The sequence below is a fragment of the Girardinichthys multiradiatus genome, chromosome 23 (genome assembly GCF_021462225.1).
Source record: "Girardinichthys multiradiatus isolate DD_20200921_A chromosome 23, DD_fGirMul_XY1, whole genome shotgun sequence".
NCBI lineage: Eukaryota > Metazoa > Chordata > Actinopteri > Cyprinodontiformes > Goodeidae > Girardinichthys > Girardinichthys multiradiatus.
In genome coordinates, this window is record NC_061815.1 from 28,695,299 (window position 1) to 28,948,540 (window position 253,242).

Sequence of the window (253,242 nt, forward strand, 5' to 3'; positions counted from 1 at the left end):
AATAATGTAACTTGGTATTTGCATGTCAAATAAGCTCAGCACATGACCTTGCTGCACTCCTTCTCTTCTGTTTGTCGTCCATTTAAACACAGTTGTAAAGGAAGGTTGGAGGGGAGTTCCTGCCTCAAGTGGAGGAGTTTAAGTATCTCGGGGTCTTATTCTCAAGTGAGGGAAGAATGGAGCAGGAGATCGACAGACGGATCGGTGCGGTTGCCACAGTAATGGGGGCGCTGTGCCGGTCCGTTGTGGTGAAGAGAGAGCTGAGCCGAAAAGCGAAGCTCTCGATTTACCGGTCGGTCTACATTCCTACCCTCACCTATGGCCATAAAGTTTGGGTCATGACTGAAAGAACGAGATCCCAGATACAAGCGGCGGAAATGAGTTTCCTCCGTAGGGTGGCCGGGCACTCCCTTAGAGATAGGGTGAGGAGCTCGGCCATCCGGGAGGGGTTCGGAGTAAAGCCGCTACTCCTCCACATCGAGAGGAGCCAGTTGGGGTGGCTCGGGCATCTATACCGGATGCCTCCTGGACGCCTTCCTCGGGAGGTGTTCCAGGCACGTCCCACTGGGGGGAGGCCCGGGGATGGCCCAGGACACGCTGGAGGGACTATGTCTCTCGGCTGGCCTGGGAACGCCTTGGGCTCCCCCCGGAGGAGCTGGAGGAGGTGTCTGGGGAGAGGGACGTCTGGGCGTCTCTGCTGAGTCTGCTGCCCCCGCGACCCGGTCCCGGATAAAGCGGAAGACGACGAGTACAAGTACTTAAATATCATTCTACTTTCAAATCCTTTTCCTTCGCATGCCCCATTTCTCCCGCTAGAAGGAGCCCCGTGTCCGCATCCTGGTTCCTCAATTATTATAAGCATGTCCCCGTTCAATGCATTACGCCCCATCCAGTTTACACACCATTCCTTCAGAATAGGAGCAGCCACTACTGCAGTAACCCAATGTCTCTCCCTCAGCCGCTCTCCAGCAATTGGGTCATTGGTCTTCTTCATCCTTCTCTTCCTATGTTCGCCCGGATTTCCACTCCGTTCTATCTGCTCAATGTTTTATCAGCTCTCAGGTAAGAGCTCCCAATAATTCCTGGTGGTGGTTGGCCTTTATCCATCATTGTCTTTGTTCAATCGTCATGTTACTGTTTTGCAAGTCTCTTCCCCTCAGCACCTGCCAGTCTTGTCTTATTTTCTCCCTCACTCTAGCTCACCTATGTTCTTCGAAAAGTACTTCTATTTGTTTCGTCCTTCCTTAATTGGAGGGTGATTATTCCTTGTCTTCTCATGCTTTGTGCAATTACTTTACTCATCTTCAATTCAATTCAGTTTTATTTATATAGCGCCAATTCAAAACACATGTTGTCTCAAGGCACTTCACAACAGTCAGGTACATACATTCCAATTAATCCTAACAATTGAACAGTGCAGTCGGAGTTAGCTTTTTATTCAAATTGGATAAAAAGTTTTTCTATCTAAAGAAACCCAACAGATTGCATCCAGTCAGTGACTTGCAGCATTCCCTCCTCCCGGATGAGCATGTAGAGACAGTGGACAGTCACTGGCGTTGACTTTGCAGCAATCCCTCATACATGCATGCATGTAGCGACAGCGGAGAGGAAAAACTCCCTTTTAACAGGAAGAAACCTCAAGCAGAACCAGGCTCAGTGTGAGTGGCCATCTGCCACGACCGACTGGGGGTTTGAGAGAACAGAGCAGAGACACAAAAAGAACACAGAAGCACTGATCCAGAAGTACTTTCTATGGGAAGGAAAAGTAATTGTTAATGGATGTAGCTCCTTTAGTCGTTTCTCCTAGAAAGAAAGAACAGATAAACTCTGAGCCAGTTTTCAAGGTTAGAGTCTGAAAGAGAGCACATATAATTAGTTACAGTAAAAGCTCAGTCAATTTCCATGTCTAGGAGAGAGAAAGGGTTAAACACTAAAAGACAGGGCCATGTGGATCATCGGTAGAGGGTGAGCATTAAGTTGTTGCCAGCAGAAGCTCGGACAATTCCCCTCTCCAGAAAGGTGTCACAGGCAGACACAGAGCCAGGCCAGGTGTAGCTTCTAGGAAGAGAAAAGAGAGAACAAGGTTAAAAGCTGAAATAACAGCAAACAATGCAAAATTGGAGAGTAGTGTGAGAATGTAGCGAAGAGGGTGAAAGTGGTCGTTATGTCCTCCAGCAGCCTAAGCCTATAGCAGCATAACTACACAGATAGTTTCAGTTCAGATTATTTAGTTAAACGGTGCTTATTTACAACAATGTCGTCTCAAGGCACCTCACAAAGGGTCAAACTGATGGTCATTGTTATACTAAAAACCACAATGATTGGGATACCTCCCTCTGTCAGACTGATTATAACCATTGGAAAAGAGAAGGGGTCATACAGGTAGCAGAAATGGAGGGTGTGTTTGCACCTCAACCATAACTGAGCCGGTTTAGGCTAAACCTGACTCCCCTTTACTCCAACCAACAGGGAGGGAAGAAGACGGAGATAAAAAAATAAGGAAGATTGCTCAGGATAAACTAAGCCACTCTAACTATAAGCTTTATCAAAAAGGAAAGTTTTAAGCCTAGCCTTAAAAGTAGACAGGGTGTCTGCCTCACGGACTAAAGCTGGGAGCTGGTTCCACAGGAGAGGAGCCTGATAACTAAAGGATCTGCCTCCCATTCTACTTCTAGAGACTCTAGGAACCACCAGTAAACCTGCAGTCTGAGAACAAAGTGCTCTGTTAGGAACATATGGAACAATCAGATCTCTGATGTATGATGGAGCTAGATCATTAAGGGCTTTACATGTGAGGAGGAGAATTTTAAATTCTATTCTGGACTTAACAGGGAGCCAATGAAGGGAAGCTAAAATAGGAGAAATATGATCTCTCTTTTTAATTTTCATCAGAACTCTTGGTGCAGCATTCTGAATCAGCTGAAGGCTTTTAACTGCATTTTGTGGACATCCTGATAGTAAAGAATTACAATAGTCCAGCCTCGACGTAACAAATGCATGGACTAGTTTTTCAGCGTCACTCCTAGATAGGATATTTCTAATTTTGGCAATGTTCCGGAGATGAAAGAAGGAAATCCTAGAAACCTGTTTAATATGGGATTTAAATGACATGTCCTGGTCAAAAATAACACCAAGGTTTTTTACTTTATTATCAGAGGTCAATTTAATGCCATCCAGGTTAAGTGATTGACTAAGCAGTTTCTTTTTGAAAGACTCCGGTCCAAAGACAACAACTTCTGTTTTGTCTGAATTTAGAAGCAAAAAATTTAACGTCATCCAAGTTTTTATATCTTCAAGACATGCTTGTAGTCTATCTAACTGGTTGGGCTCATCAGGATTTATGGATAAGTAAAGCTGAGTATCATTAGTGTAACAGTGAAAATTTATCCCATGCTGCCTAATAATTTGACATATTGGAAGCATATATATAGTAAAGAGAATTGGCCCAAGTACTGAGCCCTGTGGTATTCCACAATTAACCCTGGAGTTTAAAGATGATTTATCATTTACATGAACAAACTGGAATCTGTCAGACAGATAAGATTTAAACCAGCCTAGCGCTGTTCCCCTTATCCCTACAGCATATTCCAGCCTTTTTAAGAGAATTTTGTGATCGACTGTATCAAATGCAGCACTGAGATCTAACAGAACCAGAACAGACACAAGTCCATTATCTGAGGCCATAAGAATATCATTAGTGACTTTCAGCAGAGCTGTTTCAGTTCTATGATGAGCTCTGAAACCTGACTGAAACTCTTCAAACAGGTCATTGCTGTATAAATGCTCACACATTTGATTAGCAACAATTTTCTCAAGAATTTTAGATAATAATGGAAGATTGGATATAGGTCTGTAATTTTTCAAGTCATCTCGATCAAGCAAATGTTTCTTAAGTAAAGGTTTAATTACAGCTAACTTAAAAGCCTTTGGTACATATCCATTTACTAAAGATAGATTAATCATATCTAAAATGGGGCTGGTAATCAGAGGGAACACTTCCTTAAATAATTTGGTTGGGATTGGGTCTAACATACAAGTTGAAGGTTTAGATGAAGCTAATATTTCTGATAACTCAGGAAGCTTCACAGGATCAAAACAGTCCAAACACAAATCAGGTTCTGCAGTTATTTCCAATGTTGTCTCACTTGCTGAGGATGAAGTAATCGTCTTTGGGAGTATGTCAAAGATTTTCTTTTTAATAGAATCAATTTTATTTAAGAAGAATCCCATAAAGTCATGGCTGCTAAGAGCTAAGGGAATGGATGGCTCAACAGAGCTATGACTGTGTAAGTTTAGCAACTGTACTAAAGAGAAACCTAGGATTATTCTTGTTCTCTTCTATTAATGATGAGAAATAAGCTGTTCTAGCTTGGCGAAGTGTCTTTTTATACAACAGTAGGCTATTTTTCCAGATTAAGTAGGAATCCTCTAGGTGTGTAGAGCGCCATTTTCTCTCCAATTTTCTAACATTGTGCTTTAAAGTATGCAGCTCTGAATTAAACCAAGGAGCTAGCCTCCTATTAATGATTACCTTCTTTTTCAAGGGGGCTGCATTGTCTAATGCATCATGCAATGATGAAGAAACACTATGAAAAAACAGAATTATTGCCCTCCACTGTGCTTTTCAGTGATACTGAGGAAATTAAAAGTGGAACAGATTCTTTAAAGGTTGTTACAGCATCGCCTGATAATTATCTACTATAATGACATTTTCTTTCAGGTGTGGAGTACTCGGTTAAATTAAACTCAAAGGTTATTAAGAAATGGTCAGACAGGACAGGGTTATGAGAGAATATTGTTATGTCTTTACACTCAATGCCATATGTCAGCACAAGGTCCAGAGAATGAAGACAAAGGTGGGTAGGTTTATTAATGTTTTGATCAAAGCCAATTGAGTCTAAGATAGCATTAAACGCTATATTTAGGTTATCACTTTCAGCGTCTACATGAATGTTAAAATCCCCCACTATAATAACTTTATCTGTATTTAACACTAAATCAGATAAAAGGCCTGAAAACAGATCTAAAAATTGAGAGTAAGGGCCTGGTGGACGGTACAAAACAACAAACAGAAGAGGTTTTAGTGCTTTGCAATTTGGATGAGGAAAACTAAGGATTAAATATTCAAAAGAGTTGTAGCTATTGATTGGTCTGGGGCTAATCAATAAATCAGACTGAAAGATGGTTGCTACTCCTCCTCCTCCTCGCCCAGTAATTCGAGGAATGTGAAAATTTAAATAATTAGTAGGAGTTGACTCATTTATAGTAACATAATCCTCTTGCTGCAGCCAGGTTTCTGTGAGGCAAAGTAAATCAATCTGATTGTCACAAATCAGGTCACTAACTAGCAATGTCTTTGAAGACAGATATATTATGTTCAGTAAGCCACATTTAATTGTTTTATTTTTCTTTTCGGTCTGAGTTGTGTTTATTTTTATTAGATTTTCCTGATTTCCTCCTTTTAGATTATTTTTTAATCTATTCAATTTTGGCCGTGGGCGAGACACTGTCTTAATAGGGTAATGGGTGGGTAGCAGTACAGAAGCTGCAGAGAGGAGTGTTAAACTACGACCCTGCTTCCTGGTCTGAACCCTGGGTTGTCAGAGTTTTGGAGAACTAATAAATTCGGCCAGATTCCTAGAAAGAAGAGCAGCTCTTCCTGCATTTACTTTGACGTTCTCTAATTACTCAACCCCGACTCATAGATCTTTATTTTAACCTTATTTATTATCTTAATCTGCATTTATTTAATGGCATTTTCAGCACTCCATAGATTTTCTGTCATTTCTTCATCTAATTTTTCTTCATCCTTCATCTTTTTATTCCTTCATTACCCGTTCTGTTCTTTACTAGCTGATCCGTTCATAACTTCATATCTTTATTCAAATCCTCAGCGGAATATACCTCTAATCACGCATTGCCACACGGCATTTCTATCATCTCGCTCTCCTCTCTAAAGTTTGAAATAATCACGCATTGTCTACATTGGCATATCTATCACCTTACTGTGCTCTCTAAGGTTTCATCAAGCGTTGCATCGCCTTGCATTGCCAACACGGCATATCACCTTGCTCTACTCTCTAAGCATAATCAAGCATTGCCAAAACAGCTTATCACCTCGGATTGCCAAAACGGCATATCTATCACCTCGCATTGCCAAAATGGCATATCCTATCACCTCACATTGCCAAAATGGCATATTTATCATCTCGCATTGCCCCTCTCGGCATATCTATCAACTCACACTGCCCCTCTCTGTCTGGGGAGGATCTTGGGTCGGACCAAAGTGGAGACAAGAGCTCGGTAGCCGCATCATAGTTTATTCCTCAAAGGCAAAAACTCCATCCAATCACCTTCTGATGCCTTGCATTTAAAGGAGCTTCTACCGTGTTCATCTTCGCTTGTCAGCTGAGCTCATCCCTCCTCCACCCCACCTCCACCATCTTCCTTCACATCTACTCCTGGCTTCCTCGCTCCCTGGCCGCCAATCCACCACCAGTGTCGGATCAGGGGGAAGACATATTTAAATATAAGCCTTACAAATGATCATCTTAGCTCATGTCATTCTCAGCATTCATGTCTTCCTCCCAGGTCCGAGCGCCAAAGAAATAACCATGTAATTTCTCATCACTAAAACTTTTCTTATTGCCATCCCTCTCTTTGTGAGTCTTTTCAGATTGAAATAATATCTATCTGAATTCAGCAAGATGTTTTGAATTGCAGCTTTTGCCAGAAGATGTGATTTACCGGTTTGTTAGATCCTCGAACAAATGCTCTAGGACAACATTTCTTCTGACTTTCTGCTCTTTGCGGGAAAAAAAATTCACCAAATAAATACACTTTTATGAACAAATATTTGAGCTGGAGAATGTGCTATCACTACATGTATCATGGATTGACGCCCGAGTTTATAATTTTAGAAAACAATATTTCATCACTCTTCTGCAACATATGGGTGCCTTGTGCCTGCATTTTTTGTTAAAGCTTTTCTGCGCCTTTTTTAATTTCAGTCATGGAATTAAATAAAACTATCTCATACAAGCTCATACACTGGAAAGGAAATGTCTTAAAAATGTTTCTTTTTAAAGATGGACAACTTGGAATAAGTTTGCCAATAATACAGTATGGGGAGCTTGACAATGCTGACAACAGTATTTGTTTTATTAAAAGTAACTTAAAAATGGAGTTTGCTGCCATGTAACTAAAAATCAAGCAGTACCATGGTATAAAATATTTGAAAATTACTTTTATGTATTGTCTAAACTAACTATTCTGGACAGGGTGATATGAAAACAGCATTTTATTACAGAACCTGATTAAGAATAAACATTGCTGCAGGATGTTTGTGTATCTCTGGAACCACATATAAATGTGCCCCCTGGTTTTATGTCAGTACTTATGATTATCAATGAAAGCAGAGCCCAGGCCATTCTTGTTCGTTTTGTTCCCATCAGTATGACCCGGTGATTTGCGGCACCCCAGTGTCATTCGGTTTGCACATTTTTGGCTTAACTGTTGAAAAACTCCGAAGTGAATCTTCAGCCGCTGTCCATCTAATGGCATCAGAGACTCAAGCAAGCCCCCGACCACAGACAGCACTCAATCAGTCTGAGCCTTCCAACTGACCTTGCTCTGCAATCATCTAGCTACAGGGGATTAGGCAATCACTCAAACTACCTGGAAAGGACGGTTTGTTCGCATCCTGCTGCCTCCAACATATACCAGATATAAGTCAAAGCTCTCTGCTATGTATTCTACACACCCTTGGTTGCTCAAATAAATCTCTGATTAGGGACCAACCCCGTTGTTTCACACAATCACATCCACAATGTCAGCTGTACATTTTTTCTCTTTTTTGTATTAGTATTTTTTTTCCCGCAGAGGCATGCTTATGGACACCTAATTGGACATTGTGACATGATTATATCTATTATACAATCAGTATAATGAGGAGCTTCACAAGAGACATGCAGCTTCGTCTGATTTTAGGAAAAACACATTGAGAATATCAAGTTTGCTCATTACCTCTCCTCTCTCCTTTTTTTGTACTTTTGCATAATCGGCTATCTTTAAAAGCAGGTCCATTTCCTACTCTTTTTTTTTTTTTTTGTAATTTATTCCTATCAGATGAAGGGTGTCACGGTGTTCTTCCCTTCTCCCCTAAAGAGTATTGCTGGGTCTTCATGTGACAATTTTCCCCCTACACAACAGCTTCATCCCTTGCTGTGGGTTTTACAGTGTGTTAGGTAATTGCAAATGAGACAATCAAAGAGAGATTGTGATTGAAGGTCGGGATGATTTTTTTCTGTCTGTTCTTGCCTTTGTAGGCTGGTCTGTTGTTAATTGCCCCAATTCACAAGCCTTATCAAAATCTAGGTAAGGCATTCTCTGAAAATGTAACAAACTGACTCAACTACAGATTCAGAGAACATCAATGCCAACTTCATTTCTCAAAATCCAATGATATTTGGAGAGGGAAGCAGTTTTCATGTATGTCAAGCCAGATATGTCTTTCAAATTTAGGAATTTATATGATAAACATAGCTACAATCCTCATTAAAATATTTCATTAAGGCACTTGTTTATATCTTGTGCTGTTAATTGACGGATAACTCAATAGCTGAATGGAGCCATATCAAGGCCAGGCACATAGCAACACCACAGTGTGACAAACTGACACTGTGATATGGGCATGAGGAATTTTTGAAAATATATTCAGCGCTTCTAGAAACAAAATATTTTGTTTTTGAGGAGTTAGATTTTGTTTTCATATTCATATGTCTACCAGAGCTGTTACTTCTGGAACTTAGTGGCCCTAAAAGAGAACTTGCAGTTCTTGTCAAAACTCTCAATGACAAATATCATGCTCACAGTTATGCATATTCATGGAAATATGATGCCAGCTGTTCCAAAGGAACACCAAGAGCACCTACTCAATGACAAGTCTTTCCAAAAATGCTAATACTTTTGTGTTAATCATGTCTTTATGTGATACACTTGGAGTTTATTTTCAAGACTTACCACTGTTCTCATTTTTAAAATATCAACAAGATGATACAGCCATTATCTCCTAAAATGTAGTGTACAGTGCCCTTAAAATAATAATAACCTTTGAACATTTACAAATGCTGTCACGTTATAACCACAAACTCTATTGTATTTTATTGGGATTTTTATTAGAACAAACTCAAAGCTGCTTTGGAAAAAGATACATAGTTTTTAGAACTACAATATTTCTGGAAATTATTTTGTTACTCCTCGAGTAGGCAGTCAGGTCTGAGAAACCTGACTGCCTACAAGAGCCCCCCCACTCATCCTGAACAGAGTTGTCTCCTGGCCAACCGTCTGAATGGCTTCTACTGCAGACATGACAAGAAGCCGTTCACACCTCAAATCATCCCCTCTACATCCCATTCAGGAACAAATTCCTCCCATAAAGCAACCAACCCCCCACCATCAGATCCTCTGCCTGCACTAAAGATCTCCGAGGAAGAGGTAAACAGGCTCTTTCAGCGCATGAAATCAAAGAAAACTGGAGGACCTGATGATGTCTCCCCATCATGCCTGAAAGCCTGCGCACATCAACTCGCTCAGATCTTCACGAGGATCTTCAACAAATCACTGGAGAAATGTGAGGTCCCCTCCTGCCTCAAACGATCCACCATCATCCCAGTTCCCAAGAAATCCACCATCGTAGGATTAAATGACCACAAGCCTGTAGCCCTGACATCTGTGATCATGAAATCCTTTGAGCGGCTGGTGTTGAAGCACCTGAAAGACATCACAGGCCCCCTGCTGGACCCCCTGCAATTTGCTTACCGAGCAAACAGGTCGGCAGATGATGCTGTTAACTTAGGTCTACACTTCATCCTGCAACACCTCGACCACCCAGGGACGTACGCCAGGATCCTGTTTGTAGACTTCAGCTTGGCCTTCAACACCATCATACCAGACATCCTCCACCAGAAGCTCACACAGCTCAACGTCCCAGCCTCCACCTGTCAGTGGATCAACAGCTTCCTGACAGACCGACAGCAGCAGGTGAGACTGGGGAGCATCTTCTCCCGATCCAGATCAATAAGTACTGGTGCCCCCCAGGGGTGTGTTCTATCCCCACTCCTCTTCTCTCTGTACACAAATGACTGCACCTCATCGGACTCGTCCGTGAAACTTCTTAAGTTTGCAGACGACACCACTGTCATTGGACTGATCCAGGACGGTGATGAGTCTGCATACAGACAGCAGGTGGATTGGCTGGTACACTGGTGCGGTCAGAACTACCTTGAACTGAACCCACTCAAGACTGTGGAAATGGTGGTGGACCTTCGGAGAACACCACCCCCATACACCCCCCTCACCATCCTCAACAACACTGTATTGGCCGTGGACCACTTCAGGTTCTTAGGAACCACCATCTCTGAGGACCTGAGATGGTCTTCACACATAGACACTGTTCGAAAGAAGGCCCAGCAGAGACTGTACTTCCTGAGGCAACTCAAGAAGTTCAACCTTCCACAGGAGCTGTTGGTCATCTTCTACACTACCATCATTCAGTCTGTCCTGTCTTCATCCATCTCAGTATGGTTTGGCTCATCCACAAAACAGGACAGGTCCAGAATGCAACGAATAATCAGGACTGCAGAGAGAATAATCAGAGCTGACCTTCCCTCCATCCAGGACTTATACAGGTCTAGGGTCAAGAAAAGAGCTGCCAAAATCTCTGCCAACCCCACACACCCTGCACATAAACTGTTCAGAGTTTTACCTTCAGGCCGCCGCTACAGAGCACTGTTTAATAAAACCAGCCGCCACAGAGACAGTTTCTTCCCCCAGGCTGTTTCTCTGATGAACATTCAATAGAGTACAGAACAACAGCATACAGATGTTGCAAATGCACCTTTTTTATTAGAAATGTGTATATTGTACATTGTAAATTGTAAATTTGTATATTCTGTAATGCAAAAACAGAACAAAAGAGCAAAAGTGTACCGGAGGCAAATTCCTTGTTTGCATGTACTTGGCAATAAAGCTGATTCTGATTCTGATTCTGATTCTGAGTTCAATCAAGGCTCAACATCGTTCTTGGGTTTCAACAAACATTTATTGCGGACATGTCTTCACATGTCTTAACGATGCCCCAAAAATGCCGTCAGAACTAAGAATGGAAACACAAATTTGCATTAGCTCACGGAAAATATAGAATCTACATAAATAAAAAATACAAATAAAACAATAAAATTGTACCTCATTGGCCGCATCAACTCCAGAGGAATAAAGATGATTTATACAGCTTCTTCTCACACAAAAAAAGAAGTTCCCCCCTTACATTTTAATGTGTTTTTAACCAAATAAACAAACTCTTAACTGCATGAATTTGCTGAAAGTTATTATTGAATGTTTCATATAAAATAGTAATATGTATTTATAGCCATTTTTAACTGAAACTTAAGGTTAATGAATTAAGTATGAAAGCTGTCCATAACGGCAGCTACATATTTAATTACAATACTGTTACTAAACATTGGGACATTGATTACAATTAATCTTCATTTACAGGACACTTTCTTTTTTTTAACATGACTTAATGTTCCTGGCATTTTATATCAAAGAGGTTTACAGCATTAAGGTAAGTTACAGTCCATTCAGCTGGCCAGACATGTTACAGATATTCAAAGCATGAATGCATTGCACTGAACGTTATATCCTGCCAAATATTACAATCAAGCAGTCTTTTGTGATTGCGATATTTCACAGACTGATATTGTAACAAAAATAGTAATTTAAAACATGGTTCAGATCTTATATTTTTTTATGTTTTTGTTTGCAAATCAAAATCTAAAAAGCTTGATTTGTATTCACATTAAGCCACCCTTAATCAATATTTTGTGGAGCCACCTACTACTGCAATTACAACTGCTTAAGGATACAGATCTACTACTTTTGCACATCTAGAGATCTTTTGACCATTTTTATTTGCAAAATAGCTCAACGTCAGTCAAATTGGATCAAGCACATCTGTGAACAGCAATTTTCAAGTCTTGGCACACATTCTCAAATGGATTTAGGTCTAGACTTTGACTGGGTTTAAATTTAATCCATTCCATGGCAGGTCTCACTGTCTGTTTAAAGGGTAATTGGCTTGCTGTAAGTTGAACCTCTGCTCTCATCTTAAGTTCTTATGTCATCTTCTAACAGGTTTTCCTCTAGGATTACTTCATTTTTGACCAGCTTCTTGGAATGTGCAGCAAAAAAAAAAAAAAACATTCCCACACTATGATACTGCTACTGCCATGTTTTGGTGTGAGGTGATGCATTTAGGATAATTTGTATTGATAGTTTTCTGCCACACTTCACTTATTCTCATATAGTGACTTTATACGTGTAAAGTGAGGAAAACAGGTATTTGACACACTGCCAATTTTGCTGGTTTTCCCACTTGCAAAGTGTATGGAAGTCTTTAATTTTTATCATAGGAACTCTTCAACTGTGAGTGACGGAGTCTAAAACAAACATACAGAATATCAAATTTTTAAGTAATTATTTGCATTTTATTGCACGACATAAGTATTTGATCACCTAACAACCAGAAAGAATCCCAGCTCTCACAATCTTGTTAGTTCTTCTTTAAGAAGCCCTCCTGTTCTCCACTCATTGTCTGTATTAACTTCACCTGTTTAAACTCGTTATCTGTATAAAAAAACACTTGTTCACACACACAATCAAACAAACTCTAACCTCTCTACAATGGCCAAGACCAGAGAGCTGCTTAAGACTTTAGGGAAAAAATACTAGATCTGCACAAGGCTGGGATGGGCTACAGGAAAATAGCTGAGCAGCGAAGGCAACAACTGTTGGCACAATTATGAGAAAATGGAAGAAGTTCAAGATGATGGTCATTCTACCTCGGTCTGGGTCTCCATGCAAGATCTCACCTTGAGAAAAATCAATGATCATGAGGAAGGTGAGGGATCAGTCCAGAACTACACGGCAGGACATAGTCAATGACCTGAAGAGAGCTAGGAGCACAGTCTTAAAGAAGACCATTAGTAACACACTATGGTGCCATAGATTAAAATCCTGCAGCGCACGCAAGGTCCCCATGCTCAAGTCAGCGCCTGTCCAGGCCTGTCTGAGTTTACCGAAGACCATCTGGATGGTCCAGAGAAGGAATGGGAGAAGGTCATTTGGTCTGATGAGACAAGAATAGAGCTTTTTGGTCTAAATTTCACTCACTGTGTTTGGAGGAAGAAGAAGGATGAGTTCAACCCCAAGAACACCATCCCTACCGTGAAGCATGGAGGTGAAAACATCCTTCTTTGAGGATGCTTTTCTGCAAAGAGTACAGGACGACTACACAGTATTAAGGGGAGGATGGATGGGGCCGTGTACTGGGAGATCGTAGCCAACCACCTCCTTCCCTCAGTAAAGGCATTGAAGATGGGTCATGGCTGGGTCTTCTAGCATAACAACAACCCGATGCACACAGCCAGGGCAACTAAGGAGTGGCTCCGTAAGAAGCATCTCAAGGTCCTTACCTAGCCAGTCTCCAGACCTGAACCCAACTGAAAATCTTCAGAGGGAAGTTTGTATTGCCCAGCCACAGCCCCGAAACCAGATGGATCTGGTGAAAATCTGTTTGGAGTAGTAGTCCAAACTCCCTATTGCAGTGTCCACAAAGCTCATCAGGAACTACAGGTAATGTCTGATATCTGTAACTGCAAACAAAGGTTTCAGTCCCAAATATTGTTTTGTTTTTCTGATGTATCAAATACTCATGTCATGCAATAAAATGCAAATTAATTACTTAGAAATTACACAATGTGATTACTGGATTTTTGTTTTTAGATTCCATCACTCACTGAAAAGTACCTATGATAAAAATTAAAGACTTCTACATGCTTTGCAAGTGTAAAAACCTGCAAAATCAAGAGTGTAGCAAGTACTTGTTCTCCCCACTGTATTGTATTGAACTACCTATTTACAGGTCCTTCTCAAAATATTAGCATATTGTGATAAAGTTCATTATTTTCCATAATGTCATGATGAAAATTTAACATTCATATATTTTAGATTCATTGCACACTAACTGAAATATTTCAGGTCTTTTATTGTCTTAATACGGATGATTTTGGCATACAGCTCATGAAAACCCAAAATTCCTATCTCACAAAATTAGCATATTTCATCCGACCAATAAAAGAAAAGTGTTTTTAATACAAAAAACGTCAACCTTCAAATAATCATGTACAGTTATGCACTCAATACTTGGTCGGGAATCCTTTTGCAGAAATTACTGCTTCAATGCGGCGTGGCATGGAGGCAATCAGCCTGTGGCACTGCTGAGGTCTTATGGAGGCCCAGGATGCTTCGATAGCGGCCTTTAGCTCATCCAGAGTGTTGGGTGTTGAGTCTCTCAACGTTCTCTTCACAATATCCCACAGATTCTCTATGGGGTTCAGGTCAGGAGAGTTGGCAGGCCAATTGAGCACAGTGATACCATGGTCAGTAAACCATTTACCAGTGGTTTTGGCACTGTGAGCAGGTGCCAGGTCGTGCTGAAAAAGGAAATCTTCATCTCCATAAAGCTTTTCAGCAGATGGAAGCATGAAGTGCTCCAAAATCTCCTGATAGCTAGCTGCATTGACCCTGCCATTGATAAAACACAGTGGACCAACACCAGCAGCTGACACGGCACCCCAGACCATCACTGACTGTGGGTACTTGACACCTGGACTTCTGGCATTTTGCCATTTCCTTCTCCCCAGTCTTCCTCCAGACTCTGGCACCTTGATTTCCGAATGACATGCAGAATTTGCTTTCATCCGAAAAAAGTACTTTGGACCACTGAGCAACAGTCCAGTGCTGCTTCTCTGTAGCCCAGGTCAGGCGCTTCTGCCGCTGTTTCTGGTTCAAAAGTGGCTTGACCTGGGGAATGCGGCACCTGTAGCCCATTTCCTGCACACGCCTGTGCACGGTGGCTCTGGATGTTTCTACTCCAGACTCAGTCCACTGATTCCGCAGGTCCCCCAAGGTCTGGAATCGGCCCTTCTCCACAATCTTCCTCAGGGTCCGGTCACCTCTTCTCGTTGTTCAGCGTTTTCTGCCACACTTTTTCCTTCCCACAGACTTCCCACAGAGGTGCCTTGATACAGCACTCTGGGAACAGCCTATTCGTTCAGAAATTTATTTTTGTGTCTTACCCTCTTGCTTGAGGGTGTCAATAGTGGCCTTCTGGACAGCAGTCAGGTCGGCAGTCTTACCCATAATTGGGGTTTTGAGTCATGAACCAGGCTGGGAGTTTTAAAGGCCTCAGGAATCTTTTGCAGGTGTTTAGAGTTAACTCGTTGATTCAGATGATTAGGTTCATAGCTCGTTTAGAGACCCTTTTAATGATATGCTAATTTTGTGAGATAGGAATTTTGGGTTTTCATGAGCTGTATGCCAAAATCATCCATATTAAGACAATAAAAGACCTGAAATATTTCAGTTAGTGTGCAATGAATCTAAAATATATGAATGTTAAATTTTCATCATGACATTATGGAAAATAATGAACTTTATCACAATATGCTAATATTTTGAGAAGGACCTGTATATGACCTTTTGCAGTTTCTTTAGACTTTTTTTTAACAAGGTTTTATGTTAAGGTTATTTTGAGTTTCACAGAATGCTTTGTGTTTGCCCTATGATTGACTGGCAACTCTGGTGTTCAACACAATTCAGCCACTGATTGCTAGATTTAGGCTCCAGCCATCTGCTACCCTCACTGGCAAGATTAGGCATCTAAAAATAGATGGATGGTTTGTGTTCTTCATGATTTCATAATGTGTTAAATAAACATGGGACAAAAAAATGTATTGTGTATTCTAAAATCATACTAGAAAAGGTTATCAGGGTGTTCATATGAGTTTTAATTCTGATGCTAATCCTTTAAAGAACACTATGAATCTCAAATTTAACTTAGCTTTTCTTACAATATTTTGTTCTTGCACTTCAGGTAATCACTCAAGAAATATCATGAGGGGGGCACCACTGCTGGGCAGGTAAAATTGTGTTAAAGGAAATTGGGAAAGTCACTCAGAAGAGAGACAGAGAAAAAAATAAATAAAGGGTGATGTCAGAGTCAACCTGCAGTTTGTCAGATCTACTAAAGAAACTTTGACTTTGAGTGGGACTTGTCAGCTGTAAAAGTTGGAAAGCTCAGTCTTTCCCTCTGTCATACACAGACGAATGCTCACTTTGCTGTCAGTATTAATCACTGACTCACTTTCTCAGTCATTCAGTAGGTTTAATTTTTTAGGTATTAATGTTATTAATGAATTTATTCAGCAGCTGAGACTTTATGATATACAAATGTATCTATATTTTACATTATTTTGCTCCTTTTGATAATGAAAATGTTTTTGTAATAAATACAATTTTGTAAATTTGATACTATTCTGTTAATCACATTTTGTAGCAACATTACAATATTATTTATCAGATCTGCAAAAAAATTATGTCATTTCTTTAGCCTTTAATCAATTAAACAATAAATATAATATGACTGATATTAAAAGTGCACCTAAATGCTAATAAATGGAAACTTCACATATTCACTTATTCATTCACTGTGTAAATTTCATCAGCAGACACCATTAATATCAGACTACTTGGCTGACACCAGTGCTGTTTTTATTAAAATTTTATTTAAATTACATCAATATCTAGGAGTTCATGGTTTGAAAGAACATTTTGTTGTATCAACATTCAGTTAAACAGCCAAAGAAAGGAAGTTGATATAAAAATAAGGGAGATAGATTGTAAGAACCTCTCAATCAAAGATATGCCTATCCATATCCTTCAAGAAACTATTAAACACCAATGTGTTTCTGGAAATAAGAAAATATTTGTTTGTCATGGCTTAGAATCTTGCTTATCATCTTTGTAGTGTACCTTATAATACAGCCTGGTTTCACTAGCCAAGAGACCATTGATGTTCTTGCTTCATGTGCTACTTTCTACATCCAGTTACGAGTCACATTAGGGTCATTTTTTTACAGCGCTGCATTTGCATTCTGAATGAGACAGGCGACAGGGATGTCAGTCATTAATCATGGTGCAATGAGAGCTGTCTGAGCGTTGTCATTCTTGTCAAACGTCTGCTCTCTAAACTCCCTCCAGTTATCACATCCAGATCTATGACCCACCTGCAAAGCTCGACAGAGCTGGAGGTGACCTCTTTTGAGCAGGTAAAAAGCAAGGCAGAGTGTGGGGGGGGGGATTTTTGTTGTCTGAATTCTCAATTAGGTAATTGCAGTGTTTGTTGTTGCAGCCAATGAAACATAAGAGACTGGTCATTGTGTGCAAGCATAAAGAAGAGCTCAGTGATTGGATGGTGTGAAAAAATGCTAATTCAGCTGTGGTAAAGCTGAAAAACAACATCCGGCAAAAAGAAAAAACTCTCAGTTCTTTTTTAAGAGTCTGATGACACTAAATCTATGCCAAGAGCACCAGATCTGAGCCAATTAAATGTTATTGCTATTTGGATTGGCTTTATGTCACCTTTTCTTTTCTGGTACCCCAAATAACACCTTTGTAGTCCATTATCCACACACATAATTGCTATATTGATTTTCCTTGTTGTATCTTTCTTTTCAACCCACCTTGGTTTCTCTTACCTTTGTGCAAAAGATGTTCTTGAAAGCAAAGGTTGAATTCCAAGAATACCACTGCTTTGTACAGATTAACCAAATGAGTGCCTTTTTACCTTAAGATATATTGCCCACACCTCACATTATTGCTTTTATTCGTTCATTTGTTCATTCATTCATTCATTCATTCATTCATTCAAGTAAACATCAATGTCTTTCATGTCTGTAAAACTATTGATTTCTTTTTATTCTAGGTAGGTAGGTAGGCACATTGTGGGGGAGTGTGTTACTGTCTGATAAATACAAAGTTCAAGCTTTGCGGCAACACAACCTTTTGTACAAAAGACCACCATACCCTTGGTGAAAAATGCTGGTGGCAGCATGATGCTCTGGGGTGCTTTTCTTAGAATAGAATTGGGATTTTAGTTGAGGTTTATTAAATAATTTCAAACAGTTCTAAATAACAGAACATTTTGCTCCAAAATCTTCAAGTATCTACTAAAAACTTTAAGTTAAAGAGGGATTTTATCATCCAGCATGACAATGACATCAAACATGCATTTACATTAGGAAAATTAGAACTTCAACAAAATGATAATTAGGTTTTGTTATGTCTGTTCAGAGCCCAGATTTAATTTGATAGAAAAATTGTGGTATGACAAAAAGATGCATGTACGGAGGAAATGTTATTGCAATCTGACAGATTTTGAGAACTTTTTTTTCTGTTTTGTTTTGTTTGATTCCTGTTAGATTAGGTATGATTGAGTAAAATTACATATCATGGTCTCACATTTATGTCACAAAAAAACGTCTTTTGACAGGATTGTATGCACTTTTTATATTTCATAGATAGATAGATAGATATTTGCTTTATTTATCACCACTTTATCATTAAGTTAGTAATTTTATAACAATAAAATGACAAATAAGACTTCTAACCATAATGATTTATTATATATTCAAAGAACAAACACAACACAGTCTGCTTCAACACTGTTGTTTCGTTTGATCTTCCAGATTTCAAAGAGCAGGGAGAGGCATCCTATCATCGGATAGACTCTGACAATAAACTCCATGGAGGAAGAGCTTCAGGGACCTGCGTGAGCTGCAGAAAAGCTGCATGTGTGCTGAACATGAACAGGCTTGTCAGGCACTGTGGCTGCCCTGTGATACCATCTTAAAGAACTCGCAGCTAAAGCACTTTTACTGAGCTACTTCCGAACTGCGAAAGGGGCATGGTATGAGCTCTGTTCCATTTCATTACCTATCAGGCATGCCATTGTTTTACATGTATCAACTTTTTTTTAGCCAGGTGGAAAAAACCTTACCATCTGTAACCCGACGAGCGTATCTGAAACAGTGATTTCCAACCTAGGCGTAAAGAGCTACCATAACCCCTGTTTTAAAAGTGAAGACATTTCAGAATAATTCTGAATTTAAACATGCAAACCACAACTGGTTTTAAATTGTGTCATCTTTTCTTAAGTGTAAAAATCTGATGAGTGGAGTAAAAGTCTTTCTGTTTCACTTTTTACTTGCAATAGAAAGAAAACTGTGATGTTGAAGTTTACCACTGCTCATTTCTCAGGCGAGGTAACAAAACTCTTCTGGCGATTACTGACAAATGTGTGCATTACCTCTGAAAAAAGAGCACAACATTTAATGTTTTCCCCTCGTCTTCATAATATCACTGATACTGTAGTTAAACAGATTCATTGCTATGCTTATGTTTGGCCAGATCAAAGGAAAGAAATGCAAGAACTGTGTGATGCTAAATAGACCTTTGCCGAAAAAGAAGATAAACCAGATGTGACAGATGTGACTAAAAAAAATAAGATCCTATTTATATATAGAACCAATAAAAAACTACAGTGACCTTTATTTCTAAAGTTAATGGATGTCCGAAGGGTTCCCAAATTAATACTGTTTAGTGGGCCGACGGGGGTCAAACTAGTCTCTCTACGTTGAAAGTCACTCATTCAGGCTGCCCTGACACAACATAAGGACATGTCTCCACCTCAAAAAGCTGCTAATTGACTTTTCATTGGCATGATTTCTGTGGCGCTGGCATGTAATTTCAACACATCACCTACCACCATCAGGGTTTAAAGGTGACGGACATTTTAACTGTTGTGTGACAGTATGTTGCCTCAGTCGATTTGTTGATTTAAGAAAAAACATTTAAACTTAAATAGGATGTGCAAATTAAAAATTATAACTTTCTCTTTTATTCTTCCACATTTTGAAGACATTCCTTTTACTCTGACTCATCAGTGTGCTGGACAAGCACATTCCACAATCACACAGTGGATGCCACACATTGGTCTAGCTTTGATAACAAGTTTTCTGACTTTTTATGTATTTATGTCACACAGAAATATAAAGAAGAGTTTTGTTGAAGGTCTCAGGAGTAATATCCGCAAAGTGTCCCTCTTGGTTGAGCAGAGACAGGAAATAAACTCTTTAGGATTGCCACTCTCCCATTGCGGAATACCCCACAGAAATACAGCCTGAAGCCTGAGGGAGCTCATGCTGTTAGTAGTTGTGAAAGTCACTTCAGGCAGATGAATTTGTTGGAATATTTTATCACAGCTTGCTCTCTCATTTCCCCTTTCTCCTTGTGTCTGATAATATCTCCACTGTTTTTATGGAACAATAGATTTATTCCAATTAAACTACAAACTAACTCTTTGTTGAACATTATCATAAACAAATAATAATTTGCCATATATTTCTCTAGGCAGTAGTTTTTCATTTATTGAGCTGCTATATCTGATTTTAATTAAATTTGTGGCTTACTTTTTTTTCTATCTATCTATATATAAGTATAGATTTCCCTTCAATGAACTTCGGCACAGTTCTAAATACAATGGCCACTCATGAAATAACATAGTGTGTTGCTCTAGTTTAAGTTCATAAACTGCAGATTTATTTGGTGATTTGGAACCAGCCTCCTTCTCAGGGATGTAAAATTGGTCTGTGGCAAATCCAGTACCTCTGTGTTATAGCTGGTTACCAGAATCAAACACATACTTTTAAAATACCACTAATAAAAGGTTTGAAATGCATAAGTGTGAACGGCGCATAAACATACTCGTACTAATTGTCTTCCGCTTTATCCGGGACCAGTACACGGGGGCAGCAGGCTCAGTAGAGACACCCAGACGTCCCTCTCCCCAGACACCTCCTCTAGCTCCTCTGGGGGGAAGCCCAAGGCGTTCCCAGGCCAGCCAAGAGACATAGTCTCTCCAGCATGTCCTGGGCTGTCCCCTGGGCCTCCTCCTGGTGGGACGTGCCTGGAACACCTCCCAATGGAGGTATAGATGCCGGAGCCACCTCAACTGGCTCCTCACGATGTGAAGGAGCAACGGCTCTACTCAGAGTCTCTCCCAGATGGCCGAGCTCCTCACCCTATCTCTAAGGGAGTACCCAGACACCCTATGGAGGTTTTCGAGGATCTCATTCTGTCGGTCATGACCCAAAGTTCATGGCCATAGGTGATGGTAGGAAAGTAGACCGACCAGTAAATCGAGAGCTTCGCTTTCCGGCTCAGCTCTCTCTTCACCACAACGGACCGGCACAGCATCCCCATTACTGCGACAGTCACACCAATCCGTCTGTTGATCTCATGCTCCATTCTCCCCTCACTCGTGAACAGGGCTCTAAGATACTTGAACTCCTCCACTTGAGGCAGGAACTCCCCTCCAACCTGAAGAGGGGAAGCCACTTTTTCTGGTCGAGAACCATGGCCTCGGAGTTGGAGGAGCTGATCTTCATCCCAGCCACTTCACACTCGGCTGCAAACCGCCCTAGCACATGCTGTAGGTCTTGGCTAGAGGGGGCCAGCAGGACCATGTTATCTGCAAAAAGAAGAGACAAAGTCCACTGGTCCCCAAACCAGACCCACTCAGGCCTCCTGTCTATAAAAGTTATGAACAGGACCGGTGACGAAGGGCAGCCCTGCAGGAGTCCAACATGTACCGGGAACAGGTCCGACATAGTGCCGGCAATGTGGACCAAACTCCTGCTCCGCTCGTACAGAAACCAGATGGCCCCCAATTAAGGGTCCCCGACTCTGTACTCCTGGAGCACAAACCCACAGGGCACTACGAGGGACACAGTCGGATGCCTTTTCCAGGTCCACAAAACACTTGTGGACCGGTTGGGCAAACTCCCATGAACCCTCGAGTACCCTGCAGAGGGTGTAGAGCTGGTCCAGTGTTCCACAGTCGGGACGAAAACTACACTGCTCCTCTTGAAGCTAAGGTTCGACTATTGGCCAGACTCTCCTCTCCAATACCCTGCCGTAGGCCTTACCAGGGAGGCTGAGGGGTGTGATCCCCTATAGTTGGAGCATAACACTGTAAACAGTGTTAGCAAAGCACTGCTTCCCCCTCCTGAGGAGTCGGACAGTTTTCCAGAATCGCTTCAAGGCCAACTCCCAGGCCAGAATTGTTGCCTCTGCCGCAGCCTGGGCATCAGCACGCTTAGCCTTTTTGGTACCCGTTAGCTGCGTCAGGAGTCCCAAAATCCAACCACATCTGATGGGACTCCTTGTTCAGCTTGACAATACCCCTTACTGCCAGTGTCCGCCACCGGGTTCGGGGATAACTGCTACGACAGGCACCCCAGACCTTACGGTCATAGCTACCGGCGGCAGCATCGACAATCGATGCAGAGAACGTAGTCCACTCAGACTCTATGTCTCCAACCTCCCCCGGAATCTGGTCAAAGCTCTCCCGGAGGTGGGATTTCCAACTAACCACCAGGTGGTGATCAGTGGATAGCTCAGGGAAACTATTCAGCACCCTTGACAGGGACTCCAAAAAGGCTGGATACTCCGCACTACCACTGGCCCGTAGGCCGAAACAGCAGTTATAGACCTGTCCACCGACCCGAAGGCGCAGGAATGTGACCCTCTCATGCACTGGGGTAAACCCCAATACAAGACGGCTGAGCTGGGGGCCAACAAGCAGACCGACCCTAGCCCGCCGCCTCTCCCCGCGGGCCACTCCAGAGTAGAAATGTTGGGACCCACAGCCATGGATTTCAACATTAAACTCCGGTACGGACTTTTCTGGAACTTTCAAAATAAAGTGCATTAACCTTCTTCCAGCACAGCCAGGAAACGGAATAACTGCGGACTTCCTGTGACGCCACTACCCAAATAAAAGCACAGCTGTTGCTACATCCGCCCTCTTCCACACGGCCTTCCAGAGGGACCGGATAGGGGAGAAAAGCGCGCTGATGTCTCTTCTCTGGCAAACAGACATAAATTCTTCAACTGGATCCAAGGATGTCATACGATCATCGATCATATGCAAAGTTAAGTACGAATGAAATACTGTCTGTGTATCCGGTATTTTCATTCATGAACGGGGGTAATTAAGGTACAAGCATTGCTTGACTCTCTCTCCGAGCCCTGTAGGAGCAAACGGTGTTCAAGAGAAACCCCTTTGCAAAGACACGGTCTCCCAGTCTGGAAGAAGACAGCAGAGACCGCTGCGGACAGGACGGGCCGCCCAGCTACAGCTCCGGAGCTAACCCTTTTGTGCAGAGCGAACACACCTTCAACCCCCCCCACCAAGCTACCGAGCTAACCGCTTTCTCACGTTTTCTCACCACGGTTCATGAGGTTAAGTGTTTTGGGCAGAGACAGATTTAGAATGAAATGATTTAAACGTTTTTTATTTTATGATGTTTTGTTTGTGTGAAACTTTGCTACCTTAGTGCTAGCAGGCTATCTGCAGCACACGTGCCGGTTTGTGTTCTTTGTATGTTTTTAAAGTTAAGACGAACTTTATTTAAAGGGTGATTTTTAAACAGAACATTGATCATAACGCGCCGTCCGCGCTTATGTATTTTAACCCTTATATTAACCGAGGTATTTTAAAGGTATGTGTTTGCTCCTGGTGCTAAGCTATCCGTTTCTTTGTTAGCTCAACTGCTAACCGGTAAGAACACGTGCTTGCTACTAAAGAGTATTCAACAGAAAGGTTGTTAGTTTTCAAGCTAGTGAATAATAGTCCCTGAACATCATTTACTAGATTTGATAACTAAGTAAACACCATTAAGCCCATTTCTCCAGAGAGATTAGGCTCGTTTCCAAATTATCCCCTTAATAATATTTCTTCAAATATTATTTGAATAAATGAAGGCAGCTAATTAGACACTGTTGAGAATTAGTCATCCAGAAGGTTGATTTTATTCAGCAGATCATTCTTTAAATATTATTTCATTAAAATAATATTTTATCTGATCTTGCATTGTGAATGGTTGTCTAAATGTTGCTGATTATTTCTTAAGTTGGTTCCAAGACTAACCTAACTTCATTTCCAGATTCTTCAAGATAATCGTTGGTTCTCAAAAATAAACATTGCATGGTAATGTTGCATCACTCTTTTGGTCATAATTTCCAATCATCTTTAATCAACTTGTTTATATTGTACATAGCCCATTAGTCTTCCCTATTCTTTAATTCTGCTTGGTAGTTTAGTTGGATTGTTTTAGCATGGTAAAGATTTTGTTGATTGAAATATGTTTGACTTTGAGTTGACTTATTTTTGTTAATAAATTCTTGTATTTTAAGAAATTGTGTGAAATTGTAATCACAACAGAAGAGAGTCCAACCACTCTCGCGGAGCTGGCTTCCAGAGCACCCGCTGTACGTGGAGGTGAGCCCAATTATTTCTAGTCGATATCTCTCGACCTCCTGCACAAGCTCAGGCTCCTCACCCCCCAGCGCGGTGACATTCCACGTCCCTAGAGTCAGCCTAAGCATACGGAGATGGGGTCGTCGAGGCTGCCCGATCCTCTTTGCACAGGTCCCTCATGGTCTCCCCTGCAGGTGGTGGGCCCACTGGGGGATGGCCTTGTGTCTCTCGTTTGGGCTTGGGCCAGCTGGGTCCCGCGAGGATCAACCTGGCCACCAAACGCTCTCCAACGAGTCCCTGCTCCAGGGTGGGACCCCTGCTCTGCAGCACTGGGTGTTGGGACCCCAGCCATGAGTTACAGCATTAAAGGCCAGTAAGAACCTTTGTGGAACTTTCAAAGTAAATCGCATTAACCTACTTCCAGCACAGCCAGGAAAAGGAACATAAGGGCTGACAGCGAACTTCCCGTGACATCACTGTTTGAATAAAAACCTCACGTTTCAACAGGCAGACCTCTTCCATGCAGGTCCCCAGCGGAACTGGAAGAAGAGACACATACTGCGTGCAAAGTCAACAAAATCAAGTAAATATTTGCTTTTCGAGTATCCGGCATTCATTCATATAAAGGGTGTAAAGAGACAAGCTTGACTTGACTTTTCTTCTGAGGCCTCCAGAAGCAGCCCTAATTGAAGCAGATTTCCCCCACAGCCTGGAAAAGGAGTCCGGGACCGCATCGCACGCCTTTCTGCGTGTCCAGATAGCGAGAGCTACCCCGCCATATCACAGCCACTCAAGGCACCGAACGTGCCTTTGTCACTGTTCGGCCGGCCCAACTAAAGCCATTTTCCACAGCTACGGAGGCTAGCTGCAAGATAACCCTTTGTTCACCGAGGATGCTTTCCTCATCTTCGTCACCTGGACAACTTCTCCTCAACACGGTTCACGTAAGAGGTAGTGTTTGGGCAGAGAACCCTGTTATTAGTGGTATCTTAAAAGTATGTGTTTGATTCTGATAACTAGCTATAGGTTTCTTTTGTTAGCTCCAACCGCCAACAGCTAAGAACATGTGCTCTCCTACTTTATGAGTCAGCTGAAGATCATTTAACCAGAAAGGTTGTTAGCTTCCAATATAGGAAATAATATTTCCTTAAATATTATTTTACTAAACGTAATAACTAATTAAGCACCATTAAGACCTATTTATCCAGAAAGATTTAGTTCTATTCAAAAATAATATTTTTTTCAATATTTTATTATTAATATTTCTTCAAATATTATTTTAATAAATAACGTCAGCTAATTAAACGCCATTAAGACCCATTTATCCAAATAATTTGGTTCTTATTCAAAATAATATTTCCTTAAATATTATCTTAATAAATGAAAGCAGCTAATTAAACACCGTTGAGAATTAGTCATCCAGAAGGTTGGTTTTATTCAACAAATTATTCTTTAAAATGTTGTTTGATCAAAATAATATTTTATCTGATCTTGCATTGTGAATGGTGGTTTATTGCCTAAGTTGGCTCTAAGACTAACTTAACTTCATTTCCAGATTCTTCAAGATAATCCTTGGTTCTCAAACATAAATATTGCATGGTAATGTTGCATCACTCTTTTGGTCATGGTTTTCAACCAACTTTGATTAACTTGTTTATATTGTACATAGCCCATTGGTCTTCCTCATTCTTTGCTAGGTTGTTTAGTTGGGTTGTTTTAGCACAGCAAAGAGTTTGTTGATTGAAATATGTTTGACTTTGAGTTGACCTATTTTTGGTAATAAATTCTTGTATTTTAAGAAATTGTGTGAATTCATTCTGTGTGTGCACAAAATTTTGCTGTTCAATAATGCCAGAGCTTGGCTTATCCCAATTTTGTCCTAATACCACCGCCTTATTGGGCTGGTATTCACAGGACAACCCTTAACAGACCAAAATATAATTTAATAAAATATTAAAGTATTAATATTAAATATTAAATAAAATATTCATATTCGTAATCACAACACGGGCAACGTCACTTGCCTTGATTTTGTGGTCCTCATGAAGGTGTCTTGAACCGATCTTTGTCTGACCCTTTACCCAAAGCCTGTTTGCCATGGGATACCCTACCAGGGGAATTTAAGCCCCAAATAACACAGCCTCTAATATAGCACTGAAACCCCTCCACCACATTAAAATGGAGGTTCAAGGAGGGATAACTGTAAACATACAAAACATGAAATTTCTGGAAGCATCACGGTTAGATATTGCAATTTCTGCTGAGGTTCTGACCAGCATTGTCACTCTGATGTCATTAGAAATCAGGATTCCTATTTCTCCAAACAAGTTTACTTCAATAGTTTACTGTTTGTTCATCTCTTTTTGTCAAATATTTAGTCAAGTGTGTTAATTGTGAGTGTCTATCTACATTAGAGTAATGTAGCTTTTCAAAAGTTGTTGCTATGCACCCCGTCACACCACTCTAACTCTATCAGTCCATCTATAGATAGGTTCCCCACAATAACACATAATTTGCCCCTAAAAAGTCACATTACAATCTGCTATATGTGTGGTGGATAGAAGGTAAGTTAAAATACTCAGACAGTAGCTGCAGTGAAGCAATGTCTAGTTCACTTTGTTTAGACATGGAGAAAAAAACCTTTGTTGCTAATTGTGCAGGAGGAAATTTGGCAAAATTAGTTATTGATTTACCTTGTTCTGCGCACATCAGTAGATGTTACTTTGGTAACCTCAATGGTCTGGATGTTGACTCCCAGCTTGTGCTATCTGAGTTTGTTTGTGCTGTCTAAGTTTGTTTGTTAAATATTCCTGGGGCCAAAAGTGTTTCCAATGGAGAGACTTTTTTTGGTTGGTGAGGAGAAACCTGGTCTTTTCACCTGTTTACTTCCATTCAGCTCACCTGTATTCCCAGGTTAGTTAATGTTTGCCTCAAAAGTGCTCACTATATCCTTTTCACGTGTTGCCAATAAGTAGCCACACGTCCATTCAACATATTCCCCTTTGGATGTTTTTTTTTTCACGAAAACAATAAATCCTCTGTTTACATTTATAGAGAGTGAGAGACTTCAAGATGACACGGTAGATGTGGCACATTGTCATTCATATAAGGAACTGTATAAAATGTCTGTTTTAAAATTACTAATCTGCTTTCAAAAACAACAGAATAGTTTGAATCTAGTTGAAACAAATAAATCACAATATTGTATGCAATTATTGATTTTGCAAGCTTTTCTTCATGCTTTGAATGTGATTGGTGCCATTATGTTATGTTTAAAATACCATCCCTATTCTCAATCCTTTTCAGTATGTAGTATTGCATATTCATAGATTTTGTTAAAGATTTCCAGAAAACAATGCAAATCTTCTAAGTTGAAGTTTTTAAGTGAAACTTTTTTTTTTTACTACTACTACTTATTAAATAACCGTACATTCCTTCATGTGTAAGGGAACATTCTATATTTTTCTTTCTGAGCTTTTTTGCAAGGCATCACACGTTATCCTACAAGAAAAAAAACAACTACTATGGGTTCAGAAATGACTTCATTTTCATGACCTGCTGAAATCTTTCTGTGTGTACAGTCGCCTGTCCCTTGGATGTCATTGTATATCTCTGAAGCGATTTTCCCAACTATGAATAATTCACCAGATATTATTCCAAAGGTCATCTTATAGTAATTAGTACCCTGCTGTTGACTAAACAGCCTCTGGATACCTGATGGCCAATTTAATTAAAATTTAAAATGAGTATACTATTTGACGATCTCTATATGTTCTCTTGACACTTGAACAGATGACACCTTGAGAACTAAGCAGGTGTACAATGACTTGGGCTTGTTAGCAGATTGGTAAGGAGCGTTTGTGTTGTGCATGTATGTGTCAGCATGCTGATACTATCACATTTTTTTCCTACTTAAATATGCAGTAATTACTGGAAATGCAGATTTGTGCTGTTGGGTATGTGTTTTGACAGTGCAGATATTTGGACCATCACTGTCTTATTATTAGCCAATTACCATGGAAATCTAACAGAGCAGGTCACAGCAAACTCCGTAAGGAGACTGGGGAATGAACATATGCTGAGGAGACTATGAGATGACACAGTCCAGAGAGGCTTTGGAGAGATGTCATGGCTATTTGTGTCTCACAAGTTAGGAGGAAGTGCTGAGAATTTCTGTCATGTCCTGTTGCTGTAAACATCAACCCTTGCACTATAATGTGTGCTGGAGGTTTCCTCTTTAAGGACTCACATGATAGTATTTCCAGGGGTTTGTTGAGGCTTTAAGAAAGGCTTTGAGGCTTTATTACTGAAAATTATGTTGATATTCTGCTTACAGCTAATGAAAACAAGACATTTAGGATTATTATATTACACCAATAAAACACCAATAAAAACATGCTTTAAACTGAAATGGCAACTTAATGAAAAGCATGTTATCACCTGCTTAAAAGTTGTTTTCAAAAGGTACTTTTATTCTGACAAACGAGCCTCATTGGACCACATTTTCTAATTTATTGAACATGACTGCAAGTAATAAGATGCATCCTGGTGTTGGTTTCAAAGACAGATGCTCCAATCCCAATTCATGAATCCTTTACTAATTTAAAATGTGTTTTTGCTTAATTCCAGATTGCATCTAGAATGTGATTCCATGCTTTATGTGAAAATAATAATAAAAAACATACATTAACCATTGTTGAACACACGTACGTGTGTTCTGTTACATTAAAATACATACATTTTGCTACTGTTTCTTGAAGATCTCCACTCAAGAAAGTAAAATCTGCAATGCTTGGTCAAATGATGGGTTAATGTTAAAAGAATGATGAAATCATAAAGTTGCTCTTGAGCGATGTTTTCAATGGGAGAGATTTACTTGCTTTATTGTAGACTTTTGGGTTTATGAAAAAATCACTATGAATAAATAAATTCACCCTTTAGGCATGTATTGTTCGTTGCTTAATATCAAATTATGACCTATAATTATATTTCAAAAATATGTGACCCCATACATGTAACATGTAACCAAGGTAACCAACACAATGAAACTCTCTAACTTAACATTATCTTTGAGCTGTTAGTTTGTATCTCAAGTCTCAGTCTCAAAATCTGTGAAGACTGTAAACGATGTGTAGTGTGTTCTAAACTTAATGTGGTGTAACCAATGCAAATTTTATAATGAACTGTGTATCAGCCACTAAATCATCATAAAGTTAGAAAAACGACATGCAGATAATACAAGTCAGTACAGCACTATTTGCCATTGGGGGAAAGTTTCGATATAATGAATAGAAATATAAGTTATTGTTCATCAATAAGATTGAGTCTGCAATCTTTACTTTTCATGTTTACCTTTGGTTGTGCTTTTGTATGCATCTCTTGATTATGGTGGCCCTGAAGTGCAAACCACATCAACAAGTTACTAAACACAACTACAAATTATAAAACACAACATTTCAAAAACACATTTCAAAAAACGCAACATTTCAAAAAATACGACATTTCAAAAAATGCAACAACATTCCCAAAAACACAACAACATTAACCTACCGGAAAAGGTAGGTACCAGTGGAAGACATGAAACAGCGCTGATTGGTCGACCGCGCTGTTGGACGGACCACAGACAGGCCACAGTGGCTGCAGGCTCAGTGGGCAGCTGGAGGGGGTTTTCCCTCACCTTCTCCATTGACTGCTGCTGGTGAGTGCATTATGGGAAATCTAGCTTACCTAAGTCCGCAGAAGGATGCATCAATGCATCCTCGATATGGGCAGAACAGGAACTGTGGTCCATCCAACAGCGCAGTCAACCAATCAGCGATGTGTCATGTCTTCCACTGGTACCTACCTTTTCCGGTAGGTTAATGTTGTGTTTTTGGAAATGTTGTGTTTTTTGAAATGTTGTTGCGTTTTTTGAAATGTCGTTGCGTTTTTTGAAATGTTGTGTTTTTTTAAATGTTGTTCCGTATTTTGAATTGTAGTTGTGTTTTTTTTATTTGTTGTTGTGTTTTTTGAAATGTTGTGTTTTATAATTTGTAGTTGTGTTTAGCAACTTGTTGATGTGGTTGATAACCCTAGACAGCTGTGTGCAGTTTTGGTCCCATAATATTTCCTAGAATTATTCATATGCCTGGTCGAATGCCTACACCCATCACTTGGGACATACTTGATATTGCTATTATAACATCTTATGGCTAAATGGCCCTAATTTACAGTTAAACTAAATTTGAATATGCGTTCAGATGAAGGTTGTTTATCAGAATAAAAGTACCTTTTGAAAATAACAACCTTTAAACAGGTATTAAACATACTTCACTATGCCCACATTCTGTATTAAGAATGTTTCTAAGAAATTCTCCTCTAAGAAATTTAATGTTGAAATTTTTTTTTATCTGTAAGCAGAAAATTAGCATAATTAACAGAGATAATGGCTTGAAAACATCAGTTTGTGAGTAATTTCTCTATATAATGTGTTTCACTTCGTAAATTGATTTGCGAACATAAATTAACTTGTCACTAATATTCTAATTTATTCAATTTTTCTTGTTGGTGTTTGGTGTAAAGCTTTGTCTGTTTTAGACATAACTGAGGAAATTCAATGTTGCACACTTCTCTACAAAGATAACTTCTGTGAAAAAGATGAAGTACATACTGTATCTGTGATAACATCTCTAGAGGTGTTCAACCAGTACTTCCAAGACTTTACTGCCATTAAAGATGAATCTTTTTACGTGAGAAAATGCTGCTGGAACTTATTAAAATCTATTTAAACAGTTTTCTGAAGATTCAACAACCGCTTCTCCCTTTACCAGCGACTTGGAGAGTTTGAAAAACAGCCAGTTAGAAAGTCCAATGGTTCCACATGTTTGTGTGAGCAAACATTTTCTCTGAGAAAAATCCGACTAAGCACCAGGTTGACTGATAGACATCTTTCAGTCATAGGCACAACATCCTTGTTCCTTCTGAGAAAGTAGTTTTCTTCCAGGTTTGGTAGGGAAAATGTGGCTTTGGTCTCAAACTACTATAAAATATTTCTGATGGGGCCACTAACATAAAATTCCACCAGATGTGGGTAACAACCAAAGTATTCCACACATAAAAAGAAATCAAAGCAAACCATACTATAAATAAAGTTATAAGTAAAAACATGAAATTACACATTAAAGTATTGAACACATTTACAAAAATGTATTAAACTTTGCTGAAAAGCCTTTTTTTTTGGCAATGACAATTCAAGAGGTTCTGTGTTTGGAGAAACTATTCACAGATATTTCCCAGGTGTAATTTCGACTGATTGTTTCACACAAACTACCTTTAGCTTCTGAAGGTTTTTGGAATTATTTTTCTTGCACTTTGATCTTCAGTATTCTCCTTTGATTTTCAATTGGACACAAACCAAGTGATTTACTGGGCCATCGCAGCAGTTATACTTACTTTCTCTGAAACCAATTACCAGTTTTTTTGACTAAGATATGTTTGGGAGGATTCAGTAGTCCACCTTCCTTGCAAGAGTACACATGCCCTTTTCACATTTTCTCACATAACAATTAGAAACATTAGTTTGTGGAACTTTGTGGATTAATCCAAAACAAAATAATATATATTTATGAAGTAGAAAAAATGTTTACATAAAATATAAAATATTGAAAATGTTTTACGAATAAAACATTGGATATCTGTGGTATTCATATTTGCCCTCCTCCAGTCAATACAGTCCACTGCAAGTGTTTTGTGATATGTCTACATTTGTTTTGTACGTCTAGACTAAAACATTTTTCCTATTCTCAGAAAAAATGTTCAACCTTATGTCTGTAGTTTGCCTGATCCATTATAACACATGAATCTACTTTGATCTAAACCATCCTTTCATATCTCTGGCTATAATTTTAAGGTCAATGACCTGATGGAAGATGAACCTCTGTCACAATTGCAAGTCTTTTGCACCCTCTAACAGGTTTATCTTCCTGGACGGCCCTGTATTTAGCGGTGTATTTAGATCTGACAAGTTTCCCTGTCCCCACTGAGCTCCAGCTCCTCCAGAGTTATCATTGGCCTCTTGTTTGGTTGTCTGATTAATGTTTTCCTTACCTGGCCTGTCAGTTTCGGTGGCTAGCCATGGCCTGTCAGATTTGAAGTTGTAAAATACTCTTTGTATTCGCAGATTATTTGTTAGGTGCATCATCAAGATGTTGAAATTTTGAAATAAATTTTTAGGACATGACCCAGCTTTATAGTTGTTCTTCAACTTTATTCCAACCTGTCTAATGCGGTGCTGTTTTTTTTTCCTCTGATGTTCACTAACAAACCTCTGACAAAACAGATGTGCTTATACTGAGATTAAATTATATACAGATATAGTATACTCTGTTTAGTAATTAAGTGACTCCCTCTTCAAGTTAGGTTAAATTTCTTTGCAAACAAGGAATACTCTTGAAACACAGCTGTATCCTTGTCATTTTTTTAACTTCCAATAATGTTTTATAACTTAAATAATTTTCTCAGTTGAATTGTTTTAGTTTTCAAAAACTGTGCCCAAAATTACCTCATCCCACTTTGTGCTTGGTTTACATAATGAATTAGTTTTACATGTCATGAAAAAAAAACACAGTGACTGTATGACATCACATCATCATATATTTCTGAAGCCAAGAAAAAAAAAAAAGCTGCCAGAAGGATCTGATCAAATAAGAAACAACTAAAACAAAATAAAAAAACGGATCAATGCATTATTTGAGGTCTCAATATTTAATGGCTCAATTAAAATGAATTGACATGAAAAATCATTTTACCATATGCAAGGTTTTTTTTCATAGAATTAAGTGGGATATCTTACAAAGGCATGACAACACAGACTGTATAGCTTTAATGGACTAATACAGATTTCCTGGCAAGCATTGAAGCCTTCTCTCAAAACAAACTTGACCCGACTCACACATGACTAATTTACAAGCATATACTTAAGTCTTTTATCATGTTGTTTTCTATTCTTTTTGTACAAGATACATTTGTATACATAAAATTGTCCAACAAGGTGTGTGGCCGTACACACACTTACATACATACAAGCATACTTGCAAAGAGACACGTGCTCTCTTGCTCATACACAAAATCACCTACAAACACATTCAGTCTCATGAATATTATGCATATGTATTCAATACAACAGAGATTGTCATCTCATCACATCATCTCATTTTTTTTTTTTTGTCTTTTTGCTTGCTGTGGACAAAGTAATTTCCAGTTTTTTCAAGTCTTTCAAGTTTGCAACCATTATCATTTGTTAGGGGTTCCACTATGTACAATTTCAAATCCAGATCAACTGACTGTATAGATATTTGATATTTGTGAATCTGTAGAGGTATAAGTGGTATGGTGACTTCACAAGGTTTGGATGTGTACACTGTATAACATTTCTCTTGCACAGAACAGGAAGAGAAGTTTATATCTACAAAGACACTGATTCTAAACATATGGATGCATGAAGCACGCAGTCCAAAAATGTCAAAATGTCTTGTCAGAATCCAAACAGTTCATGCAAACTATGACACAGAGTTGACATGGTGACCAATAACACTCCTCCTTATCAAGGAATCTGGAAAAGGAGGAAATACTTTGCTGTTTTATAAAACATTTTCTCAGTTTTCTGTCTTTGCAGTGGAATGACAATGAAAAATTATGAAAACATTCAGAGCAGTATCATGTGAAGTGAAAACTTGTGAGCATTAATCATTTTGACTTTTTCAATAATTCTAGAAACAGAGTAATCTTGACAAAGAGAAACCAGGTCCTCAAAGCTGTCTGGTATTGGAAAATAATAATTACATCAGTGGGCATACAAATTATATGCCTTTTGTTCTAAAAAATAAATAATACATCAGATAAAACCAAATGCAGCCTAGTTTTAAGGAACAAAAGAGAAACTAAGAATTGATCTTTGTATCAAAACAACATCCTTACAGGTTTATATTCATGCTGTTATTTTATCACACCCCTCTTTCACCACAAGCGGCTGTGGCAACACTGCAGCATAAAGAAGCTACATATGTTGTAGATGGGAAATTGTGTGTTTACTTAAAACATGTTAAAGAATATAGCAATTAAAACAATCACATTTTAATTACAGTGCAACAGTGGGTATAGCATTCCATTCTTATACCAGATATACACTCTCTGGCCACTTTATTAAGCACACTTTTGGTACTTTATTAGGTACCCCACCCCCTTGCCTCCAGAATATCGATAATTATTTATGGAATCCATTCAGCAATATATTAGAAACATTCCTCAGAGATTTTAGTCCATATTGACATGATAGCATTTGGATATCCTCCTTTACCATACCACAAAGGTGCTACAGTGGATTAACATTTGGTGAATGTAGAGGCCATTGGAGTACAATGCATTCATTGCTCTGTTCAAGAAACCAGACTTGGTGCATTTTCCAACTGAAAGTAGCTATCAAAACTTAGGTACAATGTAGTCATAAAGGGATGGACAAAGGGATGGTTAGCAGTTGATTTTAATAATGTCCTATTGCTACTAATGGGCTGAAAGTGTGTCCAGAAAATATTCCCTACACCATTACACCACCATCACCAGCCTTAACTGTTAAATGTGTATGCCTTCATGTTGTTTACCCCAAATTCATCAAAATGTTGTCAGTTGACAGGAGGGTCTCCCAGTGTCTACTTCTGTAGCTTATTTGCTTCAAAATCCAACAGGCTTTGTGTTCAGACAGTAATTCAGAGATCTTGGTTGTAATGGTAGTTATTTGAGCTACTTTTGCCTCTTTATGATCTTGGTGCAACTAATAGATTGGCAATTGAGTGTAGTCTCTCTATTTAGGTAGAGGGAGTAGGGCAAAGGACAATTTTCAGTATTATATCTATAAACAATCCAACAAAAAAAATATTTTTAAGACCTCTCTTTAAAAATATCTAATGGTTATTTCATATTTTTGTCTTAGTGGAGTGTATTTAACAGATGTATCTACCACACAAATTAAAGGGTGGTAAGAGACTACAAATAATTATGAATATTTATTAAGTGTCTGATATGTGGAGATGAATCTGTGTTTAGCCTACTGAAAAAACTAAACGTTTCCCTGACATTATGATGTATGTTCCATTTGATATGTGATCCTTTTGATTAAAAATACATTAGTAATACCATTTAGTCTGCTAAAACAATGGGAGAAGAGGGGAAAGTAGAGCAAGATGGAAAAAAGTAAAATAATTGGTAAATTAGCTGAAATTGGGTTTTGAGATTGGGACATTTTCTCAAACAGATGAGCATAGAAGGGTATAGCTAAGTTGACTGTTTTGAATTCAATTCATTTTCATAATTGACTCAGGTGAAATTGAACTGCCCTTTCTTTGTCCTTGACACACTGTTCCCTTAAGTGATCATTTCAGTGAATATCAGATAAATCCCCTTTATATTGTTAAGAAGCATTATTTGAGAGAGTAGAATAGCTCAAAGCATACAAACACAATTTGCCTTGCACCTTCCCTCGAGGATATGGCACTACATTATAGATTTAGGCCTGCTCCCAATTTGCAAGATGCAACAAAAAATGAATTGCATGAGTCATATACCTGATGATGTTGACACCTGGCTTGGATGGTACAGGAAAGATAAATGGATATCAGCAAAGTTACCTATTGGTGTGGCAATACAGTATGCTGCACCCAATCTGTTACAAGTTAGTCTGAATTTGTTATTATCATCAGAGTAACTTTGCATGTTTGGGCAGAGATGCCATTTTTAACTGTGTGAGGGATGACCGGCAGAGGACACCTCTTAAATAAATCCCAGCGTTTATTTTAATAAAAAGCACAGAAAGCACAGAAAGCAAAAATAATTCACTTAGACCCTTGATGTTGTTGAAATTCAAACAGGCTTGTATTTTTTTTTCTAGTGCCAATAAAATGTAAACGCTGATCTTAGAAACGCATCAACCCGCAGCAACTGATGTTGAAACACTGGTGTTATTAACAGTGTTATATAAAAACTGCACTCTTTGAGCTTTTGTTACCTTTTTTCTTCGCCTTTGTATCTATTGATGGGTTACCAATAGAATCTCTCCAAGCTTCCTAACCACAATATGGTTCACAACGGAAATAACACATCAATGTAATTATGTTGAGACTGCCATTTTTTCGCTCCATATGTGATTTTATGAAGAGTTTCTGAGCAGCAAAACTGGAATAATGTAAACAAAAGGAAAAAAAAAACAAAAGCTACATTTCCAAAGCACATCTTTTTTTGTCTTTCAAGATCAAGCTACAGTGATAATGCTGTGAGTAAACATTTAAAGGAGTTGGCAGTAATGTTGCAATGACCATATGGAAAACATCTTGAGTATGCATATGTGCATGAACAAGTAGTTTGTGTTGTTTTGAAAATGTTGTTTGTTTTCTGGTCCTTGATGAAAATGTAGAGTGCAAAAGATGAAAATACAAGTCTACTATTGGCCTAGATTTGCTTTGTGGATATTTTTTCCTTTTTTTTTTTAACCCTTCTGCAGTCCCCTGACTAAAATAGACTTCTAAAACACTTTGGGTAACAACATCTCTCACTGCCAAAGGAGTTTGGTACACTTGTTATAAAGAGGAATACTTCACTAGAACTTCAACATAAACACCACCAGCCCAGAGCTCATAATTAACATTTAGCCTGATTTAGCTCACTCATAACACAAAGTACTGTATTAGCGTTTGCATCTTTGCCAGAAATTAGTCTTTTAGGACACCGTCATTGTAAGCTAGGCCTGTGAGGCTTAAAGTGTACAGGTCCCATTTCCTTATCACAGCAAACATCACTAAAGAAAAAGCAAAGAAATGCTCTTTTTCTGTAATTGATCTACTTTGGTATAGAACTACTTTTTATTTATAACACAAGGGGATGATGAGTTTAGCCTTTCGTTCCTTTCAAATGCAAAAGCTGTCAGATTGATTTCATTTAATTGTGTCTGAACAACATCATCGTAGTTTCATTCATTCTCAGGTGTCTTCATTGGTAAAACTGAGCTTGCGCTGATCAAAGTTATTGAAATTACACATACCTCTAGAGGTATGCGTACATAGCAATTATTAAGTCTCAAGCCATCTATAAATGGAGTTTTATTTACTTTAAGTCAGGCCAGTGAAGATCTGTCTCTTACAGCTGGTGCTCATGTAGGAAAGAGCTGCTGCCACCAGTAGGAGTGTGCTGCCCAGGCGAGGAGAAACTTGCCAGTGGGATGACCTTCACCGGGTCCTCCTTCTTACTGCTGCAGTGTCTATCCAGGGTGTTGTAGAACTGTGGCCGGTGGAACCCTTTGTCCAGTTCATCTCTTTTGGGCACAGACCTGCCCAGAGTGTGGCGGCCATCCATGACCCCCATGCCGCCTATGTTAGCTTTTACTCCCTGAAAGCCAAAGGAGGGGAATGCAGCAGTGATGGTGGTGGTGGTTGGGGTGGGGCTGTTGCTGCCAGGGCTCTGGAACTGGGCCAGGGTTGGGGGCATCCAGCAGCTGTCAGAGTGGCCCAGTATCAGACACTCCTGGGTGCAGGTCTCAGAGGCCTCAGCCAAAGCTTTTTTCAAATTTACCTCGATGGCTGCAAAAAGAATAGACAGAAGAAGAAAAAAAAAAAAACGGTTAATAACACAATTTGAACAGAGTAGAAAAAGTTACTGATCATTTCAATTTTTTCTCAGTGAATCTATTTCTGAGGCTGTTTGCATTAAATTTACACCAGATGTTGGCAGCAACCCAAGTATTCCACACATACAAAGAATATCAGCACAAATTAGCCCACAAATTATGTCAAGTGTAATAAAATAGAAGTACGTATGAAAAAGTACTGAACACAGTTACATAAATGTATTAAGTAGAAAAGCCTTTTGGTAATGAGAACCTCAAAACACCTCCTTTAAGTTGCATGTACACTTAGGTTTGAACCTCAAAACACCTCCTTTAAGTTGCATGTACACTTAGGTTTGATGTTGAACCGTGCTCCCACACAAACTGTCTATGCACGTATGCCCTCTAATCTTCAGTTCTTTCCATTGCTTTGCAACTAAATGCAAACTAGGAGCTAGCAGGTTTTTTCTTCTGTCTAAAACAAATCTGGATCTTATTTGTCTTTGTTTTCTGGATCTTTGTGTTGCTGAGAAATGAACCCACACTTTATCTTCAGATTCTATATATAGATACAATAAATAAAAATATAACATAGTTTCTTATCTCATCTTTCTTTCAGTTATATGAACTCTACCAGTACCATATGATGAAAAACACAGCAGCAAACTTATGTGTTGGTGTCGTGTTGTTAGTGTGATGCATCATGCCATTTTCCCCCAAAATGTGGTATGTGCATCAACTATACACTTTCAGTATTTCATTGACTTGTCCAAGTGTGCTGCAGAAAACCTTAAACAAGCCTTAATATGTTAATATGTTTTTCTTCAGCAGTGGTGTCTTATGAAGACAGCAGGCATAGAGGCTACTGCATTACGTTTTGTTGTAATGGAAATATTTGTTCTAATATCGCCAGGTCCTTCTAAAGCTGCTTGTCAGAGGGCTTTGGGTATTGGACAACTTTCAAAAAACATTTTTTTAATTCTGTCAGAAATCACCAACCTATGGCTAATTTATTTATTAAAAAGTTAACGTGTTTAGTAATTTTCTCCACACTGTACAGAGAGCACAGTTGGAATCCATTGATTTAAGGAAGTCAATGCACTAAGTGAACTCATGAATCATAATATTAACAGAAAAAGTTGCAGTCTTATCCGAGGTTGATCCACAAAATGTCAGCCTTTTAGTGAAATGAAAGTCAGTTATAAATGTTTCATTTCTTCTTGTAATGAGAAAAACACCAGCAGAGCATTTAATTTCCATTGGTATTCCCTCGACTGTTTCTGTTTACCTACAATATGCGATGAATTCCCTGTAGCTTAATTAGAGTTTGAAAAAATATGTCTCGCTGTTTGTGTCTCAGATTGGCTGTAGTGTGTTAAATATTTAATGAACATCTTAACAAAGCACTGTTTATTCTAATCACTGTCAATGCCCTTTTGATTACTTGGAATCCAAAACAAATCTGGTAAAACTGAGATACTCAAAGACCAGAGACTGGAAGGAAAGGATTGATTGACTCGGTAATATTGAAAACATAGGATGGTATAAAAAAGAAACAGTAAAGCAATAAAAGAAAATATAAAAGGATAAACAACTAATATAAGGATCTATAACAGACAAACAATCTAAGAGCCTCAATGTGAGACACACTGAACCAACATTTATGTTTCCTGCATGGAAAGAAGGAAAAAATGAAGGAATGATGAGATCAGTGTGCAAGGCCAAGGACTCAGAGTATCTTATCTCATTATCCCAACATTGACATCACATGTGGAATGAGTCTGGGATGAGGCCTCAGCATAGAGACTTAGCAATAAAGCCTGTCATGGCAGATAATTAGAATGTAAAACAGTATGCACCAAGGCAACCCAGAGCCTGCAGTGTTATGTTTCCTGGGCCGTGCAAAGGAAAGAAAGGTCCTCATTCAAACATCACACTGCTCCTCTAGGCCCCAGCTTCAAGCTGTCATGTAGAAATTATTTAGTGTATTTGCATAAGTAAGAATGTTATAAATAATTAAGACGCCTTAGACCCTGATGCAAAGTAAGTACTATTTCCTTCACACACAGTTCTACACACTCTATATATTTCTTTTACACTGATATTAGAAAAAAAACAACAACTTTGTTTTGCAAAGTTCTACATGAAATTAAAATGACAAATTTAATTGAATGTCAACGAAAATCCTCATTTTGATTATATGTCATAACACTTATGCCTCATGAAGATTGGTGCAAAACACCTTTCTTTTAAGTTTGTGCTCCCAGGATTTGAATATCGTTGTGCCACCTTTAATTATCAGAGAAGCGTCTGAAAATGAGTCGCACGGTACAAATTGTGAGGGTATATTTGGACTGCCCCCGTGGAGCTAAATCTGTCCTCTCCATATTGAACTGGAGTCACAGAGCAGGAGTGTATAAATCCCTTGGGCGGTAAATGTGTCACCTTTCAGAGGGTCACTAACTTCATTAAGGCAAAAATGAATGCTGCTTTCTCTTTCTCGGAGCTAGCACAATAGAGCTGAGCCAAGGTTCCACCGTGAGCCTCAGTCAATCTTTGTCCGAGTGTTTTTTTTTGGTGGAGCACTTTTAGGTTGCTAATGGTTTTCATCAGGGTGCTAGGGGTAACATAAGTGTCGCACTCAAGCATTTAGGTAAACTGACAAATTGGGTTGTTTTTTACAACTCGGTGGTTTTTCATTATATTAAACTGATCTATGCAAACACAGGTGAAGTTCTGCTAAACACATATTGTCATCTACACAATATAAGGAATATACAGCCTTCAGATGCTGCGGCAAGCATCAATCTTCATTGATAGGGTACAATTTTATGATTAATAATAAATCATTTCTCCAAGTCTGAACAAATGTACTGACACCTCCGGTTTATATTACACAAATCTTACAATAGTAAAAGGTGATGGGCTTTAAATATTCCAAACTTTTTTAACATATTAATCACTCAAACACATCTTAAGAAAGACCAAAAGGAATTAAAAATATCAAGTGCAGGCCGGGGCTATCTAAATGTTAAGACACTTTATTTTGGTTCCAATCAAGTAATATGGTGTAAAATCAAACTCCTTTTAGGCAGAGTATAAATGTTATTATTCTGTCTAAGGTGTCTAAACTGATTCAGGCTGCTGTTCATTAAGTTCCAGTCTCAAATAGTGAGTGAAGATTTTGTCTGCTTCTGATCTACATTCTATCAAATTAAACATTTTTAAATAAATGTAACATTCAATATGTGTCATTGTCCTTATCAGACATCCTTATTTTATAGCTTTAGGTTTATAAATCGTCATATATATTATTTAATAAATTTTTGTAACAGGAATATTTATGGTTAAGCTACTGGTGTTTCTGTTACCAAATATTTGTGATCTGCCAAGATTACAAGAAGTCTTAAACACTGAAATGTTAGTTGAGAATGAATGACATCTATCCACAAAACACATAAGATTAAAGTCAATGTTCCTCAAGAATTAAACAACCTGTGGCAAACATGAAGCCAGGCAACTATACCTCGAGTATACATTTATTTGTATATTATGTGGTAGATCAAAGAACACAGATTTAGCTATTCTGCAGAAATTAAAATGTTCTCTGGTCTGGTCTTCTTTACACAGCTTGAACTAATAACAGCCTGGTTTTGTATAAAATATTTCTTAAATTGCCTCTCCTAAAGACACGAGCCCGTGCTATTTTCAATTCCGGTGGGATAGTTCAGAGAGGCTGCAGTAGGTTTGGGAGGGTACAAGGAAGACTTGAGTGATGTCGCTGACAGCTCTTGTTGCTTTTGTCAGCCAGAGGTACACCACAGCCCCTTTGTGATGCCGCTGCCTTTTGTATTCTGGGAAAACAACTGTACCCCACAGAGCTTTCGGAAGAAATCACTCATCAGTGATGCAACAGATCTTGTGGTGTGAACATTCTTTCCTGTGTTCCCTTCAAGGAAATTTGAATGGCAGACAACTGGGGATAATAGCATACAATGGGATGTAATAGACAATGCAAGTGAGATCAGACCTACTTATCTCATTTGAAAAAATTCAGCTTTACTGAGTACCGTTGATGTTTCCCTGACACCTGTATACTAAACTGTTTGATGTGCACTGAACATCCAATCAAAGCTTCACTGAGACTTTATTGCACCTCGCTGTAAAAACAAATTCATGGTTTAATTCAAAACAATCTGACCCATTACGGATCTAAGAAAAATGCCTTTGCTAAGTAGTTTAAGACAGCATATGACCTATGACATTATTGCCCTGTTGATCAATCACAAGGTCTATATCTGTAATAGCCTACATCAATCTTGTTTTCCAACATGCATGTTACCCTTTTTTGCATGGCCAAACATGACAAAACATTAAACATTTCTGAACATTTCTTGGAAACAGGCTCAGATGAAGGATTCCCAGTTTGTATGTGAAATATGCAAGAATGCCATCATCAAGTGAAAATATTGGTTGAATTACATTTGAAACTCTGAAGTAGTGGCTGACAGTGAAACCACATCTCTGTCTTTCTCAATTATGTAAGGAATCTGCATTCCCACTCCTAATTTAGAACAACTTGTAATCCGGAAACAAAGTGAAATAAATCAAACATTCAGGTGCATGCTTCGACATACTAATAGAGAGATATGGTCTATGTTATAAAAATAAAACTTCTCCTACATTGTAATGTAAAAACACGACTCCATTAGAGATGTGCCAGGAAATCGTGAGGTGACTAAAATCAGTTGATTTTCAGCTCTATCAACCCTGACAATAAAGCTGGTCACAAACTCAAAAGTACAAACTTCTGTTGATCACTGAACACACCTTACTTAGGCCCCAGTATCGGAAATGTGCTTAAAAGGAAGTCAAGGAACCACTGAAATGAATAGCTGCTTAAAAGGAAACAGTATTTTCTACACATTGAGACATATGAGGTTTATTCAGGTCCTGAGAGAGCAAGAGATAGTGAGGACTCAGGAGATAACTGGTAGGCTTAACCAAATGCAAGTTGCCCTGTTTTATTTATTTTTGAGTGTACAAACACTGTTATGAAACATGCTATATCTGGAAATCGTGACAAAAATTGAAATTTTAGAATTAAGATTAGGGTTTAGGGTAATTTCTGCTAACAGTGCTAATTGCTAATATACAAAGCTGAAGCAAGTTTAAAATGTCAGATCCATAATCATTTTGGCTTTGTATTAATAGTAAAATCTTATTTCACAGCGACTTCTCTCTCACAAACAACGATGTGACATTTCCACAATATAAATAATAAAAGACCCCTCATCTAAGGAGGGCTAGAAAGACTATTTTGGATGCTGTTTTTTTATATTCTTGTGATATAGTTCTCAGAGAGAAACAAGAATCATCTAAAATGTAAGCTTTACAAAAGTCAGAGATCAAAAATAGCCCAGAAACTTCTGATCGCTGCATCTCTAGACTCCATGCATCATGCTTAGCATTGAGAAGACGGTCGTTCAGTTTCTAGGAGTTGTATTTTTCCTTTTAAATGTATCCCATTATAAAATTCAGTAATGCAAATACATGATCTCCAGTGCTGAAATATACCCATACCATAACCTCTCTCTCTCTGTCTGTCTCTCTCACCGTCTCTTTCACACACCCTCCCCCAAAAACACACACACACACACAGGTAAGATGCATATCAGCCATCTGACTGGATCTTCTCAGTATAACAGTATGAGATATGTAACATGACAGTTAATGATATTTAGTTGACAGAGCTTGTTACATCTTGATGAGCTTCACATTAAGATCTGCACACATATCACGATTCAGCTCATTATTTCACCATGCACAAACTCATTATTGCTAATTAAAGGGATAATTGCATGCATCTAGGACATTACATTCTTCCAAGAGCTATCAGGAAGGTGACTAGGCCTGAATCTTGCATGCATTGCAAACAATGGGTTCACAAATAAAAACACCAACAGGGTGTTCTGCCTAAATGTCTGTGTGAATGGTAATGTTTGATTTTCTTGTTTTGATTCATTCCTTTGAATCACACCTTTAGTTAGTTTACTTTATGCCATACATTTTACACACACATTGTAACTGGGTAATGTATTTCTTCTCATTCACATTCACAGGTGATATTGTTTTGTACACAACACTTAAATTGTTCATCCATATTCTAGAGTTTATAATAATAATAATAATACAATAATTTGGTATGAACAGGCAAAAATATCCAACTGGGTACTCAATTGTATGTAATTGTGAAACCAGAAGACAGAAAAATAACAATGTGACAGGCTCTTTCAAAGAACAAAAGTGGCTTAATAATTAAACTTTATTTGTCACTCTGCCTGAAACCCATTGCAAACACACAAGAAAGGTTATTAACAAGTAGGGCCAATAAAGGTCTTTGGTTTTTCACTGAGAAGAGGGATGCCATTATATGAAGGAAGGGCAACTGTTTTGTTTCTGTAGAGTTACAAATACAAAGCAGCCCAGATATGAATGTCTAACATCTCTCATGAATTGTGTTAGATTAGACTTATTGCAAACGAATGTGACTAATTCATGCAGGAGTCCTGATGATGTGTTTGAATTCCTACACAATTAAATATTCTTTAAACTCAATAGAGACTGATTTCTGATGGACTGGACTTTATATAACACAATTTAAAAGTCCTCCATATACATGACATTAATAATGATAAAAGTAACAGTTCGCAAGTTCTTTGCTAACATCCTTGACATTTGTGAAAAAAGAAAAGTCCTGTATCCATGGTATTCAGTTTGAAAATGTATTTTTCTTTGTATGTCAGGCTTAAATGCTATTTTCTTTGTTTTTACTTTTATTAACTGAAGGTACAGTATCATGCCATGTAAAGGCTGCCATTATTGTGGTCAAGGGCATGTAGGAGAAAAATGGCTACATTGTAGCAACAGAAAAGTGGTATGTGCTTTGGAAGTTGGATAAGGTATAACAGCAAGGTCAGCGGTGTCGTCTCTCAGATCTCTACATCTATTTTCTCTTTTTTCCTGATAAGGATAAAGAGAGTTTTTAATGCAGGTAAACAAGTTGATTCAAGGGGAACATTTATATGACTCCCCCATCCATCCATCTGGATTGAGATCTTGTGACCGTGATTTCCTGGAGTAAATTGGAGTAAAGTGAACTTGTTATGTAAAGAAATTAAATAAGTAAAACACTTATTAGCCATAATGAGATGGGGACACTGTGGTCATAAAGGGATGGCCATGGTCAGGCTGTGGTGTTTAAACAGTGCTCCTTTAGTACTAAAAAGCTCACAGTGTTCCAAGAAAATATTCCCCATACAATAACATCACCACTAACCCAAGGAAGGATGGATAAAAAAATGACTGATATTGAATGCGTTCTTATATATGATAATTTGAATAAACTTGAAATACATACTGTTGGTGCTATATCATCTTAAATCTGTTCCTCTTTCCTCTCTGACCTCTTACATCAACAAGCCATTCTTGTTTACATAACTGAATCCTCACTGGATATTTTCTCATCTCTTGGCCATTTTCTGTAAGTCTGAGAGAGGACTGTGTATGGAAATCCCAGTTGATCAGTTGTTTCTGAAGTATTCAGACCAGCCCATCTGGTACAACCATACCATGTTCAAATTTAGTTAAATCCTCAATCTTGTGCACTCTGAAACTTGGGTTGAGCTTCAGCAAGTTGTCTTCACCATATCTAAATGCCTAAATGCTCTGAGTTTGGCTGATTTGCTGTTTTTCGCTATCAAACTATTTAACTGGAATACCTAATAACGTAGCCACTAAATGTATAGTCCATTCTGTGAGGTTTTTGTCTGTTCCAGGGTCTCTTTCCAATGGGACATGCCCAAAAAACCTTCAAAAAGAGGCACCAAGATGCACCTTAATCAGATCTCAACTGGCTCCTTTATATTCAACTTTGTTTTTCCAGCTTCCTCTGACTGATTTATTCATTTGTGTCCAGAATCTTTCTGTTTTAGTCATAATCAACATTTCAGGACTATGAGCGAGGATTATAAGGTTGAGGGACTGTAAAATAGAGAGTTCGGTTTCACCATCACAGACTGGAGGAGCAGTCTAGCATCCAACATCCCCTGCTCTATCCTACCATCACAAATGAATAAGACATTAGGATACTTGTTTTCCTCTGCTTGAGGCAAAGACTGACCCCAGACTTCATCCTTTTGGCCACTCTTCAGGAAGACAAGAACTTAAGAGTTGTTGCCCAAACAACATATACTTCAAATATTAATTTTTCCAATGTCTGATATCGGAATAAAAGAAGATCTTGGCAGTGAAACCTAACTTTCATAGGAACTCTGTGGAGCACTGATGCAACGTGAGTTATAAGACATGACAAAGCCATCGCTCCCTGTTTTTCGTCTCCTAAAACAAATAGCGCCCTGAGTAACGAATGCCCTTTTTTTAGAGGAGACAATGTGACTCAGATAAAAAGGAAGTGAGGTTGTCCATATATACTCTAGTCTAATTACTTGTGATGCATTTACTAAGACGCCACTGACAACGGCGAGTCTCGAAGCCACATACGTATTTATCAGCGCTCGTGGGACCTATACAGTCCTCGCCTGTAATCCATCTAGCCTTGTCTTCCTGCGACCCCTTTTGCTTTTCTAGTGTTTGACCCATTGTAACGGAAAGTAATTGCAGGCCGAAAACAACATCTAATGATTGCTCTATCTGGGAGTCTGAGAGAGCATAAAAAGTCACAGACAGGTACTTTCAACAAAGGGAGGAGGCCTTTTTGTTCCCGACATACAATTTCAGACTACAAAGAATATTATTGACTTGGAAAAGATTAGGACACCAAAACAAATAACAAAGCACTGAGGAAGGACAAAGTGCACAAAGAGAGAAAGGATCTCTTGAACAAGCAAGTGCCAAACACTGCTTCTTTCTTTTTGTTGCCATTGATTAAAAGTATGTAGCAGGTTGAAGCACCCATTCCCTCACTGAGGCCATACAACTCACAGAGAATGTGCAGATTTAATGTAATGCATATGCTATATCTTTCACTCACTTTTGTTGTCAAGCAAGGAAAAAGCACCTTATAACTGTATTTCCCCACCACATAAAGTGCCTATAGAGAGAGAAAAACCCTGCTCTAACATCTAAAACTGCCTTTTTATGTGATTTTCATTAATAAAGGGCACAGTTGGGAAGGTGAAACACAGAAATGGTTTCCTTACACTTGATTTTTGTGCGTGTGTGACAGTTGTTGATTACATCTCTTTTATTATGCCCCGGCCACCATTGGGCCTCCCCACCTGAAGACAAGATGCCGGTGTCACCATCAACACAATCAGGCCTGGCCAAATACGCAGCATGGGCCAGATAGATGAGAGGTACAAACACTGTAACAATCTGCAATCAGCGCTTATCACCACAATGACACACAGAGGAGGAGGCACAGAGTTTCCGCGGGGGTTAGAAACACAAGACGTGCTCATGGAAGGACACACGCACCCACACATACGTGCATACACACACACACATTTTGTGATTGCTCACAGTTTAAAATCTCATACAAGGGTAGCCATTCATTCTCTTTTCTGTAAATTTGCACTTGTGCAGGCACTAGATGATACTGCAGATATACAGTGCAGGTGTGCTGGTACTGACAAGGAGGCAATACATAAATGTATATTTATAAGACAAAAAAATTGAATCTGTCTTAAAATTCATTGCACATCGAAGAATGGCTGAACATTTCCATATTGTGTAGATAATGTCAGTTGCGGGAAATGAAAATAAACAGCGAGGAATGAAAGGGGAATGAAAATGTTTTAGAGGGATTAAGAAAGAAACAAAAAATAGGTTGATTAAGTAAGAGCTGACAAAGCAGTCTTGATATTTGTGAGAAGATTGGATTATTCCAGCTGGAATACTATCAAAACAATCTTGATTATTTTGGAGACAACTTTGATGTAAAAATATACTTGTCCTTTACAACACTATAAGCTCTCAAATTAAAAGCTGATTTGAGTTGAATCATAAGCAGAGTTCTCAGAACATTCAGCCTGCTGTGTATGGAAAACCTCTTGAACCTTTTAATTTTGTTTTATTTAGATTTTATGTGATAGACCAAAACAAAGCATAACTTTGAACAGTAAGAAAAAGAATACTTGGTTTTGCATTTTTTTTTTTTTTTTTTTTTTTACAAAAAAACTTAAATTAAAGCATAGCATGCATATTTTCAGGCCATTTTAATCAAGTACTTCACAATAAAATCCAGTGCAATCAACTACCTTAAGATGTCAACTAATTAGTTAATAGAGTCTACCAGTGTGTGATTTAAACTCACCCTTTGTAATTCCATCTGAATTACAAAGGGCAAGAAACACAGCAGACAGGGAGGTGGAGTCTTTTCAGCTTTTCCCTTGTGCAGGGATTGCCACAGCAAGTCAGTACAACTTGCACACAGACTTGGCAGAGTCTGGCAGAGTCAGACTTGGCAGATCCGGATGCCCTTTCTGATTCAACTGGGAGTCAAACCCGTGTCCCCTGTATCAAAGACACAGAATTACCCCGCTACACCATGAAGGAACATAAGGAGCACAGCAGACAGGTCAGTGATATGTCACGGAGATGTCCAAAGCCAAGATAGATTATAAAACTAAATTGCAAGCTTTGAACATCTCGCATCATGCTGATTGTAGATATGTTTATACTGTTTAATTTGTATTGTATTGCACCGACTACGCCAAAACAAATTCCTTGTATGTCCAAAAACGTACTTGGTAATAAAGCTTTTCTGATTCTGATTCTGATGTAAAAAATTTTATTTTTTGGAAATCTGGCCTTAATGAATAAGTGACAAGAGGAAACCTATTTCTTTAAAAAAAAAAAAAAAGGTCATGAGCTTTCCCATTTGCAGTTTGCAGGTGACCAAAGCAATAATATGAAAGAAAATGTTCTGCTCAGATAAGACTAAAATGAAATGTTTCGGCCAACATGCAAAGCACCATGTGTGGTGGGAAAACGTATGAACATTACTTTATAACCACAGTGAAAAATAGTGGGGCATTATCATGCTGTGGTGATGTTTCGGGACTGTCAAGAATTGATTAGAAGATGGATGGAGCTAAACAGAAGGGAATCCTGCAAAAAGAATGTCCAACAGCACAGCAAACCCAAGGGATATTCAAGCTTAGTTCATAGCCATGTGTTATAATGGCATCATAAAAGTCCTGACATAAATCCAACTGAGAATCTGTGGCAAGCCACGGAAATTACTATTCACTGAAATTATTCGGTCAATCTGACAGAGCTTTAGCTATTTGACAAAGAAAAATAGGCAAATAATCTCAGTCACTAGATGCACAAAGCTAGTAGAGACCATCCTAAAACATGTTTGCAGCTTGCAGCAAAACTTAGTTCTACAATGTATTAACTCACTGAGGATGAATACAATGCACCCAACACTTTTCAGACCTTTATCAAAAGAAATCTAAACTATGTGTTATTTTCCTTTGACTTCACAATTATCCTTTACTTTGTACTTTATCCATCACATTAAATGGCAAGTAAATACATTGAAGTATGCAGTTATAACGAGACACAATGTGAGATAGTTTAAGATGTGGGAATATTTTTGCAATGCACTTTATTTTCTAATAATATGGCTAATAAAAATGAGGCAACTGTTTCTGATGATGGAAGATACTGAAGAGACAAACTGTACAGCATCCACTGATGTGCTACATCCTGTGTCATGTAACAAGCAAATTCATCACACTGACCCATTGACCCCAATTATTATGGAAAACAAGAATGAATCAAATTAACATTGAAGCAGCTCTCGGTTCCAGCAGCCTTTCTGTGTAGCCAAAGGATGCCGCAGGAGGAAAAGATAGGGTAATAAACAAGGTGCCACTCTATATGCCATATATCTTGCAGTCATTGATGATTAGCTGTTTTCCCTTAGCCATACATTATTGTTATTGCCTGCAGAGCTGGGCAGATAGGAAGTGGATACAAAGGCATTGTGAAGCCCATCTTTCAAGTGATAACAGGCAGACTGAAAACAACTCAGCAGCAGCAGTGAGATTTCAGGACACGAGTAATCTGGGTATGCTGAAAAAAGTAATCTCTTTTATGACAGTGTTGAGAGGAGGACATAATGCACACTTTTTTGTTGCGGTTTTCTAGTGTGATGGTTTTTGTATTGTAAAGTACTTCTGAGAGAAATAATTTAATGTGGTTACAAAAAGGAGTCTTTACAGATGTCAGCAGCTCAACTTGTGATGTTTTGTCCTAAAAGGCAGTACAGAAAATGTGTAATCTGTTGAACTTGTCAGCGTCAGAGGCAGATGGGTCCCCGTTTTTCTTCCATCCGTATTGAAAAATGTTTTGCAGACAGCTTAGGCATGAATGCAGTCTGTGTATAGTATTAGTCACAGTCATTACTGATGAGCAAACTTACATTTCCAATATCAACGTGTAGTGTAGCATGGTAAAGGATTTAATATGAAGGGCAGTCTCTCTCCAAATTCCCCAGAGCATGTACACTTTAAAGGTTTTCCCTTTCAAAAGTGCCACAGAACCTCCTCCGGGGACAACTATTAATTTTTCACCGAAACCTCCCCTGAATAATGAATTTTGTCCTATTTATATGCTGCGATAAGTCCACTGAATGTCTAAAAAGGGGTTATGGTGAAATGGGGAAGGCTTTCAGAGGGAGACCTGTTTCTGCTTAACATGTTTAATTCATCTGCATCGCCATGTTCCCTGAAAGCAGAAGAAAAGTCATATTATGTATCACTGGCAAGCATGAAAGCAGACACAAGCAGCACATTCAATAAATCACAGCTTTACTTTTACTGTTTTGATGTTGACTGTAACAATCCTCCACCCAAACACCAGCCAGCAAAAGTTCAGATGTGTGCTTTTTACTCCCCTGGGTCCCAGCTGACAGATACACTCTCACTAAAATCACAGTGGTACTCAGTGGCTTGTGTTAATGTTTCTGTCACCACGCACTTTATTTGAGGTGTGCTGAGTGCAGACATTGTCAGCACTGAGAGCGACAGACACGGATCGACAAATAGAGAGGAGAGAGTGGAGGAGTATGTGTAAAATAGCAGTATCTAAAAAAAACTTGAAAAGAAACACATTTAAGAGAAAGTGACATAAACACTAGAACTGAAAAAAACATCCCTTAAAAGTTGAAAATAATTGCAAACATTTTAATACTCCTGTCCGGGGTTTACCCCGCCTCTCGCCCATAGATTGCTGGAGATAGGCACCAGCTTCCCTGCGACCCACTATGGAAGAAGCGGTAGAAAATGACTGACTGACTGACATTTTAATACTTCAAATAAATGTTCCTAGAAGTTCAGTACACAAACATTTGAAATCTTTACATTCTGAATATACAACATTAAATCAATGAAAATCCAAAAGTAAAAGGTTTCTGTTCTTTTTAAATAGAATGCTAACATACCTATTTGGTCAAAATGAAAGTTTAAAAATTTGTTGGAATCCAATAAATCTGTAGTGGTACTGTGTACTGACAGACACACATTACAGCTCAAACTAGTGTATGTAAACTTGTTTTAAGAAGTTTACTCTTATCCAATGTCAGAAGGGAAGAATAAAAAGTTGTCTTTTTATTAAGTGCATGTAAAAATCTGGTTATAGTTATATTTGTACCATTTCTTTTGTTGGCAATAAATTTTTTTTTTTATTGTTACCATTATCTACAGTATTGTAATAAAGTTTTGATACAGTCATTTGTTTGTGCTTATAACATAGTCTTGGATAATACGGCTTTAGGCTTTTTCTTTGTCACTGACTAACCTTACTATTTGAGAAGGGATCTTATTTCCCCATCACACTATTATATATCTGCTTTACATTTCTAAGGTGTACTTAGATACATACCTTTAAGTAAAAAACGCTCCAACATCAACTTTCTATACATTTAAGATTTTAGCACATCTACGTTTATGTCCAGCTAAGCCAGATTGTCACAGATTTTTTTGGGATGAGACAGAAAATTCCATGGCATGAGAATCACATCTTCGAGATGTGACATACTGCAGATCTACTATTGAATTTAGGCAAATGCTACAGAAATGGCCCTCTTGGTAATGTTAATTAGTCTATTAGTCTTTAATTAGGCTATGCTGTGCAGATGCTCTTATTGCACTGATGAATATTAACTCCACCCCAGTATGCCAAATGCTTGAAGTAGCCCACTTGGCAGGGGACCTGGCCTTATTTTCTTACTTTTTCAGCTAACAATTATTTGACCACTTGGGGGCACTCAAAGACTGTGTATAGTGGGTTAAATGGTCAGCCCAAGATGGTCAGTGAAAGGTTATGTTTGAAAAAAAAAAAACTGTGACTTTACAGCAAAATGTAGTCTATTCCTTATTTTTGCTGCAGTACAGCAAATTTCATCATCATCAATAGTCTCTACCTGATCTTTCCTACTCAGAGTGGTGGTGTAGCTGGTGCCTCTCTCTACCAGTCAATGGAGAGGTTGACACTCTGTCTCAGCACCAACACACATGATGATAGAGACATTAATAAACACCTGCAATTTAGACTCTGAAAAACCTAACATGCATTTTGCAGCTGTGGGAGAAAACTAGAGCACCAATAAAAAAAGCTTTTAGTTGACAGAGGGATTATGCAGACTCCAAAAGCCCTGACTAGGATTTACACCTAGGGCTCTCTTGCTATGATGCAACACTGCAAAGAACTATAAAGTATAAAAAGTATCCTAAACTCAAGAGGCAAGCCACTGTTGTCTCTGTACATAGCAGACAACTTCACAAAAACACACTCACAGTTACACAGTCCTTATCATTTTAACATTTTGTTGGTTTAGCCTTTATAAACACCAAAGATAACACAGGCTGAAAAATCTGTGAAAAGGCAACCAAAGCCTAAAGAAAATGTGTTTAATACTTTTCTCACCACAAGGCCATCAAACTGCTCTTGGTGTTTTATTCCAGTACTTTGAAATATGCTTTATTTGGTAACTATGCTTAAAGTCCTTCCTGTAAAAAAACATTTGGAGCAAAAACAAAACTGAAATGAGAAATGAAGACAGTCAGTTTTCAGATTTTGTCTTTGATGAGGACGATATTGTTTCAGTGGTTAAAACTTAGCGGAGAAGAGGAGACAGCGAAAATAGCTATGTCACATTTTTGTGCAACAACAACGGCTGGCAACCCATTGACCTTGGTGTCTTTTATACTGTTAAGCCCAGAGAAAATGATTAGATATTAACACCCCATATCTTGAGTTTTTGTGGTTGTCATGCTCCGAGGACATTTGTATGAACATTTATTTTTGCGCTATGGTGCCATCATCTTTCTGTCAGTTGTTTTGGCCCCCTCTTGCTCACATATCAATACAAACACAGAAGAAACACCCACAAAGAGGCAAGGATATTGTGTATGTGTCACACTTGTTCTGTCTGTTTGTTTAGTATTTTATCTATTGTCGACATGTCTTAACAGAGCCAGGGGACAACGTGTGGAGACAGAAATTTTGAACAGAAAAAGAAAATTCAGGCTCCTATGTGTATGTGTGTATGAGAGTAAAACGTGGGTTCTCTTTATATTTTCAATGTGTGAAGGCACCAATACCTATCTCTATGATAATTTCCTTTTCAGCACCAACATTGATACAATTCATTTCCTCTTTATTAACTGGTGTGGAAATACAGGGCTGAGCAGAGCTGCACACAGATTCAGAGATTTTCTTTAATAATGCAAGAAGATTTTTCATGCAGAGTAAAAGATTTTGGGAACCATGAGAACCTTCAGAGGAATTTTACACAAGGCCCAGATTCAAAGTATCGCAAATAAAAACATTTTTAGTGTTGCAAGAGTATACATATCCCTCCAACCTTTTCACATTTTGTCATGTTACAACCACAAATTAGTATCATCTATTGGGATTTTGCGTGATAGAATAAAACAAAGTCGTGCAAGGTTGTGAAGTGAAGAAAAAATTATATATTGTTTTCAAAATTGTTTACAAACATATGAAAAAAAAATCTTGTTCCCTCAGTCAATATATTTTACAATGCCTCTTTTCAAGCTTTGTACATCTAGAGACTGAAACTGTTGCCCACTCTTCCAAAATAGATCAAGCTCAGTGAAATTGAATGGAATTGGCTTTTAGCAGAGGTTTTCAGGTTTTGCCATGAAATATAAACTGGATTCAAGATTGCACTTTGACTGGGCCATTTTACCACAAGAATATGCTTGGAATGTTGTTTGTTAACCTAACCCTACTTTGAACCTCTCCATAACTTTATCCCTCACCTATCTGCTGTGTTCCCTTGTCTTTATAAAGCTAAAACTTCTCAGGCCTTCAAAGAACAGCTTATTATACCAAGATTACATACCAGTGAACTCTATTTACTAATTAGGGGACTTTGAAAAGCTGTTTGTTTGCCCTAGATTTCATTAAGGGATATCCGATTTAAGGGGACTGAGTACAAGCGCATGTACTATTTTTCTTACACTTCAGAATAATGTGTTTCTTTATAAAATACAGTGACATTTGTGGTTGTCAAGTGAAATATTTTGAAAAAAGGACATAAATACTTTTGCAGAGTTTCAGGCTAATTTGTAAATGGACTGAACTTATATAGCGCTTTTCCAGTCATACGGACCGCTCAAAGCGCTTTACACTAGAGCCACATTCACCCAATCGCACTCACTAACGCTCACACATTCATACACCAATACACAGATCGGTAGACAACTTGAGGTTAAGTGCCTTGCCCAGGGGTACATCAACATATGGTAGGAGGAAGCTGGAATTGAACCCACAACCTTCTGATTGCAAGACAACTACTCTTCCTTCTGAGCCACAACCGCCTAACTATGCTTGTAGTTTGCAATCTTTATTTGAGTTTCCTGTTGTGACTTCCAGAGTCAAATCCTGTCAATCACCATGACATTCAATTCACTTGACTTGATGACTTGCCATTTTTATCTAGAACCAATGTCCCTTTTATTTGTCCTCAAACGCGCCTCTTCCTCTCTCTGCGCTGACATTACTAATTATCTCAAACTATCAGGTAGGCCGTTTCTATTTCAATTAAATCTCCTCTTCCTTGTTGACCTTGGGGTGGAAAGCAGCACTGCTCTCTCAGCCCTGAATATTCCCCCAAGCCGTTATGGGTGCCATTTAAGATTTAAACTCAATTTGAGCTTGACTTCAGTGAACACACAGCAAGACAGAAGTGTGATCAGTGTATATATTCCAGTGACATACTTAATGTGATAATTGAGAGTGGTCAAATTGAAGCTTCCAGGCCAAACTGGCTACTTTAACACACCCTAGGGTAGCAGGAACGGATAGATTTACAACCATTCTGCTAATCTAGCTGTCTAGCATGGGCAATGAATCTTAATGCTCTGATGCCGAGATGACATATTTGATAATGGTACATAAATTATATGCATAGTATAAATATAACAATGATGTGCGAAAAACAACTTTTATTTGGAATGAAATTGGAGTTATGCAGCAAAAAAGAAGAAATAAACAGAGGGGACCATGTATGTAAGAAAACAATTACATGATATTGACAGCTTTTGCAATCACTGGCTCCTTTGCCAGACTCAATGAGGTGCCAATCAACTCAGTGTCTCTGCCTCATGTTGCCACTGTCATTTCAGAGTCAGAGGAGATTCTGCTGTAGTGAATCATCAGTCAATAGCCCAGAGTTGATGGTTAATGCTGATTGATGACATTCAATACACCCCTTCTCCCAATTTCCAGGTCTGCAAAGCACGCTCACCATCCTCCACAACAGCAGTTGGATGTCAAAATATGCTATACTATACTCTGCTAATACTATTATGAAATATAAATAAGTAAAAATTGTTACGTTTTTACTAGATGGCTCCAGTTGTTGATGACATAACTTCACATCTTCATATATTCTGATGCCATGGTTGTTTATCTTTGCAAGAAAGACTCGTTCATCAAATGCATCAAATTTCAGCCATAATTAAAGTGATTTCTTAAACAAATGGCCGAGCTCTAAAGAATTCCTACTCATTGTCGCATGAAATAAAATGAATTAATGTGTCATTCAGAGAACAACATTAGCCAGCAACGATTCACCTGTAATTACAGTGATACTATCAAATGTGACATCTCTATCATCACAATCAGCTGCATTGCTCTTCCCTTTCCCTTCACCTGTGGTGACTTGTCCATGCCCAGAATAATATCCAAAGATCAACCCTCAAGCGTGAAAAAGATAATTTCTGTGGAAATGTCTTAATGTGAATTTAAGTGTAACATGATAATGGCAACCCGCAACAGGAACTTTCTAACCCAGAAATGTCAAGCGGTGGGAGGAACATGTAAATAATATACATAAGATATTGAATTGGTTGGGGGTGTCACCTTTAGAAATGGAATAATCCTCTACTCCTCCCATCTTAATCTCTTCGCTGCCAGTTTCCTTCTTGTTTTTTTTTTTTTTTCTTTCAATGAGACTTTCTCTTTTGGTGCAAAAATCAAGAACAATAGTTCGAGACATTTTAGGGGGAACTCCATCAGTTGATGTCAAAAAGCGGTGGCCATGCTGGTGTCACTTTAGTTTTAGAACACAAAGCAATACAGGTCCTTCTCAAAATATTAGCATATTGTGATGAAGCTCATTATTTTCCATAATGTCATGATGAAAATTTAACATTCATATATTTTAGATTCATTGCACACTAACTGAAATATTTCAGGTCTTTTATTGTCTTAATACGGATGATTTTGGCATACAGCTCATGAAAACCCAAAATTCCTATCTCACAAAATTAGCATATTTCATCCGACCAATAAAAGAAAAGTGTTTTTAATACAAAAAACGTCAACCTTCAAATAATCATGTACAGTTATGCACTCAATACTTGGTCGGGAATCCTTTGGCAGAAATGACTGCTTCAATGCGGCGTGGCATGGAGGCAATCAGCCTGTGGCACTGCTGAGGTCTTATGGAGGCCCAGGATGCTTCGATAGCGGCCTTTAGCTCATCCAGAGTGTTGGGTCTTGAGTCTCTCAACGTTCTCTTCACAATATCCCACAGATTCTCTATGGGGTTCAGGTCAGGAGAGTTGGCAGGCCAATTGAGCACAGTGATACCATGGTCAGTAAACCATTTACCAGTGGTTTTGGCACTGTGAGCAGGTGCCAGGTCGTGCTGAAAAATGAAATCTTCATCTCCATAAAGCTTTTCAGCAGATAGAAGCATGAAGTGCTCCAAAATCTCCTGATAGCTAGCTGCATTGACCCTGCCCTTGATAAAACACAGTGGACCAACACCAGCAGCTGACACGGCACCCCAGACCATCACTGACTGTGGGTACTTGACACTGGACTTCTGGCATTTTGCCATTTCCTTCTCCCCAGTCTTCCTCCAGACTCTGGCACCTTGATTTCCGAATGACATGCAGAATTTGCTTTCATCCGAAAAAAGTACTTTGCACCACTGAGCAACAGTCCAGTGCTGCTTCTCTGTAGCCCAGGTCAGGCGCTTCTGCCGCTGTTTCTGGTTCAAAAGTGGCTTGACCTGGGAGATGTGGCACCTGTAGCCCATTTCCTGCACACGCCTGTGCACGGTGGCTCTGGATGTTTCTACTCCAGACTCAGTCCACTGCTTCCGCAGGTCCCCCAAGGTCTGGAATCGGCCCTTCTCCACAATCTTCCTCAGGGTCCGGTCACCTGTTCTCGTTGTGCAGCGTTTTCTGCCACACTTTTTCCTTCCCACAGACTTCCCACTGAGGTGCCTTGATAGAGCACTCTGGGAACAGCCTATTTGTTCAGAAATTTCTTTCTGTGTCTTACCCTCTTGCTTGAGGGTGTCAATAGTGGCCTTCTGGACAGCAGTCAGGTCGGCAGTCTTACCCATGATTGGGGTTTTGAGTGATGAACCAGGCTGGGAGTTTTAAAGGCCTCAGGAATCTTTTGCAGGTGTTTAGAGTTAACTCGCTGATTCAGATGATTAGGTTCATAGCTCGTTTAGAGACCCTTTTAATGATATGCTAATTTTGTGAGATAGGAATTTGGGGTTTTAATGAGCTGTTTGCCAAAATCATCCGTATTAAGACAATAAAAGACCTGAAATATTTCAGTTAGTGTGCAATGAATCTAAAATATATGAATATTAAATTTTCATCATGACATTATGGAAAATAATGAACTTTATCACAATATGCTAATATTTTGAGAAGGACCTGTACAACATGCTTATGTTAATTAGCTCAGAAGCATTTCCTACGTTTAATTTATTCCTGTCTTGTTGATACAAATATGATTTTACAGTTTAAAACCACAAAGAAAGGAATCAATTAAAAATTAATTACTGCCTATCCATTCTCTTCTCTTATTTCTACAGTTTATTTCTACTTAGGGTCCAAAGGCCCTGATACATATCATTAGGATGTACATATATATATATATTTATTTATTTATTCATTAAATTTTTTTTAGAATAGAATAGGGCACTCGTAGTATTTTGGTTTGATCCAGAGTCATAATCTGTTATAGTTCATTGGACCCTATTGGCCTAAACATTGATTAGAACTACAGCTAATTGTTAAAACTACAAACAATTAAATTATCTCCGTAATTCATTAAAATACAAAAGGAGGGTATTTTGGATACAAAATGGGGGTGAAAACTGGTGAATGGGCATCTTTAAGGGCATAATGAGTAACTATGATTATTGTTGTATTATTGTATTGTTGTAGAACTTTGCACGACCTTACAGTACATAAAAAACAACTGTCAAAAAAAGTGTAAGTTCTTGTGTTTAACCTCGTGTAGTCTGATAATGTTAATTCAACCTGTAATTCCTCAGAACAACAATCTGTCCTTCACAAACCGTAACTTTACCTTTTACTTCAGTAAATAAATATTTAAGGGCAGGGCTGCACAATGTTACGAAACTGGAATATGATATTTATTATTCCAACACTCTTTGTAACCTTTAGCATTTTGGACATAGGCATCTGTGTGAGGTGTGCATTCAACAGGCTAAATATCTTAATGGCATGCCAAGTGTGAAATAATAGCCCACAGGTATTAAACTCCAATCAGTTCTTTGCAATATCTTTCATGCACACTGTGGTGATAAAATATGGTGCAGCCCTTACTGGTGCATGTACTGTCAAAAACTCGTAATTCTGTGTCAGCCTCTCTTTTTAGCATAAGCCAGCAGTGGCTCTCACTGTAGGAAAATGCATCTACCAAACAGCGAAATGACAGTGGCCACCTTCGAAATAAAAGCAATTATTTGGATTTGCCTGCAGAGTGAACAGTATTTCATATTTTTATTTGACCACTGCAGGCCTGTCCAGGACATCTCAAAGGCTGGACGTAGCCCGTGGGTTATAAAATGCCCCGGTCTGCCTTTAACCACATATTAAAGACTGCAAGAATTTTGTCTCCTCTTTGGTGGCTTTTTGATTCATAAAGCTCTTTAAAGACCAAGGTGGGACAATTACCATTTATAGTAGTTAACATGGCCCAACGGGTATTTCTTTCTGTTTTTTATCTCAAACGTTATTCGGTTTCATTAATAAATGTTGAAAAACACTTTTTGGACTTTGCAGGCTACATTGCCTGTCTTAGCCTAAAGTAGTGATAAACAGAATGACAGAGCCAAATCCAAGTGGCACAAAGGGAATATTCATTAAGAAACAACTTTCTTGAAACACTTTCCCATCAGTAATAATCATCAAGAATTTTAAATGCTGCTCAAAACAAATCACAAGTATAATGCATTACTGACACAACTAGCTTTCTGTTCTTCATTCTGTCTGCACTTCACAGTAAACACAACAAAGGATTGCAAACTCCACTGGCAGGAGAAGAAAGGGTATTAATTTTTCAAACTAAAAACTGTAAACTGAAAATACCTGTGAAGTGGGTAATTCTGTCTGGGGGAGACACGTATTTTTCCCTTCCGTGTGTCAACACAACTTCTTTTGAGGTGTACAGTGATGTCTGCATGCTCCTGATAAGTCTCTTATTCTCAGCAAAGAGCAATTTGCAAAATGCAGACTGCTGTAGACAGAGTCCCATATTGTTAATTAAATCATTTCGTCTTTGATGTTTTTCTCAGTTTTTTTTTATGGGAAAATAACCAAATTAATTGAAGTGCTGTTTTTTTGTCCTGAAAAAAAATATTCGTGGATGCGACACAGACCATTGAGGCTGAAATACTGTAAATAAATTCAATTAACCATGAATAAATGTACATGACTTCCCAATAAAAAGAAAGGTATCATTTCATTTTTTGTGTGTTACTACACTGATATGTGAGGAAAGATGTTCAGTATATCATTAGCCCCTTTTTCACTGAAGGCCCTGGGATTTAAAGCTACAGGATTTGTTTTACCTGGTTAAAAGAAATCCCGGGGAATTGTGTATTTTCTTTTTCCATTGCTCAGAAAGGCCAAGGACCATTTATTTAAATAAGCTGAATGATGTGAAGAAAACGAGACTACGCCTTCAGTCCAGGAGATTGCATTTCTCCTTTACTCCCTTTAAAAGACTCTATGCTAATAAAATATTTTTTGTGTTTTAACTGATAGTAGCAGATGATGAGCAACTTTAGAGTGATACTACAGTTCATTGATTCCATTCAATATTCCTTAAGTTACATTGGATCCAGGAAACAGAAAGTTAAAAAAACATTATTTTACATAAATGTTTTACCAACCTGCATCAGGCCAGAGTTGTTGCTTTAAAACAACACGATTAATTTACAATAACTACTAAACACTGATTAACACTTGTTTTTCCTTTAGTATCTTCAGGCAAACTTATGTCCAATAACCACAGAAATAATCGATTTGATAACTTGACTGTCTTATCATAAGCAAATATTTTTATAAAGTAGAACAGACGTAGAAAGTTGAGTAGATTATTGCAGGACACAAGGGTAAAGATAATCACTGGGAGCTTTTGGGAAATTGCAATCAAACCTGAAACTGTGGTCTATCCTTCTGCAGAGCTGTGTGCATAAACTATAAAAAATAGAAAAATAATGTGTATTTTCTATGTACATGAAAGATTTTCTGTGCTGTGTGTGATCGTCAGTACTCCAATAAAATATTTTTCTTACAGAAATGTGGCAAAACAGTTTAGAATTCATGCATACATTAATTTAAAATGCCAGAATTTCAGGCAATAATTATTACATTTTATATTCTGGTACTTGCAGGTATTCATCATACCTACTAAAAGCTTTATATTAATTTCAGCCAACACAAACAAATTAGGAAATCCCAGAGTGCTGAGCGGCAGAAGTTAGTGGGGAAGTTCCAGTCCAACCACCTGGCTACCTTAGCTTACCATAGCAACCACACTGTTCTGTAAGAGGAGCTCCGCTGTTCTGAAAGCTGAGAAAGAACATTTGAAAGTAGGCTCATTCTTGATGAACTGACTGCACAGAAGAAGTATTGAGGTCTACCTTTTCGCTTTAAAACACCTTAAAACTACTTTTAGTGATAAATTCATGGTATAACAATTGTAAATTTATATATTAACCACCACCATTGCTGCATCTGGTGGTGCAATGCCTTGATGCACGCAACCACACCCCTTTAACAATCTCGAGAAAATCTGAAAAGTCTTGCTCAGAATACGACATTTTACCCGTGAAAGTAAGGCCCCAGGAAAGTGAAATTACTCGGGTAAATTTATACTGAAACGTGCCCGGGGCTTTCAAAAGCCTGGGGCTTTCCACAAGCAATGGAAAAGGGACTATTCAATGTTATTTTCACTATATATTGCCAAATAGTTATGACTCCCATATGATAAGAGTTAAAGCATGTGTGTGATGTTTTCTGCCATTATAAAGTCATTATTAAAAATATATGCAACATTATTCAGGCAGAGGTGGAAGTGGATTCTTGGACAGTCTCTGTATAGTTTTAACAGGATGCTCACATTCCCAAGACAGGTTTATGTATTCACAGAGACGAGCCAAGAAAATCCACTGAAACTAATTCAAAAAATAAGAAATTCCACTGCAGCTGTTGCTGTGTAAATATGATGAGCCCACCTTAAGGAAAAAACATGACGAGTTCACATGATCCACATTTGACTAGACAGAAAAGCAGAGGTAAAAATCCTTAAAGCCATGTTAGAGTGTAAAATGCAAAAACTCATTTTCTATTTGAGAAAATTTCCACATGTGAAACACATGCAGGGAAACGTTTAATGAATGCAAGGTATTCCTTGTGTGCTTCAGGTGGCATTACATGATAACATTTGTACATGTGCCTTCACATGTTACTCTATTGTAATTTCCACATTTTGAAAAACTGTTTAAATTCACTGTTTAAAATTTTTCTGGAGAAATACTTTGGCTGAGAAACTGCATTCCCAGAGCAGACTAAGAATTAAACTTTTAAGAAATGCTTTCAGTTCATCTGGTTGTCATTTACACTATTTTATAAAATTTCACCACAGACAGAAGTGGGACCGCTGTGGCTGGGAAGAATGGTAGTCCGCAGGTTATTAGTTCATTTCCACCTTCCCCCACCACATGTTAAAGTGTTCTGAGTCAGGCTGGATTAATGAAAATTGCATTCTTAAAGTGAGAAAGTTTTGAGCTCTCTGTATGACAGAAAACTTCTATAGATGTTCATTTCTTTTACTATTTTAGGTTTAATTCCATGGCTTTGACATGGGCATCACATGTAATATCATGGGCTTTATTAAACACATTTCACACATTGTACCATCAAGCTGTACCAAAGCCAGTTTCAAATTAGTTTTACATTTTTCATATGTTTTTACATGTGAAGTTGTAAGGACACGATTATAACTGCAACTTTAAGCCTTTGCCCCTTTCTCTAACCCAACTCCTAATTTGATCGATAAAGATGAATTTCTGTTTATATTAAAAATTCACGCTCAATCACAAGATTGTCAGTAGAAAGGTCAAGCAATAAAAGATTATTTTATTTTAGAAAAAACACTAATTAGCTTCCCCATATAAATATGAGGCAGCTAAACAGCAATGTTGCTAAGAAGTATGATGCCATCTGATTTGTTTAGTCATTAACTTCCCAGCTCACAAATATATTGACAGAATTACACAATGACCTTTGCTCCAGTCAGTTTGCAACACTTTGCATGTAAAGAGTAATGTTTGTAACTCAAATGCGGAAGATTATTCAAGAGGGGTCAAGCTGATAAAAAGAATACAGCCCCCAAGGTGTTAATAGCAGGCTGTGTATCTGAATGGCGAGTGTTTTCACTTCAACCTCTAATTACTCCCAAGGCTAGCCTTTGAAAAAGTAATTGTGAGTTGGGCCAAAATGTACATCTGCCTTTGACAGTTCAGTGCTGGCATAATTTGGTTAGTTTATTTCTGAGATACCAGCAATAACTAGAAAAAATAAAAAAAATAAAAAATAACTTTTAAAGTGTTTTTATGTGTGCTCTAGACCCTTTAGTCTAAATGTTCCATTCAAATTCAGATGACTCTTGTTTTTCATCCAATTTATAATGTACTCAGCCAAAACATATTTCAGAACCTAGCAAAAGTATTAATACCCTGTTTTTTCAGGATGGTCCTGCATTTACCTTTATTTATCTTATCATGAACTTTGAGCAAATATCCTTTAGCTGCTAAAGAAAAGCCTCTCCACAGAATGATGTTGCCACCACCATGTTTAACAATGACATGGACCCTGTTTACTAATTTGGTAACTTCTGAAGGAAGCTGCAGCACTGTATTTTATTTAGGTTTGTCAAGTTAAAAGGGGTTGAATACATATGCAGGTCATACTTCAAATTTGTATATGCAAAGCATTTTGAAATGTGGTTTTTACTCCACAGCTACAGGTACATCTCAAAATTTAGAATATCGTGAAAAAGAAAGAAAGAAAGAAAGATAGAAAGAAAGAAAGAAAGAAAGAAAGAAAAAGAAAGATTTCACTCTATGTATAATAAATCTATATAAAAACTGAGTTTAACTTTCTGAAATGAGTAACAAAAAATAAATCTAACTTTTTTCACAATACTCAAATTGTTGGTAATGCATAGTAAATACTTACTGTACATGTGCCATATAGAAAGCAGAGCGATGTAAAACATTTCCACTGTATTGTTTGCCTTTATCCACAAGTAGAGGGCATAAGGTCTCCCTTGGTATCTTATTGCCATCTTTTGCTTTGTTTAATACAATCAGAAGACATATCTAATGATAGTAGTATAGGCTGTATATTCACCAAACAATGCAGTAGAACTCTACACAGCCAAGAAAATACTTTATAAATCCCACCATCATGAAATACACAGTGGCTCCTGTAACTGCATATCAAATAACATACTAATTTATCTCCTCTTTTTCTTGCTTGTCTTCTGTCTTTTAGTCCTTCACTGATTGTCAAGGTCTAACAATTGGAACAGTTACAACTTATACTGCATGTATGGTATCAATTTATTGCTCTCCATGTGACAGCCACTGCCTTTACCCACGTCAACCGAACAGTTCAATGGCAAAACTGCTTCAGGTGAGGTTAATTTATTTCAGCCTGTCTCAGTAACATCACAGAGGTGTGAGGCACCTGCTTAAACAGTGCGTCCTGTGTCCGTCTAGCCACAATGTCCGAAGGAAACCTGACAGCATGGCCCCAAAGACAGGCCAGAGATTAATGATTTGTGACAGCTTCAACAAGCTAGGATATGAACAGTCGTCCTGCAGCCCTTACATAAGTAGAAACAGCTGTTGTTTCAGCAGTCTTTGATTTCTTTTTTTCTACTGTAGCTGCCTCTCATAGTAGTTTGAAGTGAGAGGGGACTCCTGTCATACAAAACGAGCATGAACAACAACAGCTTGTGTGGAGAGTAGAGAACAATTCTTGATGAAGTCCACTTTTTTCTTTACTTCTTAAAATATTGAGGTATTAAAAATCTCAATTGAAAAAATAACTGTATTTATTTTGTTTATGTTGGTTGCTTTGGAGGAGTTTGCCAATGCCCGCAGTGTAATTACAACAGCGTGAATAATGTGTGGAAGTAATTCTGCTGCTCCGACTAAGTTCTGATAAGCACGGCCATGAATGGAGCTAGATTAAACCCAGTTGGAAGGGGAAAAAAAGTGAGGAACTGCAATTAGATACGACATTATTCCTTTTCTTTCTTGTTCTGAGAACACTGTCTTGTTCTGCCACTGTGAGATTTAGATTTAGTCTCATTGTCATGAAAGCTTTATTTTGAGACCTGGTGAATGTATAGACCACGACAACCCACTTTGTTTCAACAGTACAAAAGAAACATGGTTCATGAAAATGCCTGTCTGCTATTTCTAAGCCTTTAATTTCTGGATAACTGCAAAGAGCCAAACAGTCTTGAGGTTGCTTTGTATCCCAGGTATAAATGCCATCCTTTTGATGAACCATAATTTAGTTTGTTACATCCCAATCTCTGTTCTTATGAGCTATTGTCAAAAGCTTTACACAAATTTTTTTTATTGAAATAATCATAAAAAACAATATTAGTAATTTGAATTTAGCCAGTTTTACAATGATGCACTGTGCTATGAAAACAGTGTGCTGCTCAGTATTAAAGCTGCTTTAATTCTTGTTCTATTCATCACATTTGTAAGATGTCATTGTCTGTGTTTGCATGTCTGCATGCACTCTCCTTGCTTAGGATTCAGCAGATGGAACCATGAGAGGGAGGCTATCAGCCATTCCATTCCCCTCTGGACCGTAATTCGTTGTCGACAATGTGCTATGGACCCTAAAGGCTTGCCATCTGCTTACTTTTGCTCCTTCCAAAGGTGAGAAAATGCAAACCTCCACCTGGTTGTTGTTTCAGCAATGCATGCTACTTACAGTAATGGTTCCAAAGGCAGTTTTTTTTTTTTTTTTGCATATGTACATAAGTATTTTAAACTGTCAATGAATAAAATATAATTACTGGTCTAATCAGCCATTAAACTGCACAGTGTCATTGATGAGGGAATTATCATAGTAAATGTTCTTTAAGTATTACAAATAATCATTCAAGTTGCTGTATTTTGCTTTCAATAAATTCACGGTGGCGCAGATGGTAGCACTGTTGCCTTGCAGCAAGAAGGTCCTTGGTTCGATTCCCGTCCGGGGGTCTTTCTGCATGGACTTTGCATGTTCTCCTTGTGCATGCGTGGGTTCTCACCAGGTACTCTGGCTTCCTCCCACAGTCCAAAGACATGCCTGTTAGGTTAATTGGTCTCTCTAAATTGCCCTTAGGTGTATGAATGAGTGTATGCATGGTTGTTTGTGTGTTGCCCTGCGATGGACTGGCGACCTGTCCAGGGGGTACCCTGCCTCTCGCCCATAGACTGCTGGAGATAGGCACCAGCTTCCCTGTGACCCACTATGGAGTAAGTGGTAGAAAATGACTGACTAAATTCAAAATCTACTTTAAAAATCTGTTTAAATTTACTATAGAATAAGAATAAAGTATAAAAGAAGGATAAGTGAGATAAAAGTTAACAAATGGCCCTCATTAATAGTGAAGTCCCAAAATGTATTGTTTTGGGGTTTTCTTTACTTTTGATCACAATTTTCTAGCTATGGTGTTTTATCTCTATGACCTTTGACAATTTAGCACCTTCAAAAAAAGAGAAAAGAAACCGGAAATGGCGTTTTCTTAAAATTGAGTTGCAATAACATGAAGGCGTGTTTGGATGTCTTTATACTAGTCATAAAATGACTACATTTTCATGAGTGGAAGAACTCTTAAATTTAGTAACCCGGGAAATCCTACTTTCTAATCCTCAATTATAATGCGTCACACATTGTTGCTCGTTGGTGAAAGACAGGCTCCTGAAAAAAAAAAAAAGTTTTCAGTGTGGGAGACCTTTTCGTGATTTATCAATTTGTTGAGTGATTGCATTGCGACAAGCAAGCCATCCTTAATCCCGTGTCCAGTCCACCTGCCTAGTCGATGTAATATAATGTGCTTTTTTTCTGTATCTATTTGGGTGAGGATTTTTGCAGGTTGGCCAAAGGATTTACACAGAATCTTCTAATTTGACCTTTCTGGATTTGAGTTTTCTTGTCTTTACATTTTTTTTTTTTTAGAATAAATAGATGTGAACAGAACTTTTTGTTTGATTGTTACCCTATTTTACAAGTTAAATAGGACACAGGGATGTACACGTTTAGATGGATGGATGGAGGGAGGGACGGACGGACGGCAGGTAGGCAAGCAGGCAGGCAGATAGACAGACTGTCGATAAGTCGCACCGAAGTCGCAAACACCAAAACCTTAGACTGACTTTTACACAGCAATAAATCATTGAAAACGTTAACACGTCTACAACCGTTTACATTACGATCTCTGTTCACACAGCAACAGTAGATGTGAAAATGGTGTAATTCCCCAGGCACGCCACTGGTAGGCGGTATGTTCTTTAAAGCTCAACAACATGCGCAAACACTTACAAACCAGGGGAGAAAATGAGCAATTTGATGTAGAACCGTCATTAGATTAAAAAGAGTCAGCAGTACAACTAAGTACTCTGCAATCCGCCATTGTTTTTGTTGATATCTTCGTCTTCTGTGGGTTTTAAACAGGTCGGCAGCCATTATGTTGTGCGTGATAATTTCTACTGATTTCAGTCATGCTGTGCAAGTGACAGACCAGAACTCATGTAGAGATGAAGATATTCTTCTGTTACAAGTATGTTTTATTTTTTTAACCATGCCAATTTGTTATCTGTCGGCTACTATTGGTTGCTTCATGTTTGTTGCAGCATCATATCAATAACCAAATGGATGTTTCTCAAACTGAACTCTATAAAATTACTTAAGGTCATTTTAAAACAAATGAACTTCTCATTACCAAGACATGTTCAGGTCTTCAGAATAAAAGCTTTTTATATGCATTATTCTTCACATATTACATCGCAGCTCATTATATATTTTGTAGCTTATCAAGTTTTTAAAGACAAAATTAGTATATGACATTAAAAAATATAGCAGACCTTCCAATTGACAATAAGGAAATAAAAGCACTTAAGCCTGACATATTGTGCTATATGGTAAAAAAAGATAATTTGAGCACAGGGTGTTAACTACAACTTTGGAAAGACACAAACAGATCAACAAAGTAAAAGTGCTTTCTACTACATTAATTTAGACATTCGTCAATTTCCAGTTATTTGTACTGGTTTGCTTTTAATGTAAATATTAACATTTTCAGATAGGCAATTATGAAACCTAAATATTTAAAACAATTTACAGCAGTTAATAGCTTTTTTACATGTTAAATTAGAATGCTCAGAAAAAAGATAATGATGGTAAATGTTAACGTGTAGGCTCAAACAGTGATGTGCAGTCAGGGGAGGCAGGCGAGCCACTGTCGTCATGAGAAGTAAAATACTAGCAATGATAGGAGAAAATCAATTTGACTTGGCATTGAATGACAAATCACAAAGCGAAGGTGAGGGAGAACCGGAAGATTTTTAGAGACTTAATTAATGCGGTCTGCTTCCGTGGACTTCATAAATATAAAATCATAGACAATTTACGATTATCATAAAAAAGAGAGAACAACTAAACTTAAAAAATATATATTTTAAATAATCAAATTTGTCCTTACATAAAATATTATTTTGGTTTTCTTGCTGTCATGTTGTTGAACAGTATGGAATTGACTAAAGCATAATTAAAAGCTTCTAATATGATTAAATGTTTCAGTTAAGCTCAAAATTGAACTATAAGCCTCTATTTTGAGTTCACTGTACATCCGACTCCAAAGGAGGCTGTGCCTCACCTGTGATAAACCCCATTGCACGTCACTTCGCTCAATCATAATGATTTGAATTCATAACTTATAAAAATGTTGTGTTTTAGGCAGTCTGGATGGATGGACAGATAGACCTACAGGTGTAGAAAGCAGAATGGTGACTTAAAAACGAATAGCGTCCCATGGGTCCCTTTGTGCTTGGATATTGAGCTCTTATCCCCAGCTTCCTGTAAAAGACTATACATCATTACATTGATCTAGTCAGAAAGATTTAAGCCTTAGCTCAGACAAAAATCTCGTTCCAAGGTCAGCTGGCGGGAGGCAAAAGTCAAAGGTCACCTGTCTCCTCTCACCTGAAATTGATGTATCCCTTTGCTCAACTCACCTTGGTCCCAGGAGATCACTATTCTGCTGATCAGTTAAACCTGTTTGAGCCAAGAGAAATCCACAGGATTTCTATTGGCCCTGTCTGCTGCTGTGCAGGACAGCAATGGTACCACTCAGCAGCACGAATCAATATACATACAACATAAGCACAGCATGTAGATGCTGATGTAGCCGATGCAGCTGTCCAAAGTTTGTCCGGCGTACCAAAGTTCATTTTACAAAAAACCTGGAGTAATTTATCATGAGATGGATTATTCCAAGAAACTTTGACTCTGCATGGACACGTGAATTCCTCAGGAGGCAGAATCTCATTACACTAAATCACTCATTCCCTTGATGCAAAGATAGAAAGTGTGGAACACTGCGTTGCCATACAGTATGATTCAGAGTTGCTAAGTATAGTGCATGCAGCCTATAGATGAAGTGGACAGAAGGTATCCCTGGGGCACTCTGAGAAATGCTACATATGAAATGGAGCGGCAAAATTTCTCACTTTTGAAATGGGGCATTATGTATGCATGCAAGAATGTTTGTTAAAATCCCTTGTCTGCTGTCAGGCTTCACCTCCTCTCTTCTTTGCTCTGAGAAGGAAACGTAAGCTGTTTACAAATACAGTATGACAGGTTGGATACTGCTAACCTACGTTTTCATGTCAAAACCTGTCAGTGACATTTAACAAGAAGAAAAAGCATGTCAGACCAAAAGTGCTTCCAGATAAAACGACCAAAGCACCTGAAATGTGCATGAAAACAGCTCTCTAGCCTCAGACACACTTATCTGCATATATTGAAATGCAGAGTGTTGTATACATCGAAATGCTTGGATTTTATTGTTTTTTATGCAGTACAATAATGACAAATTATTCAAAGTTCTTTTAGGAAATAACAGTTAAGTTATTTTTGATCAATCAAAGCCATAGGCAATGACACGTTTTGTGCACGTATAGCTGAACATATAAAAGAAAAATATGAGGCTTAAAGTGAAACGCTTTGGGCTTTTTTGATTTTACTTAAAAAAATACTTTTTAAGAGCAGTGTGCAGGCATGAAGCTGTGTTATTCTCTATGATTGCTGAACCATAGGAGAAATGCACATAAACACACAGGCACAGAGACAGACACAAACACACAAACACGTGGAAAGTCTGTGTTGAAATGTGACTGCACAACATCAACAAAGAAATCAGACAAGATCAGACCTGAAAGACATCAGATACCCAAGTCTATGTGATGCATTTGTGCATCAAGCAGTTCTTTTTTGTGTCCCTAAGCTGAACCTCTTGCAAGATGGATTTACCTTTGAAGGTAAGCATCTCTCCCTCTCTCTCTGTCTCTATAATATATATATATATACAGGTATACAGGGGTTGGACAATGAAACTGGACAATGAAACTGAAACACCTGTCATTTTAGTGTGGGAGGTTTCATGGCTAAATTGGACCAGCCTGATAGCCAGTCTTCATTGATTGCACATTGCACCAGTAATAGCAGAGTGTGAAGGTTCAATTAGCAAGGTAAGAGCACAGTTTTGCTCAAAATATTGAAATGCACACAACATTATGGGTGACATACCAGAGTTCAAAAGAGGACAGATTGTTGGTGCACGTCTTGGTGGCGCATCTGTGACCAAGACAGCAAGTCTTTGTGATGTATCAAGAGCCACGGTATCAGAATCAGAATCAGAATCAGAAAAGCTTTATTGCCAAGTACGTTTTTGGACATACAAGGAATTTGTTTTGGCGTAGTCAGTGCAATACAATACAAATTAAACAGTATAAACATATCTACAATATAATATAAATATATGTGCACAGTTTTAAGTGAGTGAGAGTAAATATAGAGCAGTATAAGATGCAAGAGCGGTACAACAGTGCAGGTGATCATTGTGCAAGTAAAGCAGGAGTCCAAGCTGAGCGTTAATGTAACGCATAGAGTTACAGTTTACAAGTGTCCTGTCAGCAAAAAAAAGGGGGGGTGTGGGGGAAAGGGAGAGTGTCAGTGTGGTTTCCGGGCTTTGTTATCAAGGCTGGTGGCAGATGGGAAAAAACTGTTCTTGTGGCGTGAGGTTTTGGTCCGGATGGACCGCAGCCTCCTGCCAGAGGGGAGAGTTTCAAAGAGTCTGTGACTGGGGTGGGAGGGATCAGCCAGAATCTTCCCTGCCCGCTTCAGGGTCCTGGAGGTGTACAGTTCCTGGAGCGACAGTAGACTGCAGCCAATCACCTTCTCAGCAGACCGAATGACACACTGCAGCCCGGCCTTATCCTTGGCTGTAGCAGTGGCGTACCAGATGGTGATGGAGGAGGTGAGGATGGACTCAATGATGGCTGTGTAGAAGTGCACCATCATAGTCTTTGGCAGGTTGAATTTCTTCAGCTGCCGCAGGAAGAACATCCTCTGCTGGGCTTTCTTGATGAGGGAGCTGATGTTTGGCTCCCACTTGAGATCCTGGGAGATGATGGTTCCCAGGAAGCGGAAAGATTCCACAGTGTCAATTGTGGAGTCACAGAGGGTGATGGGGGCAGGTGGGGCTGGGTTCTGCCTGAAGTCCACAACCATCTCCACTGTCTTTAGAGCGTTGAGCTCAAGGTTGTTCTGGCTGCACCAGTCCAACAGATGGTCCACCTCCCATCTGTACGCGGACTCGTCACCATCAGAGATGAGTCCGATCAGGGTGGTGTCGTCCGCAAACTTCAGAAGCTTGACAGACTGGTGACTGGAGGTGCAGCTGTTGGTGTACAGGGAGAAGAGCAGAGGAGAGAGAACACAGCCTTGGGGGGAACCGGTGCTGATGGTCAGGGAGTCAGAGACGTGCTTCCTTCCCCAGCCTCACGCGCTGCTTCCTGTCAGACAGGAAGTCAGTTATCCACCTACAGGTGGAGTCGGGCACACTCAGCTGGGAGAGTTTCTCCTGGAGCAGAGCTGGGACGATGGTGTTGAAGGCAGAGCTGAAATCCACAAACAGGATCCTGGCATAGGTTCCTGTGGAGTCCAGGTGCCGGAGGATGAAGTGAAGGGCTAGGTTGACTGCATCATCTACAGACCTGTTGGCTCTGTAGGCAAACTGCAGGGGGTCCAGGAGGGGGTCGGTGATGTCTTTTAGGTGTGAGAGCACAAGGCGCTCAAAGGACTTCATCACCACAGAGGTCAGGGTGACGGGTCTGAAGTCATTAAGCCCTGTGGTCCTTGGCTTCTTGGGAACAGGGACGATGGTGGAGGACTTGAAGCAGGCTGGCACATGACATGTCTCCAGTGAGGTGTTAAAAATGTCTGTGAAGACTGGAGACAGCTGATCAGCGCAGTGCTTCAGGCTGGCTGGTGAGACAGAATCCGGACCAGCAGCTTTCCGGGGGTTTTGTCTCCTGAAGAGTTTGTTTACGTCCCTCTCCTGGATGGAAAGAGCCGTCCTCGGCGTGGGTAGGGGGCTGGTGGGGGGGAACTTCAGGGTGGGGGTTGGAGGTGCCAAGGCCCCTCTTGAGGTTGGAGAGATGGGGGTGGTGGATTGTGGCTGCAGCTGTTGGGAGGCGTCGTGGGGGATGGTTGCAGGACTGTCCCTTTGTCTTTCAAAGCGGCAGTAGAACTCGTTCAGGTTGTTGGCGAGGCGTCGGTCGTTGATGGAGTGGGGGGCTTTCGGCTTGTAGTTGGTGATTTGCTTGAGCCCTTTCCAGACAGACGCAGAGTCGTTGGCTGAGAACTGGTTTTGGAGCTTCTCAGAGTACAGTCGTTTGGCCTCTTTCACTGTCTTGCCAAACTTGTACTTTGCCTCTCTGTATATGTCTTTGTCCCCACTCCTGAAGGCCTATTCCTTATCCACTCTTAACCTTCTGAGTTTAGCTGTGAACCAGGATTTGTCGTTGTTGTAACTCACCCTGGTGCATGATGGTACACAGCTGTCCTCACAGAAGCTGATGTAGGAAGTCACAGCCTCTGTGTACTCGTCCAGACTGTTGGTAGTAGTCCTGAACACATCCCAGTCTGTACAGCCTAAACACGCCTGGAGATTCTCCACAGCCTCACTGCTCCACTTCCTTGTCGTCCTCACAACAGGTTTGCAGAGCTTTAGTTTCTGCCTGTATGCAGGAATCAGGTGGACCATGATGTGGTCGGATTGGCCAGTGCAGCACGTGGGACGGCGTGATAAGAGTCTCTGATGGTGGTGTAACAGTGATCCAGAATGTTGTCCTCTCTGGTCGGACATTTTATAAACTGTCTATATTTGGGGAGTTCGTGGGTGAGATTACCTTTGTTAAAGTCACCAGCGACGATTACTAAGGAGTCCGGGTTGGTCCGCTCCACACTCAGTATCTGGTCGGCAAGCATGCGCTGTGCGACCCTTGGCCCAATACTTGTGCTAGATGGGCGCGTCACTGCCAAGGACTACCGAACCATTCTTGAGGACCGTGTGCATCCAATGGTTCAAACATTGTATCCTGAAGGTGGTGCATCAGGTGTATCAGGATGACAATGCACCAATACACACAGCAAGACTAGTGAAAGATTGGTTTGATGAACATGAAAGTGAAGTTGAACATCTCCCATGGCCTGCACAGTCACCAGATCTAAACATTATTGAGCCACTTTGGGGTGTTTTGGAGGAGCGAGTCAGGAAACGTTTTCCTCCACCAGTATCACGTAGTGACCTGGCCACTATCCTGCAAGAAGAATGGCTTAAAATCCCTCTGACCACTGTGCAGGATGTGTATATGTCATTCCCAAGACGAATTGACGCTGTATTGGCCGCAAAAGGAGGCCCTACACCATACTAATAAATTATTGTGGTCTAAAACCAGATGTTTCAGTTTCATTGTCCAACCCCTGTATATTATAGTTGTACTTTCCATTAATTTTCAAAGCAGTTGGGGAATTTTAGGGGCACACGTTTCTTAGAAAAAGAGCCTATGAGTCCACCCAAAGGCTCCAAAACTCACTGTAGATAAATAGATATACAGGTCCTTCTCAAAAAATTAGCATATTGTGATAAAGTCCATTATTTTCCATAATGTCATAATGAAAATTTAACATTCATATATTTTAGATTCATTGCACACTAACTGAAATATTTCAGGTCTTTTATTGTCTTAATACGGATGATTTTGGCATACAGCTCATGAAAACCCCAAATTCCTATCTCACAAAATTAGCATATTATTAAAAGGGTCTCTAAACGAGCTATGAACCTAATCATCTGAATCAACGAGTTAACTCTAAACACCTGCAAAAGATTCCTGAGGCCTTTAAAACTCCCAGCCTGGTTCATCACTCAAAACCCCAATCATGGGTAAGACTGCCGACCTGACTGCTGTCCAGAAGGCCACTATTGACACCCTCAAGCAAGAGGGTAAGACACAGAAAGAAATTTCTGAACGAATAGGCTGTTCCCAGAGTGCTGTATCAAGCCACCTCAGTGGGAAGTCTGTGGGAAGGAAAAAGTGTGGCAGAAAACGCTGCACAACGAGAAGAGGTGACCGGACCCTGAGGAAGATTGTGGAGAAGGGCCGATTCCAGACCTTGGGGGACCTGCGGAAGCAGTGGACTGAGTCTGGAGTAGAAACATCCAGAGCCACCGTGCACAGGCGTGTGCAGGAAATGGGCTACAGGTGCCGCATTCCCCAGACCTGGGCTACAGAGAAGCAGCACTGGACTGTTGCTCAGTGGTCCAAAGTACTTTTTTCAGATGAAAGCAAATTCTGCATGTCATTCGGAAATCAAGGTGCCAGAGTCTGGAGGAAGACTGGGGAGAAGGAAATGCCAAAATGCCAGAAGTCCAGTGTCAAGTACCCACAGTCAGTGATGGTCTGGGGTGCCGTGTCAGCTGCTGGTGTTGGTCCACTGTGTTTTATCAAGGGCAGGGTCAATGCAGCTAGCTATCAGGAGATTTTCGAGCACTTCATGCTTCCATCTGCTGAAAAGCTTTATGGAGATGAAGATTTCATTTTTCAGCACGACCTGGCACCTGCTCACAGTGCCAAAACCACTGGTAAATGGTTTACTGACCATGGTATCACTGTGCTCAATTGGCCTGCCAACTCTCCTGACCTGAACCCCATAGAGAAACTGTGGGATATTGTGAAGAGAACGTTGAGAGACTCAAGACCCAACACTCTGGATGAGCTAAAGGCCGCTATCGAAGCATCCTGGGCCTCCATAAGACCTCAGCAGTGCCACAGGTTGATTGCCTCCATGCCACGCCGCATTGAAGCAGTCATTTCTGCCAAAGGATTCCCGACCAAGTATTGAGTGTATAACTGTACATGATTATTTGAAGGTTGACGTTGTTTGTATTAAAAACACTTTTCTTTTATTGGTCGAATGAAATATGCTAATTTTGTGAGATAGGAATTTTGGGTTTTCATGAGCTGTATGCCAAAATCATCCGTATTAAGACAATAAAAGACCTGAAATATTTCAGTTAGTGTGCAATGAATCTAAAATATATGAATGTTAAATTTTCATCATTACATTATGGAAAATAATGAACTTTATCACAATATGCTAATTTTTTGAGAAGGACCTGTATTTGTAGAGTTATTTGTAGAGAGTGACATGACAGATGGTTTCCTCCAAATAACATGTGGTAGCTACCCGAATAAGTAAAACTTGGACTGATTGTATGAAGAAAAAGGATAGTTTCAGTTCCTCCCAGTAACCACTGCCATATGTTTTAATAAAATTTAAAGTGGGCTATATAGGTAACATCTGTAGTTATGCTACTATAGGCTTAAACTGCTGAAAGACATAATGACCACTTTCACTCTCTCTGCAACATTCTCATACTACTCTCCAATTTTGCTTTATTTGTTGTTATTTCAGCTTTTAACTTAATGTTATCTGTTTTTTTTTTCTCTCTCTTAAAGTTACATCTGACCTGTCTCTGTGTTTAGCTGTGGCACCTTCCTGAAGGGGGGCATTGGTTGAGCTGCTGCTGCCAGAAACTTAATGCTCACCTTCTACCAATGATACACTTGGCCCTGTCTTTCAGGGTTAACCCTGTCTCTCCTAGACATAGCTACTGGCTGAGCTTTTACTGTGCCTAACTGTATGTGCTCTCTTTCATACTCTAAACTAGAGTTGAAAACTGGCTCATTATTCATCTGCTTAGCTGTCTTTCTCTCCTAGATGAAGCCACAACCATTAATGTTTCACTTTTCTTTTCCTGAAAGTACTACTGAATTAGTGCTCATGTGTTCTTTTTGTGTCTCTGCTCTGTTCTCTGAAACCCCCAGTTGGTCGTGGTAGATGGCCACTCACACTGAGCCAGGTTCTGGTTCTGCTGGAGGTTTCTTCCTGTTAAAAGGGAGTTTTTCCTTTCCACTGTTGCTACATTCATGCTCAGTATGAGGGATTGCTGCAAAGTCAATTCAAGCGACTGTCCACTTTCTACATGCTCATCCAGGAGGAGCGAATCCTGCAATTCACTGACTTGATGTAATTTGCTGGGTTTTCTTAAATAGAAAACCTTTAACCAATTGGAATAAACTGAATCCGACTGCACTGTTTGATAGTTAGCATTACTTGGAATGTAGTACATGACTTGAAATCTTTGTGATTTGATTAAATTGACTTTGCAAATTGCCTTGAGACGACATGTGTTGCAAAGTGGCGCTATATAAATAAAACTGAATTGAACTGCATTGAATTGAATAGTTGTTGAGAGTGCTGATGCCCATGTGCATAAACTCACTTATCTTTCTGAAAGGTGATAGATTTTAAATTTTCAATTACTATTTGTTTGTCTCAAGCAGTCACCCGTCATTCATTCATTTACAGACAGAATGAGCTTGCCACAGAGCACTTTGAGTGTCAGTTTTTCAGTGATCTGGGATACAGCTCACAGGCTTTTTTTGACTTCTTCCTCCTCACTTGACAAATCATAATCTTCTAAATAAATCTTTATTGCTCAAACTGACATTCAAGCTGCAGACTTTGGTGTCACTATGATTGTACTGTGTGGCTTTTTTGTTATACACTGAGGCTCGAGTTACGCATTGCAAAGGTCATCACCTTTCAGCAACTATGGGTGTGTTCTCATCTGCTTTGTACTGATTTTTTTCCCTTCATGTATGGAAATTAAAATAATTATCAGAAGCTGTAAACCTGAACACAACTGAAAACTGAAAAGCTGTAAAAATATTGATTTATATCTTTTAATGTAAGGCGAAGTCTCAAATAGCACAAAACACAAGCAAAATGGCTAAAGGACAGGACAACAGTTCAAGAAGATTGATTCATTTTCTGAGTTGAGCACAAGAACAGCTACATTTTAAAACAAAATTAACTAAAACACACTCAACTAGAGTGTCAATAATCATGTACAGGTTTTGCTGGAAAAACATTTAACTACACTTCACTTTCCATTCGGCTTATCTTTACTTCAAGCACAATTGTTACACAGTGTTTGCTTTTATGAAATCGATAATGTCCTTATTTATAATTTCCAAAGATGTATTTGCCTGTGCACTTGTGTTGCGTCCCAGTACTGCTTTAGTGGTTTCAATAAAACAATTTCAAAAGGATTTACTCATCCACCTCGGATTAGAATGAAACAATAAGAGAGCACAATGTTTTGTTTTGTTTTTCTACACCTATTCATGCTAATGTATTAGGACCCAGAACAGAATATTTACCAAGATGGCACCGACGATGGCAGCCTTGGAGCTTCGCTCTCTCTTTGTTTTTGTATTTTGTGTGTTTTTCACCATCTTTCATTGATCCGAGGTTCACTGAGCTCGTGGCGAGTGGAGCTGCGGCTCTATATGGGATTCTGCGCCAAAAACGGCGAGAGGGGAAAGCGTGCTGGCGTGCTGGTAAAGCTCAGCAAAAGAGGAATTCGCACACCACTGCCTTCAATCCACCTGGCAAATGTCCGCTCTCTCAACAACAAGATGAACGAGCTGCATCTTCTCACCGGTAAAAATACGGACCTCCGCGGATCAGCGGTTCTCTGCTTCACCGAGACATGGCTGAGTGAAAACATCCCGGACTGCGCATTGCTGTTGCCGGACTTCCAGCTGCTCAGAGCGGATCGCAGCGTGGAGCTATCGGGGAAGAGGCGAGGAGGCGGAATCTGCTTTTATATAAATGAAAATTGGTCCAGAGAGGTAAAAGTGCTGGGAAAAACATGTAGCCCGGATCTGGAGTCATTTTCCATAATCTGTAAGCCGTTTTATTCACTGAGAGAGTTTTCCTGGTTTATAATAATCGGTTCATATTTTCCACCGCATGACTGCACTTCTGCCGCGGAAAAACATCTCGCTGAGCTGATTACAGACGTGGAGAAAAAATACACGGACTCATTCATCATAATACCGGGAGATTTTAACAGCGCAAACCTCTCCCATGAACTCCCCAAATACAGACAGCATATTAAGTGTCCCACCAGAGACAAAAACACAATGGACCATTGTTACACAGCTTTAAAGGACTCATATCATGCTGTTACCAGGGCTGCTCTGGGTTTTTCGGATCATTATCTAATCCACCTCATCCCAACCTACAGACAGAAACTAAGATCTTCCAAACCCAAGGTTCACACTGTTAAGAAGTGGACTGAGGAATCAAAGCAGATGCTACAGGCCTGCTTTGAATGCACAGACTGGACTGTTTTTGAAACCTCAACTTAAACCAACTAACTGATGTGGTGACATCATACATCAGTTTCTGTGAGGACATGTGTGTGCAGACCAAGACCTTCTGCACCTTTGGGAACAATAAGCCATGGTTTACTCCACACCTCAGGAATCTGCGCAGGGAAAAGGAAGAAGCTCACAGCAGTGGAGATTGGGCACGGTACAGGCAGGCCAGGAACAAACTAACAAAAGAGATCAAAGCAGCTAAGAGAAGCTATAGTGAGAAGCTTAAGAACAGCCTTTCTACTGGTGACACTTCAGCTGTATGGACTGATCTGAGAAACCTGACTGCCTACAAGAGCTCCTCCACCCATCCTGAACAGAGTCATCTCCTGGCCAACCATCTGAATGGCTTCTACTGCAGACATGACAAGAAGCCATTCACACCTCAAATCATCCCCTCTACATCCCATTCAGGAACAAATTCCTAACATAAAGCAACCAACCCCCCACCATCTGATCCTCTGCCTGCACTAAAGATCTCCGAGGAAGAGGTAAACAGGCTCTTTCAGCGCATGAAAACAAAGAAAGCTGGAGGACCTGATAACGTCTCCCCATCATGTCTGAAAGCCTGCGCACATCAACTTGCTCCGATCCTCACAAGGATCTTCAACAAGTCACTGGAGAAATGTGAGGTCCCCTCCTGCCTCAAACGATCCACCATCATCCCGGTGCCCAAGAAACCCACCATCGTAGGATTAAATGACTACAGGCCTGTAGCCCTGACGTCTGTGGTCATGAAATCCTTTGAGCGGCTGGTGTTGAAGCACCTGAAAGACATCACAGGCCCCCTGCTGGACCCCCTGCAATTTGCTTACCGAGCAAACAGGTCAGCAGATGATGCTGTTAACTTAGGTCTACACTTCATCCTGTGACACCTCGACCACCCAGGGACGTACACCAGGATCCTGTTTGTAGACTTAAGCTCGGCCTTCAACACTATCATACCAGACATCCTCCACCAGAAGCTCACACAGCTCAGCGTCCCAGCCTCCATCTGTCAGTGGATCAACAGCATCCTGACAGACCGACAGCAGCAGGTGAGACTGGGGAGCATCTTCTCCCGATCCAGATCAATAAGTACTGGTGCCCCCCAGGGGTGTGTTCTATCCCCACTCCTCTTCTCTCTGTACACAAATGACTGCACCTCATCGGACTCGTCCGTGAAACTCCTTAAATTTGCAGACGACACCACTGTCATTGGACTGATCCAGGACGGTGATGAGTCTGCATACAGACAGCAGGTGGATCGGCTGGTACACTGGTGCGGTCAGAACTACCTTGAACTGAACCCACTCAAGACTGTGGAAATGGTGGTGGACCTTCGGAGAACACCACCCCCATACACCCCCCTCACCATCCTCAACAACATTGTATCGGCCGTGGACCACTTCAGGTTCTTAGGAACCACCATCTCTGAGGACCTGAGATGGTCTTCGCACATAGACACTGTTCGAAAGAAGGCCCAGCAGAGACGGTACTTCCTGAGGCAACTCAAGAAGTTCAACCTTCCACAGGAGCTGTTGGTCATCTTCTACACTGCCATCATTCAGTCTGTCCTGTCTTCATTCATCTCAATGTGGTTTGGCTCATCCACAAAACAGGACAGGTCCAGACTGCAACGAATAATCAGGTCTGCAGAGAGAATAATCAGAGCTGACCTTCCCTCCATCCAGGACTTATACAGGTTTAGGGTCAAGAAAAGAGCAGCCAAAATCTCTGCAGACCCCACACACACATAAACTGTTTAGAGTTTTACCTTCAGGCCACTGCTACAGAGCACTGTTCACTAAAACCAGCCGCCACAAAGACAGTTTCTTCCCCCAGGCTGTTTCTCTGATGAACATTCAATAGAGTACAAAACAACAGCATACAGATGTTGCAAATGCACCTTTTCTATTAGATATGTGTATATTGTACATTGTAAATTGTAAATTTGTATATTCAGTAATGCAAAAACAGAACAAAAGAGCAAAGTGTACCGGAGTCAAATTCCTTGTTTGTATGCACGAACTTGGCAATAAAGCTGATTCTGATTCTGAATGTGTAGAGATACTTGATCATATTTTTACCCTTTTGTCACTTGCTATTATTTTTTTATGTTCTAGTTGTCTTTTTAAAAAGCAAAGGGTTCAGGATAAGGACAGTGCTAACTACTGTTGTATGCACTAGTTGTAGAAAAAGAAATCCATTATAACCCAATGCTTGAGGCTCTAAAGCTGTTGTTTTCCCAGCACTGGAAACACAATGGTGAAAAGTCAGCAAACAAATGAAGGCAGGAGATCCTGATTTCAGCTGCAAGCAGAAATGTTTGTATTTCATTATACCTTTTAGTAAGAGCCAGGCTTGCCATCCAGGAACTCGGTGAGAAGCTCAGGAGGGCAAAGTGTATTAGGGGGAGATCTAAATGTACCTGGACTGTGGGTGTTGTACAGCTTGGAAGTTGTTAAAAGGTGCCGGTCAAGTTATGTCACATTTTAACAGTGATTCACATGGATTGGCCTCGCTAGCACCCTGAAGGCCCATAAAGCCTGATTCATCACCCCTATCGCTTGCAGAGGGCACGTAGAAGGCAGGGAAAGAGCAGCTCTCAGGTATGCTAAAGTCATCCATGATGGGATCTGTCAACTCTGCAAATGGCTCCCTCTCGCCCTGCTGCCTTGCACATTTCATTAGCTGAAGGAGTCAGTGACAGAATGTCTGTTGAACTCTGACTGTCTCTACATACAAATTATTTCCTTATGCTGAAAAACATTTGTGTTTTAAGAGAGCTTTATTACAAGTCTAATTTGGGTCCAGCTTGATATTAAAAAATAGATTTAAAATGGGTAACACTTGTCAAGATTTGCCAGGGGTATTCTTGTTTAGCAGTTAGGCTCTTCTATTTTACAGTACCTCTGGTAATCAACATCGTAATGGGAAATTCTGTTTGTTGCACGACTTCTGACAACCCTTGAGAATGAAAAATACAATTTAATAATTTGCTGCTGCAAACACATCTTCAGGCACAGCAGGATCTGTGAGCAGAAAACAACAGGAGGGCTTTGGAAGCATTATGGATGCTACTGGATCATCATTTGAGTGACAGATAACAAGCTCAGATGCCCATAGAAATGTTCCCGTGATAGACAGCTCAATGCATGCTAACATATCTGTTTATTTGTATTAATGATACGAATAAACAGATATGTTAGAGTGCTCAATGCAAGCTAACATATCTATTTATTCGTATCAATACATTACAAAATCTGTAAATTCTGAATGTATTAACTGAAACAAGGCACAACATTATCAAAAGATTTTAAATGAATCAAAAACTCCATGTTGCTTGGATTTTCTTATTAATTAATTATTAATTGTTTGCCATGTCCCCTAAAAGCCATTTTCATTCAAGAGTTAAACTGCAGATACTCAGATATGTGTTGCAAGACTGTTTGCAGCTGATAGGAAATCCCCTGAAAGGTTGAAAAGCCTAAGGATTTCTGTTTCTCCATAAAGTCTTCCTCTGTTTTTCTGTGGTGCGAAATGGAGTATTGGTGTACGGAAGGAGGCATGCCAGCTGCTGTGCTGCCTTCCTACATTTTGTTTCCCTCCACTAGTTCAATTTCATATTGATGAGCTCTGCAGCAATTCAAATTGCATGTCTTCTTTAAACATTAAACCAGCAAAAAGAGGAATCACAGCCAGAGCTCACATTCTGCCACTGTTGAAAATCGCAAATGCTATTGCTGTGAAGGGAGAATCAGAAAAGGGGTAACCTGTAGTTCCACAGATCAGACTTTTTCACCTACTGAGAACAGAGTTTGTCTTATGTGTATTAGCTTGGCACAGTGGGGTGAAAATGCAGCCCCTCTGCTTTGATCCTTTGTAATTCAGTTGCTGCCGAAGATCAATAGGAATACAAAATTGTAATTTCACCTTCAGTTTCAGTATAAAATTGCTGCTTTCTCTTGAGTTGCCATCATAGTGTGTACGTACGCTGCCTTGCAAAAGTATTAATACAACTTGAAGTTTTGCATATTTTGTCATGAAATAACCACAAACATCCATGCATTTTGTTGGCAATTGTATGAAAGACCAACGCAAAGTAGTGCAGAATTGTGAAGCAGAAGTGAAACAAAGGGTTTTGTTTTTTTTTACCTAAAAACCCTGAAAAAGTGTGGTGTACATACAGTGGCTTGCAAAAGTATTCATACCCTTTGAACTTTTCCACATATTGTCACATTACAACCACAAACATAGATATATTTTATTGGAATTTTATGTAAAAGACCAACTCAGTGATATACTTTTACAAATAAAGAACTGAAAAGGGCAGTGTGCAAAAGGATTCTGCCCCCTCTACTCCGAGTGCAACAAATTGCCTTCAGATGTTGCCTTATGATTGCTAATGACTAAATAGAGTCCACCTGTGTGCAATCGAATCTCAGTAAAAATAGAGCTGTTCTGTGATGGCCTCAGAGGTTGGTTAAGAGAATGTTGGGGAACATACAGCAACATGAAGTCCAAGGAACACACCAGACAGGTCAGGGATAGGCTATAAAAAGATTTCCCAAGCTTTGAACATCTCATCGAGGAATGTTCAATCCATCATCCAGAAAAGACCCCCCACCTAAACTTACAGGCCAAACAAGAAGAGCACTGATCAGAGATCCAGCCAAGAGGCACATGGTGACTCTGGACGAACTGCAGAGATCCACAGCTCAGGTGGGAGAATCTGTCCACAGGACAACTATTAGTTGTGCACGTCACAAATATGGTCTTTATGGAAGAGTGGCAAGAAGAAACAATTGTTAAAAGAAAACCATAAGAAGTTCCGTTTGCAGTTTGCCATAATTCAATTCAATTCAATTCAGTTTTATGTATATAGCGCCAATTCACAACACATGTTGTCTCAAGGCACTTCACAACAGTCAGGTACATACATTCCAATTAATCCTAACAATTGAACAGTGCAGTCAGAGTTAGCTTTTTATTCAAATTGGATAAAAAGTTTTTCTGTCTAAGGAAACCCAGCAGATTGCATCCAGTCAGTGACTTGCAGCATTCCCTCCTCCCGGATGAGCATGTAGAGACAGTGGACAGTCACTGGCGTTGACTTTGCAGCAATCCCTCATACTGAGCATGCATGTAGCGACAGCGGAGAGGAAAAACTCCCTTTTAACAGGAAGAAACCTCCAGCAGAACCAGGCTCAGTGTGAGCGGCCATCTGCCACGACCGACTGGGGGTTTGAGAGAACAGAGCAGAGACACAAAAAGAACACAGAAGCACTGATCCAGAAGTACTTTCTATGGGAAGGAAAAGTAAATGTTATTGGATGTAGCTCCTTTAGTCGTTTCACCTAGAAAGAAAGAACAGATAAACTCTGAGCCAGTTTTCAAGGTTAGAGTCTGAAAGAGAGCACATATAATAAGTTACGGTAAAAGCTCAGTCAATTTCCATGTCTAGGAGAGAGAAAGGGTTAAACACTAAAAGACAGGGCTATGTGGATCATCGGTAGAGGGTGAGCATTAAGTTGTTGCCAGCAGAAGCTCGGACAATTCCCCTCTCCAGATAGCCCGTTGAGACACAGCAAACATGTGGAAGAAGGTGGTTTGGTCAGACGAGAACAAAACTGAACTTTTTGGTCAAAATGCAAAACGCTATGCGTGGCAGAGAACTAACACTGCACATCATTCTGAACACACCAGCCCCAGTGGTGGTGGCAGCATCATACTCTGGGGGTGCTTCTCTTCAGCAGGAACAGGGAAGGTGGTCAGAGTTGATGGGAAGATGGATGGAGCCAAATACAGGGCAAACTTGTTGGAATCTGCAAAAGACTTGAGACTGGGGGGGAGGTTCACCTTCCAGCAGGACAATGACCGCAAACATAAAGTCAGGCCTACAATGGAATGGTTTAAAACAAAACATATTAATATGTAAGAATGGCCCAGTCAAAGTCCAGACCTAAAACCAATCGAAAATCTGCGGCAAGATCTGAAAACTGCTGTTCACAAACGATCTCCATCTAATCTGACTGAGCTTGAGCTGTTTTGAAGAATGGGCAAACATTTCAGTCACTAGATGGGCATAGCTGGTAGAGACATACCCTAAAAGATTTGCAGCTGTTATTACAGCAACATGTGCTCCCACACAGTATTGACTCAGGGAGGACTGAATACTTTTGCACAATGCCCTTTTCAGTTTTTTTATGTGAAAAAAAAAAAAAATCATGTATAATTTTCTTTCCACTTCACAATTGTATACCACTTTGTGTTGGTCTTTCACAGAAAATTCCAATAAAATATATTTATGTTTGTGGTTGTAATGTGACAATATGTGGAAAAGTTCAAGGGGTAGGAACACTTTTACAAGCCACTGTAGTAGTTGGGAAGTTTAAAGCAGGGTTAGGTTACTGAACCATACCCACCTAGAAACATTGTGGTGCCATCATGCTGTGGGGATGCTTTTCTTCACCAGGACAGGGAAGCTGGTGAGTTTTGATGTGAGGATGCATAGAGATAAATACAACACATTCCTTAAAGAAAACCTGTTCGAAGCTATAAAAAACCTGCTTGGATGGTCACTTTGCAGCAGGACAATGACTCTAAACAAATAGGCAGCACTAAAATAAGATGGCTTAAATGCAAGCATTTCCATGCTGAATGGACTACACTAAAATCTAATTTGGGGACATTTTTGGCTAAACTTGAAAGTTTATATTCACAGACACTATTTGTTCCAGCTATCTGGCAAAGCCTCAGCTATTTTTTAAAGACGCCTGAAACCAAATTCAATTCAGTTTCAGTTCAGTTCACTTTATCTGTATAGCGCCAATTCACAACATATGTCATCAAGGCACTTGAGATGTGTAGTGAATTGACTCTAGTTAACAAGCAATGCAGTCAAATTTAGTTTATTATTAAAAACGTTTTCTACCTAAGGAAACCTAGCAGATTGCATTGAATCACTGACTTACAGCATTCGCTCCTCCTGGCAGTGGACAGCCGCTTGCGTTGTGTTGTTGTCTTTGCAGCAATCCCTCATACTGAGCATGCATGTAGCGACAGTGGAAAGGAATACTCCCCTTTAACAGGAAAAAGACTTGAGTAGAACCCAACTCAGTGTGAGCGGTCATCTGCAATGAATGACTGTGGGTTTGAGACAGAGCATACACACAAATCGAAAAAGACAGAAGCACTAATCACAGACACTCTGTGAGCCAGTTTTCAAGTCTATAGAATGAAAGAGGGCACATGTAGTTAGTCGCAGTAAAAGCTCAGTCAAAAGCTTTGTCTAGGAAATAGGGTTAAACACTAAAAAACTGTCAGGATCTGTGCCATGTCTGTCTGTTTGGTGCTGTTACTGTTCTTAGCCTCTAGATTGCGTTGGAACCGGAGGAGAGGTGACAGGTGTTCTCTATCTTCTTGATGATCTGCTGAGGAGTATTTAAGGAGGAGGCTGCCAGCAACTCACTGCCAGAGTGGTGCCCTTTGTGGTACAGCTCAAGCCACATTACCTTTGCCTTGACCTTGCTTTGCTCTTTGTAATTTTGGATTTGTTGCCTTGCAGGTTACCTGAACCTGACTTTGCCTTCCGCATCGAACCCTGCCTGGATTACCGTCTTCTGGAAAGAAACTATCCAGCTCCATGAACCATGACTCAAGCCTCCTGTTACCTCATTGGATCAAACCAGCTGGCAGTCTCCTGATTCCTTCGTTCCGTGGATGTCCTTCTGCGAACCCTGTCCACCATCCTCCTTCCATTGCACCAACTACAGAAACTCTTGGACCATCTATCATCCTGGCACACCAGTATTCACAGTCTCCAGTCCCACGGGTAAACAACTTCATTGTCTCTCCACGCCTCTCTGGCGGATCTCTCCTTCAAATGAGTAAGACAGAATTATCATTTAAGAATATAGGTCCAGAGTTTCCCCTTGCTTACCGTTCTGTTTATTTAACAGTTGGTATCCCAGTTCCAGTTTCCTGCACATTTCAACATACTGTAAATAAACTCCTTACCGTTAAACTCTGTCTCCTGAATTGCTTTCTGCATGTGGGTCAAATCTGTTCGAAACATTATGACAGAACACTCTGGCTATCCCGACCCAGCAGAAGCATTCAGGAGAACTCTATCAGAACAACATCATTAAATCACAACTCATGACTCTTCCCTCTGTTCTCTTTTTGAACAGCAAAAACAAACTAACCAGCAGATCGAACAACTAACCTCCTTGTTTCAGCACACCCTGAGCAACTTCACTGCCCCGGCCTTAGAGGGCGTTACGGCCTCTCCGGTCTCTTTGCAACTTCCGCACTCACGTGACGTCACTTCCCCAAATCCTGAAAAATTCTCCATGGTGAAAGGTGATTGTAAAGGTTTCCTCCTCCAATGTACTCTTGTCTTTAATTGCTCCCCACAGTCTTTTCCATTTGACTCAGTGAAAATTTCCTATGTTCTGGGGTTACTCACCGGTAAAGCCCTGAGATGGCCGGAGGCGCGCTTTTCTAACTGTTTAGATTTTGCTTGTACATTCTCTGACTTTGAGGAGGAGTTTCGACAGGTCTTTTCCTGTGAGATTGATTTAACTGCCACTGCATGAAGATTATGGTCTATTAAACAGAGAGACCAGTCAATGGCAGAGTTCTCCATTGATTTTCGCACCCTCGCAGCAGCCTCTGTGTGGAATGACTGCGCACTCAGAGCAGCCTTCTTCCAGTCTTTAAACGATCCATTAAAGGATGAGTTAGCATTAATCGATGAGCCCAAGACTTTGAATGGGCTAATCTATTTAGCCGTCAGACTCGATAACCGAATGAGAGAGAGAAAAAGATCCCGATTTGAACAGAGCACAGTTAGGATCCGTCCTCCTAGCCAAATCACTGAAACGTTTTGCCCTACCTCAGTTTCACATAATACAGAAATAGAACCCATGCAGATTGGGCAAACTCGGCTTTCCCCAGAGGAAAGATTGAGTCGCCGCCAGACTAATTAGTGTTTCTACTGTGGCTCATCTGAGCATCTCCTGGCTGACTGCTCTATTTGTCCCACGAGACCAAAAGGCCAGGTCCGTCAGTAAGTAAGGGGAGACTGACGGACAGTGCACTTACCCCTAGACTATGTTTACCTGCCACAATAATTTCACACCGGCCTTTTCAGAACCTTTCTGCCCTTATTGACTCTGGTAGTGATCAGAACCTTATTGATCAGAGGTTAGTTAATGAAGCACAGATCAAGACTGAGCCACTTCCTGCACCCCAGTTGGTGTCCTCATTAGACGGACAAAATTTACCACGAATCACTCATCGTACCAAGCCTTTGATATTAATCCTTTCTGGAAATCATAGGGAGGAGATTTCTTTTTTTGTGTTTCCCATTGCCTTAAATTACGTTGTTTTAGGTTTTCCTTGGCTCAAAAAATACAATCTTCACATTAACTGGACAGAAAACCGAATTGAATCCTGGTCCACTAACTGTCATTCCTCTTGCCTACAGTAAGCAGTCGACTCACTCCCCTCTGATTCAGCTCCTGCAGTAAATGAGATTTCCGATCTTTCAAACATCCCTCCTGAGTACCATGATCTGAGGTTAGTGTTTAGCAAATCTAAGGCTTTATCATTGCCTTCGCATAGACCTTATGACTGTGCCATAGATTTGCTTCCCGGAGCCCCCCTGCCTTCCAGTAGGCTTTATAATATCTCAGGACCTGAGGGAAAGGTTATGGTCGATTATATTAATGAGTCACTGGTAACTGGGTTAATTCGCCCCTCCTCTTCTCCACTCGGAGCAGGTTTTTTCTTCGTAAGAAAGAAGGATGGCTCACTCCGCCCTTGTATCGACTATAGAGGAAAATCAAATTAAATTAAACCAAATTACTGTAAAAATAAGTACCCTCTCCCACTCCTTTCCTAAGCCTTTGAACCAGTTCAAGGCTCAACCATCTTTTCTAAGTTAGATCTCCGTAATGCCTACCACTTAGTTAGGATCCGCCAGGGGGACAAATGGAAGACCGCTTTCAAGACCCCGTTGGGCAATTTTGAATACTTGGTTATGCCTTTCGGACTGTGTAACGCACCAGCAGTGTTTCCGTCACTAATTAATGATATCCTTAGAGACTTTTTGAATGTTTTTGTTTTCGTCTACCCTGATATCCTGATTTATTCTAAGGACATTAAAGAACACACTCGTCACGTCCGTTTAGTCCTCCAGAGACTTTTGGAAAATAGACTGTTTGTTATAGCTGAAAAGTGTGAGTTTCATAAGACATCAGTCACATTTTTAGGCTACATCCTGGAGGGTGGACAGGTTCGCTTGGACCCAGAGAAGATTGAGACTGTTCTGGAGTGGCCTGTCCTGGACTCCTGCAAATAGTTACAACGGTTTCTTGGATTTGCGAACTTTTATAGAAGGTTCATTAAGAACTTCAGCTTAATAGCTGCCCCTTTCACCGCATTGACCTCCACTAAAGTAGTATTGACCTGGACACCAGAGGCAGATAAGGCTTTTCGGACTTTAAAAGAGGATTCTCAGGCTCCCATATTGGTTCACCCCGACTCCTCCAGACAGTTTATTTTGGAAGTTGACGCCTCAGATACAGGGGTTGGAGCCGTACTTTCTCAGCACTCTTCCTCTGATGGAAAACTCCACCCATGTGCCTTCTTTTCTCGTCACCTAACAAACACTGAGCAGAATTACGATGTGGGAGATAGAGAGATACTTGCAATCAAGTTAACTCTCGAGGAATGGAGACATTGGCTAGAGGGTGCAAAATACCCCATCTTAGTATGGACCGATCATAAGAATCTGGCTTACTTGCAATCAGCCAAAAGACTTAACTCACGCCAATCACGTTGGTCACTGTTTTACTCTCCTTTTGATCTCACCATCTCTTACAGGCCTGGCTCCAAGAACCTCAAACCAGACGCTCTTTCCCGGCTTTACTCACCAGACACCACCGAGAAAGAGGCAGAACCCATCGTACCATCCCACTGGACTTTTGGAGCCATAGTTTGGGAGGTGGAGGACCTGGTAAACCAAGCCCAACATAACAAACCAGACCCAGGCACAGGCTCTACCAACAGGATTTATGTTCCCACATCTGTTAGGTTTAGGTTAATCCGTTGGTTTCATATAGCGAAATTCTCAGGTCACCCAGGGGTTAGCAGAACCATCTCACTCATCTCCAGGCGATTTTGGTGGCCATCCCTTCACAGGGATGTTAAAGAGTATGTGCAGGCTTGCTCAATCTGTGCCAGGCAAAAATCGAGCAACCAGCCTTCTTATGGGTTACTCCAGCCTCTCAGCGCTCCCTAACGCCCTTGGTCTCACATTGCTTTAGATTTTATAACTGGGTTACCCATATCAAAGCCAAATACGCTCATTCTCACGATAGTAGACCGTTTTTCTAAGTCCTGCCACCTTGTTCCATTAAAGAAACTTCCATCTGCCTTCCAAACAGCCCAGCTGTTAGTTCAGCATGTTTTTCGCCTCCATGGCATACCTCAATACATTCTGTCAGATCGTGGTCCCCAATTCATATCTTGCGTTTGGAAACAGTTTTGTTTGGCTCTTGGAGCCAAAGCCACTCTGACGTCTGGTTACCACCCCCAATCTAATGGTCAGACTGAACGCATGAACCAACAGATGGAGTCCATACTCAGATGCATGATCGCTACAGAATCTTTGGACTGGTGTGGAATTATATACTGAACAAAAAAGTGTGAAACAACTGAAAATATGTCTTATATTCCAGGTTCTTCAAAGTAGCCACATTTTGCTTTGATTACTGCTCCACACACTCTTGGCATTCTGTTGATGAGCTTCAAGAGGTAGTCACCTGAAATGGTTTTCCAACAGTCTTGAAGGAGTTCCCAGAGATGCTTAGCACTTGTTGGCCATTTTGCCTTCACTCTGCGGTCCAGCTCACCCCAAGCCATCTCGATTGGATTCAGGTCTGGTGACTGTGGAGGCCAGGTCATCTGGCGCAGCACCCCATCACTCTCCTTCTTGGTCAAATAGCCCTTACACAGCCTGGTCAGATTTCCACTGGTCTAATGTCCATTCCTTGTGTTCTTTAGCCTAAACAAGTCTCTTCTGCTTGTTGCCTGTCCTCAGCAGTGGTTTCCTAGCAGCTATTTTACCATGAAGGCCTGATTCACACAGTCTCCTCTTAACAGTTCCAGAGATGTGTCTGCTGCTAGAACTCTGTGTGGCATTGACCTGTTCTCTAATCTGAGCTGCTGTTAACATGCGATTTCTGAGGCTGGTGACTCGGATGAACTTATCGTCCACAGCAGAGGTGACTCTTGGTCTTCCTTTCCTGGGGCGGTCCTCATGTGAGCCAGTTTCTCTGTAGCATTTGATGGTTTTTTGTGACTGCACTTGGGGACACTTTCAACGTTTTCCCAATTGTTCGAACTGACTGACCTTCATTTCTTAAAGTAATGACGGCCACTCGTTTTTCTTTACTTAGCTGCCTTTTTCTTGCCATAATACAAATTCTAACAGTCTATTCAGTAGGACTATCAGCTGTGTACTGTATCCACCTCCTGCACAACACAACTGATGGTCCCAACCCCACTTATAAGGCTTGAAATCCGACTTATTAAACCTGACAGGGCACACCTGTGAAGTGAAAACCATTTCAGGTGACTACCTCTTGAAGCTCATCAACACAATGCCAAGAGTGTGTGGAGCAGAAATCAAAGCAAAAGGTGGCTACTTTGAAGAACCTAGAATATCAGACATATTTTCAGTTGTTTCACACTTTTTTGTTTAGTATATAATTCCACATGTGTTAATTCATAGTTTTGATGCCTTCAGTGTGAAGCTACAACATTCATAGTCATGAAAATAAAGACAACTCTTTGAATGAGAAGGTGTGTCCAAACTTTTGATCTGTACTGTATATCGCTTTACTAAGGTTATATTAAACATTTCCAAAATCATTACAGTAATCAAAGGGAACACTTCCTTAAGAAAATTTGTTGGGATTTGCTCAATTATACAACTTGAAGGTTTTGATAAAGATAATTTTTGATCATTTAGAAAGCTCAACTTGATCAAAACAGTAAAAACACAGAAAAATTTCAGTCTTTAGAAAAAATAAGGACTTATGGTTGTAAATTAAGCAATGAAGAGCTTTTGCAAGGTATCTATGAATACAACACTTTTCATAATTTCATTTGCAAAAAAATTGAGAACCATATTTTTTTTTCCACTTCATAATTAAACTATACATTGTGTTGGTTTATCACATAAAATCCCAGCAAAAGTTTGAAGCTTGTTATTGAAACATGACAAAAAGTGAACAATATTCAAACAATGGATATACTGAATGAGATCAAGCAGTTGCTAGTTGATCAAAGTGAACCTCTTCAAGCTTTTGGATTTAGAAATGAACAGCCTCTTTTCGCTTGAAGAAGGAGCACAATTTGCCAATTTTATGAGATGAGGTGAATTGGTGAAATAACTAAACTGGTACAGTCTTTCTTCCCTCTATCCCTTGTTGAAACTTTCATTCTGGATGCTCCCAAGGAAGCTGCTTAAAAATGATAATCCAAGGGAGGAAGACAGAATCTCCACTGACTTGCCTCAAGCCTACTTTCAACCCTATTAGGAAATATTAAACAGCGTTCCAAAGCAACCTAAACTCCAGCCTTAAACTCCATGCTCCTCCTCCTGCATCCCTTCAGAGGCTTCATCCTTTCTGGGTGAGCAATCAGCAGAAAAGAAAAAGAGAAAATTTGTATTTTCACGTAATATTTTCACAATGTTTCACACAGTTTAATCAATAGTTGTTCTCATTGTTCTGACTTTATTATGTTTCTTTCAGGAACTGCACAAACTTGACAGTATTCAAAGAAATTATCTTGACATGGAGGAAGCTGCCTTTTGGTTTCTCATCCTGGCATACCAAATCCTTGCAGGTGGCCAACATATGTAAGACAGCAAAGCTGTGGGTCTAGGTTACAAGGTTAGAATATATTCTAAAAATTAAAATGCTTATTAAGGTTACAAACTGCAAACCAGCTGCCGCCTGTGTTCCTTCTGTTTGAATTACATCAAGGGGGATGTTTTTGAGAAAATTAAGAATCCCCTTTGTTGTTTTTACAATTAGAATAAAGATTTTTAAAATGACATAATGTTTTATCAGTGTAGACTATTCAGTTCAGATTTGACTAGTCTGTATATTAAATGTTTGTCAAAATATAAGATGGAGCTAATGCCAAAGCGCCTACCTTTTGTGTTTATACAAAATGGGCTCATGAAGCTCAAATAGTGTGCTAAAGAATCTTTATTCAGCGTAGAATATTTACAACTCAGGTTTAATCAGACAGATTAAAAATAGGGGTTGAGATGGTTATGACTAAATTCAGCATTGTTGACATTTAGCAGTTAACTATAGTTAAAATATTTCTTGTATTTACAGTTTGCTTTTCCAGTGACTACCAAAAATAGATAAGCAACTTAAAGGTGGTGAAGGGATTAACAATGCTTATGTAAATGAGTCAGTCAGGCCTTTAAAACATCCTAGTCAGTCAACAAGACAGGGCAACTCGACAACTACGTCTTTCTTTCTTCAAAATAAAAGTTTCAAACATAGGTAAAGGCTGTGCAGCTAAAAGAACCTACCTGTATATAATGGGCTTATAGTAACAGCTTACACTTATTGCAACAGTGGATGTCACTAATAGTGCTTCACAAGACAGAATTCACTTTGGCAAGGTGGAGACTCCAGCAACACTTGAAATACTGAGGAAACTATTACTACTTTCTACAACTCTAGTTTAAATTCATCCACATTCACTGTTGGTAGTATACTTTTTAAGTTCTTGTTCAACTTTTTAAAATAAAAAAAACAAGGGTCATATGGAGCTGTTGCCTATTTCTTAGCAGAGGAAACAACCATGCCAACACACACGCACACCTAAAGACAATTTAGAGGAACTTGTTAACCTAGCTTTCACATTTCTGAAATGTATGAGTAGGGTGGGAGCACCTTTTGAGGAACCTCATGGGAGAACATGCTAAATTGATGCAGAGAAGCCTCAGCAGGAATTCAAACCAAGGACCTTCTTGCTGCAAGGCTACAGTGAAAACAACTGCACTAACATGCAGCCTCACAGCTGTCAAATACTCCAAGGACAATTCTGTCCTTGTTTCTCAATGAAGCATCACAACTTGCACATACTGTAATGTAGGAAGTACTAGGACTTGTCATGAAAGTTTAGGTCGTTTATTAGCCACTGGGCATCTCTATCTTAAATGGCAGTAAGAGCCACGAATGGTCATCTTTGCCATAATATCTGATGGAAACTTTCTGGTGACACAACCTTCTGATGAAAACAGCTTTTGTTTCATTTATGAGATACTGCCTCTTATCGTTTGTATCTAAGTCATGAGTCAGCAGGTCCTGGAAGGAGTGGACTTACTGTCACTCTCAAAGTGGTCAAAAATGTAAACAATGGTCAGCCTGCTGCGCAATGTCTGTTGTCCATGGCAAACTGACTTTGCTTGTTATGTAGAATTCCATTCACAAGGGTTTCACAAGTACAAAAACAAACAAAAAATAGTAGAAGGATTAAGTTCCCCCTCCCTTCAATACCACTGGTCCCTCTCTTGGGAGCGTGCCCCACACTTTGAAAACCAGTGTTTTAAAATTATTTTCTGTGACTTTGTATAACTTGCTATGAATAGACATGAAAGTATAACATCACATTCCATCAGGCTGCTTTGTTTACCCAGCTTGCATCTCTTTAAGTTTAAAAGATCAAACCTCCAGTAATACAAGCTTCACTGCTACCTGGAGGGTTGTAATGTGGATTTTAGAATGTGATCTAATGCAGTAAAATTGTGAATTTCGCTCAGCTTGGACAGAAAGAGCTCCCAAAACAGTAAGCAGGAAAGAAAACGTGCTGTCCAGAGCCATATGGTCAGCCTTATTGTTTTTCTTGAATGGGTTCAGTTTAAACACAGTGCTTTCTCAATACCAATCATGGCTGAGATCTTTATAGCAAATGCCGTTTTTAACAACTCTTTTAAAGACAGCCCCTCTTGTGGCATATATGTCAATTTGTCTGGGGATTCATTTGTTGGCTAACTGAGCTGGTATCACCTAACCCATTTAGGTAGGGAGAATGTTGGTGTGAGTTTTACAGAGAATAAAAGAGAGAGGATGAGGGAGATACAGACTATGCAATACAATCATACTTGCCCTGCATCCACTCACTCTGTAATGGAAAAAGCAGTGTGCAAAGCATAAGTCTCATGAGAAAACAAGGAAAGATGAGAAAATAAGTGGGTCAAGCAAAAGCTGTGAGGGGCAGGGACGGTAAAGAGGACCCCACCCCTTGAAATCAATGCACATCTCCAGGCTTGTTTTGGTGGGATATCGAACAACAGAAAAGAGTACTGTGGTAAATGACGGGCTAAAAGCTGTAGGAATCCTGACTGACTTTGATTATCTCATTCCCAAGGGATTCTTCATCATCATATCTTGTGAGATAAGTATTGCAATAGTCATGTGATTTTTGCTGCTGCAGTAAATGTTAGCCAAATTGTCTGCCATTACACCTTTTTGTCTCTTGAGATGCAGGCGATGATACATCACCAACCTTCTGGTGTTAAAGGGGGTAATTGTTTCTGTCAGAGGCAGTGCTGATTGGACATCACAACAATTACCAGATATATGAAAAAAACAGCAGCAAAAAAACATATCTAGATGAAGTGTAATGATAACCTTTGAATTACCTAAATGAATTGTAATTTTCACATTTTGATATATCTTTGTCTCAACTCTGGTGAGCAAAAAATGAAGACTATTACCCCTGAACAATCACAACCCTCCTGAGAAAACATACTTGGCATTTCTCATGACCATTCTAAACTGTTTAAGCATTTTATGCTTAACTAATGATGTATGAAAGCACATCTGTCAATATAACCCTAAACAGAAAATAATATTCTGTCAAATATTTTTGTTTAACTGCATTTAAGATTTATTTTAAGTTACAGTATTCAAAGGGTGTCCTTTTATATGCATCTTAAATTAAAAAAGGATCAAGTTGATACAGTGCAGGGACTGTTAGCTGCACAGTGTCAGATGAACATCTTCTAGCTTGGGGACTGTAATCCTTAGTAATGGTTTTTGTCATGAACCAACCTATGTGGGCTTCTCCTGTGCTTGATTGTGAAATATACTGTATACTGTCTAGCCCAAAATTCTTCAAACCAGTTACAGATTTAGATTACATATTTTTATTCAGCCAACAGGTTTGTTTTCGATAGGAAATGGGACTTCATTTCTCAAAATATAATGAAAATAATTCAAAAGCAGGGCTGATAATAAAAAAAATCTGTTCTTATTTACTATTTAAATGGCATGTCAAGAATAAATTATATCATTCTCAATAATCAAAGGAAAAATCTTTTTTGGCATTACAGTAATCAAACCCTCCCTATAATTGCTGATCAGCTTTTTGCATGCTTTCACTGTTATTTTGAAGATATGTCCTTGCTGATGAGCTCCAAGACTCTGAAGTTGGAAGGCCTCCTTGTCGTCACCCTAATCTTTAGCTCCCTCACAAGATGTTTGCAAGCCACTTGTCCAGGTCCAAGTCAAGTCTCATGTCTTTGAGGGGCAAACCCAAGTCAGGTCTCAAATGTTTTGCCCCGAGTCAAGTCTCCAGTCTCTAACAACTGAAATAAACATTTTCTCATTAAATCCACAACATCTAGTTCACCTTTAACTCTGCATTGCTGTAGGTTAGGATTCCAAACCAATACTTCATGTCCATAGGCTAGGGGTGTCAAACTCCATTCCTGAAGTGCTGGTGTCCTGCAACTTTCTGATGTGTCCCAAGTCCAATATACCTGAATTACCCCCCAATGCAGGCAATGATCAAATTACATGATTCAGATGTGTTGACAGAGAGTCATATCTGAAATCGAGGAGCAGAGTTTTTGTCCTAGGAAAAATTATTACATGAACATTTAAAAATTATCCTTTAATCTCTTAATACTTTTTAACAGTTATATTTTAATCTTTAATCATTTAATTCACACTTGTAAGTCTAAATCTGCCAGAAACATGAATAATTTAGGGCTCAGCTATACCTTCCTTCCCAACATTGGATATGACAGATACATTTGAACTTCTTTTTCAGAGCATTTGTGCTGCCCCCTGCCAAAATTACTCTGGGCAAAGAGCCATATAAACCATATCATTATCCAGTTTAAATGTTTTTATGTACACTAAGTGAACACTAAATTGAGAATATAACATGAATCATACACTTGAGGTCAGTGTAAGCTATTGCCCCAAATGCAAAAATAATACTAAAACAAATATAATAATAAAAAAGAATTGCTTAGTCAGCTTGCATCAAACAAGAAACAATTAAGCAACCTGCAGCACTCTGGGCTGTATCCATTCATTTGATGTCAAATTTGAACAAACTACATAAATATGATCAATAGAAATGGTCTTATTCGATGAGCTAGTGCCTTGATATGTTATGTGCACATCCATCTCTGTTAAAGACAAAAATGTCACACATTCACATATGAAGCACCATAAAATAAGTGGCATTTGTGAACAGGTTGCAATGTTCTCTTCTTCTTAATTGTATGATTTAAGGGTGGGGTGATTCAAGCTCAGCATATGCTTCAGAGTCTTGTCCCATTAGTAGCTTCCAACTTCCACACAATAACCGTGTTTGACAAATGGGTTGGACATTTGTAGGCTGGCTGTTCTGGCTCTTAGATCAGGTGAGCACATGAAAGGTCCTAAAGGTTATCAGGACAAAGATGGCTAACCGGCACAAAAGGTATTAAAAAGCATGCATGACATACAAAAGGAAGGCAAAACTTTTCAGCTTTACACGAAAACCCTGGTAAATTTCAATAATATTGACAACAATTTAAGAAGAAGCCCTCCAGTATGTGTCATGTAGCAATCTGTTTAATGCTTTCTAGAACTGAAAATAAAACTCTATAGAGCAGCAGTCAATTAAAAAAAATAAAAAACCAGGGTATTATTGTCCTTAAATATATATCTTTTGAACAAAAGCAAAGCATAAATAAAAATTGATTACAATATTTAATACATCAGTTATATTAAAAACATTCAATTGTTTTTTGTTTAGTTTTATGTTTCAAAGATAAAGAAAACAAAATCATTTATCTGTATCTGCAGAAAAAAAGCTTTTATTTAGACACAGAGGGAAAAAAACAGACATGATTCAGTCATTGGGTATATACATTTCTGCTACAGCTTTCTGTTTTTATTGTTTCACTCTGTGCTCTATCTTCAGAGTTTCAGCTGCTGTCAAACATTCATACTGATTTATATGATTCTAAATCATGGGTTATTAAAAAATTATTTCACCTGCCACAAAATTAGCCATCAAAATTCAGTGGCATTTTTACCCTTGAGCTTCTACTAAATTGACAGAAGTGAAAAAAGAAACAGAAACATAATATATCTTTTTCACAGTCCTGAGGGGAGAATTCAACATTTCATTGTCACATCTTCCTTGTACAGTGAATCAATATGATTTTAGTAAGCGCTTTCATGTGATATAAATCACCCTGGGTTTAGATCGGGGGGAGGAAAAAAAAAATCCCATTTACAAATTGTGTCCTCGTTTGTTAGTGCCACAGCACCTCAATTACCCAGTGAGCAGGTTTTTATTTATTCATGCAGACAAAGTCACGTATTCATGAGGATTAACCCCAAACTCGCTCATAGACTGGCAGGCACAGATTGCATATTTTACCATATGAGGAATAGCTGACGCGTGTACCCTCAGAAGATTGAGAGAAAGCATAAACGAGTGAGCACCAGCTGAGTGAGCTTTTGGGTCACAGGATGGTCAGTTTCACTGACTTTGCTCTGATTTGAATGTGCAAAAATATTACAAAAAGGAATAATGAATAATATGTGTGCAGCAAAGAGTATTATTGGTTTAAAGAAGTGCAAGAGCAAGCACTGCTGGGACACCTATTGTGGTATTAAGGAACATTTTGTAAGCCTAAACTGATTTATTTTTTTCTAATCAAAAAAATAGATTTTGCATCTGAAATTACAAAAAGAAAATCAAAAACAATATTGCCTGCATAAATTAAAATGCAGCATTCACATGCATTTTCACAATTTCAGAAAAGAAACAGACAATATGCTCATCAATTCCCAGGACTGGAAAAAACTACACTGCTGTACCAACTGCCAAAAAACATTACCTTTAGATCAAACATGTTCTCTCTTGACAATATCATATCATCCTAATAGCAGAAACGTCTCCTCAGAAATTATTAGGGATAATTCCAGTCCCCTGTTAAACTACCCACATTTATCAGGATCCAGCTTAGCCATTACATCTGGAGGTTTATCAAATTATCTGCTTGCTGAATGGCTGTAAAGGGACACATTTCAACTAGCCAAGTTAGTCTGAGCTGCTGCAAAACAATATTCCGGGATGGTGCAGCAACCAAAAGCAAAATATGGTGAACATAACACAGAGTTCAGTGAAGCGTTAACAGAATGGATGGCCCTATCCTGATTCTCTATCTGCTGGGACAGATGTTGTCGAGTCCCTGTGACTTGTGAGGTGAATGGCCCTGTAAGCAATGGCAGATGCTCTGAAGGTAGGACAGATGGAATTTGGTGGAGTTTTGTAAAATATGTGCATTTTTCACTTTAGACAAAAAAAATGAACCATTCACAAGAGAAGAGTAATGATTACACAAATAAATCTGAGCAGGAAGTTGAGGTCTTTGGTGAACTGTTATATGAAAAAACACTTGCTTTAGAAATAAAACAAAATTGGTAGAAAACAATAACTATTAGAGCTTGTTTAATGTTATTTCTGTGTGATCCTAGTCGCTGATATTGCATATTTCTTGCTATAACAGATGAGAGATATACCAAATAAGACACTCCTCAGATTCACCTCACAACACACACACTCATAAATACAGTCAAGCATATTTGTTTTTATTTTCTGACTTTATGCCACTTCAAAAATGTTTGTATGCACTTGTATTACACATCAAATAATAGGACAGGTAATATATGTAAGTGGCTTGGTATATATATTTACTTTAGTTAATCAGCCAATATAACTACAAAGAAACAGCATGAAGTGGGGCAAGCAAAACCTCTTTGAAGAGGGCATGTGTGAGCCCATAATCTTATACTGTACTTCTGGTGTTCTTCTTCAAGGCAGAGACCACAAGGAACAAGACAAAGGCACAGGATAAAAATCAACAGGCGGAAATCAGATCATGATTTTAATTATTACATATAAAAATAGTAAAATAATTTAAAACTGAACTTTTAAGTAAAGTGAAAATTGAAGAGCCAAAAAGTTTGTTTTAATCAGAAATATATTTTCTTTTTTGCCAACTGAATGATGCACCAAAATAAGGAAGAAGGTTTCCATATTTCAGTATCAACTGAACAAAATGTCAATGCTCTATGTGTTTGAATACTTATTTCAACCTCAAAAGACTCACATTGAGAAACACAAAATTGGCGATTAGAGAAGTTTATTGGCAAATAATTATTTCTTTGGCGCTCGGACCCCAGAGGAAGACATGAATGTTGAGAATACCATGAGCTTGAATGGACATCTTAGGCTTAGGATTAGCGATGTCTTCCCCCCTGGGACCCGACTGGTGGTGGGGTGAAGGCCAGAGGAGGTGAGGAGACTGGGAGGAGATTGGAAGGAAGATGGTGGAGGTGGGGTGGAGGAGGGTCGAGCTCAGCTGAAGAGCACGAGGGATCCATGACTGGCGGTCCTTAAAAGCGAAGCGTCAGAGGGTGATTGGCTGAAGAGGCTTGCGGACTTGACGCTGATTGGATGGAGGGGAGACGCATGGAGGAGTCATTGGATGGAGCAGGTGTTGAGGGTGAGTCTTTCAGTCTGAATTTTCGTCAAAACTCCATTAGCAAAAACATGCTTTTTCAGTTCAAGCATCTTTATCAGGACAGACTGCATTTTCATGATGCTTAAACAGGTTAACTGATGTTAATATTGGGTCATTGCTGTGATACTAGAGTAGTAGATGAGTAAATGGAATAGATGTGGTGCACATGTGCAGCACACATGCCGTGTGATGCTGTAGAATTTTTCCTTGGCACCCTGGCTTAACTAGGACTGAATCCAAAGAAAGGCTGGAGCATTGTTTAAGTAACACAACATATCTTCCTATGCATTAAAATGCAAGGCAAACATACAGTTAGGTAGCTAACCTGTTTAGGAGGGTTTGATTACTCTAATGCCAAGCATGTGTACATCTCTGTAGGTCACCCGAAGGAATAACAATTTGTCTTGTCATTCAGATGTTTTTTGACTTTAAAATATGCTAGCATCAAGTAGGTATTTCAGATCAGATTGCAATCCTTTTTTCATCAGTTGTGGACACTTGCACATACAAATACATTGAAGGTAATTAATCCCTGCTCAAGTGAATGTATGTATATTAAAATCCAAGCAATGTTATAAAAGTAGTTCAAGCCTTGTTGTTCACAAACAGTGTGCCTTCTAATATGCTGCAATATTAAGCTTTCTTTGTTGAATAATTGCCACTGATGAAAAAGAGCAATAATGTATTAATTGCAATCTGTGTTAAACTGAAATCAATGAGGCTGAATGTGCAATTAACGTGATCGGATCACTGATGGCCAGCAACAACAAACATTTTTTTTATTTACTTTTTTTAAACTTTGGAACTCACAAAGCCACTCAGTGGTTTAAATTTAATCCTACTTGGCCTGGATAATGGAAGTCTATACTGAGATGTATACTGAAAATCTAAATTTATAATTGTTTTCTAAAAAAATGCTGGGAGACGTTATGCTTAAGTTTTGTTTTTTTCTCTTTTTGGTCTGTTATTTTATTTATTTATTTTTTTTTGATATCTCGCAGCTTCAGAACCACACAAAACTGCAAGGGAGGTTTTCAAAGGCCCTGGGGTTGTCGGTGGCATGACTTTCTGTTCTTAGTTGTAGCTGTTGATGCAGTGTGGGAGGTTCACTCATGTTGATCAAGGTGTATTTGTAGTTGTTTGCCTTTTCTTCTTTTCTTCTTTGACATGTGAGGAGATCCAGTGCTTTGCCAACTATAAATAATAACAATTAATCAAGATACCCCCAAAAGAAAGTGAGTTATTTTTTTTGAGTACACCAAGAGCAAATATACAGAGGAAGGGGGTAAAAGTGGGTCAGGTTTAGAGCTTAAAGCATGACGAAATATTGGAGTTTAAAAAGGAGTGGATTTTACTCTCGCCCCCCTTGCAGCCCTTTTTCTTTTATTCTCTGTAGATTCATTAAAAGAGCAATTATGGAACATTTGGCGTTTCTTTTAAAAGAGCCCAAATGCTGCCCATGTGTGGTCTGCAGGATCCATTTTACGATGCATGAAGAACACTGAATTGCATTTTTGTTTACTGTAGGGCTAAAATGTTTCTAAATTGACTCTTTTTGGGATTTTAGTGGTTGTCTTTTACTTTCCCTCTTTATCTCCTGTCCTTCATCTTAGACATTTATTGCATGTACTTTTTCCATCCATTATATAGACAAGCGTAATAACCATAAGAGGCTTCAGGGCAACATCATTTTCAAAGAGAGCTTTTAGTGATCAAATGTTTGTGTTTCCTCATGGGTGAATTCAGTTGTACATCTAACACATGTTAGACAAGAAGGTGCGAGGGGAGATTTTCTGTGATGTGTTGTATAGACTAATGTTCCCCCAATCATTCTGGTAAAGGACGTGGAATAGAAGTCAGCATGAGACCCAATGGCACCTCTGTCCTTACCACCATGTGTTGCTGTAAGGGCGCATTATAGCATGGACCAGTGAAACCCAGATGTGACAGGAGGCCTGATCATCAATTATTATACCTCAGTGGATCAAAATGAGCATATCTGCTCATTGAAACATTCCCCGCGCTGTCCCATGGCAGCTTAGCCATGGCTTAGTGCACCTTCAGCCCCCGCATCCACCATCCCCTCTGCACCTGTAAAGCTCAGGAACACCAGCTAGAGTCCTCACAGCATTGCTGGGACATGCCTCAAGACAACATCTGCTTCCCCTTGGTGACCTGCCGAGTTAAGCCAATTGCAGGATCAAGGGCACAGTCACAGTGGGCCCTGGTTTATCATAACAAAGGCATTGCTACCACAAGTGCCTGAAACTAGCTTCAGGAGATGTTTCAGTTTATTTTCTGCAAAGTCTATTAATTCTCTCTTTGTCTAACAATGTCTTTCTTTTACCCATTTTTTTTTTTTTATTCATCTATTAGAGTTTATTTCAAAACACATATTAAGGAAAAGATCTTAAGAATCAACATTGATGTCTGTATTAACTCTATCACAATATTGTTAATTACGTTCAAGTGCGTATGTCAAGTTGACACACTTTTTGGATATGTAAAAAAAAACACCTTGGTTTGAATGTTGCAACGCTGTTTCTTTTTGTTGCACTACTCAATGTCGGGAAAAATTGTTTTACCGTTAGACTTCAAATAATCGTCTAAAACCGAAACTTTCATTTTCTAACCAAACATATCTATTCAATTAAGCCTAGATATCTATGAACCATTAGAACATTGTTTAGATGTGTGCAAAAAAAATAAATAAATAAATGAATAAAGGTCATTGAAAAACAATACACTAAAAGAAGCAATACACAAGCTTCAAAAATGTGACAGAAACTATGTGACAGCAGCTTTAAGAAGTCCACTGCTTCTTTTTCAAAGAGCATACAAATACAAAAATGTGTCATATTACCCTAAAATAATGTTTCAATATCAATTTTCCTCAAACCCATGGAAACATGGTTTTGTTTGTTTTGTTCCCTTGCCCTTTCCATGGTGAAATCAGTAAAAAGTCAGTTCTTACAAGTGTTCTGAATCAGTCAGCATGGGGTCGTCTCACTATGACAGATGTTTGACACTCGAAATCCAGCAGGAATTCTGGCTGAATTAGGATAAATCATTGCAATCCTGCAGGTACCTCTGGGGAAATTGGGACAGAGGGTCACTACTGCCTTGCGTTTATATATATATATATATATATATATATATATATATATATATATATATAGGGCAGAAGTGTAGGGAAGAACAAACCGCAGTGAATGTGCTGAACACGCGGCCTCTCTTGTCAGAGAGGGAAAAACAACAAGCAGGTTTGGATGTTTAGTGTCAAGCCCCTCAAAATCCCCTTTTCATTTTCTGATAAGGGAAATGTCCTGAAGGGCCTGTTGTTCCTGAGGATCCACTCATTCACCGTTTCCCATCTGAAAAACCTCATTCACTTCCTTCTTTATTGCTTTCTCCACTCCTTGTCCTTTGTCTCAACAGACTCTCACTCCATTTGTCAGCATTTCCAAACTGTGAGTGGTCTCTGACGTGATCTATTTGTCCACGAATACCCAATTTATCAAGCAGTCAGTATATACATTGATCGGGTCAGGATAGGGTCCCATTCAGCGCAATGGGGGAGAACCCATACGTGCTTCTGCATTCTGCACCTGTATTAGATGTCGGCGGTAGCTCAGGATGCAAATGAAAAAAAAACTGTAACATGCATGCGTTATCATATGTCAAACATTGAGAAAATGCCAGCAAATGCCTCAGAATTTAAGTTTGTGTTTGCCTGTCTGTATTCTCTTTTTCTTTCAATTCAATGTAATGTATCTGACAAGAATAATTTTAACAAGGAAGTATATTTTGACCATGCAAAAGGTAAAAGATGAACACATTAATTTAATTTAGGTAGGTGGCAACATAATAGAAACTGTCTTTGATTTTACTTCAAATATATTAATGCTCTGAATGTGAAGGGACTCTTAACACTGCAGAGTCACATTTTTCTTACTTAAATTCAAGTCAGAAAAAGCAGTGAAACAACTTTTGTGCATTTTGATAGATTCTGGTTTCATCTCATTACTTATTAGGTTACTTGTAAAATCAATTGGTGAAACTTGATTCAATTTATCAAAGGAAATGATGCTGAATTCAAGTGCATGGCAGTTTTTTTTGTAAAAATATTTGAAAACTATAATTTCTTCTTCAACTTCACAAGTATACACTATTGTGTGTAGTACAGTCACATAAATCCAAATAAAAGACTCTAAGGGGTTTCTTGTTGAAACATGACCTAATGTGTATGAATACTTTTGCAATGCACTATATTGATCACAGGACACCATCCTTCAATTAAATTTCATCTGTAAGTGTGCTTGTAATAATCCGTTTGCTCTGACACATCAGCTATGTTGCTTTTTAAGGACAAATATGCTTAAAATATCTTCAGTCGTATGGCTCTAGCTTCACAGGTCAATAACATTAAAGGCTGAGAGAGGAGGTGAAAATGCAACCCTTGAGATGCTATGGTCTGCTCAACCTTCAGGAGACATATTGATGCACAGTTATTTTGGTCAATAAGTCCTTCTGTGCAGAAGCCATCCTCACCCTTGAAACCAACTGTATGTGAAAAACGAGAAAGGGGTGAAACCATGCATTCTAATCTATCTGTTGCTTGATTTCTCGAAGGAGAGAAGAAAAGGAGGGATGAGTGGAGAGAAAGGAAAATGGAAAAAAGCTACACTCCTTTTAAACCCATTTTGGCCTCACTAATGCAGTTATAAACAATAAACCAAACTAATGGGTATATTGAAATATGACCCCTCCCAATCCTGAGCGCAATGGACTTTATTAAAATACAACAGCGGCCTACCTCCAATATCATGCCAGAATTTAAATACAAACATCACATCTAAAGCGAGAAAACACAGTCTACACAACTGAAATTGAATATATAAATTTAGAGTATACATTGCTGTGAGAGGTCGGATGGAGGAACAGAAAAATCTTTACCGCAGGCCAACCTGCTGATGCCCAACAATGAAAACGATTGGGATTTTTGCAGAGGCAATCTATAACAAAAGTCTTTCAATAAAACATTACAATATCTATATTTGATAGCTTCCCTTGGCTTCGTCTTGCTTCTGAAGGAGTGAATGTTTCTACTTTATAAACCAAGTGCATTGTAACACCAGAATAGGATTTGATAGGATTTAATAAATGTTGGTAGCTCTGCAGAGATCTGTGGTGAAGGTTTTCTCTGAGTTTAGAAGTTCAGGTAACGTATTATTTGGAGAGCTTTGACCAGAGCTTTGAGGCAGTATTTAATGGCAACAACTGAAAATATTCACTGTGTCACCCTTGGCATCTTTCAAAGTGTTTTTTGAAGGTTTGTTTCAGGTGCATCCTTGGGGTTTTAAATTATGTTACTGAGATTAAATCAGATTAATTTGAGGACTGATATACCTCATCTTACTCTCTCTCATCCACCATTTTATGAGGTTTAACATTCAGACCATGCCTTTTCAGTTTAAGAATCACAGATTCAGTGAATGGAACAAAGTGAATTGTTGGCTTGGGCCCTTTGAGGCTTTATCCTTGTTTGAAGCCTCTCTCCAACCCTGCCAAGTTCAGAATACATTGTTCCGAGATGCGATCAAAGTTGGCAGCTATTGATCCCTCTTCAAGCCAGACACAAGACTTACTGAACATGTTAACAACTTTGGGATGAGTATTTTAATTGTACAGGTCCATAAAACAAACTCAAGGTACAGTGGTGCTGAATAAATTTGAAGTACCAACTTTGGATGTTTAAGTATGGCACTTACATGCAGTCAATATTACTGTGTTCAAGCCAGATTAAACCTTTTAATATTTCTGTCGGGCTTGTCCTGCTGAGATCTGGATTATTGCGCTAGAGAGAGGCCCTCTCAACTTCACAGCCGCCTTAAGTAAGGTAGCAAAGACACTGCCCTAATGCTGCAAAAAAGGAGAGAGATCTAGAGAGAGATTTCTGCGAACTGAGTTGACTCCTCCAGATCAATAGCTTGTCTCTCCCTCTCTCTCTCACTTCAAGACAATTGGTGTGGCATTTGAACCACATAAAACAAGGCTTCCCCTCCACCTCACCTCTGAGAACAGACCACTTCCACTAAATCCCAGTCAGCTGAGAAGGATACAGATGAGTCCATTTAAATTCTTTCTAACCCTGGCGATCAACCAAAAAAAAAAAAAAAAGGCATAAAATAAAAAATATTACCGGAAATATTCTTGAAAAGAGGTCCAATCTAGGTAGGTAAATATCAGTGATGCTTCAAGTAACTCCGCCATATGCCCACAGGGGCAGCTGTAAAAATTGTTATATGCCAGAAGGCACAAGGGCTTTATTTATTTGTATCAAAGAGCGAATATATATGTCTGGAAGCAAACTGGTGCATATGATGTGGAAAAGAAAAATATCTGAAGAAGTTAGCACGTACATTGTCACATCACTGTAACAAAAGGAATAGTCTACATTACAATTTTATGTGCTGCATGAATTAAATATCCACATCACTATAGGAATAAATCTGATACCATGAGAATATGGAAAGCCATAGCATGAAACAAATGAAGAAAAGACTTTCTCCAATCTTTCAGCCACCAGCGATGTACCCTTAAGCAAGGCACTTTACTGCTTAATTACTGCAGTGAAGCTGTTCATTCGTCAGCTGTAGGTAATGTGAGTGCCTGGCAAAAGCACAACGTTGAACTGGCACATTCTAAGTGTGGCATTGCTATTAAAGAGAATGGCTGCCCAACTAACCTTGCATGAATAAAAGTGTTGAAAAAAGCTTTACAGTCCTACAGTAGTTCATCATATTTCTAACCTGTGGTCAGCCAATTATCTGGCTCTTGCTGCATTACTGGACTTCTGACTCTGAACAAGGGTCCTCTTCTTCCTGCATGTCAGCTTAGTCTTCCCCCCGGTCGCTGATGACATTGTAACACTAATTATGGCTAATTGTTCTATGCTGAATGGATTTATTCACATTGCAAATGATATGGCATTGGTCAGTGTCACAATGTTTCCCCAGAAAAATTCAGTGGGGAATGGAAATTTGCACAAATGAATGTAATTAAGAAGCACATTCATTACATTTAATTGCATATGAGAACCCTCAAAGTGAATTGGACTCATATGAATAATTAACATAGCCAACTGTACCAAATACTGTAACATTTTTGTTACTGCACAATCATATACTAAGCTAATTATATGAATGACAAAATGCATACATTTCTTTCTCTGTAAGCAGTACTTCACTTTATTGTCCCCTCTTTTAAAAATACCTTTGTACTGTTTGATTGCACCAAGACCAACCGTTGAAGTTCAGTGTTGTGCTGTAACTGCCGAAATTATTTTTCAGTGTTGCATAGAAGACTGCAATGCTGACAAGGGTTTGATAGGAGACTATTGGATTTTCAAAGCTTGGATTCAGGAGGAGAAATGAAGCTTTCATGCATGCTGTGGACCAGTGGACAAGAATTTTACTTTCATGGGGTTGCTAATAGAGTTGTGGGACTGGGTTCTCCAGGTCACATGTGTTTTGTGGATCTGGAAAAGGCTCGGTCAGAAAAATAATAGAATGCTCCCTCCAGGCCCGGAGTTAGGTTTTGCCTTAAGCAGAAGTGTGGGTCTATTTTGGGGTTTTGTTCACAAGTTATACTGAGATGGGGCAGGAGGCGGACAGTTTAAGCCTTGTCTGCTGTTATCTAGACATTGCATTGGTCATGGTGAAGAAAGACCTAAGGCCAAAAAGCAAACCTTTTGATATAGATAATGTTTATGTTCCAACCCTTAAGTATGGTCATGAGATATGGATCATGACTGAAAGAACACGATTATGAATGCAACTGGCAAAAGTTAGCTTACTTCTTAGCTTGATTGGTTAGCTATAGAAATAAAACTCGATCATCTGGAGTTAGCTCAGAGTGGAGAAGTTGCTCCACTGCATGGGAAGATGTTAGTTGAGATGGTCTTGTCATTTAAATGGGGTTCCTTCTGGACACTCTTCTCCAGCCACATTCCCCCTGAGAGAAGAACCCTAGGCTAACCTAAAGCAAGCTGCCAGGAATATATTTTCTTTTTGGCCGGGTAACACCTCCACTAGAAAAGGCTAGGGTGGTTTGCTTGGGGCAGCTATGTCTGGGTTTCTCTCCTGATGGTGTCACCTCTACACCCCAATCTTGAATAAACAAAAGACAGTTAAACTTCATTCTTATATATAGGTTTGAAGTGGCTACCAGAAATACTTTGTAGATTCTGATACTTAAGAAGTCTCAAAAGTCCAGCACCCCTGATCTAGTAAAACAGTCTTTCACAAAACCTAAAAAAGACAGAAGTATATCAGCTAACTGGAAACTCCATATTAGAGCCTTTACAAATTTACCAAAGATTTGATAAGGCAACCCAAGAAATGACAAATTCAGCAATCCTCTTATCAGATTATTTGTCTCCCGGTATCAGAAATCATTAGCTTTGCAAAACAGAAAAAAGTAAAATATGTGGATAAAAATCATTTCTAAACAAGTGATCATAATCTGTGTGTGGATAAACTTGGACCTTTATGTCAAGTCTTTACATTTACAATACATCATTGAACACATTTAAAACTTTAATCGTATTACACGTGTAGTATTTAAAAAGGATTGGCTTATTTTAATAGCAGATTAGATCTCAGACAGACAAGGTGGTCATTTGAAAGCCATATGCTACAGATTAACATACGGCACTATGCTGTATGGCCTTTCTCATGTGTCTTTGGGAGACAAATGCCCAGCATTGGAACTGCTTTTAGTGAGCTGCTGGTAAGTGGGCAAAAAGCACAAACTCCTAAATCCCCAAAACTCAGACAACAGGAGAAAGAAATAAGTGTATTACAAATCATCAAGAGAGAAAAATATGTATTGTTAGAAAAATGTAGGGGATTTAGACTCAGGGATTTGCTCCCACTTTGGCGGACTTTGTCTCAAGGCTTAAAAGTGATTGTTATTTTCCACATGATGATTTGTATAATTTTGTTGAATGCGTTGCATGTCAAAATTGCTGGGATGGCATTAACTGAGCTGCAAAAATAAAAGAACAAATAAAAAATTCACTCCAAATGTAGCTTAACAGATGGCAAGAAGCCAGTAGTCACGGTTACAACAAACATCAACCTATCAACCGAAAGAAACGCTTTAGCTTAACTGGGTCAAGTATAATGTTCTAATATCAAGGCACTGTCCTCTTGCAATCCTGGAAAACGTGTCAAAACCAACTGAGTAAAACTGCTGGAGAGAAAAAATATACAATAAAAGTCACTATATTAAGTAAATGAACTGTAAACAAAAGCAATGTTGTATGTTATGTAAGGGAAGTAATATGAATCTGAAAGCATTATTCATTACATTAGCATTATTCATTTTTATGTTTTTGTAGAATAAAGCTGCAAATTTGCCAAAAAGGTCAGATACTATTTAACCACATTTAAATGCTTAGAAATTTCCATGCCATAATAGGCTGTCACAAAATGTGTGGAAGCTGGATGCAAATTATTCTAATCTATTTGTCGGGACAGAGACGGAGCAATCAAACCCCTCGAAACAAAATGTGACAAGAAAAGGCGACGACACAAGAGTGATGGCAAGGTGGTGAAATAAGCCCTGAGGGGGAGGCAAGAGCCCATAAAGAGAACAGCCACCCAACTCATAAATAACAGAAACATAAAATGTCATATGAACTTTATTTCAAGAGAAGGTGGTCTAATAAAGATGCAGGTTTACAGAGGAGTCGAGAAATTCATTGTCATAAGAAGGCCACATGGCTTGCCTTTGGCACTGACAATTATTCAGTTTGAGTTGACATTCAGATCCAAGTTGTACTTTTACAAAACAATACAATTTGTGACTCCAGAAACTGTATTCCCCTACCACTCTTTACTTTAACATCACAACTGTATTTCATTTAGCTCACTTTCCCCCTTCCCTCTCCCATCTTTCTTCTTTTTCTTGTTCTTCCTGCTTTGCAAATTGAGACAATATGATAAGGAATTGCAGTCACCATGCCATTCTGGTGCTCATTGATAAAACCATATCTAATCCATCTTAGCCCCCCTTCTCCAAACGCACTCATCTGCGAGACCGTTAATGCAGACGAGAGCTGTCTCCGCTTTGAACTGAGCAGAACAGAGTCAAGAGTTTATCAGACTTAACTTGTGGAAGACGAAAACGAAGCTTGAGAGTCAGATGACTGTCTCGAAATGATGCAAAAAATGTAAGCATGGTATTCAGTTGCATTTGAGGTCAAATATTTAGCTGGACTGGAAGCCAATTGGAATGTAAATAAAGCGCCTTTCTAGTGTAAGCCTTAAATGTCTAAATGTTGCGATATGTTAATGAATTTAATAACAATATGAGTATGGATATTAAATAATCTCCTCACACCCCTTAAACAAAATTCTTGAATATGATCAGGTCTTGTCTACTTCAACAAGCTTTAAACACTTTATCTGTGAGACCTACACTGACATTTGTAAAATCTCTGTGATAACAGGATTAGAAGAAGCTTTGTGGTCAAACAACCAAAAATAGCTGTTCTCATATCGAATTACTGACATTAGACTCTGGCATTGCACTTTATGGTGCTTCTTGGTGAAGCGATTTGGAAAAATACACAAGCATTTTTTCACATTAACATTGCTATCTACCTAAACACTACAGTACTTCAGCAAACACTGCCCCAGGGAGAAAAGTGAATAATAACAGTATATTTTGTATATCTGAGCTGTTTTATGAAGTATTACATGTTTATGTTTCTGAATATTAATGAAATATTGAATAATTGCATCTGCGTGTGAATGAATCATATACATGAATCACTGCCATTGACCTGGCAAATGCATTAAAGAGAACAGCTTGGGAAGAAGAGGTTTGATCTAAGGATGTATGTTTAAGTGTTTGTGTTTGTATATAGGTGCAGAGGTATTAAAAACATGAGGTGAGTTCAGGTTTAAAATGCCATTTTTAAGGGGAATAAAATCCCAAATTGGGAAAACCTCTGTAAGAAAATGATGAGAGGTGCCACATTAACACTCCAGCCTCGGAAATGCCAGGGCCTCAACTGGGGAGGAGCCAAGGCCTGTTGTCTCACTTACAGCAGTGACACAGTGACTGTACTACATGTGGGTGTATGCAAAGCTATCTGTTTTTCACAATCCTGTGTATTACTTTTTTCTTTTTCAGCTACACATAGAAAAACAACATTCCTTGACAGGTAATTCTGTCAGAATCTGCCAGTTTTGACTTTGTTTTGGGTTTTGTTGTGAAGTATTTTTTCCTTATGTTGTGATTTTTTGTTTGGTTATAGTTTCTGTCATTTATTCTTTCTGCCTTCTTCTTCTTATTCTTTAGGTCCACCCACTCACTGCTTCTTTATGTCCTTCTGTTTTTCTGTGTTCTAACTTTCCTTCACTCGTGTCCCTTATTAGTTCCTTCAATTGTCCTTAGATCCCCTTCAGTTATTGTTTACTACGAGATTTGTTTCCTTTTAAATTAGTTGTATTTGATTTGATCTTCACATTCTCTGCTTCCTGCTCCTAGTTCTGTATTTATTGTCTCTTTTTACCCAGTCTCCCACTTCCTGGTTTCTAGTTTGTTTACGTTTTCAGTCTAGTTTAATTCCTCGTGTCCCTGCATTCCCTTTGCTCTGTTGTCATAGTGACCACTCGTTCCCTCAGTCACTACAGCCGGTTCTCGCACCTGTTTCCACTATTCCTCTGATCACCTTAGTCTTCCTTCATTGGTCCATTCTCCTCCTCTCCCTGCTTATATATCTGGTTGTGCTCATCATTCCCCATTGGTTCCTTGTGTAATGTCCCGTCTCTCCTCGAGGTCCTCATGCTTTCCTGCATTTGTGCTACGGAGTATTTCTTCCCAGCAAACCTGTAAGTGCTGATTTCAAGCCTTATTAAAACTGATCTACTTTGCAACATGCCGAGCCCTAGTCCCTGTTTGCAGTTTGGTCCTAAACAACCTCAGACCGTGAGTCATGTTGAAAGCAATCCTGGCAATTACATACACAGGGCCACAGAAGGACCAAAGGCTTGTAAAGATCTGACCCTCTGTGCTGTCTGCAGAATGTGATGCAAGGTAACCTTAAGAATATAAAATCTGATTCACTAGGACTGGAATATGCATCTTGAATGGGGAACAGAGAATAAGTTTGTTTATTCCATGGTGAGGCAAAATAATTTTAGCAAAATCTCTGCTGCTGATAAAAAGGCTTTGGATCTCCAATGCCAATGGTGGAAAATGTCCTCTTTCCTCTCCTCCAGCAAGTTTCTGGAATGAGGATAAAAAAAGAAAAGTATTGTATATGCATGAGGAATAAGTTGATGCTTTTTATGGGGAACATCGCTGGGCAGTAAGCCATGCAGTGACAGCTGTCTTGTGAATCATTTACGAAAATCTCAGCAACAAAGTTCCCACCTCAGGGGTACAATTCACAGCATTCATTACACAGCCAAGCTCTCAACATTTACAAAAATCCGCTCTACAAACATTATTTTCCTTAACTGTAGCTTGGTGCAAATTAACCCATTTATTTGTGTATCTAAAATAAATGAGGTGAGTTTTGGGTTGTTTTCAAGAAAAACTGAAATAGGGCACACAGAGCATTAGTGTAGTTATAAAATGTTAAACATTCGTACCATGGTAGAATAACTCAGTCCAGGTTGTACCACTCTATAGTATATATTGTGGTTTTCACACTTTCCGCAATCTGTAGTGGTCATACTTCTAAGAAAGCACTGAAAATACTGTCTTGATGGCTTTTATAAATAGAATATAGGTTTCAGAATTATCAAATGTGTTTTGAGAAATCTCTGTTCAGTGTAGAAATTTCTTTAGAGGTTTGACCATTATAATTATGTAATATATTGAAACATATAGATAAATGCTGCACAAATGTCTTAAAACATAGAAACATCACTTTAATTTAACGCCAAATCACACACTGCATATCTGATTGCCACTTCAAGATTATCACAACCTGTGATGTAAAGCAATGTTTTCTTACAGGGCTGAAAATGTGCACACCACAGGAATGTGTGCATTCTCATTATCTAGACATGCAAATGATCAATAGTACAACCAACTGTATATCAACAGAAAACAATTATTGGTCCAAAATGGAAAGATAACTTTTTATTTTGCATTGTGGTTCCCCATGCCACATGCTGCCCTTGGCAGAAAGCCTCAAAAACACTAAGAGAAAAGAACTATGCAAAATGTGCGACTGGTATGTTTTTTTGACAAAAAATACCTGCTTCTTTCGTCTTTGCAAGGCTGTTTTGTCACAATTACATATAAAGCAGTAACCTTGAATATCAACGCTATCTGAAAACACACATGGTAGTTTTGAAGTCAAATTGTCAGCCTTCAAAATCACAAAAGTAAATAAATGTAGAAAACAAACGTTTGCTCAACATTGCAAAAGGTCACTACTCACTAGATTCAGGATCTGAGTTTCCATCTCCCTCTGTGCGACTGTTAGGCGATGTTTGCTCATAGTACTCATCTTGGGGGAAACTAAGGGGGAGAGGTTGCATGGCGCTGGCTGTGCTGCTGGGATCCAGGTCCCCCAGCCCGCTGTCACTGCAACTTTCCTGGGAACCATCTGGAAGATGGAAGGTCACACGGCGTTGGGTCTGTGCAAGATAAACAGACAAGTAGGTTGTAAGAGACAATCAAAACATACAAGTACAAAAGGCATGAAAGAGTACTAAGTCATGTATTTGTGGTTAGTGAGTAATATCAGAATCAGCTTTATTGCCAAGTTCGTGCATACAAACAAGGAATTTGAGTCCGGCACACTTTGCTCTTTGGTTTTGTTTTTGTATTACACAATATACATATTTACAATGTACAATATGCACATATATAATAAAAAGGTGCATTTGCAACATCTGTATGCTGTTGTTTTGTACTCTATTGAATGTTCAACAGAGAAACAGCCTGGGGGAAGAAACTGTCTCTTTGGCGGCTGGTTTTAGTGAACACTGCTCTGTAGCGCCACCTGAAGGTAAAGCTCTGAACAGTTTATGTGCAGGGTGTGTGGGGTCTGCAGAGATTTTAGCTGCTCTTTTCTTGACCCTAAACCTGTATAAGTCCTGGATGGGGGGAAGGTCAGCTCTGATTATTCTCTCTGCAGACCTGATTATTCGTTGCAGTCTGGACCTGTCCTGTTTTTGAGGCTCTTTTCCTGACCATAGACCTGTATAAGTCCTGGATGGAGGGAAGGTCAGCCCTGATTATTCTCTCTGCAGACCTGATTATTCGTTGCAGTCTGGACCTGTCCTGTTTTGTGGATGAGCCAAACCACACTGAGATGGATGAAGACAGGACAGATTGAATGATGGCAGTGTAGAAGATGACCAGCAGCTCTTGTGGAAGGTTGAACTTCTTGAGTTGCCTCAGGAAGTACAGTCTCTGCTGGGCCTTCTTTCGAACAGTGTCTATGTGCGAAGACCATCTCAGGTCCTCAGAGATGGTGGTTCCTAAGAACCTAAAGTGGTCCACAGCCGACACGGTGTTGTTGAGGATGGTGAGGGGGGTGTATGGGGGTGGTGTTCTCTGAAAGTCCACCACCATTTCCACAGTCTTGAGTGGGTTCAGTTCAAGGTAGTTCTGACCGCACCAGTGTACCAGCCGATCCACCTGCTGTCTGTATGCAGACTCATCACCGTCCTGGATCAGTCCAATGACAGTGGTGTCATCTGCAAACTTAAGGAGTTTCACGGACGAGTCCGATGAGGTGCAGTCATTTGTGTACAGAGAAAAGAGGAGTGGGGATAGAACACACCCCTGGGGGGCACCAGTACTTATTGATCTGGATCGGGAGAAGATGCTCCCCAGTCTCACCTGCTGCTGTTGGTCTGTCAGGAAGCTGTTGATCCACTGACAGGTGGAGGCTGGGACGTTGAGCTGTGTGAGCTTCTGGTGGAGGATGTCTGGTACGATAGTGTTGAAGGCCGAGCTGAAGTCTACAAACAGGATCCTGGCGTACGTCCCTGGGTGGTCGAGGTGTTGCAGGATGAAGTGTAGACCTAAGTTAACAGCATCATCTGCCGACCTGTTTGCTCGGTAAGCAAATTGCAGGGGGTTCAGCAGGGGGCCTGTGATGTCTTTCAGGTGCTTCAACACCAGCCGCTCAAAGGACTTCATGACCACAGACGTCAGGGCTACAGGCCTGTAGTCATTTAATCCTAGGATGGTGGGTTTCTTGGGAACCGGGATGATGGTGGATTGTTTGAGGCAGGAGGGGACCTCACATTTCTCCAGTGATTTGTTGAAGATCCTTGTGAAGATCGGAGCGAGTTGATTTGCACAGGCTTTTAGGCATGATGGGGAGACGTTATCAGGTCCTCCAGCTTTCTTTGTTTTCATGCGCTGAAAGAGGCTGTTTACATCTTCCTCGGAGATCTTTAGTGCAGGCAGAGGATCTGAGGGTAGGGGGTTGGTAGCTTTGTGGGACAAACTTGTTCCTGAATGGGATGTAGAGGGGATGATTTGAGGTGTGAAAGGCTTCTTGTCATGTCTGCAGTAGAAGCCATTCAGACGGTTGGCCAGGAGACAACTCTGTTCAGGATGGGCTCTTGTAGGCAGTCAGGTTTCTCAGACCAGTCCATACAGCTGAAGTGTCACCAGTAGAAAGGCTTAAGCTTCTCACTGTAGCTTCTCTTGGCTGCTTTGATCTCCTTTTTTAGTTTGTTCCTGGCCTACCTGTACCGCGCCCAATCTCCACTGCTGTGAGCTTCTTCCTGTTCCCTGCGCAGATTCCTGAGGTGTGGAGTAAACCATGGCTTGTTGTTCCCAAAGGTGCAGAAGGTCTTGGTCTGCACACACATTTCCTCACAGAAACTGATGTATGATGTCACCACATCAGTTAGTTGGTTTAGGTCAGTTGCTGAAGTTTCAAAAACAGTCCAGTCTGTGCATTCAAAGCAGGCCTGTAGCATCTGCTTTGATTCCTCAGTCCACTTCTTAACACTGTGAACCTTGGGTTTGGAAGCTCTTAGTTTCTGTCTGTAGGTTGGGATGAGGTGGATTAGAAAATGATCCGAAAAACCCAGAGCAGCCCTGGTAACAGCATGATATGAGTCCTTTAAAGCTGTATAATAATGGTCCAGTGTGTTTTTGTCTCTGGTGGGACACTTAATATGCTGTCTGTATTTGGGGTGTTCATGGGAGAGGTTTGCTCTGTTAAAATCTCCCAGTATTATGATGAAAGAGTCCGTGTATTTTTTCTCCACATCTGTAATCAGCTCAGCAAGATGTTTTTCCGCGGCAGAAGTGCGGCCATGCGGTGGAAAATATGAGCCGATTATTATAAACGCGGAAAACTCTCTCGGTGAATAAAACGGCTTACAGTTTATGGAAAATGACTCCAGATCCGGACTACATGTTTTTCCCAGCACTTTTACGTCTCTGCACCAACCTTCATTTATATAAAAGCAGATTCCGCCACCTCGCTTCTTCCCCGATAGCTCCGCGCTGCGATCCGCTCTGAGCAGCTGGAAGTCCGGCAACAGCAGTGCGCGGTCCAGGATGTTTTAACTCAGCATTGTCTCGGTGAAGCAGAGAACCGCTGCTCCGCGGAGGTCTGAGTTTTTACCGGTGAGGAGAAGCAGCACGTCCATCTTGTTGTTTAGAGAGCGGACATTTGCCAGGTGGATTGAAGGCAGTGGTGTGCGAAGTCCTCTTTTGCGGAGCTTTACCAGCGCGCCAGCACGCTTTTCCCTTCTATGCTTTCGGTGCAGTATCCCATAGAGCGTGCAGCTCCGCTTGCCAGGAGCTCAGTGAACCTCGGATCAATGAAAGATGGTGAAGAAATCCCAAGAGAGAACTCTCTGATGTTGAGAAGTTCCTCTCTACTGAATGAGACCACAGGATTGTGGCCCGGGACCACAGTACTGTGGCTCGAAAGACATAAAAACACACAAAATACAAAAACAAAGAGAGAGCGAAGTCCTGAGGCTGCCATCATCGGCGCCATCTTTTTGGTACAGAATTTTAAAAAAGCTGTTGTTTTTTTTTGAAGGATTCATGCAGGAAGTTTTCTCAAAAGCCCCAAGTGTTGATGCAAAAGATCAGTTCTAGTCATTGTGCCCCTTTGCCATTGTGTCTTTTTAATAGCTGGTAATTTAGTACCCCCCAAAAATTATGTGTTTTGGGCATAATGATTATTGGGTACGAAGCCATTTGCAACACCACAGTTTAAAGTTCAATTCAAGTGTCATTTTTTGCCCACTGTATGGATCTTTTGTATCTACTTTGACAGCTGATGGTTTAAAGTAAGTTCCTATAATCATAGTCTGCCATAATCTGTCATATTGCATAATAATCAAATGGCCCAAACAAGGAACAGAAACATTTAATGAAAATGAGTGTAATGGTCAGAAAACAACATATAATGATTTAAATCCTAACTGAGATTTGAGGATTTTTATTATTATTTATTTCTATAAATTGCCATCAAAAAACTTAACTACCAAGTGAAGTAAACTCATACACAACGGTTAAGAACATGAGTGCAGAAAGGATGTAGATTGGTACAAAATGAAGCTACAAGAAGTGGTATAAATTGATGAAGTAGCAAACTGACCTGAGCTGTAAAAACAATTGTTTGCATGTCTAGGTACTTATACTGAAAAAACTTTGTGGTTCCTTCAGTACAAGGTCAGAGCTTCCCATCCCATGTGAGTAATTAAACATGCTGGCAGAGGAAATGGTAAAAAACAAAAAAAAACAAAAAACTATGAAAAAATCTTTTAACTTTTAAAGTGTCAACTGCATTTTGTCTAAAAATGGGCATTGCATTGGAGAACATATAAACAATATACTGGACTCTTTCTTCTTCTCTTGTAAATGGTTTAAATGGAAACCTCACAGCAAGATCTACCACGCTAAAAACAAGGGAGAAATCTCCACTGGGAAGGAACATTGTTGTTCAATATTGTTGCACTAAGGAGAAGAAAGAAACAACAGAGGTAGCTTATCTCAAAACAATGCCACATTATTCCAAGAACTATCTGCATGTTTTTATCGCTGGAGCTGGGTGAGAGAGAAAATAGTATTTTGTGTTGGTAGTCGTTATTTATTCTTTATCCATATGTGGATATGAAAAGACCATCTAACCACCCCAGTGTGTCTCTGACCAATGTAATTACGCATTCAAAGTGTAACCCTTGACCCCAGTTGCTGCTACAATGACTTTCTTGTTTGTTTTTTTTTTTTTTTATAAACTGACTATCTTATTTACTGGTCACCAGAGGGAAACATAACAGCAGTGTGCTGTTTCAGGCTACATAGAGCCTGTTGTTGAAAAAGCATCCTACACAGCTAATTTCTCACACCGAAACACATTATCTTCCACAAACAAAGAATATTAACATCTTCATAAATGGTGGCAGCACTGCTTATTAATGGGTGGATGGATACATTTAAAATGTATTAAGTGTCTAAGTGTATTAAGAGTAGCATGATTAACACGGCATCCATCATCATCACCTGCTTCCAACGCTGAAATATGACCAAACTTTATCTTGTCATTAGAGGCACTAATTGAGAGAAATTGAGAGAGCGACCTTGTAACCTAAAACTGCTTCTGGTCTGTTGAGTCTATTGAATTACTTTCCAGCTAATAAAGTAACTGCAAGACTTATAATTGAGGACCTCTCTGATACTCTTCCTGAGAATAGATGGGATGTGTGTTAACAGGTTGAACCATGTCCTCATTTTTTCCGCTCACCCAATTTAGGCACAAAGTAGGTAAAAAAAAAAAACGTGTATAGGCTGAGACTTTGATTTGTAAAAGTCACAGTGATCACATGAATGTGTGTGTTTTCCTCTGAAAAGTGCAGGGCCCTTTGATTTCTCTGGAGATTTGCAGAAGTTTATGTTGCTACCTTTCTTTGGAGCTAGAAAACAGGTATGTGACAATGTGTGATGAGAAAGAATTTGTTAAGAGTTTTTACAGCGAATAAACCACACAGTCAATGATACTGTGAAATTGCAGACAGAAACACAAGTAAACCTTTTTAATTTTATGATGGACACAGAAAAATTAGAAATTTCACAATCCCATAAAACCTGTCAAACAGTACTGTCAAAGTAAAACACATTGGATTTACAGTGTCTTGCTAAAGCTTTCATATTGACTTTTTTGCATTTTATCAGATTACATTATCACACTTCAATATATTTTTGTGGAGGGTTGTGGTTAAGTAACAGGAATATTAAACATGGATTTTACTTATTCATTGAGATCATCCGTATCCATCTTTTCCCTTAATTCTGACCAGCTTCCCTGTGCCTCCTGAGAAACAGCCTTCTTACAGCATGATGCTGCCAACCCCATTTTTCATCATAAGGATGGTGTGTTTAGGATGAAATGCAGAGTCAGCTTTTAGCCACATGCAGCTTTTAGCAATTTTTGGCTCATCTTCCCAGAATATCTTCTTCCACAGGTGTCCTCCACATCGTTTTTGCCCAATTTTAAACACGACCTTTCTTTAACAATGGTTTTCTTCTTGCCTCTCAAACCTCCAAGGCCTCCATAGAACAGTTGTTTTTATTCCTAGATTAAATTACACACTGCTCGACTTTATTTTGTAAAATATGTGACAATTGAAGGTTATTGGTTGTACTGAATTTAATTTAGATGGATCTGAGTAAAGGGGGCTGAATACAAAAGCACTACGCTAATCTTTTCTGATATTTATCTGTAAACATTACAAAAACCCTGTATCATATTATTTAAATTTCTTTTTTAAGGTACTGTATTTATTCACATGATTTCCTGTTTAACATAACATTATAGAGAAACTAAAATGCCAAATGTATTTTATGCTTTGGTTATTGTATTCATGGTTATTGCGTTGAATCTTTATTCAGTGCTTTGTTCAAACTGATAAGAGGTCTTTCAAAGCAAATACAACTGGTGCACAAATGACTATCTTAATTTTCTTTATCGCTATAGCAACAAAAGCAAAATATAAGCCTTGAATTAAAAACATCATTAACACATGCTTCTTTGAGCTCAGAAGGAGGCAATGCTCCTGTTCTCACATATTTTTCTCCTCAGCCACTCCAGTGCACTGATAAAGCACATATTGTTTCTCCATAAGAACAAACAAGGCCAATGAAACAGGTTAGTGGAGGATTAAAATAAACTGAAGCTCTAATGAAGGAGAGGCTGCCAAAAACCAAGCAAAAAGCTTTATTTGAAAACTATCAGTGTGGGTCGACCAACCTAAATCCACACAATTAGCACCCTGAACGCTCAACTGAGCACTTTTCAAAGCCCGTGATGTTGAAACAGCCAGCTAAATATTCTATTTAGTTGCTTCATCAAGATCCTGGGGCTACACATATCTCTTTGTGTGGATTCGCTGGTAAGAGAATGAGAAATAAGGAAAATAACAGGAAGAAATGGCAGGCATTGAAACCAACTACATTTCAACTGACAACTCTAAAACAAAGCCTTTATGTTGTGCTGTTCCTATTGGGAAAATAAGAAAGAAATTGTATTTTTCTTTTATCTGCCTTGAATTATATGTGACCAGAATGAAAGGAATGGACTTTTCTAAAATTAATATTTTCTTTTCTTGATTTTACATATTTTCTAAGACAAAAAAGGAGCCAGATACCTTCCTGGCAGGTTTCACAGCTCTGAGTGCCATGTTTGAAAAAGCTTTCAAGTTGTCTAAATATCTACTTGTTCTCAAACAGCTTTGGCAGCTGTTTCTGAAATTGCTGGAGGATGTACGCTAAAGCATTGCCCAGGTTTCAGCAAAAGAAAGGGGCTACTACAGAGGGTTGGCAGCACCACAAGAAAAGTATGACTCCATCTCCACGTGATTGCAGTTATAAAAAAAAACTTGTTCCAACAATGACATCCACAATCTATTAGAACAAACAGCTGCGCGTGACAATTAGGACATAATCACTTTGCGTAAAGGGAGCGTCTTCCTGTTTTTTTTCAGACTGCTGTTTATTCAAGCCCATTCAAGCTGATGCCAGATGTGAAGAAAAGTCTAATTTGGTTTCTTGATGTGCTCAATGTCAAGTCAATCAGAGCTACAATATTAATTAGGATTAAATACCATTATTGGGTCTTGAATAAATAAAACTTTTGCTCCCAGTGGTAATGATTCATGTGAATAAAACATAAAGACAAACAAAGCAGAGGAAAACAAACAGCCAGGAGTCAAGGTGAGGGTTTTGTCAAGCATGATCACTTATTTAAAGAAGCTGCCAGAAATCCATAAAGCAAAGACAAGCTGCAGTAAGAGATATCAAGACCAACAAAGCCATTTAAGTCAGACAAAACACTGCCTTCAGAAGTATGTACACAGAGATAAAATAAACAGCCAAGATGCATGCCAATTTCTAGCATGTAACAAGCCAGAAAATCCAACTCCTCTCCACCCCACCACCAAACACCACGCAGATGGGGCAGGATTCATGGGTTACAAGATCAGGAGTCCGTTACATTGAGATAGAGGACTGGAGGCTAAGTGCCTGCCACCTAGTCCTTTTCTGGACCACAGCTCTTTGAGTTTTATTATACAATGCACTTTAGCTTGACTATCATTCTCTCCAAACAGCAAAGAAGTCAGTGTGGCATGGAAAAGGACTTGGCTGACAACCACCTCACTTTGAGTGATAAACAGGGACCACTTAGAAGTGAATCAGGGGAGATTGGCTCTGCCATTTCAGATAAGGATCACCTCGCGGGCACACCTAGACCTGCATAAATCTGCTCCGAGGAGATTGTGATTTGTTATATCACACGTAGACAGAAGAAGGAAAAACAAAACCCAGCAAAATATAGAGGAATACCTCAATTCAAAGCAGAGTATCTCCCTACCTTCTGTGATGTCAAGAATGTGCATCAACGGAATCTGCTAGCAGATGATATTTTTTTTGAGCTGAGTTTCTGCTGTTTCACAATGTTTCACTGCAGCCCGATATGTGTTAGGAGATATGCGTCTGCGGGTGAGCTGATGATTTAGCAGGAACATGAATGAAGGAGGTGCTTCTGACAAGGGTGTTGAGAGATTACAGGGTGATTTGTGACAAATCAAATGAATTTTCATTGATTTATTCTGGTATTGACTCATCTGCTATAGTGATACACAAATCACTATGACAAAACTAAACCAATTTACAATAAGATGGAACGAGTGTTTTAATAGAACTGCAGCTAAACTTTATTAATATGTACAACTACATAGGTTTGCAGCTTACACATTACCATATTTTATTGGAATTTTATGAAAGATAAACACAAAGTATTACATAACACAATTGTGAAGTTAAAAGAAAATGTGTGATTCTAAAATCTTTATAGATTTTGGAAAACACCTTATGGTTTCCAATAGAACCATCTTTCACTACAATTAGAGCCATAACTATTTGGGGGTATGTCTCTGCCAACTTTGTACATCTAGACTGTGAATTTTTCTCATCCCCTTTGTAGAATAGCTAATGATCCACCAGAATAGATGAAACAGATCTGTGAACAATTTATAAATCTTCACACAGATTCACAAATGGACTTAGGTCTGGACTTTGACTGGACCATTCTAACACGTGAATCAACTTTAAGCTAAATCATTCGATTGTAGCTCTGTATTGGTAGGTTTGCAGTTGTGCCATACTCCTTTTATTTTTAAGTGATTTTAACAACTCACAGTTGAATATTGTTTTGTGATTTAACCCTGCTTTAAACTTCTCCACAACTTTGTCCTCGACCCGTCTAGTGTGTTCCTTGGCGTGTTCCTCGATGCTCTATGTCCAATAACGTTATCTGACAAACCTCTGAGGGTTTTCCAAAATACAGGTCCTTCTCAAAATATTAGCATATTGTGATAAAGTTCATTATTTTCCATAATGTAATGATTAAAATTTAACATTCATATATTTTAGATTCATTGCACACTAACTGAAATATTTCAGGTCTTTTATTGTCTTAATATGGATGACTTTGGCATACAGCTCATGAAAACCCAAAATTCCTATCTCACAAAATTAGCATATCATTAAAAGGGTCTCTAAACGAGCTATGAACCTAATCATCTGAATCAACGAGTTAACTCTAAACACCTGCAAAAGATTCCTGAGGCCTTTAAAACTCCCAGCCTGGTTCATCAATCATGGGTAAGACTGCCGACTTGACTCCTGTCCAGAAGGCCACTATTGACACCCTCAAGCAAGAGGGTAAGACACAGAAAGAAATTTCTGAACGAATAGGCTGTTCCCAGAGTGCTGTATCAAGGCACCTCAGTGGGAAGTCTGTGGGAAGGAAAAAGTGTGGCAGAAAATGCTGCACAACGAGAAGAGGTGACCGGACCCTGAGGAAGATTTTGGAGAAGGGCCAATTCCAGACCTTGGGGGACCTGCGGAAGCAGTGGACTGAGTCTGGAGTAGAAACATCCAGAGCCACCGTGCACAGGCGTGTGCAGGAAATGGGCTACGGGTGCTGCATTCCCCAGGTCAAGCCACTTTTGAACGAGAAACAGCGGCAGAAGCGCCTGACCTGGGCTACAGAGAAGCAGCACTGGACTATTGCTCTGTGGTCCAAAGTACTTTTTTCGGATGAAAGCAAATTCTGCATGTCCTTTGGAAATCAAGGTGCCAGAGTCTGGAGGAAGACTGGGGAGAAGGAAATGCCAAAATGCCAGAAGTCCAGTGTCAAGTACCCACAGTCAGTGATGGTCTGGGGTGCCGTGTCAGCTGCTGGTGTTGGTCCACTGTGTTTTATCAAGGGCAGGGTCAATGCAGCTAGCTATCAGGAGATTTTGGAGCACTTCATGCTTCCATCTGCTGAAAAGCTTTATGGAGATGAAGATTTCATTTTTCAGCACGACCTGGCACCTGCTCACAGTGCCAAAACCACTGGTAAATGGTTTACTGACCATGGTATCACTGTGCTCAATTGGCCTGCCAACTCTCCTGACCTGAACCCCATAGAGAATCTGTGGGATATTGTGAAGAGAACGTTGAGAGACTCAAGACCCAACACTCTGGATGAGCTAAAGGCCGCTATCGAAGCATCCTGGGCCTCCATAAGACCTCAGCAGTGCCACAGGCTGATTGCCTCCATGCCACGCCGCATTGAAGCAGTCATTTTTGCAACAGGATTCCCGACCAAGTATTGAGTGCATAACTGTACATGATTATTTGAAGGTTGACGTTTTTTGTATTAAAAACACTTTTCTTTTATTGGTCGGATGAAATATGCTAATTTTGTGAGATAGGAATTTTGGGTTTTCATGAGCTGTATGCCAAAATCATCTGTATTAAGACAATAAAAGACCTGAAACATTTCAGTTATTGTGCAATGAATCTAAAATATATGAATATTAAATTTTCATCATGACATTATGGAAAATAATGAACTTTATCACAATATGCTAATATTTTGAGAAGGACCTGTATACTGAGATTAAATTACCACAGGTGGACTGTTTTTACTAATTAGATTACTTTTGAACACAGTTATATTTAGAGGTATCAGAGTAAATGGGGATGAATACAAATGCACACCATGTACTCTTTTCCATCAACTCTATTACATAAAATACTACACAGTGATAAATCTGTAGCTGTAATGTGACAACATTTGAGAAGATAGTGGGTGTTTGGATACACTGCAGCCTCTTCCTGGCTTTTGTACAGATTATCAGTAAAAGTTAATGCAGATTACAGAGAATTGTAACAATATGCTAAAAAAAAAAAAGTTAGAAAAGCTGAGCAAACATACTCTTCTTTGCAGAGTCCCAGCAATATTTTGCTGAAACTAAATAAAAGTTGGATCAGCACACCACTGTACAAACTGCAGGTAGTGGAAAAAACTTTTTTCTATCCAGTTGGCAAATGATTGTTTAACCATGAGTAAATAATGGTACACACAGACTACAAAATACAAAACAGCAAATGAAATGGAACAAAAGGGTCAGATTGTCAGATGTCACACCACAATCAGGCTTAATGATGGTTTAGGTGTGAAACACTGCTGACCTGTACACTTACAGATGTATAATGATCTGAAAGCCAACACTGTTTGTTTCACACTCAGATATACTGTACATTTTCCTAACTTTCCAAGAAAAAGCAGAGAATAAGAAAAAAGCTGTGTTTTTGTGCAGTGGTCTATATTAAAGGGTTACATACTATTGTATTCTCTTAATGCATTGCTTAAACAAATTACCCAACTGTGTCTCATTCATGCAATACATCATTACAACACACAATCAATAAATCTGGAAGTTACATTTCTACCCATCAGTAAGACATATTATACATAAACAACATAACATGGGATTGATGTCCTGGTACTTGCTATCAGCCTTCCTAATCTCACTCTTGAAGAAGTTTATTTTTATTTTGTGTAGAATCTGTTTGATGTTACTTCCCTAATCCTATGGCTATAGAAGAAAGTCAACATTTGTTTTTTACTTAAATCGTGCAAAGACAAAAGAAGAACTTAAGAAAATACAACTAACTCCTTCAGTTTTATAAAATCTATTTTTCTCCTTTTAGTGGAAAATGAACCGCCTGCGCTTTAATTAATACTATTTGGTGTGAACAGCTTTCACCGGTCAGTCTCAGTAGGTGTTGAGCGGCCTCTCATCAAAAAGTCTACAATTAATGTGTTGCTGTGTTAGATATTCATAAAAAGTTGCAATTACAGATATATTTCAGATGTTTTAAAATTGAGTTGTTTAAAGATGTGGTCAGCAGTCAATATCTTACCTGCAGTAGATAGTTTTCTGAATAACCCCAGATTGAAGAAAGATCATATTTTTCAGCAGAGAGTCAAGCTAAAGGCAAATTAGAGTGGGGTCAATCTTTTTTCCTGCCATTTTCAAAAAACAAAACTAACACCATCCAGTCTTAAAGATTTCATATTTGTTACGAAATGTTATTTTATGAATGTTATTTTACAAATTTTTATATTATGACACTTTTTATTACATAAAAGACTGTGGTTATTTCCTCTGAAGACTGTAAAAGTCTGTGGTATTTACCTTATGCACATGTTAAATAGTGTAAAATTGTAAAATATTAGTCATATTGGTATTAGACATTAGACCAACACAATCCTCTGTAAAAATATTCCTTAAATTCTGTTTAGAAAATTTTTCTAATGCAAAGCGGATATTAGTTTAACCTTTTACATAATCATTTACAATTTCTATATGAAATATTTGAGATTAGCTTTTTTTCAGGATGACAAATCTTTGCTTTGGAACAAGGCCTACTCTGACTATACCTTTTATTGAGATCTGATTTAGTGAGGTGACTCTGCCTTTTACCACAGGTAAGATAGTAGTTACTTATACAGAGTTCACATGTTTTTCATGTTCCAAATGCCATGTAAATTCCTTTTCTATTTCTAGCCAACATCAAAGCACAAACAACCAGACTGACACAACATACTGAATCGCAGTATCAATGTTTGCAATATTGCAATCACAGGGGATTGCTTGGAAGCATTTATGTTTTAAGATTTCATGTTTCAAGTACAATATATTCCAACTCTGCATTCCAACAATATGTATGGCCATTTATAGGGACTCTAACCCAGATCCCAGACTTTTTCACTTAACCAAGGAGCCCTGTTCACAACATCTTCACAGAACCCAACACCTTTATCAGTAACTGATGTTTAATCAAACATTGTATTTAAACAAAAATGGCCAAAGGTGCTTGAGGTTAATTTTTATGAGCCACTATAGATTAAACACATCTGAAACATAGGAAGAGATCAGAAAGTTATGATTTTTGGATAATGCCTAAGAGAGAACATGTAAAAACAAAAGGGAGAAGCATGTGTGAGACTTACATTCATGGAGGTTATCTTGCCAAGTTGACAGGCCTCCTGAAAGACAAAAAGAAGGCAGTTTGCATCCATTTTTGGCGTTTTTATTTGAAATATTTACTTTGGAAACAGTAGTTTGCTACAACAAACACAAATGTGCTGGGAACCTTTCAGTCCTGTTAGTCAGCTAAAGTTCAAAATAGACAACCTTATAGAGTTGTGAGTTTACTGTCTTTTTTAAGTTGAAATTGGGACAGTAGAAACCTTAGAAATAAATCTGGCAAACCTGACACCTTGACAACAGAAGAAATACAACTGACACATTGATAAAGATGTTTTTCCTGCATTTCAGAAAGGAAAGAGAACAGAATATCAAATGAAGCATCAAAATTAACAATAAACAGTGACAAGCCTTTAAATTGGGAACAAAAGACACCCGCAAGCCTGGAAAATAGCATCCTCTCTCTCTGGGGACAGAGATAACTCATGGAGAGATAAGAGTGTTTAATTTTTAATCACCAATTTAATTTTCTTTGTACTGTGTATAATAATCGGAAAATGCAACTTTATTTACAAAGAAAATAAAAGATGCCTGACAGGGAGGACCCACTTAAATGGGGGACGGGGGAGACTAGAGGACTGTTGAGGTGGAACGGTCAGACAATGAACAGGAAGCCAGTTCATGTCGATGCTTTATCCTAATACAATTGGTCTTCACAGGATTCTGGTGCTGACTGCAATAAAGCAATAGCTATTCACCAAAAACAAAATGCTTCCTTATGGTGGACGGCAAAAGAAAACAAAAATAAGACTATCAAATTTCTCCAAAAAAAAATCCTGTAAACTACTTTGTGTTGCCAAGACAAATATTTATTTGTTGGTTGCAACAGTTGGCTGCCCATTCAGAGCCTGGTCCTGCTGGAGGTTTCCTACTGTTAAAGAGTTGTTCCTTTCCACTGTTACCACATGCTAGCTCAATAGGAGGGATTGAACAACTCAGTGCAATCACTAGGGCTTTCATAAACAGATTTGTACAATTGGCATAATAAACTGAATAAGACTGCTTTGCATTATGACTATGATCAAATTTTAATGTATGTAAATGAATTTGTATCTGTCAGTATAATTGGATTAGATAGTATTAGACTGATTTCATAAATATTTCAATATACTTGATATGATTTGGAGTTGTTTATCTTGTAAAGTGCTGTGAAATGACATTTGTTGTGAATTGGTGCTATATAGATAAACTGAGCTGAAATGAATTAAACTAATAGAAGTTTTACTATTCTGTGTCCGAGCCTATATTTATCAAAAATATTTTTTGAGTGGCTGCTACTTGTGTTTCTACTTGTACTGACCTTATCTCAGGCAAAAACAGAATAAACTTAGGCATGTTACATAAAATTATGTAGTGAACAATTACATTTTCAGTTATCTGCTGAAAAACCCTATTGAAATACAGTGTCTGTCCACATCTTTTTGACCTCCCCAGGATAAAAGTCTGTAAACCTAGATATTTTTAAATGTGTAAGTTTATGCTTTGTGGAAAACAAAGGACAAACAGCTTGTTGCAGGTAGAAGCAATATGCTGTCATGAGAACGTTGTTGCAATAAACAGCATGTTAAGTTATGCTCTGGGTCATGGCATGCCGTATGAGGGAATTTGAGTGAATGACACAGCCTAGATGTCATTAAATAGTAATTTTGACGTGACAAGTTCCTTAAAATGTTATAAATACACACCTTTTTGTTCCAGAAATATTTACTGGTATTTCACACAACCTGTAGAGACAGAGCAATACTGTATATTTACCAAATATTTTGCCCTAAGCCTCATTATTTGTTGAGTCATTATATTTTCCCACAAAAATAACAGAAATAGCACACAGCACTGAAACAAAAGCAAGAGATTAGGTCTGGATGCAAAACCTCTGACATCAACGATAACTTTGCAGACAGATGCGCTTGTGATTACTGAAATGTCATTATCCACAAGCATAAACTTTGCTAGGAGGGCAACAAAAGAAACACACACTTCCACATATCTTGAACATCAATCAAAATCAAACGTTTGTGATGACAGTTGTTTCAGATTGGTCAAAGCATATTCTACACAATTCATTTTTGATTCTTAAAAAGTTTAGTTTCTTTTTTTCACAGGTAACAGTATTTTGTTTCAAGACCATGGTCTCTTGTCTAACTGTTGCATCCCACTTTTTTTCATACTGACCCTACCTTGTAGCAAAGTATCATCTCAACATTGTTTTACAAAAAATGTCCTGGAAAGAGTTTCAGGCATACAAGATAAGACAATATTGAATTTAATCTAAATAGTGGGCCTAGATTTACATGTGAGTGTACACATTTCTGATAGACATACAAAAACCCGAGAACACTTGGTCCATACATGTTGATCCAATTACTAAAATATTTGAGGGAATATCCAATGGTTAGTTCAATTACAAAAAATATTTCATATCTGCAGACTTACTTGGGATTTCTACCTTTTGCTAACATACAGTATCACATGCTAGCATTCTAAACCATAATTCCTTTTCAAAGCTAACTACATGGTCTGGTTTCCTAAACCAGACAACATTGGAAACAATTGTTTAAAGTAAATCCATAATCATACAAATGAATTTTTTTTTAACACAGACTTTATAATACTCTCTGATATCACATATGTAGTGAGCTGTTTTATATGGTCCTTGTTATTTGTGTTTTTGAATACAATTGTATTATTTATTGATCTGTGGATGCATTTTTGTGTGCTTGTTTATATATGACTTTCTAAAGTAGAAAAGTGCTTCTAGAACAAAAGCCACAAATCTGCCAGCTTAAAGGCTTCGTACATTTAATGTACATTTCACTATGCCAAACTGACAGAGTGGTTTGAACAGTAGCACTCTTAACCCCTATTAATGTAATAAAAAGCATGAACAATTATCCTTTACCAGCCAATATTTTGACTGCAAAATTAATTACTTTGCAATTTGTATTACTTTTTTGTATATTTGACACCAACATGTGCCAAGAAACCTGAGAAGTTTCTCTTTTGCACCAACTGCATTTTAAAATAATTTACCAGAAACTGCCATCTGGCGGTTATTTCCTATCTAACTAATGTTTTATTCAACATCCTGTGACATATATTTTATCTAAGAGACCTTGCCAACCAATTAAATATATGATAATGTACATGAGGGATCTGAAAAGGTGAACTATGGTCATTTCATATTTAGATGGCATTCAAAGTAGCAGTTGCACATCTGATTGTTAGACACCATAAATATTGTAAGTTTCCTTTTTTATCCCTTAGTTTTGGTTGGTCAGTGACCTTCTCCCTGTGTTTTTGCGTTGTACTTCTCTAAAATGAGTAGTTTCAAAGCACTCAAATTCAAGCAAGGGAGAGAGTTATGCTTTGGATTAGTGCTTTTGTTGGTGAACCACATCAAAGTACAGAGAGTTGTCTTAGCGAGCAGAAGCATTGAAGCTCAGACCCTGCCTTTGATCACCGCAGGCACTCTGATCATTAAAATACTGGATAAATAATTGATTAAAAACACCAGACCTTATTGTGCTCTGTTACTCTATCCAAATGTATCACAATTTTCAGATACCCTGGCTCTCTAATGTATAAAACTGAACGTAGATGGGACTGAAAGGAACATACACTGCAGCAGACACATACAGTAGCATTACTGCATGTCATAAGAAGGTATACAGAAGCGATATCTGTTTCTGCAGTAAACGGGTGAGTGAACTGACTCCAGTAGAAATAAATGTAAGCTCTAGTGTGAACTGGAAGTGCAGCAACAACTCCTCTTCACCAGTAAAGGTTTGAGCCACAGCATGGCAGTTTGCCATAGAGGTAGAATAATCAAAAATCATAGGCAAAGGTAAGAACATGTGCAATCCAACTGTGCGTAGGTGAGAGGGGGTAGTTAATATTACATTTACAGTGGCAGCTAGATATGCAGCATGTAAGGCAATGAGCCCAATGTCTTCACATCCAGGATATTAAAAAAAATATTTCTGCTTAGGATTGGATATGAGCTAATAAATCTGACTCACACGGTATACATATATGGATAAATTTAGAGTATAAGAAAAATCAAAATGTCAAAATGCATTACTGTTCCAACTCAGAGAACTCAGAGAACTAGGTCAGAGCTTGATTGGGCCCGGCCATTCATTGTATGATCCATTTGTTTAAGTAACTGAATCAGTGTATGCGTAGCCACACACTGTAGAAGTGATCATGATATCAATCTTTTCTCAACATTATTTACTCTGTGAGATGGTGTCTAAGTCAAGTACGTTAATCTTAAACACCAGAAAATCCCCCCAATCTTTATAAAGACAACTTATTTAATGACCATTTAAAAGGTGAGCCATATAAACTAAGTTTGGTCTTTGCTTCGCTGCTTCATTCAGTTGCTTTAGTCCAGTGGCACAGATGTGCACATTATGTCACCACCTTTCATCTAAGTAGCTCTGTTATGACAATATTTGTGAAAAGGCTTCCTTGATGCTGGTTGTAAAAAAACATTTATCATGATGTAATAACTTCAAGCTGCACTAAAAGCCTTAACTTCCCTCATCCCTAGGGTCCTCATGCTCCTAATAGTTGTAAAATAATGAGATCTGGTGCTCTACCACCTACAGCCTCCAAACATAACAGTTTGTTTTATAGTGTAAATAAATTTGAAGGTTGCTACATACATAAAGCATGGCAAAGACCTTATTGACAACAGTTTCTCGACTTGCTGAATCTGTTTTTAACTTCTGCTTATGCTTCATTGGTTATTGGTTTTACCATAATCTCCCATATTTCAGCTTTTCTGCTGCATAACGTTTGTAAAAATAATAGTGAAGTGGGACTTCTTTGACTTAATTTTGCCAAAATGTCAAACCCCCCAAAGTTTACCACCTGATCTGTTTAAGAAGGTTGTGGAAAAACACTTGGGTTGGCTGTCAAGAGCTTTCCCTCCAGATGAGGAAAGATGCGTCTGAATTCTATCATTTGTAGTAAAGTGACAATTGTCAGGCGATCCATAACACAATCAAAACAAATTCAGACATACGCATGCATAATAAAGTTGTGGAAACCTTGGACGTGTGTCCCATCTGCTTATGTTGCACAGACACAAGAAACTGTAATGTCTTGGCCAAGAAATTCAAAGCAGAGTTCAGGTTTGCATACCTTGTACTTCTGGCACGTGCAGCCTGTCTTGGACAAAGTGATAAAACTGTTGCAAAACAAAACACCTCCTCATCAAAAGGGGCTAATAAAGTCTTCAATATACTTAAGTGTAGCCTCAGATAAATAGAATACCCATTTACCTCTGCCATGGTGTTGTTGTCCAGAGGGTATTGATGTTCCTATTGACATTCAATAAAGGAAAACCCTTTCAGCAAACCACAGAGAGCGGTGTAAATTCTGTAAACTTCTTCAGCAAGCACCAACACCAATTTTCCTACAGCAGAATTACAAGATGCCGATAATGTCACAGCATCCAGACCAGATTTGATTTACAAGTAGACACATTGTTATCCTTTTCATCAGCTTATTATTATTAAGTGGTCTGTATATACATGTTTCCCCTGGAAACCCTCTTTCTTTCTTCAGTCTTAGTGAGGTATTGATCCTCCCACTGTACCATCTCCTACTGATTTCATTAGGCTAGCTGCTGTTAATTACTCCACACTATAACCTTTTGCTGTTTCAATTGGACCAACAAATTGGGTGAATTAAAAAAGTGAATAGAAAAGAGGAAAAAAGATAAAAGACAAGAAAATGAAAAAAGACAAACTAATTCCCTTTTACTCATCATTATGCAGTAGAAGACAACTCCAGCAATTGTTGCATGGGATTTTTCATTTAAGAAAGCCATACCAGGCAGCTCTAATACAGTATTCTGGGGAGGTGGAAAATTACACATTTTCTCCCCTCAAATACATAGCATCTCTCTTAGGCAGATAGATCATTAAAACATATTTTATTCTTTCATGGATATTTATTTGTAAGGATCATGTAAATGTAAATGTAAATGTTGCTCAGTGAATCAAAGTATAACACCTTGATTTACTGACATACCAATTTGTCTTCTTAGTAAAGGTATTAAAGGAGTGTGATGTGGCACATAGCTGCAAAGTTATAATTAGACTTCATTTAATACCCTATGTCATGAGATTACATGCACGAAGCACGGCGTCTGGAAGCATGCGCGAATCACAGGGGATGTAATTGATTAACCATATGAGACTGGGAACCAGATGATGAGGATGATGCTCTAAATCCATGTTAAATCAATATAGCCACTTCCTACACATCGAAGGATTATTGACAGAAATTACATCCAGCCCTAATTGCTCACTACAAACAGATAAGATTATTTTTCAGCTTGATGCACTAATATGTAAATGCGGGCATCTGTTCTAAGTGCCAAAGCAATCACCTGCTTAGAGGTGGGGTGGCTCAACTACAAAGACGCATTACAAACCACACAAGTGACTTTTATGCAATCCGTCAGTCCTATCATGCGAGAGTTGCCCTTTCTTCAAGGTTGAGTATGTACTAGTATGGAAGGCTCTACACAATACAGGGGGAAGCAATTCAGAGAACTCCCTTTGGCCAAGATAATAACTTCATCATAATTAGCTTTCGGTGCTCAGGAGTTTTGAATTGTCAGTTGCAGTGGGATCTGGGCTGATTTATTGCTTGATTTAATTACGTATCAAAATTCAATTAGACATGCTTTCAGCCAAATTCAAAGTGAAGTTTGTCAAGCTGTCCCCTGGAAATCGGGAAAAAGCTTGAAGGACATCCTTCATAATGCAGTGACATCTAACTCAATAATTATCTCCTACGCTAAATCATTTGTGTGCTAAAAAAGTATCTAAAACTCTACAGTCTTACAGGTTTGTTTTTTGTTTTTTTTACCTAGCAATGATTCTTTCAGATCTCATCCAACATCAAACATCATCAAATAGTGCCAAAGAGGCACTGACTCAGTAGTGATGTGGAGCGAGTTGCTGGTACTTTACCAAGTGAAGAAACATGAAAAAATGCTTTTTGAGGCTGACTATGACTGAGGAGGTATCTGACTTTCTTTACCCACATCACTCACTGCCTGCTCACCCTTTTTTGTTACAGACTTCACAGGGGGGAAAAAGGGGTAACTGTTTTGAATAACTGCCACAGAATCCTCTAAGAGGTACATTGATCTTTACCACTATGCAAATTTAGGATGTCATGGTTTCTATGTTAAGGAGACAAGCAATTTCAGCCAGCTGTAATGACTGAAGCATCGTCCAATAGCAGTATTGTTAATACCTTCATTGACAATTTTATTAGGTACACCAATACTATGCACAACCTTTATTCAGTTCTCTGTAATTTTTTAAGCATTCAGAAAAGTTGGGGAGATTCTTTATTTCCTTTTTGATGTTTTTTAGTGACACATATCCTGTGAACATTCCACTTCACTTCATTGCTAAAGTGTTTTATTAGGCTCTGATATAGGGAGTAAACCTACCACTGGAAGAAACAAAAGTAATTTCCTGGGACCATCTTGAAACAATGACACAAAATCTTGCTAGACAACTCCCTTCTAAAAAAGTCCAGAATGAAGGTTTGAACCTGGTTAGCAATAGTGTTGTATTTATACAGAAAAGACTTAGCATAAATGGGCCAAGCACAGATCAAAAGTTGATATGAATACTTGGTCCTTTCTCAAAGCTAAAACAGGACCTTAATTACCCCCTTGCAGCTAATTCATAGACTATTAGGTTCCTGAAAGATATCACATTCCAGCTGGTTCTGTGGAGTACTTTGTTCTTATATATAATGTTTAGGAATGTGGTAGTTACCATGATCAAGTTATATTTAAAAAAATGCTCAGTCTTGCTGTTTCTGCAGTTTAATGTCACACAATTATTGTCACACAGGATTTTACCAACTGCAGCTACACAATTATTTTTTGTCAATTCCTATATTGGTAGAAACATTAGATTAGACTAATACACAAATAGCCATATTTTTCAATGTTCATGAAGTTAAATATGGTCCAACCATCTGTTTGCCATTGATCTCTCTTAAAGAAATTATGCGACAGGGATAAACCACCTAATTGTGTATCCTAAATAAAAAAAATATATAATATACTCCTAAATAGAAATCTATGATGGAGAATCCCGCTAGGGAATAAATGCTGTTAGTATGTAACACCCTTTGCCACTGCCTAATTAGCCAAGTAGGGAGACCAACCTTTTATTCTCAGTGTCAAATATTGCAGGTTCATGAAATTGTTTCTGAGAGACAAGCAAGGTGTTCCTCGGTGTCAGCATTTTGATACACCTGCCACAGCATGCAGGAGTGTTGCAGCAACGGAGGTGGTCTTAGTCCAGGGATTTATCTTTCCGAGACCTCAGTTTGACCGCCTTATAAAACCTACGGAAAAATATTGTACTGTGCAAACAGATCGGAATGATTCTGTACATGTGAGTTCCAAGAAATTAAAGGTAGGTCTTCCACATTTAAATTCTGTCCTCTCTTTCAATTTATTTGATTAGGGACATTATCTTTTACCTTTTGAAGTGGTAAGACTAATTTATGACAACTCCATTCAGAGTGATTAACACTTTTGGCAATCTACTGTGGATTTATTGCATTCACCTCTTGTGTTTTTTCACCACCACAATGGATATTAAAAATCCTACTGATATAATGTAATTGCTAAACTGAATCAGATTAGCTTCATTGTGACCCAGTTCCTTCCTCTGGCAGAGACAGGAGGTGTTGGTAAATGTTCGTTGTAAATTTGTTGTGGCATGAAAGGTTGATTTGGATGAAAGCAAAATGTTCATCAAGCCTTTGAATTTTGAATTTAATTAATAAAACGACTATCCTCAGATTTAACATATAACTTATTGCACTTTTCGTTCAAAACTCTCCCTGTGTACATTATAGTTTGGATAATTTTGCACAAGTTCAACATGAAAGCAGTGGTTGTCATTGCTGATAATGTTTTACATCTGGATTTAAACTAAAATTATATCACATTCAAGTGGCATAAAGATACATACCATTTTCACTGATAACAAGCTACATGCTCGGTTAACCAGAAATTATTGAACTTCTCAACCCCTACTTGCCCTGGCTGTGTACACAGTGAGTCACAACAGCTTGACTCAGAGTCTGAGGAGAAAGCGGCAGTAAACGGGGAGGTGCACAGAACAAAGTGATCACTAAGTATACCATCAAGGAAGAAATATGGAAGAGAGAATGGGTAGCCTACTTGATGTGTCAAAACGTCATTATCAAGATTCAGTAGCACTGTGAATTGTTCATCTGTTTGATCTGCCTCCCACTAAAATATCTGACAGCATTCTTCATACAGACTGACAGAGGTATTGTCCATAGATTGTGATGTGCAGTGACACACTGAATCGCAAGCTCGTGTTTGAAGCAAAGAGCCTGGTTCATTGTCAGTCAGTGACAAACAAAAAGCACAATGATGATACTGATTAATGACTCCTAAAACATCCAAGGGATTGATCTCCGGCAGAAAGGGAGTTGCTTCTGTCTTAAATTTAAACAGACCGCTGTTAGCTGTAATGTTATTCAGTGGATGTCATCTGGGTCTCAAAATGTATTCACCGTCATTCTTCACATGTTACCACGGGCATAAAATTTCCCAAAGCTTGTGAAAAATTAACAATCCAAATGACTGTGGCCCCATTATAAATTCCAATGAGGACCCAACAACACAAAGTGATAATAGTTTAATTAATGACTGACAATAACAGCCTGCTCTTGAATGCCAAGCTTACAGGTCTTATTTAGAAATATTTCTATCTGTATATGTTTAGTAAATACAGTCATTTTAAATTACGGGATTTAATTAAGTTAAAAATTTGTATTATATTTGTACATGTAGGATTTTGCAGCATACTGAATAGATAATTCTATCCAGAAAACACAATAGAACATCAACAAAGTTTAAAAAAAAAAATGTTTTCTAAATATTTTTGTTCTGCAATGTCAAATGCCTAATCTCATCACTATGCAACACTTTCAATTTTTTTTAAGTATGTAGTTCCTAACAAGATTTTTATGCTAGTTAAGCAGTGCACTGGTTGTGAAAAAAATGTGACAGAGATATGGAAATGCAATCATTTAATGTCACCAGCCGGGGACAGCATACTAGAAGAAATACCAGTACATGTATGAGCAACAAAACTGCAAAGATTAAGCTGACTGAGCAGCCAACACCTGCATGACCCAGATTGGTATGTTGTGTAATTGGGTATTTTGTGAGATGAGATCAACATTTTGAAGACGTTTGACAGAATAATTAATTTTGTCTGGTGTCTTTATATTCAGATACATTATTAATATTTTGAATTGATCATTTATCATTTAAGAATGCTAATTTAAACAGTTAACATATGGTCCCTTTATTTGCTGCATGCTTCTACACTCTGGCATTTATGACAATAAATCTAAAAGGAATAGGCTGAGAATGATTATGGTTCTTTATTTATTATAATCAGTGTTAATGATGCAATTGTAAACAAATTTGTTGGATAACATAGCCTTTAGCCAAGGCTGTAAGGAGGACAGAAAACAGCACTGCTTTTTCCTGCTCATTCGGCTCCCTTTCAACCCACCCCTTTGTTCCTTCTTGCTTAATGTTTGTTCCAAAGATGACATGATTTATTGTGAATATCTGCAAGTGTGCTCAGAGCATGTTTAACATCTTGGATCTCTGAGCTAACGCTGGAAGCATAGTGGTACTGCTTCAACATTAGAAGATATGACTGATACTGAATGGTTTCTGTATACAGGTATCCATACTATTCTTAGTTTAACAATGATGCTCACAATAACAGCCTGCTCTTGGAAGCAAAGCTGACATATCTTATTTAGGAGTAATATTTTTGTATGGGTGAATAGATTTGATCATTAAACTGACAGTGAATTTTATCATTAAATTGTATTCACACCATTTTCCAGTGCTTCCACAAAATATGGCCGCACAACATTTTGACATATTTCCGACAAAACAAAGAAGCAAACAAACAAGTTTTTTGTGGATTCTCAAAAAAAATCACAAACCCTCACACACTTGCACTGTGCTAGCAAAGTAAGTTTCAACCTTTCGAAACTTTATTTTTCATATATGGTATTAAATATGCAATTAAAAAAAATGATTATACATAGCTCTTTGTCCAGCCAACTCAAATCTGATTTATTCTCATTTATATTTGTGTTTTGGTGAAAGAATTTGCGAGGGACGATCTTTGTTTTTTATGGTTTCCATCTCAGGGTTAAAAAAAACAAAAAAACAGCATAAAACATTTATGTTTTTTTAGTATGCTCCATCACATTACAAATAACTCTTGGGGTAACGGTAAACAAAAATCACAGTTACAAATGCACTTCAGTTTAAAAGGTCACAAATTATTAAAACAGAAAAAATGAGTTCCATTGCCAGTTTTACATAGAAAATTAAAAGCCATTTTAAAAATACCCAAATCATTCTTCCAATGAGAAGCCTCCAACTGAGGGGGCTATATCAAGTAAGGTAGAAATTGTTTTTTTAATAAGAAAGTTCATGTAAAACCAAATATTAATTTCTAACAGATTTAAACTAAGCTGTGCATAGTAGTGCACATAACAAACAATAGGTTTACTTAACTGAAATGTAACTCTACAACGTATGACAATAATAGAAAGTATAATGAGTAAATTATTTGACCAGGTGCTACTATGTTACATAAGTATTGAAGAATGCTTATATAACATTTTGTTAGCCAGCCTTATGAGAGGTCTTGGTAAATCTACTTTGTCAATAGAACAAGACAACTCAAGAGTCACAAACATACAAAAAGGTGTCAAGCTTAATGCACACACCTACATATCCCTGGTCCACAGCAATAGCTTAGACCCTAAACAGAGTAATATGCTGAGAGTAGCTGGATAGTATTTTGCAATACACATGTCACTATTTTGGGAAATGCATTTTAATATCTATTTACATCCCTAATAAATCCCCCATTTGCTATTTTTGTTGCAATAGTAGAAAGGGCGATGTTTGGGTTATGTCAAACAACATCAAAATGTAGTTGAAAAATAAAAGATGAAATGATGCTCACAGAAGCATGTCTATTCATTCATTAATGTGGTACAGAGGTGGTTGGAATTGATCAAATGGACTAATCCAAGTCTGACTTTCAACAAATGTGTTTAGCCTACAGGTCCTTCTCAAAATATTAGCATATTGTGATAAAGTTCATTATTTTCCATAATGTCATGATGAAAATTTAACATTCATATATTTTAGATTCATTGCACACTAACTGAAATATTTCAGGTCTTTTATTGTCTTAATACGGATGATTTTGGCATACAGCTCATGAAAACCCAAAATTCCTATCTCACAAAATTAGCATATCATTAAAAGATTCTCTAAACGAGCTATGAACCTAATCATCTGAATCAACGAGTTAACTCTAAACACCTGCAAAAGATTCCTGAGGCCTTTAAAACTCCCAGTCTGGTTCATCACTCAAAACCCCAATCATGGGTAAGACTGCCGACCTGACTGCTGTCCAGAAGGCCACTACTGACACCCTCAAGCAAGAGGGTAAGACACAGAAAGAAATTTCTGAACGAATAGGATGTTCCCAGAGTGCTGTATCAAGGCACCTCAGTGGGAAGTCTGTGGGAAGGAAAAAGTGTGGCAGAAAACGCTGCACAACGAGAAGAGGTGACCGGACCCTGAGGAAGATTTTGGAGAAGGGCCGATTCCAGACCTTGGGGGACCTGCGGAAGCAGTGGACTGAGTCTGGAGTAGAAACATCCAGAGCCACCGTGCACAGGCGTTTGCAGGAAATGGGCTACAGGTGCCGCATTCCCCAGGTCAAGCCACTTTTGAACCAGAAACATCGGCAGAAGCGCCTGACCTGGGCTACAGAGAAGCAGCACTGGACTGTTGCTCAGTGGTCCAAAGTACTTTTTTCGGATGAAAGCAAATTCTGCATGTCATTCGGAAATCAAGGTGCCAGAGTCTGGAGGAAGACTGGGGAGAAGGAATGCCAAAATGCCAGAAGTCCAGTGTCAAGTACCCACAGTCAGTGATGGTCTGGGGTGCCGTGTCAGCTGCTGTTGTTGGTCCACTGTGTTTTATCAAGGGCAGGGTCAATGCAGCTAGCTATCAGGAGATTTTGGAGCACTTCATGCTTCCATCTGCTGAAAAGCTTTATGGAGATGAAGATTTCATTTTTCAGCACGACCTGGCACCTGCTCACAGTGCCAAAACCACTGGTAAATGGTTTACTGACCATGGTATCACTGTGCTCAATTGGCCTGCCAACTCTCCTGACCTGAACCCCATAGAGAATCTGTGGGATATTGTGAAGAGAATGTTGAGAGACTCAAGACCCAACACTCTGGATGAGCTAAAGGCCGCTATCGAAGCATCCTGGGCCTCCATAAGACCTCAGCAGTGCCACAGGCTGATTGCCTCCATGCCACGCCGCAATGAAGCAGTCATTTCCGCTAAAGGATTCCCGACCAAGTATTGAGTGCATAACTGTACATGATTATTTGAAGGTTGACGTTTTTTGTATTAAAAACACTTTTCTTTTATTGGTCGGATGAAATATGCTAATTTTGTGAGATAGGAATTTTGGGTTTTCATGAGCTGTATGCCAAAATCATCCGTATTAAGACAATAAAAGACCTGAAATATTTCAGTTAGTGTGCAATGAATCTAAAATATATGAATGTTAAATTTTCATCATGACATTATGGAAAATAATGAACTTTATCACAATATGCTAATATTTTGAGAAGGACCTGTAGATTTGGACAGGAACTATGGGCTAAATTGTAAAGTTTTTGACATAATTTTGGGGCTAAATAAAGACATTGCCATCCTTAAATAGCATTAAAAAGAAGTCTATCTGCAATCAGAAAGACGTTTAATAAGATAATAATAATAACATCCTGTAATAAAAAAAATTATAATAACCTCAATCAATAAAGTGGAAAAGTGGTACATTTTAAAGATTTTACAATTCAATGACTCTCAAACAAATGTTAAGCTTGATCTGCCTCTGTGAAGTTATCACTAGAACATTTGTGTCAAACATGTTTATTTAAAATCTAGTCAAAAATGTGAAAACAAATTGGTGTTTCATTGTTTTTTATTTTTTTATTTCTTCATCTTTTGTAATGGTGACTCCTATTAAAGCAAAGAAGACACTTTTGGTTCCTGAAAATTATTAAAAGAAATAACACAGGCAGCAGCAGAACAGGGCCAAGGCTTGCAGACATAAATCCATTTGGATCACACATAGCATCCTCAAATATGTTGATGTCAGTTTTTCTGTCTGTTTCGAAGTATGCCGCTGATACAATTTAACAGCTACGTACTACAAAGCCTGTCTTGTTCAATATAGATTCATTATCTGAGCAAAGATGTTTTCACTGGCAGAGTTGTTTTGGCCTCTCCTCTACCACTGTGCACCAGAAATATTTTTGTAAAAGGCAAATGTATGCTACGGGATCTCCGTCCCATCTGTTTTTTTTTTTTTTTCAAATATCTTGATGTTTCTCTGGCCACAGTCATACACATTAACACATGTCCTCACAGCGCACAGCGCTACTCTGCATTGGTAAATGCCTTATTACAGCAATACCCGCTTTGTGCATTCCCATTGAATATCCATAAGTAGTAAAACACAGCCATATCTACCCACTCAGAACAGTAGGGATGCATCTCACGTGACAGGGGGGCTTCTTAACATTTAGTCCGAGGCCGTCTTTGTCAAATTGATATTCCTCCCACTCACAGTTATAGCAGGTGGTAATAATGACAAATAGAGGCAATACTGCAACTGCATGGTACATACTGAGCATGATAAGGTCATCTGTTGGTTATGTTTTTTTTTTCCTCTTGTATTTATGCCTTTTTAGCATGCAGAGTCAAATTCTCTCAGTATGACTTGCATCTCAAAAGACTTTGCCTGTGCAAAATCTGCAAAGGCAGAGGGTGAAATAATATCCTGAGCAATATAGCTTGTTCTTGCCTTGAGAGCTTACATGCTTATAATCATTTGCAAATTCAAATATCTTTTCATCATTCCAAATTCTCTTTTTTTGTACAAAGGTATTTCAAAGATCTGAAAAGGTTTTAACCAATTTCTTTATGTTTTGCATTCAAATAAAAAGAAAGAGATGGCTTTTGTTCATAAAAACTTAAACATTATGGGACTATATATATATATATATATATATATATATATATATATATATATATATATATATATATATATATATATATATATATATATATATATATATATATATATATATATGTTTAAGGGATGGAAACGCAAATTGATTATTACTGACAAAGTAAGTGTGATGTTTGTATATTGTGTAATGAGTGAACATGTCCGCTTTTCAAACCATTGAATCAGGTTCCAAATTGTTACATTGATTGCCTAAAATAACAGGGCCCTAAGTATGTGTGTCTGCAGATCTGTGCTGGGATCCATTTATAAATTAGGCCAGAGACACAGTCGTCTGTTTTGTTCTGAGATCATATTCCAAAAGAATGTATATCAAACAGAGGACATTTTATTTCATTTTTGCACAAAGAACTGAGAGCAGCATCCACATCAACCCACAGCACTGCACTGATTTATAATAGTAGGAAGGAATAAAATAAGACGCCATAATACATAATTGAAACATGAAGGCATTGAAAAAAACTTTGCTCATGAATAAAATCATTAAAAGAAAGTTTCTTCCAAGACCACTTCGAAGAATCTTCAGTTTTTTATGACTAATGCTACATTCATAACTTAAACATATTACATTCTAAAGATGTTTATTTATCAATTTGTTTTATTTTTATTAATTATGATTCTTTCCTATAACTGTGTCTGTGAATTCTGTATTATTTAGCCATCATTGATCTTGTTATTGCATGTATTAAAATACAAAAAAAGATTAAAACAACATTGCCAGCAAACATTGCATACCTAATTTTAGAGAAAAGAAAACTGTATTCAGATGCATACAACAGAGTAACAGAATAATATTATTGCATTGTATTTGTCATTATTAGCCAAGCATAACAAAAGTGATTATAGCTTTGACCACTGATTTAGTTGTTAAACATGTAAAGTTTGTCTTTGTTTATGGATCTGTTTTCTCCCTGTTGTCCTCTAGTACTTTAGTTATTTACTTATTTTCTGTATTCCTGTTCCTTTATAGTTCTATGTTTCTGTGTTCCTGCTCATTAGCCTCCCTCCTTCCCAGTTCTGTTATTATAACTACTTCTACTCATCATGCTGCTCTGACGTTTCTGTTTGCACTCTGTTTCTGCAAACAGTACATTGGACAAATCTTATAAACAGTAGTTTTTGTCACAAGCTGCAATTCCCCTTTTCAATGAATTGCAGATAGACTGGGCTCATGACAGCATTCTTTTAAATCCCCATCATATAGTGTTGGTTTACAAGGTCTCCAGTCTACAGCAGTTAAACAACAGTTCTCCTGACATCCTTCCAGACCCAAAAAGGTCTGGAATCTTGTTTTCCTTTCATCTAGAAATTTTGTTATGCACTGATACCCAATTCTGGAAATCCCAATGGAACATTGTCACACCTCCTCAACTCTGATGTGTTCTCGATTGTGTGGTGCCTGCTTATTTTCCTTAATATTTTCTTTTCTATATTTCTTGATTTCATTTGTAGGATTGAACCTAACTATTGTGCACTACATGCCTAAACAGAATAGAAAAAGAACATTTGAAAAAATAAATAAATAAATAAATAAAATAAAATAAATAAATAAATAAATAAATATATATATATATAATATTATATATTATAAAATTACTTAATAAAACCCCACAAGGAAGAAAAAACTTAATTAGGAGGTAGCCTCATAAAACTTTCCAGTTCATCATCTTAAGATGACAAGCAATTTTCAGACATTTTAAATTATACTTGCTCTATTTGCATACATTTCTAGCACACCAATTTAAAAATTGGATGAAACCAAGGTCTTTGTGACATTTTTTTTTTTTTTTTTTAAAGTGGACTGTATTTATCGGTTCATGCATTACAAAGTGCACCCTAAAATACAATTTCATGATTGTTTACTGATAAAATGTTTAAAATACTATAAATTTATCAAATAGTGACATGAATGTAAACCTCTATGTAAAATCAAACAGGAAAGAGATGAAAAGTGATATTTTGAGCTTTTTAATTTTTACTAAAACAAAGACATTTTGATAATGTAAAAAAAAAAAAAAAACTGGAAAAGAATTTGAAGAGTGCTCTAGGCTTAAAAGTTAAGATTTCAAACTTTTGCTCATTGTAGAGTTACTAAAGAATCATAACATTCATATTCCCAGATATGCTCTATTGTACAACTATTGTAAGAGGGTTAACAAAAAATGCAAAAAGACCAATAATCATGCACTTTCCTGGTAATTTTTACAGTATATTTAGAATCACAAATTAACCTAGCATGCATGCTCTGGGAGGAGAGCTGGAGTATACAGAGAAAACAAGCCAACACTCTACAGTGAAACAAAAAGCAAATGAAAATCCATCACTAAACACAAAGTACAAACATCTGACCTAATACGCGTTAGATTTGTAACTCATTCACATTATACAACACCCAAACTGAGAAATAAAACATGATATAATGAGAGACTGACCCTCCTGTTAGATGTAATTTGTGTTATAGCTGAGAAATTATTGGAGAAGTGTATTTTTCTCGCATCTCTCCATTTCTATATTGTTTCTGGAACTTTTACTATTTCAACTGAACAGTAGTTCTTACTGAATAGCCACAGCATAGCATCACACAGACAAACCCCAATCAGAGCAAAAGTAATTCCTGGAAACATCTTAAGGTTGAGTAGAAGAAAACAAATAATATTTTTGCTTTGCCGATGACTTCCACAGATGCAGTAGTCACAAAAACACAAAATCTGTGGTTCCGAGGATCGATTTTAATTTAAGGCCCTGTTCCTGTCCAGTAAGGGTAAATTAACCCACTCATCACTTCATTTAAATGCACACTGTGCTAGCACAGAGACAGAATTGTTTCCAAGGGTAACAGACATAATAGTTCACAGACAAAGACTTTGACACAGCTGATTAAATTAAGTTCTGGTGAATTCTGGAGAGTTGTGGGGATACAACTACAATTTGGTAATTTGAAAAGGAAGAGTAAAATAATCTAATCTACTCGGAAAAACTCCATATTGGCCAGTCAGTTTTGTTATTCTTCATCTTACGTATTGCATGTTTTGTAATATGTTTCACGAGAAAGAAATGTTGAAACGAAGGCAAAAGGCTTCAAATATTTCCTTTTTTCACAGGTTTTCTGCACTAAAGGATAATAGAGTGGAAAACGTCATGCATACAAGAGAGGATAAAAACACATCTGTAGAGCTTAGCTGAACCAGACACATGCCTCTGAAGTTGTTGATTTTCTGTTCAAGATTTTGATTTGGTGGATTTGAAATCAGGGTCCCATGACCTTCTTGTAATTTAATGTTAATATTATTTAATATTAATATTAATGCCAGAAGCAGTGTTACTAAACCATTTAGCTGTGTAACTGACCTCTAGCTACCTAACTCTTCCATGTTATGAATAGAAATAATTTTCTTCGTGTAAAGAAATGTTTTAAAAAACCTAAGGAGTATACTTAAATGTTAGGCATTGATAAGTCTAACCACAGTCAGTGAATTATCATGCAATTAATACTGTTCTGAGCCTCAATTATAGGGAATCACCACACACTCCAGTCTCAATCATAACCTGGTATTCAAACAAACTGTCATACAAAAAAAGATATTATGAGAAAAATCTTATCACGGCTGGCTGGCCCTCCTTCCACTAGCTAGCCTGCTAACGCTGCACCAATTAAATACAGAATGTGCCCGCTATATAAATATATGTTGCCTAATTAGATAGTTTATGTAAAATAAGGTTGAAAGTAAGAAATGACTGCAACAGGTTACATGTACAATGTGCGATTGTGTTTTCACAGCCCAAGCTTTTTTTCCATAGTCAACTGTTAGTGGTAACATAACAGAGTTGAAGCTTTTAGGAATAGCAGCAATTCATCCAAGATGTAGGCCATGCACAATCACAGTGCAAGGTTGGCAGATTCTGAGGTGTATAGTAAGCAGAGGTTACAAACTTTCTGCAGTGTCAAATGGAACCTCCAACCCTCATATGACCTTAGGTTAGCTCAAGGACACATTATAGATAGGTTCATGGAATGGGCTTCTATGGCGGAGCAGCTAAAGCCATGCCTTACCTAACTAGGTGCAATGCAGTGTTAAAATATGGTGCAGAGAGGATGATGGTGTAAGGGTTTTGCAGGAGCTGAGATAGGCCCCTTAGTTCCAGTAAAATAAATTTTATGTTCAAGCATACCAAACCATTTTTGACAATTTCATGCTTTTTTGGAACCGTTTAGAGATGGCCACTTCCTGGTCAAATTCACTTCTGGAAGAATGTTAACAGAATGTAGCATTATAGAAATATAGATTTCTATAAATATTGCAAGGCAGTAATCTAGCACCACGTTTGGTCAATTGAGATGCCTGGGTATAAAAGGAGCTGCGGAGTTCCGATCCCCCGGGTGGCGTTGCAGAGCTCATTTTAGAGGGAAAGGTTTCATGGGCTATGAACATAAACACACTTCTAAACCTTGTGGAAAGCCATCCAAGAAGAGTTGCAGCAGTTACAGCTGGAAAGTGTGAGGTGACATCATAAAAACCTTGTTGAAAAAGAACTGACTGTCACTCAAACACATATGTTTAAAGACAAGTGTACCAGTACCTTTTTAAAATAGTGGATTTGTGAAACAAGCAAAATGATGGTCCAAAGTCAATGAGGAAAACAATGAAAATGGTATTTAGTTTGCGTAATAAGATGTTGCTATATTAAACTGCTATAATATTTCATGTCAAATAAAGACTTATCAACCTGGACTATTATTTTTAATTACTTATTCTTTAAAACATAGTTTGTGGGGGAAAAAAAAGGGATTCAAACTGATAAAATCTTGTATTTGTCCTGTTCTGTGAGCTAAATGTATCTTTTCACACCTAATATTTGACATACCAGAGTGGAAAGTAATTGTATTTTTTTTTTTCTAGAAAAAAAATCATATTTTCAGGTATAAGAATTAAATCCTTTAGAATTAACACAGCTGCAAATGCAACTGTGAACAGCATAACAACTCTGTAAACGTACGTAGCAGTGTTATACAAATATTGTACTTGGGGGCTTGAGCTTCATTGCATGATAACTTCTTGATTTTGACTTTTAAAAATATAAAAAGTGATATATTCAAGGTTGTTTTATTAGTTTACAGAAAAATGGCCCTTTTGACAGCACATTTATTGAAGACAGCAGTTTGCAAAATAACATGGTACATCAAGCACCTAATGTTGAATAGGTTAGCTAGACATTATAAATAGGTTAAATCGTACAAATCTTTAATGGGTGTCTTCTTTTATTTATTATCTAAACAGTAAACTGTTTTTTGTGCATTGTCATTGCAAAAATGCGCGGTCATCTTGGAACAAGAAAATGTTTATCCTAGATTGTATAGCAGTGCCAAGCTCTCCTAACCAGAGATTAAAAAGCCCTTTAACTGTACCAAAAGCTAAAAAGATGGATGGACACTCTTCAGTGTTTTGATAGGATCACAGCACTTTGCCAAGAGCAGAAGATTGTTGATCCAAGCCACAAAATGACCGAACACTGGTCTTCTGAGTGCAAATAGCAGCAGAAATGTCTGTCTTGTCTTCTTTGTGTCTCAACATATAAAAAACTTTGATGCTGTGTCAGAATACTTTATCTCTCGAAACCACACACAAAAAATAATTATGTGCATCTAAGGGTTTGTGTGCACACTGATTTGTCCTGTGTATAAACACTGTGCTTGTTAATGATGTATGCATATCAGGCAGTGTAATTACTTATTTGAAGGAAAAGTGTCAGCATTTAATATTTTCTCAGCATATTTAATAGTGAATTTGTTGATATAATCGCTGCAGTGCCAGAAAATATATTGCAGTGTCCTGGTCAAAGCTGTTACTCCTGTCATCGGTTCACAGTAGGCTAATCTCAAATGTTCCATGTGGTAAAGTATAACTTGTTAGGGACATTTAAAGCATTTTACCAATAACAATAATTTCCCTGGTGGTGTTTAAAGGTTAACTAAGTGTAGGAACAATGGTATAAAAAATGGTATAAAAATCAGACTATGTCATTCATCTTACATCATTCATACCTCTTGTTTTATTTCAAAATGTTACATTTTATTATGTAAAAACAGAAATGTGTACATTTAGACATTAGACATTTAGCACACTTTTATGAAGGAAAAGAGCACTATATCCTCTAGCTAGTGGAAATATTACAGAAAAATCAATAATATGCAGAGGGCAGTAATTATAAAGCTATGATTATGTAAGAGCTTAAGTTTAAAGATTTAAAACATTTCATCAAAAGTTCGCCAGGAGATTTCTTTTAACCAGTAGGGCGGTATTCATTTTTGGCAATATTTTAATGCTACAATATTTCTCTTTAAACAAAGTCTGAGTGAGTTGTTACCCTGTTGTGGCTGAGTTGGCTCATAAACACATTGTCCAGCAGGGTGACAACTCACAGTTATAAAAGTATTAATGAATCTACGAGTACTTTTAAATTGTCTATTTGGCAGCCAGCACTTTAAGTGCTCTGTAATGTAAAGAGATAGTGACAAAGTGACAGACAAGAGCTAAACAATTTGTGAACTTTGTAAGAATACCACAACTGGCTAATAGTTAGCCACCAGGAACACAAAGTTAGCATCTGCCTCAGAGCTTCCTGTCTGCACTAAACAGAAGAGCTATTTCACGGTTTTTAAATGAGTCTGAAGTACATTAGATCATGTATAGTTCAAAATCTAAAATACAGAGACTGGTCAAACCTGAGCATTGCCAGTGGTACCACCTTAGAATTGGACAAGCAAAATGAAAACTACTCAGAACTTTTTACATATATTTGTTTTTCCAAATATATTGCTTTCTCATCTAACTCTCCCAGAAGACTCTAAAAATGTGGAAACTCTGAGTTCTGAAACCCATTGCCTTAAAGTTCCATTAGACTGTTCAATTTAAACTGTTAACTAAGACATTATTAATTTTAGTCTGTAGTCCAACTTTTCATTATTTTCATTTGTCATGGTACATTTTTGTGTGTTTTATTTTCCTATGAATAAAAACAAATATGTTTTTTTTATTTACTGCGCTGACATGAACACTAAGGTATACTTCATCCAAGCAAATCAAATGTTATAATAAACTATTTTAAAATTGCACTCTGGGTGCTATTCCAGCGGCTTTCATGCAATCCATTTAAACACCCCAAGCAGGATGCGCAAAAAAAATAATTTTGCCCTGTTTGAAAAAAAATATTCTGACTTCAAGTTAGGTATTAGCTCCTGGACAAGCTAAGATACTTATAGATTAGATATCCAGGCAGCTGGATGGCAGTCCTGGAGCACACAAAGACTTCCCCTCAATAGATTGGGGAGTGTGAGGAGAGCCCAACTTATGCAGAGATTTCCACGTGGATATGGCCTATGGCACAGGGGTACCTGCCCTCAGCCATCTGCACTGATTTGACAAATGATTCTATATCAAAGGCCTCTGCACTGATTTGGGTGGTAATTGATTGGAAGTAAGGATCTCAAATCCCTGATTGGTTTAGCTTGATGTGGGGCTGGGATGTGGTGGCAAGTGAGAGAAATTAAAGGACAGGCAGCAAGAGAGAAATGAATCTAAAGTGCAGTAGATTTATAAAATATACTGTACAATTGTTATTCAATTACACTTTATGACACATGTAAATTAACACATGTAAAATATGCATGTGTTAATGTGTTAAATAAGCACAGTATGTTTTTAAAATAAAACATATGTCTTCTCTGTGTTTGTTTCTTTTTCTAATGCAGCTGTCTGGGTATCTAATTTGCTAGTGTTTCCATGAAGATTGGATTTCACCATTCAGAAAGAGGAATTTGGTTTGAAATGGAATATTATTGATTTGTTCCACTAAAAAGGAGGAGTCTGATGCAGATATATGAGCATTGTGTATTGGCTTAGAGGGAAATATGCATTATGTATTTTTTCATGAATTTCCCCTAAATATTTGATGCTAATAACCACTGTTGTGGAAATGGTGTGACCACACTCTTCCATCGAAAAAAACCCAAAACCATTTATGCCAGTGCAAAAGAGTAAATGTAAAATTTAAGAATATTTTCCAACATTTTAAAAGTTTGCTGTTATTTGAAATCAACAGCATACCTCCATCTTTAATGGCAGCTTACTTGTCCTTCTGTGTTTGAGTGGTTAAAAGTGACATCAACACTGCAGAGCAGTTTGGTCCTGCTAAGGTGAAGGAAGCATCGTATAATTGCAATCCATTCACACTTTTTTAAAGTGGATTTTGTATAGATTGAATATAAAAATGAATTTGGTCATATTTGTTCATACATTTCATGTGTGAGAATTAAGATTTGTGTACATTTGGAGTGTCTGCATAATACAGGCCATGCTATAACCAGCTTCAACCTATCAATCCAGTCATGTGTACATTGTGGCATGTTGAACGTTCTGGCGATAAGTCAGCGCACTGGAGAGGCTTGTTAATGCGACTGTGACAGTGAAGCTAGGTATATATAGGCCCACTGCCTTTATTACATGGCAGGATGACTGCACTGCATACCTTTTGCCATTTGACACAGACATGTGCTGTTTACTAGTGACAGATGCTGCACAGGACTGGTCCCAGAGGTAACAAATGACCTTTTGGATTGACTTTTTTCAGTCACAAAGCATTATTTGCTTGACGATAGCCACCAATGCAACCCCAGGCACTGCTATTGAGGCGTGGGTTGTTGCTGCTTGTCTTTTGAGATCACATTTACCTCAGCTGACTTGTGTGTTTTGTTTTGTGTGTGTGTATGTAGATGTTTGTGTCAGGCAGGGGAATTGATTGAATATATGCATGTCAGTGCACTTTCATATAAAAGAACGTGAATCCTGGTTTACGTGTTTAGGAAAATGCCTCCAAAACCAGCCAGTCTTAATGCATAAACCTACACTAAAACTGCTGCATGTTGATCATCTAGTTCTGAAGCTGGAGGTATTTACTTTTATTATACATAATCAGTCATTAAGATGTGAATCATCAATGGCCTTTTCTTGGCTGCAGAATGACTACTCTCAGCAGTAGGTTGGCATTTTATCCATGACCACCAGTGCCTTTAAATTCTAGCCTAAATTGCTTTCAAGTTGTAGGGTGTGTCAAGGGTCTTCATCACCTCACCTGTACCTTATTTTCCAGTTTAGAAGACACTCTCTTTTTCAAACAAAATGAGATGCGAGCTTTAAGTTAAAGCTGTAGTCAGAAACTTTTAAATGTAAAAATAATTTAAGAACTGCTTAAATTTGTCAATCTGACTGTGTTCTTTGATGTAAAGTACGTACTCTGTGATCATCACTATTTCACTGCAGTCCCTCCCCAGGCCTCTACAGCTAAAAATGAGAGACCCACACCTACAACTTTGACCAATAGACTTGCGTATTTGTCTGGAGGGAAGTTTCAGTCAACTAGTATGCGCACCAGTGTCAAGCGCCTCAGTCAGCCTAGAGGTGCGCAATGGAACGACCAAAACAAGCACCAATGTTACCAATTCTTCAACTACTTTCTACTTCTCAAAGGTAGTTTAGACAGTGTAAAAGTTGCTCTACAAAACTCATCGTGTGATGTTTATAACTTTCTAGTATAATTTACATTAGAGATGCTTTTGAAAGATGGAGGGAGCTTCACGACCTACAAGAGTTTAAAACTGATGAGTTGGCAAAGTTTCTTTTGAACAGATACAAACTAAAAAATGCATTGTATTTTAGCAGGGAATAATGAAGTTTTTAAAAATAACACAAATAATTGCTGAAGTTTCCAATAGGCCAACATTATGCTAGCTTGAATGCTCACCATACCTACATTACATGTAATGTCAATCTGTAGTTTGAACATCAAGCTAACTGTTGAAGAGGATTTTTTGGGTCAAGGCAAATATGCACTGATGGGTGCAGTGTGTATAGGAGGCATGGTTTTTAGCTCCTTTTGGAGGGGAGGGGAGCAGGGCAGGAGCTAAAGTGGTTAGATTTCAAAATCTCATCTCTCTCTTATTTACAAAAAGTTATGGATTTAGAGTAATTTCAACCTGAAATTACATACTTTGAATATATCAAGTATAACTCCACAGTTATAAGGCCTGCATGCAAACTTTTGGTACCTGTGTAAAGGTAAGACAAAAAAGAATATTTTTCCAGTGGAACCACGGTTGTAACTGTTGCTATGTCTGATTTATTTGTGATTAAACATTGTGATTGAACATTGGAAACACTACGGAAACACTTTGAAATTCCTAGAAGAACCCCCAGGTTGCATTCACCCACATCTTCACTATAACTGTAGCAAATTTGGACTGAATGAGTTGAAGCATGTATGTTCCACAAATGTTTTAGAGGCCAATGTGCCAGGCGGAAATGGCAGTTAGGCAAAGGGTGCCAAAGCTTTCACAAATGTGTTTTTCACCTCATAAAAAAGAAATAAAAGGGAATCTGGTCAAGGAAAACTGCTGATTTTCATTGTAGGAGTCCTTCTGCATATGACACAGCCTTTGGTTATAATATTTACCGTGTATCAACAAAATGTACAGTTGCAAACATAACTGAAAGCTAAGGGAGTAGCGCACAAGCTAGCAGACTGTAATGTGCAAGCAAATTACATCACCAGAGAAGGTGCTAGAAAGACAACTAATGCCTTGTTAGAAAGGTGAGTGTCTCTAGTTTGTTATGATATGAGACGTGGGGTTGCTGCAAAGAGAAAGGTGCCTTTTGTACCGTTTTGTTTACATAGTCAGCAATGTCTTAGGGACCTTAAAATGTCATTGCCTGTGTTTAAGTTGCTTTAAAACTAAAAGGTATTTGTGCAAAACTCATTTAGAGAACTGTTTTGTGAAGAATAAAGCCTCGTCTTGCCATATATTTAAGAAAGTTTTATAGACTGCCAAAAAGGGGTGTGGCCTAGCAGGCCAAGTTATTTGAAAACTGGCAGGAACAAGATGCAGTGCAAGCTCCATATTGTCAGGGGTGAATGAACTCTATTCAAACATTTAGCCTCTGCATCTGTCACCTGTTTATGTTCACAGACACGTGCATCCTTATAAATGAGCCAAATAACCTTTTTTCTTAATTTATTAGCTACAGTTTGCCCGCACTTTGTTGGGGCCTTTTGCACATTCAGAACTGCAATAGATTTTCATTGTAAAGATTCAACAAGCTCTCAGAAACATTCCTCCAAGATTTTGCTTCTTATTTACATGATAGCAGTTGCTTACATCGCACAGTTGCTCCAGATTAGTCGGCTGCAAATCCCTGATGCAAATCTCCCGTTCCACCACATCCCAGAGGTGCTCTACTGGATTGAGATCTGGTGACTGTGAACACAATTGGAGTACAGTGAACACATTGCCATGTTCAAAAAAACAATGTGAAATAATCTGAGCCTTTTGACAAGGTGGATTATCCTGTTAGAAGTAACAATCAGAAGATGGAAATGCTGTGATCCCAAAGGGATGGACATGGTCAAAAATAATACTATAGTAGGCTTTGGCATTTAAATGATGCTCAATTGGTACTAAGTGGGCCAAGAAAATATCCCCCACACTATTACACCACCATCAGAGGGACAGACCCATGCTTTTAGGCTGTTTATTGTCCAGGTTTGGTCAGTCTGTCCACACTGTAGCCTCACTTTCTGGTTCTTAGCTGACCAGAGTGGCACCCAGTGTTGTCTTCTGTGTGGTTTTCTGCTGCTGTATCCCATCTACACCCATGCGAAATATTGTGTTTAGAGATGGTATTCTTTATACCTATTTTTAAACTACTGTTGTTTCTTTATTATCTCAAACTCATCTTGCCATTCAGATCTGACCTCCACAAGGCAATTTTGTCCAAACAATTACTACTCACAGGTTATTTTCTTTCTTTTAACCAATAGCCGAGAGAAGGTTGAGAGTAAAAATCCCAGTAGATCTGCGGTTTCTGAAATGCTCCGACTGGCCTGTCTGCCACCAGTAACCCTGGCTGATATAAAGTCACTTAAATCTTCTACAGGTCCTTCTCAAAATATTAGCATATTGTGATAAAGTTCATTATTTTCCATAATGTAATGATGAAAATTTAACATTCATATATTTTAGATTCATTGCACACTAACTGAAATATTTCAGGTCTTTTATTGTCTTAATACGGATGATTTTGGCATACAGCTCATGAAAACCCAAAATTCCTATCTCACAAAATTAGCATATTTCATCCGACCAATAAAAGAAAAGTGTTTTTAATACAAAAAACGTCAACCTTCAAATAATCATGTACAGTTATGCACTCAATACTTGGTCGGGAATCCTTTGGCAGAAATGACTGCTTCAATGCGGCGTGGCATGGAGGCAATCAGCCTGTGGCACTGCTGAGGTCTTTAGCTCATCCAGAGTGTTGGGTCTTGAGTCTCTCAACGTTCTCTTCACAATATCCCACAGATTCTCTATGGGGTTTAGGTCAGGAGAGTTGGCAGGCCAATTGAGCACAGTGATACCATGGTCAGTAAACCATTTACCAGTGGTTTTGGCACTGTGAGCAGGTGCCAGGTCGTGCTGAACAATGAAATCTTCATCTCCATAAAGCTTTTCAGCAGATGGAAGCATGAAGTGCTCCAAAATCTCCTGATAGCTAGCTGCATTGACCCTGCCCTTGATAAAACACAGTGGACCAACACCAGCAGCTGACACGGCACCCCAGACCATCACTGACTGTGGGTACTTGACACTGGACTTCTGGCATTTTGCCATTTCCTTCTCCCCAGTCTTCCTTCAGACTCTGGCACCTTGATTTCCGAATGACATGCAGAATTTGCTTTAATTCGAAAAAAGTACTTTGGACCACTGAGCAACAGTCCAGTGCTGCTTCTCTGTAGCCCAGGTCAGGCGCTTCTGCCGCTGTTTCTGGTTCAAAAGTGGCTTGACCTGGGGAATGCAGCACCCGTAGCCCATTTCCTGCACACGCCTGTGCACGGTGGCTCTGGATGTTTCTACTCCAGACTCAGTCCACTGCTTCCGCAGGTCCCCCAAGGTCTGGAATTGGCCCTTCTCCACAATCATCCTCAGGGTCCGGTCACCTCTTCTCGTTGTGCAGCATTTTCTGCCACACTTTTTCCTTCCCACAGACTTCCCACAGAGGTGCCTTGATACAGCACTCTGGGAACAGCCTATTCGTTCAGAAATTTCTTTCTGTGTCTTACCCTCTTGCTTGAGGGTGTCAATAGTGGTCTTCTGGACAGCAGTCAGGTCGGCAGTCTTACCCATGAGTGATGAACCAGGCTGGGAGTTTTAAAGGCCTCAGGAGTCTTTTGCAGGTGTTTAGAGTTAACTCGTTGATTCAGATGATTAGGTTCATAGCTCGTTTAGAGAATCTTTTAATGATATGCTAATTTTGTGAGATAGGAATTTTGGGTTTTCATGAGCTGTATGCCAAAATCATCCGTATTAAGACAATAAAAGACCTGAAATATTTCAGTTAGTGTGCAATGAATCTAAAATATATGAATGTTAAATTTTCATCATTACATTATGGAAAATAATGAACTTTATCACAATATGCTAATATTTTGAGAAGGACCTGTCTATTCTGATGTGTGGTTTGAACTTCAGTGAGTAGTCTTCACTAGGTTTAGATGACTAGGTGCTGCCATGTTTTTGTGTTACCAAGAAATTGAACAGGAGTATCTAATAAAGTGGTGGAAGCATGTGTATCATTTCATCAGGCTATCTCAAATAGTTACAGCTAAAAACAATTAAACTTTGACAGAAAGAAAAATGTGTGTTACAATTCTACAGGTATGGAAGCACCTCTCTGTTTATGCTTGCATATCACTGATTATATTTCATTTTGCTCCCTGTCATGCAGTGATGAGAACCTGTAATGCATGCTGCAGAAAACCTTGTGAAAAACCAACACGATTTCTACCACTGTAGCCCTGTGTCAAAAATATAATCTTACTTTCACCTCTTACACTGAATGTTGCACTGTAATGATGCTGTGAGGTGAACCCCCACATCAATTATTCACATAATGCAAGATTTTTCACTCTTTATCTTCTCACTGGCAAGGGAGCACCATTTAAGGAAAGCAGAGATGAGCAATTGAGAGGAAAAAAAGTGGAATGAATGCTTGGTGGATGAATAGCAGAATTTTGCAGTGGCCAGACAATGCTTTTGATGCAAGTTATAATTGTAGTTTGACAGTATGTGGACCTTGGGGATGTTCACTATGCAATATACAACAGTTAGACTAGTATCACTATGGAAACAAAAGGCCCTGAACGACCTAGAGTGCCCACCCACTTGGACAGCCGTTAATCATCTTCGTTCAGATCTTGGCACTGCAGAATTTGGCCAGTGTGTCAAGAAGCAATTATATATACTTAGTGCTCGGGCATCAGATCTCCTCCCTCCTCTTTTTTCCTCGCTCCCTCTCACAGTCTTAATGTAATCATAGAGCAGTCTGTTTTAAAGGCCTCTGTTTATTTCATTGTCTATCTAGGGGATGCACACAATGCAGATGAAAAAAAAGTTTTAAAAAAAAGAGTGTATTCCATTATAATCAGAATACTCTTTACATATAAATCATATTCAGCCATTTACTCATTTTACCAGCCTCCTGAGCTGACTGACATACTAAATTACCCCAGCTGGCCCCATTGCATTCACTGCACATATTGGGCTGGTGCGGATCATGGAGACTAATGTGAGCTGACTAGAGGGAGATTATGTTCCGCTGCTAACAGCTAAAATGTGAATAACACCATCCGCAAACCTACGGTGTTCCCTTGTTACATCAGCCCTGATCAACTTTTTGAAGATTGAAAAAGAAGAAGTCCAGTTAAGATATATTTAGACAGAAATACGGCAGAGATGTACAGCAGGCATCCACAGCAAGGCTGTAGGTCCTGCCCAGGAACTTGTTTTATGCCTACTTACATTAGATTATGTCAGAATACAATTTGTAGCACAGAGCAACCTAAATGAAAAAAAATAATAATAAAAAAACATTGATATATATCAATGTAAGAATGTCAAATTAGCTACTGTTTTTTAAATGATCAAAAGGCAATATTTTACACTGGTTATTTCTGTGTTAAATCATGCCTTTGAAACCACAAATCTAAAACCACTAACTAGTGCAGGATTGTTTCTTTATCCCAGATACTGGGCTAATGCTGTTTAGACAGACAGTGATTGATTGAGTTTAACATGAACTTTAAAGTGCCTGTGAATTTTCATAATAAATCCAATTACATTTATGGAAAGGTAACATTGATAAAAACATATTAAAAAGTAAATTCATGCCACTGAAATAAACAATTGTTAAGATAAAAGGTCAAAGATTTCACTAAAAAGGCATTTCCAGACTTTGCGATTGTGTTGCGCTCTTTTATGACGTCAAAGGGGAACCCCCTGCATGTAAACTGACTGCTGCTACAATGGCCAACAACTCAGACAGCAGCGAAGAATCTGATGTTTCTTTAGATATATTTAAGTCGCTATCAGAGAGAGACAAAACAGAGTCAGTTTTTATCAGACGACAGAGCACAAGTGCTGCGGTGTGTGAATGGCCATCTAATTTGACCACAGTTTATTTTTGTCAGATGCCGGAGCATGGCTGGAGTTAAAATGGATGAATAATACCGCACCAACAGGAAAGATGGACCAGATTTTGCTATATTAATAAATACCCGCATATACATGTATATATATTAGCAGTTGTTAACATTCGTTCCATTAGATCAGTTACTGGGTTAACTAAGGTATTATGAACGAACAATTAAACATTAAATGTACCAAATTAAGCAACAAATATAGCTTCATTGCGCTCAGTGTACTCACCCATTGTAGAACAAAACATGAAAATATCTGAATGCATAAAACGAATACTGAACCAGTTTAAGTGGTTTAACTTCCACAGAATGAGTTGTTTTGGACTTGCTACCACATTTATCACTGACTTTTATTGCGTGATCTGCATATGGTTCTTGGAGCTCCTCCGGGCTTCGCAGCGGACCGGACCAGACCGGACTGGAGATGCAATGTAAATCCACAGCAATAAGCGAAACAACCCAAGGCGAAGCTGAGCAGCATGGAGCAGCAGCAGACACAAGGGATGATTCAACATCTGAAGACACTACCTAGTTAGTTATTTTTTTTACATTATATCAGAATCTTTAGAGGAACATTTATTTAAATATACTGTATGTGTGTGTAATTGATCTTATTTTAATAATAATAATAATTTCGGATAATTATTATTAACAATGAAAATATTTTCTGATTTTTAATTATTAACAATAACTGCCGATATCTAAATGTACTTTTGTGACAAGGAAGTGTTCTCAGCTGCTGAGCCTTGATCCATTTAGCAATAGCAAGCAACACCTTTTCTTTGGTGATCTTGTTACATCAGATGCCCTGAACAGCGTGGCTATAAACTCTGCTTCAACATTCTCCTTTGTCTGGTAGATATCCTGACCTCTGACATCATTTCTCTTGTGATGTTAGAGGTTTCTTGTTCAAAGCAGTTTGCTGAAAAGTCCTCCGATCACAACTGGCTGAGCATGGTGGGACCAGCCCATCTGTCCCTCATCAGTTTTCCAGCTCTGATCCAGGCAGCTCTGATACTCTTCACTTCAGGAAAATAGTGCAGACCAACAGCTGCTTTCGCAGTATTGCTGCAATCACCAGCAACGCACCATTTGACCATATTAATTCTGTTTTGAACACAACTTGGGTTCTACCTGAACAGTTTATCATTGCCGCTCACACAATAAATGACTGGAGACTTTCCCTTTGACGTCATTTCCGGTTGACTTTGGACTTGCAAAATTTAACATTGAAATCTGCTTTTTTTGTGTCATGATTGTCTTTTATCACGACTTTAATCCTAATATCATGTCAATTACTGCTGTTGGGACCACAGCCACGGATAAAAACATCAAGATGCGGGACAGACTTTTCTGGAACTTTCAAAATAAATTGCATTTAACCTACTTCCGGCACAGCCAAGGGGGGGTAACAGCGGACTTCCCATGATGCCACTGGCCGTATAAAACCCCCACCTCTCCAATGGTTCGATCTCTTCTACGTGGGTCACCCAGGGGCCTGGACAGAGAGGCACAGCGCGCTAATGTCTCTTTGCTGGCAAACAGACATAACTCTTCAAACTGGATCCAAGGGCGTCATAAGATCATGCGATCATATGCACAAAGTTAAGTATGAAGGAATTGCTGTATGTGTATCTAGTATTGATTCATAAAAAAGGGTAAATTAAGGTACAAGCATTGCCTGAGTTTCTCTCTGAGATCTGCAGAAGCGAAATGTTTCCAGAGAGTTCCCAGCAAGCCAAGTGAAGCAGTTTCTGAAAGGAGGACAACCGCATCACTGTGGTTACCAGTGGTCGGCCGGACAGCGAGCCCCCCACCAGCTACGCTCAAGCTAACCTTCGTTCAAAGTTGATGTTTTCTTCAAACTTCGTCATCGCCCGGACAACTCCTCCTCAGCACAGTTCATAAGAGGTTAGGGTTTGGGCAGAGAGATAGAAGTGATTTAGGATGAAATAATCTAAACATTTTTCATTTTATGAAGTTAGGTTTTGTTTGTGTTGAACTCAGCTATCTTGGTGCTAGCAGGCTATCTGCAGCACACGTGCTCAGTTGTGTGTTCTGTGTTTGTGTGTTTTGAAAGTTAAGAAAACTTTATTTAGAGGGTGATTTTAAACACAGAAGATTTATCATAACGCGCCGTCCGCGCTTATGCATTTTAACCCTTTTATTAATGGTATTTTAAAGGTGTGTTTCTGATTCTGGTGTTAAGCTATCAGCTTCTTTTGTTAGCTTTAACTGCTAACAGCTAAGAACACGTGCTAGCATACGTAAGCACATTTCTCCAGAAAGATTTGGTTCTTTTCCCAAATATTTCCCTAAATATTTTACTATTTCCTTAATAATATTTCTTTGAATATTATTTTAATAAATAAAGGCAGCTAATGAGACGTTCGTTGAGAATTAGTCATCCAGAGGGTTGGTTTTATTTAGCAGATCATTCTTTAAAACATTATTTTATTAAAATAATATTTTATCTGATCTTGCATTGTGAATGGTTGTCTAAAGGTATGCTGATTATTGCCTAATCAACATGCTACTTAATCTGGAAAAATAGCCTACCATTGTATAAAAAGACACATCGCCAAGCTAGAACAGCTTATTTCTCATCATTAATAGAAGAGAACAAGAATAATCCTAGGTTTCTCTTTAGTACAGTTGCTAAACTTACACAGGCATAGCTCTGTTGAGCCATCCATTCCCTTAGCTCTTAGCAGCCATGACTTTATGGGATTCTTGTTAAATAAATAAAATTGATTCTATTAAAAAGAAAATCTTTGACATACTCCCGAAGATGATTACTTCATCCTCAGCAAGTGAGATAACATTGGAAATAACTGTAGAACCTGATTTGTGTTTGGACTGTTTTGATCCTGTGAAGCTTCCTGAGTTATCAGAAATATTAGCTTCATCTAAACCTTCAACTTGTATGTTAGACCCAATCCCAACCAAATTATTTAAGGAAGTGTTCCCTCTGATTACGAGCCCCATTTTAGATATGATTAATATATCTTTAGTAAATGGATATGTACCACAGGCTTTTAAGTTAGCTGTAATTAAACCTTTACTTAAGAAACCTTAGTTTGATCGAGATGACTTGAAAAATTACAGACCTATATCCAATCTTCCATTCTTATCTAAAATTCTTGAGAAAATTGTTGCTAATCAAATGTGTGAGCATTTACACAGCAATGACCTGTTTGAAGAGTTTCAGTCAGGTTTCAGAGCTCATCATAGCACTGAAACAGCTCTGCTGAAAGTCACTAATGATATTCTTATGGCCTCAGATAATGGACTTGTGTCTGTTCTGGTTCTGTTAGATCTAGGTGCTGCATTTGATACAGTTGAGCATAATATTCTCTTAAAAAGGCTGGAATATGCTGTAGGGATCAGGGGAACAGCGCTAGGCTGGTTTAAATCTTATCTGTCTGACAGATTCCAGTTTGTTCATGTAAATGATAAATCATCTTTAAACTCCAGGGTTAATTGTGGATTACCACAGGGTTCAGTACTTGGGCCAATTCTCTTTACTATATATATGCTTCCAATAGGTCAAATTATCAGGCAGCATGGGATACATTTTCACTGTTACGCTGATGATACTCAGCTTTACTTATCCATAAATCCTGATGAGCCCAACCAGTTAGATAGACTACAAGCATGTCTTGAAGATATAAAAACTTGGATAACTTTGATTTTTTTAATAAATTGTAATAAAGTAAAAAACCTTGGTGTTATTTTTTACCAGGACATGTAATTTAAATCCTATATTAAACAGGTTTATAGGATGTCCTTCTTTAACCTCCGGTTACATTGCCAAAATTAGAAATATCCTATCCAGGAGTGATGCTGAAAAACTAGTCCATGCATTTGTTACTTCAAGGCTGGATGGACTATTGTAATTCTTTACTATCAGGATGTCCACAAAATGCAGTTAAAAGCCTTTAGCTGGTTCAGAATGCTGCAGCAAGAGTTCTGATGAAAATTAAAAAGAAAGATTATGTTTCTCCTATTTTAGCTTCCTTTCATTGGCTCCCTGTTAAATTTAGAATAGCATTTAAAATTATCCTCCTCACATGTAAAGCCCTTAATGATCTACCTCCATCATACATCAGAGATCTGATTGTTCCATATGTTCCTAACAGGGCACTTCGTTCTCAGACAGTAGGTTTACTGGTGGTTCCTAGAGTCTCTAGAAGTAGAATGGGAGGCAGATCCTTTAGTTATCAGGCTCCTCTCCTGTGGAACCAGCTCCCAGCTTTAGTCCGTGAGGCAAACACCCTGTCTACTTTTAAGGCTAGGCTTAAAACTTTCCTTTTTGATAAAGCTTATAGTTAGAGTGGCTTAGTTTATCAGAGAGGGAGCCTTCCTCCCTCCCTGTTGGTTGGAGTAAGGGGGAGTCAGGTTTAGCCTAAACCGGCTCAGTTATGGTTGAGGTGCAAACACACCCTCCATTTCTGCTACCTGTATGACCCCTTCTCTTTTCCAATCGTTATTATCAGTCTGACAGAGAGAGGTATCCCAATCCTTGTGGTTTTTAGTATAACAATGACCATCAGTGGGACCCTTTGTGGGGTTCCTTGAGATGACATTGTTTTAAATAAGCGCCGTTTAACTAAATAATCTGAACTGAAACTATATGTGTAGTTATGCTGCTATAGACTTAGGCTGCTGGAGGACATAACAACCACTTTCACCCTCTTCGCTACATTCTCATACTACTCTCCAATTTTGCATTATTTGCTGTTATTTCAGCTTTTAACCTTGTTCTCTCTATTCTCTTCCTAGAAGCTACACCTGGCCTGGCTCTGTGTCTACCTGTGACACCTTTCTGGAGAAGGGAATCGTCCGAGCTTCTGCTGGCAACAACTTAATGCTCACCCTCTACGGATGATCCACATAGCCCTGTCTTTCAGTGTTTAACCCTTTCTCTCTCCTAGACATGGCGATTAACTGAGCTTAAGTGTAACAAACTCTATGTGCTCTCTTTCAGACTCTAACCTTGAAAACTGGCTCAGAGTTTATCTGTTCTTTCTTTCTAGGTGAAACGACTAAAGGAGCTACATCCATTAACATTTACTTTTCCTTCCCATAGAAAGTACTCCTGTGCTTCTGTGTTCTTTTTGTGTCTCTGCTCTGTTCTCTCAAACCCCCAGTCGGTCATGGCAGATGGCCGCTCACACTGAGCCTGGTTCTGCTGGAGGTTTCTTCGTGTTAAAAGGGAGTTTTTCCTCTCCGTTGTCGCTACATGCATGCTCAGTATGAGGGATTGTTGCAAAGTCAACCCCAGTGACTGTCCACTGTCTCTACATGCTCATCCGGGAGGAGGGAATGCTGCAAGTCACTGACTGGATGCAATCTGCTGGGTTTCCTTAGATAAAAAAACTTTTTATCCAATTTGAATAAAAAGCTAACTCCGACTGCACTGTTCAATGGTTAGGATTAATTGGAATGTATGTACCTGACTGTTGTGAAGTGCCTTGAGACAACATGTGTTGTGAATTGGCGCTATATAAATAAAAGTGAATTGAATTGAACTGAATTGAATTATTGCACATTATATATATTATATATATATATTATATTGTACAGAGCCCATTAGTCTTCATTATTCTTTAATTCTGCTTGGTAGTTTAGTTGAATTTGTTTTAGCATAGTGAAGAATTTGTTGATTGAAATATGTTTGACTTTGAGATGACTTATTTTTGTTAATAAATTATTGTATTTGAAGAAATTGTGTGAATTCATTCAATGTGTGTGCAGAGTTTTGCTGTTCAATAATGTCAGAGCTTGGCTCACCCTTTTCGATCTTGTCCTAATACCACCGCTTTACTGGGCTGGTATTCACATGACAACCCTTAATAGACCGAAATATTATTTGATAAAATATTAAAATATTAATATTAAATAATATATTCATAATCATAGTAACAACACTGCCCAATTGATTCAATATTAAGACTTTTTCTTTTATTTTCTACATTTGTGCGAAAAGCGTGTCACAGGCACTTTAAGATTAGGTCAAACAATTTGACTTACTTTGTTGGTTTAGAGGGTCTCTCATCATTCTCAGGGTTAGAGTTAGGGTTAAAGTTAATCATTCAGAAACCAGCATTTTAAATTCTTCGATGACATCAACCACAAGATTAATTAAATCTTGTGGAGCTTAGCTAAAAACATTATGTGGGAAAACAAGGATAGTGATTTGAGTTCTGCTTAAGTCACAATAAAAGACTCTAGCTTTAACTTAGACTCATAATTTGTAGAGTCAAAACTCAACTGTGACTCAAAGTCTGGAACTCAAGTCTCATGAAAAATGTTCCTCATATGTAATGAAGGGGTGAAGATAATGTGTCTCATACTGAACTGTGACAAACTGAAATAAATGGTTTTGAGTCATTTGAAATTAATTATTTAGTTTAATTAATCTCCTAGTGTAATTGTGTTCTTTAGCTAGACAGGCTGGCATGCAGCTATTGTGAAAATCTTAATTTCAGGTTTTAGAGACTTTTTAAGACTTGGCTTTCACTTGAACAAAAATCTCTGCTGTATTATAATGTTTATGTTATGGAAGATGTTTTATAACTAGTTCAATTTAGAAAACAAGTTGTGCCCCTAAGATAAAATTATCCTTTTACCTGTTAGTAGGTAATGCATGCTAGCGCTAGCTATGGTCCAAAGTAAAGAATTAATCATCAAGTCAGACAATATTTAATGTCCTGTTATAAACTGTGTAAAAATGTTGTTCTCAAGTCTGTCTTTATTACACGTAATTCTTTTCAACATATTTTGACAGCCTTATTGTTAGACATTAGTCATTTTAACCTATTTTTTGGTTAAAACATAGCCAGTAGGTTGTGTTAAATCTACAAAGGCCTTTATCTGCTCATATTTCATCCAAAGGTTTCCAAGTGATCCAGTCCAAGTGAAATTACATTGTCTGTTACAGAACAGTTTTTGAAGGATGGTCATTTTATTCTCTTTTTCTGTTTTCCTCATTTCTTGTTTAAGTCATGTTACTAAAACTGGGTTGATTCAGGGAAAAAAGGAAAACAGCCCTACTCATGATTTAATATTCTTTTTTTTTTTTGCTTAAAGTTCACAGATTCACACTTTTAATTCCACACTTCTAAACTCTGACAGAGTGACAAAATGTGGCAAATAGGGAGGAATACTACGTTCAAAGTTTAGGTCTTTGGTCAAGAACCAGACATGTTGTTTTGGCACTGACTTACGAAGGACAAAGTGAATTGCTTTCCATTTGATTTCTCATCAACAGACTGGGAGGAGGAACATGTTACTTTGTTATTTACTGTCTAACAACTAGCTGTGGATTTAAATGCACCCAGAGTCATTTTAGACAGCTAGCTCTGCATTAGGGATGTAGAGCAATGTTAGGCTTTGAACAGTTGATGACCGGCTGTCAGACAGCTTCCATCCATTGGGCTCTTTTTACCAAGGTCCACTTTTGCAAAAACCCACTCTCCACCACAACAGCCATTCATCCAGAAAAGGACAGAGGCATTTTCGATGTGTTTGGTGCTACATTAAGTAAAATTGTGTGAATTTCACTGTATAGCACCCTATCACATTTTCAAGAGGCATGAACTGAGAGGAAAGGTTGAAGGGGAGAGTAACTTTAGTGCACTGAGATGACTTCAGACTATTAAAGAAAAATAATGACTTTGACTGTGCCTGTTAACTACTAATTAGCATTGAATAAATCTGCCCTTCTTGCCTCATGTTAAATAGGTCTTGAATGATTAACAGAATGCTCAAAGGAAGAGCCAAAAATGAAATTGTGGAATTGAAATGAAGGCTGCTTCTGTAGGAATCCCTGGTAAAATGTTTGAATTCACACATGATTTTAACAAAGATTATTAAACTGAGTGAGGCTTTGATCAGATTTGGGTAAAAAAACATAAGGATGTCTGCAAAAACCACTGAGCAGGCTTTTAAAAAAAAGAAAATACAGATTGACGTTGCAACTTAAGAACATTAAATTCTTAAAGTATCTGCTATTATTTCTGAAAATGTTATTTTATCCCTTGACTGAAATAAAGTAGAGCTTACCTTATGAGGACAAATGGGTGGTGGAGAGTTAAAAGACTTCTCTGGTGTCTGGCCCGGGTTCTACAAGAAAAACACATTATCAGGGATGTGTGCAGCGCATCTCCAAACAAATCTTTAGTGACATAAGTTGCAGCTTATGTCCTGGTGCTTGCTATTTAGCATATTTTCTATATTTTGGCAAAGGTATTAGGTGACCTAACTTCCACTCTCTGCTTTCCAACTAATCCAGGAGCAGCAGCTTCTGTTGAATGTCATATTTTAAATCTTTTAGTAGCCTCATCTTATGGATGTATACATCAGTGGATGTATAAGGCAATTAATTTACCTACAGGTTACATTCTTTTTGCAGACATTTTTATACAGAACTACACACAAATGAGTAACATACAGGTACATATTCATACATTAGAATATCTTTGAGAAGTTCATTTATATCAGTAAATACATTCAAAAAGATAAACTCATATATGTAATGCTATAAATTCTGTTAATTTTGATGATTGTGACTTTTAGCTGATGAAAACTAGAATTTTCTAGTTTCTTAGAAAATTAGAATTTGAATAAAAGTTAAGTAGTATTTTGTCAGCCCACTGAAATCATGTCCAAGTATTGTACAGTATATGCTCTTAATTCTTGTTCAAGGTTCGTTTTGTGTGAATTACTGTAGTGGCACATGAAGGCATGCAGCCTGTTTCAATGCTGAGGTGTTAAAAAAAAAGTTTACATGAACAGCAAAATTCTGCTTATCTGCATTGTTGGGTCTGGTGTTTCATCTTCCTCTGGAGATTATATCTCCTGATGCGTATTAGCATTGCAGAGAGGTTAATATGCTTCTGAATCATCTAGTTGCAGCTATCCCTGTTGCTTGTGTACCTTTTTCTAACAGATTTTTACCTTCCACTCAACTGTCTAATAATATGATTGGAAACAGACTGTGGACAGCCAGCTACTTTAGTAATGATCTTTGTAGCTTAGTCTCTTTGCTAATGGTTTGCACAACTGCTTCCAAACAACTGTCAATAAAACTGCAGGCCATAACATACAATTTTTGTATTAAAAGAGCTTTATCAATTGGTCTTCAGAAATATTCTTCATTTCTGACATTCTGATATGTGAGTTCTCAACTGCAATTGATAAAAATAATATTTAGCAAAAATAATAATAATGTTTCACTCTTTGAAAAAGAATATATGTAATGTATAAGTTTCATTTATTTGTTTGAATTGAATTACCAAAATAAAATTACTTTTTGATGTTATTCTAATTTAGTAAGATGCAACAATATTGTGATTACCATGAGGTTTGGTGTTTTGCCCAAGCCCTGGGATCTGCAAATGTTTTCTCCCTATGACCATCTTACTACCCTAGTAATAAATCCCATGCTTTTGCCTTTGTTTTTCAGTTTCCCATATTTCTATCCCTCCACATGGATTATAAATCCTTCTTTGTCAGACGATTTCACTGAGCATATGTTCAAGACTTTTGCACAAGCGCCTGATAGCAGTTTTTGAGGTTAAATGATTATCACATTGTTAATACACCAATACATCACTGAGACACAAGAAAACACCATTAAAAAGCACACACAAAGTAAGTTAACAAGGTAACAACAGATGGTCCTGCTGCTTGTGATTATGCAGAGATCCAAAGTATTTGCATACTCAGAAAGCAACGGCAAAAAAAGAGTAAACAACAAGCCTTCTTAAACTGACCTGGGTGAGAAATGAAAAGAGCAGCGGGTGAGGCCAGACCCAGCAGGAAAGTGGATGGGCTCAGAAAACGTATTTTGGAATCTACTAAGGGTCTACCCCCTGGGAAGGCCCTGTTGATTTCCAAGCAGGTGCTTTCAGTTATGTCCTCATATCCAATTATGTGCCTGTGGTATGTCTGATGTGCTGTGACACTATTAATGGTTGCCTTATGGTATCACCGGGACAGATGAGACACACATCTCTCCAGACTCTTAGTATCTATATTTCATTGCAGCGTAGGAGGAGAGCACCTCACTGGCTGCTGCAGCCATAGGAGGAAAAAGAAGAAAAACAAGCAGGCTTTCAGTGTAGCGTAAACACCATGGTATAAAATATAAATGAATAAATGTGTCTTTATGGGACTGTAGAATTAGCAGACAAAATTTTCCCCATAGATCAAGGAAGTACGTGACCATGAGATCTTAACAATGACAGGCAAATAGAAATTTTATTTTTTGGGGGGATATAAGAAAGAAATGGATTTTGTTAGTTTTCTCAATGGTCTTTTTTCTTGTTTTTGCTGCGATATGCAAGGAAATCACCTGACCTGGGCTCCAAACATTGCCTGAAAATAAAGATTTTTAAATTATTTGCTATACTTTTTGTGTAAGCAAAAATGGAACCAAAAATTATTTTTGTCCAATTAAATGTGAAGTCACCAAGGCTTTTTCAATACAGATTATTTGGCCTGTTCAGCTGAAGGTTAATCAATAAGTTAAAAATAAAATAGAATAGCATCACAAATATCATTCTACTATACTTTTTAAGTACCTTCTACTTGTTTCAGCAGAAAATATATTTTTTACTCAGTTTAATTAAAAATAAATGACAGAAAACCAGTACCGTATTTTCCGCACTATAAGGCGCACCGGATTATAAGGCGCACCTTCAATGAATGGCCTATTTTAGAACTGTTTTCATATATAGGGCGCACCGGATTATAAGGCGCATAGAATAGAAACTACTGCAGTCAAACGTTTGACTGGGGTTGCGTTATGCATCCACTAGATGGAGCTGTGCTAAAGAGAATGTCAACAAAACAGTCAGTCAAACTTTATTAATACACTACAAACCAGCGTTCTGATAACTCCATTCACTCTCATGGTAAGGTCTCCTCTACATAGAATTCTATTGAATAGAGCCAACCGCACGTTAGGAATGCATTGGAGTCTATGAAGTTGAAGTTGAAATCAAACGTTAGTTAAAACGTGAAAGGGAACTTTTCCCTGATTCAGTAAACACGTAAAAGAAACAGTTTGATGCACTAAATCAAACGTTAGTACTGTTAACCTTTCCTGTTTCTGTCCCCTGACCGTAGTCTGATGACACAGGGGAGACGCTTTCTCCAGGGCCGAAGTTACTAGTTTCCTCGGGGTTAACTCCCTCACTCATACGTTGCTGAGTTGAGCATGAAGAAACAGCATCAAAACACTGAGTTGTTGACCAGATTTGGGGTTCTTTTTAATGACTTTGCAGCACGTAAAAACACAGGGCTTACAGACTCATACACCGCTGCTCCGGTCGCCGTCTCTACCCACCCCACACACACAATAATACCGACGTCACTCCTTCACTCTTGATTCTCAGCTACGGCAGCACACAGCGCCACCTCTGTCCGGAGGAGTAATGTCAACATCTTCCATACACACACACGAAACATACACCACACACACTGAGCTTCTAATCACATATAGTTCAGGCAATTCCTGCAACAGTACATTCAAACGTTATACACACACAAGTGGTGTTGGACTAGGAGTAAGCACAGTACAGATGTTTACCGCTATTACTTCGGCGACACCCCTGACTACGGTAGCCGTAATGCTGCAAGCGGTGCGGCTTTGTAGTTTACCAGTCGTACTGAAACATTTTGACAGAGCGCCGTGTACAACCAGTATGGATCAACCAATTAACCAATTGATCCATATATAAGGCGCTCCGGATTACAAGGCGCACTGTCATTTTTTAAAAAAATTAAAGGTTTTTAAGTGCGCCTTATAGTGCGGAAAATACGGTAATAGGCAGATTTTTAAGTCTCACATGGGCCTCAGCGTTCATTAAAAACACACAAATAATGTTGTGAAACCAAGAGCTACAGTCCTAGTTGTTTTATTTTAAAGATTTCCCTATTGTTTTATTCTTCTAGCTGAGCAAAATGTCACTTTTTATCCATGCCACCTCCCTTTGTCACAGCCCTACTGAATCCCACTCATGCAGATGCTAATTATTAATCATTAGTATTTCATCAGTGTGGAAACCATGCAGCTTTTGTGAGAAACAGCTAATGGCTCACCCTCAGATTTATATGAGAGATTCGGAGGATGGTGCATTCAGGAGAGAAAACCAGAGTGAGAGCACAAAACGAAAAACAGCTGTCACTTTTCAACTTTGGTCAGGGACATTTTCTATCTGATAAAGAAACGCTATTGACAGAACTTGCAACAGAGGGCATTTGATTACACCGCATATTGATGTTTTTGTATTTTCAGAGTGCTGCGGATGGTTATTGTAGTTTAATGAGGCCCAGAGAGCACAATTCTATGATATATAGCAAAAATTATTTTCTGAGGAAATAGAACGATAACTGAAACATGATGTTTCTTTGTCTGACTTCTTGGAGACATGCTGATTTAGTAAAACATATTTTGCTTTACCTCCTTTTTTTCTTCAACCTGATACTCTCCATCAAAGGCCCTAAAACCTATAAACAGTCCTAATAATCTGTGCTGCTATACAGATTTTGATAAATTTTCAATACAACTTACTTGAAGAGACATACAACCCCCTGCACTCTTATTGACACCACTGGTAAAGATGTGTAAAAAATATCTATGTAAAAAATTGTTCTTTCATTGCAGTATCATAATCCCTCTGGCCATGTTTTGGTAAGTTTACAGATCGGCAAATTTTGTGTCGCAGTTGTACCTTTGAAGTATCCAAAGCTTGAGATATTGTATAATAACCTAATCCTACTTTCTCTTCTCCACACCTTTTGCCCTGACTTGGCTGTGATTAAATTAGGTGGATGCTATTAACTAATATTGTGACTTCTAAAGGCAATTCTTTGCACTGGATTTTTATTTAGGGGTATTACAGTAAAGGGTTGTAATTCAAATGCATGCCACACTTTTTAAAGTTTTGAAAATGTATTTGTTTTTTCAAAAGGGAAAAGACAATAAACCAAGCCATTCAGGTATCGCCAGATGTGTGCCTATCCTTATACATGAGGAAATGGCTACAAGTAATTAACCTCTTTCCCATATCTATGGTCATAAGAGTATTTGAAAAGTTTAAAACAACTTTAGCTGTGATGCCAGATGGGGACCTATGTTTATCTTGCCACTATATGTGAAAGGAGGTAAAATATAACAAAACAAAACTGACAGTTAGAGAACTGCAACAAAGATTGTCATCTTGGGGCCACCAAGCCTCTGTTGCACTTACTTATTTAAAGGGCTTTTGTGCGCATCCTTACCAGGGTTGGCAATAATTGTGGAGGGTGCTGTATAATCCAAACACAGGTTTATGTGGCAGATGTAATTTATAACAACACAGTCACATTCATTGCTTCCCCAAGCAGCCTAACGAAAGAGAAACGAGCAGCATTCAGAGCTGAGTGGACAGGGACTTGTGACACATTTGTGCTCCTCACCTCCATTGACTCAGCCTCCATTTTCTGCACATACAAAGAGGCTTTATACTGTCCTCTTTCCCAGCCTGTGCTAAAGGGCAGCACTGCATCCCGTAAACTGTATCCCTACCATTTAGTTACTGCTTTTCTAGCTCTATTGACTACCCCAACATTGCACCCCCACCCCCCTTCCTCACCCCTAAAATATAGTTCTCTGACTAGGATTAAAGGAGCAATGTAGTTCAAGGATTATCAAATGCCTTTGATCATGTGACTGTCATGTTTTTGATCTACAGAACATAGCTGCAAATATATTCTGTTTCTCATGCCTTCTGTCTCCATCCCTCTCAATGGTTCTCCCCTGGCTTGCTTATTCTCTGCAATGCGAGAATAGTTCTTGACAAGCCGTGAAAATGCAGACTGTAACAAGCATAAAACACATACATGTTTTTTTGTTTTTTTTTATTGCTGTGATAAAGGAAATGGAGCTTACATGTTTTAGACATGATGAAAACGCTGGGTGACGAAATTTGATGCCTATGAGTATTTATTTATCCGTGTATGTGTTCATAAAACATCTGAAAAGGTTTCAAAAACCCTGATAGAAAACATAATTCCCCACTTCTTTGAGGCTAATGACACAGTTGTTTGGAGTTTAAAGAAAGTGACCCCACTGTTCATTATTTGCCTTTTAAAGAGAAAGTTAGGATCCAGCTACTTTTATCCCAACTGCAGCTCAAACTGCACCCTGCTGCTGTTCATTAGCAGTTTCTGAGCCTGTAGCTATATTGCAACGTTTCAGTTCAAGCATTATTATTATTTAGAGGCTGAATTGGACATGTAATCAAAGCAGCAAGCTACGTGTGTAATTCTTGTATCGCAAAGGAATGCAAATTCTAGAAAAATATGATTGTGAAGCAGGGTGATGCATGGCTAAAATTAAGTCAGCATAGCAGAAAAAAAAAGTTCTATATAGTCATCATACAATCACCTCATGTTATTGTCATTGCCAAGGCAAAAATGAAACATATCACAACAATTATTTTGATGAGTCTCCAAGCAACGCAACATTTCAATGTGAATGGCACCCGGACCCTGCATCATTATAAGGCGTGGTTTCAGGCAATGAAAAAGAAGCCCATCAAAACATTATTGAATATCATTTTAATGGGTAGATTCCTACAAGGCTTTCATACTGTCTACCTGCCATGTTATTAGATAGACCATGTCAGTCATGCCAGGAAACACAAAATCAACAGACAGACAGGCTGACAAGATACCGGCTTCCATCTTTCTCCCAGCTTGGCATGTTTATCTAGTCTTCCATGTGCACTTAGTGCAGTACTGTGCATATGCATACAGAATGATGAAGGTTTAGAAACCAGTGCCTGAAGGAAGCTGCACACTGCACATATAGCACGAGTGCTTTGAAATTCTGCCAGGGTGGGCCTCATTTGCAAAGCAATTTGACAACAAAAGTAAAATACTCTGCAACCTCAAACCCAATTCTGGATGTGCTGAGAGAGGGTATGCGAGTGGTTTACATGCAGTGTCTTGTGTGTGTGTGTGTGTGTGTGTGCTTCTTGTGTGTGTGTGTGTGTGTGCTTCTGACATGGCAAGTCTGCAGACCTTGCATTGCATCAGTGCAATGTCATGACTGATTTGGCAAGGAAAAGGCAAATCACTTGTATAAGGAGGGGGGGTCGCAAAGACACAGAGGAAGCTTGTATTTGACCAAAAACTCTACTGAAAAACAATGTAACTGACAAATGCAGGGCTGTTGTTTTTCAAACATCTAACAGAACATTTTAAGTGTATTTCAAGTATTTCATGTCTAACAAGGTTTGATAAATTTGCTAAATATATACTCCTCAAGTAACATAGGGTCTTGTTCATCTCCAATAATAAGCAGATGGTCACCATCCACGCCATTAAAATTCCTTGTTTACCGGGAATGTTATTTTTTTGTATTTTTGTGTTTAGGAACAGCCTCTTGTCCAAGAGATTGTTTTTAAAGTACAGTGTCAGTCTGGATTAACTAGAGCAGGATTTTGTTGTAGCTGGATTTTATTTTTATTTTTACAAGGCAGGTTAATACTACTTTATTTGCCTATAGAATGCTGCTGACAGAGTTCTTGCTTTAGAAATATTGATATACCTGTAGAAAAGAATCACAAAACAACATTGCAGGACCCATTAGTGTTTAAACATAAGAAACAAAGCTTATGTATGCATTTGTCACTTGCTACATTTGGTGCCTTGTTAAAGCTTTCTGTTTCCCTAATGTCTTGTAAATAATCTCACAGTATTATTTTTTCAAGGATTTTTAAATGATTTTTATTGATTTACAGTGGCTCTCAAAAGTGTTTCAACCCCATGGTTAAAAATTTCATGTTTATGGAAGTTAAAAAAAACTTGAGACCATAATAAATAATTTTCCAGCTTTTTCGCTTTTAATATGGCATATATTCTGTACAGTTCAACAGTAAAAACAAGGAAATTCCTTACAATAAAAAAAAGAATAAATAATAATTGTAATGGTGCAGTAACCTGGTTGCCTAAGTATGTTAACTTTTTACCGATGCATTGTAGAAACAGTCAGTCAGTCATTTTCTACCGCTTGTTCCATAGTGGGTCACGGGAGAGCTGGTGCCTATCTCCAGCAGTCTATGGGCGAGAGGCAGGGTACACCCTGGACAGATTGCCAGTCCATCGCAGGGCAACACACAAACAACCATGCACACACTCATTCATACACCTAAGGTCAATTTAGAGTGACCAATTAACCTAACAGGCATGTCTTTGGACTGTGGGAGGAAGCCGGAGTACCCAGTGAGAACCCACGCATGCACAGGGAGAACATGCAAACTCAGAAAGACCCCAGGTCGGGAATCGAACCCAGGACCTTCTTGCTGCAAGGCAACAGTGCTACCAACTGCACCACCGTGCAGCCCATGCATTGCAGAAACACTTATGTTTTATTTAATATGAGTATTCAAACTTTAAGCAAACACAAGACACCTATTTTAATGAATCTGGTCTACCTAAATTGAAGTTCAGCTATCTTGACTTGCTCTATCTGCTTTACAAAGGTCGCTCCAAATCTATAAGATTTTGAGGGCATATCTTGTCCACAATCCTCTTCAGGTGACTCCACTGATTTTCTTTAATATTTAGCGCTTAACCCTGGCTTGGGCATTTCAAAACGGCTTTTGTTGATTTGGATGTATGTTTCCATTCAAATAGTACTAAAAAGTAAAACCCCTCTTTATCTTCAGCTTAACTGCAAACACATGAAGGCTTTTGATAGTTGTGATAATTTTGTGGAGTGGTTCATGATTTAATGTACCTTAACAAAATCCTAGATCCAACTGAAAAAAGTTAACCTGTTTCACTGTACCCATGGGGTTCTTTCTGGGGACACACAGTGCTGCTTTGTGCCACACATATTTTTAAGAATTGAGTCTCCAATGTTCCAGTTGGATTTGATGAGAACAGATTCCTCCACAAGCTTCTTGAAGTATTTATCCAGGTCTGGACTTAAAAACTAATCCTTAATCTAGATATACTGAAAAGATTTAGTTAGTTAGTTATCTTTATTAAAGACACACATGGGTCCATAGAAGAAAATAAATGTCACATGTAAAAAACAACAAAGTGTTTTTGGAAATTGCTGTAGTTCCTCCTGTGTTACTGCGGGCCTCTTGGCAGCCTCCGGGACCTGTTTCTGTCTTCTGTTTTCATCAATTTTCCTTAGATGGAAAAAATTATTTAGAAAACAATACTGTTCTATATATAAAAAATATGTGTGAAAACAATATAAATATTTCTCCAACACTTTGGAGGGAAACAGCAGTTTTGACACAAATTGAGGCCATGCAACGAGAGACCGCCTGATGAAAAGCTTTCTAATCCCGTCATAGTTTGGGTGACTTTCTAAGATAAATACTTTGGCATTGTCTTGATAAGAGAGCCTTGCCTCATTTTAAGTGTCTTTGGGATCTGGATCAGTCTACATGATGACATTCAGACTCGTACACTTGACCATATAATGTGCCATGCTTGTCGAAAAGCGGGAATGCATTTCTCTCTTAAAAGTATGATTCTTGGCCTGCTCTCGTTGCACGCTCCCTCTAACCAATTTGTCATTCTGAGACCAGCTTCACAGTTGCCAGTGCCAGGATGATAGCAGTGGGCCTTTCTGATCCAGGCAGTGGCAAGGGAGTAGGCCAAGTGTTACACGGGCCACTCTGGGACACCAAGCCGGCACTTTTGCCGGCTGATGCACGCCTCTGCGGCCTGAGAAGAACTGGCTTAGCAGATGCTTTCGATTCGTTACAGAATGGAGCTCATCTACTTTGTGAGAGCATTTGCTTTGTGTGTGCGTTCACATCTGTGCTTGTTTGTGTGTTGCAATAGCAAGCTTGCATGAGAATGAATGTGTGTGTCAAAACAGATTATTAGTGTATGTTTGAGTGTTCCCTATATATGTGTGTGGATGAGCAAGAAGCAGCTTTAAATATAAAGATGTGGTTACACTGAAATGAGGCTAAGGCTTACTTTTCAGGTTCACAATCATAATGCTCACTTTGTCCTGATGACCTAAAGAGTTACTGTCATACTAATGTCCTTAAGAGGTTAGTACAGGGGTTGGACAATGAAACTGAAACACCTGGTTTTAGACCACAATAATTTATTAGTATGGTGTAGGGCCTCCTTTTGCAGCCAATAAAGGGTCAATTCGTCTTGGGAATGACATATACAAGTCCTGCACAGTGGTCAGAGGGATTTTAAGCCATTGTTCTTGCAGGATAGTGGCCAGGTCACTATGTGATACTGGTGGAGGAAAACGTTTCCTGACTCGCTCCTCCAAAACACCCCAAAGTGGCTCAATAATATTTAGATCTGGTGACTGTGCAGGTCAAGGGAGATGTTGAACTTCACTTTCATGTTCATCAAACCAATCTTTCACCAGTCTTGCTGTGTGTATTGGTGCATTGTCATCCTGATACACGGCACCACCTTCAGGATACAATGTTTGAACCATTGGATGCACATGGTCCTCAAGAATGGTTCGGTAGTCCTTGGCAGTGACGCGCCCATCTAGCACAAGTATTGGACCAAGGGAATGCCATGATATGGCAGCCCAAACCTTTACTGATCCACCCCCATGCAGAGAACAATACATGTTTCACATTGTCCACAGCCAAAGATTTGTGATCCTTGCACCATTGAAACCGACGTTTGCCATTGGCATGAGTGACCAAAGGTTTGGCTATAGCAGCCCGGCCGTGTATATTGACCCTGTGGAGCTCCCGACGGACAGTTCTGGTGGAAACAGGAGAGTTGAAGTGCACATTTAATCCTGCCATAATTTGGGCAGCAGTGGTTTTATGTTTTTTGGATACAATCCGGGTTAGCACCCGAACATCCCTTTCAGACAGCTTCCTCTTGCGTCCACAGTTAATCCTGTTGGATGTGGTTTGTCCTTCTTGGTGGTATGCTGACATTACCCTGGATACCGTGGCTCTTGATACATCACAAAGACTTGCTGTCTTGGTCACAGATGCGCCAGCAGGACAAGGACCAACAATTTGTCCTCTTTTGAACTCTGGTATGTCACCCATAATTTTGTGTGCATTTCAATATTTTGAGCAAAACTGTGCTCTTACCCTGCTAATTGAACCTTCACACTCTGCTCTTACTGGTGCAATGTGCAATTAATGAAGACTGGCTACCAGGCTGGTCCAATTTAGCCATGAAACTTCCCACACTAAAATGACAGGTGTTTCAGTTTCATTGTCCAACCCCTGTATTTACTCTTCTCCACATTCCTCTGAAGGGTAAAAGGCAACAGAACATGGCTTCCACCACTTCATTATTCCTGTTTTAAGCAACCATTAATGCCCTCATTTAAATGCCTGGATGCTGCTTTGCTGTTAGGCTTATCAGCAAGTTGCTCAATTTACTCCTGGAGTTGCAGAGCATTAAGCATATTCAAATTTGTATTTGCAACAAGGTAGTAACTGCCTTTTATGGTCAGGCAAAACTTTCTGTTAAATTAAACACCATCTAATTAACCATCTAGTTAAATTACTTGAAGTGTATAGGCTCAGCTAGAAAAATATCCAAGTTCTTTTAGTTTAATTACTTGCTTGAAAAACTGACAATATGATCTAAAGTAGATCTGAATTTAAAAAAAGTTATACAACTACTTGAAAATAGATGCTTTTCCAGTGAAGTGTTCAAAATGTTTAATATAAAATCATATTTTACCTCTCTCACACTTTTTTTGTTCTACTCTATCTTTGTATGCAAACATGGACTGCAGCTGCAGGTGTATTGCAGCTTTCTAAATGAGTATTGGTACCAATATGCTATTACATATCCTATACCGAACAACTGCTATCAGAGTTGTAGCTTGTGTGGAAATAATTCAAAAGTGAGCAATATGTTGAATTGTTCATTTTTTATGTCAGAATTATCTGCCAGAACAAGGCATAAGTGAACTAAGCTGCTGCCTGGTCGATAGCAGATTTCAGTACCATTTTCCTGACCTCTGAAATCTGACTCAGGCTGACAAGAAGGCCAGCTACTTAGCAGCTGACACATCTTAACAGTTACTGTGTTTGAATTTTGAGGATCCTAATATCAGCTGCTGATATTATTGTAAGCATGCTAACTATACCATAAACATACTTGGTTGTCCCAGGCCAAGACTAATTAGACCAGCATAGTGTGAACTACATTATCTGTGTCACATGACAGATTACTGCTGGACAAAATTAGTTGAAATTGAAAATAACAGCAAAATGAATGGCTGATTGCATCAATGAACTAAATAACAAAAGAGACAACTCAGTTGTACAAATTTGTGCTTTTGTTCTGATGAGCATTTCACTGACCTCTACAGAGGCAACCCAAGGCACAAGAAAACTAAGATATTATAATGGGGGGCTCAAGCACGCCACTGGCCACCTAGACTCCTTGAATTTCCACACAATACAGATAACAGATTTTTTAGGTTTTTCTTTGCTTCGTAAACATGTTTATCAGTATGATGCAACTTTTACATTTCCTGCATAGTTTTTGAAATTGCAAATGTAAAAGAATTGAGTCTAATTTATTTATGTTAATTAACATAATATTTAAATTGAATTAAGATATAAAATAATTGGAAAGTGTACAATGTGCAAACATACACAGCAAAGCTTTAATATTCTTTCATGGCTGTGCTAGTGGAGTTATAATCTAATTCTTCTGCTGTAGCTTAATCAATTCAGTTGCTTGTGGGTAAGCTGGAGTCACACTTCATGGGCAATGGAACTGAAAAATCTGACATGTTATCTATATGGATGCAAGCAAAACTAGTTCAACTTGGCCCCTTCTTCCCAACTTAACTGAATCTGTATACAGGACAGATAAATAATCATATTTTTGCAATTTACTTACAGCTTTCGAGTTCTAAAACACTTTCCAAAGTTTATTTAATTAAGTTAATACATTGTTGCTTAGTAGTTGAGTCTAAAAGATAATACTCAATTTGCAAACAGTTAAGAAAGGTGGTTGATGGGTAACAGTCTTTGGTGCAATTAGGCTTCAAATTTAAAATCTTAGGGCCAGATTCAGCCTTGGTCTAGTCCTGCACTTCTAAGCCGGGATGCCAAATCTCGACACTGTTTTTGTATCCCAGCAACTTAACCATGCCTGGCTAGTGGAATTTCTACAAAGGTACATTTATGTTTCCTTACAATAAACTATCACCTACCATTCTCCACCTAACAATCAGCTTTCTAAAAAAGTTCATTTTGTGTGACAAATGAGAGTCCACAATGGCTCACTAAATGCCTTGCCATACCTTTCTGGTTATACATTGATACTCATCTCACAAAGCCAAATCACTTTTATCTGTCTGAGCACACTTCAGTTTTTGATTGGGAATGAAGCTAGAAAGCTTCAATCAGTTTCCCTTGTATGGGCACAGTTAACATGTCTGTGACTGCTCCTTGTGCGCTGATGGCAGGGATGTGGGCGATTAAGGCCAGAGTCCAATCAAACCAGCTGTGTGCCGTTTCCCATGTGGTCCTAACTGTGCCAGGAATTTGTTCCACACTAGAAGCAGGGAGAGAGGCCCAAACCAAAACCCCAGTCATGAGACTTAGGGCCACACATAAACCAGGACATGTAGACAGATTGGGGGTTTAGCCATGCAAACATTTATCAAAGACAGAGCTGCTATGCAAGCAAAAATAATCTCACTGGTTGAAATAAACCCACAATGGAGAGACTTTTTGGCCAGGAATTGATAAACCTCCCCAAAAACATGCAGTGCTAAGACAGAACGAAAATGAGAAAATCAGTCCAAGTTCTGCATAAGTAAAAGTTCAATCTAAGAGATTTCTTGATTACAAATTCAAACATCAGTTTCAGTTGTAATTATTTTTTATAAAATCAATTTACATGAAATAAGTCAAAGTATATGTATCTAAACTTAAATATGGACAGGTTTTTTTCATTTACATGAAATGCTTTTGTTGAATTAAACAAGTTAGATATACCTTTAATTTTTAGCTCTAAAATCATCATGACAATCATAACAAAATACAAATATCTGTCAGAATATTACATAAGATCAATAGAATAGGATATTTTAAACAGAAATGCCAGGGCTCTGAGAAGTAAGTTCATTTCTATACACTATACACTTCTATACACAGTACTTGGTTGGGCTTCCTTTTACATTAAAAACTGCATCACTGCGACTTGGCATGGAGGTGATCAGTCTGTGATTCTGCTAAAATGTAATAGAAGCCCAGGTTGTTTTGATCATTTGGATAGATTCTCTATGGGTTTCAGGTCAGGCCAGTTTGCTGGCCAATCGAGCACAGCAGAATTTCCTGATAGAAGGGTACGCTGACTGTGGTAAGACAGGTAAGACACTTGTGATGTGGTCGCTCTTTCGGAAGTGGCTTGAAATGTGAAATGCAATTTTTGACCAGGACATGTCATTTAAATCCCATATTAAACAGGTTTCTTGGATTTCCTTCTTTCACCTCCGGAACATTGCCAAAATTAGAAATATCCTATCCAGGAGTGACACTGAAAAACTAGTCCATGCATTTGTTACTTCAAGGCTGGATGGACTATTGTAATTCGTTACTATCAGGATGTCCACAAAATGCAGTTAAAAGCCTTCAGCTGATTCAAAATGCTGCAGCAAGAGTTCTGATGAAAATTAAAAAGAAAGATTATTTTTCTCCTATTTTAGCTTCCCTTCATTGGCTCCCTGTTAAATTTAGAATAGAATTAAAAATTCTCCTCCTCACATATAAAGCCCTTAATGATCTAGCTCCATCATACATCAGAGATCTGATTGTTCCATATGTTCCTAACAGAGCACTTCATTCTCAGACTGCAGGTTTACTGGTGGTTCCTAGAGTCTCTAGAAGTAGAATGGGAGGCAGATCCTTTAGTTATCAGGCTCCTCTCCTGTGGAACCAGCTCCCAGCTTTAGTCCGTGAGGCAGACACCCTGTCTACTTTTAAGGCTAGGCTTAAAACTTTCCTTTTTGATAAAGCTTATAGTTAGAGTGGCTTAGTTTATCAGGGAGGGAGCCTTCCTCCCTCCCTGTTGGTTGGAGTAAGGGGGAGTCAGGTTTAGCCTAAACCAGCTCAGTTATGGTTGAGGTGCAAACACACCCTCCATTTCTGCTACCTGTGTGACCCCTTCTCTTTTCCAATGGTTATTATCTGTCTGACAGACGGAGGTATCCCAATCCTTGTGGTTTTTAGTATAACAATGACCATCAGTAGGAGCCTTTGTGGGGTTCCTTGAGACGACATTGTTGTAAATAAGCGGCGTTTAACTAAATAATCTGAACTGAAACTATCTGTGTAGTTATGCTGCTATAGGCTTAGGCTGCTGGAGGACATAACGACCACTTTCACCCTCTTCGCTACATTCTCACACTACTCTCTAATTCTGCATTATTTGCTGTTATTTCAGCTTTTAACCTTGTTCTCTCTTTTCTCTTCCTAGAAGCTACACCTGGCCTGACTGTGTCTACCAGTGACACCTTTCTGGAGGGGGGCATCATCCAAGCTTCTGCTGGCAACAACTTAATGCCCACCCTCTACCGATGGTCCACACAGCCCTGTCTTTTAGTGTTTAACCCTTTCTCTCTCCTAGACATGGCGATTGATTGAGCTTTTACTGTAACTAATTATACGTGCTCTCTTTCAGACTCTAACCTTGAAAACTGGCTCAGAGTTTATCTGTTCTTTCTTTCTAGATGAAACGACTAAATGAGCTACATCCATTAACATTTGCTTTTCCTTCCCATAGAGAGTACTCCTGGATCAGTGTTTCTGTGTTCTTTTTGTGTTTCTGCTCTGTTCTCTCAGACCCCCAGTCGGTCGTGGCAGATGGCCGCTCACACTGAGCCTGGTTCTGCTGGAGGTTTCTTCCTGTTAAAAGGAGTTTTTCCTCTCCACTGTCGCTACATGCATGCTCAGTATGAGGGATTGCTGCAAAGTCAACGCTAGTGACTGTCCACTGTCTCTACATGCTCATCCGGGAGAAGTGAATGCTGCAAGTCACTGACTAGATGCAATCTGCTGGGTTTCCTTAGATAGAAAAACTTTTTATCCAATTTGAATAAAAAGCTAACTCCGACTGCACTGTTCAATTGTTAGGATTAATTGGAATGTATGTACCTGACTGTTGTGAAGTGCCTTGAGACGACGTGTTGTGAATTGGCGCTATATAAATAAAACTGAATTGAATTGAATTATATCTGCAAGTGAAGAATTTACTTGTGTTGGTCCAAATGGCCCTACCATTGGTAGGTAGTGGTAGTTTGTACATGAATGATTCCTCAGCCAACCTCCTCTTTCTAGACTGCTGACATCCACCATGTACAAACCAGGTATGAGAAAGTATCCCACGCCTTTCTTTTTAAAAGTCTCAAAAATACCCAACTACACTTCAATGATTTTGTAATCTGAACTACATATTTTGTCCATACTCAGAAAAATGCTTTGAATTTTGTGGAAAATCACAAGTTGCAAATCACATTCCAACTTTGGCATCATTAACCAGGCATGGAGGAGGCCTTGTTCAGAGTTCAATTAGTGGAAAACGTTTTTTGGTCAAGCACTCATGTTGTTCCCTAGACCATGGTGCCCTGGCAGCGAGCCATACTACCCATATTAAAAACTGGTATTACCAACACATCACATAGTGTATACCCATAGCTGTATTATTATCAGTAATGATAAGGATAAAGGATGATAAATGGTAAGGAATCAGCGATGCATGGCTTGCAATGGAAAATATAAAATAAAGAGTGGTATCACACTGTACCATGCGGTGACACATAATGGAGACGTCCCATAACTCACTTGCCAGTTTTTATCTTTGTTTTAACAGAGGTCACATTTACAATTAGAGATAAAGAGACTATCCCTGCTTTTACCAGATTCAGTTCCATGAGCCATTGAAGTAAAATATTTGTTTCTATAGCAAATTGGAGAAAATTTAGGTAAGGTAAGACAGCAGAAATTAATGAACAAGCAATAAAAGCAGTTGTTTCTTTTTTACTTACATAAATGCTAACTAACAATTAACAGGGAACTCTTGAGTCTGTTTTTTAGGATGTATGGATCATCCCCACATGTCAATAACGTAATTGGTGTGCCCAATGTTTTCTTTTTTTCGTATTTTTTTTTTTACATTTTTCCTCTGTTTCGAGTGGGAAAAATGTCCGAAATATGTGAAACAGTCTTGTTTTACAAGGGAGCGTTATAATTAGGCATTCCAGCCCAAACCCCCTCCAGACATTTCCTTAAATAAATAATAAAAAAACAAAATCATTTATTTTCCTGCCTCCGCCAGACAAATCTTTCCCTCAGAATAAACATGTTGAAGCATCAAGGGGCTATCAAACCAAGGTACATGCAAGGCCTGCTAAACACCTATTAGAGCAATCGATGGGAGAGACAGAGGTTATGACCATGGAATGAGGAGGATATTTGTGTCTCCCACTCTGCATTACCAACATCTGTGGAATGAGCTTTATAGACTTGGACGGAGACAGAGGGGGGCTTTATCAACACCGAGACACAGAGAAACACATTAAGAGATCAGAACCCCAAAGGTCAATTGTGCCTGTAGGCAGTACTCTGTTATGGTGTCTTGTCTGTTTATCCAGCTCTGAAACTGAGTGACACAGGCGAAAAATAGGAATGAGAAACATATTACATAGAATTTAGACTTATTCAGACCTCAAAATAATTTTAAAAACTACACTGTATTATAGGTGTCTTAGTTTTTTCAAACCTCTAAATGTCATTCACACAAGCATATACAGTATAAACAGCAGGGAAAAATCAGCACTAAACAAAAAGGTTTTCCAGTATATAAACACAACATTGCCAAAAGTACTGGGTCACACCACTAAAACAGCAAATTGTGGTGTTACAGTCACTTTCATGGCTGCAGAGGTATAAAGTTTGGTATGGAGAAACTTGACTGTCCTGACCTCAGTCTTCTTGAACACCTTTGGGATGAATTAGAGTGAAGGCTACAATTCTGGTTTTCTATGAAGACACTCTTAAACTTTGTGGAAGATTTTTACAGAATAGTTAAAGTTACTATTGCTGACATCAACAAATCAGACGTTGCAGATTGAGAATAGAATGGCAAAGTTCCTGTACATCTAAAAGTAGACAGACAAATACTTTTGGCATAATAGTGTATCTCTAATAGGGGTACTGAAGAATGTACACACAATTTTGGTAAACCTACATAATACACACATGATAAAAACAAGTCAAAAAGATACCTAAATTAAATGTACTAAGGTAAAAGTATAGAGAGGAAACATCCAGATATTGGGTGCTGGCAGACTGAACATAACTTGACACCTAGAATTTAAAGATGAAAGAAGATTAACCTTTCAGCACAACCATATTAAAAATCTATGGAAATGACCGAAGATCAGAGTACATAGAAGAGGCCACCAGAACCTTCAGGATTTTAAAACAATTTGTGATGCTCACATGTGAGCGATGCTTGAGACTTGTTTCTCTATACAAGAGACATCTTCAAGTTGTCACTACCAGCTTGAGCCTGTTCAGTACTTATGACCTGTGTCATTCCACTTTAGTTCGCATAACTTAATTGATGGGTTAATTTGTGTTGATTTCTAAATTGTATTGATTACTTTGGTTGTTACCTACATCAGGTGTAAATTGTATTCCAATAGCCCTAACAGATATATAATAACTGAGAATAATGCTGATTTGTTGAATTGTTAATACACTTGTTTTATATTAAATGTGCATGTACCTTATGTTTGTGTTTTTATTTGTCAAATTATATTGTTACACTGTGTGGATTTACTTGTTTTTTGCAGTGCAACACTACTCACTGGGACAAATTGAGGCAAATCCTTAATCCCTCACAAGATATAACAATAACGTAATCCTTATTCCCAGATGGAGATATTTCCTGCAAAGAAAATTTTTTGGCTCCATAGAGGTTTTATTCAAAAAGAAAAGCAATGCAAAGTTATTTAGAAAAACACTGCATTTACAATAGGACAGTGTTGAATTCATTCCACCATGTTAATTCTCTCTGATAAATATGTAAGGAGTGTAGCGAAAAAAAGTTTCTCATTTTTCTGTATCTGTTCTGCATCTGTGTATAGTGCTGCACACTGACCCTACTCCTGAGTGTATTTCTTCATAAAATGGTAGTGTATTATTTTCAGATGACTGTGGGTCTGAATTGAAGATACTGATTTTTTTTTTGTTTGAAAGTAGCGAGTTTACAACATTTGTTGGGTGGACTGAGAAAACAAAAACAAAACTTGGTTGCACCAGCTGCTGCTCTTCTACTGTGAAAAAATGCAGCAGGAATGAAAAACGATGAGAGCCTCTTTTACCTCTGGACTTCACAAGAGTCTAAAAAAACACACGCACAGGCATTTGCTCAGAGAGACGCATCCAGAAAAAAGATAAATAAATAAAATACTGGCAAATATAAAAATGTCCAAGACAAACTTGAGAAAAAGATTAAATCTGTCCTAGCCAAGAAAACTCTACATGACCACAATTAATGATGCTGATGAATCCTAATGAATGCTGTTGCACCATGTTCACGATTGCCATCTCTCTATCTGCATAGAGGCGTGTAGAAAATGTTAATTTTATTGATCCTTAGCACTCACAGCACAAATATGCAACTCCATGCTTTAGCCAGAATTACTAATTTTTAATTATGTTATTGTCTTTCAATTTGTACTTTTTAAAAAGTCTTTCTAAATCCATCATAGTTTCTAGCAACATGAGAGAGCTTCAAAGTGTCTCTCTATGGTCCGACCCAACGCTCCTTTCACTCACCTCCCAGTTGTTTAAGAGAGCAAAAGCTTAGCAGCGAAACACAGATCCACACCAGTACCAAACCAAGGGGCTGCTGTTTGGAAAAAAAGCCTATTTTTCTCTTTTGCTCTTAGTCCCCTGCTTCTTTCATTGTTTCTTCTTACCTTGGACTCTCTCTCTTTCTCTTTCTCTATCCCCCTGCACCCTTTTCACCCACCCCTTCTCCCTACATAGATCTCATTAAATCCAGATAGTCATTTCTGTTTCCCTCCACACCTATTTCTCCCGTCTACTGTAACTGTGCAACTCCCTCACTGTACAATTTATCTTTTGCTCGCTCTCTCGCATTCACTCAACCTGTCAGTTATCTCACTCTCACCATCTCTCTATCATCATTTAGCTTTTCTCATCCCCAGCAACTTGAGCTGTCCTCACTCTTCACCCGGCACTCCATCCCGGTGTCCTGTGCCTCCTCACTTTCTCAGCCGCTCAGGTCCCAATCGCCCCCTTTTGCCTTACACTTCTCTCCAGATGTAGTGATTGATGCCAAGTACAGGCTCTGGGCCATCCTTCCTACTGCACATGTAGGGACATCACACTGAATCCAGAAGAGATGGCATTACCTCAGAAAGAGAGCTGAAGTGGATGGTGGCTGTGGATGGTTTGGCAAACAAGTCGTGCCCACCCATGTCTGATGGAAGGTAGGCTTTGGGGCCCCTTGGTGGGTAGCATGAATTGGTACACTGGAGTGCTCATTATTGCTCTGTAGGGACTGTCCTGCAGGGGATCTTCTACTGTGTGGCTGTGGAGCTCATTACACCAGGCAGCCGCCGGAGCCCAAGGCATCCAGGAGCAGCAGAGCTTGTTGCAGAGATAAAAAAGGGGAGGGATACCCAGATTACCCTCAATCAGAAGTACCTGTAGACCTCCAGCGCCTCCTTCCTCATTGCCTTCCGTGAGGACCCAGTACCCTTCCTGATGCACGCAGGCATGCACACACACATTTCTCTCGCTGCTGTAATTATTGCAATTGCTTCACTCAACTTTCCTTCCCCAGATTGGAGAGGCACAGTTTGGCTGCTAATGAGAAACCCAAGCTATGAACCAGAGGTGTTATTTATTTATTTAAATATGTATTTAAACGCACTATGTGTGATATCAATTATTTAAATTAGCATGATTTTAGCACATCATGCTTTTGCAAAGCTCTCGCTGCAGCTCTACAGCGTGTCATTGGCATTCCAATCACACCACACTCCTCAAGATGGTGGGAGGGAGTTAATTAAGTTTTTATGTGACATGTGCACCAAAATGAAGGAAATCCAGTTCAAATGGACTGTTACTGAAACTGTGAAACTGTAGGTGAGGCACATTGAAACGTCATTTCTGGAAGGCGGGGGAGGGGGTTCAATCACTTTGGCCAGTTATTAAGACATTATATCTCAACACATGAGAGTATAGATTAGAATTTCCTGGTTCATTATAATACAAAAGCAGCATATTTAGGAACTGCACCACCTTTCATCTACCTGTAACTTGATAGCAGTTTCACACTACAGTAAAAATAGTGAATCATCATCAATGCCTATTTGCAATGAAGGTGTTATTGCATATAATTTGTGCAACTGTCTACTTCCAGATGACACAACCAGCAAGTGTTGACTTTGATGAAAGCTAGAAGGTGCGAGCTAAAGTGTGCTTTAAGTGCTTCAGAGATGCACACTGGGGATTATTAAGAACAAGAACAATGTGATGTGCATGGCTGAACAACTTTTTTGTTTCTTCCTTTCGTTTAACACCTCCTTCAGGTGCTCAGATGGTCTTTGAAACCAACTGTCAAGCTGCAGTCAGTGTACAAAGTTTATTATAACATACATTTAGTTTCTGAATGGCTTAAATAAATCTGCTGCTTGGCTCATGCCTTTTGAGGTACAGGCTTTGAGACAGCCAGCTTTAATTATCTCTGTTTATCACTTACAGCACCAGTGAGAAGTTTACATACATTCATCAACGGTATGATCAGCAGATTCATTTTGGGCTTTTAATAATGTATTTGAAGATTAGGCTGAACTTATTGTGAATTGTCTTTTATATACAGGGGTTGGACAATGAAACTGAAACACCTGGTTTTGACCACAATAATTTATTAGTATGGTGTATGGCCTCCTTTTGTGGCCAATACAGCGTCAATTCGTCTTGGGAATGACATATACAAGTCCTGCACAGTGATCAGAAGGATTTTAAGCCATTCTTCTTGCAGGATAGTGGTCAGGTCACTACGTGATACTGGTGGAGGAAAACGTTTCCTGACTCGCTCCTCCAGAACACCCCAAAGTGGCTGAATAATATTTAGATCTGCTGACTGTGCAGGCCATGGGAGATGTTCAACTTCACTTTCATGTTCATCAAACCAATCTTTCACCAGTCTTGCTGTGTGTATTGGTGCATTGTCATCCTGATACACAACCCCGCCTTCAGGATAGAATGTTTGAACCATTGGATGCACATGGTCCTCAATAATGGTTCGGTAGTCCTTGGCAGTGATGCGCCCATCTAGCACAAGTATTGGGCCAAGGGAATGCTATGATATGGCAGCCCAAACCATCACTGATCCACCCCCATGCTTCACTCTGGACATGCAACAGTCTGGGTGGTACACTTCGTTGGGGCTTCTCCACACCGTAACTCTCCCGGATGTGGGGAAAACAGTAAAGGTGGACTCCTCAGAGAAAAATACATGTTTCACATTATCCACAGCCCAAGATTTGCACTCCTTGCACCATTGAAACCGACGTTTGGCATTGGCATGAGTGACCAAAGGTTTGGCTATAGCAGCTCGGCCATGTATATTGACCCTGTGGAGCTCCCGACGGACAGTTCTGGTGGAAACAGGAGAGTTGAGGCGCACATTTAATTCTGCCGTGATTTGGGCAGCCGTGGTTTTATGTTTTTTGGATACAATCCGGGACATCCGGGAAATTATCCTGGATACCGTGGCTCTTGATACATCACAAAGACTTGCTGTCTTGGTCACTGATGCGCCAGCAAGACGTGCACCAACAATTTGTCCTCTTTTGGACTCTGGTATGTCACTCATAATGTTGTGTGCATTTCAATATTTCGAGCAAAACTGTGCTCTCACTTTGCTAATTGAACCTTCACACTCTGCTCTTACTGGTGCAATGTGCAATCAATGAAGACTGGCTACCAGGCTGGTCCAATTTAGCCATGAAACCTCCCACACTAAAATGGCAGGTGTTTCAGTTTCATTGTCCAACCCCTGTACATAATGTAGGTTCCACTTCATTTAAGTAGGCTCCAATATTTATGTACAGTCCCAATAAAATTTGGTGATTTTTTCATTTGCAATTTGCAAATAAGCCATATGCTTTTTGTAACCATCAAAAAGCTTGTAGCATAACTTCAACTGAATATTTGACTAATCCTTTTCTTTTTTTCAGAATCTGCAGTTTGAGATTACATTGGGCAGATTCCTCCTACAGACTAGGCTCACACATTTTTAGTTGGGTTTATATATTCCAAAGCAAGTTTTCATGTAAGTTTGGAATTGTTGTCGAGTTTGAAACACTGACTGAGTTTTTTTCTCCTATTTGGTGACCCAAACTGTCACCTTAGATGGAATTAAATTGGGCAGGAAGTTTATGAACAACCCAGGAACCTCTAAATCTGACACCCTCTAGCACAACTGAAAGTTACATTTGTTCACTTTGACAAGTTCACTGTTTTGTGGAGAGATTTTATGGTTGACAAGATGAAGATTGGTCTAATTTGGCCACAATAAAAAAAAAAAAAATAATTAAAAAGGTATGTTTCATACCTACTTAAAGATTGTTTAAAAAAAAAAAAAAAACATGACAAACAATTGGTACATATATTCTAATTTATTAAAATGACTGTATATCAAGGGCTAACATTAAGCTTCTTTACTGGCCCAATCTCAACCCTTTTGAAAACTTAAGCATTATGCCTAAAATCTGAAGCGGTGGTTGTAAATCAATTAATTTATGAGCTTTAAAATTTATATGAAGTATTTTCTCCAGGATTGTAAAGCAACCTTGTTGAGGGGCACAGAAAGTGTATTTGAGGTGCAACTTTTGAAGGGAAAATTATTGGGAATGTATGTATACATTTGAGCCTTTATGAATAAATTTGACCCTTACGGCTGTGCACAAAAGTATGGTTTTAAAAATTCACTAAATTGTTTTAATACTTTTTTAATGTGTTTGAATGCCCCAAAAAAGTCCAAAATTAATTATAATCAGAGTTATTTAAAATTTCAAACCAGCCAGCACTGTACCTTAGATCCAAACAGCACATTGGGAGTTACATTGAGTTCAGTATAAATATGCAACTTAAAATATATTATTACTTAATATCAGCTACTGGGCAAGAAAATATAATTTAATCTCTTTGGTTGCCGAAACTTACCACCCACCTCTCTTTACCATGTCGCACAGCAAATTCTGCCTCAATTAAATTATTGCGCCCACTTATGAAGTGGACTCTTAAATTTATGGCTTCCATTATCTGCATAAACACTTCTAGTTTGTTTTTGCCAGAATTCGTTTTCTTGTTTCTTTTATTTAATATTTTAAGCCAGTTTGTGGTTAGAAATGTCGATTCTATGCAAATAACACAAAGAAATATTAGAAAATCTTTGGAGAAATGATTACAAAAAGAGATTTTGCAACAAAAGAACACACGTATGGTCACATAAATATCTAATATGTTCTGTCGACTACCATGGAACATGGCCTCATTACTTCAGCTTGATGAGTTCCCACACCTGACAGAAATGTGACACGAACAACAAAAACAAAACATTTGTGTTCAGAGGCAGATCAGCCAGCTCCCTCGGTGCCCAGTCAGAAGACTTGCTTCGCGGGTTACACAGCAGTGGCACCAAGGGGGGAACATCTACTTCAAAAAAGTTGTCATCTCCTAATGTGTAATAAAGTTGTGAAACATACAACAAAACACCCAGCTTTAGTTGTGTTTTATCTCTGAATTTCCTCCATGAAATGGAACTGCCACATATTTTGTTTTGGCTGCAAAAGAAAGGCTAAAAGGTGAAATGGAGGAACAAAAAGCAGGAAATAGAAAAAGGGCACTTTAAATGAAGACTGGTGCATTTTCTATCTGTGTCATGGCCACAAATAAAACTCCAGTACATATTTACACAACATGCCACCCTGCAAAACCTGCATTTGTGTTTCTTACTTTCTTCTGTTGTTAAACTACTCTTAAAATCTAAAAATGTCACAGCTAGTGATAGAGATACTGAAACTGAATTGTCATAAATTCCTGCTGCTTACAAGATGATGGATTACATTCATCAGGAGCCATGGTCTCTAATCGAATATAGAGGTGTACTCATCAAACCCCTCAGAGGACATACTCTGATCTTGGATCACTAAATATGTCTTAATTTTTCTGCCAGGGCTCACTGGATCAAAAGGTAAAACTGATGTTAGTGCAGCATGGGCACTTTGGAAAATGTACTGCTGACCTAATTTGTGCTCTGACAAAAGAGAAATAAAAGGTGGCATGGTTTAAAAGATTTCTGAAGGCCATCCAGAACTGTTAATAAATGACAGCATGCTCTTTGCAACATAAAGTGATATATTTTAAATGTTTATCTCTGTTAATTTTGATGATTATAGCCTAAAATTCAGTTCTTCAGAAAATTTTAATATTACATAAAATTACAGATTTTTTTTAAAAAACTGTTGCTATGGCCATATATGACCTACAAAACCATATGGAAATCAGCTGACTTGACAGTAGCAGTGTAAACACTGTGGTAGGCTGGCCAGCAAACTTGCCTGACCTTAACCCCTGAGTGATTATGTGGGGTATTATTAAGATGAAGATCAAAAACACCAGACCGAACGATGCAGATGGGTTAACATCTCAGAAGAGATAGTAATTAACACTGATGCAATGATTCATGCAAAAAAAGCTCTGACCAAGTATTGAGTGCATATACTATACAGTAACGACTTTTCAGGAGGCTGACATTTCTCTAACATTCCTTTTTCTGGGTGTTGCATGGTGTAGAGCATAGAGCAGGACACTATATTTCTCAGCGCAGCCATCCTGGGTTCGATTCCCGGGTTCGATTTATTAGGATGCACATCAAGATATAGATATTTTGTACAGAATGACACTGGAGCATTCACTCTAGTGTATTTCTTTTCTCCAGGCTGCAAGTACATTTATTTTCATTAGATGGGATTGGTCAGCAGTCTAGGCCCTTGTGTTCAGTAATAGAGCATACAATTGCACGTCCTTAATACACTCCCAGCAATGAATAAATGATACATCTAGACCTGTGTGATTTTAAATAATCTACCCGCTTGAGGGTTTCAGAGCTGCCTCTACAGCCGCAAAAAACTAAAATTCTAGATGTACATCTATTTTTATTTTATTTATTTGAGTGAGATCAATGGATCTCTGGATATTTTAACAACAGCTAAAGCAGTTCACTGGCACATGTGCTGTACCTGATATACACAGCATTTCTTAAAGTATCAGGACCTTGAGTAATGAGCCAGAAGACTTAGTAAAGCAATCACGCCTAATGTAAAGCTGTAATGAAAACAAACAATACGTAGAGGTGCAACACTGAGCATTAATGAAATTACAGAGTTGGAACTGAGTAGACTCCTGTCTGTGTGGCGTGATAAAACAGGACAGGACAGGAAAGCAAGCGAGGCAGGCGAGTCACAGTCACAATTACTATTTCATTAAGGAGCTGCTAACCATTGGCAGGCATTCTCTGGCATTGTTGTAGGGAGGCTGGCATGGCACCGGAAGAAGAGAAAAGGGGGAGGGATAAGGGCTTAGGGTAGTGGAGAGGGGAAGTAAAGAGGAAGAGGGGGAGGTGGGCTTTTGGTGGAAGGAAATATGGTCTAATTTGGGTCATCTCCCAGTCTTCATGGGGTCAGATAACAGAGCCGCAGCATCTAATCTGAAAACACATATATGCTGAATTAATTACACTAATCTGGATACAAAACGGACCATATAAGGTAAGAACAAAAAAGAAAATATATAAATAAATTACAATAATATAAAATATTTAAATAAATGTTTTTTCACTCATGCAAAGACTTATTGGGGTGGCATGTAGATAAAGAAACTGAAGCTACCTGTCAAGAGTGAGCCTAGAATTGTGTTTAAAGGGGGTGTGTATGAATACATGCTCCAAAGCATGGTGTGTGGGTGTTGGAAGGGGGAGGGACACATCTTCGTTACCACATTTGAAGCAGCCTGTCGCTTTGACTCAATGGCGCCTTGGAGACCACAATCCACCGTGCTGAACGGCGCATATGTGTGTCTCATAGCAACTTTTCACATACAGCTAAAGGCCAACACACAATGTCTAATCAACAACAACAAAGCTAAGAAATTCCACTCAAACAGAGATGAAAACAGGGGAAAGTAAGCCCTTGATTCTTGCTCTAATGTAGCATAATATACACAGGAAAAACATATTTTCTTCAATATCAAATAAAAAAAAAATTGTGATAAGATTATCAGACTGAAACTGATGCCACTTGTTGGTTTAATTGCATAAGAAAGTCACATAATTCTTTCTACAGTGATTAGCATACAGATTTAAATTAGGCTGTATTAAGGTGGGTGTCTACTGCTGGAACATTTATCAGAAACCAGAGTAGTTTTTCTGTGGCCCTGCAAGAACCAGGGCTAGGGGCAGAAATCTGCCCCTAAAATATGCTGATTAGAGAGATAGTACTTATTGGAAGAACTCATTTTGTGACAGGAAACTATTAAACATTTTGTAAAAGTCAAATATTTATAGTAGTCCCCTCAGTCTTCCAGTTTCAACTGCTTCACAGTTCATATGTTTTGATAACTTTTAAATTATAAAATACTAGAACTTTATATTCTTGTTTTTCAACATTCAAACATCATCATGTTGAATATTAGTGTTTAGCACCCTTACATCACAATAAATTAATAAAATCATATAACCTTAGTAAGAACTGACTGCCACTTTCAGCCGTCTTTGTAGGTTGAAAGAGTTTTCAATTATTTAAAGTAATATATTCTGAGATACCAGTCCAACCAATTACAACCTCTCTTCTAATTACCATTACATCTATTGCAAGTATAAAAAAAAGGGAGTTACTACTGCTATGTGTGTGGCTGTTGCTCATTAGGACATGTCTTGCAGACATTAATTCCTAAAAATCTTTGAATATTTCAAACTGTCTCTGACTTTGGAGTGATTTTAATACAGTTTCAGAGTGTTACCACTGTGACATAATCTTAAGCTTCGTCTTGTAACACTGGGTTGTCTTAGCAGAAAGAGTTCTTCCCCTTTTCCGCTTCTCTGCTTGGTTTAAAAAATAAAAGAAACGAATGCAAGTATGCATGAGTGAAATTTGTTTCAAGTTTGCTACAGGCACATCTTTCCACAAGGTTTGGAGTTACTAAAGTAGTGAAGTCTACTTGCTGTAAAAAAAAAGGTTTAAAAAATCACAGGTTTCCCACACAGTCAGGCTGACAAGATTTTGGTCAACTTTCCTGTAGTAGGAGGAGTGACTCTGTTATTATTTACATTAACAGCCTCCCTCAGTGAAAACAAACATAACAAATAGCCTGGGTTAAACAGAAATTAAGCTGAAGGGAAATAATTTATGTTACCTGTATAATATAATTTGACAGACAGCAGAAACATAAACAAGTGGTAGCTTATGTAGAAACCCCAAATATCTGAAATAGCATTTTATTATTCTTAAGTTTTTAATTACCTTCAGTTCGCTCGGCCACCTCTACAATCATAAAACTGTGGCTGATGGTGGCTAATTGAGCAGGTGTTGAGCTGCACTTTATTCATCTCACTTTATGTGTACCTGCGTATGTTAATAGGATTTCAATTCAATTTATTCAAGTGCTTATCAATGACATGCAATCTCTGCACTTCATGCATTATGTATTTTAATGGAACACCCTTGCTTTATGGCTGAATGGCTAAAGGTTAACTGTCCCAATAGGTGGGACTCCCTGAAGACTTATCTGAACTTCAAATACAGCTTTTTCTTTCCACTTCGCAAGGGGAAAGCAAATAACAACAGGGAAAAGTTAGTTTTATCACCACGTCTTATGGCTCATTGAGGGAATGAAGTGTTCTATATTTCCCTCCATATCCTATGCTCCCTTTAATGTGAATGTCACAGACGTTTTGCTCTCTGTAGGAAGTGAGGCAGAATAAAGGAGGTGTTGGAGGATGGGGAATTAGCAAGAGGGCCACTGGCAAAAGGGTGGGGCTAGGGAAAAGAAAGAGGATGGGAAATGATTAGAGGAATGTGTAGGTGGGTTAAAGTGAAAATGAGAAAATCGAAGACAGAAGAGATAAGGGTACCTGGATAAAATCTCAGACCAGCAGGCAAGAATATGTCACAGCTTTCAGGATTATCTACTTGAACTGTCATTTTGATATTAAAAATTACTCTTTTCACAAGCAAGAGCTTAAGTATTTTTCTCTCCAGTTTAATATGGAAAACATCCAGATATCTCTGAGGGCCCCTGTGTCTCTCTGCTGACACTCCTTGCACAATAAAGCACAATAGCCTGCAATGCTTTTCCCATGATGAGATTCCCACTGGAATAAGAGAGGACTGTGAGATAAAAAAAAACCTCCAGTCCTCACTAAATCTAGAGGAGGAAGACAGAAAGTGCAAGAGACATATTTTAAAGGGTCAGAAAGCAGTTCTCAACTTATTGTGTTCTCAGTCATCGAGATTTGCCTTATGTTAAGCTGCTCATGAGGTGACGGCTTTTAGTCTTCCTGAAACTGAACAATTTGAACAGCCATTTTCTCCCACATTTGTCAAGTGCCTTTTATGATGCACATTATGCATGAAAAATATTTGCCATCTAATGGATTGTTGAGAGGATGTAAAATTTGGTTATCAATGGTTATTTAGATACAATCTCAAACGATGAAAGACCAAAAATGCAATCAGGGTTGTTTTCAGGACTTGAATGGACAATTGCTGCAGTGCCCCGCGTCTGTCTGCACTAGTATGGATCATATTGCAGTGATATTTTACTATACAGTTACATAAACAAGTACATATTCATGAGAATGACTCTGACATACGCAATCAGAATTTGGTTGCATTTGTTGCCATTTTAATTGTGAAACTGTTTTAGTTTCACATGAACGAAAGTGGATTATGGGTTAGATGTATGATTGCTTAGGGAATAGGAGTATTTGGCCAGGCAAGTGGAGGCTTAAGGCTGTCAGAAAATCACTTAGTCCACAAAAGATTTCAGTTAGAAACATGACGTATAACCTGTAAAGAAGCACTTGACTTCAACACAGCCTGAGAAGGAGGCCAGCCATTTTAACTGGCGCCATCAGTCTCCTTCAGGTAATGCAATTAGATGCCACTAATATCTTGGGATGCTCTTTAAACTGCAAATGCACTTTTGCTAATAGCGCACATGGTAATAACTAGTGACAACACTGAAGGAGCCAGACTGAATAAGCTTTTGCATCTGATAGGTTTGGGTAACTGCACATGCAGAATGGTCCAAAAGGAAGTGAAATTAGATGTTATCTAAATCTTTGACGGTATGTTTGTGTTGTTGCTAGGCAAATACATCGCTTTAAATATGAAAGTTAGTTCTGTGGTTCAAGAGTGGAATTACATCTTTAAACACGTAACAGGGTTCTCTAAACAAACCATGGAAATCAGTTGACATAGCGGCTCAGTACTGAACCTTCACTAGGGGTTCTGTTTCAGCTAAAAATTTTATTGTGAGTTTTGGGACTTTTTGTTTCCACAACTGGCATACAGACTCGGCTTCATTCAAAACCTAAAGTAACAACAAATTACATTAATAGATTGAACACAAGCTTTTTTATTTATTTTTAGAATTACCTTCTGCAGACTTTGGACAAAGCCAAAGGGACCAACATCAACTGCTGAACTTCTGTCAGTACATTATACCTTATATATCAAGAATCTCCCAAACAAAACATTTTTTTGACCAAATAATGGTTGGAGGTAATCATAACTGTCCGGAACAAGGAATTTTTAAATAATCAGTAACAGAGTCCCCAACAAAACTCCACTGCCTGTATATGTTGTTAGTCTGTGATTTTGTTAGCTAGCATGACTGGGGGTAATGGTTGCTTTTGCACAGTTGATTTTTAACATTATCAGCCTATTTGATCTTTTGCACGGCTTGAAAAACTGTTTTAGGCCATATATATTGTTTTGTTATTCTAGAAACTCAGTTTTTTTCTAACATTCTAAGCATGTGTCATCCATTACTATGATGTTCACAGGTGGAAAAAATAGACTGTCGTACCTTCCTGTCTGTCTGTCTGTCTGTCTGTCTGTCTGTCTGTCTCACGTGAACTGCTCTGCACTGTCATTACATTTTATGACATTTAAACCATAGCGCTAAGCTTATGGAGGAGAACACCTTTTTTGTTTGTCTGCACTCAGTCAACCGGAAAAACATAAAAATATGTTATGAGCCAAATAACTAATAAGTCATGTCAAAACATATAATAAACTTGCTAACATTAGTCTAGCATTTTAGTAACCTGCTCCAACTGAAAACATTATCTGCAGGAGCAAGACAGGAGTTTTTTTAAGACTGTAGATTTATATGTCAGATGTATTTTTAGAAGCAAATATTAAAACTAAGCCTATATTATCTGATGCATTTTCAAAACATTAAAGAACCTTTCTTAACATTGTTAACCCTGACTTGGAGCAGCATCATAAGGATGACATGCAGAACTGAGAAAACCAGACCTGCAGCATCCTGATCACATTAACTTTAGTGAAGTATTGGACTGGGGCCCAGTATTAACAAATACCTTTTCTGAAATATCAGTAATGGGAACAAAAATGCTGATTGGCACATCCCTAGTGTACAGCCTTACTGAACTCACAGAAATACACAGATATATACAGACGTAAAGTGGAAAAATTGCCACGAGGCATCATATATTAGGAATCAAAAGTTCACTGAATCATTCCAATCTTAGCCTGGATCTTTTCACTTGACGGATTAACTGGAAAATCAAAGAACACAATGCTCTATAACTAAATAAGGCTGATCAGGAGCTGAGATAGCGACTATGTATCCAAAAAACCAGTGATAGAGAAACAGCGAGGCAGGGAATGGGATCTGCTTCTTGCTCCTACTGTTCCCCTGAAGGCAGTGTAAGGATAAATCTTCTAAGGGATTATCCCAGCTACACAATGTTCTCTGTTCTGCCCATTGTATGCCTCTTAAAGCACAACTGATAAATTAGTTATTTATATTGTAAATGGATCAAAGTCAAACAGTGGATTTTCTTCTGATTTGTCTAGTTTTGGGAAGCACTCCAAATAATCGCCTCTGTGTATGCACTCCACAAGCCAGATAATGCATCATAGACAAGTAGGAGACACGACTGAAACCAACTAAAAACTACAATGTGGAGTTTTTAGCAAAATGTTTGTCAAATATTTATTTCCTTTACTCAAGACAACTTTGCAGATGTGATTTTCAGGCCTAAAAATGTCTGCTGGTTTCCAGATTAAAATAAGGGATTTGAGCCAGCAGGATTTAGACAATGCTATGCAGTTCAACTACCCACTTATGTTCCACTACCCTCATTCCACTTTGCCTGTCAGCTCAAAGGGAGCCCAAATCAGTTTTTAATGACTTACACATGGGATCAGATATCTTTGTGGGATTCCTCCTGCATCTAATTTAAAGTAAACTAATAGCTTCATTTATTTGCAATTAGAAAAAAATATATATATATCCTGTTCCAAAAAGGGTATCATCTGTTCCCCTTTTGCACTGGCAGCTCACTCTTCAATAGTTCATGAATTTTAATTCATCTGTGGTGGTTAGGCCAATCCCCCAGCTGTAAGAGGCAACAGAGAATTTTAGTCAAATTGAATTCCGCTTTGTGTTTCGCTGCTCTTACCCCTTGCCATCCTCATTTCTCCTTCTTCTCTATCCTACATCCTAGCCCCATTCCTTAAAATGCCCTTATTTTCCACTTTAACTGCCTATAAACAGCGGTAAGCTGTGTGGCTGTGTTTTAACTCTACTTGCCCCCACCACATGTAAATGACTTTGGCAATTGATGTTTGAAGTGAAAAGATGAAGTAAAAAAATGCCTAAGTGCAAAATCAAACAGATAACAGCCAGGAATTTTCATTTTGCTTGGGAAAGTGTGTCACTGGCTTTTATGTTTTCTTTTAAAGTAGTCAAGGACATTTACTTTTAAATGTGTTAAAATCCTGATTATTACAGAACACATTTATGAGTTTCCCTTTCTGTACCACTATGTGTGGTTTTTATGGCAATCCTAACAGAGGATGTTGCCATGAGCTTCTCACTATATCAATCTGATGTGGGCAGGTTGGCCCTCATGTTATCGTGTACCTGCATGTGTGTGGCCCTGCGCTCTGAAAATAGCCTGCAAAGCTATCATTCATGTTAAAGCAACCAGTCACTGTCATATATATAAAAAAAAAAAAACTCCTATAGACGAAAAAAATGTCATGTCAGAGAATTAGCTGCTGTGAGCTTTTAAGGTGACCCACATTACACCGAGTCATTCATATGACCTCTAAGGTGTTATCTACTAAAGGCAAACAGGGGAGTGCACTTGCAACACCCCCCCTATACCGTCCTCCCCACTTCCTAGGATGCCTGAAAATATCTGACATTGCAAAGAGTCAGCCGAGCTGGATTTGCAACATTACATTTTCAAGGTCAGATGTTGTGTTGTGAATATGGGATATAATGGTTTTATAATAATACTTTAAAATACTTTATCGTAATCACAAAGATCCCACCAAATATGCTGAAAGCCATGTTTACTGGCACCCGCGACCTAAAAATCCTGGAATAAATTAATCTCTATTGCAGCAGCATAATCTCACACCAAAACATGCAGAAATACACCATAAAACTATTTTATTTTAAGCATATTTATTTAGTGGAAAAATATCCTATGGGAAGAAATCACCAAATTCACTTACTCCAAAGTTCCTGTTACTCCTACTGTCACTAGGTTATACAATCCTCCATTTGACGGTAGAAGAGCATTTAATCTTCTAAAGAGAGAGGGATCATGGACAATTTATAAATCCTAAAAACTCTTTATGTCATCCAAATAGCTGGTTCCTCTCTTATGTTATTTTTCTTAACCTCGTCCCACAGGTTTCCATAGGAGATGACCATTAAAGAATAACGATTTATTGTGTGCTTACATTTTTTTAGTTGATTTGGCTTAAGATTTTGGATCGTTATCCTGCTGAAAGACCCAGTGATCTATTTTCAGTTTTCTGGTAAGACCCAGCAGACATTTGCATGAAACAACGACTTCATGATGCTATACACTCTTAACTTTCCCAGGGCTTTTGGTAAAGAAACAAGCCCACATAATGACAGATCCTCCCCTGTACTTAAAAGTGGGGATGAGGTACTTTTGAACATTCATCTGGAGTGTCTGTTGCTAAACAGATCAACCACAGTCTTACCTGAGCAAAGCACTCAGTTCCAGTTGAAATCCCATTAAAGATTAACAATCTCCACATTATTATACTTATGATGGTAGGACGGAAATAGTTTTTTTTTCAGCCATTAGTCCTACACAATTGATTGGCTTTGAGATAGCACCTAATGGATGCTGCTCTTTGACACTTTTCTGTAACAGTGAGCTTTGGGGATACTGCGAGATTTCTACCTCTGTGAATGGTGGCATGATAATTATGGGGCTTTTTCCAGCTTAGTGACGAGTGGCGAAGAGAAATTAGCCTCTCTGTTACTTCATATTTATACCAACAGGAAACATGAAGTCACAGGTTACCAGTTAAATGTTTACAGAAACTCTGGTCAACCTAAAAAAGAAAAATATGAATAAAATATTTGAGGGGTTGTTAGGGGTACTAACAATTTGTAAAAAAATAAAATAAAAAAACAACAATTATTTATTCCTATGGGATATTATCCACACAAACAAGTACAAAGGGCTACAGTTGCATTTAAGGTTCCAATTACAACAGGTTTTCACATTTATAATACCTAGAAGGTTAAGATCATAACCCCAGTTAAGAATGTGTCTTTAACTTACATTGTGGAGTGCTTTGTCCTTCACTGACCTGGATCATCAACTGTAAACTCATTGGAAAGAGAACACCAGATGACAAATACCCAAGGATCATGCTGAGCATTCATCTGCCACATTTTTCTGAGTGACAAAGCATTTTCTGCTGGCAGAGAGGATCATCTTACAGGGTTGCCATGTACGTGGCCAGTGGACATGCAGAGTACAAAATTCATCAGAATCATCTCCTCTGGTTTTTTGATGGCTTTTATCATCTAGCATGGTAGCAGAAATGACTATTAAAGGGTACATTCATCCACTGACTCCCACAGGTCCCTAACTGACATTGCCTTAAGGAAGACTCTGGGCTCCATTTCTTAATTTGTTTGAGAGGTAAGCAGTTGTACACCGACAAGTAGATGGAAGAACATTGTAAGTCAACCAGATTAAGTGGACAGCCCTGAAAATTGCTTTGTTGTGTCTAAAAATAGTGATTCCCAGAGGTCTGTCTTGGAAAAAGCAGAGGCACACTTCATTATTTCATTATATCCCCCCACTCTGATTTGCATACCCACCAGAGGAAGCAAAACTTTTATCAGAGTGTCGTGGCTGTGTAGAGGATGTGTGGACTGATCCTCAGCAGAGAATAATGTATTAAGAAGCTATTACAGCTAATACAATGTTGCTTAAGACAAATGCAGAATTCAGTGTTGCATCATTTTTTTTACAGATGAACTACTTTTTCACATAGTTTTCCTATTTTTTATAAATGTGCACACAGTTAAATTGTCATATTATTTAGATGGATTTTATATTTGCCTATAGCTGTAGGTTCGTTATTAACATAACTGTGATGCCCTGACATGCTGCTGACATGCTGCCTCCAGTCATAAACATCTTTGAACTATTTGTTACCTCAGTGAGTCTATTATTGTGCAGCCAAGATCCTAAGCTAAAACATATGTCCCAATACTGCACACATGAGGAGCAGATGTTATTGGTTCATTGATTACACTCACCATCATACTGTTTTCTGTTCACATTCAGAGACCGAAAAGTCTCTGAATGTGAAGTGCCTCAAGCTGGCACTGTATAAATCTAGCTGAATTCAGCTAAACGGGAATGGATAGATGTGTGTAAAATCTGTGTAGGATCTGGTTATGTTTAGAAAATAATAAAGGAAACTGGTAACATATGACCTTAAATTTATAGATTGCAAGAAATATTGTTTCCTTGTGCCACACAATAATAAAGTAGAATTAAAGCTGCAAGCAGCATTGAAGGCCCTCGCACATCAGCGCAACTCGGCCTGTGCAGCGACCGCAGGAGCCTGGCATCGCCGCCTATGGATGACCGACGAGGCGGCCATTCAAATCTACACATCGCCATTAGGAGGGACTGTGAGCGACATGTCATATGATGTTGCAGAGTTCTCATCTGACGAGAAGCATTTAAAATTTGGGGGAAATACGACCTTCCAGATGGAAGCAGCACTGAGTTTTTTATTAGTGGGCGGAGGTGAAACGATGTCATGAACTGACTGTGACAACAGGTTCAGCATTGATCCCTGATGATGTATACTACATTTGAAGTGGATCCGATGATGAATCGGACCGTCCATATGGAAGCTACATTCATTTGTTTATTAGTGGGCGGGCTAAAGTGATGGCATCAATTGACTGTGTCAACATGTCCATCATTAACTCATGATTATGTATACTACATTTCAAGTGAATCCGATGATGTATAAGGGAGATATAGCCCTTGACGTGTCCTAGGGGGCGCTGTTGATCCAAATTCCAATGTAATCCAATAGAGGTGTTTGGGGGTTGTCAAAGATCAATCACCCAAAATGGCTAACTTCCTGTGCGTTTTAGGGCATACCCCCAAGATACTTTTTTTCTTGGTTTGAGGAGCTCTACCTGTGTGCCAAATTTCAGATCTCCACGACTTAGGGTTCGGCCTATCTCACGTTTGGGAGCATGGCTAAGAGGTTAGGCCACGCCCACTGACAACGACATTAAAGAACAAAAATTTCACGCGGAGGACAATTTTAGGTAAAATCGTGTGCATCTAGGGGCTTGGCAAAGTCCCCAAATTGACCCGCAAAGACGTAACGGAATAATAAGAAACCCTACGATTACAACAGGCACTTGCAGCCTTACTGCTCGGGCCTAACAATCTGGGATCAGTTTCATGGTTGTATGGGTATATTTAATCATTCTGACATTTCACCTAAATATATTGCGAATGGCTAATGTTTGCATATAGGAAGATTCTTATGAAAGAGGGCCATAGAGCTGCAGATGGCGGCTGATGGGAGTCACTGGAGGAACGAGGGGACGGTGGTGGAGGGGGTCAAACAAATGTGGTGTGTCTGGGTGACCTTAATCACTTCCAGGTTCATCCTGACTCGGATTTCACTTGTGCGCCTTATTTCAGGTCACTGACTCAAAGTCGAAGTAGGGCACAGTCATTATCTGAGGGAGCATAACGCAATCATCCACACAATACAATAAGGTCGGCACAATTCACTGAAGTCAGTGAAGTGTTGTCCATTAACTTTGGGTTTAAGCATGTGTGTTCCATCCAGCAGCACCTGTCTATAATGTATCTCATATGTACAACTCTCATGACATTTTCCGTTTTGCAAAAAACACATATTCGAACTGTGGACAGAATAAAGCAAATAAAAAATTATGTGCGGCGAACAAGGAGAATTCATGAGATAAGTGCGTCACTATAAATGGAGGAATACCAAGATGTCAAGAAATGAAAAATATGATAGAAATAGTAGTTTTTTAATTAGGAAAAACAAAACAAGGCCTCAGTTAATCTGGATGTTTTTTAAATCTTTATATATATATATATATATATATATTTATATAAAGGGTATATATATATATATATATATATATATATATTCTGCATGCTGTCTGGCATCTTAGTCAAAAACTCTGTTACACCTATGCTGTGTCAGGAGGTGGTGATAACATTGACATTAACTATATACCAGTTGAAGTTTAATAGAGCCACTCAGAACAAAGCAATACAGATGTGAAATGATCCATAAGAAACAGCCAGCAGGGAGAAATAATGTTAATATTAACTACATCAAAATTTAAAAGACCAACATCACTGCTTGAGTATGACTAAAGCAACGCTAGGCTAATGATCCTAACATAACAATTGTAACTTGTGTTTTCTTTGACACTATTTACTCTTTTTTTTCTTAATCAGTTTTAGATTTAAACCTTGATGGAAACAATGTCAGTACAGCAAGACAGAAGTGAAAAAACCTATAAAACAATTCCACAACATTGTTCTTTCTAACACAGAAAGCCAGAATGGGCATGTGCAAAGTGAGCCTCCAAAATAATTGTTTCTGAAAATATCTGGATGCGCCGTTCACACATGTACACCACCAAGTTTTTGTTTTTTCATTATTACAATTTTTTGTAGTTTTTTTTTTTTAGGTGGTGATAATGACAACTCAAAACTAAAAGAAGATGATTCACATCTAAAGCTCAGGTGTTAGCTTATTGTTCTTGATATTATTTATCTCTTTCAAGTCATACATTTTTAGAAAAGCTTGAAGATATGATGGCATCAGATTTGTGGAACATCCTTGTTAGGTATTAATTAGTCAACTCAGAGGCAAGAGCAATACAGAGTCAGTTTTACTTGCAGCAAGGGTAGCTCACTTTGCAGTGCAGACTACAAAGTGTTGGCACCCCTTTCTCTTTATTTATACATGCTGGTTCACACACAGTTCAACAAACATTCAGGGTGTGTGTGTGCGTGGGGTCAGAAAGGTTAGGGTTCACGTGTCTTGATTATAAACAGAGAGGGAGTGGGGACTTGGTACGAACAGCCCCTAGATGTTGCTGATAGTAGCATAACTCACTCCTGTCCCCATCTCCCTTTCTGTGGCATGTGGGAGGGAAACGCATTTTGTCCAGACATGAGTGATAAACAATTCCAAAGTTTTCAAACCCTAACAATCCTAAAAGACTTAAAAACAATATTATTGCGATATCTTGCATATGCTCAATACACAAGCAACAGAATGCATGAAGAAGGTTGAAGCATAATTGGTTTCTCAAAATACATCAAATTAAACCACCCACTTAAAGTTATTTAAAGAGAAAAGTGTCCAAAAGGAAACAAAAAGTAAAAAAAAAAAAGTTTTGTTGCCCATGTTCTGGAGAAATATTAGTTTTACAAAATATCCCTTTAATGCGTACAGTGCTTCCATTTGCAATCCCCTCTCGGAAAAACAGAAAATTTTTACAAAACTGGTTTTCTTATCCAAACATTAATTCACTGACATTTTTGCTGGTTGATTGTGCAGCTGGCCACACAATAGTATGTTGAATAAAGACTGTGCCACTACATACAACTATAAAATACTCTGAATACGTATAGATATCAGCCAGGCTCGCAGATGAAACTATACACACATAACCTTTAAGGTCTTTAGTCAGATTTTATCATGCTAATTTGTGTTCAAATATCAATTCACTTTGAGATTCCTTTTTTGCCTGCTTTTTTCTACTACTGCTAACCAGATAATTATGGTGAGATATTAAAACTGACATATTTTGTAATTACTTCCCTGTGAGACAGGACGGAAATCTGAGCATAGGTCACAAAGGGGGATCACACAACCAGCATCTCTAAGCGAGTGTGAGAAATGTAGACATTAAGCCACATCACCTCTTAATGACTGTCCCATTATTCAAGCGTTACAGACCTATACCACTGAAAACTATCCAAAAATTGTGTAATAGTGTGAATGACTGATCTTGGGAATGAGTGGCTGCTCTTTTTTGAAGACTGTGTGCACATGAATTCTTTATGAACACTGGTGAATATCACACGCATTATTTACGAAGACTCTTCAGAATATCTTCTATTCTATTATCCTTTCATGTTTTAAGCTCCAGCCAGTATTCAGCTTTACTGTGGTGTGTATGCTTTGTATGGTGTAATATCTGAATTTCACAAAGATACCTAATATCACACATTAAAGAAAACTGTTATTTGGCAAAATATGTTTAAGGAGGAAAGTGATGAAGTCAAAGCACTGTTATTGGCAAAGAGATGCTTGCATTTCTTTTCACTCAGGAAAATGGTAACATTTGAACACTGACAGAAAAAAAATAATAAATCCAAGCCATCAGACTAAACCCCATAATGTGTTTTACCAATGTTTGGCATTAGCTTAATGTGGTTCATCATCTGAGAGATAATGGCTTTGCACAAACCTGCTTGCTGGCAATGATTTTCGAGCATATGACATGTTGTACATTTTTATCTTAACCAAGCCTTTGAATAGCACCAGGCTGATGACAAGGATAAGTGTAACCATTAATCATTACAAGTCAGACAAAGAGATCAATCTGTATCTGTGATTTCTTATGTCTGCTTATTAACTGTTTTCTGTAAATCGTCTCATCTGAGATGCTTGTTTAAGGGGTTTGCTCTTGACCCTTTTTCTGCTCTCATCTCTGTAGAGTGCGAAGGTACAAAGGAAATATGTATATTATTGTGTGCATGTGCAGATTAAATTCGCACTGTAAACACAATTTAGGGTTGTACATATATGGTTACTACTTATCTTATTGTGTTTCTACCCCTAGACTTGAGGTTGACAGCTACGTACAATATCCTATTAGCTGAGAAAAAGAAACAAACAAAACAAACCAAAAAAAAAGGATTGGATGAATTTAATGTTTTGGTTAAACAGTTCTTCAATATGTGCAAATCCTTTCAATTAGCCTACTTATGCCATGTCCAGGTCTAATTAGTCAACGGGCTGATCTCATTTGTTGAAATGCTTTTGCTGCAGGTGTCCACTCCAAGATGAGAAGATTGCTTGAAGCATTAGGTTGGGAGAGGTAGGCTTAGAAAACTAATATAAACGACTTGATGGCTGGTAGGCAGCCATGCTCCCAAGCGTACATGAATGCTATCAAAGATATTGCACAGCAACTGTTTCTGAAAATTGCATGAAAGGAGAATGCATCTTGTTGTTACAGTGAAAAGAGGTACATTCTACTGTAGGAAAGCATAATGACAGCTGTTATTGCAATTGTGAGAATTGCATTCTGCAGTTTAAATAAAGAGCAAGTGCAACACATACATCTTAAAGTAGAATATCAGTATTAATTAGGACATTATTTTCCATATTTCTAAACCTGAATAAAGCCTATCCGGTGCAGCCGTCCAAGCTTCGGAAAAGCAGGAATTAGCAGAGTGTCCAGTTCCTTTTAACACTATTTGCAATTGAAGCAATCGGGAACTAATAACAGGCATCTGCATTAGACTGTCGTCTTCTTGCGATCATTGGGGAATTCTGTCAGGACTGACAAAAAAGGCAATTGTCTGCACTCTACCGATTATCTCTTGCAAAAGCTTATAATCTGGCTAAAAGTACTTAAAGAGTCAAGCAGCAAAATAAACAACATTGATTGTCATTCTACTGTTCTTTTTTCCCCAAAGAGGACCATGCAGAGAGGGAGGAGTTTAGAGGCTGAGGTTGTGCTTTCCTCTGTCAGCGCCATCTGCTTGGGCAAATGTTAAGGCAGGCTAAATACCCCCTGAGTCCTCTGTTCAAACCAGATTATCAGCTATTCTAAGGAGGCGGACGAGCATCTTATCATTTCCCAATCTCTTTTACAAAGGCAAATCAAGAATTCTCTTCAAGGATTACCCGGATTAGGAAGGACACAGACATAGCCCTTCTTGGACAAAGTCTTTAAGTTGTTGCCTTCTCCTTTAGTCTATTTCCCTTCAGCTTGCAAACAAGCAGCTGCCTCTTGTCATGAGATGGCCATCAGATTCCGTTTAGATAAAATAAAATTTGCAGTGGAGATTTTTCATAGTGCAAATACAGTTCCATCTGGATGAATTAGTTTATAGTCGAAATATTAATTTTGTTTACTAATTCAATTTGAAAATGTCTAAAATATTATACAGATTCATTGCACATATTACATATTTCAAGGTTTTTTTCCCTGTTAATTTGATGATTGTAACTCACAGCTAATGAAAATAAAATTCAGTTTGACAAAAATTTAGACATACATAAATCTTTTAAAATAAGATTTTCAATACAGAAATATCAGGCTACTAACAAATATGTCCAGGTACTCTACAGTATATTATGCACTCAGTACCCGGTCAGGGCTCCTCAATGCAGCACAACATGGAGGTGATGAGCCAATGGTACTGTTGATGAGTCAAGGGCGTCCTAGTTGCTTTAATGTTTTTTGGGTCTTGTGTCTTTCAAATTCCTCTTGACAATAACTCAGGTTTTCTATAAAGTTTGGATTAGGCCTGTTTCTAACCAAACACAGTAATACCATGAGTATTAAACCAGTAATTGTTACTTTTGGTAGGGATGTCCTGCTACAATATGATCAGCATCACCCTAAAGCTTGCAAATGGAGGGAAGCATAAAGCATTTTAAAATTAACTGATAGATGGATGATCTGACTTTGGACATGATAAAACACATTGGACCAACACCAGCAGATGACATGACTCCCCAAATCATAACTTGTGGGGGGAACTTTAGTTTGGACCTCAAGCACCTCAAGCACTCTGTCTCTTCCTTCAAAATGTTTATTTCCAAATTCTATCCAAAATTTACTTCCATCTTCAAATAGGTAATTGGACCACTAAGTAACAATCCAGCCCATTTCCTTCCTCAGCCCAGGTAGGACACTTCTGAAAATGTCTCTGGTTCATTAGTCTCTTACCACAAGGAATGCAACAGTTGTCGCTCATGTCCTCTATATGGCTGTATGTAGTGGCTCTTGAAGCACTAAGTCCAGCCCTAAACACACTTTTTGAATCTTACCCAAATTCTTAAATGAAGTTTGCTTCACAAACTTCTCATAAGGCCGCGGTTATCCCTGTTGCCAATGCACTTTTTTGTACCACACTTTTCCTCCCACTTAATTTTCCATTAATATGTTTGGATACATCACACTGTAAACAGCCAGCATTGACATTTTGTGGTTCCTTGTGGAGGGTATTGATGGCTGTCTGATAGACAGCTGTTCAGTCAGTTGTCTTCGCCGTGATAGTGTAGTTATTAACATAAAATGTATGTTAGAAATCTGTTTTATTGGTCTCGTGTAATATTTAAAATTTCTGGGAAACTGAATTTTGGCTTTTCATTTGTTGTAAACTATAAACATCAAAACACAAAATGAACAGTTAAAAATATCACTCAGTCTGTTATTAATTTATATAATATATAAGTTTAACTTTTTTCATTGACTTGATGAAATAAATTACTTTTTCAGTTATATTCTGATTTATTGAGATCCAGTTATGTATTGCACACCGGTGAATTTCATTTGTGGCTATACTGTTAAATGCATAATTAATTTTTTTAATGAATAACCATGGTGTCATTTAACTTGGCTACACATTAGAGAAGGATTTGCTTTCCACAACTTTGACAGTAACACATTGTTGACCAACAGCGTTAAATTGCAATGGAAAGTGCACCTTTATGATTCAACTGCATGCTACATTGTTGCAAGGGCTTCTTGTTGTATGTATTAAGCAAACATAATATGAGTGAATATTTTAAGTGCAAAGATGCTCCGTGAGTGCACTTCCTCATAGGCATGCACATGCAAACACATGCATGCAACCTGCTGGCTAAAATAATAATAATATCAGACAAAAACAGAAACACACAAAGAAACCTTGGTGATTATAATTTTGTCTTATCCCTGCAGTATTCGTCTTTATGTTCCAGTGGATTACACTTTAAAGTACATGGGTAAAACAAAGGCTGAAACCATGTAATTGCCCCAAAGAGGGGGAGAATAAGGGAGAAGGGGAGGGCATTTCACTCAGCAGAAGCTTTTAAAGCTCAGCGATCCCTGCTGTAACAACTGTATTAACATGCATAGAACCAAGCTCTGACGAAGCCATGCAAGCTCACAAGTCCAGACATCCCTAAAAAATTATTGCATGGACGTTAATCTTGTATGTTTTTTAATCCAAACCAACAGATTACGATACATTTCTACCTAGGACATTTTAAAGAAGATATTACTATGTCGCAGGATCCCCAGCGAACCATACACAGTTTTAGATCACACTTTTAACAAGGAACAAACAATTGTACAGGCAATCGATGTTTTTCAGATCCCTGCTCCACAGTCACACCTCGTTTAATCAACAGAATTGTTTTCTATGAAAACAATCTCCGGGCTGTACAACTACACTCAGTGTCTTTGAAAGAACCACTCGGCGGGCTTCCACACAGATTTGATTGTTGCTCACAAAGAAAAAGAAAGGTAACCAGCCCTCCGCAGCCATGATTGAATTATTCAGTTTGGCAAAGATTTGGCAGCAATTGTGTGGAGTGTTGCCTTGGAGTGCGACAGCAAAACAGCATCTTCTTGTTTCCTGCATCACTGCACAGCTCATGCATAAATAGCTTTTGCTTAGACAGCCAATATCGCTTTGGGACAACTTCACATCACACCCTAAACATGCTTGCTCCTTGTTAAATTGACTTACACCTTCCCATAGCAGCCAACAATATTAAATGCTTTGGATTTTAGCCACTAACATGAATAGAGTTTGGTGTTTTTTGAAAGAGGTACTGAACCAGAGCGGATCATGTCATGACTATAAACATACACAATACGAAACGAGAAAAACAAATATAAGCAAACTTTCACAACTGCTGATTTCTGTATAATAAATATCCACAGTGATGCTGATGCTACTAAATGCATATTGCTCTTAAAGGATAATCTGAGACGGCAAATGCAGCAATCACTTGACTCAAGCAATCTGAAATCTCAAATTGCCTGTTTATACTGTGTGGAGCAGGAGACAGCAATCTCAATGGAGAATGTTAGCAACTGCAAAATCAATGTAAGAAATGCATGCTTTTTTGACCGTCTCAATATTTCACCATGTTATCCACATTAAAAACGGATATGTTAGGGTTTATGTTTCAGTCAGGGGACTGATAACAGAGAGGTACTGATTGCACTGATTGCATTCTCAAGGTTGAAGAAAGTCACTTGGCTGGTGCTGCACACTGTCTAGAATAACAAACCTTACATGGGGTTTCTGATTAATCTTGAGGGGTCATTATTCTTAACTAATTATAAACATGCCTGCTTGATTATTACTTGGTCTGTCAAACTGTTAACATGGAGGAACTACATCGGTTTGCCAAAAGGTTCATGAACCTTTCACATTTGTCACGTTGCTATAGCAAACATCAATCTATTTTATTAGAACTTCATGTGATCAACACAAAGTGTCACATAATTGTGAAGTGGAAGGAAAAGTATACACGACTTACATTTTTTTACCAATAAAAATCTGAAAGGTGTGAATTTGTGTTTACCCCCATTTACCGATAGCCCTCAATAAAATCCAGTGCAGCAAATTGCTTTCAGAAATCACCTAATTAGGAAATACAGTCCCCCTGTCTAGAAGCCTCGGAAGTTTGTTAGAAAACTTTGATGAACAAACAGCATCACTCAAACTAAGAAACAATTCAAAAAGGTCAGAGATAAACTTGTGGAGATGAAACAGTGTTCCAAGCTTCGTATATTCCACAAAACATTGTTTAACCTATTGCTTCAAATTCGAAAGAGGATTGCACAATTGCAAACCTTTAACAACATGCCTAAAATGGCAGTGTGGCCAAAGAGAACATTAATAAGATATGTAACCAAGAAGCCATGGTCACTCTGGAAGACCTGGTGAGATCTGCAGCTCAGACCAGATAATCTGTTGATAGAGTAACTATTAGTCATACACTCTATTAATGTGGCATTTATGGAACAGTGGAAAAAAAAAAGAAATTGTTCAAAGGAAGACACAAGAAGTTGTTTTTGTTGTTGGCAATATCTACAAAGAGAACAGAGCAAACATGTGAAAGAATGGATTCTGGCAAGATTGGACCAAAATATACTTTTTTGAATATATGCAAAATGCTATGTGCAGTAGAAGACTAACACTCACATTGCCCTCAACACACCATATTCAAACAGAAACATGGTGTTATCACCATTATGCTGTGGGAATATTTGTTTTCAGAAACCGGGGGCTAGTTACAGTTTATGCAAAGTTTATAGTTGGAAATCAGATTTTTCAGGTTCCCAGTAAGAAAAACAACAAAGTACACCACCAAATGTTGAAAATCTGACTGGGAAAGTCGGATCTCACTGAGAAACCCCAAGTTGTGTGCACATAGAAATGACTGAAGTTTGACTATTTAAACTATAAACTAGGAACTTCTGATACACAATACTTAAGACTTGGATGAAGTTTGACCATTTAGCAGGACAACCGCCTTAATCTCATGGGAAGAGCTACCATGGAATGGCTCAGATAAAAACATATTTAAAATTGCTGTTTCCAGATGCTCGCCATCTAGTCTGAATGACCTTTAGCTAGTTAGGAAAGAAGACAAAAGAACATTTTCACTATAGATGTACAAAGCTGTGAAAGCCATACTCCTACAACTCCATCTGTAATTGTAGAAAAAGACGGTTTTAAAAGGTATTAAACTAGTCGCACTACATCGTTCTGGTCCATCACATTAAAATCTCAATAAAATACATTACGGTTTGCGGTTTAGATTTGACCAAGTATAAAAAAGTTCAAGGGGGATACATATCTCTTGCAGGGCACTGTATGTTACCCAAGATAATAGTGTAAACAAAAGAAAATCAAAAAAATAGAATAAATTACCAAAGAATTCTTTTAAAGACCATATGGACAGTCTCACCCACATAAAAAGAATAAATAGATTTGTGTCTGTGTAAACTTGTGTGTTGGGCTGTATGTGCTGCAGAGTTTTCATCGTATTATATGTAATCACATTCACCACATATAACCAGCATCCTGGCCTGTTGGAAGAAATTGAATAATGTGTCCTCATAAATCATGAATCAATAAGTGTCAACAAAGAAGCTCTGGAAACAGTTCCTTCACAGATGCTTGAGTAAAATGATGAGACAACTTCAGTGTGTTGTCTTATACATTTTAAAATCAATGCACACTCTTATAAGGTGCAGCAACTTAAAACCGTCCAGCAGTTTCAGCTTTAACCAAACACTTTTTCTTCACTGCTTCACTTATTTCATTTTATCTCCAGCATAGAAGCACCAGCTCAAACATCATGCACAAATGTATCAAGTTGGGAATCTTCTGTGTCTGATAGTCTTTATTTTATTGTATATTTGTAGCTTTTCTGGAGGTGCCTCATTATACCTATGAATCCAACTGAAAAATTAACAATCTATGTAACTGAAAGAGACAATGCTACGTTATGATCTGTTCAAGCTGTTTTTAGGTAAAGACGATGCATTTACCATGTTGTGGTTTATCTAAAATTAGAAGTGTGACATTTATGCTCCTTCTTCACCACAACACTCATTTTATGTCTGCACCATTTTTCCTTAAATCACCAAGGACACTTTACCCGAGGGAACTGATTAGCTCTCTTTCTCTCTCGGTTTTCAAAATGTGAAATAACTTTGATAAGCAATTAAATACTTTCTGTTGTCAGGCTTTGTTTTATGCCTTTCAAGTCTGTATTTTTGGATCAAATCTGCATAAACACTGCACCGCGGGATGTTTGAGGGGTGCTTATTGTACCTTCTCGCATCAATCTCTCTTAGATGTGTAAAGCTTCGCATTGGTGCACTGCTGTACATCACAATAGGAAAGGTATCATTATCAAATGATCATCATCAACTTTTTCGTGAAGGGAAGAAAATAACAATAAACAATGTTGATGAAATTTTTCAGCGTTTCTTTTTGTCTGTCTACTTCAAAGGAAGTGTTCGCAATGCATTTACATAGCTTTTTATTTGTAATCTGTCCCTCATTAGTGATGTATATCTAAAACTTTATTTATTCATTTCATTTTCCTACTTGAGTGCTGCAGTATTGCAGCACAGAATGCATTATTGTCTTTTTGGGGCTGAAATGTGCCTGTATCTGTTAATTGTCTGCTCTTACTGCATATGGCACCCATTAATGTTGTCCAAACAAGAACGGCTACACTTACCTCCAGAGGCAACAAATTGTCTGAACAACTGCTCTAAAACTAACTGCATGTAAGGGCAATGCAAGGCAGGTGGTTCGCTTAGGTGTTTTAGTGTTCTCACAAGGCAGACGCAGCAGCTATCTTGCCACAGAACTGAATGATGCAAACTAATGCAGGTGCATCTCAACACATTAGTATATCACTAAAAGTAATTTTTTTCAGTATTTCATATAAGTAAAACTCATTTAGTATACAGATTCAGTACACATAGAGTGATACATTTAAACTGTGTATCCCTGATAATGATGATCAGGGCCTACAGCTAATGTCAACCTACAATTCTTTTTTTTCAGAAAATTTTAATATCACATTAGACCAAAAAAAGGATTTTTAACACAGAAAGGTTGGCCTACTGAAAAGTATGTACATGCACTGTACGGTATCTGTACCCAAACCTAGTTGGGGATCCTTTTTGCATGAACTACTGTATCAATGCAGCGTGGTATGGAGAAGGTCAACCTGCGGCTCAGCTAAAGTGTTAAAAAAGCCCAAGTTGCTTTAATAGCAGCCATTAGCTTGTCTACATTATTGGATTTGTGGTCTCTCAATTTCCTCTTAATATCCCATAGGTTCTCTACTGGATTTAGGCCAAATAACTTTATTCCTTGGTCATTAAACCAGGTATTGTAGTTTAGTAGTGTGGGAAGGTGCCAAGTCTCCTTTGTTTCATAATCCTCTCAAGGCTGCAGTTAACCATTTTGCATGTGCACCTTTTTTGAACTAACTTTTTCCTTCCACTCAACTTTTCATTAATATGCTTGGATGTAACCTACAATGAACAGCAAGCTTCTTTGGATTGGCCTTTAGAGGCTTATCCTCTTTGTGGAGGGCCTCAGTGATTGTCTACTGAACCTCTGTTAAGTCAGCAGTCTTCCCTGCGATTGTGTTGGCCATAACGTACATTTCTGTATTATAAATGTATTTTTGTTGGTCTTATGTAATATTGTCATTTCATGAGGAACAAAATGTTGGATTTTCATTAGCTTTAAACCCTAATCATCAAAATTAATAAAAATATACTATTAAAAACAGCTATTCGTAATAAGTGTATTTCATACACACAAGTTTCACTCTTCAAAGTTGAATTAATAAAATTAATTAACTTCATAATGATATTTTAATATATCGCAGTGTACCTATATTAAATGGTAGGAATAGTGAGTAAGAAGAGTCAAATATTTCATACAATGCAAAAGACTTTAATAAATTTCAGAAGCTCACACATACATGAACAAAACATTTACATTTGTCTCCACACAGGCAAATAAAAATCAATTACAAAAATCATGTAAGGTGCATATTTTACGTCACATTAAATAAAAGTGAGGTTCCCTGTCCCTTGTATGTATATATATATATATATATATATATATATATATATATATATATATATATATATACACACACATACATATATATATATATATTCACTTCCCTCAGTGATCAGGTAAATCTAATTATTACACAGTGCAAAAAAGCTGTGTGTAGTTTATACTGTGGCTCCTACGCAGCAGTAAATACATATGATACCATAATTGCAAGAACATATCTCCCTTAAATAATAACAGCCTGCCTCACAGAGAGCGGCAACACACACAAAATTAAAAGCTTTAAAATAGGCATAGTCTGTACAACCATGACAAAGTAGGACTGGGACGAGATCAGAAATGGCCTTCTGGTCCGTGCAGTAATTTGATTTACCTATTTACAGCCTCTCACACAAGGGGAAACAGCCTTTTGCTCCTGTCCTTTCTGTACATTTCTGAGTGAGTGCACAGTCTATGTCTATATTAATGACTCTAATTCTATGGTCGTATGTATGTACTGAAGGCACCTGTTAGGCCTTAGCTAACAAATAAGTCTTTAGCTTTTCATTTAACAAGAATATTGAACACCAATGCAGCTAATCAATTACTTTGTTTACAGTAGAGAGTTTTCTACTCAGAACATTTCGTGATGATTTCAAAGTAAATAAATAGAAATATTATGCTATGACCAAAACCAGTAAGTATTGTTCATTTTGTTTTCTTAAACTTTAAATTTATTGCTGTCTTTGAAGAAAAGCCTTGGTTGCATTTTTTATCATCAGGGCACACAAACTTATTTTACCATCTGTTCATACAAAACCACCGCCCAAGTATTATTATTTTTTATTTTTTTTCAACCATCTGGAGTCATTTAAATGTGGATCTCACGGGTAAATCACCTCTGATTTAGGAGTAGAAAGCGACACACAAAAGGTTAGGCTTAGCACGCTTCATATCTGCCCTACATAAACAGCTTTTGATTATGACCCGAGCAGTTAGTCCCTTGTGATTGTGGCTTAGCTCAAAGTATTAAACTTGTCCTACCATTTTTTCCAATGTATTAACTGCTTGGCAATCTTTAGCACAGTTGTATTAAAAAAAGGAATGCAGTTGAATTGTGTGACCGAGTGTACTTCTGTTACATCAGCTTCACTTTTTGCTCAGTGGCATCAAAAGTGAAACAGAAAGAGGCAAAAGGGTGAAATAACACAAATTGAGTGGGCTCAATCCTAACGTAAGCCTGCAGGTTGAAGGCCCTTGCAGCATAAATACATTATAAGTCATAGTTGAATAAAAAAAACAAAGCAGGTACGAAAATAAAATGGCCACCAGGCTGTTTTTTAAAACAAAGCAAAGAAATGCGTCAATAAATATAAACACCATCAACTTTGTGATAGATATACATACATACATATCAACATACTTTACACATACTAACTGTATTTGACAGCTATTGTACAGATCGGTTGGTTGAGTGTGACGTTTTCAGGGGAAAAGTTCAGGTCAAATCATTTTCACTCATGTAGCTAAAATGTAGCACAGAACTCAATAAAGCATTGTAGCTTTCCAACTGATTCACAAGAGGAGCTTTGTCAAGCTTTAGAGAAGCATGTCTCCTTTTTTCTAAGACATCCCACCCACCCCCTTTTCCCCACTTCCAAATTCATCTTTGAAACTGAATTGAATGAAGAGGTGCAGTTTGAGGCTGTAGAGACAGTAAAGTACTTGTTTCACCTCTTCAGTTCTTCCTTCTTTGCCCTCTCTGCCTCTTTTCTCCCCTTTTCTCTCTCTTTAGGAAGTGGGAGCTAGAGATTGATTTTAATCCTGTGGGAGCGAGCTGTACCTGTGCCACAGAGTGTGCCATAGTGTGGTGGTTTCAGTGCCATCTCCTGAAATATAGAGAGACAGACAGATATAGGGAGATTGTAGTTACAATGTCAATGAGCTCCAAGCAACCTAAGCTGTAGCCTTATCGGTGAAAGGCTAAATTGAACACTAAATGAGGAAAAAAAAACATCTCTGAGAAGAGAGTGTAAAAAAATAAACAGGCGTTCTTCAAGGCACTGCTGGTAATCAACTCATTATCATGTCAGGTTGCCTTGAAGAATGCCCCAGGTGTCACACATTTGTGTATTTTCCTGTACTTATCAGAGCATGCAATCTTTTCCCAATTGTCACTCCCAATTTGTCTTTTTTGTCTCCCACCACACTAGTGCAGCACTCTCCATTTCCCCTAAAACAAACATTTGATTCAATTTAGGCCCACTGTTTCGCTCGGACCCTTGCCAGAGGGTCCTCTGATATGTACAGTATACTACATTTTGCTGTTCCTCAAAAACTTAGCAACACATCTGCAAGCGTTTGAAAATGGGAAAATATGTCTGGCCTGATAGGGCTTATATTAACAGATGCAATAATTCAACAGAAAGACATAATACCAAAAAACAAAAAAAACAACAGACATGGACTGGGAATTCTCAAAATATGATAACCTTGTTCTACTATATGGCGGTGTTTACACAATAATTTTAAACAAAAAGTATAATATGGTCCTTTAGATTCCACACCATTAATGTTTGTGTTTTTCCAGACTGAGAATATTTTTAAACAGCACAATTTGCCTTTCTTGAAAGCATGGAAAAGTGGGGTAACTTTCTTTCAGCCAGCTGACCATTAGTCCATAGCAAAATATGGGGAAGGGGCATCTCTGTTATTAATATGATTCATAAACCCAGAGAACACTAATTCTGGAACTTTCTCTAGCATTTTATAAAAAGGACTTTAAGTCAAAAATTTTAGTATTTTTGAAGCCAAAGTATTTGTGTACCCTGACACCATAAGCAGCCCGTCCCAAGACCTTTTATCAATATCAAAGTATAACAAGGTTTTAAAAAATTCCGGTTTTTAGAACTGTAAGATGTATATATAAATATAATCGTCAGATACTACAGTTTCAAATATTTTTAATAAGATGCCAAAGGAAGTGATGTAGTAAACTAAGTTTTACCCATTTGTAAGTAGCAGAGAGAAACAGTAAAGCCCCTTGCCATTGGATTCCTGTATACTGCATAAAAATCTCCTACACATTTCCCTTGCTTACAAGAAAAACAAATCCGGCTGTTTGGAAATATTTCCAGGTGCAGAAGACAGGGACTGTCATGGTTTGAAAACTAATGGAGTACCACCCATCCCTCCAATTAAATAGTGTACGAGTTCTGTGAAGTTTTAGTAGTAGTAATTCCCTTACCTTTAACAGACAGATGTCATATTACAGTAAATTGGTAAAAAAGTTAATAATTGCTCAGGGTGGTGGAAAGTTAGCAGCTAGTCGGACAGACCTTCTTGTTTAGACTGAATTTAACAATTTAACTCAAGCAAGTAGTAAACCATTTTCATTTTCACAAGAGATCATTATTATGTTTATTATGTTTATTTCTCATCTAAATGACGTCCATATTACGATGCAAAGGTTACACTGTTTGACGCACCTGACTGTACTAGTCCACCCAATCTGGTCTACTGTGGGTCGACCATGTTAATTTCCAAACTACAAGATCTGGAACAGCACAGGATCATGCTTTCGGTCCCATTGCACAAATGATAGCCTGATGCGAAATCCCAATATTACTCCATTCTTGGTGATCTTAGACCAGACTGACAAGTCACAGCTGATCAGGCGGCTTGATACGGCTGGCAGCATAAAACCAAAATAAATTTAGCTAAGTAACACAAATTTTGTTTGGCTGAAACAACTGAAAAACCTAAAAACCTAATCCAATAATCAAACCGCTTATGTTAAATCCACAATTCAATGGTTGCCATCAGAAAGACCAACAGTTCCTGCACATCGAACATTACAGCAATTACTTTTTCTTCGCCCGCCTGCGCATCCCTTGACACCCGACACATGCACAGTAGGTTACATACAATGTAACACTAACAGCTGCCTTTTGTGAAAGTGTAGATGTTTAACATCCACTAATACAGCCTTGTATGCAGCAGATAGAAATATTTTCAGTTAGACTTGGGGGTTAGTCTGAAGAGCTGTTAGCTTTCCACCTCTGAGGATTTCTTCACTTTTCTAAAACATGACAGCTGTCTACTACAGATAACCTCATAGAAGCTCACTTTAACAATTCCACACAATCTCTTTAAGGTAATTGTTTTAAAACTAGTTCGCTTTAGATATTCTTATACCTATAACAATCAACATGTGAAATTATTTGAGTAGCAGAAAGAATAATTTTTGCTTTCTATTTCAAGTAAAAGCAATTAAATCATCTTATATATTTTCGGTGTATATGCTTGTTTTAACACCACTATATGATGAAATCATGGTATTTTTACTCAAGGTAATCATACTGTGACAATCTGATGCAACCCACATACAGATAACAAGACACAAACAAAATCATAGTCATTATCTACGATGTTAAGCCGACATAAAATGTATTCATTGGCTGCCTTTAAATTCTATTTTCCAAAGATAATAAAAAAATGCAACAGAGAAAGACTGGTGAAACAACAAGCCTATTGCTGTAAAATCCATTTAATTAAAGTATTATGTGCGTATGGACTAAGCAACAACAAAACCTTCTACAGAGTTTTGCCACAGGAGGTTAGATTCATAAAACAGCAACCCTTCAACAAACAAATTCATTAACCCTTTTCCTTCTGTATATTAAATTTGCTGTCTGAAATCACTGAAGAAGGGAGGTAGTTATTTGATCTGCCCCCGCTAAAGCACATGCTTTAACAAGAGCTCCTCATCCCTGAAGGCAGATTGACCTCTAATATCAAAGGGGTAGGGGTTAAAAGAAAATGATGAGACTGTGAGAAGAAGGGAGGGAAAAGAGGAGGCTGGCATTTGCAAATACAGCTCTCGTTGTATAATGAAGCCATATGGTGGCACAAATCCGTAGTCTCTGAAGTATTTTTACAAGCTTTCCTCCTTATCAGCTACATCTGTAAGTCCCTGAAAACATTTTAGTGACCTTCAACCATAATTATCTCCTGTGTTCCCTCCTGATTGTTATTCTATGGGTGAGGCTTTATTCTTGTCGATGTATTATTTTTTTTTCTCTGGCTTTTGGGTGTGAAGTCACTAAAGCATTGTCTATCACTTTGATGAAGTAAAAGGAACAAACTAAACAACCTGCCTGTGATCTCTGCCTTTAGAGCTGTGGCATGACGTCGCGCTGATGAGAGACAGAACTTAAAGAACAAATGCCGCTTTTTGTTTTAAGAACTGCACTCGAAATCATCTTGACAAATACCAGAGTGCTCACTTATTCTTTTTTTTCATCTGATAAAAGTGAGAGCCACACCTTTGGAAGAAAGTGCCCAGTTTCAAGTATTCGTTTCTAGTCTTGCAAAATGGAGTTTTCTTCGAAGAAGCATGGAGATTTAATTACATAAAAACATAATTGGGCCTCAGCAAACCAAGGCTACTGGTCATCTACCTCTCATCTCTCCAGCATGATTTGCCCAAGGATAGTTTGTGGCATCCCTGATAATCTTAAACGATGCCTACCTTTTTTTCGCTCATCCTTATCAGTCTTATTCGCAAACCAATTACAGTGATTTTAATCATACTGTATTACAAGTGATTAACCCTTTAGTGCATTTAATTAACCTTTGGAGCCACCGATTCTCATTGGGTATAGCTTCATGCTATTTCTTTCTGTGACACAGGCTTTAAATAAGCACACTTTAAACTTGAGGGAAATGTTACGTCTAAAGTGGGAGGAATCGCATGGCAGTTGCTTAAGGGGACACGAAAATTAGAGATTGTATGTTGTCGTTGCAGCCCTGTTAAGAGGTGGCTGCTGGGGAGCAGAAAAACTGACACGTTTTTTTCTGATATATTATTCAATTTCTGGGACGCCTGTGACATCAAAATCCAAAAAGATTGTAAACATTAAACCCATCTTCAGAAAGTCGAGGAAATAAATACCTTAGAAATAATGAGATATAAACATAGCCTGAAGATTTAGAAGAATGTTTACTAATCAAATATTCATGGGTTTTAAATTATCTGCTCAAAAATACTCCACTCTGATCAGCAACACAAGTGAAAATCAATTTAAATCTGTGATGAATAACATACATGAGGGATAATACTAATTTTAAATTGTTAGACACAAACTGAATATTTATGCATATTCTCTGGCAGTTATTACAAGTAAGAGAGGGAAATCATTCTGACAGGTTGTCAGTGTGTCATATAAACACATTATGGATTAAATCTTCAGCACCAGGGAGATGTAGTAGGCTTATTTATAATGTGGTGTGGCAGGGCATAGCTTTTGACTGGGATTTCAAATAAAAGGTGGATGAAGGGGAATGACTATCAGGTCTGTGTGGGTGTCTTCATAAATTAGCCTAAGCACTGCACTTTACAGGATCAACAGTCATTTACGACAACACTATGAAGAATTTTAAAGCCTGCTACTCGTCACACAAAATTCACTGCAAGGTAAAAAAAGAGGCATAACACAACCAAAAATGAAGGAAACAATATGAAAAATGATGGTGTAGACACAAACATAAGACAGCACCTAATGAAAAAAAGCATCAAAACAATATTGATGCAACATCATGAAATTAACCCAGATATGCATGAGTGGCAGCTATGATTATTATGATCAAAACTCCAACAGAAACAAAAGCCCCTGCAACCAAATAACGATCAAATTGTTAAAAAAGCAAAATACAGTTAAAAACCCAGCCTAGTTGATCACAAATTTGAGACTGAATTAAAACTTGATAAAGGGCTCATGCCAGTGGGGATGAATTGTTTCTCTGTGCTCACGCTAGTCAGCCCTGTTTAATTCAATTATGCTGCTGATGGCAGGTCAAATACTTAGTCATTAAAGACATAACAATCACTTTCTTCAAAGTCATGTCAAACGCACACTAAAACAGATCAAAGTGGCAAAACATCCTTGGCAAGATTAGTCATCGTCCAGATCGGCCAATTTAAAGAATGCAAAGAATGTGTATTTGCATATGCTATTTTTAACAATAATTGGGGTCATCAGAGTGGAACATTTATGGGCTTAATGCAGAGTTTGCCAGGCAAGCTTTTTTATGGACTATTGCACCATTGGTGTTTAAGTATATTGGTCCCCAGTCTCTGCATCACCTTGATCCCCATGCCCCCTCCCCTGTCCCAAGCAGTACTCATTCTTCCAAACAGCACTGGGCTTGGGCTGTCAGGGCTGGGTAAGGCCACCTCTCCTCATGTCTGATTTACATTTATTTCCCCTGCCAGCTGTTATTTATTGGGGCACTTCGCATTTGGCACATATCTTTCAGGGAATCATAGGCCCTTTGCTGTACCCTGGTATTCAAATGAGCCTCACTCGCACAAATCCTCACTGGCGCATTTAAGAAGCATACTATTTTAAGGTCAGATGCCACAAAACAGTGAGGTCATTTGACAACTCTCTCACAAACACATACACGCTCACACAGTGTTTTTTTGTTGTTGTTTTTTTTTTGTTGTGAGCTATTGCTTCCACACTTTATGGCTGAATGAATACCTGACAAAATGAGGACCCTTTGACATATTTTACATGCATTGTTAAACATATCAGCTAGATATACACAGCTTAATTTGCCCTTGGCCTCAAATGCATCAGAGAGTTCAGTCACTGTGCCCTATCAAACAGCTCTCTAAATCAAGCTTTAAGCCACCAACTACTCATAGTCAAGGTAAAAAAAATCAGTTTTTCCCGAACCCGTTGAAAAGTGATTTAACCTGCAATTTTTTGGGTTGCAAAAACATTATAGAACAAGGTTTTGGCTATTAGTTTGACAGATTATGTATCATTTGCATTTTATGACCTTATTTTTAGGTACAAATGGCATTTATGTTGACACGATCATTGTTTCTGTGAGAACAACCCTTGACTTTATGCTCCCTCCCTCCTCTTTTTACATCAACTACCAAAGAAAAGCATGGGAAATGTGAGTGGGGACTAGTGTGGGTAGGGTTAAAAAAGAATTCATGAATTACCTGCCGGGTGGCGATTTGCCCTGCAGTCTTGAATCCCCCCTGACAGCTGCACTCTGAGACACTGTACGGGTCGGAGCTAGTCGATGAACACTTGGAGAGTGAGTCGCAGCCCACCACAAACGTATTGTCCAAGGGGAGCTCCTGGATCACGTGGTGTTTCTTAGGGGCCACTGGGGTTTCTGGTTTGATTTGAAAAGTGGGCTGAGGGGATGCAGATTTATAATGCTTGGCTAAATCTGGACTGTCAGGTTTGAAGGTCGTAGGCGTGGTCGCCCAATTGTACTTTCCCATGGTCTGCTCCTCCAGCTCCACCGGAAGATCCAGAGTACCATTAACATGCTCATGTGTGGAGTCTTCGGGCTTGGATTCATCGATGGTCACAAAGTTCAGGAGAAGGCTCTTAGGGGATCGCTTCTTTCTCTTCTTCTTCTTCTTGATCTGACGGTTCTCTTGGTTGGGTGACACCCACTCCCCACTTTGCTTGCCTTTCTGGACTACTTTATGTCTAGGTGTTTGCCGGCAACGCACCAAAGCAGTGACAAATATCACCAAAATAACAGTCATGGTCCCTGCAATGATTGCTATAACAACAATTAAATATCCATTAGCTTGAGGCGTTATCTCATTGTCCCCTATATTACGATCCAGTGGTGTTTCCATACTCTTCTGCAGCTGCTCTTGGATAAAAGTAGAATTTGACACAGTGTCATTGACAAACAAGTGTACAAGTGAAATAGCGTGTAATGACTCAGGCTGGCCTAAATCTTTGACCTTCACCACCAGCCTATGCAGTCCCTGATCAGCTAGTACTATTTTCTCCTGCAGCGTTATGTTACCCGTTGTTTTGTCGATGGAAAAGAGACCTCTAGGGGAGACCCTAGATGTGATGATAATGCTGCTGATGATACTGTACTGCAACTCAGCATTCATACCAGTGTCATTGTCAATGGCAAACACTCTGGTGACCACAGAACCTGGAGTAGTGGTGGTTCGCACCAGGTCATATGAGTAATTGGAGGAAGGGATAACAAACACAGGGCGATTGTCATTCACATCGACAACATTAATTGTGACCTTGGCGTAGGAGGAACTTGGAGGCTGCCCTCCATCAACTGCTTTGACCATGAATGTATAGGAGCTTTGCTGCTCCCTGTCAAAGGTGATATTTGGTTTGATCACACCAGTTTGAGGGTCAATGATGAAATTATCTTTGCCATTCAAAATGGACAAGGTGATTATAGCATTATCTCCAGCATCTGCATCTGTCACTGTGATCAAACCCACTGTCCCATAGAGAGGCAGGTTCTCAGGCACATAGAAGTTATACTCAGGGTGAGTGAAAGCTGGGCTGTTGTCATTGAGGTCCTGGACAATTAGCCTAACAGTGACATTACTCTGCAAGGGGGATGAGCCATTGTCTTTTGCTATGACGGTGAATGAGTACCTGTCTTGCTTTTCTCTGTCCAATCGCTTCCCAACAGAGAGAATCCCTGACCGCCTGTCTATGTTAAACCCATCCGGTGCATCAGGGCCAAGAGTATAAATAATCTCAGCATTATGTCCACTATCTGCATCAGTGGCACTGATTTTTATTAACTGAGTTGAGGCATCATTGTTCTCTGGTATTGAAAGTTGAATTTCAGGTTGGGGAAAGATGGGTGCGTTGTCATTCTCATCCTTGATTTTAATTAAAACCATAGCTGAAGTGTTCAAAGGAGGCGTTCCTCTGTCTGAGGCCACTATCTTAATAGCATATTCACGAGTGGTCTCATAATCTAGAGGGGCAGCTGTCTCCAGTAAGAACTGATCATTAAAGACAGGCTTTAGCCGGAAAGGAACATCATGGTCAGTGTAGCAAGCCACTTTGCCATACAGATCTGCATCCTTGTCAGTAACAGTAATAAGGGCTATTTTGGTGTTGAGAGGAGCATTCTCAGACAGTAGGACAGTCCCATTTACCAGGTTGATAATGTAGCGAGTGTCTATGGAAGGAACATTGTCATTAACATCTGTGACATTGACAGTCACTGTGGCTCTTGATGGGGTTGAGCTGCCATCACTCGCAAGAACAATGAGTTTATGAACAGGAGTAACCTCCCGGTCTAGAGGTTGCTTTACAGTAATCAGTCCAGAGGAGCTATTGATGGCAAAGTGGCGCTTGGTAGAGGAGGAGATTTGGTTGCTGAATGAAAAGTGGACCTGGGCATTGAAACCTAGGTCTGCATCTGTGGCGTGAAGCTGAGCCACCGAAGTCCCCATCGGAGTGTTCTCTGGAACTGAGACTTCCAACTCGCTGTCCCTGAAGATAGGACGATTGTCGTTGACATCAGAAATGGTAACTTGGAGAATGGCAGTGCTAGATTTAGGGGGGTTGCCACCATCCTCCACCTTGATCTTCATCACAAAGGTGTCCTTTTGCTCCCGATCAAGGTTCTGCTGAACAATAAGCTGTGGCCACTTGTCACCTTCAGGGGTCTCAATGATGTCTAAGCCAAACTCATTGACACTCTGAAAAGACAAGATATGTTTGATTAATTAAACTGCTACACATGACAATGTGTATAAAACATTTTTTTTTAAAGTAACATTTGAAAGTCGAATAACTAGAGATACACTGAAAAATTGGCTGGTGACCTCAATTGGCAAGTTTTCAGCTTGACTGTCTGGTCAGAAACTCAGAATTCAAATCTTTTTCCATTTAGTGACCAAGCAATCACAATGGAAAACAGGTCACATAAACAAAAACACTATTAGGTTGTTACTGTGTTCTCAAAGCTAGGCATTTTTACTCTCAGTGAGATGTTTAAAAATAAAGTCAAATAAATCACAAAATGCATAAGGAAATATATCAAATGAAAGTGGGAGTTTTCTTTCAGGCTGCTGCAACAGAGAGCCAGACTTTGGCGGGTGCTAGCAGTTCCCTCCATCTGCATTTTATAATTACACTGTTTTAGCTAAAAATATTCAGATAAAAGTTCTCTGCCGCACGACATCAATTTGTACCTGCCTTGGGGACATTTTGTCAAACTGGCGATGAAGCGAATTAACCAGGAGTTGTGTGGCATTGCTTCTTGTTCTACTTGAACAAAATACTGACAACTCACAGTAGTAAGGTTCAGGAAAAACACGTTGAGCATTGTTTATTTATAGCTCTCAAAGAGAAATCAGCATTAGCTAAAATTGGTTTTATCAGGGGCTGCACAGTGGTGGAGTTGTTAGCACTGTTGTTTGCAGCAAGAAGTTCGGGGTTTTTCTGCATGGAGTTTGCATGTTTTCCCCGTGCATGCGTGGTTTCTCACCAGGTACTCCGACTTCCTCCCACAGTCCAAAAACATGACTGTTAGGTAAATTGGTTTCTCTAAATTGCCCTTATGTGTGAATGAGTGTGTGCATGGTTGTTTGTCCTGTGTATGTCTATGTGTTGCCCTGCGATGGATTGGCAACCTGTCCAGGGTGTACCCTGCTGCTCGCCTGTAGACTGCTGGAGATAGGCACCAGCTCCCCCGTGACCCACTATGGAATAAGTAGTATAGAAGATGAATGAATGAATGGTTTAGTCAGATCAAAAACAGGGATCAGAAATCTCTCTAGATGGTGCTTCCCTGTAAAAAGCATTACATTTTAATTTAATTTTTGGCTTTCATAACTGAAGAAACTGTTTCATAACAATGTGCAGAAAATGCCATAATTATTCATACCCCCGGATAATTTTTAAGTGAAATTATTTTCATTTAACCAAGAAGTTTTTTTTGTTTTTTTTTACAAGACAGGGATCTTTTGAAAGATAATAAAACAAGGGTTTCTCCAAAAAAAAATCATGTAGTTTTGTTTTTCTATTTTCATTTGAACAAAAAAACAGCATGTCAAAAATGATTTATCCTCTTCTCAATAATGAATGGAAGAATCTTTACTTGCATTATGGCAATCAAGCCCTTGTTTTAACTGTTGATGTTAAAAAGTATTTTGACGATTTATCTGAAAAGTCTTTGAAGGCGGAAGGCTTCCTTGCCATTACCCTTATCTTTAGCTCCCTTCACAGATTGTACATCAGATTCAAGTTGGAAGTCTGGCTTGGAGCAATCCAAACACTAATATTACGTTTAGTCAGAAGAAACATATTGGTAATATTAAAAATGTTTTTAAATCTAAATTTACCAGAGGTAGGAATGAATTTTGACTTAACCGTTTATCATTGGTAAAATCCATATAAATGTGCTGGCATGGTGCTTGTCAAGTTATTCTATATTCTGATTCTTTTGCTCACAAAAACAATCTAATTAAGCTAATTAATCAGCTTGAAATATGACCAATCTTTGTAGTGAATCAAGTCTGTTCATCTTCTGTAAGTAACTATAGATTGAATGGATTCATTTACTTCTATAGCCTTCTCATCTTTTGCCTTCACCAAAATGAGATTTCACTTTATCCTCCTATCTTGTGTCATGTCAGAATAGAGCAGGCTACCTTGCACCATTGCGGCTTCATTATCAGAGGGAGAAAGACTGATGGAAATTGAGACACACCAATAAGCTTATATTTGGGTACTCTGCAAGATGGGATCACCTTAAATTAAAAAGAGCAGAATGGAAAAATCATACATATTAGAGAGGCTTTTTGCTCAAGAGGAGCTAAATCTACGCACAGGTACACGTGGATGAAAATGAAAAGAAATGCATGAGTAATCCACATGAGAAACCAGAGGAACTGGCAGCAGTTGTTAGGAGTAAATGCTCTCCTAATGTTTAAAGTAAAATGTGTATGGTATAGGTCCATAAATCAGAGGGAAGAGGAAAGGAATAAAGCAGGTAAAAGACAGAATGAAGGGTCACAAAAAGAGGAGAAAATGAGAGCAGGGGGAGGAAATAAGAAGAGGATCAAGCCTATGAATGAGCTGCATGCACATTATGAAACAAAGAAGCCCTTTGAAGCTCTCTCAGTCAGAAGCAGTTTCATGGTAAAACAAGAAAAAGCATCCTCTTTAAACAGATAAGCTTCATGCTGCACATAATGTTGGAAGAGATTACTCTGTCTAGGCATAGCTATCAAATGAGATTAAGATATGTACATTCTTGTTATTCAAGGGAGGACCAGTTAAACCAAATTGCAAGCACACGAGTGTGCAGTATATTTCAAAATGTAGAGCTGTTCTTCTGCCAACACAGCGTTGTAGCCGACACAAGAACGTGCAGCTGCAGCATGTAAATTATTGTGTACTCTGAGAAATTGCATGCAGAGGAAATGTTGTCAACACGTTAGTGATTGACAGAACTACTTAAAAAAGCCAATGATGCAGCAATGATTTTTCAGGCCTTACTTAGGGATCCTTCTGGGTAAAATCTTATAGAAATAAATGGACATGGAATATAAAATATAGAGAAACTGGCACATAGATAAACTCTGTGGAATCTTTATACACTCTGCAAAATGATTTTTCACATAACTGAAAGGGCCAAGGAAACATTCTGGGGGCTGTAAAGTTATCATCCACTTCATCCATACAGAGCTCTTCAATCCTCAGTTGTTTGACTAGTTCATTGATTCTGCACAGTATCTGTGCAGTGATATTTGGAGAAGCCTGATAATAGTAGGATGTTGAGTTAGCATGTGTCAAAGGGAATGTTGCACAGTGATTTATGAGCTCGCAGTTCCACTGTGCTTTTGTCTTGGTTTCAAACAATTTTAAAACTGACAAGACAGCCCTCACTGCATTTCAATAAGTTGAAGAGAGCTTTCTCTGAGGCTGTTCATTCTTCTGAATGCAGAATTAGGCTAGTGGATTGTGATAAGATCTGGGGCAGGCTAAGAAAAGGCCAAATACTAGCATGAATCACTTGCTGGAAACCTTAAGGCTGAGTAAGAAGGACAAAGCTCTCTAAACGGCTAAGTGTGCATGTCTTTCTGAACTTGTTTGATGTGTTTAATTCTATATTACAGGGCGAAAGGGTTGAGTGAAATCTGAATGTCGGTTAGATGCAATAAGATGAATGTGGGGTAGACGCATTTAGATGCAAAGTTAAATGGGAATTGGCAAATGTATGTGTAAGTGATTGAGTGACACTGGCAGAAGGTGAGCTGGCTGTTGATAAGGAAAGGATGACCGTGAACCTCATTTTCACAAACAGTGCCTCAGATTATCATGGGTTTAATCTTTCACTCTAGTTCTCAAATGAGACTTGGATTGAAGTGTGAATATATCAGTCAAGCTGATGTCCATTGGTGAAAAAAAGGATATAGGTGTTCAGCACAAGATTTCTCTTTGCATTACTGGTGGAATCTTACTTTTTCTTCAATCTGCCTGTCTTGTCCATGTCTACTTTTCCTGCTGGCCAGCAAGCATGTCTTCAATTGTAATACCATAATTACCTGTGGAGCTACAACACTGACCACGATAAAAATCTTTTGTTCTTTAAAAGAAGGGAAAGCTGTACAAAGAGGCTCTCCAGTTTCTTGTACTTGTTCTTTTTGTTGAAAACCTGGAAGTGACACAACACTGAGTATAGCTGACTCTGCTGTATGATAGCAATTTTAGAAATGTGCCCTGAACAACACAAGAACACTGGACAAACTATCACTCTTAGGGAGCTTCTGAGACAAATCTCCCAGGACCAAACAGAGATAGACCACGGGTGGCTTAGCAGCCAAGAGCTATTCTAGGAAATGCTTGCACAGTCCTTCCCCACTAAACCCCTAGCTGTCTACTGCACTTCTGAAATGAACGATACCAAAGGCATGAAAATGTCTCAGGCCCCTTTAATGCTTTAACTCATATAGAACCCGGGACACAAGGAAATTAATCTCAGGTACAACGAGAATATAATGCGAAGAATTGAATCTGGGACCCAACGCCACAGATGGTCTGAAATGTATGACTACACGCAGGGGTTTATGGAGCTATATATTGTGAAAAGGGCAAAGAAAATGATTGCAGATGATCACTGTAATGAGCTGAACATTTGGTTGGTGATTTTCCAGACATGAACAATTCAGGACACTGCATCGGAGAGCTCCTGGCAATGAGGAGACGTTTTAAAAATGCCAATTGGTAAGTGAGAGAGCTACAGACAGCAAATGTTCTGTTCATTCTATCATAGTTTTGAGGGACTTTTCAAATCTACATTCCACTATGCTCTCACAAACCTTTCTTTATTTTGAATATAAAACTTTTTCATCAACTGTACAAATTAAACATGATTTTTATTTTATATTTGTAACATAATAAAGTTATGTCTCAAATGTAAATGAAGAATTAATTACATTATCTTGCTACCTGGATTTAAATCTAACTCCATTAGGGGGAAAAAAACATAAAATAAATCACCATATGATGATGCATCCTTTTATTTGCTGAAATCTAAAACAAAATGTTCACCACATGTAACCTGGGGCTGGAAATTGGACATGCTGGACTTTATATGGTGTGTCTGCACTCTTCAATGCATATTCTCTGATATATCTGCACATAGAGAAAAGCCGCCCATTTTTTACAGCCTCCTGCCAAAATGATATAGAGCACATAGAAGGTTTTATGGCTAGTGCTAAATATTTTAGGTTTTGCAACACATTTCGCTTTATGAAAAAGTAGGTCACATCTTCAAAGCAGGGTGTAAATTAATTGTTTTTCTTTTTGTTAAAGAGAACAGTGCCGCACACCCAAAGCACAGAAGGCCTGTATTGCAAGTTAATCCAGAACCTGATTCATAACACAGGAAATCATCTAAAATGGCAAAGTAAAACAATGCAAACACCCACCAAATAAACATAGCCAGTTAGTCAGACATGTGGCATTCTGCAGGCGTACCAGTGTGTAAGAGCTTAATCAATAGCATGTTCGCTGGATATTCTTCAGTTACTGAAGACACTTGATGTCATTTGATGGATTTTTAAAAAAAGAAATCTTTCTTACATTTACACTTTTTATTTCTGTAGTAATTAACTTCTAAGGTATACCTGTCATGAAATGGTCCATGAGGATGTGATGATGTCACTGAAAGCCATCTAAAACCATTTAATATAATAACTACTTAGAGCAAAAGAATGACTTGAACACCATACCAGCAACAAAAAGCCCCGGATCCACACTCGCACCAGTAATTTCAATAAATCCCTCACTGTTGTATTTATTTAATTTAAAACCAAAAGGCTTTTAGCTCCATGTTATTAGTAATAGCATTTGTTAACATACATTTTTTGTAGCATATTTTCCAAATATCTTTAGATGAACGGTTATCTTCAGACATTTTTTAGATGAATTTCTCTACTTACCTAATCACTTTATTTATTTATTTACATTTTTATATTGCAATAATGGTTCCTGGTTTACCACAGGAGTAACACAGAAACCAAATTGGACAAAGTAACTGAAGTGATTTATATTGCTTAAAAAATAAATAAATATATATATATACTATAAATATGTGTTAATAACATGAGTTATTGAGATATATTAGAAAACCCTAGTTATGAACTGATAACTACTTTGTTAATCGATGGTATCACAATCGTATGTCAGCATGTTATCTGTTTTACAAAATGTCAATTCGAAAATCAGGACTCATATTATTTGTCGAAAAGCAGAGAGGGAATTGTAGTAGTTTCCTTAAAATTTGTTATCTGCAGTTTGCTAAAGCACAAGGTTGTTGGGGACATTTTAATGGAGCCATGGGCTTGTTTGTATTGGGATCAGAACATCTTGGAAGAATTAATACTTAATACCAGCAGAATTTATAAGAATGTTTTGAATATGTGACAGGAGAAAAATGATCATAAACAATAGCTGAATAATTCTATTAATAATGAAGATAATATTACATTCATGATTTGCAATATATAATGTACTTCATGGTGGCCCCTGTCTTTGTCATCGTTGCCTGACAACTAGAAGGTTATTGGTTTAAAACTTGGCATGGACTATTTTGTGGGTACTTTGCATGTTTTCTCTGTCCATGTGTGGATTTTCTCCAGGTTTTGCAGCTTTTGCTCAGAGTCCAAAAACATATGTGCTAGGTTGTGACTCTAAACTACCCCTAGGTTTGAATGTGTGAGTCCATGGTTCAGTGTCTATGTTGTGGCCCTGTGACAAACTAGAGACCTGTCCAAGCTGTGCCCTGCCTGCAGCATGCTGATTGCTGGGATAGACTCCAGAACCCCCTGCGACCCTAAACAGAATAAAGTGGGTATAAAAATGGCTAGAGATGGAGCAGTTTGTAAAACCAACATTTTATCTGTAGAGATAAGGCTATTCTATATTAATATTCAAAGACTCCTTAAGTGAGTATGTGTGACAAATTTTAGTATTTAATTTGTGTTTGAACTCCACAGGCAGATGATGAGACAGTGAAAAAGTCTTGACTGACCTGTGCTTTGAAATAATAATAGCTCTGCTACCACCATTAGAATTATCAATTTGACCTCCAGAAACAAGTTTATATTCAGTTTTAACACTCCTCTAATTATGCTTCTCTACTTGTCACTTCAACATTTATGTTTATTTGTGAATAAATGGTTATACTTACTTCTAAATTAAACTAAGGAAACTTTTTTTTACATCATATATGAAAGTTAAAACAGAATAAATCCTCACCTTGACCAGCTCGTAGTGTTGGATCCCGTTGATTCCCACATCAGGGTCAAATGCTGATGGCACCGGGTATCGGGTGTTGATGGCTGTGTTCTCAGGGATGGAAATGTTTATTACCGTGGACTGGAAAAGGGGTGCATTGTCATTCACATCCTCGATCAGGAACCGGATCTTAACCAATCGAAAGATCTCGTCGGGCAGCACTGCCACCTCAATCTCATAGTAGCACCGTTTCTCCGTGAAGACCCCCGAGCACAGCTTCTCCCGGTCAATCCTGTGATTGGTGGTAAAAATCTCCCCCGTGTTTGCCTCCACCCGCACCAAAGGCACATCGCCCGTCTTATACACAGGCTTGAACTGCAGCGGAGAGGACAGCCTGATGGTGGGGTCCAGGTTAAGGTCGAGGTCCTTGCGCAGATTCCCAATGCGAACGTTCTCCGGCTGTTCCTCCTTCACGATGTAGTCCCTCTCCTGGGCCTTGCATAATAAGACCAAACAGGTGAGCAAGGCCACCAGAACATGTACCTGACTTGCCAAGTTCATGCTCAAAAATGTGGTGTGAGCTTCACTTCTATAGCTGCAACTTTTTCTGAAGAAATACAAGAAAGGGAAAAAAGGAGAGGAAAAAAGGAAGAAAAGAAAATTAGAGAGTGTTCATGTTCAGCTGTAATTAGTGATATTTTCCCTCATGGAGAGGCTTCATCTTGACCTCTTTATTCTGACTGGTTATGAGCTAACATCCTTCCCATGTCTTTGAGAGCAAATTAATGGCAGTTTTACACAATTAACCTTTGATGACTTCCGCTGAGCAAGGACACACGTAAAGGTCAGCAGTTCATGCATGCCATAAATCACTTTCATCATTATAGTAAATTATTAATTTAAAGTATGAAACTTGTTGAGTCTACTGTTGCTTTAAACCCTTGTTCGCAAATCATTTTGCTTGATCAAAATTATCTCCAAAAAAGATTAGATCTGAACAAGTAAAAATGGGGCAGCGGTGTCATAAAGTGCAACCTCGTATCCAGATCCCAGCTAATTTGGAGGACACAGAACTAAGCCTTAAGCGTTAGTGCTTTCATGCAAGAACACACATGAACACTTGCACTTGTACTGCTTGACAGAAGCTATTAATGGAAAACCTCATTTGCGCTGAATGTAAACAATGGAGCACTCACATATTTCACGTAAGCCCATGTGTGTAAGCGAGCACGGCATGATAAGAGCTCCGTTTAGACAACTAACGACAGCGGAAGGAGACAACAGAGTGAAACTCTTTGTTAAAGCCACCATCAATCAACTTCACTATGTCCCCAGCTGGCTGTTTTTATGAAATGACAAACCTCTGTTGTATTTGACACAAATATTTGACTGTTTGATATGCGTAAATGGACGCCAAGGGGCAAGAACCTAAATTGCCAAAGCCCAACTACAGTGGGACACTGGAATGTGATGAAGGAGTCATGCTCTGCAAAACCTGTCCTACTAGTGCATGACACTAGTAGGACAGAATAAAATATTGACTGCTTTCCACCATCCAATTAGTAGGTTACTGGGAAGTTACTTTGTGTGGTTTGCAAGCTGACATCATCCATTCATTTAACCCATTATCAAGCATGTTTAACAAATTTATTCCAGAATTTCAATCACAGTCACACAGGTCAATTCAGGTTTGCACCTGAAGCGTTCATAAACCTTTGGCAGCTGATATGTAACGTATGAAGGACTTAGATATACAGGAAAAGAGCAGAATTATACAGTGCCTGTACAAGTATTGCACAACAATTGCACTTTCTCACATTTTGTCACATTGCACCCAAAAGAGTTTATGTGTTTTATTGAGATTTTGTGTGATAGTTAGCCCATTTTACGTTTTTAATCCTAAATGAAATCCAGTGCAACCAATAGCCCGAAAAAGTTACCTAATTAGTATATTATTAAAGAGTCCACCTGTGTGTAATTTAGTCTCGGTTTAAACAAAGCTGTTCTTTGAAGGCTTTAAAGGTTTGTTAGCAAACAACATTATGATAAATAGAGCTGCACATCATATCAAAGCACAGTTGTCACACTATCAGTGTGTGCAATATTGCAATTGCAAGAGACTGTTTGAATGTAATACCTGGGTGGATTTTATATTTCAGGTATCGTACACACAAATTCTGCATGCAAACCAATTTTGGGTCTGACTTTCACTGCCTTTGGTGCCTATACCTCATGGAAAGTTGAGCCCATAATTATTCATACCGCTAGCAGATTTAGATTTAAATTAATCTTTACATTTTACCAAAATGTTTCCTATGACTGGAAGTAAAATTTACTCTTTGGTGTGACCCAGCTAGAGTCCTGACTTGAATCTGATAAGAGAGTCTGTGGAGAGAGCTTTTTATTAGGGTGATGGTAAGGAGGTATTCCAACCTTTTGGGCAGCACTCTATATTTTTAGCAGATGGTAAAGCTTGTGAGGACATTGTGATGAAGAAAAAGAAAAAAAAAAGTGTATGGAAAGTATGGGTTTATTTTCTGAAACTGTCATGTTCAGCAATAATATAATTACATGCTTTCCTGATACCGTGTAGCCCTAATGGCGACCAAGGAACACAAGAGGTCAGAGATAAAGTTCTGAAAAACTTTACAGCAGGGTTAGGTTATAAAACAATATACCAAGATTCAAACATCTCATTTAGCACTGTTAAATCAATTATCCCAAAGGAGACAGTATGGCACGGCTGCAAACCTAACAAGAAATGAGCATCCAACTTAACAGTGACACACCAGGCAAGATTCAATTCAATTCAATTCAGTTTTATTTATATAGTGCCAATTCACAACACATGTTGTCTCAAGGCACTTCACAACAGTCAGGTACATACATTCCAATTAATCCTAACAATTGAACAGTGCAGTCGGAGTTAGCTTTTTATTCAAATTGGATAAAAAGTTTTTCTATCTAAGGAAACCCAAGATGAGCATTAATTACAGAAGCAGCCAAAATGCTTATAGTTAATTTGGAGGGTCTGCAGTGATCCACAACCCAGGTAAGGTAATCTGTTGACAGGACAACTATTAGTCATGTACTTCACATATCTGGTCTTTGTGAAGGAGTGACAAAATTATAAATATTTTTTAAAGAAAGCCAAAATAATTCCTCTGTAGTTTTCCACAAGTGATGAAGGAGACACCAAGTATGGGAGGAAAGGTGCTCTGTTCAGATGAAGCTGAAATTTAACTTTTTGGCCTGTATGTAAAACATGATGTGTGGCAGAAATTCCTAAAATATTTGCCCACCATGACAAATGGGGGCAGCAGCATCATGATAGGGGATGGGGAACAGGGACACGGATCAGACTTGGTGGGAAGATGACTGTCACTAAATACAGGGCAATGCTGGAGGAAAACCTGTTATGGAGGCTCCAAAAGACTTCAGACTGGGGAAGAAGTTGACCTTACAACATAATCATAAACCTAAACATACGGCCAGATCTACAATCTAGTGTTTTTTTTTTTATCCACAGGCGTATGCTAGAATGGCCTAGATCGAAATAAAGTATTACTGGCAAGACTATGGAAACGAATTGCAGCAGCAAGGGAGCTAAATACATAGGCAAGTCATACTTTTCAGATTTTCAGATTTTTTTAAGTGATTTTTTTCTTAAATGATGTATGATTTGTGTGGATGTAAAATGAAAAAATCTGAAATATTTCAAGGGGTTATACATTTGCACGACACTCTGTTTTTATTAAATTATGCAGGAACCAACAGCGCAGAAGTTCATCATATTTAATTTTCATATATTTCAATATATGTGAAAGCCACTTTCATTACCTATCTCACACTGTGTGTTTAAGTCCAACCCCACTGTGTGTTTATTAATCATATCTGACTTTTCTTATTAGTATAATATTGATGTGTTTCCTAAAAATCACACATTCATTTCCATCAAAAAGTTTCCTAGATTTTCAAACTGCATACAAATTATAACTGCATAAACTAAACATAACAAAAAGGCTCCACAGTAATCATATTTCCTAACTTACGAAATTCCTATCTACTCGCAGGAGTTAAATGGTGTCCCAAAAAGGAATAACTACCTCAAATACCTAAAAAGCACAACAGGGGTCCCCTAAATTGCCAAGGCAAAAATTTTCATAGCTCATTAAAACTTGTCCGGCTGACAAAGGGGGATTGATAAAAAAAGAATTTCATTAGACCAGTTTTAAATCTGCAACTATTGCGAGGCATTTCATTTAACATGTAAAGACAGACTTCACATGAATCAAAAAGCAGTCGCATGAGACTCATTACAGTACAGTTGGACAAAAAGAAAAAGCATGGCACGACATTGATCCGCTTAGATTTTCTTCTCATTCATTCGGCAAATGTAGCCCTGCCAGTGTTGTCCTGTGAAAATACTGACGGGATATATCTTATTAGTAACTAGTGTGTCACTTTCACTAATATTAAAAGTGACACACTTTACTCAGAAGTGCAGACCTTTTTGGAAAGTGAGCAGCAATTGCGTTACCACGATGATCGCCACATGGTCCAAGGCTGAGCTCGCACCACGTATAATGAAGTTTAAATTACATCCCTAAATGGGATGTGATTTGCTGAAGAGAAAAAGGGAGAAAAAGATCAAAGGATGATCTAGATTTCTTCTTCCTTGTAAGTGATAATAATGTTCTGCTGGATGAATGGTTGCAGTGTGTATTTCTACACACGGAACATGCAGGAGTACAAATGTAGTGACAAAAATGACACCTTTGCACTTCATTGTGATGTAAGAGAGGTACATTTTTCTACTATATGAGATATGAGAGCTCAGGTCGCTTCCAACTGTGCACTATAATGTGAAAATGTGCTCTTAAACACATTCTGGCCAAACGCAGTTGCTTCTCACATTTTATTAGCTTAATTCAAGTTTCCTTCTTAGTCACCATGATTTCCCAACATTGGCACTTTTCACTTGTCACAATTCTTTACAAACCTGTCCATGAGGGACAAGCTAGGTGAGAGAAGGAATAATGCTGCAGGGAAAAAAGTGGGGGGAGATTCGAGGTGTCAGTCAGAGTGTCTCCATTGCTTACATTTCACTAGTCTCCTGAAATTCTATTTTGAGCCCCCAGACAGCAGGTTGAATCCAGTAGGCAAACTCAAACTTCCCTCTTGGGAGACACAGTGAAGAAGGGCCTGACCAGACCCAGATCCTCTTTACACGACAGTGTGATGGACAGCCCTTCTTGGTGTCTGGGTCCATCGAAGGTGGCAGTGAGAGGTGAGGTATGCTGATACTGTCACTCCCTGCCTTCACCCCAAAGATGGGCTTATTAGACACTTTTCGTGTGGTTACTATGAGACCGGAACTCATTGTGTATTGAGTCCTTTAACCTGTCAAAGTCAGTTTTTATTTATTTATTAATTTTTGAAGTTGCATCTATTAATACTAAAATGATGATTGTTTCTTTTCTCCTAAGAGCCTCAAGGATCACAGATAGCTGACAAAACAGGTTTCTGTCAACCCCAGACAGTTCTTTTTCAGTCCACAAATACAAAACTACTCTCCCCACAGAGTAAAGGAATACAATTTTAACCGCCACTCTATAAGTCCAACTGCAATTTTTGATAAAAATATTTCTTTGGCATTGACATTGCATTTAAAAGAATGCATCCTACTGAGATCTGATACTAGTGAAACATTTATATCCAATATTCAATTTAAGATATAGGTCTGAAACCTTAAACCCAAGACTGGTTTCAGTCAGTGTGATAGTTATTAGACAGGACGGGATCCTTAAGTGTTGTATTACTTGGCAAACAAGTAATAGTTCTTAACCGTTTTCCATTAGCAACATAACAAGCAAATATTCTGCATTCGAAATTGTCCTGAAGTGGACAGTCCATACATCCAAAAGCCTTTCAGAAGTTTAATGTATTTCTAAATGTGATGTTGTCATTTCACATAATCTTATATGAGTTTTAAATGAGTTGTTTTTTATGAAACTATACAAACATTAAAAAATGCAAAAAATATATTTTCGAAAACTATGACTATCTCTGAAAGCTACAATTAAATAATGCATACACTCATGTTATTTTATAAAATAGGACACTTTGATTAAATAGGACACCACTACAGTTCACAATCAGTTATTTTTCCAGTGTTGCATGAACAAATTACAAGTTAAATGTGGGTTGTCGTTTTAAAATGTTGACACATTTGGGGAAATGAGAAGGACCTTGATGTTCAAGTTTGATATTTATGGTAAAAGTCTGATGCTTTATTTAGTTGGAACACCTAAAATGGAATAAACTTTGTGCAAACTGTTAAATAAATTTTCTAGGATTCAGAAGAGGCTAAGATTGGGCAGTATTACAACATAAGGTGCAAACTAACAGCAAAGTAAAAAGATAAGATCTTTGACATAAGAGAGGCAGAAGACCACGGGTAGCCTGGGCAATTTGAAGTGCATTGCTTGATGCACTCCTGCAAGTGGATAACCCATGATGAACTTAAATTAAACAAATATGCTAAATATGATTGGGGACATGTTTTTCCACTGTTTCTGTTCTCCGATTGCATTTAACCTTTAATTAGAGATTTTGTAACAGAAAGAACAGATTTGCAAATGGCTTGTCTGTTGATTGTTCAGGCTGAATTGCCAACGCGCCTTTGAAAGGTTTACATCACTGCTTTTATTCAAAGGGCTTTACAAACAAGAGGCAACCAACCAAAATAGGTATATGTATATGTATGTTTCTGCTCTCCCTCCTGAATCTGGTGCGCACAGATTGAGATGATCGCCCCTGAGGTCTGCGACACTTGAACCGCTCGAGTAGGAGCGCACTGTTGCCGCGCACCCACGCATCGAGTTTAGCAGCCAAGATGTGGGGAAACAGGTCTAAAAAGTCCATGCAGCTGGATGCTCTTGAAAAGAAGGGCGGTTTATCCTGGCATTACAGCGCAAAGCAGGACCAAATGACGCCCGAAATCGTGGCCATTTAAGCATTACACTTCCATAATGCGACGACTTATTCTCAGTGATGTCAATTTCCGTTCTGTTATATATCTGCAGCCTCTCACAAACTGAATCACTGGCGGAAAAAAGATTAATCTAACTACATTAAAGGATATCACTTGATCTTGGCTCAGTTTCTAGTTATTGTAAAGGGAAGCCAGGTCCGTGCTTGTGCCGGGACACCAATTTGATTTAATACGGACCAAATAACCCAAAGCCTGCAATGGAGACAGAGCAGTGCAAGAGAAAATAACAATACTAAGAATAGTAATGAAAGCAAAGCTCACCTTCTGTGTTTGGAGATGATGAAAATTTAACCGTGAGTATCGCCGCGAAGAGGCATCTCTGACTTACAAAAAAGAAGTGCCATGAATTAATCTGAAGTGGGGAAAACGGGGAGAAAAGATCCTCATCTGACTCTGCAGGAAAACACGAGCGAAGTAGGAAAAAAATCCACTACAAAAACTTATCCAAGAGCTAAAAAAATGTGATCCTTGCGTTTAAAAAAAAAATCAACTTCGTGTTTTTTTGTTTTGTTTTGTTTTTTGTTTTGTTTTAAAAAGGGAGGCTGTAATTCCTCTTCGGATGTCTTGGACTCAAAATCCCACAGCCGGATATACGCAGTTATCCATGGTTGCTTTACATAAACTTTGTATCTCTAGCCTAATTTGCCTTGAAAATCAGCGGTTTTCACGCTGAAACAACACCCACGTGTGCTAAACGCCTCTTTATACGAACATTACAACTTCAATCCATAAGGGCGCAGACATAAAGAGAATGAAAAAAAAAAAAAGAAATATATATATACCACTAATGAACAACTAAAATTTTGAAGCTAATTTATTCAACAGTCAGTTGTTTGGACTGATTTCAGGCTCCGCACACAGATAAAAAACTCTTAAATGAGGAATGCAGAGAGCGCATCACCCCCCAGTGGAGTTGGATCAAAGTGTGCCTCAGTGCAGCATCACTTACAGAAGCCGGGATAGGCGGTTCACCGTATCTGTCTGCTAAGCTGTAGATGTCTCAGTAGTATAGTATGAACTCAGCTCCTCAATGCTGCCCACCTCTCTCTCCCTCTCGCTCTCCCTCCAACTGACATCATAGGCGGAAGGAGGAGCCAGCCGCAGCTTTAAGAACCAGCGGTTCTCTTAAAGCCGCACTGCGCTGGAGAGACGCTTGCGCCGGGGATGTACAGTACAGTAGATAGACTTCGAGGTGTATGAGGAACAGAGATGCCTGGGCAGCGTGCTGTAGTCACCCACCGTAGTCCAGAGGTCTACCTGAAAGCAAAATGGGGGCACTGTTCTCTTTCATATTGAGCCTTGTTTCTGCTCTTTATTTCCAGTAGGGGTCTAGTGTAACTTTGGCGTCCTTAAAGGTTGAAGAAGTTATAATTCTCTTCCGGAGACTGGTGCTGTTATGATCATGCCTTAGTGGAAAGAAAAAGACGAATTTAGTTTGCTGAAATTCTTTTCAAATTGATTCTCTAGAAATCATGCAAGAAATCACGAGTTCTTATATTGGCCTAAATTTCTATTATTTAGAAATTAACTTCGGGTTTCCATACAAGAAGAAAATAAAATAAAATCTATGTTAATCAACTGTAACAGTGCAAACCTTATTTTACAATATTATGCAAGTGACATCAGATAATTGAAATAACAACAAATTATTTATACAACTGTATAAAAATTTGTTTTGTAATCAAGTTAATTTTAAAATACATTATTATAGTGCTGCTATCTGCCAGGTCAGATCCACTGACTTTATTTGTGGTTCAGACTCAGAGCAGAGACTTGCCAAATACACATTGGAACCTGTGACTGTAGGCTCCATGATTAAGTAAACAAGCACAACGCCTTAGTTGTCAAGCTTACATTAATTATTCCCTTTATTAGCTTTGATTCATGAATTCTATGTATAAGCTGAATATCAGAAGGAAGTTACATGTTGTTGCATCTCTATTTTAGTCTTCAACCCACATGTTTTCCCAACTCAAATTTGTCTTTCTGATCACATTTTACTCTGCAAGCAAACGAAATGAATACATCTAACTTTATCTGATTCAAAAAATTTGTACGTGACACTTATTAAAGTACAGCTGATTATCTGAATGCAAACATATTTAATCTAAACAGCCATTTTTGTATGTGGAAGAATAAATAATTAAACAAAATGTTTTCGCATAATAGTGTCATTAAACTAAAACTACAACGTTAAAGCATTGCACACATTGCATTTGTGAGATATTAAATAGCCTAAATAATAATGCTGTGATTATGAATCTGAGAATTTTATTTAATATTTAATATTAATATTTTAATATTTTATCAAATAATATTTTGGTCTGTTAAGGGTTGTCCTGTGAATACCAGCCTAGTAAGGCGATGGTATTAGGACAAAATAGAAAGGTGTGAGACAAGCTCTGACATTATTGAACAGAATAAACTCTGCACACATGGAATGAATTCACACAATTTCTTAAAATACAAGAATTTATTAACAAAAATAAGTCAACTCAAAGTCAAACATATTTCAATCAACAAACTCTTTACCATGCTAAAACAATCCAACTAAACTGCCAAGCAGAATTAAAAAATAATGAAGACTAATGGGCTATGTACAATATAAACAAGTGGATTAAAGATGATTGAAAATCATGACCGAAAGAGTGATGCAACATTACCATGCAATATTTATGTTTGAAAACCAAGGGTTATCTTGAAGAATCTGGAAATGAAGTTAAGTTAGTCTTGGAACCAACTTAGGAAATAATCAGCAACATTTAGACAACCCTTCACAATGCAAGATTTACTTAGTTATCAAATCTAATAAATGATGTTCAGGGACTATTATTCACTAGCTTGAAAACTAGCAACCTTTCTGTTAAATACTCTTTAGTAGAAAGCACGTGTTCTTACCGGTTAGCAGTTGAGCTAACAAAGAAGCGGATAGCTTAGCACCAGAAACAAACACATACCTTTAAAATACATCGGTTAATATAAGGGTTAAAATGCATACGCGCGGACGGCGCGTTATGAGCAATCTTCTGTGTTTAAAATCACCCTTCTAGTAAAGTTTGACTTAACTTAAAAACACAGAAACACAGAACACAAACGTGTGCTGCAGATAGCCTGCTAGCACTAAGATAGCCGAGTTTCACAAAAACCAAACTTCATAAATGAAAACATTCAGATTATTTCATCCTAACTGTTAATCTTCCCAAACCTAACTTCTGACCATGGTGAGAAAATGTTGTCCAAGGGTCGATGAAGTTTGAAGAAGGTATCCACAGTGAACAAAGTGTTAGCCTCCCGCTAACCTCCTCAGCTTCTCACAATCTCTGCGAACAAAAGGGTTAGCTCCGGAGCTGTAGCTGGGCGGCCCGTCCTGTCCGCTGCGGTCTCTGCTGTCTTCCTTCCAGACTGGGAGACCGCATCTTTGCAGGGGCTTCTCTCAAACACCGTTTGCGTCTACGGGGGCTCGGAGAGACAGTCAAGCAATGGTTGTACCTTAATTACCCCCTTTCATGAGTGAAAATACCAGATACACAGACAGTATTTAATTCTTACTTAACTTTGCATATGATCGATGATCGTATGACATCCTTGGATCCAGTTGAAGAGTTTATGTCTGTTTGCCAGCAAAGAGACATCAGCGCACTTTGGTACCCTCCTATCCCGATGATCACCGGTGGAAGATCGTGTGGAAGAGGGCGGATGTAGCAACAGCTGTGCTTTTATTTGGGTAGTGACGTCACAGGAAATCCGCAGTTATCCCGTTTCCTGGCTGTGCCGGAAGAAGGTTAATGCACTTTATTTTGAAAGTTCCAGAAAGGTCCGTACCAGAGTTTAATGTTGAAATCCATGGCTGTGGGTCCCAACAATAAAGACAAAGAACTCATGTTCTGGGGTGACCAACCTGCTTGAAATGAAGGGGAGGAGGGGAAATTAAAACATTTATATTTCTGCTTTGCTGGGGCCTGCCATAGCAATGCAAGGAGGCATGGAATGCATTGCATGGACACACCTATGACTCTCCACCTCTAAACTGGACTCTTTATTTTGCTTTATTATTTTTTTAAGGGAAAAAAACTTACATTATGACATCAGGGAAGACAACATGGATGCTCTATGTTGTAAAACATTTTGCGGTATGTCCATATCGTCTAACACAATGGACACACATTGATGGCATATCTAGCAACCCATAACTGGCCGATACAGCGCATGCAGCGCTCGAGTCACTGTCTCCAGGCTTGCAAGTTAAGGAATGGTCTGTAACTCGTGCTTCTGTCTGGATTTAAAATCTTACTGACAGTGTCAAATAAATATTGTCAAATGTTATGCTACATATAGGTGATGCAGCGCTCATCTTTTATTTATTTTCTTTGCTTTTTCCAACTTTGATAGCGCTGAAAAACATGGCCTCTCTGCTTTTGTTGGAGTCATTGCTGCCATTGTACGATGCAATAAAAACACAAAAACAGCACAGTTGATGAAACATGCTTCTTTTAGCAACAAGAGAAGGAAATTTTGGCAAATGAAGGGGGGAGAGCTGAGAGTTGGATCACGCCTCTGCTGCCACGGTTCCATGGTTGCGTCCCGTCGCATTTTCTTTCCAACGCAATTTTGTTTGGTGTAAGATATCAGGTCTTTTCACATCAATAAGACGTTGGTGTGAAAGTCTAAGTCAAGTCCAAAGTCTTTATGAAAATATCAAGCTGAGTCTAATGTCATTTCATTTGTTACTGGAGTCTGACTCGGTTCAAATTCACATGACTCAAGTTCACACCGTTGGTAATTAGTAAACTTTACTCAGGTTGTGGTGATGAAAAGATATATAAAAATATGGCTAGAAAACACTAACTTTTAATTGTACCACATTTATTCCCATTGCAAAACTGTTGTTGCAATTTTCCTTCTACCTAAAAATCCTGTGACTCATGAATTTAACATAAAAAAGAATGTAAACAAAGTATTAAATTCCAACCAATTAATACAATGTGTGTAGTTAAATTCTTACAGTTTAAACTATGCTGCTTTGTGTTGACATGGAGATAAGAGACGATATCTGTCCATTTTAAAATACAAGAATTTATTAACAAAAATAAGTCAACTTAAAGTCAAACATATTTCAATTAACAAACTCTTTACAATGCTAAAACAATCCAACTAAACTACCAAGCAGAATTTAAGAATAACGAAGACTAATGGGCTATGTACAATATAAACAAGTTGATCAAAGATGATTGAGAGCCATGACCAAAAGAGTGATGCAACATTACCATGCAATGTTTATGTTTGAGAACAAAGGATTATCTTGAAGAATCTGGAAATTAAGTTAAGTTAGTCTTGGAACCAACTTAGACAACCATTCACAATGCAAGATCAGATAAAATATTATTTTAATAAACTAATGTTTTAAATAATGATCTGCTGAATAAAACCAACCTTCTGGATGTCTAATTCTCAGTGTCTCATTAGCTGCATTTATTTATTAAAATAATATTTAAAGAAATGTTATTAAGGGAGTATTTTGGAAAGAGCCAAATCTTTCTGGAGAAATGGGGCTTAATGGTGTTTACTTAGTTATCAAATTTTGTAAAATGATGTTAGGGACACATTATTTACTGGATTTAAAACTAAACCTTTCTGGGTAAATATTTGGCAGCAAGAACATATCCTTAGCTGTTAGCAGTTAATCTAACAAAGAAGCTGCTAGCTTAGCACCAGATTCAAACATACACCTTTAAAAATACTGTTAATAAAAGAGTTAAAATGTATAAGCGCGGACGGCGCGTTGTGATCAATCTTCTGTTTAAAATCACCCTTTAATAAAGTTTGTCTTAACTTTAAAAACACACAAAGAACACAACCTGAGCACGTGTGCTGCAGATATTCTGCTGGCACCAAGATAGCTGAGTTTAACACAAACAAATTTCATAAAATGAAAAACGTTTAGATCATTTCAACCTAAATCACTTCTATGTTTTTCTGCCCAAACCTAACCTCATGAAGTGTGGTGAGGAACGTTGTCCAGGCAACAATGAAGTTAGAAGAGAGCTCTGTGAACAAAGGGTTAGCTACAGCTAACCTCCTTAGCTGTGGGAGTGGCGGCTGTTCTGTCGGCCGGTCTGTGAACAAACGGTTAGCTTCTAGCTAACCTCCGTAGCTGTGGATGAAAGACGGCCCGTTCTGTCTGCCAACCACATTGCACGTTACCATTACCATGGCGATGGAGTCTCTGCTGTCTTCTTTCCAGACTGAGAGACAGCTCCGCTCGGCTTCATAGAGACCGCTTCTCTGTAGGGTACTTCTCTGGGACAGTTTGCTTCTGCAGGCCTCAGAGAGAAAGTAAGCAATTCTTACACCTTAATTTGCCCGTTCATGAATGAAAATACCGGATACACAGACAGTATTTCATTTGTACTTAACTTTGCAGATGATCGTATGACATCCTTGGACCCAGTTGAAGAGTTTATGTCTGTTTGCCAGCAAAGAGACATCAGCGCGCTTTGTCCCCCTCCTATCCCGATGAACACCGGTGTGGAAGAGGGCGGATGTAGCAACAGCTGTGCTTTTATTTGGGCGGTGGCGTCACAGGAAGTCCGCAGTTATCCCGTTTCCTGGCTGTGCTGGAAGAAGGTTAATGCACTTTATTTTGAAAAGTTCCAGAAGAGTTCGTACCGGAGTTTTAATGTTGAAATCCATGGCTGGGTCCCAACAATCAAATTACTCTGTACTCTGCTATTTATGTAGTCTGTTAGTTATTTAGCTTTGTTGCTTTATCTTAGTGCTCTCTTTTGTTTAGTTATGTTTTGTTTGGATATTGTTCTGTTTTCTGCCATATCAGCCTCTGTCACCTCCCAGAGTACGTATATATTTCCTTGGTTCTCCTAGCCTTTGTCAGAAGCCCCTTTTGCCATCATCAATGTGTCACTGATTTGTGTCATTTTTATTTCCCTTTGTTCCTCCTGCTGGTTTTGTATATTCTCTTTTGTTTATTAAATATTCCACTGCACCATGATTCTGCCTGCCTCATGCCTCTTTTTTTTCTACCACAAGAAAGCCAAAAATGTAACCACATTCACCTTATTAAAACTCTTTAAGCAAATGTGTCTATAATGTAATAAAGTCTTCTGGCTGAACATTCAAGTGTAATTGGTCTTGGCAATGAAAGCACTTGCAGTATAGTAAGAATTTGTTTTGATCTCATAACATGACCTCAAGTGAGAGACAATAATACTAGGTGATTTATTAATAATAATAATAATAATAATAATAATAATAATAATATTCAATGTGTATCTGTTTTTAGGAGAGTGAAGTGTCCTAATGACTCCCCTTTTTGGTAATTAAGAAAAGCTTGTTGCTGATGTGCCACATGAAACAGGCTATTTTGCCCATGATCTAACCAACCAAAAAACAGTAATTACACATATAAAAATGTGATAAAACAAACATTTTAAAAATCCTGTGGGAAGAGGGATGAGCACTAATGCTTGAATTTTGAGATTTTATCTTTATTTTGTTTATTTGTGTTTTTCACAGGAATTGTACACTTTGATGGACTATTGTATAAAGGCTCTGCCTAAAGGCTATTTTGGCTCTGTGGTCTTAGAACAGGCTTTACAGTCACCTAAAAACAGAATATCAGATCAAAAAGTCAGATAGTAGAAATTTTACTAAATTATTCAAATCTTAACAGTACCCAAGACAATAGAGACATACAGACAGAAAAAAGGAAGCTACATCAAACACCATCACCTTATGTGCTGGTTTCCATTAATCAGCAAGACAAATAAGTACTATAGTCAAAATAAACAAAGCAAACACTAAGTAAAATTGACTGAATAACCACCACCCATCCTCTGCTAAATAAAATATGGTAAAAACAATACTGTTGTCAACACATGAATTTATGATTAAAACTTCATGACATACATTTTGTTGCACAATGACTTCCAAAAGTATTCACAGCACCTGAACGTTTCCACATTTTGTTATTTTACAACCACTAACTTTAGTGTACTTCATTCAAATTTTATCAGATATAGACAAACACAAGTCAAGTTTCAAGTCAAGTTTATTTAGAGCGCCTTTCAGCAACAAGGCACTCAAGGCGCTGTACATAAGGAAAAACATTACATTGATACAGAAAATCAAACAACAGAGGTAATAAAAAAAAATAAAGAATAGAATGATGGATAAGAAAACGAAAGGAAAATTGGACTGAAAATTCAACTAATAATGTTTAGATAACACATTCAAAGGCCACTCTAAACAAATAAGTTTTTAATCTTGATTTAAAGCAATTTAGGGTTTTAGCGCTTTTACAGTTTTCTGGGAGTTTAGTCCAGATTAGTGGAGCATAAGAACTAAAAGCTGCTTCTCCATGTTTGGTTCTGGGTATGCAGAGTAGATTTGAGCCAGAAGACCTGAGAGGTCTGGGTGGTTGATACACTGACAAGTCTGTAATGTATTTTGATGCTAAGCCATTCAGTGACTTATAGACTTACAGAAGTATTTTAAAGTCTATTCTCTCTGAGATACAGGGAGCCAGTGTAGCGACTTTAGAACCGGGGTGATGTGCTCCACTTTCTTAGTTTTAGTAAGGACGCAGGCAGCAGCGTTCTGGATCAACTGCAGCTGTCTGATCGACTGTTTAGACGGACCTGTGAAGACACCGTTGCAGTAATCAATTCTACTAAAGATGAACGCATGAATTAGTTTTTCAAGGTCTTGCTGAGAGATTAGTCCTTTAATCCTGGAGATGTTCTTTAGGTGATAGAAGGCTGACCTAGTTACTACCTTTATGTGCCTCTGAAGGTTCAGGTCTGAGTCCATCACTACACCCAGATTTTGAGCCTGACTGGTGATTTCTAGCTGTATTAACTGAAGCTGTGTGCTAACTTTTAAATGCTCTTCCTTTGGTCCGAAAGAGTGTTACTTCAGTTTTGTTTTGATTGAGCTGAAGAAAATTCTGGCACATCCATGCATCGATTTCTTCTAAGCATTTACCCGGCGCTTGAATGGGTTCATAGTTACCTGGTGACATTGTAACGTATAGCTGTGTGTCGTCTGCATAGTTATGATAATTTCCGTTGTTGTTTATTAAAATCTGAGTTAGGGGGAGCATGTAGATATTGAATAGAAGGGGCCCTAAGATGGACCCTTGGGGAACGCCACATGTGATTTTTGTGCTCTCTGATGTAAAGTTACCTACTGACACAAAAAGTCCCTGTCCTTCAAGTAGGATTTAAACCAATTGAGTGCTGTACCAGAAAGGCCGACCCAGTTCTCCAGGCACTCTAATAAAATGGAGTGATCAACAGTGTCGAATGCTGCATTAAGGTCCAATAATACCAGCACTGTTGTTCCTTCACAGTCTGCAATTATATGGATGTCATTGAACACCTTGACAAGAGCAGCCTCTGTACTGTGGTGAGCACGGAAGCCTGACTGGAAGACATCAGAGTGGTTGGTCATTGTTAGGGAGTTGTTTAACTGTTGAAACACAGCTTTTTTAATAATCTTACTGATGAAGGGGAGGTTTGATATAGGCCTGTAGTTCTGTAGTAGCAGCTTTTCCAAGTTGCTCTTTTTCAATAGATGTTTGATAATTGCTGATTTCAGGGCCTGGGGGAAAACACCTGACAAAAGGGACGTGTTTATTATTTGTGTTAAATCAGATGTTATTACGGGCAAAGCTTTCTTGAGGAAAGCTGTGGGTAAAACATCAAGACAGCAGGAAGAGTTTAGTAGGTGTACGATTTCTTCTAAGTTTTTGTAGTTTATTTGGTGAAATTGGGACATTTTGTCAAAATCAGTTCTAGTTGGAGACAGCATTGGTACTGGAGTTGATGTGGATGTGCTGACTGCCCCTCTGATCTTTTGGGTTTTTTCAGTGAAGAAGTTAGCAAATTCATTGCAGGCCCTGGTAGAATGGAGTTCAGATGCTCAAGTTACAGGAGGGTTTTTTAACCTGTTGACCGTTGCAAATAATGCACGAGCATTGTTAATGTTTTTGCTGATGATCTCGGAAAATAAAGATTCCCTTGCATTTTTCAGTTGTAGGTTATATCTGTATAGTCTCTCTTTATAGATAATATAGTGAACCTGGAGTCCAGTCTTTCGCCACCTGCGTTCAGCTTATCGACACTCCTTTTTTTCACTTCTGACTGGTGGAGCACTTCTCCACGGAGAGATTTTCTTCCCACAAATGACTTTCACTTTAACTGGAGCAATTTAGTCAATGATGGCCAAGATTTTAGAATGAAAGTTATCTACCAGCTCATCTACAGTGTTACAGGGCAAAGTGGAGGTAGAAGAGTAAATCTAGTTAAAGGTTTCAGCAGCACCATCCTTAAAGAAGTGTTTTCTTATAATGTCTCTTTGGCTACCTGAGTCATTGCAGATGATGCTTTCAAAAATAACAGAAAAGTTGTCAGAAAGGGCATCATCAGTTACAGACACCTTGGAAATGTTTAGACCCTTAGTGATGATCAAGTCCAAAATATGTCCCTGTTTGTGCGTTTGCTGTTTAACATGTTGAGTTAAACCACAATTTCTAAGAGTGTCACATAGATCTATTGTACTTCTGTCTTCAGGATTGTCCATGTGAATGTTGAAGTCTCCCACAATAATTAAACAGTCATAATCAACACATATCACAGATAAAAGCTCATTAAAATCATTGAAAAGGTTTGTTTTGGACTTAGGAGGCCTGTAAATATTCAAGAACATGGTTCGGACCGGGCTCTTTACCTGGAGAGCCAAATATTCAAAAGAGTGAAATTTCCCAGAAATACTTTTTTTTACACTTTAGTAAATCTTTTAACAAAGCGGCCACCCCTCCAACTTTTCTTTGCTGTCTGCTCTCACAAAGAAAATTGTAGTTCGGAGGCGTCGACTCTATCAGAATGGGAGCTTCATTAAAGTCATGTAACCATGTTTCTGTTAAAAACATAACATCAAGATCGTGGTCATTAATGAAGTCATTGATTAAAAATGATTTTCCTGACAGAGATCTAATGTTCAATAAAACCAGTTTATATGACTTAGTTGCTGATATTAACTCTGTGTCTGGTTATACCTGACAGTTTATGGCTTTTTTTGATTGTTTACTACTGTCTCTTATCCTTTTGTCTTTGTTCTTTCTGTCACGTATAAGCACAGAGGTTTTACAACTATCTCCTATTAGGGGGCCAAGTTTTTCCTGGACATGCTCATTTCTGATAGAGTTACTACTGGGGCCCAGATTGTATCACAAAGAAGTGATTTGAAGGTCCTGATTAGGAGGAGATAGATTAGGAGATGGTGGGGCTCTGCGGCATTTGGAAGATGTTGGTTCAGTAGCAGGGCCTCGGCCACGGGGGGTGTTAAATGGAGAAGATGTCAGAGCCATTTGGGTCCCGATTTTAAGAGCTCCTTTCATGTTATCAGAATCCAGTAAAGCAAAAAGCGGTCTCAGTGGGGAGATGGGAGAGTCCTGTGCAGTCTAGGTCAGGGTCTGGGGTGAGGGGGTTTAACGGAGGGGTCTACTTCTCCTGTGGATTTCGACGGGGAGAAGCTGCTGGCAGATTATTTACTGAATAGAAGAGATTAGATGTGAGACATCTGGCACCCGGATTGTTCAAACGGAAACCAACTTGCTTGAAGAGTTTTATTTTTTCCCAAAAAATATTGAAGTTGTCAATGAAGTTGATAGACGTAGTAGCACATGTTTTTTTCAACCACTTATTAATCATCAGAAGTCTTGAAAAAAATCTCATCTCCACAGAAAATCGGTGCAAAGGGTCCGCTGAGAAACACCTTGATATTGAGACCTCCAACAATATTCAGAAGACGAGTGAAATCCTCCTTCAGTCTTTCTGATTTTTTCTCAGCCACGTCATCCATGGCTCCACATTGTATAATAAGGTTTTCTAGAGACGGGCGTTTTCTGTGATTGCAAGAATGTTCTCTGAGATATTGGACACCACATTACTGGTACCAATCATAACTTCTGTGTTGTTATTGTTGCAGACATTTTTAATCCCATCCACGGCTGTGTTGCCTACTATTAGAGTTCTTGGTCCGGTGGGGCGCTTTTTCTCTGGCAATTTAGGAGAAGACTGTTTAGAATGAAGGTTGTTCTCAAACCTTTTATTGTTCTCAGAAGATGGATCATTTTCCTGGTTTTCATTCTGTAGTGGGGCAAATCTGTTTTGGAGGGGAATTTCATTATTTCCAGCTGTCTCACTCCTATCAGTTGTTGTGACAGCAGCTCGCTGTCAAAGTCTCCTTTTCCCAGGGGAAATGGGGGCATTTCTCTGTAATTCTGGCCATTCTAATTTATTTAATTGCTGAGATCTTCCAGTGAGTCGTCCACCTTGATTTTTTGGGCATCTGCCTAAAACATGCCAGGGGGTTCTGCTGGTAGATTTATTCTCAGTGTTCTAATTGCCGGCTGAGTCGATGAGCTGGCTGTCACTGTTTGGGATCACAGGCACAGTTGAATCATTGCTGTACCCCATATTCACCTCCACATTCACTTCTAGTCGATGGATTTTCATCTCCAAAACAGTCAATTTCTGTAAAAGTTTGTTGAAGTCCTCTGTGGTGAAGGGAGGCATTTTGTGCTGATTAGCTGGCGTCAACTTGTCCTTCTTTCGAGTTTGATTATAAAAACATCAAAATCCTTTAGAAAAAAATAAAAATTATTATAATCCTTGGGAGTTGGTGGTAAGAAGTAGTTTTAGTCCAATATTTCCGTAATTTTGGCTAAGAGATAAAAAGTTAGAAGGAAAAGAATGCAAGAAAGCAGGGAGCCTAGGTGAATAGCGTC

At 38.5% G+C, this 253,242-nt stretch overlaps 1 protein-coding gene and 1 long non-coding RNA gene across 8 annotated transcripts; one reads left to right on the forward strand and one right to left on the reverse strand.

The window, feature by feature from the left end:
- Positions 1-33,012: 33,012 nt before the first annotated feature.
- On the reverse strand, positions 33,013-241,568 carry pcdh11 (protocadherin 11). 7 transcript variants are annotated; one of them, XM_047353260.1, is made up of 8 exons: positions 241,384-241,568; positions 233,399-233,984; positions 223,819-226,326; positions 166,464-166,523; positions 154,018-154,116; positions 127,500-127,535; positions 114,093-114,291; positions 33,013-37,884 (listed from the first exon to the last, which is right to left on the reverse strand). In XM_047353260.1, the coding sequence occupies exons 2-8, from the start codon at positions 233,936-233,938 to the stop codon at positions 37,445-37,447; spliced, it is 3,882 nt and encodes a 1,293-aa protein (XP_047209216.1). In that variant the 5' UTR covers positions 233,939-233,984; positions 241,384-241,568; the 3' UTR covers positions 33,013-37,444. The 7 variants fall into 7 exon arrangements, 6 of the variants coding, with proteins under 6 accessions (XP_047209216.1, XP_047209215.1, XP_047209217.1 ...); XM_047353259.1 differs by having other exon boundaries at positions 240,696-241,568; XM_047353262.1 differs by lacking the exon at positions 33,013-37,884 and adding an exon at positions 100,708-101,812 and having other exon boundaries at positions 240,696-241,567.
- On the forward strand, positions 85,745-87,001 carry LOC124860207. Its single transcript, XR_007036299.1, has 3 exons — positions 85,745-86,180; positions 86,255-86,521; positions 86,880-87,001. It is a non-coding gene; the product is annotated as an uncharacterized LOC124860207 (long non-coding RNA).
- Positions 241,569-253,242: the final 11,674 nt, after the last annotated feature.

Excerpts from the sequence above, each read along its gene's own strand:
- pcdh11 (XM_047353260.1), bottom strand. The coding sequence starts at position 233,938 with ATGAACTTGGCAAGTCAGGTACATGTTCTGGTGGCCTTGCTCACCTGT. Across the intron at positions 154,117-166,463 it reads CACCCATTTGTCCTCATAAG|TCACCAGATCTCAATCCAGT; the intron begins GTAAGCTCTACT and ends TTGTGTTCACAG. Across the intron at positions 127,536-154,017 it reads ATCTGGAGCAACTGTGCGAT|GAGGCCTGTCAACTTGGCAA; the intron begins GTAAGCAACTGC and ends TTTGTCTTTCAG.